General features: G+C 41.1%; 6 protein-coding genes across 10 annotated transcripts; 3 read left to right on the top strand and 3 right to left on the bottom strand.

Moving 5' to 3' along the window:
• Positions 1 to 7,542: 7,542 nt before the first annotated feature.
• On the top strand, positions 7,543 to 51,015 carry LOC124116170 (homeobox protein ARX-like). Its single transcript, XM_046477413.2, has 4 exons — positions 7,543 to 7,829; positions 31,748 to 32,390; positions 37,400 to 37,445; positions 49,222 to 51,015. The coding sequence occupies exons 1-4, from the start codon at positions 7,721 to 7,723 to the stop codon at positions 49,765 to 49,767; spliced, it is 1,344 nt and encodes a 447-aa protein (XP_046333369.2). The 5' UTR covers positions 7,543 to 7,720; the 3' UTR covers positions 49,768 to 51,015.
• A 39,079-nt stretch (positions 51,016 to 90,094) lies between these two features.
• Positions 90,095 to 93,895, bottom strand: LOC124116183. The gene is made up of 2 exons (XM_046477427.2): positions 93,182 to 93,895; positions 90,095 to 90,566 (listed from the first exon to the last, which is right to left on the bottom strand). Exons 1-2 carry the CDS (start codon positions 93,888 to 93,890, stop codon positions 90,106 to 90,108), a joined length of 1,170 nt encoding a protein of 389 aa, XP_046333383.2. The 5' UTR covers positions 93,891 to 93,895; the 3' UTR covers positions 90,095 to 90,105.
• A 4,181-nt stretch (positions 93,896 to 98,076) lies between these two features.
• LOC124116171 (DNA polymerase alpha catalytic subunit-like) lies at positions 98,077 to 182,608 on the bottom strand. 2 transcript variants are annotated; one of them, XM_048387141.1, is made up of 39 exons: positions 167,276 to 167,359; positions 166,281 to 166,393; positions 162,241 to 162,337; positions 159,951 to 160,028; positions 159,502 to 159,617; positions 159,001 to 159,122; positions 157,500 to 157,723; positions 156,528 to 156,639; positions 154,472 to 154,641; positions 152,805 to 152,917; positions 150,483 to 150,599; positions 149,715 to 149,789; positions 148,467 to 148,540; positions 147,735 to 147,799; positions 146,748 to 146,785; positions 146,114 to 146,236; positions 145,301 to 145,385; positions 144,647 to 144,708; positions 143,225 to 143,320; positions 142,192 to 142,308; positions 141,885 to 142,069; positions 140,997 to 141,126; positions 138,581 to 138,694; positions 137,004 to 137,106; positions 135,178 to 135,299; positions 133,109 to 133,261; positions 131,962 to 132,084; positions 118,394 to 118,426; positions 116,305 to 116,397; positions 115,054 to 115,259; positions 106,857 to 106,989; positions 105,807 to 105,938; positions 105,417 to 105,492; positions 104,623 to 104,721; positions 103,427 to 103,611; positions 102,801 to 102,932; positions 101,994 to 102,110; positions 101,478 to 101,565; positions 98,077 to 100,558 (listed from the first exon to the last, which is right to left on the bottom strand). In XM_048387141.1, exons 1-39 carry the CDS (start codon positions 167,319 to 167,321, stop codon positions 100,401 to 100,403), a joined length of 4,425 nt encoding a protein of 1,474 aa, XP_048243098.1. In that variant the 5' UTR covers positions 167,322 to 167,359; the 3' UTR covers positions 98,077 to 100,400. The 2 variants fall into 2 exon arrangements, with proteins under 2 accessions (XP_048243098.1, XP_048243099.1); XM_048387142.1 differs by lacking the exons at positions 159,502 to 159,617; positions 159,951 to 160,028; positions 162,241 to 162,337; positions 166,281 to 166,393; positions 167,276 to 167,359 and adding an exon at positions 182,499 to 182,608.
• LOC124116173 (choline-phosphate cytidylyltransferase B-like) lies at positions 172,194 to 210,204 on the top strand. Of its 3 annotated transcripts, none has more exons than XM_048387144.1 (9): positions 172,194 to 172,318; positions 177,338 to 177,410; positions 197,870 to 197,975; positions 198,885 to 199,001; positions 200,710 to 200,861; positions 202,097 to 202,182; positions 204,456 to 204,594; positions 206,665 to 206,853; positions 207,896 to 210,204. In XM_048387144.1, exons 2-9 carry the CDS (start codon positions 177,345 to 177,347, stop codon positions 208,070 to 208,072), a joined length of 1,032 nt encoding a protein of 343 aa, XP_048243101.1. In that variant the 5' UTR covers positions 172,194 to 172,318; positions 177,338 to 177,344; the 3' UTR covers positions 208,073 to 210,204. The 3 variants fall into 3 exon arrangements, with proteins under 3 accessions (XP_048243101.1, XP_048243102.1, XP_048243100.1); XM_048387145.1 differs by having other exon boundaries at positions 172,204 to 172,327; XM_048387143.1 differs by lacking the exon at positions 172,194 to 172,318 and adding an exon at positions 172,688 to 172,790.
• Positions 210,205 to 228,552: 18,348 nt separating this feature from the next.
• On the top strand, positions 228,553 to 241,629 carry LOC124116176 (divergent protein kinase domain 2A-like). Its single transcript, XM_046477421.2, has 5 exons — positions 228,553 to 228,653; positions 230,653 to 231,431; positions 233,928 to 234,050; positions 236,413 to 236,590; positions 237,856 to 241,629. The coding sequence occupies exons 2-5, from the start codon at positions 230,733 to 230,735 to the stop codon at positions 238,266 to 238,268; spliced, it is 1,413 nt and encodes a 470-aa protein (XP_046333377.2). The 5' UTR covers positions 228,553 to 228,653; positions 230,653 to 230,732; the 3' UTR covers positions 238,269 to 241,629.
• A 4,031-nt stretch (positions 241,630 to 245,660) lies between these two features.
• LOC124116178 lies at positions 245,661 to 277,876 on the bottom strand. 2 transcript variants are annotated; one of them, XM_048387151.1, is made up of 23 exons: positions 277,765 to 277,876; positions 273,525 to 273,645; positions 272,185 to 272,276; positions 270,703 to 270,867; positions 269,338 to 269,397; positions 268,825 to 269,081; positions 268,181 to 268,267; positions 267,505 to 267,867; positions 265,965 to 266,050; positions 264,237 to 264,300; positions 261,206 to 261,385; positions 260,195 to 260,361; positions 256,857 to 257,130; positions 256,039 to 256,185; positions 254,480 to 254,669; positions 252,864 to 253,054; positions 251,967 to 252,038; positions 251,545 to 251,724; positions 249,854 to 249,968; positions 248,423 to 248,576; positions 247,523 to 247,698; positions 246,799 to 246,821; positions 245,661 to 245,772 (listed from the first exon to the last, which is right to left on the bottom strand). In XM_048387151.1, the coding sequence occupies exons 1-23, from the start codon at positions 277,829 to 277,831 to the stop codon at positions 245,761 to 245,763; spliced, it is 3,243 nt and encodes a 1,080-aa protein (XP_048243108.1). In that variant the 5' UTR covers positions 277,832 to 277,876; the 3' UTR covers positions 245,661 to 245,760. The 2 variants fall into 2 exon arrangements, with proteins under 2 accessions (XP_048243108.1, XP_048243109.1); XM_048387152.1 differs by lacking the exon at positions 251,967 to 252,038.
• Positions 277,877 to 288,358: the final 10,482 nt, after the last annotated feature.

Below are 288,358 nucleotides of genomic sequence, written 5' to 3'. Positions count from 1 at the left end.
TCTGGACCAGACAATCCAGTGATTAATATCATGAGCATCGTTTCACGCAATTGGGATCGATGACATACATCAACCAAGTCAGCAAGCCTGACCACCCGATCCCGTTAGTCGCCTCTTACGACAAGCATAGTCGCCTTTTACGTTAAGCATGGGTTGCTGAAGACCTATTCTACACCGGATCTTAGGGCTTACAGAGGACAGTTATTGACAGGGCAACATCGTCGTCGAAGATTGAGATGTACGTCTTTGGCAGCGACGTGACTGGCAGAGGGTCGTCTTCACTGATGAAAGCCGGTACTGTCTGTTCTGAGCTGGTGGAAGACAATGTTTTTTCGTGTTTTGAAGCAAGGGGTATTCATACACGCTCCTGAGCGATTTTCAGATATAAGTGCCCTTTGTCCATTACGTTGCTTCCCCGCCTCAATTAGAGCAACTGTCATGCCAATATCTGATGCTATATGACTGTTGTGGATCTACATTCATGCTATCAACGTCTGGTTTGTATGACCAAGACATGATTGTTTACATATCTTCTTTGATAAGCATTTAGAAGTTGAAGTACTAAGTAAGGATAGGATTTATGGATGAACAACTTCTACATTACAATTAAGAGCGACGTTTCGGTGTAGGTTCTGACACCGTTATCAAGCAAGATGCTATCAACTTCTTTATTACAATTAAGGGCGACGTTTCGGTGTAGGTTCTAACACCGTTATCAAGCAAGATGCTTATCACTTGCAAGTGTCTGATCCTTACTTACTGTTAACATATCGTCGTGAAACATTGGAATATTGCAACAATATTCACTCACTCACAGTCTTGTCGTATCTTTATTGTACGAGTGTATATTTATGGCACGATGCCGATCGCAATAACTCGCTCACTATATCCCCATGATAATCTAGGGTTAGAATATTAATCCCCAGCATTCTATGTTTGTCTCAATAGGTGTGAATCGTGGATCGGATGGTCAGACTCGGTGACTTGGTTGATGGCGTGTCAACGAACCCCGACGTTGCTCATAATAGACCATTCTTAATGAGGCCTCATGAATATTCATATCTAAACCAGAACGAGGCTAACGTAGGCAAAGTCACTTAACATAATGGCGGCGACTGCAAAAATCTGAACGTACTTCCTGATTTCACATTTTCGTTCGTGGAACGCTACATTCATAAATTGTCCGGTAGCTCGGGAAAATAAAAGATGGGAAAAGGCTACAAATACTTTTCTGAAGCTTATATCCACGGCCTGAAGGGTGAGTAATCGCTGTTCTTCACTTGTCTACAGGGGGCACGGACGGCCCAGTCGATTCGCTGTGCAGAGTTGCGTCCCTTGGGCACGCCAGAAACCTATGATTGTGGGTTCGAATCCCGATTCGCCCCGAATATGTTTCTAATTTTGTCAGCACCATACCCGTGCTCGTGGGTTTCACCGAAGTGGTAAACGTCTGAGACCAGCATCACTTCGGGCTTTCCTCCTACATTAAGCTGACACGCCGCGATATAACTGGAATACTGTTAAAAGCGGCGTTAAACCCAACTCACTCACACACTCAAACACTCAAACACTCACACACTCACACACTCACTCACTCACTCACTCACTTGTCTACACAACACAATTAGACGCATGACCTAGATATCTCGGCTAATGTTTACGATGTTACTAGGGGAAGTTATTTGGGGAAGCTACTCTAAAGTAATATTATCAGGGGAAGTCGTTCACGTTTACTTATCAGCATGAACAAAACAGAAGACTCAAGTCATTACGTGTCCAGGTTTCAAATCCTTCAATTCCGATTCGAAATCCTTCAAGCAAGCAGCATCACGGGTGTGTCTGGTGCAAACTCGATTATTTACAGGCCGTTGTGGTGTAGATAGAATACTGCTGACTGCGGCGTAAAATAACAAACACTCAAAAGTGAAAAACATAAATATCCTTCCGTTACTACATTGCCTTTAGGGTTGAATAATGTCCTGCGTCTCAGTGCAAGTTTATATATCAGCTTGTCGTAAGAGGCACAGGCCCTTGTGTCATTGCTTAAATATTTCCAGATAAATTAATACCACGAGTGTCAGAAATGCACTATCCTATTATATCAAAACGGCCAGACACTCCGTACAGCACCACTCGCCTTGTATCGCTGTTTCTGAAGTAAAATCGACCGCCTCCGTGGTCTAGTGGCAGAGCGTCCGCCCAGAGAGCGGAAGGTCCGGGTTTCGAACCCCGGCCGCGTCATACCAAAAGACGTTAAAAGATGGTACTTGTTGTTACCCTGTCTGATGATCGACATTAAGGGGCTTAATCAAGGACTGTTCGGCTCGGAGTCAGTACACTGTGTCTGAGTTGGGTATTCATAATATGGTAAAATAATATGGTTTATGATAAATGAATAGATGTATATACGTCACAATAAGATTTATCGCACAAAGAAAATATGTAAAACATATATCTAACACTCGAAAAATTAAAACGTTCTTGGCTGAAAACAGTCGCCGAAAGTCGTCCAAAACACAATAATGACACCCGATCAAATTCGTCACAATCGAATAACTTTTTTTTGTTTGTTTCATTTCAGCCACCATCAAGCCTTGGTATATACGTTCTTTTGTCAGGCAATTGATCATGCAGTTTTTCAAACAGTTTCGCTTAAAATATTGTATCAGACATTTTCTCTTTGTTGAATCCAATTATTTTCTAATATGTCGATGCTATCATCATCATCAACATCAACATCTTTAATTTTTATTATTTCTATATTATTATTGTTGTTGTTGTCGACGTCGTCATTGCAGTGAATAGAAAATGCGAAACATGATTGCGGAAATTAACTGACACCTGTAACTTGAGTGAGTGAGTATAGATTTACGCCGCTTTTAACAATATTCCGCAATATGAGAGCGGGGGATACCAGAAATTGTCACACATTGTACCAATCGAACCCAGATTTTCGGCGTGACGAGCAAACGCTTTAACCACTGTGCTACCCTACCGCCCCCCCTATAACTTGATAGAACTAACCTTGGCAACTTGTTTGCTATATGACTATTTGTTTTCTAAATATCAAATGACAAATGAATCTTCAAATAAAATGTAGAACAAACAATTGCGATACCGAGGCAGGAAAAGGCAAACATATCTTAATTTTAAATTGAACTCTAAATACTAATTAGTAAATGAAATAACGTGAATACAGTTTGCTGTGTATTTCTCTGAATGATATATTAGCATGCTGAAGGAATTATCCACTTTTCAGAACGCAACCTAAGCTCTTATATCTCTCCACATCCATCAATGCCGACATGATGCAGCGTCAAATCTTAACTATCCCCTCCTTCCCGTAAACAACATGTACGTCAATGGCGCCGGAGATATCGATAAAAAAATGACTGTACAAACATATTTTTGTATTGCAGTAATATCTAAAAAATATTAAATTACGGCCAAATTTGGATTTCTCACCAAAAAATGATTTGCCCCATTAACGTGAAAGATGTGTCCTTCCTCTTGAATGGCGACCAATTCTGGTAAGTAGAACGTCTGTCAATAACGTCCTATTCACAGCCATTGGGTCACACTGTGCCCCTCTTGTCGTAATGGGCTTTGATAAAACAATTAATACATTCCATGTTCTTTTCGAAAGAAATTCTTGACGGGGTATCTCCTCCAAGTTTTCGAGATTATTCGTATTCTCTAAATTGACGACTTTGATTTACTCGGAGCGCGGCACGCTCCCTGAATTAATGGGAAAAGTTCACGTGAAGTGTATGCGTCTTATCTATAACCCCCACAATCTCAGCGTTACAGGGGCCCCCTCCTTAATCTTCTAACGTCCAAACACGGCAATTTTGAAATGAGAATATTGGACCCAGATATGAGCGAGTAAATGAGAGAGTTGATTGTTGTAATTAGGCAACGATCGACCAAACAAACGCCGGCTAAACGAACAGCAAGCGTGTGAATCCATGGGCTGGTTCGGGTGCACGCACGCACGCGCTGTGACGTTCTCGCCCCTCGAGATCTCGACGGTATTGATGCGCGCGCCGCTTGCCGATGGAGCATACTGTGCCTATTAAAACTCAATCCTATTGCAATTAATTATTTACTCGGCAATAATTCCCCGCTATTTGTTTGGGTCGTTGAAGCCCCCACTTGAACGAGACTTGGACGAGATAATAAGAGATGTTCAATATATTATCAATTGCTCAATTAAAGGTTGCAGCGTTGCCGGGTGAAGGAGAAGATCGCCTATTAATGGTCTAATATCAAAGATGGTTTTATCGCTATATCACCCGCTTTGTTTTCCTTTATTTTCACTAATTGTTTTATTGTTTTCCGTATTACTTTTTTCTGATCCGAGATTGTTATTGACCGTGTTTTACATAGAGCGTTATTAATTAATTGTTTCGCTTGGCATAAGGCTGTTTATTAGCAGAAGCTGGACGCCAGGAGATGTGACATAGCGGTTAAGGTGGCGTTGTTCCCACGGAGCCCGTCCTGGGTCACATAAGGGGTGACTGTAGTGTTGTAACGACCAGGTCGATGAGTATTGCGTTGGCTGGTGTTGATGCATGTCATCGTATGTGTAGTTGGATGCTCATGCTGTCCACCACTGGGTTGGATGGTCCAGGTTCGATTATTTACAGACGGCCGTCATATAGCAAGAATGTTTGCGGAGTGCGGTGTTAAACAACAACCAACCAAATAAACAAGTATGTCAGCTATTGGAGTGATAGAGGCCAACAACTCATTCACAAGTAGAATTATGAAATACGAAGGCTGGTCCAAAAGTTCTAAGCCTGACTAGCTTTCAACTATAGGTCATAGTGAACTAGTCAATGAAGTACATTGTTTGAGTAGTTCATTGTAAGTGTATTTGGTCTGTTGAGGTCGTTTGTATATTAGTGACAGCCAGTTGAACATGATAGGGGTCCAAATGGACACATAAGTGGAAAAGAACGATTACCGAGCAGTCATCAAGTTGTTTTTTCAGAGAAAAGTACTCCCCAAGACATTCATGGCCGCATGTCACAAGTGTATGGGGATAAGTGCCCCAGCTACTCCACTGTTAAACGTTGGGCAGCTATGTTTAAGGCTGGGAGAACAAGTCTTGTTGGTGACCCTAGGTCTGGGCGTCCCTCAACTTCCATCACTGTAGGAGATAGAAAAACTTATTCTGTCGATAGACGTACTACACATGAACATTTACAGATGAATAAGTGATCTGCTCGTTGGTGCTTAAGTTTCTCAATTTTGATCTTAAGGAAAAAAGAACTGATATTGCCAGAGAAAATTTAGAGCTGATTGAGGAGGATTTCGTCAAATTCAAAAAGGGATTAGTAACGGGTGATGAAACATGGGTCTACCACTATGATCCCGAGACAAAACGTCAATCCATGGAATGGCACCATTCCACTTCTCCGGCACCAAAGAAATTCAACTCTTCAAGATCAGTGAAGTAAGTTATGGCCACTGTGTTCTGGGATGCAAAGTGTTTATTGATTGATTACTAGTATTTGGAAAGTCAAAAGACGATTACCGGTGCCTACTATGCTGATTTGCTTCATCACCTTATCAAAGAAAAGCGGCGAGGAATGCTGACTGCTGGAGTTCTACTACTTCATGACAATTGCCTCATCTCACACCTCTCGACTTGCAAAGGATGATGTGCGACAATGTGGTTTCTATAAGCTTCCTCGCCCTCCATACTCGCCAGACCTGGCACCAAGTGATTTCCACCTGTTTCCTAAACTGAAAGAACACCTTCGCAGAAAGCACTTTGACGACAACGATGACCAAAAAGCTGCCGTGAATGGGGTTTTCAGGGTGGCTTCAGAAAACGCCTTCCTGACTGGAATTGAAAAGCTTCACTATCGGAGATAATGTTTAAAAGTACATGTAAAATCACTTTCACAATTGTTGGTTTTGTTTGTTAGGTTTAGAAGTTTTTACCAAATTGTTGTCAAGTGATTATTTACACGAAACAATTGAATCTTCACACGAACGAGGACGTCATATCAGGCATAGCATGCCATAACATACAAATATCACAGTCATGACATACAAATAACTTACAGTCTTGATATACAAGTATCTTAGTCTTGACATACAAATAGCATACAGTCTTGACATACAAACAACTTAGTCTTGACATACAAATAACAAAGTCTTGACATACAAATAACATGCAGTCTGGACATACAAATAACTTAGTCTTGACATACAAATAACATACAGTATTGACGTGCGAATAACTTAAGCTTGACATGCAAATACCATACAGTTTTGACATACAAATAACATACAGTATTGACATACAAACAACATGAAGTCTTGGAAATAATGGTAACCACAGATAAAGTTATACATTTCTGCTTACATACGTTTTATGAACATATATATATGAACGAAAACATATACACTAAGGGACAGTTCATTCGTCAGATGTATCATAAGGATTTGATCAGCATTGGTTTATTAAAAAATATTCATAAAAAGTTACAAAACATATCTTAAACATTTTGTGCACGTGTGGATTCCTAGAGTATGGAAAGTGGAATACTGCCAGGCTATATCAAACATGATTTCGAAGATTACATTACATTTGTTACATTGTTACACTCGTATCGTGATATATCGATTACATATTGGTGATATTTCATTCGGAAAGGTATAGAACAAAGAAAGAGAAAACGTTGCAACACATTAATAATTTGTCGTTATCAAAACAGTGAAAAGATCTACATGTATGGCATTAAAACATACTAATCTACAAGACTAGAAAAATATGTAACGAAAACATTACCGTATAAGCAATCAAACGAATATTTTCGTTTTCTTTATTAATGACAGTGTGTTAGATTGCAATAAACTTGCTTTTGGTAAATATTGTTCTGCATTATCCATGGGTTATCACAAAATAATTCAAGACTTACATGGAAGCTACATTATATTTTTTTACATGAATTTCAAGTTTTAGATCAACAATGCTCTTTGATGACGGACTTGCGGCAGATAGAGTGATACAAACAGTTTGATAAAGTCGTGCTTTTAAGTTGAAAATAGAGATATTGTCCTATCGAGTTGTCTGCTTAAGAAACTTTTTGATGATAACACTTTCAAATATCACATGCATGTTGAAGAATATTGGTGAAAGAACTCATTTTCTGTTCATTTTTCTTTGTTTTCAACTGATTCTTTAGAAATATAACCTAACAACATTGACCTAGCATACACCATTTTAAATAAAATCATTATTTTTAATTAATCTACATTTTCGGATGAAATCCATAGCAGCAAATTAAGGAGGAAATTACAACTCTGACAAAATACTCTCGACAAGATACCGTTTAGCGCTCTACACCACAAGCAATTCCCCATCGCCTCATATAATTGAGGGGGCGTGGCTTACAACCAACGGCGGTGTATCGGTATTTGATTGGTCGGCGCTATCGCTGAACCCGCAGTCTGATACTTTGACGGGTCGGTGACAGAAGTTTCGAATAAATAGAATCTTTAAGCAGTCGTATTGTACTAAGTTTGAGTGTTAGTGTGTTGTGACTCCACACTCGGAAATCTCAGCCGCATGTAGCGAGTTGTATACGTACGTACATGGAGAGACGGTAAGATTCGAACCACGGAAACAAGGGACGAGTCGGACCGCTAAAGGACCTTACATTCGCAAGGGAGTTTATGTGAGAACAGCCGATATTCTGCCATGGATCTGTCCCTCAAGAAGAAATCGGCCTATGATATTGACAGTTTGCTTGGTGGCGGAGAAACTGCGAAACAGAGAGATCAAAGGCACTCGCCGACAATGGACACAGGTAATGTGATTGTCAGTCATTAATCATGATTGTTATCATAATGATATTATACATTGACATATTAATATAAAGACCGTGTATGCTGGATAGATGTGGTGAGGGTTAATTGTGATTGATGATTTATATTGTGAGAAATATACTGTCTCGTTAGGTCTCATAATATTGTGAAGCACAGAATGGTTTACTGTCTTGCATCGGGATGCAGAGTATAGGCTAAGGATAGCAATATTTCAATCAGGACTATTTTATCATATTATCCATGATTTGTACATCAAAATATTTAGAAAATAAATAATTTACCCAAATTATAAACTGAATCTAAAAGGATTGCAGGTTCCTTTGATTTGTGTATCATGCACAATATGAAATCCATACATTTATTGAACGTCATAATTTTAAGTCAAAATAGGACATTTAAATGCAATATTCATCATATTTTAGTAAATTAGCACGAGCATCACATGTATAAGTGCATTTTAAACACTGTGAAACCTTTCTAACTCGGTGAAATTTATTCAAATTGTGGAGGTGTATTAGTGTATTATTTGAATTATTCTATAACACATATATGGATTGTAAAAGCATTATCAAGCAATTATATCCAATATAACCAATGCGGGTCTTACTTTGTAATGAGGCACTGTGCAAATTTCCCTTCAACTCAATAAAATTGAGAAAAGTGAGAAATTTATAATATAGTGATGGTTGTCGTATTGCATTTGATATATTTATTCATAAACAAAATCCAAAATGAAAAAAATCACAAATATGAACAGCAACGATTTCAAATACGCTTTAAGATCTGCATAAACTATACTTCAAAATGATATATAAACTATTACAATGAACTATTACAATTATTGTTTAGAAAACACATTTTCTACCCACAGTCATCTGGTAATGCACTGAGTCTTCATTCAACATCAACATGATCAAACAAAGATTGATCATATTTTCTGATAATCTTTGCTTTTCCTCAGTAAACTTTTTAGGAAGTGTACAGTGTGTATGTGCAGAAAAGGAAAAGCACGGAACTGAAAACGGTAGATGCACTAGGTATTGATTTCTTATGAATGCATATTTGCCTCAAACATATACACATAATTATTGTGTTAAAGAACATAACGATGTTTGCATCTTTATACTGACAGATGAGGGCACAATGACAACAGCTAGGGTATCTTTACAAGAGATGCAGTTTATACAGTAATGTACCATTGGGTGACTTGGTTGAATCTTAATCTGCAGTTTGCTCGATCAGAAAATATGCATAGATAAACGTACCAATCTTCGTGTAGAATCATCTTGTTTAAATCAAATAAATAACATCACTATAATATCGTCATTGTCACTTATTATATATTGACTTCGAACTGCGTAAAATTGATTTCTGTCTTGTTTATATATACCAACGATAAAAGTTCGTTCTTCCTTTAAGGGGAAATATATGCGTCGAAATAAATGTTGAATAGTAACTTAGTTACGTAAACGTGAAAATGACGCACATATACATCATGTCAACATCAACTTAGACCTGTAGGAAGACAGCGTATTTGAACCATGTGCTAACCTCACCTTAACAACGCGGAAATGTGAAAACTGTTTGCTAATATTTAACGGTTTGTATTTTCCTAGCGATATTATATTAGTATTATGTTATTACTTTTAAATACATGACCGACTCTTTGTGTGCGCCCAGTAATGGTACTGCCATCCAAAACACATTTTCCATGATGAAGAAAAGCTGTATTTTAAATCCAAGCATTGTATGTCATAATAAAATAAATTAAACACAATTCAGTTAAATAGAACCTCCATAATTGTTACACATTATGCCAACAATTTTGATTAGGAAATGGTTTAAACTTATGTCAAAGCTCGCGGGTAAATTACAAGACTTAGAACCAGGTCAGATACATGTGAAGACTTTGATCAAGGGCTTCAAATATCCGGGTTTGGATATACCCTGTTAGATTATGTCCTTTAAAGAAAGATAAACATTTACACATATATGCAGTCAACGAGGGAGATTTCATGTCGTGCTAAATACCAAGAGCTTGATAACGGTGTTTGTATCCACACCGACGTATACAACTATCTCCCTTGTTCATCATAAGAACTTCTAATCGCCACTTAAAGAAGTTAGATATACAGTCGACGTACTATATTTTCTACACATTGTGTACATGCACCGAGACACAATATTGTCATTAGTATATCCCCCCACTATGCTACTGTGGGTATATATTGATAACACTGGAGTGCTTTCATTCTAATCAATCTAGGAATTAGCACCTAGATGTAATCACAGCGCGACATGTCGCCCGTCGCTGTCGACGTTGAAGCACACTGAACGCAGATGTACAAATAAACTGGTATCAAATATGTAAATTAATATCTTAGAAGATAATCGAATACGATCTATTTCTGTTGCCTTCTCGTGGGAACAGATTGTGGATGGTAGTCGCACTAATGTGTTTTAGAAGAAAATATTAAAAAATGAAAATGATATCGCAGTCAGTTAGCACATGAATCTGATCGTGTTCCGATGCGACCACTATAACGAGTGAGAAGGGCATTCTCAAATAGGAACTATTTAGTTTCCGCTCTCACTGTTAGATATTGTGGATAGTCATAATAAAACGTGTTTGGAAAGAAAACGATACAAAATATGAAAATAACCCTGTCATATAAGCTTGTCTTTTTCATACACTGTATAGAATCATCAATTTTTGAATCAAGACAAAATCATAGTTCACAGGAACATGTTTAATAGTATGTTTATATACAATCTTGAAAACGTTATTCATCATATTCATAATTATAATAATAATCATTAATAATTTGTGTATTAAATTATCACTTCTAGGTCTGATCGGTTTTCGGGTCCTCACACTCTGAGATGAAAGTAATATGGCGTTACACTTTCAACTCTCTCACGCTGATAGACTCAAAAGTTGTTTGTGGGCAAGGTGTCGTGGTTTTCAAGTTCTAGCATCAATGCTCGGAGTTAACCTGTATTATTAAGACATATTTTAGGGTATGTTATTTATGCAGTATTGAATAGTTAATATTAACATACAAAACTATCCTCTCGATTTAACGTTACTGTCAGCTACACTAGGGTCAAGAGATGGATTTTTTGCACCACTTGTTCACACGGAGTGTTCGTAGTCGCCAAGTTTCGGTATCTGGGTGGTAGGGTTAGGGGTGAGATTCACGCCATATTGTCCCGTGTCACAGATAGGAATGTTGGCAGGCCCAACTTATTCAATGTGTATGGGTTATTTGTGCACGTGAAGAGCGAGCATACACAACAGACGCCAGATATATCGGCCATTAACAAGATTACACATAGCTAAATGCCTTCTTCTGTGTTATAAAACGGTGGCCACCAGCGCTCCATCGATAACACTGGCGTAGGTTCGGGGTATATCAAAAAGCTAAAGTTTATTTATTAAACACTGCGTTTGTGCAGAGAGGACTCGTAATTAGCGTTGAATGTACCCGCGGAGAAAGCTAGAGTGTTTTCAAGTAGAAGCAATAACAGAGAACACGCTCCTTTAATCAAGTTCGCTGACACCTGAAAAGGTAGGGTTATATGTGAAGGTGATGTTGAATGTCTTTTCAACCCTTGGTTACTTACAATGTCTAATATTGACACGTGTTCGTTCTCTATGTCATCATACATGTATTCACATATTTACCCCCCAGCCCCCTCGTGCGAAGTGGTACAAATTAACCCCCTTGCGCGTTTTCAAACACAAAATTAACCCTTAATTGGCTTGCACCGTTCCATCACGTTTTCTTACGCAATTTACAAGAAGCGGAAGTTGCGCAGTATAGTTTTGTGGAAGCTGTTCGTGCCTCGCGACGTAAGCCCAGCACCCGAGACTGCGCGCGACGATCTCACGACAGGCTGACAAATGGCCTGTTTGTGTTAGCTTGTCCCCAACGTGAACATTTCTGGGTTTCGCTAGTTTGTGTGTGTACACCATGCTCTCTCAGTACAGTCATAACAACACAAGCGGTTACGCGGTCGAGTTGCCTAATATCTCCCTTTCACCGCGACCAGACGCCGGAACTATGGAGTTGGTGGGGGGAGGGGGTGACAGACACTTCGTTTCGCATCTTGACGCCAGTTTAACTTTTATATACGCGACATATGTACAGCATTGAGGCGATAGCGACACTGAACGGGAGACAGGAAGCCATGGAGGTATGCTCCACGAAGAGACGGCGATAATCCACAATCACGGATTTGCATATGTGTAATACATAGCTGTACGCATAGAGGCACGACTCCATATTTTAACATAACCGTTTCACGCACTGTCTCTTTGTCCAACTCTTTTACAAAATGAGATTTACAAAAATATATATTAAAATATACAAGATCTGTGTTAAGAGCTATCGTCGCATATATATGTTACTGATTTCGTGAAGTTAGCTTCTTAAAATAAACAAATACATTGAAACGTTGCATACACTATTTTAAAAACATACACTAAAAATCTTAAAATGGAATGGAATTTTAATATACAATATATTCAGAATTTCAGCAAATACCTCGCGTTAGGAAAAAATACGTTTTATTTACAAAATAATCATTATTTCTGTACATAAGTAATTGGTGTTAAAACAGTTTCGAAATACCAGAAGAAGGTTCATTTGCTATAAAAACGTATATTTTTTGTTAGGAATTTGTCAATTTCGTTTTAATGATAAAGAGTCATATATAAAAGTTTTAGCGAAAAATAGAAATTGTTTGACCACGTAACTCATTTATAACGAGTCAAAGTCATTAAAATATAAACTAGTTTTATCAATAAAACATACATTGAACGTCCTATTACACATCTCGCGATCCATTCTAAATGAAATATTGCTAATTGTCTGCTTGGTAAAAATATCAATTTTCTTGTCAGACCATTTGTACTCGTCAAACCTTTTTCTTTTATGTTTGATTAGGAGAATAAACGAAAATCATTACTGCTGTTATATTTAATTACCGTTTCCGCGACAAAGAAATTCCGTAATCGTCTTTATTCTTTAACATATCGGGTGCGACTATGCTGATGTTGGGCTAAGCTTGCTGCGTCTGTCAGAACACTTTGTGCTCGGTTAAATACAAACAACCTACTCGAAATAATTGAATTATAGAAAATTAATAAAGTTCTATCCTTGATATTAACAGCTATAACACAACGCGAGCTGGGAGACAGAGAGAAAGCTTGTTTTGTACGTCTCCTTCAGCGTATATTGATGAACTATCTCCCCAGCAATTATCTACCGCCAATTAAGATATTTGTCTTCAGAGGTAATTTACCGTCTGCGAGCTTCAGTCGAACAAACTCTTTTCCGATCGATAGCCGTGTAAAACTATTGGTGGTGAGTATTGAACAATCAGCCTCTTTTATCAAGCTCGCAAGCAGATAACTACAGGTTTGTTATAAATAATTTAAACTCGGGAAGAATTAGTCGATGTGAAGTTTGCGATAACAGTCTCTAACTGCAACATACAATCATGAATTTGATGAAAATCAAACGGGATCATTTTCTATTATACTTAAGTATATATTAATCGGTCTGTAACACGCCATACAAGCTACCGGCTGACTAGAGAGTCATGACATTGACGGCATGGAGTCGGGGACACATTAACTGCTTAAAAGCAGTACATTTGCGGCATAAGCTGATGACTACCTATGATAACAGTTATCCAGCGACTCTACCGTTGTGCGTGTATTGTATTTCGAACATAGATAAGACCCAGGTCTTAATAGGTGCCCTCTGCATCAGCACATACATCATTGTGTTGGGTTCTCACTGATGTAAAAATCCATTTAGATGTTTTTTTTAAGCCGATCTGTTTTTCATAAAACGATAATTACATTTTAGTCTTAATAAATTATTCAATAACATATTTAGAACTGATGTTGATTTTGCAGTATTTGATGTGTCGGCTATCAGATGTGTGTGTTCACATTGAAATGAACCATTCTAAGAGGTTGTTTTTTAGGGTCTATTTTTATGACTTTTAAACAATTTCTGTCAAAAGATAATCTCATTTATTTCCCAATGAGTTTTTTCAAATACTCCATTTATATTTTGATTTTCAATGTGATTGGAAATAAAAAATCACACAGCATTTTATAGATATCTCTAAAACATTCTTGTCAGAAATGTGAGAGCAAGACATTCCATTCAGAATAAACAGAAAATATGGAATAACAAAAAAACAACACATATATATTAAAGTACATGTGGTATACCCATTCTCTCCGTTACTGTAGGCATCATCCGTAACAGATTTGATTTTACCGAATTACTTTTTTCTTTGCAAGGTCAGAAGAGGATGAAACAGTTTATTATCAAACAGCTGATTTTTTATGCCCTAATTGATTCCAGCTTCCTCCATTTGTTAACTGTTATTTCTGGTTTAGAAATAGATAAAACCATTTACTCAAACTTTAACTTAAAACACAATGCCACCTTCGTTTCAAACTGTTGTCAATATCAGGTAATTGTAATAGTTGAAATATATTATAGCTTTATAAAAAAGAACCAAAATTATTTTTTTTCCATGGCGGCATCATGATGGGAAGAGTTTCAATTTTAAGTCATAATAATATGGCGTTGTCATGGTCAATAATAAACAAGGAATGTTGTCCATTTTCAGTGTATATGAATATTAAGTCGGAGTAAAGTCTAAATATGATATAAAGTCATTTCTGAAGTGATAGCACTATCGGTTGAGATAAGTGGCTGCATTTCACGGTAACGACAACAGCTTTTAATATTGGATTACCTTCGCCAGTAATCTTCCCGATATATCCCCCTCCTTGTTTATCTATATATATAAGTATACTCAGTGCCAGTGTGCTTCGGTGGTAACATACATTACACATACTATCGATAAGGCTGTGAGTTGTACCGTGGTATTAATAGTGCATCAACACGTTAAGTCAAATAATATATAAGTCAGCTTGCAAATCCTAGATTACTGTTAACGCAATATCTAAAAGGACAAAAGTTATAAACAAAAAAAGCATTAAGTAAATATTCAAAACTTTAAAAGTTGAAAAGTTATCTGTATTGGCGAGCGGCATTGTATAGTGAAGTGTACGGACTGGGAAGATTAATTTTTACATTAAAAAATATATATTTATATCACTTTGTGGATGGGAATTGTTTCTTATGGGTGAAATATCAAGACGTTTGAAAGATAACGACACATTGTATCACAAGTCACTCCCATAAAGACGTTAAAATCCATTTCGTGTTATCATATAATATTCAACCGCTATTTACCTACAAAAGACTGATTAAAATTATTGATGAAATATGTATTTCTCTTCAGGGCTAAGATATATGTTATTGAAAGTAGTCATGAAAAGTGCACAGTGTCGTCTTTTATTGATTCCAGCTTTTTTATTGTGGAAATCAAATGGATAAGGCAGAGCTGCTTACTAGGCAAATTCTTACCACAGAAATAATACATGTGTTTTAAACATTCTTTGATATTCAAATTTATGTTAATACATGATCGTACAAGGTTTATATATGTACGGTTGGTGTCTTTATAACTATTATATGCAATGTTACCTCTAGTGAGTCAACGATTAAAATGTTAAGTGGTCATTATAAGAACAAAGCTAAATTATGAATAAAAATTTAACTTTCTCACTCACATTCGTTGAACTTTACACGTGTTTTTATGACATATACATATTCATAAATATGCCCCGTTAAATTTATCACTAGGGTACCAGTTAAAACACTATGCAAATAAATGCAAATATATTCAAATATATGCAAATATATGCAAATTGTATCAAATTTACCTATGTAGGACTAAAATAGGATTTTTTCTCTCGGTAGTACAAGGAAACAAATGCAGTGTTGTCATCGTCGTAGTGGACGAGGCTGGGCGTGGCGGCGGCTGCTCAAAGGCCGTCCATGTTGTATCAGCGTTATTACATCATGGGCAAATCAATGAAGGCCAATCTGTCCAAACAACAAGCCTTGTTGCTGCACCAGAAACACTTAGAAATACGGCTCTATTAATCCCGGATCCTCCGTTCCGAGTTCGTTTCCCGTGCCAAGTCGGTGTCTGTGACAACCAGCGTGTCTCGTGGCACGGACAGAGGCAAATAACGCACTGGTACAAATCACTACGCGATGTTAAAGTGTGCGTTTTTGGAAAGCGTGTTTGGGGTCGTAGATCCCCGATTCAACAAGTTCAACCCGCTACGGATCCCAAATCCAATAAATTCTCAACCAAATGTGTGCATTTTCTTAACGAAATTTCCTATGTTTCGTTTCCATCGATTAGCCGAAACCGTTGGCCAAACTGAAGACGCCATTGCGCGCTTTAAAAATGTGACGCAGCATTTCGTCATTGTTTGACCATCAAAGTTAGAAATGTAGATGCGCATTGCGGCCATATTGATATATACCAGCGGGTTAACTCGCCGGATGAGAGCCGCGGCTTTAACCGTTGATCTCAGATCGAGGGTCAGGTTTAGTTAATCCACGCTAATCCTTCGCATTAACATTAGTCATCAGGTGGAACGTTAATCTCGCTCACACGAGACCTGGCACGAGATGACCACTGTCCACCACAGTTGCGCACATTCTGTATATGTTTGTCACGCGGGCGCGTGTACATGCCGCTCCCTTTCATGGCCCATGCATGACGTCATTGACATTGTGTCAAGATCAAAGACCGAATTCTTACGTATGAATACTATTTCGTCGAAATTTGAATCAAGCCCAAGGATAAAATACTAAATAAAATCAAACCTCTGATTTGTATTTTACACAAAAAGTGTTTGTACTTTTTACGCTGAAACGTTATAAATTTATCTTCGTAAATTATTAAGATAAGTAAAAGGCATATATATTTTTATACATCTAAGTATCCATATTCTACAAAAAATATATTACATTTGTACAAAATTGATTTAAAGCAATCTCTAACAAACTCAAGTTGTGAAACTTGCATGGTCTTTGAATATATGATTGTGTTTTGTATTTTAACTTCTTTTCTTTTTTTTCTCAGTGTAACGTTTAGGTACAGATATCGTTATCAATCAAACTAAGAGCTAATGAAAGTCACTTCCTTCACAAGGAAAAAGTATCAGTAGCAAAAACGTCACACTGTTCAAATAGAAAAGAAGTTGAAATCCATGTCAATAATAATTATAATAATAATATTTTAAAAAATGATGATGATGATGATGATGATGATGATGATGATGATACGAGGGCTACTACAGCTGCTTAGAGCCAGATACCAGTATTACAGTGTCTTCAACAATAACTGCATATCCTATCAATACGCGCACACAATTCTATTCTCGTCATTGTGTATTACAACCAGTCCCAATATGTTTGTAAAGAATGTATTTTTATTCATTATTGATCCTCGGGTATGTTGCTCAGGAGAAAAATGATTTCATGAAGGAAATAGATCTAGGGTTTGGGGTTTTTAAAAGTTTTTTAGGTTACCACGTGACTTCAATAGACAGTTGCGTTCTGTTCGTCAGAAAATTATGTCCATCGACGGTACACTGCTTGATGCGATAGCTATCAAGTATATACACTCTATTGAAAGTTCCAAATATTTCTCCTGTTCAGTTCACCAAAATTATCCTCCTAAACAAGACGGTTATGGTAATTCCAACTATAAAATTAAACTAAGATACTTATAGTCACACTTATTTATTCCTCTTAATCGGACGTTTGATAATCCTGTCAAGGCAGTTTGAATTTATTATCATCCAGTCTTCAAAATGTCAAAGTTAGACACGATCCTTCCGTATCATCAGAGGAGAGAAGCTTTTATTTTTTTCATTTATCGTAAATTACATCTTGTAATAAATACAGTTTGTGACCTTCCTGTCTGATAGACATCTAAAGAGATACAGTAATACTACAAAAGCATTTAATTGAATTAACCTCACTGCTCCTTAGCGCTGACATTCTAGCCGGGCCGAGCTTGTGTTCGCGCCAGTACTTCGTTTAATCTTGTGAATATTAAGTATCCCCACGGGACCCCTAACCCATCCCGATCCTTTTTAAGTTCCGAGTTTTCACTGAACCCGAGGCATTTTGATTGTGTGTCCCCTATAGATCCCTGATTGCTTTGAGATTACGTCGATTAGATTATAACCTCAGTGGTGAAATATACATGATGTGGTGTTTTCAAATCCCGGATCGCTCAACTGAAACGAAAACTAATTGCAATTTATGTGAAGTCTTAGCGGGGCTCCAAACCGGAGTGGGATCATTTCCGACTGATATTATCGGATTAATAAAATATTCATATATTGATAATTAAAATCAGTACGCCAAGAGGTGTTGGGAGAGCGAATGAGCAGTGTGTGAAGCACTTGACACCGGAAGAGATCGCTGTGGACAACGAGTTACGCGGGGCCAGCACGTGTTTTAATGTTAATCATCTACCTAGCACCACAAACGAAACAATAGAATATAATATACTCCATTAATGGCTAGATGGCTAATTGCTTTATCAGCTGTTCGTATCTATTAACTTCACAAATCGGAATTAACCTCTGAGAACGTAAATGTTGAATAAATAACGCGTGCAGTGACTGCAAACTAGGAGAAAGTTTTCTCACGTGGTCAAAACAGAAATATGCATATTCTGGCTTCGTTATGTTAAACTTTGGTGCGGGTGGTATTGTCTGTATTCTGTAACGAAGCAGTATCCATTGCGATACCTAATGCGATGCAGAATATCAATTTGTAGGATCACCTTAGGCACATATGTTATTTAAAATTTAAAATTAATAACCATCTATTTTTTTAAATTATCATCATCATCACCATCATCATCATTATTGCCAGAACCCGGAACATCGTGGTCAGTGACCACGTTGTCTTCTCTTTACGTGCATTTTAGAGCCCCTTTGCCGCGTCAGGATCCGCTAAAAGTGGATTCAAATTCCAAAATCTCTCCGAGTAGGGTCCTCTGTCTCTAGGCATGCATCCTACCATGCACATGGCTTCCACCAAGGTGGTAAACGTCTGGGAACTGTACACTTCGGGTTTTCCTCCCCCATTAAGCTGACCGCCGTGATATAATTGAAATATATTGTTGTAAGCGGTGTTAAAACACTCACTAACTCTACTCTTTCAACTTTACCTACGATCCTAGTCTTGGGCCATGATAATTCCAAACCGTCTAAAGATGCACGTCTTTGAAGGAAAGCGTCTCTTACACAAAAGTATGTCTGTCTTTTATGAATGGCTTTAAACGGTTTTAATTTCCTTTCAAAACAATAAGTCAAGTGAGGAGGGACTTGAAATGTCATTGAAAACAAGCGATCATTTATCACAGAACTCCAGTATATTTTTTTCTTACAATAACTTAATTTGCATCTTATTATTTTCGACACATACGTTTTAATCTTTGGCCAAACAAGAAGACGGAAGGTACAACAGCCTGACGTTCTATTTTCGACTCCTAACTTCCTGTGATAAATTACAAGCTGCCGAACGTGACTCGATTTCAAGAGCGTGTTTTCCGAGTACAGCCGAAGTCTTGCGAACACCGCCGATCTTGACGGAGAAGATGTTGCTAATTATTGGCTTATTTCGTGGACAACAGAGAAGGAAGAAAACACGCGCCTTTCACAGAAGGGCAAACATAGAACGACACAAGCACATCTTCCGACACAGGCACATTTCCCGCTTATCATCCAATTAACACAGTTGTGTTTTCGAAATTTAATTTGCCACCGAACGCAGCCTTTCAGCACGTCACGTCTGCACGCGCCAATGTTCAATACGCACGCGTATGACGTCATGAATTCGCGCCGTTTCCCGCCTCCTTCATCTGTTTCTCCGTGGAGTATGTGGCCTACCGTGACGGCCTCAACACCACCGCCAGAGCTCTTGCGACCTCTACTTCACTCAATTAACGCCCCAATATGGCACTCATTTCCAGAAAGTCGACCAATTAAGAAGATAAACAACGTTTAAGGAGATCGCTTACTGTCGCCTTGCTCGGCACATCGCTCGACTTGACCTCCCTGACCTCTTCATTTGCATATAGTGTTTGTCTATTTCTTGTTGTTTGCGTTAGCGCTTCTCATATTTAGTCATAACTTTTACATTTCCTCAACGTGTTTTTATTCGATTACAGTTAACTAACCGAATAACATGAACATGAAGAGCCATTTGACTCGAGTTGTAACGGAGTTTGATATTTGGAGTCTATTATATATTCAGGTGCTCATACATTGCTTACTCATATCAAATAATTTACTCTCTTCTTCATATATTCAATCATCTAATGATCAATCCAAAATGACTTAATATCAATTCGAATAATATGTATCGCTCTCAACTTTAAGGTGAGGTGAAATGGGGTTTAACGTCTCGTCCAAGATTGTTGCACTTCTATAGCGACGTGCATGCACGTGTGTGTGAGTGAGTTAAAATTTAACGTCACGTCGGCAATATTTCAGCCATATCGTGCATGCACGTGTGTGTGAGAGAGTTAAAATTTAACGTCACGTCGGCAATATTTCAGCCATATCGTGACTGCACGTGTATGTGTGTGTGTGTGCGTGTGTGTCTGCTTTGCTACTCCGGGCTAATGCCGATTTTATAGTGCTAAGCCCACTGACATACCTTGACGCAGTTTAACATGAATACCCAACTCAGACAGTACACTGACACCGAGCCGACCAGTCCTTGCTTTAGCCCTTTAATGCCGAGCGCCAGACAGGGTAACAACAAGTACAATATTTTAACTTGGGTTTGGTATGACGCGGCCGGGGATCGAACCCCACACCTGCCGATCTCCGGGCGGACGCTCTACCACTTGACCACGGAGGTGGTCTCTCCTCTTCAAGAAAGCTAAGGGTTTAATATGACGAAATGCGAAATAACCACTCGATATTTTCAGAGTTGTTCATTGTCACTTTTTCCATGATTGTTATTGATGTAATGCATGAGGAAAATTGGGACTACAAGAAAAGAAAATTTAAACTGTTAAAACAGTTATTTTACACACAAAAATCAGATTAAAAATCGAAGGGAAATTTCATCTCAGATAACTTCTTTTTATTATTATTATTTTTATTATATTTTATATTTTATTTTGTATTATTATTATTATTATTATTATTATCATTATCATTATCATTATCATTATTATTATAAATGTACAAGCATTGAACCAATGAAAACAAAATCCGCGTTAGTCACCAACGTGGCGTAGTGCTTGTCTGCCTTCAAGTGCGCACAATCAATAATGCAAAGCTAAATACACGCTGATTCACGGGAAACAAATGGGACGCAAATATTTTTAAAGAAACGTTTTCTCTTGTCATTCTTCCAATTTCCGAAAAGGTAACTCGTAATATCAAAGATTAACACGGAGTTACCTGGACGAAATGCAAGATGGTAGATTGCTCCAACGCGAAAAAGGTACGGTAATTGATGATGTTGATATCAAGGGATGCGGAGGGGTGATGTTTTATGACCGATTTTCTTATCACATTGTAAATGCAAATTTATAGTTTTTCGAGATCTGGGGGCAGGGGAGACCCAGTCGTCGTAGGCGACGAATTCGCTGTGCAGAGTTGCGTCCTTTACACCTATCAGAAATTTAGGATTGTAGGTTCGAATCTCAGATTCGTCCAGATACTGTTTCTAGGTTCGTCCGCTCGTGGTTTTCGCTGGAGTGGTAAGCGTCAAGATTACCGGGATTCCTCAATTATCAAGCTGGCACTTGATTACGGGGTAGAATATTTTTTATTCATTATTATGGGGTAGAAGTGTCGTATATATTTGTGTGACTGCATTCACCATGCTCGATGTTGTGAATCGTTGCTGATGTTTCCAGTCACTGGTTTGTCTGCTTTGGACTAAACTAAACACAACAGAACATTCGAACAACTGTCTTCTGAACGACGGATCAAGATGGAAGCTGGATGGATACGGTATCACATGAAATATGGATTTTAACCGGGTGGCATATTTAACGAAACACGGAATGGTCTATATTAATTAATAATCATAATTAATACATAAATGTAAGACTCCTGACAGTAAGACCCGCAATGACAGTCGGCGATGACATTAAGGGTACCGTGTCTATACCATAATCGGCGTGAATCAAGTTGAGAATGTTGAATTGCTTTGCTAATTAGTCAAGGATGGGTTAAACAGGTTCCTTGGGTGCCCTGCAGTGGTGAGTGATGAGGTTGAATTAAGGATGCTATTTGTGCGTTAGTGTTGTGTATTGGTCCTTGGTCCTCGGGTGTATGTGGATTCCTTGTGTTGATGAAGGCCCTATGGACGTACGGGGGACCCCTCTACCGGTTGCGTTCACCGCCCTCCTCAAACACTGGGAGATGACTCGCGCAGGTTCTGGTGCCACAGACACGCACACTAATTAATAAGGACAAATAAAATCGAATTAGGTAAATTTTCAGCTAATTGGCTACTAATCCTAGCGAATCTCTGCCAGGCTTTGGGGGTATGAGGCAGGGGTTAGTGGAGCGAGCTCCGTTGGCTCTCCGTGTGGTGTTGCTACCGCGATACGGCGTGTGCGAGGGTAATTACATTACCTAATGATTTCTCTAAACTTTGGGTCGGCCTGCGCAAACAGCGCGATAGACAACTGAAGCCAAGAGAGCACAGTGCAAGCCGTCCTTCACAGGTGGCCCGTAAACTTACAGTCCCGTGCTATTTGTCGCGAGATCTCGGGCGCAATCCGCGCGTACACACCGCGCGGGACTCGCTCCAGCTGCCGCCATGGTACCAGGTAGACCCGCGGGTCACCCCGGTGCATCATGGGACACACCAGCACGCGCACACCGCGAGACTTGCACGCCCTCTAGTGAGCATTCCCTCTGCAACACATCACCCCGGTGTGAAGCTCGTCTATTGCGGCTGAGATGTGGATGGAATAAGTCTCCTGTAGCCCCGCGGAGGGGTGACCAAGTACCTGTGGGCACTGGGGAACATATGCATATCTTGTGTCGTCAAGGTTTTCAAAGTGAGGGGTGGGAACGCGAGGGTGACTTAGTGCACGGTCTCCCTTACCGGAGAAAATATATTTTATGCGATTTGAGAAAATAGGATCCATGTACAAGGGCATCCTTATTATTGTGTTTCTCATTCCCGTAACCAGCTTCTGAATGAACGGGCGGGAAATCTTTTTTATTAAATTTAAAATTTACAAAAAAAATAATTTTAAATTTTAAATTTTAAAATTAAACATTAAAAATTAAACATGCATTTGGTAGATAATTTTATATTTTTAGACCCCCGGGACAAGAGAAACATAATAAATGAAGATATTTTCAGGGAGACATATGACAATGTTTTGGGGGTGAAAATAGGTCCCTAGAACCCAACTCCAACCAAAACGAAGATCGGTTACAACATCACACCTTGATTGTGTGTAGTCATACCCCGATGACGTGCATGGTTGCTTATTACATGAATCGCGATCGCTATACAATTTTCAGACTCTAATATTTTTTCAACCGCCGTTATATAGCGGTGGCGTGAGTGATTTGGCTGCAATATAAAACACCCATTTTAATTGGCCTGGCTGTATCGGTGTAGCATCGGACCCTGTCAGCGAGGCCAAAACACGAACCGGAGGCCGACATAGTTTAGTCCGCCGTTTTAGTTAAATGGCGACAATGTCGAAAAATCAGCTAACTTCCTGTTAGATTCGAAACGTTGATTGGTAACCTTGACGATTCGAAACGTCGATTGGTAACGTTGATTATTACACTTGGAACGCATCTATCCGTAATGACAGAGTCTCGCTGTATAACTACAAAATAGAAATAAATTTGTTGAAAATGCAGAAATATATACTTAAATAACGTGTATGTTTGAGTGGCCACAAGGGGTTTACCAAAGATGTATATATCTATATACGTCTTGGAGTTTACAAACTAAAATATTCAGCGTTCAATAAATGAACATTTATGAACCTTTATCTCAGTAAGACATATTGGGAATGAGAGGTTCAAAATGGGGCGCTTTTGTAAATAAATTATACTTTACGTTGGAGTTAAAAAGGCCATCAGCTGATTGTGATGTACAATAACTTCTCATCCATATAACTTATCCTTACTTAGTGATGCACAATCTGACCTACACTAGGGCTACGGGGATACTGCGTGTAGGGGTGATGTGTGTGGGAGGTGAGGGGAGTGTGTGTGTGTGTGTGTGTGGGGGGGGGGGTTACATCATCTTTGTTTGAGATCAATTTCGGTTACTGCTTCAAATCGTGTACAATATACATATATTACAGGACATTCAGCATAGCCAGGCAACACTTTCTGTTTTGTTTAAAACGAAATTAGTGGGTGACTTGAGTTGCAGTCAACAATAGTCCAGTGATATCACATCCTTGTTTATCCATCACCTAATATTTCCATTCTGTTGTAAGACACGTCGCTACAAATAGCCTAGTCTATCTCCAAGACCACAGAGAGAAATATTTTTAAAATACAACTCAAGTCTAGAATAATTTGCCTCGGCTCTCGGCCTGAAATTAAGTATTGATCTGGGCTCCATTTGGATTGTATTATTTTTATTTTGTCGATATATATTTTTTAAATATTTATTTCTGGGACTTAATGTCAATCTAGAAATAACCGTCCAATCAGATTACTCTAATGAGCGAGAGAAATCCTGTGCTAATTTGCTGACACTTCAGATGGAGATGGTGCGTTACTTTCGAAACGAAGCTTTATCTTGGAATGATTCCAGGGTATCTATCGTAATACAGTGGATATATTATTCCCTGGATAAGCGAGGATCTGGACCAGACAAACGAGTGATTGATATTATGAGCAATTATCTTGGAATGATTCCAGGGTATTTATCGTAATACAATGGATATATTATTCCCTGGATAAGCGAGGATCTGGACCAGACAAACGAGTGATTGATATTATGAGCAATTAACCAAGTCACTGAGACTCAAACTGGGATCCCCAGGGGGTAGAGCCTGAGTTGATGCAGATCTTGGACTTTGGTGAAACCAAGGGGACGGGTGTGAGTGAGTATGGTTTTACGCCGCTTTTAGCAATTTTTCGAGCATTATCAGGTCGGGGACGCCAGAATTGGTCTTCACACATTGTATCCATGTTGGGAGGGAACGAGTGACTGGTAGGTGAGCCCAAAAATCATGATCCGGTTGAATGTGGGATTCGAACCCGCAATCAGGGGATTATTGCACGCTCAAATAACGCAACTCGGCTTTGTGAAATTTAATAGTTCGGCCCCTTCCTTCACAGAAACAGTGTCTGAAGCAGTGACTTCAAAACTATCTTGTCTCTTAAAAAATTACCCTACCACCAAGAATATTAAATAGTGGTCCCTTGTGCAGCATGCATGATGCTTACGGCGTAGACTGCATGCGAGATGCAGAAATGTAAATTAAATCCGCACTTTTTATTTGTTTGTTTGTTGTTTAACGCCGCACTCAGAAATAATTCAGCTTTATGACGGCGGTCTGTAAATAATCGAGTCTGGACCAGACAATCCAGTGACTGATATCATGAGCATTGATCCACGCAATTGGGTTTGTTTTGTTTTGTTGTTTCACCAAGTCAGCGAGCCTGACCACCCGATCCCGTTATTCGCCTTTTTCGACAAGCATAGTCGCCTTTTACGGCAAGCTTGGGTTGCTGAAGACCTATTCTATCCCGGATCTTCACGGGTCTCAACCAAGTCAGCAAGCCTGACCACCCGATCCCGTTAGTCGCCTTTTACGACAAGCATGGGTTGTTGAAGACCTATTCTACCCCGGATCTTCACGTTTTTTGTTTAACACTATGTATTCATACGGACCCGGAAGGCTCTTTATCGAAAACATGGACCAATATTCGGTTGTCTCGAATTGAGGGGAATTTGATGTATTTTCTATGACTTTCAGGTAAGGAAGTTCCACTGGAATTAACATGCGTCTGCGCAAAGTGAACATATAACCAGTTTGGAGTATCTGCTGAAAGCGCCATAAGTCAAATTAGAACCGAGTGCGGTCTAGTGATATTTTCGCTACTATCTCCGAAACTCTTCCCTTGTTAACAGCTGTGCGAACATTCAACATACCTAAACTGGATTTTGTAATTTGGATCAAGGCATTTAATTTAGCCCTACACTGGATACCCTCGCGCTGGGGACTGGCGTGCAAACAGGCACACGGTGCGACCACAAACAACTCGGTGTTAGGACATACACGAGAGGTAACCCAATTAGTTCAAGTATTCCGCTAATGTCACATGACCCTGTCAACACGATGACTGACTGTGGGTAGCTTATAGCAGTGATTAGTAGCTGTCAATCAAAACACGCTGACCGTTGACTGGGCTTGTTTCAATGGAACGCGGTTTAACTTGCGCCGTGTTTTTGTATCTTCTTTTATAGGCGATTTTACCCTTCAAACACAGTTAAATTACTTTTATAACGGTTACTTCCCTTCTTTTCCTCATACAGTATTGATGATTACAACAAACAATTGAACGTGTGTATGTGTGGTGGGGGTGTGGAAAGGGGGGGGGGGGGGGGGGGGGGGGGGCACTTCTACCCATTTTTAATCTAAATTTGACGAATATGTAACAGTGGGGAATCATTAACACAAAAAAAACCGACACTACGGACTTTAAAAAAGCAAATTTACCAGGACTGCCAAAAGGTCGGCCTAGTCCTCCTTTCAGATTTTAAATCATATCAAAAATATTTTTTCTAATATTTGATAATATATCTTCATTTATTATAAGAGGAATATGTAGGATAAATAAATTTTCTTAATATATGCTGTGATTTTATAATCTATACAAAACACACAAAAAACGGTAAATATAAAATATGAAAATATGTTATATTTAAAAAAACACTTATCCACAAGATCAATTCTTCACTGTCTCGGTATATTTTAAGAAAGTTTATTTCACATGCTCATATTCTGAAATCTATACCTAAAAGCTGAATATATGTAGATAAGAAAACTGCCCAGTTCACTAATTGGTTTTCGAAGATAAATCCATTAATCTTAGTTCAGCTTGATGGCGATGTTTCCGGGATTCCATGGGAACCACTAAACATCCTTTAGTCAAGCAGAACTAAAACGAAAGTATTCATATTTCAAGAGATAACATTAACGAGTTCTTTCCTTAATTTGCTTAAAACAAAATGATCGGGGATACTAAAAGCTTCAGTTCTACATAATGAATTATTGAGGCATGTCAAGTACGTTAACAGTTTGGCACACATGAATACATTGCCGTAGACATGTATTAGAAATAGTATTCTAGAAATGAATAAGGCCCGACCATTTGATATTCTGGGGTGGGATGGGAGAGCCGGAGATTTTATCGAAGAAAGGAAATTGTTCCAGATAAGGCTTGAAAGGAGATTGTCTGAGCCAAAAGATACATTGTTGCAAGATATTTTTATTATCATCTAGGGTTATAATTTTAATTTAAAAAATATACATGCATCTGGTTTTGAAGCTGCAGCTGAAATAATATCCAGCCTCCATACAAAATCCCCCGCATCCCCTATGAATGTCAAATTATCATTCTCTAATAAATCTCAGAAAGTTCAAATTTGCCTCGATGAATAAGACTATTCCATGAAATATATAAAATGTCACAGCCCTTGTGAAACTAAAATTTTATTGTGTGGTAGTTGACAATTGCGACCCAAATGGTAGAATGTAACTCATTTGACTTTATTCGCATTGTCAAAACGCGGACAAAAGGTGAAACAAACTCATTTCTCGAATTTGTTATTTTTACGTAAAATGCTTTTAAACGTTGATCTTTCTAATTTTAAATACCACACAACTTCAGCCAGAATGTATATATTTTATACCATTGTTTTACATTTTTCATTTTTCAATAATCAGAAACAATATCCGAGATTTGTTAGTGTTAACCATCAGTGCACCAGGGGAATATTATGGATGAAAATGTTTCAGCAGTTGCAAAACTTGGATCAGATCGGATCTAATCAGTTACACCATCTCTCCACCAAACACATCAGGGCATAGAAATCCACAAACAGCACGCTTCCTGCAACAAAGGCGCCAGATTAATGATCAAACAATCCAAACCATTGCCATCGAAGATACACAAATACCAAAACATAATTAATTATAAGTAAAACATCTTAAATTATTCCCAGAAGCATATTTCCCATGCCCTAATTATCCGCCTGTTATTCGTCGATTAAATAAAACACAGCTTTCAAAAGGGTGAGCGTTAAGTATCACACCGGGATAAAGGTTTACTCAATTAACGATGTTCCCAGGAAATATCGAGTTTGGAACTGCCGTTTGCGTTACCAAAGCTCCTTAATCAATGCCTAATGAAATTCAAATGATCGGTTTGGACGAGAATAAGGGTTTAAAAGCTTGCTAATGGAGCAGTAACGTTGTATTAAAACAAGATAAACGCTTCAATGGGGAAATGTTTAACACCCGAGATGCCTAGTCTGTCGATGTGGGTGCCCCGACTGATGCTAGTCAATCCCCCCCTCCATCCCCCAATACTTAGCCCTTGGCGAGGAGCCTCGACCGCCCAACTCCAAAGGGATCTAGAAAAAAATCGAAAATGATATTTTGTGTGAAGTGGATTCTATTTTATTGCTAAATCCCCTGAACGGCTCAAGCTGGGCGAAATAAACCCAATAGTAAAAGACAGGGGGAAAATTAAGCGATTACTAAAGCTTGTCCCACTATAATCTGGTGAAGTGCCACTATACTTAAAGAACATCGCGCTGTGTTTGATAAAACATATCGATAAAAGACCAAGTGCAATTAATCTGGTCATAAATGGCGCCAGGCCTCCGCCGTAGTGTCGGAGAGAAGAACCACGTCGCGAGCATGTAGCGTCAACCCTTACCCGGATCAATGGCTGCGTTTGCGACTCAACTTAGCTCCGATTACAGAGAGATTCCGTTCAATACTAATCGTCATACACACGATAAGCTCTTAAATTAAGCGCTTACAACATTGTTACAAGCAATATATTGACTCTAAAGGCCTATAACATGATTACTTCTTTAGCCACAAGCGTGATGTCCGCTGTAGCGTTATCGTCATTGTGGGTCCTTGTGAAGGATGCACTGTGGTGGAAAGTGTTCAAATAATGTTTGATTCAGATGTGAATGTGTTAAAATAGACCTGAATATTCTGCTGATCGAGTGGTTGATTAATTGAAAATACGACGCAAATCCTCGACGTTACATCCTCTTCTGATAGATCCAAAAAACTATTTATCCTGTAGAATAATTGATACATTTATAGATGAATAAAACTTAATACATAGAATTCTTCTTAAGTGAAGTACAATAAGTGTCATTTTTATGTTAAATTATTCTGCCGCATGATTAATATGTTTATCTTAAAATATCAAATATAGGCTCTGTGGTGTTGCAAAGACTGTTCTCTTGACGTCATAATGGTAAAGAATGGAGGACATGTAAAAAGACGTTCATTTCACTGAAACATGAATGGGTAAAAAACGGGATCGGCGAGATATGAATAGATTTCAATTTGTCCCCATTACTGTGTTGAAACAAGACGCGGCATGAGGAAATGTTAACATAATAGTGACAATAACATGGGATCTCTCTCCATATCCTACACCATTCCTACAAGACCTTTGCAAACACGTTGTCCGTAAGCCACAAGCAAATAACTACACGAGATGCACGTGCATTGATCGGCGTGCGCAAGAGCGGAAGCGCACAATAAAGTCCGCCTCGAGGCAGGAACACCGGATTAAATAGCCCCGTGCGACGAAGCAAAAATTAGAATGTATCGACTCTTGATAATCAATACTTGAATGTAAGAAAACTATAAAGTATTGTTGCCGTATAATTGTGCAATTTCAATACACGAGTAGCATGTATTGAGTGAAAAGGACCACTGGCGTTCAGAAGAGAGCACTTTCTACACTAAGTGGTAATTAAAACTTAATTTGCGGCAAGTGCTTGTTTGCTCGCCGAACAACTCAATGGACAGTTTGATTTTCAATTCACAAGTTCATGAGAAAGCAATCGTGTGGTTTTGTCTTCTACTGATAATAGATTTTAAGACTTTTTGGTCCAAACAAAAGAATATTGTTGGGATGGCAATCTTTTATAAGATAAGAGTGGGTTTAAAGCAGATACGTACGACGGGAACACGTTCCCACGGAAGTGCTTCTAATGTAGTACCGCAGACAGGAAGTGACGTCAAAAGCACACTCAAGTACGCACTGTACTACATGGTGACAGGTATAATTGATTCGCACAGAAAAGGATTATTGCGTTAAAGCACAAAAAACTCTAAGGGAAATTAAATGAACAGTAACGATTCTATCTCATACCTAATATTAAACCTATCGTTATAAAAGGGTAAACATATTATCTGAGACTTGTTTCATATAGATTTGATTTCGTTGAAGTCGTTTTCCTTAGATGGAATGTTGCTTTAACGCTCTCTTCCCGTGTTACCAAAGAAGTGCACTATGTACTTAATTTCAATAATTGTTCATATCGCTGATAAGTTCTTAAAACATGTCTCCTTCACATTTAAGGGTACTTTTAAAACGCGACGTTGTTTACAAAAGCCGTACTTCATTGCACTGCATCGTCTGAATTAGTTTGGACTCGTGAGACTGAAACACTTTTACGTTTTCTTTGTAATATAAAGACAAAACATTCTTGGATTGGGTACATCAATAATTTGATTCCAAGAATTAGTGTAATGCCTAATAGAATTTATCCAATACCAATTTCAGCCCTAACATCAGCTGGCCAAAGTATTTTTGCAGAGTGTTATAAGCATTAAATCCACCAGAAACCGAAGACCTTAAACGGATCAACGCGCGACAATCAATTCTTTCAAGTCGTGGTTGATGCGCTGTGCGTCCAGTTTAGTGTGTGATCTGGTAGGTCCAAACCCCAACATATGTTGAGTTCCCTGACCCTATCGCCTCGTTATAGTTATCCTAAACCCAATCCAATAATTCCTTTGCGCGTAAAACGGCCAAGCGGCACGCGCGAGGTGCGTAATCTCATCATCGAGATCTCGCGGTGACGAGATTTGACGAGATTACAACCTGGCTAGTATCCGTACGGTGGGTTATCTTTGCTTTTAAACTTGAACCAGTAAGTCAATAGCGATATCAACCACTCACGACGGAGCATGTCGCCTTACTTTGAGATGCAGCAATTAGCCATGACGGCCAATTCTTCAAAGACTTGTACTGGTTCGGCCAGATCGTGTTGTCTTTACTGCGTCGTATCTAAGGTCGTTAAAGTGTATTAAGTCCCGTTATCTGACGTGATTAAAAAGTCATAACGGGACTGATTTCCTTATACAAATTCAATTTCAAAAGATTAGCTGTAACCAACACAGCCTCGTTGGATTGATGATTCGTTACGTAAATAACCGATGCTCACAGTTGGGTACAAATTCATGAGTGCCCTTCTTTTTTATATCATTAGTTGATAAGGACAATACCGCTCCATGCTAAAACACAACTGCTAAATTAAACGTATTTGAGTGTTTGCGAATCAAGACTCAACGACCTTTGCTTTCGACAAATTAGGATTTACAGTTCATATATGTCCCAGCTGACGAGAAGTACAATAAATAGCCGACGTATTTCGTATTGATATGCTAGTTCACATCCACTCGTGTCGGATAATCCCCTTGTACAAACACAAACACACAACAACACATGGCACCTTAAAACATTAAGGTTAACGTTAAACTAACAGCATCAAGGATTTGTCTGTATTTAAATTGTTTTTGCGCCATTTTTTCTTTTGTATATTCCGAAAGACATTTTCGTTCAAATGACGTTGAGTGACGTTAAGCACGTATCTTTTGTATATTGCAGGTGCCCGCCCGCTGAGCTGGCCTGGGTCAGAGGCTGGTACGCCCCAGGGGGTGGGGGAAGCACAAAAGTTACCCCCGTCAGACCCTGCCTTACCAGCACCCTGGTACAACGACAACCTCTGCCAAACCCGACACATGGATGTCCCGTGGTTCGTGCGTCCCGCCGGAGGTACGGCTGACTTGAGGCTTGCCCGTGGAGGTGGGTCAGGTATAGGGGAGGACGCCGAGCAAATAAACAACGAGCTAGACACACCTGAAAAAAAACCCGGGGGACAGACGCCTGGGACATGCTCAGCCGATGATAAAGACGGGAAAGAAGAAGTAAGTAAACTGGAAGTTAGTGATCGAGCGACGGAAAAAGAAGATGAACAATCCCTTAACTGCTCTGTGACGTCAGTCGATGACGCTGATGATGACGACACATTGAAAGATGACGTCAAAGATCACGTGACTGATGACGATAGTAAGGACGGGTGTGACAAGCTCGGCAGTGACTGTGGGGACCCTGAGGGTGATAGAGAGAAGGAATTAGAGGAGTTTGGGAAGAGAAAACAGCGAAGATACCGTACAACGTTCACTAGTTATCAGCTGGAGGAACTAGAACGGGCCTTCCAGAAGACTCACTACCCGGATGTATTCACAAGGTTAGTCACGCACTTTTTGCTTTTGACGTCACTTCCTGTCTGCGGTACTGCATAGTTATTCCGTCGTTTCTTCAGTGCAACTTAAGGAACGATAAAAAAAAATTGTACATAATTTTTACAGCTTTTCCCAAGGAATATTGGCAGACAGACAGATTTATATTTCATATATATGGCCATGAGGCCAATAGTACAATAACCTTTTGATGTAGGAACATTTGTCGTGAACACCACTTGTATACTGAATCTAAATAGATATTCATATTTTGATTATTATGAACATTCAATGTATCATCCTAATTTAAATAACTTATTTAATAAGAGATATATATGAAAGAAAATCCATTTAACTTGTCCCTCTTCAATAGGTTAGTCAAGGTATTGCCACTAATCGACAATCACTGATGCACTTTTATCGTAATTATCCGGTTTATAACTGAACCATTTTCCGTGATGGTACACACTGTTACTGTTAAGATGTTTAAAACAATTTAGGACGGAAATTATTCACTAAAACACGTGAAAAAACATAAACTGCCAGGAATACGAAGTATGCTCTTAAAAATTTAATTTGACCGAAACTTACAAACATTATCAAAACGTTACTAGGCTGAAAATAGTCGCAGGAACACTGCACACGTAAGGTCTAAAAACATAACTATGATACCCGCATCAACTGCATCACTATCGAATAACCATTTCCTGTTTGTTTCATATTTAGCGACCGTCAACCAATGTGCATACTTTCTTAGCCCGGTAGCTTATATTGCAAAGAACGCCGACGTTAGATGTACTAAACGTTGATCTTATCTCCTGAATTCAAAAGCCCTCTCTGCAAAAGGTGTTACGCTAATTATATTATTAGGACATCGTGTTATACACATCGACAAGATACACATTCTATTTATCTGAGAAACTTGTAACTACATCATTATAACACACATTAAGCATAAATAATTCAGGTGTAATAAAAGAATTGTAAATGTCAAAATTGAAAGGTGATATAAATTTAATTGAAAAAGGAAAATAATCATTGACATACAGCTGACATACAAAGTGTTTACGTACATCGATGTTTTCATAATTCCATTTTAAAACGTAAACGTTACGAAGAATGCGTATGTGCTTCGCCCAAATGGCCAAGGTTGTCAATGCTTACACAAAAATCATTGGTAAAAATTAGACATCCGACCAGAGATTCCTCCAATAGTTCTAATGACTGCAAATCGCGTTATTCGTCCTTGTTTGACACACCTGTGCTTTTTACCCCGTTTTTTCTCAAAATGTTCTTAATTGACAAAATTGGAACACAAAGGTTTAGGAGTAAGGCATGCCGCATGAGTCAGTAATGCAAAGCTTCTGTAATGGGAGACCTTCGCCACTGCGTCTTCGAACCTTTCGTCAAATCGGCAAGAAAGCACCAAATATTGTATCAACTTCATTTCAACATGGCCTTCTTGCTTGTTGGATGCCTTAACGCGACCTTTCGCCGACTCTAACAAATTTTCACTCTCGCGAGATGTTTGCTCCTGGTTTTAAGCCTAGGGTGATCCTGCTAGAAGCGTTTATCTTCAAATACTTCATTGCCCTCAATAAACAGGATATAGCCCTACGCCGAATCTTCTCAAACTTAGCCAGTAAACAATACTTGCTAACTTGTGTGAAAAATCTGACCGTGTCACTCAAATCAAATTATACATGCGCGGATAAAAGAAATTCGTATTTGATGGCGAGAGATGCAAGTTGTAGTTATTCGACAAATAGACGAGAAATTCAAATTTACTTCCCTTGGACGCCCGTGAGATGCCGAGCTACGTCTGGCGACTTTAAATATTATTTGTGGATTATGACTGAAGATAGCAAGGTGAGTTTTTCACCTGTCTTTACTTGATCAGAGAGCTTTCATCCCCGCCGATGAATTTCACACCTGACAATACCGACAGCAACACCACGCTATATCCGGACGGGAGAAAATCAAATCTTGGAGTTAGCGTTTATGTGAAACGCGTCATCTGACCGCTTCCTATTATTTCGCTGTTGACCACTTAAATGACTCATTGGCCAAAGTTAGAGGACACGGCCGTCTGGACACCCAGTGCAATATTTCACAGAGACCGCCTTCTGTTATATTACAGCCCACAACTTCAAAACACAATGTTTAGGCTATGTAGTGGCGTAAACTGTAGCTTATCCCAAAACGCCTCGTTAATTTTCTGTGATTAAAATTATCCTAATTATTGAACCTTGACGATGCCTTCTGTGATCATGAACATCGGACACCCTGCTGGAACTTCAATCTCTAATCTATCATCATCATCATCATCAACAACATCATCATCATCATCAACATCACATCATTATTATTATTAAACCATTACCATCAGTATAGTTCAGTTAACGTTATTATCATTATTTTAGTATTATATTTAATATGGAATAATCCATATTAATATAATGTATATTTTTTCGAATTTTATTTTTCAAACTCTTTTGGTACTTTATTAAAATACGCCTCAAAATTATTTCGTGTATCTTAACGATACTAAACACATCTATACAGCACAAATATATTACATGTAAATGTATTTTTACTTCAAAAAGTTGACAGCCATAATTCATCGACTAAACCACTCCCTCAATGTAAAACCTCTAAATGCATTACAAAGCTTGTTTACTCTCGGCTCATGTCGGTTTAACAGACCCAAAAAATCCGATTTAATAAACCGTGATCAAAACATTGGAAAATAACTATTAAGCGTGGAAGGCGATCTCTGCTAGAATTCAATATCCTTAGCAATTCACACTGAGCGTCTTTTTCATCTAAATGTGTCGATTTCTAAATTGCCTCCAAGGAATGCCCGCGCATCCTGATGAAGTACGCGCGTTTCTGTTCCACATCCGGACCCCGGAACTTCAGGATTTCAGACGAACACGTAACAATAAGGCAACCGCAATTAGGGGATGTGTTTTCTATTCAAAGACTGCCGTTTTTTTCCTGTATTAAATCCAAATATCATTGTGAAGGACAATTAGAGAATCATGAGCAATAGGCTAACGATCTAATGTCAGCGAGCAAGCTGCGACTCCATTCATGAGAGTCACAGAAGCTCCATACAGCTCCTTCACATAATCACCATAGGAAAGGCTGCGGCCATTGTCAGCTCCACACATCCTCTTCAGATAATGACTGAAGGAAACACACCGGCCATTGTCTGATGGTAATTGTCCTCGATGAAAAAACTAGAGAAAATTAACATCTGTTCCTTTGGAAATAAGACCCGAATTTAGTTTTATTTAGTCACGTCAACCGTTCGACTCTTGGTCGTTTTGACGGAGCCTGCAAATGAAGAAAACTCAATTACCCTAGGGCTAACGAGGGAGGAACGCGTGACAGCGGCGTTGACGTGAAATAGATTTCAATATGGCTGCAAGTGTCTTTATATCGACCGTAGGGTATGTTTGTGTATCTATCTGTTTCCAACGTTGTAGTAGGACCGAAGGGCCAGAAGCAGGTTAATGAGCGATTTCATCACGAGACAGGCGAAAGCTAATTTGAACAATATCAAGGGCTGTGATCGAACTCGGCCAGACAGATCGATAATACTAGGTGATCAGAGATCAGGGCGCTTGGAGGGGGGTGATTAGAGAAGAGCTGGTTAAATATCACGACCATAATCTTTACATCTGTAATATCAACGTTGCCATCGTCATAATTACCATCATCAATACAATTATCCGTATTATTTTATTATGTTCAGCTAATTATGAAGCAAGATAACAATAACGGTGAGGTGAAATGTGTTTTAACAATCACGTTCAAGATTATTGCACTTTTATAGCGACGTGCATGCTGGTGTGTGTGGCTACGTGTGAGTATAAACACACATGCAGCTTACTTCGTTCACTTATCATCGCGATCTTTCATGATTCTGTTTCAAGAAGCGAGGTCTGCAGTCCGGACTTATGCCTATTTTATAGTGCTAGCCCCCTAAGATACAATACCGTAGTTAATCATGAGTGAGTGAGTGAGTATGATTTTAAGCCGCATTTAGCAATATTCCAGCAATATCACGGCGGGGGACACCAGAAATGGGCTTCACACATTGTACCCATGTCGGGAATCGAACCCGGGTCTTCGGCGTGACGAGCGAACGCTTTAACCACTAGGCTACCCGACCGCCCAGTTATTCATGAGCTCCAGGCATGGTAAAACAAGTACCATCTTTGGTACGACGCGACCAGGGGATCGAACCACTGACCCGGTGCCCGGGTAGACGTTCTTTCCACTAGGCCACGGACGCGGTGCGCACAACATTGAAAGAGATTCGGCGTGTTGCAGTCAACTCTATAATAGCTAATATTAATAGAGTAATACAAATTGAGTTCCATTTTAAAATATATTATAAAATATTAAAACATAAATAAACTGATGAACAAAATAAGTTTTAAAATCTTAATTGCTATCATGTAATATAGGAATACTCAGTGATGCAGCAGGATAATATAAAATTTATATATGAAAAATGAATATACTTGAGTTTAGCGTTTAAAAAAGTATTTACGACCGCAAACTACAGGTATTAACTGTCAACACGAGGCGTTGTTCTATTGGGTCGCAACTGCAAGACTTACATATAGACGATGCGACGTTAAGTCCCCCCCCCCTTCAAAGAATATGAATAATAAACATATTTTCTAAAACAATAACAGAGTATACAGTGATGCTGAACGATGGATGAAGCAGCCATGATTATAAATAATATTGTTTAATGTGAAGGCAGCATTATGGCATGAACATATATCCATAACTTGCTCTAGGAATATAGTAATAATATTAAAGAATGAAGATGGCTTCTCACCTACTGAGGGGATGTGTCGTATTTACATACATATTTGAAACATGTTTAGTTAGGAATATAAAAACGTTGGGTACATATGGTCAAAAGTAAGAAAACAGACCTTTCAACAAACTTAAACCTTGCCCCCCATAATTAGTTCATGTTGTGTTGCAGAGAGGAGCTGGCGATGAGGATAGATCTGACAGAAGCAAGAGTTCAGGTGAGTCTGCGTTCCTATAGGTGTACTGTCAATATTCAAACTTTGCCCGTCAATGCACACCATACAGCTGTCAATAGACACCATCTACCTGTCAATAACCAACCGATGCCCACAACACCCCAACAATAACCTTCTATACCCAACATATACCAACTAGTTCCAATCAAATGCCCATCCGTCGCCGGATACCTACAGCTTCACGACATAAACTTACTCTACAGCTTCACAACATAATCTTACTCTACAGCTTCAATACACAAACTTACTCTACAGCTTCACCACATAAACTTACTCTACAGCTTCTCTACATGAACTTACTCTACAGCTTCACCACATAAATTTACTCTACAGCTTCACTACATAAACTTACTCTACAGCTTCTCTACATGAACTTACTCTACAGCCTCACCACATAAACTTACTCTACAGCTTCTCAACATAAACTTACTCTACAGCTTCACTTCATAAACTTACTCTACAGCTTCACTTCATAAACGTACTCTACAGCTTCACTACATAAACTTTCTCTACAGCTTCACAACATAAACTAACTCTGCAGCTTCACTACATAAACTTACTCTACAGCTTCACCACATAAACGTACTCTACAGCTTCACCACATAAACTTACTCTACAGCTTCACTACATAAACTTACTCTACAGCTTCACCACATAAACATACTCTACAGCTTCACTACATAAATTTACTCTACAGCTTCACTACATAAACTTACTCTACAGCTTCACAACATAAGCTTACTCTACAGCTTCACAACATAAACTTACTCTACAGCTTCACAACATAAACTTACTCTACAGCTTCACTACATAAACATACTCTACAGCTTCACTTCATAAACTTACTCTACAGCTTCACAACATAAACGTACTCTACAGCTTCACTACATAAACTTTCTCTACAGCTTCACAACATAAACTTACTCTGCAGCTTCACTACATAAACTTACTCTACAGCTTCACCACATACACGTACTCTACAGCTTAACCACATAAACTTACTCTACAGCTTCACTACATAAACTTTCTCTACAGCTTCACAACATAAACTTACCCTGCAGCTTCACCACATAAACGTACTCTACAGCTTCACTACATAAACATACTCTACAGCTTCACCACATAGACATACTCTACAGCTTCTCTACATAAACTTACTCTACAGCTTCACAACATAAACTTACTCTACAGCTTCACCACATAACCTTACTCTACAGCCTCACCACATAAACTTACTCTACAGCTTCACCACATAAACGTACTCTACAGCTTCACAACATAAACATACTCTACAGCTTCACCACATAAACGTACTCTACAGCTTCACCACATAAACTTACTCTACAGCTTCACCACATAAACGTACTCTACAGCTTCACAACATAAACTTACTCTACAGCTTCACAACATAAACTTACCCTACAGCTTTACAACATAAACTTACTCTACAGCTTCTCTACATGAACTTACTCTACAGCTTCACAACATAAACTTAACTTTTAACAGTACGTTAAAAGAAAAACTGAATCTGAAGGGTCTCAAATTGAAGAATCTAGGTTTGGTGCCGTGCCGTGCTGTATATCACATCTTGAACTTTATGTTTGATATTCACATGCTTACTCCTTTCGCGAACACCTTGTGTCATCACTGATTTTCAGTGATCCATCCATATATTTTTCACCGCTATTTTGCCTTTTACGCCCAGTGGAATCCTTTTCGGAAGAAAATCGAAACTGATTGTTCTCTGGCGTTGACATTGAATACATGCGCGTCTATTTCCTTATATAATGTTTCTATGGCAACTACATTCCGGAATCCGGGATAACTGAAATCCAGATTAGACAACACAATATAGTTGTACGTGATAATTATTTAACGTATGGAAATGGATAGCATAAATTCCGTCCGGTATCTGGGTGAAATAGGGTAAGACTGATTCCAATTTGTACTACTCAAAAGAAGTTAAGGACCGCCCGGATCTTTCGTATTACTATAATGAATCATGACATGACAGTACAATAGTGGTATAGATAAAACATTAAGATTGATTTTTTGCATAAAATAAAGCAAGTAGGTTTGGTATCTTTAGTGTGAAATTTGATTCATATAATTTCTGTTGTTTGGGATTGTTTTTATTTCTAAACTCATTTTCAAGGAAGCATGACTTAAGCGTAGAGTGAGCACACCTTGAAATAACACAACTGGGCACCTGTCTACAAACAACATCATCTGTGAGGTCTTTCACTATGTGTTTAACGTGAAAAAACGAACAAACACAATTATCTTAATACCATGTTGATCAGGGACATAGTGGGGTTGGGACGTTTTGTTAAACCTAAACGTCAGCTTGAAGATGTTTTGTGTCATTCTTGACTTCTAAAGGTATCTCCCCTTGACCTATTATACAACGACTTCAGTGTCGGAATATCGCATGCAGGAATTCAATCTTTCAATTAAAACCTTAAAAGGTTGGTTTAAAATCCAAACACGGAACACAAATCAATTACAACGACACGGAGAAAAATGAACACTCTTGTTCTTTCACGCAAGGAGCAAGCAGGTGTGATAGGCAAACAAGAGGAGAAATGGCGGGGAAATAGGGCGTGGTAAATCGCCCGCAGCACAAACATCAAGCCGACCTTGATGTCGTTTGACTTTTAGTGCGATAGAAATTCCATTGAGTACGTAGAACTACACGTACACAAGCAACGTTAATTTACTTACCGTCTCCTGATACTCCGAAGTAAGGAAAGATGATTTTCGCCGTACTTTAGTAGTGAGGCTCCACTGCGTATGCAGGGAGGTATTTGTTACTGCAACGTTTCGCAACAAAAAGGGTAAATAATATTTATCCCAAAATTAAAGCTATGGTCAGGATATTTTATGGACACAAAGATTTTACTTCAAAAGTTACTTCGATTTTCTTTCCGGCTGAAATCGAAAAGTCTTGTGAAAAATACACAATTATCGATAATGCGTTAAATGTATGGACACCTCACCTAATTTCGAATATTTTTATTGACACATGTGAATTTTAATTTATCACCCAACAGTCTAATAAAAATTGAAAACCCCTCAGCAAACATAGGCGTTTTAAGCATTTATGGGGGCTTGTTGGTATATATAATATCAATAGACACTCGGGTGAAATTCTTTATGTATTATCCAATAATGGCTCACACAGGAAATATGTCATTTTTAATATTTATTGCGAAGTGCCTGTATAATGTAAAGGTAGTCCTCAAATTATTACATTGTTATTGTACTCAATGAAGAAGACATATTGGATAATAAATAAATTATTACCCATAAGTATATGTTGATGTAAAACATAGATTCATCGATAAAAGTTTTTGTTTGTTTGTTCAACGCCACACTCAGGAATAATCCTGCTTTATGACGGCGGTCTGTAAATAATTGAGCCTGGACCAGACAATTCAGTGATTGTTCCCATCGATCATTGAGTATCGATCTACTCAATTAGGATACGATGACATGCATCAACCAGGTCAGCGAGCCTGACCACCCCATCCCGTTAGTCGCCTTTTACAAGCATAGTCGTCTCTTACGGCAAGCATTGGTTGATGAAGACCTTTTCTCTTCATGCATCTTCACAGGTCTATCCATTAAAGTTGAAAACATCCCCCACGAGCCTCGGAGTTTGCTTCTTTAATCATTTTTTCATACATTTGACTTCAAAAGACGCTAGGTGAGATTCTGTACATTGGTCGAATTCGAATGTTATACAGTTAAACGAATACGATGCGGAAGCAGTGAACATAATACTGATGACACGAACCTTTTAAAAGAAAACAACTTCTTACTTGTTTGTCAAGACGTTTAAGGGTATTCTTGCATCTCCATCAGGGGAATATTTGTCACGATGTTAAAGAGATACTTCTTGCATCCTCATCGAGGGAATATTTGTCACGATGTTTAAAGGTACTTCTTGCATCTTCATCGAGGGAATATTTGTCAAGACGTTTAAGAGATACTTCTTGCATCTCCATCAGGGGAATATTTGTCACGACGTTAAAGAGATACTTCTTGCATCCTCATCGAGGGAATATTTGTCACGATGTTTAAAGGTACTTCTTGCATCATCATCGGGGGAATATTTGTCACGATGTTTAAAGGTACTTCTTGCATCCTCATCGGGGGAATATTTGTCACGATGTTTAAAGGTACTTCTTGCATCTTCATCGAGGGAATATTTGTCAAGACGTTTAAGAGATACTTCTTGCATCTCCATCAGGGGAATATTTGTCACGACGTTAAAGAGATACTTCTTGCATCCTCATCGGGGGAATATTTGTCACGATGTTTAAAGGTACTTCTTGCATCCTCATCGGGGGAATATTTGTCACGATGTTTAAAGGTACTTCTTGCATCCTCATCGAGGGAATATTTGTAACGATGTTTAAGGGTACTTCTTGTGTTTTCAAAAGACGACCGATAAATGTTGATCAATATTTCTTCGCCTCATTTTACAACAACATAAACACAAATCAAAGTCTTCATCGTGTTGATATCCATAGTCATCCGAGGCGACAAGTAAAAGGACATTTTAAAGGTCAGAGGTTACAAATAAATCGTAAGTTGCAGCACACGCCATTTTAAAATATTTGCCTTATAATCCCTATCGGCATCTGGTACATTCAGGATGTGGCTATTTTTTAAAGTGGTGACATAGCTTCAGAAAAAAAACACCTTGAACAGATTATAATTCAGGAGGACTTGCCCAGCATCTTCAACTATCCTTACATCCTGTTTGTCCTCTAATTAGTGAACTGTACTTTATTATTGCCAACACGGCTACCTGCCAATGGAAGCTATTACCACGACCTTTCGCTATGTAATTACAAGGAAGCAGTTTGAATGCTTGCTATTTTCGGAGGACAATTTCGAAGTAGAATTTGATGTAACGGGTGGAATCAAGAGTGTTTTGTTTTGGCCTTTACCTAAGTTGTCCCACGCACGCGCACTGCATTACTCCTATAACGAGGCTCGCATACAAGGTATTTGGAATTTGCTCTGGGCGGGATGTTGCAAGGGAAATTTCAATAACGAAAAGCGAGCGAGTTGTCGTGTGATGCTGTTAAGTCATTGTTCCTTTATTACCTCTGTTAGAACCTGTTCCCAGAGTTTTCCCTTCTACCAATAGTCAACACGTCGAGTTTGACCTCAGCTCAGATAATCTGTTTGTAATCTGGAAGAGAAGTGTAACGACAGTCGGAAAGCAAACTACGGTCACTCTAACGACATCCGTAAAGCAAACTGTCAAACAAACATGGTGGCCGGGAGAGGTCGAAGGATGGAGACAGGTCTTACACAGGTTAATGTCCATCTGGTCTCGAGCTTCCGTGCGGAACGTTTACTTTCCAACATGTTACAATACCGCTAATCTTCTGTTGTTAGTCGCGTACACAAGACTCAGTTGAGCATGCACTCGGCTCATCAATTTTAACCAACTCCTCACACGAAAGTTCAAAGACGCCAAAAAGGTTAAGTCAGATAAATTAAATGTTTAGAAATTTTCTTGATTTATTCCCATGCTAACCGTTTGTAAATACGACCTCAAGTACGAAACGTTTTCATGAGTTTGTTCTGGTATTGGATGTTTGCAAATTCCCTTTCGTTTTTGGAATCACAAAGTTGCTTTTGTTTACGAATGAGCATTATATTTTTCAGAATTAGGAAAAGTGTGCACATTATTTGCTTTTCGTCATAGTTTAAGTCTTATATCTATTTTGTGTTATTTTGGGAACGTGAAATAGGAATGTTTGTATTAAAAGTGAAAACATAAATATCCGCAAATGCCCTATGAAATTCCTATTATTGTCTTCCTGACCCCGAAGTTTAGCTTAGTAACTGACATCTGTCAAAACAACGTTTGAACCTCTGTACCAAGGACAAATATCTCATGAAAATATATACAAGAGAACATTATTATTAGTAGTATTAGTAGTAGTAGTAGTAGTATTACAATAGTTGCAACTTTCCGATGTATAATCTAATACCATTGTCAAGCGATGTCTCATTAGTTTAAGGTCTATCCTTGTTTTCAATCAGTTAACTCAGTATGACAAAATATACGAAGGATATTATATTGTAATTCCCAAGGAATAGGACATTAACGATATTAACTAAAGAGTAACGGAGTTTCTGCAAAGGTTAGTCATAATGTGAGAAGTATATGCCACCAAGGCTGCATAAACAAAGTGGCTGAAATATATCATCCCATTATCGATTGTCGCGTTCAAAGAAGCGGCATAATAAATAAGTTTGTGCGTACATGTATGAATAAATATGTTCCCATGAAAACATTTTTCTCTTCAGATAAAAAGATAAAATATACAACCGATATATATATATTTAAATATGTTTTCTCTAAAATCGTGAACGCTAACGTATGTGGCTTTTTAAAAAATATTTTTGACAAGAAAACATTAAATACGTTAAAAAAATAAAAATTAACTTCTTTGACCGTGAGAATCTTTTAACAAACATGTTGTCTTGATTACATCTAGAATTCTTTGTTTAAGTTTAAGCTTTTTGTTTTGGCTCAATGACGAAATGGCTATGTTTGTGGAGATATTATCGGCATTTAACACAAATCGTCGTTTCAGAACCCGACGTTCGTTCAGATGTTTACCTTAATGGATAACCACTGCATGTTTTGGCGCATATCATTCTAAATTTTATTTTCATTTTAATTATTCATTCGAATAACTGAACAAAATATAACCAAATATACAACTAACATTTTTTTCTTGAACGTCGGCTTTTAGTGTTTTGTAAAAGATACGTTAAATTTGAAAATGAAAAATATATTACCTGTTTAATAATTGATTCAGCTATCTTTCATAATTTCTAGTTTGTTTTAGCATGCGGTTATCAGTCTTTCATCTTTGGCAGGGTATGCTTCACAAATTTGTCTTTTACAGTAAAGTGAATGTCATTATTTTGTTTGGCATTTCATTTCTCATACAAATGGCTTTTTCTATTCGTTCGTATTGTTATCTAGATGATAATCACTAAACAATTATAAGAAATATGAGCATAAAAAATACGCTGTATTCGAATCGATAAGACGAAACAATCTTCGATATTTAAAAAAAAGAAGGTTTATTAGTGCTTTAAACTGAAGATTTATTTTAAAATCTGGAAAAAAAAATGCAAACAGGTTGTGTCTTAAGTTTGCGCGTGCGTCACCTGACAAAGGGTCAACGTCATCATCTATACCACCGAAACCAGTCAGTGAAACTACATTTAGGGTTTGCTTTCCTAATCATTTCAAACTGTAATGGGTCATCGTCTCCCGCGTAATGTGACGTAGATGATGGTTATCGAGCACAAATATTGACTTAACACTGTCATCTGCACACAAACTTTCAATTGGCATTAAAGGCTTTTTAAGAACGATTTGTCGAATCCATAACAAAATAATAAGGCGTGCTTAAAGAACCGATCAGCCATGCTCGGCAAAGACGATGGTGCTCATGCCTGCTTGTCTAGGGAGCGCTCATTATTCCAAACGTCTCAGGTTGCTAAAAGTGCGAGCTGCCAGCCACCGGTAAAGGGAGAGTTCCTTGCAAATTGGCTCTACGGTAAAGTGTTTAATAATAATCTTTACAAAACCAATCCAAGTTTAAATTATGCGTCTTATAGGCCTTTATGCTAATAGACGTGTCAAAATTGCCCTATTCATAATACGGTCTAGCTGATAAATAGCGAAGAAAGGTACGCCTGTGTTGGTTCTGCTAACTAGGTATCATAGTACAAGCTCCTCTTTCTCCGCGAAGCTCTTGACATGCTGCTCGCGGTGTTGACACTGGCTTCCCTTCTCTAAACACGGACACTGAGACACCCGAGAAGGCTCACAGCGAGCCTCTCCATACAGAAAAAACGCTAGGTTTACAATAATTAGCGGCTGTAGTATTGGCACAACACGACAAGACGTTGACGTCAACGTCAAGTGGATTCCGACGTCCAAACAGCACCCCTTCTATGTCCCCTAATCACTAGATCTTTTCAATGGTGACTTAGTGATTTACCTTTCAGTACTAACGTGATCCTCCTGCCTAGTTTGGGGAAAGGGGTGACTGTAATTTATCTTGTCGTGATCGAGGGTGTGTTATATCTGGATGTGACGTTTATTGTGGGAAAAGCATTCAAGATTGTCTCTTTCAGCTAAAACGTTGAGTTATATTGTATGACACTATAATGTGTAGTGTTCATTATTTGATTTTGTTAAAGGGACCATTTAACTCTTACAAAACACACCCGCGAAGATCCGGGTTAGAAAATGTCTTCAGCAACCCATGCTTGCCGTAAAAGGCGACTATGCTTCTTGTAAGAGGACTTACAGGATCGGGTGGTCAGACTCGCTGAATTGGTTGATGCTTGTCATCGTATCCCAACTGCGTTGATGTTCATGATGTCAATCACTGGATTGTCTGGTCCAGGCTCGATTATTTACCGACCGCTGGCTGGAATATTGCTGAGTGCAGCCTTAAAAACTAAACTCACAAACAAAGCTTATAAAACACTTCAGTCTTGTTTTTCAGTTTTGCTTTATACAAGCATGTTTTATTTCTGGGCAGCTCGGCAACCAAAACTGTAGGCTTAGGGATGGAGTGCTGTTCACGTGTGTTTGTCTGTGTGACCGCTTGTACTAGTTTTACAGTGCTGAGATACCATGCGGCGGTTTAACATATACCCGACTCAGATACAGTACACTGCCGCCAAGACGCCCACTCCATCTTTTATCACCTTAATCCCGAGTACCAGGCAGAGAAACAACAAGTCCTTTCTTTAAACGTCTTTTGGTATGAGGCGGCCGGGGATCGAACCACCGACCTTCCGCTGTACGGACTGGCACTCTATCCACTCGACCACGGAGATGGTCTGCTAAGCTCAGTGACATTTTCAGTCGTAGAATGTCGCAGTCTAAATGAAATCATTGAAACACTCTTCTTGTCTATTGACCAACGAGGGGTGATCTGGTAGCCTAATGGTTAAAGCGTTCGCTCATCAGGCCGAACACCCGGGTTCGATTCCCGACGTGGGTACAATGTGTGAAGCCCATTTCTGGTGCCCCCCGCCGTGATATTGCTGGAATATTGCTAAAAGCGGCGTAAAACCATACTCACTCACTCTTGACCAATGGGGGCTTAATATGGGAATTGTGCATTGTGAAATTATTCCAAGTTTATATTCATCTCTTAGTTTATAATGTGAAATATGTCCTGTACATGGAGTCTATTTATAAAATATAATGTGCAGTTTTAATTAAGACCAGCGATTATATCAAACATTTTTCTCCACTGAAGAGCCTTGTCAGTTAGTTTTAACCGAAATTTGGTATCACCATGACAACAGGATATTCTACGCCTGCATCACGACTTCATCATTGCCTAAATCCAAAACATCCAAAAATTCAGGATCGATCGTACTGTAATCATGCCTGGCAGGGTGGTCTATTCGTTTCGGGCGCCGTCTTTCGTTATGCAGAGTTACGTCCCCTATGTGTGTCAGAATCCTATGACCATGGGTTCGAATCTGAGTTTCGGCCCGATTATGGTTCTTGGTTTGTCAGCATCATACCCGTGCACGGGCTTCACCAAAGAGGTGAACGTCTGAGACAAGCATTACTTCAGGGTTTCCTCCTACGGTAACTGAATCCTCACAAAGTCTATTAATTCCCCCGTCTATACCTGTGCGGGGACCTGACGATGTGAAGTGTCTTGTCTGTCAGCAAGCCGAAGGTTATGCGGTTCACGACACCCGAGACCAGGGCTCTGCCTTCAGTGTCATCTATTTGCTGAAGAAGGAAGAGAAACAGGTTAAATTGGCCTTTAAACACTGACTCATAGCTCGTCTAATCAGATCGCCGTGGGCCGTCACTGTAACCCTGTAGCCTTTTCGGACATTTAGTGGAAGCGTCTTCATCAATTAACCCGGTGACCTAACAAACACAACTGACCGCAGAGGTTACCCGCTGATAAATTGCCCAGGCTTGTCGGGATGGTTCAAGAACAGCTCATCCTCATCCTCATCCCCTCCCTCCTCACGCTACCCATTCCTTTGAGTCCTTAATCATCCTCTTCATCCCCATCACGTCTACCCCTACACATCTACCCACCATCTCCCGTTCGGTTCTTGCTGCGGCGTCTCTCTCTCTCTCTCTCTCTCTCTCTCTCTCTCTCTCTCTCTCTCTCTCTCTCTCTCTCTCTCTAAGCAACCTAAGCAACCCCACTAGCCTTTCCCCAAATCTGACCAGAATTTGTGGTTGTGAATACTCACTCACTCACTCACTCACTCACCCAAACACCCACCCAAACACCCACCCACTCACTCACTCACTCACTCACTCACTCACCACGTCAATCTATCACCCTACCATGATTTTGTGGAGTCTCAGCACACAGGGATGGGACCCTCCCCGTAGCTCCCCCAACACTCCGACCCCACGCCCGACCCCTATATTCTCTCCTTAACCCTGTCCGGGGTGCGTGTTGTCAACACTGTCTCAGGTCACCCTCCTTTTCAAGTGTCACCTCTCAGAAATAATTGGAAAGTAAACACAGAACGTGTCGAGGTAAGCTCAGACATTTGCCGTGTTTAACTCCGTCACACACCTACACAATAGCCGTCGTTGACTCAAAACACAGTTAAATGTTCCTCCGTCCCCGCCACTGTAAAACACAGCCATTAACCAAGCCCACCCCGTGGCTTACATGTCTCCCTGTGATAGACACGTGTCCGCCGATACCCCCGCCATGTGTCGTCATCGTCTTGACAGAGCCGCCATCATGAGGAAAATTATATCAAAACAGATTTATCTAACAAAACAACATCTCAACAAACACTTAACAAAACGATAATTAAGGCCGGGTATGTTGCCTAGTGACCCGTGAAGATCCGGATAGAAGAGGTCTTCAGCAACCCATGCTTGCCGTAAAAGACGACCATGCTTGTCGTAAGAGGCGACTAACGGGATCGGGTGGTCAGGTTCGCTGAGTTGGTTGATGCATGTCATCGTATCCCAATTGCGTGGATCGATGCTCATGATGTCAGTCACTGGATTGTCTGGTCCAGACTCGATTATTTCCAGATTGCCGCCATATAGCTGGAATATTGCTGAGTGTGGCGTTTAACGACCAATAGAATCAATGTAGCCTTGTGGTTCGTGTGGCACGGGTAGCCCTGTTTAAGGGGCCGAGCATTTGACATTGGGATGGAGGCGGGGTTATCTTTTTAATATTCTTTTCTCGAAGATGCTAGAAAAAATAGTTTGTCCTTATTCTTACCCCCAAAATAAATGGACAATGGACATCTTCTGGAAAATTATGTGTCATGGATCTGTTGTTTGGAGTCTTGCAGAGTTAAAAAAAATAATGTTTTGAGGCGCTAACTGAAATTGTTTTGTTTTTTATTTTGTCTCAACCAACGGCCTGGTTATGTACCATACCAGTGAGTTTCACCTTAATTCATCACTTCGGGCTCACTCACCCACTCTATGCTGTTCTACTCTTATCCGCTTTCATCTGAAAAGCGGGCGGTCGGGTAGCCTAGGGGTTAAAGCGTTCGCTCGTCACCCCGAAGACCCGGGTTCGATTCCCGACATGGTTACAATGTGTGAAGCCCATTTCTAGTGTCCCCGCCGTGATATTGCTGGAATATTGCTAAAAGCTGCTTTAAAACCATACTCACTCACTCATCTCAAAAACTAAGCTGATGTATCTTGTTTCAGGTTTGGTTCCAGAACCGACGAGCAAAATGGCGGAAGAAGGAAAAGGTTGGAACACAAGCACACCCCTACTCCCCCTACACAGGAACTCTTAACATGGCGTCCAGGGGGGTGCTCCCACCCCAACAGCCCCACCCTCCCCAGACGTACTCCGACCTCCTGCTCAAGACGTACGAAAACCAGCTACTCAGTAGATACAGTCTGGCTACGTCACTTCCGACGGTGACGTCAGCCTTGTATAGCCCTGTTACGTTTGGACTCTCTTCCGCCTCAGCTACTTCCGGTCTGGGACTGCGCACGCTCACACCCCTCTCAGTCCCGGTACCTCCTCCGGGAACATTTCAACATTTGCTTGCTAGTATGACGTCATCGGCTGCAAAAGCGCGGGAAAACTTTGACACAACGCCCCCGGTCCCCGGGCTTTCCTCTCCTACATCCGGGGTTGTAGACTCAGAACGCCGGTCGTCAAGTATCGCCGCCCTCAGGATGAAAGCCCGCGAGCACGAGATGCGACTCGGTATCAGTGGGTGCAGTAATATCGTCTACTGACTAGGCTGAGGAAGTCAACGTCGCGTTGACGTATCTGACTGTCGACGTCCCGTTGACGTATCCGGCTGTTGAAACAATGACAATCTACAATTGCTCAGGAAGAACCGCCATAGGCGTGGCGTCCTTCATCTAAGTTGATATGATCAAGGTCAAGGACAAATCCCAAGGTCACATATTGTGTGCGCAGACACACGAACCAGAACGCTGTGGTTCATGTCAGTCCGAGTACATGTTGGAGTTGAATTTTAATGGAACAATATTGGTTATTGAAGCAGTGTCTCCATGACAACCAAACAGAATGAGAAATGCCATGACAAGATGAATTTACGATATGGATGACCTACATAAAGTTGATGTGGGTCTCTTCAAAGTTTATGTATAGTTATGACTGTTTTTTTGAATGAATGAATATGAATTTTGACATTGCGCATGCGTACTACGTGTAGGAATTGTCTGACCTCAAATGTAAATATTATGCCATAAAATAAGTACTTGTGTTTACGTCAAAACGTCCTTTAAAGATGTAGGTTGGCAGGTACTTGAAAAAAATAATTTGACAATACGTCAACACGCCAGGAGATGGATTGCTAGAAACACAGGTGTATTTTGTTTCAGCCTTATGCTGTTTTCTACAAAGTGTCAAAGTCCAAACAATACCTTTTAATGTCACATTTTGTGTACACGGTGTCTGATTCTGGTTGTGTGTAGTATCTGTAGTATAAATAAAATAACTCGTGCTCAAAACATGTCAAAATTGTTAAAAAAATACATCCAAAATATTTCAAAAGAGCCCACAAATAATGTTATGCTCGTTGAGGAACATTTGTATGACTACCGTTTAACCTTCGACAAAACCGGAAGATCCGAACATACTTATTGTTGTTTATTTGTTTATGATTGTTTCTTATCACAGTTTGATTTTTAAAAAAAGCGTCTGATTTGAAAAAAAAAATATGAATTAATTGCGAAACAAAAGTCTAAGAAATATTTACTTAGAGACTGTATGATTAGCATGGCGGAGTGCAATATCCACTAAATATCGTACACTGGTGGCCAAATATTGATGGACTATCTTTTGAAGTGGTTATATCTCTCATTGTATTTAACACTAAGGATCTCGTTATTGTTTGGTTTTGTCTATGTGGACCTTTATTTATGAATTCAGATAAAGTGCTGACTATTTCTCACCAGCTAAGTGCCCGTTGGTGTTATGTTTGTGGGTTACTGTGCCAAGATGAAATAAATATTTGTTACATGTATATAATACTATGTCGTTTGTATCTTAAGCAGCCTTCGAAATTGACGCTAGTCCGCTAGCCCGGGACTACTAAATTGTGGTAAGGACAAGTGAAAATTCAAGCATTTGTAGGATTTGAGGGCGAGATTCTGAACAGTTCTCGATGTGTCAAGTTTGTTACAGATTGGAACTGAATACAACTGACTGAATATGTAAACATAGTAGAGCTACAAACTCGGGGGACTCGTGAAATAGCGTTTACACAAGTCATCTGTTCTCGTCATTAAAAAAACGAATCTCTAAGGCTGTTAAAGGAGTGCTATGGGTAATGGCTAATCCGTCTAGGTCTAGACGTCGGAAATAGTCACGTGTGGATGAAGACACTGCTTTATAGTTCTAGCCCACTGATATACCTTGCCACAGTTTAAAATGAATACCCCACTCAGACACAGTACACTGAATCCGAGTCGGCCAGTCGAACGCCGAACGCAAGGGGCGTATGTCGCGGCCAAGGGATCGAACCACCGATATTCGCCCTCAGGGCAATCATAGTTTATTTGTTTGTTTGTTTGTTTGTTTGATTGTTGTTTAACGCCGCACTCAGCAATATGTCAGCTATATCGCGGCGGTCTGTATCTAATGGAGTCCTGGCCAGACAATCCAGTGATTGACATCATGAACATCAATCCATGCAATTGGGATACGATGACATGCATCAATCAACTAGGGAAACCTGACCACCCTTTTCCGTTAGTCGCCTCTTACGACAAGCACAATCGCCTCTAACGCATGGGTTGCTGAAGACCGATTGTAACCCGGACCTTCACGGGGTGAAGATAGGTATCACGTAGGTAGGTACACGGATGAGGCCAGAGGGGGACGTGCTGTTTCGGATTCATTAGTTCTGCAAACTTCAAGAGGGAGTTCATAAAGCAATATTCCGTCCATATGGCTTCGGGGGAACACCAGAAATGGGCTTCACACATTCCCATGTGGGGAATCGAACCCAGGCCTTCAGCGTGATGAGCGAACTTTTTAACCTCTAGGCTACCCCACCGAGGCGTCAGTGAGACAGTTACTGTTATAATCAATACGTTAGACAAGATGGCGTCTGAGAGAGAGACAGTTACTGTTATAATCAATACGTTAGACAAGACGGCGTCAGAGAGACAGTTACTGTTATACTCAATACGTTAGACAAGATGGCGTCAGCGAGAGAGACAGTTACTGTTATAATCAATACGTTAGACAAGATGGCGTCAGAGAGACAGTTAGTGTTATAATCAATACGTTAGAGAAGATGGCGTCAGCGAGAGAGACAGTTACTGTTATAATCAATACGTTAGACAAGACGGCGTCAGAGAGACAGTTACTGTTATACTCAATACGTTAGACAAGATGGCGTCAGCGAGAGAGACAGTTACTGTTATAATCAATACGTTAGACAAGATGGCGTCAGAGAGACAGTTACTGTTATACTCAATACGTTAGACAAGATGGCGTCAGCGAGAGAGACAGTTACTGTTATAATCAATACGTTAGACAAGATGGCGTCAGCGAGACAGTTAGTGTTATAATCAATACGTTAGACAAGATGGCGTCAGTGAGAGAGACAGTTACTGTTATAATCCATACGTTATACAAGATGGCGTCAGAGAGACAGTTACTGTAATAATCAATACGGTAGACAAGACGGCGTCAGAGAGACAGTTACTGTTATAATCAATACGGTAGACAAGATGGCGTCAGAGAGACAGTTACTGTTATAATCAATACGTTATACAAGACGGCGTCAGAGAGACAGTTACTGTTATAATCAATACGGTAGACAAGATGGCGTCAGAGAGACAGTTACTGTTATAATCAATACGTTATACAAGATGGCGTCAGAGAGACAGTTACTGTAATAATCAATACGGTAGACGATATGGCGTCAGAGAGACAGTTACTGTTATAATCAATACGTTAGACAAGATGGCGTCAGAGAGACAGTTACTGTTATAATCAATACGGTAGACAAGATGGCGTCAGAGAGACAGTTACTGTTATAATCAATACGTTATACAAGACGGCGTCAGAGAGACAGTTACTGTTATAATCAATACTGTAGACAAGATGGCGTCAGAGAGACAGTTACTGTTATAATCAATACGTTATACAAGATGGCGTCAGAGAGACAGTTACTGTAATAATCAATACGGTAGACGATATGGCGTCAGAGAGACAGTTACTGTTATAATCAATACGTTAGACAAGATGGCGTCAGAGAGACAGTTAGTGTTATAATCAATACGTTAGACAAGATGGCGTCAGCGAGAGAGACAGTTACTGTTATAATCAATACGTTAGACAAGATGGCGTCAGCGAGAGAGACAGTTACTGTTATAATCAATACGTTAGACAAGACGGCGTCAGAGAGACAGTTACTGTTATACTCAATACGGTAGACGATATGGCGTCAGAGAGACAGTTACTGTTATAATCAATACGTTATACAAGATGGCGTCAGAGAGACAGTTACTGTTATAATCAATACGTTAGACAAGATGGCGTCAGGGAGACAGTTACTGTTATAATCAATACCTTAGACGATATGGCGTCAGAGAGACAGTTATTGTTATAATCAATACGTTAGACAAGATGGCGTCAGAGAGACAGTTACTGTTATACTCAATACGTTAGACAAGATGTCGTCAGAGAGACAGTTACTGTTATAATCAATACGTTAGACGAGATGGCTTCAGAGAGAGACAGTTAGTGTTATACTCAATACGTTATACAAGACGGCGTCAGAGAGACAGTTACTGTTATACTCAATAAATATTATACAAGACGGCGTCAGAGAGACAGTTACTGTTATACTCAATACGTTAGACAAGATGGCATCAGAGAGACAGTTACTGTTATACTCAATACGTTACACAAGACGGCGTCAGAGAGACAGTTACTGTTATAATCAATACGTTAGACAAGATGTCGTCAGAGAGACAGTTACTGTTATAAATCAATACGTTATACAAGACGGCGTCAGAGAGACAGTTAGTGTTATAATCAATACGTAAGACATGATGGCATCAGAGAGACAGTTACTGTTATACTCAATACGTTACACAAGACGGCGTCAGAGAGACAGTTACTGTTATAATCAATACGTTAGACAAGATGGCGTCAGAGAGACAGTTACTGTTATAAATCAATACGTTAGACAAGATGGCGTCAGAGAGACAGTTACTGTTATAATCAATACGGTAGACGATATGGCGTCAGAGAGACAGTTACTGTTATAATCAATACGTTAGACAAGATGTCGTCAGAGAGACAGTTACTGTTATAATCAATACGGTAGACGATATGGCGTCAGAGAGACAGTTACTGTTATAATCAATACGTTAGACAAGATGTCGTCAGAGAGACAGTTACTGTTATAATCAATACGGTAGACAAGATGGCGTCAGAGAGACAGTTACTGTTATAATAAATACGTTAGACAAGATGGCGTCAGCGTGAGAGACAGTTAGTGTTATAATCAATACGTTAGACAAGATGGCGTCAGCGAGAGAGACAGTTACTGTTATAATCAATACGTTAGACAAGATGGCGTCAGAGAGACAGTTAGTGTTATAATCAATACGTTAGACAAGATGGCGTCTGAGAGAGAGACAGTTACTGTTATAATCAATACGTTAGACAAGATGGCGTCAGAGAGAGAGACAGTTACTGTTATAATCAATACGTTAGGCAAGATGTCTAACGAAATGTCCGGGGTTTTTTTCATTCCGCTTACACGGCACAACGATAATATGAAATTAGGAAAGACAATCTGACAATATATCAGAGCTGTATATTAGAAATGGCGACATCTAATTGCGATGACGGACAATTGCAAATCATAATGTTGCGTTATTTTCTGATCTACCTACGAGTGGCAGATCCTGAGGGCTGCGGTGAACATGAAAATAACATCTGTCTCTTGCTCTGTTTTTGACAATCACCGCCTCCCTGTTTAATAGAAAAAAGGCTTGAGATGGTAAAAAACTACCTCCCTTATAAGGAAAACTATCCACAAAGGCTGGTGGGATGAAACAAAGCTAAATCTCCTCTGGGTGACAAAAAACACATCTGCCCAGAGAATAAAATATCTTCAAAAGGAATGTACTGCCATTCTTTAATATAAAAAAATTGTAATTGATTATTTTCTTTTAAAAAGAAAGTGTAAATGACATACACTCAAGTTTAGACAGGGATACAGTAGATCTGTTGGGTAATTATCAGATTGGTCGGGGAATGAGTTTTCCACCGCAGTCAGCTGTATTCTGTCTGCACAGAGGCGATCAGCAAATAGTGAGTGAACGAGTTTGGTTTTATGCCGCTTTTAGCAATATTCCAGCAATATCACGGCGGGGGACACCAGAAGTGGGCTTCACACATTGTACCCATGTCGGGAATCGAATCCGGGTCTTCGGCGTGACGAGCGAACGCTTTAACCACTAAGCTACCCGACCGCCCCCGATCAGCAAATAAGAGCTGCGGTTTGCAGCATGTTCAAAGTCGGGGCACGATATGCACAACCAACCAGGTCACAGAGTATGACCACCCAGTCTCCATTTTAGTCGACTCTTACATGGGTTAGTGAGTATGATTTTACGCCGCTTTTCGCAATATTACCGCAATATCATGGCGGGGACATCAAAAATGGGCTTCACACATTGAAGCTACCCGTGTCTTCCGCGAGACGACCAAACGCTGTAACCTCTTGGCTACCTCCCCCCGTGTGATTGGGGTTGGGGTGGGTTACACTTGTGGTTGAGATTGTGGTGAGGTTACACTTGTGGTTGAGGTTTTAGTTGGGTTACACTTGTGGTTGAGGTTGTGGTGAGGTTACACTTGTGGTTGAGGTTGTGGTGAGATTACACTTGTGGTTGAGGTTTTGGTGGGGCTAGACATATAGCTAAGGTTAGTTTTAATGTTCTGAAAATATTCACAGTTCTGTGAAGCTTGTTATATGAACATTGTTTTTCCATGCCCACAACTCATTTAATTTTTAATTTTAACATTTTTAAGCATATATTTTAAAAGCAGAAACCTAATACTTTCATGTGTGCACCTGATTCCGACGTTTAAGACCCGGAGCCAAAGGGGGCGTGACCAAAGGAGATTGCGCTGTACGTTAAAATACTCGATGTACATGGAACAATCCCTGAATAAAATGTGTATTCACTTGTAACATGCGCTGCAGGGTATGATGCCATCCACAACATACCTACACGTATGGATGTCAATATTTCTCAGGACAGATCATATTTGTTTGTTGTATATTGCCGCACAAAGCACTATTCCAGCTATAGGACGGCGATCTGTAATAAATTGTAATATGTCATCTGGACACTCCAATTCACGTCTCGTTATAGCGGCCATCTTGCACGGCTATAACGTACAACATGTTGTTGTCCATCAAATAGTCAACATCCCAATATCTCCAACATGGTCATTGTCTGTTCTGACGTCCATGTCAATAATAATAATACTAATACTACTACTAATTGGATGAAGTCGGCTGGCCTGAAAAGTGAAACAGAAGGCTTTCTGTTTGATGCTCAAGACCAGTCACTTCCCAATCGAAGCCGTCAATGTGTGATTTTGCATCAATATGTAAATATGAAATGTAGAATATGAAATGAATTTTTGAGACTGTCTAACACATTGTCAGTGGATGCCCAGCTTTGGCACAAACACAGTATCCTAAGCAACATGATGGAGTGGCTAGGTCATTTTATGACCGTCTTCGCTAGGAGGCCCATCCATGGTACAACCCAGAATATGTAGAAGGCGTCAAGGAAACTGATAAATACAAAATTCTTTGGAATAGGCCCGTATACAGCCTCAGATCCATCAAGGCCAACAAACCTGATATTGTCCTTTTTGATAAATCCAATTAAATCAGTTATATCATTGAATTTTCTGTCCCTATTCACACTAATGTCAAGTTTAAGGGAAAACACGGCAAATATGCGGACCTCGCTTTCGAAATTTTACCCTTGCATCCCAAGTAGCCCAATTGACTCCCCATTGTTCTCGGTTCCTTAGGTTTGGTACCTCCATATCTGTTGACAGACATTGGGAGAGTACCCGGGTTTGCTGCCAGGAATACAGCCATTCTGACAATCTGGGTAATGCAGAAGGTTGCAGTGTTGGGGAGTCTTCACATTCTCCGAAAGGTTCTCGGTGAGTTTGACTGGGCAGCGCTTCCTGGGAGAAGTCCCATTCGCTGTCTGGGCTGCGTGTAGAGGGGGCAAGGGCCCTGAGCTGATGATAAGCCTTACCAGCCTGACTGCCAGGATTAACCAAACCCTCTTTGCTGCATTTTCTATTTTAAATAATAATAATAATAATAATAATAATAATAATGACTGCTGTTTGTGGTTACATCATGTTCACGTGGTACCTCGTTCCAGCGTTCATTAACTACTTGTGCCGCCTCCGTGGTCTTGTGATAGAGCGTCCGCCCGGAGAGCGGAAGGTCCGGGGTTCGATCCCCGGCCGCGTCATACCAAAAGACGTTAAAAGATGGTACTTGTTGTTACCCTGTGTGGCGCTCGACATTAAGGGGCTAAAACAAGGACTGGTCGGCTCGGAGTCAGTATACGGTGTCTGAGTGGGGTACTCATGTTAAACTGCGACATGGTATCTCAGTGAGCTAGCACTATAAATCGGCATCAGTCCGGACTAGTACAAGCAGCCACAGACACACACGTGCATGCACGTCGCTATATAAGTGCAATAATCTTGGACGCGACGTTAAACCCAATTTCACCCCACCTCATTTTATACTTAGAAGTTATAAATGTCCACCGATACCATACAAACATATCTGGTATGAAAGTAACGTCTCAAGGGGCGTTTTCGACACAGATTTCCCCCGAGAAACGTTTCCCAAATAGATTCATTTCTTCCAGCCTTTAAATCAAGTGTAAAAATGAAACAAAAACGACCGTGACGTTTTTCACTGACATTTGTAGAAGTCGGAAACGGAAACCATTGCCCACTTAATCTGCTCTCAAACACTGGTGTCTCCTCGCCAGAGACATACCTACATTGATTGTCTATATCCATCAACCGCTACAAGCACTGTGACTGCATCTGTGTAGTTGTGGACGTGATTCCAGTGAACTTCAACGTATCTTGTACGTCATTTCTTCATTTGGGAGTATTAGTGTAACCTACGTTTACAGTACGACAAACAAGAAGCACACAATAGCCTATCGAAGACATAACGGAATGTACGTCTGTAAAATCCTACTTATATCGTTCTCTGCTTGAAAAAAGGGTACGGTTGCAATTAGATAAATAAAAAGAGCGGCAATACTATGATATTTTATTATGACCTAAATTGTTTTCTGTCTGGCTTAAACGTCACTGTGTTTGACGTCACAGCCATTGATGTGTGTTGATAAAATTTGTATTTGCATATTTTTGAGTCTGTTGATACATGATTTTGTGGAATATACTATACTATATCCCGTACGTATTAAACAAAATGTTGCACCCGTTCTTCATCGAATTAGTATCCATGTATTGTTTCCTGACATGAAAAACTGTGAGTGAGTGAGTTGGTCTTTGGGGCTGCTAGGACAATATCTAGAGTGACGCTGGTCATACTAAATTTCGGGGATTTTTCACTCTGGTGAAAAAGGGGATAACCATGGTGAGTATCAACATCCGTTCCTCCAACACCTGGTGTTATTATTGGTTGACAAGGATTCGTGACTGTCACCCGTTCCTCCAACACCTGGTGTTTTTGCTGGTTTACAAGCATTCGTGAATGTCACCCGTTTCTCAAACACCCGGTGTTGTGAGTTCTGGTTTAGAAGCATTCGTGACTGTCACCCGTTCCTCCAACACCCGGTGTTATAAGTGTTGGTTTAGAAGCATTCGTGACTGTCACCCGTTCCTCTAACACCTGGTGTTATAAGTGTTGGTTTAGAAGCATTCGTGACTGTCACCCGTTCCTCCAACACCTGGTGTTGTTAGTGTTGGTTTAGAAGGATTCGTGACTGTCACCCGTTCCTCCAACACCCGGTGTTGTAAGTTCTGGTTTAGAAGGATGCATGACTGTCACCCGTTCCTCCAACACCTGGTGTTATAAATGTTGGTTTAGAAGGATGCATGACTGTCACCCGTTCCTCCAACACCCGGTGTTGTTAGTGTTGGTTTAGAAGGATTCGTGACTGTCACCCGTTTCTCAAACACCCGGTGTTGTAAGTTCTGGTTTAGAAGCATTCGTGACTGTCGCCCGTTCCTCCAACACCTGGTGTTATAAGTGTTGGTTTAGAAGGATGCATGACTGTCACCCGTTCCTCCAACACCCGGTGTTATAAGTGTTGGTTTAGAAGGATTCGTGACTGTCACCCGTTCCTCCAACACCTGGTGTTATAAGTGTTGGTTTAGAAGGATTCGTGAATGTCACCCGTTCCTCCAACACCTGGTGTTATAAGTGTTGGTTTTGAAGGATGCATGACTGTCACCCGTTCCTCCAACACCCGGTGTTGTTAGTGTTGGTTTAGAAGGATTCGTGACTGTCACCCGTTCCTCCAACACCTGGTGTTATAAGTGTTGGTTTAGAAGGATTCGTGAATGTCACCCGTTCCTCCAACACCTGGTGTTATAAGTGTTGGTTTAGAAGGATTCGTGAATGTCACCCGTTCCTCCAACACCTGGTGTTATAAGTGTTGGTTTAGAAGGATTCGTGAATGTCAACCGTTCCTCCAACACCCGGTGTTGTGAGTGTTGGTTTAGAAGGATTCGCGACTGTGAGTATCAATTTTTTAACTTTCATTACATTGAGATTTATTTCTTGACTGAGACTGAATATTAGTTCCTGAATTTCAAAAGGGGATGACGTTTTAAGTTACAGTTTTGGACGTAGATGTGCACATTGGACGTCGTACATTGTCCGGATGAATGAATCGTTGTTAAGAGGCGGAGTTCCATTGGATTCTACAATCGTTTCAAACAAGAGTCTCCATTAGATCGGGTATCCTCTTTAACAGGGTCCGGCCTACGAGATTTCACTGAATGCAATGGCATGAATGTCGTTGTTTGTGTGGGGACGTGTCTGGGTGCAGCGAGTGCACGCGACAGCATCTACAGACTCTGCAAGCCGTCAACAAATAAACAACACGAGGACCTCGTGCCCCTGTAAACCTATCTTGGTTGGTATGTTGCGCATTTGAAGTATTGCGCAAACCTTATAAAGTGTTTTCGGACAGAGTACACAAGAACATTATGTAAAATGTTCAGAATAACTTGATCAGTTGTCAGTTTTCGATGAGCCTGAAGAATGAAGTCTTTAAACTTGCTACACGTTTTATTGCAATCATATACACTTCTGGGCAAAAGAAAGTATAAACCCGTGTTTGATAGTGTCAAAAAATGAAGCAAACAGGAAAAATGATGCGGTATCATAATTGTATATTGGATCTCACGTTTGCAGTGTTTCGGCGACTGTTTCAGCATGGAGAGGTGAGGTGGGGTTCAACGTCTCGTCCAAGTTTATTGCACTTATATAGCGACCTTACATGCACGTGTGTGTGTGTGTGGCTGCTTGTACTAGACCGGACTGATGCCGATTTATAGTGCTAGTCCACTGAGATACCATATCGCAGTTTAACATGAATATCCCAATCAGACACAGTATACTGACTCCGAGCCGACCAGTCCTTAATGACGAGCCCCGTAAACGGTAACAATAAGTACCATCTTTAAACGAGATCGAACCACGGACCTTCCGCTCTCCGGTCAGACGCTCTACCACTAGACCACGGAGGTGGTGTTACAGCTTAGTACACATTTTGATGACGTTTATCATTTTTCGGTTAAATCCAAATTTCAAGTTATTCTTTCTTTTGGCCAGGTAGTTTTTTCCAGGTATTTATTCTTAGGAAGATTATTTTAAATTAGTTTAAACATTATTTGAACAATTTCTTTAAAAGCAAAATTGTAAAGCATTTTACACCCTTTAGAAAACATATTTTATGAAAATTATTGTATGGTCAAACTTGAACCCCATCATGAGTAAGTAAAGGAGAATATAAAAAACATTTTGACTTGTGACAGAATATACATATTATATTTATAATCACACAAAAAACATAACATTTTGATATCCAAAGGTTATAAAAATGTTGAAGTAAAGACAATTAAAGGATATGTAATATTTATATATAAAAGTTATAAAAAAGTTGGTGAAGTAATGACTATTGAAGAATAAGTAATTTGGATATCTATAGGTTCTAAAAATGTTGGTGAAGTTTAGACAATTAAAGAATATGTAATGTTGATGTCTCAAGGTTCTTGAAATGTTGGTGAAGTAAAGACAATTAAAGATTAAAGCTGCTAGCAGCAATGGCGGGCTCCAAGTAACACTGCGCACAAACGTCCAGGTTCGAATCCTCAAAGGGTTTCCTTGTGCCAAATCCGTCATATGTGGGCAGCACTTGCAGGGTATCGCCGCTACGAAATTGTCATGTGCAGTGGCATCCAAGTCTGTTCTAAACCCATTTCCGACCTTGAACATGTTCGAATCCTCAAAGGGTTTGCTTGTACCAACTCCGTTCAAAAATTGTCACCTAACATCGCTGCTACGAATTGGCGTGTTCCAGGGGTGTCCCAGGGGTGTCCCAAATATTGATCAAATATTACCACGAAGCGGTGTTACTTTTAGCATGCAACCAAGAACAAAAGATGAGGTATACATGTCAGACTAACTTCATGTCAATTTTCAATAGTTTCTGTGGAGAACCTTACAAGATATGATCTTTCAAGTAAAATTTCGGTGAAAAAAATTATCAAAATCAAAATCCAATAGGGCCGTGACTAAAAAAAAAATCCAAAAACGGCTAACAGAGTTTAATGTATAATGTATGGAGACAATTCTCAGAAAGTTTGGATGCAATTCAGACTGTGGATTCAGAGGAGATAGGATTTGAAGACAGGTACCCAAAAAACCCTGTGAAAACCTTGAATCCAATATGGCTGCCAAACCACGTGACCAATGACCAAAGTCAAAGAACAAAAAATGTCAAGCAGCTCAAGCATCAGATACATGCAAGGTTTCAAAGTAAACGGATAAACGGTTGTGGAGCAACAGGGCAAAATATATCTTCAAAAAATACTTGTTTTTCAGTAATCTGCCCTTGGCCTTTGGGCCTACGGCCTTGGGTTTTTGGCGGGCACTTGTACCCAACGGTCTACAAACACACACAAAATTTGAACAAAATCGAGCCAGTGGTTATTTTGCTAGGGCAGGTACAAAAATCGGCGGAATAATAAATAATAATAATAATAATAAATAATAATAATAATAAATCGAACGATTACAATAGGGCTCTACAGCCTTTCGGCTTGGAGCCCTAAATATGCAATTTTTTATCTAAAGGTCCTGGAAATGTTAGTAAGGCAAAGTCAGTTAAGGAATATGTATTTTCATATCTAAAGGTTCTTGAAAGGTTGGATAAGTAAAGACTGTTGAAGAAAATGTAATTTTGATACCTGAAGGTTATAAAAATGTTGGTGAAGTAAACACAATTAAAGAATATGTAATCTTTATGTCTAAAGGTTCGTGAAATGTTGGTAAAGTAAAGACTATTGAAGAATATATAATTCTGATATCTAAAGATATGTACATTCAAAAATGGCATTGTTCTTTGTCTAGTTCTAGAAAAGCAAACTATTACACTACATTTAAGACTACTATTATACTAGAACCTTATGTATTAAGTGTAAATTTACATAAGTTTAGAACAGCTCTTTCTCGATTCCGTTGTGGCTCACATGATCTATTTATTGAAACAGGCAGATATGAAGGTATTGCAAGAGAACACAGACTTTGTAGGATTTGTAAAACTGATTGTACTGAAGACGAATATCACTTTTTATGTGTATATCCAGTGTATGAAGAGTTAAGAGCAAAATATCTAAATAACTGTTTCTACCGCAACCCAAACGGTAACAAATTTTGTAAATTAATGACTTGTGATTGTACAGAAACTATTAGAAATCTATCAATGTTCATTTATCATGCCATGAAACTAAGAAAATGTATGAATTTGTAACACGCCCCACACATTGTACTATAGGCCTTTGGCCTCATAAGTACCATGAATAAAGATTGATTGATTGATTGATATCTAAAGGTTATTAAAATGTTGGTAAAGTAAAGACTATTGAAGAATATGTAATTTTGATATCTGAAGGTTATAAAAATGTTGGTGAAGTAAACACAATTAAAGAATATGTGATCTTTATGTCTAAAGGTTCGTGAAATGTTGGTAAAGTAAAGACTATTGAAGGATATATAATTCTGATATCTGAAGGTTATAAAAATGTTGGTGAAGTAAACACAATTAAAGAATATGTAATTCTGATATCTAAAGGTTATTAAAATGTTAGTGAAGTAAAGACTATTGAAGAATATGTAATTCTGATATCTGAAGGTTATAAAAATGTTGGTGAAGTAAACACAATTAAAGAATATGTAATTCTGATATCTAAAGGTTATTAAAATGTTAGTGAAGTAAAGACTATTGAAGAATATGTAATTCTGATATCTAAAGGTTATTAAAATGTTGGTAAAGTAAAGACTATTGAAGAATATGTAATTTTGATATCTGAGATTATAAAAATGTTGGTGAAGTAAACACAATTAAAGAATATGTGATCTTTATGTCTAAAGGTTCGTGAAATGTTGGTAAAGTAAAGACTATTGAAGGATATATAATTCTGATATCTAAAGGTTATTAAAATGTTAGTGAAGTAAAGACTATTCAAGAATATATAATTCTGATATCTAAAGGTTATTAAAATGTTAGTGAAGTAAAGACTATTGAAGAATATGTAATTCTGATATCTAAAGGTTATAAAAATGTTGGTGAAGTAAAGACTATTGAAGAATATGTAATTCTGATATCTGAAGGTTATAGAAATGTTGGTGAAGTAAAGACTATTGAAGAATATATAATTTTGATATCTGAAGGTTATAAAAATGTTGGTGAAGTAAAGACAATTCAGGAGTATGTAATTTCGTATCTAAAGGTTCTGGAAATGTTAGTAAGGCAAAGACAATTAAAGAATATTAAAATTTCATATCTAATGGTTTTAAAAATGTTAGTAAAGTAAAGACTATTATAGAATATTTACATTTCAATTTGTAAATATTGGTGAGGCAAAGTAAATTAATGAAAACCAAAAATGGTGTTCCTTGTGCAGAAAATACTTTATGAGACCGCGTGAACTTGATATTATGTTGTTTTATTGCGCTTGTGGGGTTGTGCATGATAAAGATGAGGTGTTCATTAGATCTAAGTCAGATGGAATTTTTTTCTTTATTAAAGTATTTAAACAAAACCTTCAAGTCGAACACGGTACATATTTTTGTCAAACCTTGTTTATTTCTGGTCACTGCTTCAACACATTTACTGAACGAATTTTTACCGAAGATTTATTTTCAGAATATCCAACATCTCCAGAGATTTGTTTTGTCTTTTTGTAATACCTGAAGAAAAATTGTTATTTTCTGGAACCAGTTATGTTTTACCCAAAAATAACATCAATTGCATCACATCATAACGGAAGTGCCTATCTGCCATGGTAAAAAAATATATCTATAGCGTTCCCTCGTAATGTCATCACGGGACGAGGACGAGTTCTTAGCCAGGTGTTTTCATGGAAAGCACATCGACATATGTGGCAAAGGGTGTGTTTCTCTTAATTGTGTTTATCATGCGTTGTACTTTCATTATTCTTTACTTGATTTAACGGAAAATAGTCAATTCTTAATAACCTAAAAGGTGTTTTTAGGACTGCGAAACATGATTATTGAAATATGAATAATAACTAAATATTATTCCTTTACATTCTTATTCACACAATGATAATTGTTCATATTAAAACGAGTGTCCTAAGCTTGCAAATTAGTTTAAGTTGAAAATTCATTCAATTTTATATTTTAAGGATACATTTCTATGTAAAAACATTTTTACAAATAAAGAGAAATTCAAAGGACGACAAAACTGTACACTATAAATCTGCTTTGACGGTTCTTTCGGATCCGTACGGGGGCGGTGGAATATTCTTGTGGGAAAAGCGGACGAAAGTCCGGCTTTGATTCACCACACTGGTACAATGTGTGAAGCCCATTTCTTGTGTCACCCGTAGTGATGTTGCTCGAATAATGCCACAAAGCTGCGTAAAACAACATTCTCATTCACTCACTCACCCGTTAATAATAATAGGTCCAATTCGTTGTCTGGGCTGCGTGTAGAGGGGGCAAGGGCCCTGAGCTGATGATGAGCCTAACCAGCCTGACTGTGCCAGGATCACCCAAACCCTCTTTGCTGTATTTTGTATTTTAATCTGTAAATAAATAAATAAATAAATAAATAAATAAATAAATAAATAAATAAATAAATAAATAAATAAATAAATAAATAAATAAATAAATAAATAAATAAATAAATAAATAAATAAATAAATAAATAAATAAATAAATAAATGATGATGATGATGATAGTGCAAGGCTCTAGCACCACGGTGGATAAAAAGTACAACTTACTCTCCTATTCGGTCGATGCACTTAAAATCAACATTAAAATGTTGCAACAACACATTCACTGAAAATGTTCACATATGTATGGCAGCGAGTTATGTTGATGTGTTGGGAGGGGCCTCGTGGGGGATCAAATACGGCGTACCTCACCTACCAAAATGAAAACACCTGTAACGGTGCGAACAAAGAGGGATCAGGTCCCGGTATTTCTCTATGAAAAGTAACAACAAAACTCAGGCCCGTTATGGCCACAAAGGAATGGGCAGGCCACTGACAACTCGACGGTAACTCTTCAATGCCGTTGTTCCTCCACGAACAGACAAACAACAAAAACAACAATCAAGAATGTAGCCGGTCGATACTTTGGCTCAGGGTCATTTTTAAAGTCAAAACAAACTCCGGCCCCTTTCGTTCGCGCTCCCTGGTTCCTCGATCAATTAAACTCATCCGCAAATTAAATTATTCGATCAGAAAAATCAGTCCCCGTGTTTGAGATGGGACTGAGAAATCCTTTGATGGCGGGTCGCGCCATGATAAATCGCGAGAGGAATTTAAATTTGAACTTGTCCATGTTGACGTGCGGCCTACCAGGGAGGATGATGGACCTGTGGTATGAACACAAACAGCTTGCGAATTTGATAAAGGATCAACCGCTTCCTACATATTGGCCGACCCCCTCTGTCGTCTGCTCGTCTTCATTGCGCGGGAACTCTGTTTATGATCAGACAAACATCTGATACAAACATTGACACAGCAGGAGACGCCGCATATACATTCTAGAACGTTCTAACGCGTTTTCAACTCATCTCCTCCGTTTGGTATGTTATCAGCGCCATTGATGTAAAGTTTAGCGTTATTGTCTCATTGGTGTCTTAATCTGAAAGCGATTTTTTATTTCATTGGGAGAGGTGAAATATGTCGGTCGGAAATAATGTAACGTGGGCAGAGTGCAAATGAACAGCAAAGAGTGGTTATCTTAAACTCGTAGCACTGGCCTGGCTGTCGTCATCATCAATGTGACTCACGTCGCTGATGATGTTGCTGCATGCTGCCGGCTCACGTCCCCGTTGCGTCCAATCCGCTCCTCGACATACGGTCAGAAAAAAATGAAACAATTTGTTTACCGACTTCGATTCGTAAAGAAAATGACATTCCTACTTTGATATTATTCATAAAACTATTAGAAGCGCAAACTGAAGCAGATGGAGTTGGGTGGGTTGCACTATTTATTAGAACAACATCAAGAAGGTGATCGATTAGCGCTGCTCCCCATTTTCTAACCTCATCTGTTTCTTTATTAGTGTTAGATTGGGTAAGTTGGTCTTTCACTGCGGTATCGCCTATAGGTTTGCTCGACTTGTCCTCTTTTTAGAGCCTATATAGTCAGGTCAGGCCTATATAGTCCTCTGTGTCATAGCCTTTGAGATGGGTCAACTTGGTTTCTGTTTCAAAGACTATAAAGTTAGGTCAATTAGTCCTCTGTCTCATAGAGATACAGTTGGGTCGATAAGTCCTCTGGCTCATAGCCTGTAAAGTTGGGTCAACGTGTTTTCTGTGTCATAACCAATGTAGTTGGGTCTCATAGCCTATAAAGTTGGGTCAACTTGATCCTGTCTCATAGCCTATAAAGTTGGATCAACTTGATCCTGTCTCATAGCCTGTAAAGTTGGGTCAACTTAATCCTGTCTCATAGCCTGGAAAGTTGGGTCAACTTGATCCTGTCTCATAGCCTGTAAAGTTGTGTCAACTTAATCCTGTCTCATAGCCTATAAAGTTGGATCAACTTGATCCTGTCTCATAGCCTGTAAAGTTGGGTCAACCTGTCCTCTATCTCATAGTCTATAATGTTGGGATAACCTGTCTTCTCCAGTCTGAATATTTGATAATCCTGCGCCAATGTGTCTTATAAATATTATATTGGATAAACTTGTATTATAATACTAGTATATCTCAGATTAGATTAGATTAAAATATGTTAGATTCCAGCATTATTAAACTTGTTGCCATCGGTTAATACATTAACAACAATGTAGGTTTGTGGTAACACGTTTATCGCAACCAAAACCTGTTTACGTGTATTATTTTGTCACAAAGACTTTACAAGCAAGCTATAGCGTCATCCGAATTGAAACCTGAAGCTTCCCATGAGTAACCAAGGTCAATCACGATAAATGTTTACTTTGTTTCAAATACTTGTTTACTCTCCACCCACACGTCCGGAGTCCAACTTCTTTCTCTCACGGGACGATGGGTAGCCTCGTGGTTAAAGCGTTGGCTCGTAACGCAGAAAACCCTGGTTCAATTCCCCAACAAAGGTTCGATTCTCCATTAAGTCTGAATCTCCACATTATCCTGGTGTGAACAGTATATTTTGGGCTGTTTATTATTAAATGTGCTGACAACTACGAACTTTCTTTGCCTACAACTTGAACCAATTTCCCCAGTCACTCCTGCGGTGATAGTAATGTACTAGCTCACAAAATGTTTTGTATTCGATCACAGATGATCATTACTTAGGGAAGGACTCAATTATGTCGAAGACAGTTGCAGCTAGGAGAACTAGTGATAATGGATCGTCAATTTCCTGCAACAAACTCACTGTATTTGTCGGAATGAGAAGTAGAACTATTTGCCTATTTTGAGCCTGCTGTGATGTGTTATCGATTCCGGATCAAAGAGCGTTTTTCAGTGTATATTAGTTTGAGTTACCCATAGGGTTAGAAATAACCGAGTTCATAAACATCGTATGTGCGCGATCAAATTGTGACGAAAGGCCTAAATGACGGCACTCTAGACGTCACAGCTGAATATTGTTGTCGTCATTCAAAACTTGTGGTTTTCAAAGACGCCGGCCGTGATCAGTGCATTTTTCTAAAGGGAAGCTCAAAAGGATGGCGAAATAATGAGTAAAAAGGAATGATAACAGTCGCATAGGTGTCACACTGATTTTACGAAACTCGTATTATATTCGCTTGACAAAATACAAGAATTCCGGCACTCGTTTCGTAAAATCAGTACTCTGCTGTTCGGTTCTCCATATTGGTATATTCTGTATCTAATTCTTGCTGATATGGCTGCAACGTCTCTCTCTCTCTCTCTCTCTCTCTCTTTCTCTCTCTCTCTCTCTCTCTCTCCCTCCCTCTCTCTCTCTCAGATACAGCCTGTGCGGATGGAAAGTAGTGTACTGAATACATTCAAACTTTAAAGGGTGTACAAAACATCCTTCGTAGTTATCCTCAGAACTTTCAGCCACCTTCGTACTTTTTAATACCAGAACATGCTTGTGAAGAGTACGAGTATATCGTGACTGACAGCGACGACAATGATTTAAATATGTTAATTTTGTTTCTGAACGTGACGGAGAAACTGCATACCTCAAGTCAGAAATGGAAGCTGGCGTAGGTGTACGTCACTTCAGAATGAGACATTGTCGTAGGTGTACGTCACTTCAAAATGAGACATTGTCGTAGGTGTACGTCACTTCAGAGTGAGACATTGTCGTAGGTGTTCGTCACTTCAGAATGAGACATTGTCGTAGGTGTACGTCACTTCAGAATGAGACATTGTCGTAGGTGTACGTCACTTCAGAATGAGACATTGTCATAGTTGTATGTCACGTCTCAGATATGAGACACTGTCGTATGTGTACTTGGCGTCAGAATGAGACATTGTCGTGACTGTTCGCCATATCAGAAAGGAAACATTGTCGAGGCTGTACGCCACGTCAGAAATGAGACATTGTCGAGGTTGTACGTCACGCCAGAATGAGATTGTCGATGCTGTACGTCACGCCAGAATTAGATTGTCGAGGCTGTACGTCACGTCAGAATGAGATTGTCGAGGCTGTACGTCACGCCAGAATGAGATTGTCGAGGCTGTTCGTCACGCCAGAATTAGATTGTCGAGGCTGTACGTCACGTCAGAATGAGATCGTCGAGGCTGTACGTCACGTCAGAATGAGATTGTCGAGGCTGTACGTCACGTCAGAATAAAACATTGTCGTAGGTGTACTTTACGTCCTGCACGACACATCAGGAACGAGACATTGTCACAGTTGTACGTCACGAGAGCATGAAACGTTCACTGTTGGCAGATGCTATCCAGAATAACGTGTTTATCTAATGCATATTGTTATTTACACGATAATCTATTCGGATAAATCTTCACGATTCGATAAATATTCGAAATATATCATCAAGCGAGACTATGATTATTTGCCACTAAACTGTCGGAAATGTTCTGATAAACAAACGTGTATATTTTTAATGAAGTTAAATTTATACGTGTCAGTATGCACCTAATCGAATATACTACTCAGAAAACGTTACGGAGCATCCGATTCTTTCATATTATTAAAGTTGTTCTAATACAGACATGGCAGATTAACCATTGTGATAAATTTTATAATGAAAGAATCGGGTGATCCTTAATTTTTGTTAGTGTTATGTTATAATATTATCCCGCTCTTGAAAAGAATAAATGCATGTCACGTTTCTTAAAATAAATCCCTCGCTGTATGTCATCGCTGGGAAATTCATACGAAGAATGAGAGTGACTCTACCCAAAACTCCGTCTTGTCAGTCCGCTTGTTTCTTGTATAAAGCTCTCATCACCGACCCAGCTTCCGATGCGCTACCTGTAGATCAACAACGATGCCTTATGCGCATGTGGAAAGCGAAACCAATTTCAGACTTCACAACCTGTCTGAAACTCTCGGGGGGGGGGGGGGGGGGGGGGGGCACGGGGGCCCAGTCGTCTAAGGCGCCGAGATTCGCTGTGCAGAGTTGCGCCCCTTGGGCACGCCAGAAACCTATGATTGTGGGTTCGAATCCCGGTTCGCCACGATAAAGTTTCTAGGTTTGTCAGCACCATACCCGTGCTCGTGGGTTTCACCGAAGTGGTAAACGTCTAAGACCTGCATCACTTTGGATTTTTCTCCCACATTAAGCTGACACGCCGTGATATGACTGGAATACTGTTAAAAGCGGCGTTAACCCCAACTCACTCACTCACTAACTGAAACTCTCGAGTCAAGTTCCAAACTGTGAACCATAATAGCACATATCAATTTATGTATATAAGAGCTTTATTTTCAACCCAAAGTGGGGTTGTTTTTGTTTGTTAATTTTTAGCCTCCCGTCCCCCCTGAAGACGGGCATGGATGTAAGAGGCACATAGGATGATATGAATGGTCTTGTGTAGTGATGGATGGTCTTACTCTGTTGAGTCGCACTATTGAATCAACTACACTTGGCGTGATTGCGGGGTCTCTTGTTTAGCTTGATAGGTAAGCCGTTGTCTGCTGCAGGCGACGTATAAAATATTCACGAGGTTTATTTTCCAACAGGATATTTAATTTGCAGTGAGAGTGTTATTTGGTCCTCGTGGCTCGTAGAGAAGGAGATCTCATTCCGAGCGTGGCTTGCGGCGAGAGTTGGCTACATCCGGGACATTAACGTAATTTGGAAGGGAAACAGTCCGCCTTTTTTGTCAATGATGAGTGTTGTGGGATAATTGAAATTATTCTCAATCTAAATTATAGATGGGAAACTTCATGAAGAACATTCAGTCATCAATCTACAGCGGTAATGAATGGCGCCCACTAGGCTCGGCGATTTCTCCAGCAAGGACGCCATCTTGTGCCCCGACAGGCAGACGATTGGATACGTTGAAAGAAATCTTGAAATGATGTTTTTGACGTCGAAACATAATTCAATTGATTTCTTTTGACCCAAAGTAATAATATAGTTGCTTCATCTAACTATTTTTCAACTGAGCAGTTTGTGTTTGAGATTCAGAGACATTACTGAATAATGTGATGTTGCGTTTAACAGCATATTTATATGTTACTTTACTGCGCTTTATACAACTATTTTTATGTTACTTTACTGCGCTTTATACAATGAGTGAGTGAGTGAGTGAGTATAGTTTTACGCCGCTTTTAGCAATATTCCAGCAATATCACGGCGGGGGACACCAGAAATGGGCTTCACACATTGTACCCATGTCGGGAATCCAACCCGGGTCTTCGGCGTGACGAGCGAACGCTTTAACCACTACGCTACCCGACCGCCCCCGCTTTATAGAAAGGCTTAACGTGAGTGAATGTGCGTTTGTCGCTACAAACAGCACGTTTCCATATAAATAATCTGGTCTTGGCAAGAAAAACAAGAACTAAAATAAAAGCGAGTGGGTAGGTGAATTTGGTTTAAGGCCGCTTTGAATATTACCTCAGTTATGTCACGGGAAGAAGCTAACTTTGGAGGAAAGCCCGAAGTGATGCAGGTCTCAGATGTTTACCACTTTGGTGAAACCCACGAGCACCGTTATGGTGCTGACAAACCTAGAAACATAATCGGGGCGAACCGGGATTCGAACCCACAATCAGAGGTTTCTTACGTACCAAACGGAAGCCACTTTGCACAGCGAATTGCGGCACCTGAGACGACTGGGCCACCCGTGCTCCGAAATAATATGAGCAACGATTCACCCCATGGGTCACGCTTGCAGACAATAATTCTGTTATGTTCCCACCATATTTCGAAAGTATCATTATGTTAGGTCCTCACTATCCACAGTAGCCTACGGAAACCTAGAAGGGACATTGTCGCGTTGTCGCATTGTCGATCTTCAAATAAGTGTAAAAATTCATCAAAGCGCGACAATGCGACAACGCGACATTTTGGCCATTTGGCGCATTGTCGCGCTTTGAATGATCGTTGTATTTTACCAAAGGGTGACAATGCGAAATTTTCAAGGTCAATATTAGTCGTGTTGTCGCATTGTCGCCCCATCAAAAACGTGTAAAAAAAGGCGTTAAAATGCGCGACAACGCGACAATTTCATATCGCGTTGTTGCATTGTAGCGCTTTGGTTAATTTTACACTTTTTGTTTGGTTTTAGAAGGGCGACAATGCGACAATGCGACAACGTGACAATGTCCCTTTTAGGATTCCATAGTATCCCTCTGTAAGGAAATCAGAACAGTTAAATTAGGACATGGCAATCGCAATATGTGTCATCGTATCTGTCATGATAAAGCAAAGGTGTGTCCAGAAACCTATGATTGTGGGTTCGAATCCCAGATTCCCCACGATTATGTTTCTAGGTTTGTCATCACCATACCTGTGCTCGTGGGTTTCACCAAAGTGCTAAACGTCTGAGACCTGCATCACTTCGGGCTTTCCTCCCATATCAAGCTGACACGCCAGTTTTCTGTCTTCAAATATATTCTCGGAATGTTCACTTGATAGTATGACTATATTATCGCGGTATCGATAAATTTCGTAATCCACACCCACTGTCTACTGTTTACTTATGCAAATCCAAGCACGATATTTCATCGCTTGATCGAATACAGGACTCGTTGCGGTTGTCACGGCTACTCGTAGGTACGGACACGTTAACCTTTTCATGATAGCTTCTGGAAAGTTTTTGAAGTGGAGTGACCCCTACCTCGATTCGAAATTGGTTTGAAAAGAACCCATGGACGATGTCCTTTGACCCAACCTAGGTCGTATGAATACTGATCATGCATAATCCGAAACAGGAAGTGATGTAAACCACATAATCCACACGTATCACACCACAAACCGCGATAGTATAGAGTTACCTGCCCTTGAATCGCGAATGTCAGGTTCTTTGTTTACCGAATTCGGTAAAAAAAAAAAAACATCGATCAATCCTAATTAAAAGTTGAAAAATGACAAGAAACATTTTGCGTATGAAATATTTAAAAAGTTACTAAGCGTGCGCCATTACGATCCATTATAAACTACCACGATACTCTTAGGTACAATGTTATTCCTCCCATATGAATTTCACTGGACCTCACGATATTAAATAGGTGAGGGGTTTAACGTCGCGTCCAAGATTATTGCACTTATATAGCGACGTGCATGTAAGTGTGTGTGTTTGTGTGGCTGCTTGTACTAGTCCGGAATATGCCGATTTATGGTGCTAGCTCACTGAGATACCATGCCGCAGTTTAACATGAATTCCCCTCTCAGACACAGTTTAATGACTCCGAGCCGACCAGTCCTTGTTTTAGCCCTTTAATGCCGAGCGCCAGACAGGGTAACAACAAGTACCATATTTTTACTTCTTTTGGTATGACGCGGTCGGGGATCGAACCCCGGACCTTCCGCTCTCCGGGCGGACCTTCTACCGCTAGACCATGGAGGCGGTCCGGTATTAAATATAGCAAATCAGGGTCATCGTGGTGTATCGTTAATAGATGTCACATTGAGACATACAATATCCGTCATAATCACCCGACCTGTGAAGATCCGGGGTAGAATAGGTCTTCAGCAACCCATGCTTGCCGTAAAAGGCGAATATGCTTGTCGTAAAAGGCGACATGGTTGATGCATGTCATCGTATTCCAATTGCATGTATCGATGCTCATAATGTCAATCACTGGATTGTCTGGTCCAGACTCGATTATTTATTTACAGACCGCTGTCATATAGCTGGAATATTGCGGAGTGCAGCGTTAAACAACACTGGATTGTCTGGTCCAGACTCGATTATTAACAGACCGCCGTCATATAGCTTGAATATTGCTGAGTGCAGCGTTAAACAACAAACAAACAAACAAACAAAACAAACACCCCCCAATATGTCCCTGCTGCGGCTACCCCTGAGTAGGACGGACACACTCGGACAGTCCCATTCATAATGTGTTTCAAAATAAATAACCTGGGGTAATTACTGGGCAAACATATGCCGCAACATGGCCCCAAGACTGACCAGATAACATTGAAATGTACAAAATAATTGCTTCATCCATCAACGTCTGCCCCTCCGTCGCAGCAGCCCCCCTCCCCAAAAGCTGCACATACATTATCTTAGACCCCTGTCTCGTCTGACCCCGCCCCTAATGTTTCAGAGGGTTAATCATTATCTATGTCCGAATCTGTCATGTGATTGCCACGTGACATTGATGCTTGACATGACGTCAGTGACGTTAATGAGGCTGATACTGAAGAGGTGCTGTTGCTTCATCTTTACAATTTGTCACTGGCTGATGAACTGGCCATTCCCGTGTTATCGGATCTTCAGAGACGCCAGGGTTTGGTGGTGAAATCTTTCATTAACCACTTAGTGCAGAAATACCCCTGCTAATAAGGATAGTCAGGTCACTGGGGAATATTAATTACGGAGTCGGAATACCAGCAATTAAAGAGCGATACCCATTATCGCGTGGTACCTAAATGCGGAATTGATAAAACTCTTCTGCCCCAAACAGCACAAAATCGGAAAATTAGCAGTTAAAGGAATATATCGAGAGATACCCAATGGTTGGACGACCTACAGTAACACGTGACATAACTGTAACAATGGAAGTCCCTTTCTGCACAAGGTACTGGTATTATTACTGCCAGTTAGGATTTAAGTGAAAAAAACACACTCGTCGTCAAAAGTAGCACAGGGTCGGAAAACCGGCAATTAAAGGAATATATCGAGCGATACCCACTGGCTGGACGACCTACGGTAACACGTGACATAACTATGTAACAATGGAAGACCCTTTCTGCACAAGGTACTGGTATTATTTCTGCCAGTTAGGATTTGTGTGAAGAAAATACTCGTCGTCAAAAGTAGCACAGGGTCGGAAGATGTATATCAAGAGATACCCTAAGGCTTGAAGACCTATAGTTACACGTGACATAAATACATTACAGTGGAATTCTCTTTCTGCACAGGACCCGTGACGATCCGGGTTAGAATAGGTGTTCTGAAACCCATGCTTGTCGTAAAAGGTGACTATGCTTGTCTTAAGAGGCGACTAACGGGATCGGGTGGTCAGGCTCGCTGACTTGGTTGATGCATGTCATCGTATCCCAATTGCGTGGATCGATTCTCATGATGTCAATCACTGGATTGTCTGGTCCAGACTCGATTATTTACAGACCGCCGTCATATAGCTGGAATATTGCTGAGTGCGGCGTTAAGCAAACACATCTTTCTGCACAGGCCACAGGTGCCACAGGAACAGGCCACAGATGAACAATTGACCAGCCTTTGCATGTGTTTGTGGCGGGTGCCATCAGTGGGGCGGGATACGCTCACCTTTTCGCGAACACCTGGTATCATCACTTTTTGATAGTCATTCATAAACACACGCTCATGATATAGTCGGAATCGTATAAACGACTGTTTTTTGCGGAGATTTCTTATGAATTTTGAAAGGGTTTTGTCGCTTTTATTATAACTGCCAGTTATGACTTCTGTGATGAAAAGCAACCTTGCGCTAAAATAACACAACATTTGAAAACCATCAATTAAAGGCAGCTATCGAGCAATAAGCAAAGGCTGGAAGACCTAAAGTGACACGTGATATAAATACATTACAGTGAGTTCCCTTTCTGCACAGACCACAGATGTTATAACTACCACTTTGGATATAAACATGTTTGTTGAAAATCTCCTGCGCCAAAAGGTAACACGATAATGTAAACCTTGAGGATTAAGCAGCGCATGGAATGACCGCTCGATGACAGCCTTTAGCACATTTACCACGATAATTAATTAACCAAGATTGATGTCGACATTTTTATCTCTCATGTTAATTTCAAAAGCTTTGTGTGTGCATTTCCTGCGTAGTTAATTAAAGGTGACACGATCTAGTGCAGCGCTACCCGAACTCTATTACCGTAAGCACTCTAACTTAATAGAATTATTAAACAACGGTAATGTATTTAGAGATCACCTGGTTATTGCATGTTTGGTTGAAATCACTCACTGTTACGTCACAGACGGAACCCACTCACGCGACGTCGTTGTCTCACGTGGCGTGCACGTTGTAATAGGAAAACAGATTAAATGTGTCGTGGTCGTCGTGCCCAGAGTCAGGTCGCTTCAGGTAGAGGCTAATTGCCGTCGTTAACGTCGGTTCTCACTTATCACGACGCTGGCACGACAACTGGGAGGTTAACGGAACAGCTACATGCTGAGGGTGTACGAGCACGCCTTTGTTATTTGGAAACTTATCGACTGATTGGAGTGAGTGAGTGAGTGAGTGGGTGAGTGAGTTAATATTTAACGTCACATCGGCAATATTTGAGCCATATCGTGACGAGAAGATAGACATTATTAATACATATATTTAAACTTTATAAAAACCTGTCATCGCAGGACAGTACGATAACTGGCATATCACAGATTAGATTTAAAACTATTTGAGGCACATTTAAAAGAAGAAAGAATGAGCTGACAACACAAAATAAAATTGGCTAGTGATCGCCAGCAGCTGAAGGTAGCTATGTATAGATCACCATGCTAGGGTCCATGGGTACTTACAGTACTTTTGCTACCTGCATGGACCCCAGCCGGGGTTACATCATCCCTTCAGCTGTTGGCGATTATGACAAATTTAGCCAAAGTTAAACGAACATATATACTACTATTAAAAACGTGGCCGAAATAAATATACTTTGACAGACGTGGTCTTACAAACCATCTTAGGGGTTCGACTGATTGGAGACAAAGGGAGAAATATGTGTATCTTATCAACGTCATCCCGTCATTTTCTCTGTAAACTCAGGATGAAGAGAAACTGAGTGAGCTGTGTTTTGAACAGTATTTCAGCTGTGCCTGATTATATATAACGATTTGTTTGTTTTGTTTGTTTGTTTGTTTGTTTGTTGTGTAATTGAGTCTGCATCAGACAATCCAGGGGTTGAAATCATGAGCATCCATCGACGCTATTGGGAAACGATGACATTCATCAGCCAAGTCATCGTGTCTGACCACCCGATCCCGTTAGTCGCCTCTGACGACAAGCACTGACGCTACATACGACAAACATAAGTTGCTGAAGACCAATTCTAATCCGGATCTTCATGGGGTGGCATAGATATAACGGTAAATCTTTAAATCCTGATCCCGTTAGTTTTTAAGCCCCGCCGTCCGCGCGTGTACCACGGAGAACGCCTACACATATACTAACAGATATCTCGATACATAAACAACTATTTCATCCAGACACTTCTTAAGCCGGGCAGTACTGTGTGGGGGCGGTCGGGTAACCTAGTGGTTAAAGCTTTCGCCCGTCACGCCGAAGACCCGGGTTCGATTCCCGACATGGGTACAATGTGTGAAGCCCATTTCTTGTGTCCCCCGCCGTGATGTTGCTGAAATATTGCTAAAAGCGGCGTAAAGACATACTCACTCACTCACCCAGTACGCTGTGAAGAGCTGGGCTCAGAAAACTTTGATCGTGGGTTCCAATCCCCAATTCGCCGTGATTATGTTTCTTCCAGTCTTGTCAGTACCACACCATGTTCGTCGGTTTCACTGAGGTGGTAAACGTCTAAGACCTGCATCACTTCGGGCTTTCCTCCCACACCAAGCTGACACGCAAGCTTTCTGTCTTCGAACATATCCTTGGAATGTTTACTTGATAGTGTACACGCAATAAAATATTCTCCCGAGCATCTAAACTTTCTTTTAATTAAGGTGTCAAAGTTTGGCAATGACAGGTATCTCATATAATAACTTTCTAGTTTCTCATAATTTTCTAGTCACCTCTAAAAAGGATATTTTCCACCAATATTTCGTTTTTGAACACGATTCTGACGTTTAGCACCTCAAGCCATGTGGCCATATGAGTTCACCTGGTACATTAGAATCAAGTTTACATTAACAGCTTTGTAACCTACAAAAGAAACACAATAAAATACAATTTCCCCCTACCCACTCAGTTTGGATTTTTTTAAATAAAACGTCGCGAGAAAAAGGAATATTTTTTTAACTGGCCTAAGGAAGAACATGAAGCTGAATATATGTAAGCTTGTATGGGCAGAATACACTCCACATTCTCGGGGTGACATCTGGGTATAATGAACTTTTCCTGCGTGCAGACAGAGTTGATTTTAAATTGTCTTTACTCTCTCAAAGCCACGTTTCGATACAGATGCTAGTACCTACATCAAACAACTAGCATCATGAAGACAGGGTTGAGGATTTCAACTTTCTTCTTTTAGTGCGACATGTCGGTACACATGCTGTACCATTACCAAGTTTTCTTGAAAATCACACATCATTTGAAATCCTTCAACCCTATCTTCACGTTACAAGACTGTGTATAAAGGAACTAGCACTTGATCGATAAAGGTACTAGCATCTGTATCGAAACGTCGCACTGAAATAATAAAGAAGTCATTGATACTACAGTCTCTAACATGCCACTTAAAGATATTTCCTGCCTACTAACCCAACAATCAAATTGAAGACTTACTCTGCCTAAATGTCTGCAGTGAAACAATCGACAATTTATTATTAATGAAATCTAACATTAAAGAGATTTTAATACGTTAATTGTTTAACAGTTAATCCACTACCCTATTTTGTCTCGTAATATAATAAAGCTGCCGGCAAACGTCTTATTAGTAATCGTCTTAGGGAGGCGAACGGAACAGCTGAAATGATCGACAACGGCGAAGACTGTGATTTATCTTTGTCGGCGACATCCGAACCAATTACTAGTAAACATGAAATATTCACTCCGGACGATTCGGGGCATATTTCAGGAATTTAACGTGTACTCGATCCGTAATTCGTTGATTAGAAAGTAAATTGGATATTCACGCAAACATGCAAACTAAATCGTGAACGCGACAAAAAAGATAATTTGCTGATGGTTTATTAATTCAGGTTGAATCATGATATCGAAAGGTTGCACTTATAACGTAAACGTATTTTCCAGTGTTTTCGGGTAGGTCACGTAAAAGAATTCTTTTTTTTCTATTTTGTCTCAATAAAATAGGTAGGTCCAATTTTAACTTTATCTTTTGTTTTATGAAATATGATGAGAATTATTTAAAGAGTAGACATTGCTTGTAGCCATGACTGGTTACGTCAAAAAGTGTAACCTCGGAAAGTATAATCAGTCGGAATCGGAACCAATTCAACTGTAGCATGATGCAACTACTTCTAGGGACGGTTGGGGATTAGGATTAGTATACTTTTTATTAAAAAAATAATAATTGTTAAAGCGAAAAGATCGGTAAGAGATACCAGGCGTTTTTCAGAAAGCGTTGGATTTCAAGCAACCATTAGGTCCTCCAGCTAATTACTGGTGATGTTTGTGTCACCTGCTTCTAACGGAATACATTGTGGCAGACATGTTTGTTGTACATTTATCTGGCGAGGAAACAAAAAGGTATAAAACACACAACACGGGAAATTTATTTACGTTTCAATCATTTCTTTCAGAGGGAAATTTTCAAAATAAAATGATTGGAAAAATGTTTAATTTTCGTGTTTTTGGATTTGGCAGCATGCCCCCTTCAGACGCCCACGCAGGGTTTCATGGGAACAATAGGTCGGAATGTTCAAGGTTGGTCATTCAAAACTGCTCTCTTTGTCTGTGAATATACAAAACGCCGCTTTTAACAGTATTACAGTTATATCACGGCGTGTCAGCTTAAAAGCCCGAAGTGATGCAGGTCTCAGACGTTTACCACTTCGGTGAAACCCACGGGCACGGGTATGGTGCTGACAAACCTAGAAACATAATCGGGGCGAATCGGGATTCGAACCCACAATCATAGGGTTCTGGAGCGTCCGAAGGGACGCAACTCTGCACAGCGAATCGCGGCGCCTCAGACGACTAGGCCACCCGTGCCCCCCGGTAATTAAGAGAGGTCGGGAGGCTTATATCTAGGTTAGTGTAACTTCTCATGGACGCAGTCATCGATATTCCAGCTATATCCTGGAAATAATCGACTCTGGATCCCGCACACCAGTGGTTGATAGCATAAGTAACTATTCTCACCGTCGGGTAAGATGGCATACAAAGAGCCAGGTCATACACTGAAACCATCGGATCTGCATGCAAGACGAACAGCAGTTGTTTTGTGCACTTCGATCCGTGTAGTGTACAAGTTACCTTTACTATAATGGACGGTGGGGTCGCATGGTGGAGTGGGTAAAGTGTTGGCCCTTCACGCCTATGGCCCGGGTTCCATTCCTCACAGGGGTAAGTATAAATCGCACTTTTAGTTAAAAATATTTCTAAAAGCGGCGTACAATTTTACTCATTTGTTCACATTTGCCATAGAAGAGATTATATGGATGTCAACTTCTTTATTATGAGGAACACAACATTTCGGAGTATATATTTACTCCTTCATAGGGTGATTAAATGCTGCGTGGCAGATAGCATACATATGACAAGACAAAACAAGCTTCTTAGTGCTATTATATATCTACACACACACACACACACACACACACACACACACACACACACATATACACATACACATACATATATGTATACACATTTACACACATGTATATAGGTGCAATTAGTATTGGGTTGTACCCAATTGTACCGGGTTGTCAATTACATGCATAAACATATACACACATATAGCACAGACACACATCGTATGTAGCATTCTTGGAAAATAGGTATATTAAGTGGTATTGAACATATTTCTTATTTTTTGCACTTGAATAGGTATTAACAGATATCACTTATCGTTTGTGTATTTTGACTGTTCATAATATTTATGAATATGTTTACTGCACTGTCATTTCTGATGTATTTACTAATATATTTTTTTTAATATAGGTATATGCATCACATACAAGTAAAACATGAATCTCGTCTTCTAAGTTTTATGTCATTTAGCCTACAACGAGGGCATAGTCTTAAATGGTATGGTATATTAGTGTATCTTCCTGTTTCTGTCATAAGTCTAAAATTGCCACATCTAAATCTTGTGAAACAGATTCTCAAATGTAAAGGAATAGCAATGCATAAATATGTTTCCAACTGTAAAAGTCTCTTATATATAACACATAGTTAGCACATTTATAAGAAGAGTGTAGTGTAGAATACCAGTTTTGTTTAAAATTATCAAAGGGTTTTATTTTAAATGGTCTGATAAAAAATGTTAATATTCCCAACATCCTGGCTAATCCATACAAACCCAAACCCAAATTGAAATAGAATATGTTTGATATGTGTAGCCCATGTGACTCTGCCAGCATCATCAAGAGACTTTAACATTAAATAACATTGATGAGGCAGCCTATTTCTATCTAGAGTGATTAGTCTACACCAGTACTTAACTGCCCGTGACATGTATGTAAGCTGAAGTGCAGCTCTACAAAATTCACCCAGTACCATACTATTGCATGTACTTTTACCAACTTTTCGAAGTATTTGCACATTCTTATCTGAACATTTGCAGTAGTTTTACAATATGTTGTTCCCCAGATTTCTGACCCATAGCACAATATTGGTGTAACCATTGCATCAAAAATCAGTCCAATTAATATCACCTACTCTCTGTTGATACCTGTATATTGCCATTATGGCTTTATTTGCTTGTGAGGCAAGGCAGGACTGTGCTTTAGTCCAAACTAGTCTGGGTGTAAATACTATACCTAAATATCTATAAAATGACACCACCTGCATACATATGTACCTGTAAGAACAACAAAAGTAATAAAATAACAAAGGTGGAAAAAAAACTAGAGAAGCCTTCTTTATGTGCATCACTTCCAAATGTCATCCAAAGACTTATATTGTTAATGTTCGATTAGCCCCCCTAAAAATCGTTTAATCAGCATGTCTGGCTCCTAAAGGGCCTATCCCTCTGCTTTGATTCACTACAAATATCGGAGAACGACAGTATTTAAAGAGACATTGTACCAGCGCCTGTTAAACATCGGATAAAAAGTCTTTGTCTGGATAAAAATCTTGCTTGCTGCGGTAGGGTCTGCCTGCCTGGTCGTACCGGAAGCCGTCAGGGACGACCAATCATTACCGGTGTGCGACATGGTGGCGAGGCTGAACCGTCTTCCGATCATTGGTCAACAAGCAAATAAGAACTTACCGGTGTAAGGTTGTTTATGTGCCCCCCAATAAAAATATCCGGGGGTCGATTCCACATTTTCGATAATTTGATTTGTTCATCAATTTGGTATCAATGGGGACATTTCTTATTCACGTAGTATTCACGTTTCTTGATGGTGTCGATCTTGTCATCAATTGAATAAACAACCACACATCTAGCTGGGGGCGCACGGGTGGCCCAGCCGCAATTTGTTGTGCAGAGTCATGGTCCTTTATTTTACCAGGATCCGATGATTGTGGGTTCCTATGTTAGATCGAGCTGATTATGGTCCATGGTTTGCCAGCGCCATGGCATTGCTCGTGGGTTTACAAAAATGGTAATCGTCTAAGACCTGTATCTCTTTGGACATTCAGCCGCTGCATGTTTGCCGACGTGTAATGATATATGTGAAAATATTGATTAAAGCGGTATTAAAACCAACTCACTAACTCACTCACCCACTCCACCGAGGATGCACTGATTTCCAATCAGTTTACAGATCCTCGCTCAGACCGGAAGTGTTTCTGTATCCCTTACTCCTCGCAGCGATAGCCCGTTCGCGGAGCTCTCAATACCATCGCGGCCACAAGTGAAAGCTCCACACTGTGATAGGTGGCTACAACCATGCTTGGAGTTGAACTCGCAACCGACTGACGGTTATGTTTACAAACAAGTCATGCCTGACGTGACGGCGAATACTCTTATACCTGCTAAATTATTTTCTGTGTTTGTCAATTTGAATTTCTGTTTCTTTACAACTTTTATGTAATTGGTATACTAAGAATGTAAGAGAGACGTTGGTTGACTTTCCGTTCGTCTGCAATCTCGAACCAATCTGATGAAACAAAAAGGAAAATGAATTCATCTGGGAAATATGGTCAAAATTCACTAAAATGGCATTCCCAAAGTCATAAACAAATGTATAAACATTACAATCATTTGTGGTCAGAGGCCAAATTTCAAGATTCTTGTAATGGCCGCGCCCACACTGGTGGCAGCGATGTTACCGAGAGTGTAACGAAGGTGTCACGCGCTGGGAAGGAGCTTGCTTACTCCCACGACAAGGACAGATAACTCACATTTCAGGAAACTTTTGAGGAGAAAAAAAGACATCCATGAGATCAAAGAAAGCACGTTACCCAGTTCCTATGGTCTCAGTGCCACTGGTATTTCTGAGTATAAATGTGTGATCAGTTAACCTTGAAGGTCACAGCCCTAAAGAAATCCTCAAGCGACAGCCAAAGACAGGAAGATCTTACGTAACACGATCACAATTCCCATACGGCACACGACACCATATATATTGTTTATGAACACCCTGCGAAGGATATGCGGGTAGAAAACCCCCGTGACACTTATTGCTGAGTGCGGCGTTGATCAAAAACCAACCAACCAAACAAACAAACAATCTATTGCTAGCGTTGTATTTAAGATCTCTGGACGATGTCTCTGGTTAACAAGTTAATAATTGTAACCGTGTGATCTAATACTGTTATTTACGTTCTGTTACCTTTGCCCTTCTATGCTGAGTGGGTTAATTTTGTTTTACGCTACAATAAATAATATTCAAATTGTATAACGGCGGTATGTAAATAATCAAGTCTGAACCTGGAAACCCAGTGGTTGATACTATGAACACCGACCACTCCGTCGGGGCCGGATGTCACACAACCGCTCATTATTGTAACCACCCTATTCTAACTTCCTTTTGGTCTAAAGGCAAGGATTGGGAACAGGGGACCCACTCCGCCACGCGGCCCAAAGTTTGCGGTCGTGCAAAGTTTAAAACACAATGCACGGATTGTTTTTGATACGTCGCAGATGAACACATTCTATCGGCCACCGTTCTCAACCAAAACTAGTGTCAGGGCTTCATATTTAACCATTCCACATCAGGCGTTCTTACTTATATGGTTAACAGTCACATAACACAACACGTCTGTATTGATTTTATCGAGGCAAAATTGAAATCCACAGGGAGGTATTTGTATCAACACCGGTCATGGCTTTTGACTGGTTTATTGGACAAAATTACACAAAGAGGACGGACACACGCCGGTTTGAAGGCCAAAATACACAGTTTTTTCACGTCAAAAGTAAACGAATCCACGTCACGTCCCTTAATTCACTAAATTGGGCTTCTAATCAGGTTTATTAAACGTTGTTAGTTTGTTGAATATAGGTTAACGTTGGAAGTAAAAAAAAAACATGAAGTGCACTGTGTAAAATAACTATATGGGATATATTCGGAAAGAAGTTTGTATGAATTATTTAAATCCTGATTCGGGAACAGTTTTGGCACAATACATGTTTGTAGGAATATTTACCTTACGACACAAATTATTTATTAATGTAGATGCTGTGGGGATCCTTGGACAGGTGTGAATTTTTTCCTATTTATTAAAAAAGTATGGATTTTGTTTCAATAAAATAATATATTTACGTTCATAGTTAATAAAAAATCGATGGTCGCCTATTGAATAAACCGAATATTTTTAGTGACAACTGTTTCATTAACGGTTACTTTGGACAACTTCACTGGCTGTATTTTTTAAAGTTGTTTGTTATTTTTAACTGTTGTTGATTAAATTAAAAAAATCTAAAATCACATCTTAAATTTAAACAGCTTTGTGATTTGTTATTTTTGGTAAAACTTCTTTTTGTCATTGGGTGGCTGACGCACTGTTCCATGGCGGTTATTTCAGGTGAATAACATTGTTACATAGCCGTTATATCGGGTGAATAACACTGTTACATGGTTGTTATATCAGGTGAATAACACTGTTACATGGTTGTTATATCAGATCAAAAACACTGTTAAATGGTTGTTATATCAGATGAATAACACTGTTACATGGTTGTTATATCAGGTGAATAACACTGTTACATGGTTGTTATATCAGATCAAAAACACTGTTAAATGGTTGTTATATCAGATGAATAACATTGTTACATGGTTGTTATATCAGGTGAATAACACTGTTACATGGTTGTTATATCAGATCAAAAACACTGTTAAATGGTTGTTATATCAGATGAATAACACTGTTAGATGGTTGTTATATCAGATGAATAACACTGTCACATGGCCGTTAAATCAGGTGAATAACACTGTTACATGCTTGTTATATCAGATGAATAACACTGTAAAATGGTTGTTATATCAGGTAAATAACACTGTGAAATGGTTGTTATATCAGGTGAATAACACTGTTAGATGGTTGTTATATCAGGTGAATAACACTGTTAAATTGTTGTTGTATCAGGTGAATAACACTGTTACATGGTTCTTATATCAGATGAATAACACTGTTAAATGGTTGTTATATCAGATCAAAAACACTGTTAAATGGTTGTTATATCAGATGAATAACACTGTCACATGGCCGTTAAATCAGGTGAATAACACTGTTACATGCTTGTTATATCAGATGACTAACACTGTAAAATGGTTGTTATATCAGGTGAATAACACTGTGAAATGGTTGTTATATCAGGTGAATAACACTGTTAGATGGTTGTTATATCAGGTGAATAACACTGTTAAATTGTTGTTATATCAGGTGAATAACACTGTTACATGGTTCTTATATCAGATGAATAACACTGTTAAATGGTTGTTATATCAGATCAAAAACACTGTTAAATGGTTGTTATATCAGATGAATAACACTGTCACATGGCCGTTAAATCAGGTGAATAACACTGTTACATGGTTGTTATATCAGATGAATAACACTGTTAAATGGTTGTTATATCAGGTGAATAACACTGTTAAATTGTTGTTGTATCAGGTGAATAACACTGTTACATGGTTCTTATATCAGATGAATAACACTGTTAAATGGTTGTTATATCAGATCAAAAACACTGTTAAATGGTTGTTATATCAGATGAATAACACTGTCACATGGCCGTTAAATCAGGTGAATAACACTGTTACATGGTTGTTATATCAGATGACTAACACTGTAAAATGGTTGTTATATCAGGTAAATAACACTGTGAAATGGTTGTTATATCAGGTGAATAACACTGTTAGATGGTTGTTATATCAGGTGAATAACACTGTTAAATTGTTGTTATATCAGGTGAATAACACTGTTACATGGTTCTTATATCAGATGAATAACACTGTTAAATGGTTGTTATATCAGATCAAAAACACTGTTAAATGGTTGTTATATCAGATGAATAACACTGTCACATGGCCGTTAAATCAGGTGAATAACACTGTTACATGCTTGTTATATCAGATGACTAACACTGTAAAATGGTTGTTATATCAGGTAAATAACACTGTGAAATGGTTGTTATATCAGGTGAATAACACTGTTAGATGGTTGTTATATCAGGTGAATAACCACTGTTAAATTGTTGTTATATCAGGTGAATAACACTGTTACATGGTTCTTATATCAGATGAATAACACTGTTAAATGGTTGTTATATCAGATCAAAAACACTGTTAAATGGTTGTTATATCAGATGAATAACACTGTCACATGGCCGTTAAATCAGGTGAATAACACTGTTACATGGTTGTTATATCAGGTGAATAACACTGCTGTTAAATAGTTGTTATATCAGGTGAATAACACTGTTAAATGGTTCTTATATCAGGTCAATAACACTGTTAGATGGTTGTTATATCAGGTGAATAGCACTGTTATATGGTTGTTGTATCAGGTGAATAACACTGTAACATGGTTGCTATATCAGGTGAATAACACTGTCACATGGCTGTTATATCAGGTGAATAACACTGTTAAATGGTTCTTATATCAGGTGAATAACACTGTTAGATGGTTGTTATATCAGGTGAATAACACTGTTAAATGGTTGTTATATCAGGTGAATAACACTGTTAAATGGTTGTTATATCAGGTGAATAACACTGTTAAATGGTTGTTATATCAGGCGAATAACACTGTTAAATGGTTGTTATATCAGATGAATAACACTGTTAAATGGTTGTTTTATCAGGTGAATAACACTGTCACATGACCGTTAAATCAGGTGAATAACACTGTTAAATGGTTGTTATATCAAGTGAATAGCACTGTTACATGGTTGTTTTATCAGATGAATAACACTGTTAAATGGTTGTTATATCAGGTGAATAACACTGTTATATGGTTGTTATATCAGATGAATAACACTGTTAAATGGTTGTTACATCAGATGAATAACACTGTTATATGGATGTTATATCAGATGAATACGACTGTTATATGGTTGTTATATCAGATGAATACGACTGTTATATGGTCGTTATATCGGGTGAATAACAGTATCGGTTGAATAGAACCGTCATATATTCCCGTGCTATATCATTCTGATAATGTTACCGCAACATTAACTGTCCAATCAAGACACGTGTTTTGTTTCTTTGTTTCTTTGTTGTTTAACGCCGCACTCAGCAATATTCCAGCTATATGACAGCGATCTGTAAGTAATCGAGTCTGGACCAAACAGTCCAATGATTGACATCATGAGCATCGATCTCTGGAATTTGGATGCGAAAACATGCATCAACCAAGTCAACGAGTGTGACCACCCGATTCCGTTAGTCGCCTCTCACGACAAGCATGGGTTGCCGAAGACCCTTTCTTTTCCGGATTTTCAGGAATTTTGAAATCCAATGGGGTTAGTGGGATTTGTTGTTTAATGAAGCAGACAGCAATATTCCTTCTACATACAGCGGCCTCTAAATAATCGAATCCGGGTCAGGAAAACAAGTGGTTGACAGCATGAGCAACGGTCACGGACGACACGCATAGGTCATAGTTCTGAAGAAGTGGAGCTGAAAGGCGTTTGAGTTTTTGAAATGGTCATTGTACCTGCCTACCAAAAATATATTTAAAATAATAATGTAAATTTAAAAACAAGTCCTTTATTTCTTCCCGATCAGCTTTACTTTAGCATTACCTCAAAAACATGAAAATTAAAAAAACAATATAGTATTTGTATTTCCATCACACGGTTTTAAAAAGTAATCCACAAACATAAAAATTAAACGGAGGCTTCAATGGGTTCCCGGGGCACATACGTGTGTTGAGAATGTTCAACCTTTGAGTGCGGTACTGATATATTTACGCTGAAAATGCGTCAGTTCCATGGCAACGTCGAGTTTAATCACCTGGACAAAAAGAATATCCATTTCATAGAGTGGTGGCCAGTTAGAGTTCGAATCCGGGTTTTGACTCTGTAATTTATATGAAGGTAGTCAATATTTATCATTTAGTCTTTCGTTTTCTTTGGTCGTTTTCCTTTTAAAACAAGGCGTAGAAGGTTATTCCATTATTGTGCCTCGCTTTACCTCGTGCGTGTGAGAGCTGAGTTGGATGGTCAGACTATATGATTCTGCTGCTTGTTTTCCTGGGGCGGTATTCATAAAAGAACTTAAGTCTGAAAAAAAACTTAAGTCTTGAAAAAAACTAAGTTTTTTACCTTTTCTGACTTAAGTTTTAAGATTTTACTTAAGTCATATTCATGAAGCGACTTAGGCTTAAGTTTTACCAATTTCTGACTTAAATCTTAAGACTATTATGTTTAGTGAGTGAGTGAGTGAGTGAGTGAGTATGGTTTTACGCCGCTTTTAGCAATATCACGGAGGGGAACACCAGAAATGGGCTTCACACAATGTACCCATGTCGGGAATCGAACCCGGGTCTTCGGCGTGACGAGCGAAGGCTACCCGACCGACCCCTATTATGTTTAGACTGATGTGATATTTTTTACTCCGGCGTAAAACAACATACATCGTCAACGCTATGCGTCGACACTCTTTTTGAGAGGGGATGTGTGTCGTCCACAGTGGGATCCTCGCCCTTAAAATTACGTTGATGACAGTTGTTAGTTGACAAGAAGAGGGTAGACACACTCGATCATGCTGGTCTACGATCCTGGGTTCGAATCCCAGATCCTCCCTGGTTATGGTTCTGTGGTACGTCAGCGCTATACCTCTCCTCGTTGGTTTCACCCAAGGGGTAAACGTCAAAGGCCTGTACTCTTAGGATTTTCCTCCCACATTGTGATGACAGCTCCAAACTGATTTAAACAAAAGCTTTATCGGAAATGGTGACTCTTTTACGAGCGCTTCGAATGCTTGTTTTTCGAGCACGACAAAGCAGTGATCTTGTTTGTTGTTTAACGCCGCACTCAGCAATATTCCAGCTGTGTGACTGAAGTCTGTAAGTAATCGAGTTTGGATCAGATTGTCATCATGAGCATCGACTAACGCAACTTGGATACTATAATATGCATCAACCAAGTTATCGAGCCTGATCACCCGATCCCTTAATCGCCTCTTACGTGAGTGAGTGAGTGAGTTGGGTTTAACGCCGCTTTTAACAGTATTCCAGTTAAATCACGGCGTGTCAGCTTAATGTGGGAGGAAAGCCCGAAGTGATGCAGGTCTCAGACGTTTACCACTTCGGTGAAACCCACGAGCACGGGTATGGTGCTGATCGCCTCTAACGACAAGCATGGGTTGCTGAAGACAAATTCTAACCCGGATCTTCACGGGGGCAGTGTTCATGAGCATCACAGGTTATTGTATAGAAAATACACGTCAAAATACAAAGTTACACAAGACAAATATTTTATTAATTAACTTCATCACCGGCCTGTCAGCATCACCCCTTGTCATTGTATACGTATTCCAGGATCTCTCGGAGAGTGCAGTTCCTCATCTTACCAATACCATCCGGACTTGTTGGCAGTTGAAATTCTCGATGCCACTGTAGATGTATTCCATAATTTCCCCGCCATTCATAAGAATTCTTTATACCCAGGAACCGGATTTGATGCTTATCTGGGAAGAAGAAGCTCGCTGTTTCCATGTGGACGGACGATGGACTCTCCTTCGACAACTGGCGAACTGTTATTTCCGACAAAGTGGCGAAATCGACATCTTTGAAGTCGTTGTATTTGAGGTACCATTCCCCGATGAATGTAGCGCCTCTTTTGGCCAGTATGACAGCATTATTCAACCCCCTATCGTTGTCTTGATGACCAAGAGTGACGTCATAATGCAGGAATGGCTCAAGAGGACGAAGAAGCAGCATGTCAAGGTCAAGGTAGATTCCGCCATTAACTGAAAAGAGTGTTTCATACAATGAACCGCAAGAGAAACGTCACTTCCTGAAAGTTTTCAATTGAAATATCAATGCGTTTTTTTAGGTTTCTCGTATTTGTCGTTAGTCTGTAATTTAGTTAGTCCAAATTTATAGTTAAGGGCCCAAAATATGTATATAATGGGTTGCCAAAACGCAATTTAACAAACGGCCGTGGTACGAAGTCCCGAATGCTGTCTTTGTTGTTTGAAAATCAAAATGCAATTGCGTTTTCTTATAACTTTCTGATAAACGGCACCCCAGTAGGTGGTTCCAAAATTCTTGCACCGATACTAGCGCCATGCCAAGACTTACGAAGAATCAGAGAAACCGGGCATTTTGGCGACTGCATCCTGATGGTGACTTGGTATCGTTGCTGTATCTGTAGATGGTTCTCACGTGGACATTAAAAGCATTGGCAACCATTCGTGCAGTCTATCCAGCATGCTGTCATCATAAAGCATGTATATGTTTGAGATCAGGGGTAGATCTTGCACGCTTGCTGTAAAAGGCGACTGACTATGCTTGTCGTAAGAGGCGACTAACGGGATCGGGTGGTCAGGCTCGCTGACTTGGCTGATACATGTTATCGATCCAAATTGCGTGGATCGGTGCTCATGATATTAATCACTGAATGTTTCTGGTCCAGACTCGACTATTTACAGACAGCCGTCATATAGCTGGAATATTGCTGAGTGCGGCGTTAAACAACAAACCAACAACATGTATATATTTGATATAAAAAGACATGAGGGTGAGATTTTATTTATTATCCAACATGATTCTTCCAACTTTTTTAAGTTTGTTATTAAGAAATAAACGAGTGGGAGTTGTTTATCGACCCTCATGGTTTCTTCTCCCTTCACTGTTTTATTGTACGATAAGCAACGATCACGAGTCGTTTATTTCTTATATGAGATATCAACATTTTTGTATAGCCTCTTTAAAGACGTTAAGAAAATGTACAAGCTTTAAAAATATTTACCCCTTTTGATATAATGACGACTCCCTGATTACAATCCGACCTCAGCAAGTCGGATGAGTCAATCTTATAACCAGGGGGGTTACGTTGGTATTTCCCGGATATTCTCACAATCCTCACGACGATTACCTGTACCTTTTCTCCCAATACCGATTGTCATATGATATCTCTAACGCTTTTGGATAAGCTCGTTCCGGCATCGTATTTATCGGCGTTGCCCAGCTACATCTATTGGGAACAACTCCCTACACACTCTCCTCTCAAAAAATAACATCGTCCAATATATGGCGTCATCAAGTTCCGTGCGCATGTTCGAATCTCCAGAAATGACGCCATGATAGAACAATGTTTTATCGTAAAATAAACCACGCTTCGTTCTTCATTGTTCTCTGCGATTTATGGCGTAGCTATCTTATATACAGTAATAAGCAGTGCATTGAGTGTAAAAAGTACCGCTAACAGCTTCAGTAGAACCATTAGCGACGTCATTTGTTTGTATCGTCATAGTAACGATGACGTCACAATTGTCTGCAAAGCATTGTGATGCAATTTCATAGCAGCGATATCTCTTGTGAGAGCCAGTTTGGATGATACATAATTATACGCATGGGTGCGTTGCAAAGCGCAAATCGCTTGTAAGCGATGTTCAGCGATTCGCCTTACAACGGTACAACTTTAACAAGCGCAATAATCGCCGGCTGAGGTCGCTTCGATCTCAAACCAAAATGACTCACACATGAACTGACGTATAAGTGACACACACATTCACACATGAACTGACGTATAAGTGACACACACATTCACACATGAACTGACGTATAAGTGACACACACACTCACACGTGAACTGACGTATAAGTGACACACACATGAACTGACGTATAAGTGACACACACACTCACACGTGAACTGACGTATAAGTGACACACACACTCACACATGATATGACGTATAAGTGACACATACCTTCACACATGAACTGACGTATAAATGACACACACTTTCACACATGAACTGACGTATAAGCGACACACACACTCACACGTGAACTGACGTATAAGTGACACACACACTCACACATGAACTGACGTATAAGTGACACACACACTCACACGTGAACTGACGTATAAGTGACACACACCCTCACACGTGAACTGACGTATAAGCGACACACACACTCACACGTGAACTGACGTATAAGTGACACACACACTCACACATGAACTGACGTATAAGTGACACACACACTCACACGTGAACTGACGTATAAGTGACACACACCCTCACACGTGAACTGACGTATAAGCGACACACACATTCACACATGAACTGACGTATAAGCGACACACACACTCACACGTGAACTGACGTATAAGTGACACACACATGACCTGATGTGTAAGTGACACACACACTCACACGTGAACTGACGTATAATTGACACACACGAACTGACGTTTAAGTGACACACACATGAACTGATGTGTAAGTGAAACACACACTCACACATGAACTGACGTATAAGTGACACGCACACACTCACACATGAACTGACGTATAAGTGACACACACACACTCACACATGAACTGACGTATAAGTGACACACACACTCACCCATGAGCAGCTGCAATCTAATGAGATGCCCTGCCAGATCGGTGGAGGTTATTTTCTTTTCCGCAAGCCAGACTGGCCTCTCCCTTTGGACAAACCTCACCCCCAGCTCCGCCTCCGCCTTCTGCCACCACGTCCCCATCGGCCTCATGTCACCGACAACATATATCGCCCATGGCTTGATAAACCTCCTGGCACTCAGCAAACTCAGATAATGTATAAAAGAGAGTCGACTGACACCAAATGCCACGTAGTATACAATCCTTGGAATGGCATAGCCGCCATTTTGAAATCCGAGTTCTGTAGCGTTTGGCAAGAGACAACTGCCAGCAACTAGGTTCTGTGTCTGGGCTTTGTACCACCTGCAAATGACGTCACTGGAATCCGCATACTCGTCACATAACCAGTCAGGTTCCATGCACGAGGCAGAAGAGTCGACATTTTCAATAGAATAAAACACGCATAGGTCATCATACGGACTGTCAGTTTCTCGGGACTCACTGTCCTCATGTGGTGCGCTGGTATTATCTCCGGCACGACGTAGAAAACCCAGTGCATCGTCATTGGGACGAGAAGTCATATCGTTGTCTCTCCACACGACGGACACCCGCTTCACAAACAGGTATACGATGATGATGGTGGCGAGAGACAGAAACACTGACTGGTTTCTTTTCATGATCAAACACACAATTCCCATGAATCTTTTAAACATGTTCTCTCAAAAACCAGAAACTTTTACACAGATTAGCACGTCGCTTAAAAAGAGGAACAATTTGCGTGGTGAAAACCAGGCTAGCAGGTGCGTGTAGGTGATTAAGATCCCTGGATTCGCGTTCGCTGTTTTGGAAGGATCTGATTGTGATTGGGGTGACCAAACACGCGGTTGACAGGTTTTGATGAACTGATTGGGCGATAAGTATCGGCAAACAATACAAAGGATAATAATATTTCATACCTGAAGTGGTAGTGCAGTATAGGTATGTATTGTTTGTTTGTTTGTTGATTAGCGCCGCATTCAACAACATTCCTGCAATATGACGGCGGTCTGTAAATAATCGAGTTTGGGCCAGACAATCCAGTGACTGACATCACGAGCATCGATCTACACAATTGGGATACGATGATATACATCAACCAAGTCAGCGAGTTAGGGCACCCGATCCCGTTAGTCGTCTAAGTAGCCGTATTTTTTGACGGGTGGTGGAACGAAGTCTGCCTACAAACCCGTCACGACGAGACCCCGGGTAGAATAGGTCTTCAGCAGCCCATGCTTACCGTAAAAGGCGTCTATGCTTGTCGTCAGAGGCGACTAACGGTATCGGGTGGTCAGGCTCGCTGACTTGGTTGATGCATGTCATCTTATCCAAATTGCGTGGATCGATGCTCATGATGCCAATCACTGGATTGTCTGGTCCAGACTCGATTATTTACATACCGCCGTCATATAGCTGGAATATTGCTGAGTGCGGCGTAAAACAACAAATAAATAAAATCATCATTATCTGTGTATAATTGTGGTGGTTATGTAAAATCGAAATTGATATTCGTCAGAACATGTGATTTCTCAAGTATGCTAGAATTGTATATTTAACCGACTCTCACACCCCTATCACATGTGCAGGTACATGAGTGTACACATTCTCCTCAGTGATTGAGTTGGGTTTAACGCCGCTTATAACATGTCAGTTATATCACAGCGTGTCAGCTTCGTGTAGGAAGAAAGCCCGAAGTGATGCAGGCCTCAGACGTTTAAACTTTGGTGAAACCCACGAGCAGAGGTATAGTGATGAGTGAGTGAGTGAATATGGTTTTACGCCGCTTTTAGCAATATTCCAGCACTATCACGGCGGGGGACACCAGATATGGGCTTCACACATTGTACCCATGTCGGGAATCAAACCCGGGTCTTCGGCGTGACGAGTTAATGTTTTAACCACTAGGCTACCCGACCCCCCCAGGTATAGTGATGACAAACCTTGTAAAATAATCGGGGCGAACCAGGATTCGAATCCACGTCATAATTTTCAAGTTCACCAAAGGGACGCAACTCTGCACAGCGAATTGCGGCGCCTCAGATGAGAAGGTCGCCCTTGCATTCACATGAACTAGGACACACGCATACGCACACGCACACGCACACGCACACCCGTCTCCGTGCACAATGCAGGCTTATGTCAACAAGCACAAACTTGATAACTATTGCATGAGACGTGGATATTTCAGTCTCGGATCACGACACGCGTCATAGCGATCCGCTATCACTTGTAGTGACACGCAAACTGTGTCCGACACTTCTCGCATTGCTTGTCTCGGTAATTCCCTTTCAACAAATTGACGCCCCATAGTTGTGAACGTCTCTATTCCTACGATGAATAAGATGGTACGCAATCAACTTTGCCTGACCACCGAACTCACTTTGAACGATTCTAAAAATTAAAATTGTTATAGGCAGTTTTCGAAATTGCTGCCTTCCCGCTAGTTAATTGACAGTGACTTTTAAATTGGGCAAGTAACATATCCATCAGGCTCGCTCGACTGTCTAGTTGAAAAATCTAGTCAATACACAGTTATTTCTCATCAAGTCAGTTAAGGTGTCAATTAATGTTAAAGTCTGCTGTCATTTTGTTTCATTTCGTAGTTTACATACCTGTCAACTCTCACTCATCTCGCGTGAGTCTCACGCATTTATCACCTATGTCACGCTCACACGCAAGGTTGAGAAATTCTCACGCATTCATATAAAATGTAGATAAAATATTTCTCTTTCGATTTATCGCGATTGCAACCAACACGACGAGAACAAACATCATTCAAAATCAGTTTTCGCCTCCCTCCCTCATTTAGACATCCAGGGGTTGACAGCTATGAGTTTATCGGAAGGCCACGCGAAGTAGTACACTGTAGGTTTTGTTTCGTTTGTTGTTTAACACCGCACTCCGCAATATTCCAGCTATATGTCGGCGGTCTGTAATTAATCGAGTCTGGACTAGACAATCTTGTGATTGACATCATAAGCATAGATCCACGCAATTGGGATACGATTTCATGCATCAACCAAGTCAGACTTTTAGTTTTGTCATTAATTGGAACACATTGGAAACATCTCTTCTTAGCATACTTCTCTTTATGTTTCTATGGTTTGCGTTGCTTTTGGTGGTGAGTATATAGTGACCCGCATGCGTGCGTGTGTGTGTGCGTGCTTGTATTAGTCCGGACTAATGGCGATTTTATAGTGCTAGCCCACTGAACATGAATACCCCACTCAGACACACCTCCATCAGCTACATCAGCTCCATCAGCCACCAACTCCGGAGTTATCTCAGTGCCAGGCAGGGTAACATGTTCCATCTTGTTTTGTTTCTTTGTTTGTTGTTTAACGCCGCACTCGGCAATATTCCAGCTATATGTCGGCGGTCTGTAATTAATCGAGTCTGGACTAGACAATCTTGTGATTGACATCATAAGCATTGATCCACGCAACTGGGATACGATTTCATGCATCAACCAAGTCAGCGAGCCTGACCAGAAAATCCCCCACAGTCATCTCTTACAAGTATGGGTTGCTGAAGAACAATTCTAACCTGGATCTTTAGGGACGAGTCCTATTACAGCATAATGTTTGACACAAACCCGAAGTGACATGGTGAGTTAGGTTCAAAGTCGTTTTCAAGATTATTCAACTTGTACTCACCGTCAAAAGAAACGCGAAGACCATACATGTTAATTTATGAAGAATTACTCATTTTCAAGAGATATTAAATTGGTACGATGCTCAAATGAGACTGTATGTGAACCGGTGCTCATGAACACATCACATGTGACGCCATAGATCCATAACTGTTTGTTTGTCGTTTAACGCCGCACTCAGCAATATTCCAGCTATATGACGGCGGTCTGTAAATAATCGAGTCTGGACCAGACAATCCAGTGATTAATATCATGAGCATCGATCCACGCATTTGGGATACGATGACATGTATCAACCAAGTCAGCGAGCCTGACCACCCGATCCCTTTAGTCGCCTTTTACGACAAGCATAGTCACCTTTTACGGCAAGCATAAGCATAGTCACCTGTTTGGCAACCATGGGTTGCTATTCTACCCCGGAATCTTCACGGGTAAGATCAATGACTGAGATGCACGACTTGTCTGTGCAGGATCAGGTGTAAAGTGTGGAAATCACATGCAGCATATCTTGATAAGAATAAAGTTATATGACGGTGGTCTGTCATTAATCGAGTCTGGATCAGACAATCCTGTGATTGACATCATGAACATAGATCCATGCAATTGGGATCATGACATGCATCAACTAAGTCAGCGAGCCTGGCCACCCGATCCCGTTAGTCGTTTCTTGCGACAAGCAAAGTCGCACAAGGTTCTGAAGACCTTTTCTACCCTTGATCTTCACGGGTCTCCATCTTCTAAAGTCTTTCGGTAAGGTAAGACGCAGCTAGAAGATCTCAATACCTTCTGGGCAGACCTCAAAGTGACTTAAACGTTCCCCACTGTGTTGAAATCCAGACTAGGAACCGTGCACATAAACCACGGACCACAACAGTGGACAATTTGGGCTTCCATCTCAAGATCATCAAATCTTGACAGCCCGGAAAAACAGAGCAGCACTACAGTACAGCTGGGCCACCCAGGAGTGAGTGAGTGAGTGAGTATGGTTTTACCCCCCTTTTTAGCAATATTCCAGCAATATCACTGCGGGGGACACCAGAAATGGCCTATACACATTGTACCCATGTCGGGAATCGAGCCCGGGTGTTTGGCGTGACGAGCGAACACTTTAACCACTAGGCTACCAGAGCCCCTGGGCCACCCATGACCCCTCTTGATTATAGACCTACCCTGAAGAGTACTCATGTGGAATGCAGTCACTACAAAGCCAGAACAGTCTTAATTGTTGTTTATTTCAATGTTTTGAAGTTACTGAATTATGTATATACATACAAGATACATGATGGTTGGGGAAAACAAATAAAGAACTTTAGGTTCTTGATAATGACTAAGTAGGGTTTTATGTCACTTTTAGCAATATTCCAGCAAAATCACTGCGGGGGACACCAGAAATGGGCTTTACACATTGTACCCATGTCGGGAATCGAACCCAGGCCTCCAGCGAGACTAGCAAACGCTTTAACAACTAGGCTACCCCACTGCCCGATTCTTGATCATGTGTTATTGTCTAATACGAATGAATAAATTCTATTTTTTGTATTAAATGTAAAATTTGTTTTCATAAAATACTTTAGTTCATATAAAAAATGAATTTGTTTATGAAAGAATATTCACAAATAATTATACACAGAAATTGATGTATTGCTGGCACCACGTACAGTGAAACCTGCTTATTCCAGCCAGTACACTTCTGGGGAATGTCCAGATTAACAAACCATGTGTACAGATGGATTTTCTTTTATACATAAGAATACATCCCCAAGACTGAAAATTGGGTTTCCAGTTTAAGAGGGTCCGGTCTAATAAGGATTCACAGAAAGTGTTCACAATACTGTCACAATAAGACTTCCAGAGTTTATCAACTGATTTTACAAATATCAACTAACATCTAGATCTAAACAGATTACACCTGCATGTTAACAAAACATGAGTTTTATTGATTCAGTGAGGTTTTAGCAATAGTCCAGCTGACAACTGGTCCACCACATCATTTAAAACCTTCAAATATATCTCCATACATACTGAATATTTCCAGCAAACCCTGGACGTAAATAAACCGATGTGTAAATGTGTAACCCGAGCTGTGTACATTCTCATAAGCAATGATTGGTCTATATCTTATAAGCAATGATTGGTCTATATCTTATAAGTAATGATCGGTCTATATATTATCTACACAATCTCATAGCTGCAAATGAGGGCTTCACATTAAATGCAAACATAATTTTAGTGGCCAATAAAATATAAGAAATTATTTACATGCAAATGTACAAATATGTTATCTAACCTTTCAGAAACATGAATCAATATTTGACTCATCTGTAAACTTGTCTGGGGGCCACTACAAAACTGACTTACAACAGCCATAGTTTGTTATTTAACACATTCAGCAATATTCCCGTTATATGACCAGTGCCCTGTAAATAATCAAGCCTGGACCAGATAATCGAGTGATTAATATTCATGAGCAAACAATCCGTATCGTCGGGGTACATTGACTGTGCTATGAGTGAGTGAATATTGTTTTATGCCAGATTTAGTGGTATTCCAGTCCTATAACAGATGGGGAATCCAGAGATGGACTTCACACATTGTTCCGACATCAGCCAAGAGACTAACACAATCCTGGACACTTGTTTATATGACATTACTATTGGGTAGAGGCACATCTACGCGAACACTCCCTTGTTTTGACAGCCTCTGCCAGGAAACATTGATTACACAAATACAAATATCTACTCTAATCTTGTGATGGTGTCATTACCACAGCTGTCTAAAGAAGATACTAAAATGAGGATTTGGTGTCGTCATATGCTCATGCTATCAACCACTGGTTTATCTAGTCGACTTGATTATTCTCAAATATTAGTGTCAGTCACCACATATCAAGGTGAGTGTGCCCTTGACCTGAAGTCCATGAGGTGTTTTGGACCTCTTCCTCCCTGGAGTGAGTGAGTATTGTTCTACGCCGCTTTTAGCAATATTCCAGCAATATCATGGCGGGGGACACCAGAAATGGGCTTCACACATTGTACCCATGTCGGGAATCGAACCCGGGTCGTCGGCGTGACGAGCGAACGCTTTAACCAGTAGGCTACCCGACCGCCCCATTCCTCCCTGTGATGTAACTGTGATGCTGCCTTAACCGATATTCAAATGGCAAACCAAGAATCAGTTTCACACATGGGAATCAAACCCAGGTGTTCATCCTGACAAGCCAACGCTTTACCAACTGGGCTATCCCACTATGAAGGAAGTCATTAATTCAGATCACACAGATCAACAACAAATGGTAAATAAGTCTGTATACTGCTCCATCTCCACATGAACACACCAAGCTCCGTCGTAACAAGCACTTCAATGCATAAATTATGTAACAGTGTGATGCAACTGTCTCTTTCAACACCTGAGAACAACAATCCTCTTCTCCACAAAATGACCTTCCAGTACTTCATTTACATAAGGGTCACAATTGCTTGAGTTGAGTGTCCAAGTTCTTGCCATCCTAACCAAATATTAATCCCGAGTTGTTATTTCATTTGAGGACGAAGAGGCCATCAAAAAGTTTTGTAAGATTGACTTCAGAATATGCGTTAGTCTTGAGCCAGCTGCCGACAGTGTCTTTCAGAGTCTTGTAGGATGACTTGTACACACCCACGGCGTTCTCCCCTCGAGCGTTCTTCTGGCCAGGCTCTGCAGTCAAAAGGTAAGTTCATCATATAAGGGATAGTGGTATCGATGTGCTGAACCAGCCTGTGAAATTTGGTATTACGAGCCCATAAATATGCAATGTGGTCACCTAGCAGGTACTACTTTTAGTATTGATTGATTGAGTTTGGTTTTAGGCCGCTTTTAGCAATATTCCAGCAATATCACGGCGGGGGACACCAGAAATGGGCTTCACACATTGTGTTTACATGAAAGAGAATGAGACTTTTCAACTTTTCAACACTTGCTTGTTTTGGACTTGTGAAAACACTAAACCAAAAGGTGAGGCTAAAATATGTCAAAATGGTTTAAGAGGTTTTATGGAAGCATGTATCAATTGTTGCATCAATGGAGTGCCTGTGAGTGCCTGTGAGAGACGTAAGTGCCTGTGAGAGACGTGTGTGCCTGTGAGAGCTTGTGTGAGCCATGAATGCCTGTGTGTGCCTGTAAGAGCCTGTGGGAGCCTCTGTGTGCCTTCGAGTATCTGTAAGAGCCGGTGTGTGCCTGTGAGAGCCTATGGGTGTCTGTGAGTGCCATGAGAGCCTGTGTGTGCCTGTGAGTGTCTGTGAGAGCCTGTGTGTGCCTGAGAGCCTGTGTGCCTGAGAGCCTGTGAGTGTCTGTGAGAGCCTGTGTGCCTGAGAGCCTGAGTGTGCCTGTGAGAGCCTGTCTGTGCCTGTGAGAGCCTGTGTGTGCCTGTGAGAGCCTGTGTGTGCCTGTGAGAGCCTGTGTGTGCCTGTGAGAGCCTGTCTGTGCCTGTGAGAGCCTGTGTGTCCCTGTGAGAGCCACGACTTCCTGCGAGTGCCTGTGAGAGCCTGGGAGTGTCTGTGTGTGCCTGTGAGAGCCTGTGTGTGCCTGTGATTGCCAGTGAGAGCCTGTGAGAGCCTGTGATCTGAGTACAACTTACTTGAGTCTTGCAGCAGTGAGATGGCCTTCTCTGTGTCGAAGATGAACTGGTAGAAACACAGCTGTGTGTACAGTGCCGAGTCTGTGAACTGAGATAAGGAATCGGGTACGTGATCCATGCAGTTGATTGTGGAATGTTTTTCAGCACATTTTCTTAACTCAGAGGAATCTTAAAATCGTTTTTTGAGATTACAGTCAATGCAATAATATGAAACTAAGCATTATCTTAATTGGTCCTGTTATCACTGTGATACATCTACAAAACCATACCTAAACTTAGATATTAGTTGTTTCATGAATTTGGAAATACATAATAACAATGTGGAAAATGTTGTATCATTTGCTGCAAACTTGGGGCTGAATATCGACCTCCGACTAAATCATTCTTATTTTTCGATCATGAGTTTGAAATCAACAATCAAACAGTGTTTGGACTAGATCTACATTCAACATTCTGCCTTTATACGAACGAGCCCTCGGTACATCGGAAGCTATGAGTTATTGACGTGTTTGTTACCTCGGGCTGCAGGATCCCCCGGTGACACATTCCGCACACCGGATGCCCTCTCTGGAACATCAGCGGAGTCTTCCGTGTCCGAGCCCCGCACGCCGAATCCTCACACTTCAACCAGCCCTGGAACAGTGGAAGCTCATGTTCAAGAAGTGTCCTACTTCAAGACTAAACCGATGTGTCAGTTTCATCTATCTTAACGGCAAGTTTTGTTAACCACAATGTGAACAGTATTTCCGTTTTATCATAGTGAGTCATGTTACTGTGGAAAACGTAAACTGATGCAGGTGATCAGCGTCTACCACTCTGGTGTGATCCAGGCAAGGGAATTCACTGACTTTAAGAGTACAGTTTCCACCCTTGAATCAACAACTGGTTCCTAAACAAAAATGGCATCTGGCATACTGATTTCATTACATTGCAGGATTTGCAGAGCAAATATTTTCAAATATCTTCATGTTTTTAATCAAAGTCCTCAAAAGATTTGATGCACTTTGCGAGGTAAGATCCATTTTATTCCAATATAGATCTTGATTATTGATCGGATTATCGAGACTGGACGCCGCCATTTTGTTTGAAACAAATGCAAGTGACATGAGAGGTGAAATCTGATTGGTCAATAGGAAGGACATAGAAGGGTCATAACTTGTAATAGCCACTGGTGATGCTACAATTGAGCCCAGAAATTCCAGCCTAAGTCAGCAAGGGTGGAAACTGGACTTTCACAGTCAGTTAATTTCCTTGCCTAAGATGTAATCCACGATGTAGACATAATGTCCCTTTGTAATGATGAGCGTATATAGCTGGACTTGCCTCGTAGTAACACTTGACGTGTTTCCTGATGGCCAGCACGAGCCTGTTCTGAATCTGGGGGATGTACTCGTTGGGCACCATCTTGCACTGGGGGTTGGAGCACTTGGACAGTGAGCACTCCAGGGGGCTGTCCTGTAACACAGACACAGTGACGGAGTGAAGGAAGGAGGAAGGTGGGATTGAGTGAAGGAATGAGAAAAGGAGTAAATGAATTAGTGAGTGAAATGAGTGGAAGGTTGAGTGAGTGAGTGAATGAATGAATGAATGAATGAATGAATGAATAAGAAAAGGAGTGAGTGAAGGAATGAGATCTAGTTGGGTGGGTGTGATTGAATGAGAGTAAGTGAAGGAATGAGTGAGGTATTCAAGCCATATTGCAGTGCTGGGCGTAAATTGTGATGTCAGAAAGGAAGGGTCAGTGAGTGAGGGAGTAAGTGATTGCTGTTGAATGGAGCAGTTACCAATATTACAGCCAGATACTGACAGCTCTTATATAAAACTATGTCTTTTGACACAAAATAATGATCTTGAAATGCTAAATAGAGTGTTCAGGAAATGAAATGTTCACAAAACCACTTTTTCTCAGACAACTTGTTTGAGCCATTCGGATAAAGAGAGCCACGCACCGTTCCAAGAAAAACACCATCCATGATTATTTCCCTTCCGCAGTCCGCTGCCGGACATTTGACCTTGAACCTGTCGCAATCCTTGTAGCGTTCCTCCTCCGACATCTGTGTTCCTCCCAGGAGAGCATCATCATCGTCGTTGTCATGGTGCTGAGTCTGATGGCGGTAGCCCGTTGGGTCAAGACCTGTGGGTACAAATGGAGTGAGTGAGTGAGTTGTGTTTGATGCCGCTTTTAACAGTATTCCAGTCATATCACGGCATGTCAGCTTAATGTGGGAGGAAAGCCCCAAGTGATGCAGGTCTCAGACTTTGGAGAAACATACAAGCACGGTTATGCAGGGTTAGAACTTAACACTAGCCCGCTAGCCCGGGGCTAGTATAAACTTCTGCGGGTGAGTAAAAACGTCCACATTTCCCCTGTGTTTTAACATTACAAGGGCATTTATCTTTACCCGGGCTAGTAAAGCTTTTCAGTTTAGTTCTAACCCTGGTATAGTGCTGACAAACCTAGAAACATAATCGGGGTGAACCAGGATTCGAACCTGGGTATAAATGGAGAAATAGAAAGGTTAGTACGTTCTCCATATTTCCGGCGTTTGTATTTCGGTTAACCTACACCAATGCCTGGATCAATTCCCGGGGTTCTTGTGATCTCAAATGACCCAACTTTGATTTTCATTTGCATTTTACCGACCAATCAAATGTCAAGATAATCAAATAGGAAATGGGTAAGGGAGGTAAGCGATTGTAGTGCCACGACTATCATATCTCCCCTACTTTAACATAGAGGTAGTGAGTGAGTATGGTTTTACGCCGCTTTTAGCAATATTCCAGCAATATCACGGCGGGGGACACCAGAAATGGGCTTCACACATTGTACCCATGTCGGGAATCGAACCCGGGTGTTCGGCGTGACGAGTGAACGCTTTAACCACTAGGCTACCCGACCGCCCCTAACATAGAGGTAAGATAGTCGTAGGGCTACAATGGCTTTACGAAACGGCCCCTAGACCCCATCCTGGAAGGTAACGGGTCCCAAAACACTTGTTTCAAGGGTCCTCTGAGAAGACACGTTCAGAGGATCCTCTCAGCATGCACTGCACTAGGGAGCAGTTATTGAATTCTTTCAGGGAGCATTAATTTTTAGATTCAAGATTTGTTATTGACAAGGTGGAGCCCCCTGTGTCCCCCTCACCTAGACACTGGGCCAGGTGGGCAGCGTCGGTCCCCTCGATGGGGTCACAGAGTCGCGCCACCACGGGGTGCACCTGCTGGGCCAGGTAGTACTTGGTGTCTGAAACAAACAACAGGATCTGTTATAACAACTGACTGTCAAGCTGGTGCCAATTAACGATGATGATGATGATGTTGTTGTTGTTGTTGTTGTTGTTGATGATGATGTTGTTGTTGATGATGATGATGATGATGATGTTGTTGATGATGATGGTGATGATGTTGTTGTTGATGATGATGATGATTATGTTGTTGTTGGTGATGTTGATGATGATGGTGATGATGTTGTTGTTGATGATGATGATGATGATGATGATGGTGATGATGTTGTTGATGATGATGATGATGATGATGTTGTTGGTGGTGGTGATGATGATGATGATTAATAATGTGCCAGATTCCATCTACCAAGTGATTGCTCATGGCGCTACATTATTGGCTTTGAGTCCCCACATGGGTTCATGCCGATATAGTATTAAACAATGAAATGTTTAATTATCAAAATAGAGACAAAATACTTTATTAGCAGCATCAAATAATCATGGCGGATTGGTGTCCGGTATAATGCATGTGTACCTATACTTTGTGTCAGGTCTAAAATAACTGAGTCCTCAGGATATGTTATAAGAACTGACTATGAAGCTTGTGCCAATTAACAATGATGATGATGATGAATAGACAGCATATGATGAGATCCACAGACTCACATCCTACAAGGATGTCATACTATTCTGGATGCAGCATGACCTCACTCACCTATTTTAAGGTTGTCTCCCTTCGCTAGCTCTTCAGGGTGGTAGGCTCGCTGAGATGGCGGCAAGTTGGACCCATCCTGTAATCACCCAGGTCACAACATAAGTAACAGCCTTCCAGGACACCTTGTCCAGGGATTATTATCAATACCAAACTTAGCGCCGTTGGCAGTTATATTGGGGGAAAGAGTTAAAATTGGATTTTTACTGTAATTTCTTATATTCGTAAATTCAGCCATTTTAACATTGAATTTCTTACATTCCATTCAATGCAATAATATAAAACTAAGTTCTAAAGCCTCTTCCGGTTCATGGGTCCTGTCATCAGTCAACAAACTCGACCAAGGATCCCATCACACTGGTGGAGTATTTCGCCGACTAAGGGACCCCCTACCTGGCAGATGATGTAGGAGATGGTGTCTCCCGCCCGCATGCGCTTGCCTCCCTTGCTGTTGAGTCGCAGCGCCACCTGGACGTGAGGAAGACTCTTCTTGTCCGGGTAATCCTCGGGGTTCTTTGTCAGTTGCTGCAACACACAACGTCCATTTATCCCACAAATATGAAGAAAAATATATTCATCATTTAGCAACGGTCCATCAATATCATGACACATCTGGATTCATGATCAGCATCATATATTTCATGACCTCAAGACCGTAATCTGCATCATATATTTCATGACTCAAGACCGTAATCTGCATCATATATTTCATGACCTCAAGACCGTAATCTGCATCATATATTTCATGACCTCAAGACCGTAATCTGCATCATATATTTCATGACCTCAAGACCGTAATCTGCATTATATATTTCATGACTCAAGACCGTAATCTGCATCATATATTTCATGACCTCAAGACCGTAATCTGCATCATATATTTCATGACCTCAAGACCATAATCTTCATCATATATTTCATGACCTCAAGACCGTAATCTGCATCATATATTTCATGACTCAAGACCGTAATCTGCATCATATATTTCACGACCTCAAGACCGTAATCTGCATCATATATTTCATGACTCAAGACCGTAATCTGCATCATATATTTCATGACCTCAAGACCGTAATCTGCATCATATATTTCATGACCTCAAGACTGTAATCTGCATCATATATTTCATGACCTCAAGACCGTAATCTGCATCATATATTTCATGACCTCAAGACTGTAATCGGCATCATATATTTCATGACCTCAAGACCGTAATCTGCATCATATATTTCATGACCTCAAAACCGTAATCTGCATCATATATTTCATGACCTCAAGACCGTAATCTGCATCATATATTTCATGACTCAAGACCGTAATCTGCATCATAAATTTCATGACCTCGGTATTGTATATTTCGTTAACCTCAGTATCATAATCTGCATTGTATATTTTGTGACGTTAGTGTGGTAACCCATGCTGACAGTCAGCGCCAGACTCTACCTTGGTGATGTGGAACAGCTCTACAGGGATTTCGTTGTTGGCCACTTTCTCTCCCACCTCAATCAGCTTGCCGTGTATGGTCTCCACAAGCGTCTCTCGTGTCTCTCCGGAGAGAATCTGACTCACAACAAACCTGAAGAACAAATTCATATAGGTGGCTGTGAGTTTTCTCAGAGACAGGAAACTGTTCTGTCTTGCAAGGCAAACTCCCACATAAAAGAACATGTGATCATAAACTGAGCCACTAGCTCAAAGTAACAGTTCATTCATATTTTAGTTAGCCAAGAGCCAAATAGTCAGCAGTTTAGTCGAGCTCTGTACTTTAGTCATTTCCCTTAAACACACACTCACAGTAAACCTGTCTGTGCCTACATCGCTAAGGTACACTCACAGTACACCTGTCTGTGCCTACATCGCTAGAGTACACTCACAGTACACCTGTCTGTGCCTACATCTCTAGAGTACACTCACAGTACACCTGTCTGTGCCTACATCGCTAGAGTACACTCACAGTACACCTGCCTGTGCCTACATGTATAGAGTACACTCACAGTACACCTGCCTGTGCCTACATCTCTAGAGTACACTCACAGTACACCAGTCTGTGCCTACATGTATAGAGTACACTCACAGTACACCAGTCTGTGCCTACATCTCTAGAGTACACTCACAGTACACCAGTCTGTGCCTACATCGCTAGAGTACACTCACAGTACACCAGTCTGTGCCTACATCGCTAGAGTACACTCACAGTACACCTGTCTGTGCCTACATCTCTAGAGTACACTCACAGTACACCAGTCTGTGCCTACATCGCTAGAGTACACTCACAGTACACCAGTCTGTGCCTACATCGCTAGAGTACACTCACAGTACACCTGTCTGTGCCTACATCTCTAGAGTACTCACAGTACACCTGTCTGTGCCTACATCGCTAGAGTACACTCACAGTACACCAGTCTGTGCCTACATCGCTAGAGTACACTCACAGTACACCTGTCTGTGCCTACATCTCTAGAGTACACTCACAGTACACCAGTCTGTGCCTACATCGCTAGAGTACACTCACAGTACACCAGTCTGTGCCTACATCGCTAGAGTACACTCACAGTACACCTGTCTGTGCCTACATCTCTAGAGTACTCACAGTACACCTGTCTGTGCCTACATCGCTAGAGTACACTCACAGTACACCAGTCTGTGCCTACATCGCTAGAGTACACTCACAGTACACCTGTCTGTGCCTACATCTCTAGAGTACACTCACAGTACACCAGTCTGTGCCTACATCGCTAGAGTACACTCACAGTACACCAGTCTGTGCCTACATCGCTAGAGTACACTCACAGTACACCTGTCTGTGCCTACATCTCTAGAGTACTCACAGTACACCTGTCTGTGCCTACATCTCTAGAGTACACTCACAGTACACCTGTCTGTGCCTACATCTCTAGAGTACTCACAGTACACCTGTCTGTGCCTACATCGCTAGAGTACACTCACAGTACACCTGTCTGTGCCTATATTGCTAGAGTACACTCACAGTACACCTGTCTGTGCCTACATCTCTAGAGTACTCACAGTACACCTGTCTGTGCCTACATCGCTAGAGTACACTCACAGTACACCAGTCTGTGCCTACATCGCTAGAGTACACTCACAGTACACCTGTCTGTGCCTACATCTCTAGAGTACACTCACAGTACACCAGTCTGTGCCTACATGTATAGAGTACACTCACAGCACACCAGTCTGTGCCTACATCGCTAGAGTACACTCACAGTACACCAGTCTGTGCCTACATCGCTAGAGTACACTCACAGTACACCTGTCTGTGCCTACATCGCTAGAGTACACTCACAGTACACCTGCCTGTGCCTACATCTCTAGAGTACACTCACAGTACACATGTCTGTGCCTACATCGCTAGAGTACACTCACAGTACACCAGTCTGTGCCTACATCTCTAGAGTACACTCACAGTACACCAGTCTGTGCCTACATCGCTAGAGTACACTCACAGTACACATGTCTGTGCCTACATCGCTAGAGTACACTCACAGTACACCAGTCTGTGCCTACATCTCTAGAGTACACTCACAGTACACCAGTCTGTGCCTACATCGCTAGAGTACACTCACAGTATACCAGTCTGTGCCTACATCGCTAGAGTACACTCACAGTACACCTGTCTGTGCCCACACCTCTAGAGTACACTCACAGCACACCTGTCTGTGCCTACATCTCTAGAGTACTCACAGTACACCTGTCTGTGCCTACATCTCTACAGTACACCTGTCTGTGCCTACATCGCTAAGGTACACTCACAGTAAACCTGTCTGTGCCTACATCGCTAAGGTACACTCACAGTAAACCTGTCTGTGCCTACATCGCTAAGGTACACTCACAGTAAACCTGTCTGTGCCTACATCGCTAAGGTACACTCACAGTAAACCTGTCTGTGCCTACATCGCTAGAGTACACACACAGTAAACCTGTCTGTGCCTACATCTCTAGAGTACACTCACAGTACACCTGCCTGTGCCTACATAGCTAGAGTACACTCACAGTACACCTGCCTGTGCCTACATCGCTAGAGTACACTCACAGTACACCTGTCTGTGCCTACATCTCTAGAGTACACTCACAGTACACCAGTCTGTGCCTACATGTATAGAGTACACTCATAGTACACGTCTGTGCCTACATGTATAGACTACACTCACAGTACACCTGTCTGTGCCTATATTGCTAGAGTACACTCACAGTACACCTGCCTGTGCCTACATCTCTAGAGTACACTCACAGTACACCTGTCTGTGCCTACATCGCTAGAGTACACTCACAGTACACCTGTCTGTGCCTATATTGCTAGAGTACACTCACAGTACACCTGTCTGTGCCTATATTGCTAGAGTACACTCACAGTACACCTGTCTGTGCCTACATCGCTAGACTACACTCACAGTACACCTGTCTGTGCCTATATTGCTAGAGTACACTCACAGTACACCTGTCTGTGCCTACATCTCTAGAGTACACTCACAGTACACCTGTCTGTGCCTACATCGCTAGAGTACACTCACAGTACACCTGCCTGTGCCTACATCTCTAGAGTACACTCACAGTACACCTGTCTGTGCCTACATCGCTAGAGTACACTCACAGTACACCTGCCTGTGCCTACATCTAGAGTACACTCACAGTTCACCTGTCTGTGCCTACATCTCTAGAGTACACTCACAGTACACCAGTCTGTGCCTACATCGCTAGAGTACACTCACAGTACACCTGTCTGTGCCTACATCTCTAGAGTACACTCACAGTACACCTGTCTGTGCCTACATCGCTAGAGTACACTCACAGTACACCTGCCTGTGCCTACATCTAGAGTACACTCACAGTAAACCTGTCTGTGCCTACATCTAGAGTACACACACAGTAAACCTGTCTGTGCCTACATCGCTAGAGTACACTCACAGTACACCTGTCTGTGCCTACATCTCTAGAGTACACTCACAGTACACCTGTCTGTGCCTACATCGCTAGAGTACACTCACAGTACACCTGCCTGTGCCTACATCTAGAGTACACTCACAGTAAACCTGTCTGTGCCTACATCTAGAGTACACTCACAGTACACCTGCCTGTGCCTACATCTAGAGTACACTCACAGTAAACCTGTCTGTGCCTACATCGCTAGAGTACACTCACAGTACACCTGTCTGTGCCTACATCTCTAGAGTACACTCACAGTACACCAGTCTGTGCCTACATCGCTAGAGTACACTCACAGTACACATGTCTGTGCCTACATCTCTAGAGTACACTCACAGTACACCTGCCTGTGCCTACATCTCTAGAGTACACTCATAGTACACCTGTCTGTGCCTACATCGCTAAGGTACACTCACAGTACACCTGTCTGTGCCTACATCTCTAGAGTACTCACAGTACACCAGTCTGTGCCTACATCTCTAGAGTACACTCACAGTACACCTGTCTGTGCCTACATCGCTAGAGTACACTCACAGTACACCTGCCTGTGCCTACATCTAGAGTACACTCACAGTAAACCTGTCTGTGCCTACATCGCTAGAGTACACTCACAGTACACCTGTCTGTGCCTACATCTCTAGAGTACACTCACAGTACACCTGTCTGTGCCTACATCGCTAGAGTACACTCACAGTACACATGTCTGTGCCTACATCGCTAGAGTACACTCACAGTACACCTGTCTGTGCCTACATCTCTAGAGTACACTCACAGTTCACCTGTCTGTGCCTACATCGCTAGAGTACACTCACAGCACACCTGTCTGTGCCTACATCGCTAAGGTACACTCACAGTACACCTGCCTGTGCCTACATCGCTAGAGTACACTCACAGTACACCTGTCTGTGCCTACATCGCTAAAGTACACTCACGGTACACCTGTCTGTGCCTACATCGCTAAGGTACACTCACAGCACACCTGTCTGTGCCTACATCGCTAAGGTACACTCACAGCACACCTGTCTGTGCCTACATCGCTAGAGTACACTCACAGTACACCTGTCTGTGCCTACATCGCTAAAGTACACTCACGGTACACCTGTCTGTGCCTACATCGCTAGAGTACACTCATAGTACACCTGCCTGTGCCTACATCGCTAAGGTACACTCACGGTACACCTGCCTGTGCCTACATCGCTAGAGTACACTCACAGCACACCTGTCTGTGCCTACATCGCTAGAGTACACTCACAGTACACCTGCCTGTGCCTACATCGCTAGAGTACACTCACAGTACACCAGTCTGTGCCTACATGTATAGAGTACACTCACAGTACACATGTCTGTGCCTACATGTATAAACTACAATCACAGTAGACCTGCCTGTGCCTACATTGCTAGAGTACACTCACAGTACACCTGTCTGTGCCTACATCGCTAGAGTACACTCACAGTACACATGTCTGTGCCTACATGTATAGAGTACACTCACAGTACACATGTCTGTGCCTACATGTATAGACTACAATCACAGTAGACCTGCCTGTGCCTACATTGCTAGAGTACTCACAGTACACCTGACTGTGCCTACATCGCTAGAGTACACTCACAGTACACCTCACTGTGCCTACATCTCTAGAGTACTCACAGTACACCTGCCTGTGCCTACATCGCTAGAGTACACTCACAGTACACCAGTCTGTGCCTACATCGCTAGAGTACACTCATAGTACACCTGTCTGTGCCTACATCTCTAGAGTACACTCACAGTACACCTGTCTGTGCCTACATTGCTAGAGTACACTCACAGTACACCAGTCTGTGCCTACATCTCTAGAGTACACTCACAGTACACCAGTCTGTGCCTACATCGCTAGAGTACACTCACAGTACACCAGTCTGTGCCTACATCTCTAGAGTACACTCACAGTACACCTGTCTGTGCCTACATCTAGAGTACACACACAGTACACCTGCCTGTGCCTACATCTCTAGAGTACACTCACAGTACACCTGTCTGTGCCTACATCGCTAGAGTACACTCACAGTACACCAGTCTGTGCCTACATCGCTAGAGTACACTCACAGTACACCAGTCTGTGCCTACATCTCTAGAGTACACTCACAGTACACCTGTCTGTGCCTACATCGCTAGAGTACACTCACAGTACACCTGTCTGTGCCTACATCTCTAGAGTACACTCACAGTACACCTGTCTGTGCCTACATTGCTAGAGTACTCACAGTACACCTGCCTGTGCCTACATCTCTAGAGTACACTCACAGTACACCTGCCTGTGCCTACATCGCTAGAGTACACTCACAGTACACCTGTCTGTGCCTACATCTCTAGAGTACACTCACAGTACACCTGCCTGTGCCTACATCGCTAGAGTACACTCACAGTACACCTCACTGTGCCTACATCTCTAGAGTACTCACAGTACACCTCACTGTGCCTACATCGCTAGAGTACACTCACAGTACACCTGCCTGTGCCTACATCTCTAGAGTACTCACAGTACACCTCACTGTGCCTACATCGCTAGAGTACACTCACAGTACACCTGCCTGTGCCTACATCGCTAGAGTACACTCACAGTACACCAGTCTGTGCCTACATGTATAGAGTACACTCACAGTACACATGTCTGTGCCTACATGTATAAACTACAATCACAGTAGACCTGCCTGTGCCTACATTGCTAGAGTACACTCACAGTACACCTGTCTGTGCCTACATCGCTAGAGTACACTCACAGTACACATGTCTGTGCCTACATGTATAGAGTACACTCACAGTACACATGTCTGTGCCTACATGTATAGACTACAATCACAGTAGACCTGCCTGTGCCTACATTGCTAGAGTACTCACAGTACACCTGTCTGTGCCTACATCGCTAGAGTACACTCACAGTACACATGTCTGTGCCTACATGTATAGAGTACACTCATAGTACACGTCTGTGCCTACATGTATAGAGTACACTCACAGTACACCAGTCTGTGCCTACATCGCTAGAGTACACTCACAGTACACCTGTCTGTGCCTACATCGCTAGAGTACACTCACAGTACACCTGTCTGTGCCTACATCTCTAGAGTACACTCACAGTACACCTGTCTGTGCCTACATCGCTAGAGTACACTCACAGTACACCTGTCTGTGCCTACATCGCTAGAGTACACTCACAGTACACCTGTCTGTGCCTACATCTCTAGAGTACACTCACAGTACACCAGTCTGTGCCTACATCGCTAGAGTACACTCACAGTACACCAGTCTGTGCCTACATCGCTAGAGTACACTCACAGTACACCAGTCTGTGCCTACATCTCTAGAGTACACTCACAGTACACCTGTCTGTGCCTACATCTCTAGAGTACACTCACAGTACACCTGTCTGTGCCTACATCGCTAGAGTACACTCACAGTACACCTGTCTGTGCCTACATCGCTAGAGTACACTCACAGTACACCAGTCTGTGCCTACATGTATAGAGTACACTCACAGTAAACCTGTCTGTGCCTACATCTCTAGAGTACACTCACAGTACACCAGTCTGTGCCTACATCGCTAGAGTACACTCACAGTACACCAGTCTGTGCCTACATCGCTAGAGTACACTCACAGTACACCAGTCTGTGCCTACATCTCTAGAGTACACTCACAGTACACCTGTCTGTGCCTACATCTCTAGAGTACACTCACAGTACACCTGTCTGTGCCTACATCGCTAGAGTACACTCACAGTACACCTGTCTGTGCCTACATCGCTAGAGTACACTCACAGTACACCTGTCTGTGCCTACATGTATAGAGTACACTCACAGTACACCAGTCTGTGCCTACATCTCTAGAGTACACTCACAGTACACCAGTCTGTGCCTACATGTATAGAGTACACTCACAGTACACCTGTCTGTGCCTACATCTCTAGAGTACACTCACAGTACACCAGTCTGTGCCTACATGTATAGAGTACACTCACAGTACACCTGTCTGTGCCTACATCTCTAGAGTACACTCACAGTACACCAGTCTGTGCCTACATGTATAGAGTACACTCACAGTACACCTGTCTGTGCCTACATCTCTAGAGTACACTCACAGTACACCTGTCTGTGCCTACATCTCTAGAGTACACTCACAGTTCACCTGTCTGTGCCTACATCTCTAGAGTACACTCACAGTACACCTGCCTGTGCCTACATCGCTAGAGTACACTCACAGTACACCAGTCTGTGCCTACATCTAGAGTACACTCACAGTACACCTGCCTGTGCCTACATCTCTAGAGTACACTCACAGTACACCTGTCTGTGCCTACATGTACGAGTACGACCCGTGAAGATCTTATAGATTAGGTCTTCACCAACCCATGCTTGTCATAAGAGGCGACTAACAGGATTGGGTGGTCAGGCTCGCTGACTTGGTTTTGATGCATGTCATTAACTCATTTGTGTGGATCGATGCTCATAGTGTCACAGACTTGATTATTTACAGATCACCATCATGTAGCTGGAATATTGCTGAGCGCGGCATTAAACAATAAATAAACAAACAAATAAAACAAATGTTTATAGTACACTCAAAGTACATCTGAACGCGCCTACAAGATTTCAACAGACTGGCTTTGGACTAGTAGTTATTGTCTCAGACTGACATACAAAGAGACTCATGACTGTACTTACTTTCCTGCCTCCTTGGACAAATCACACCAGTCCCGCCGGACGATGTCCAGCCCCTTCAGTTCCTCCGACGTGGTGATCTTGCCGTCCGCAGACCGACTCACACTCAGCGCTGCATACTTCTTCTTTTTCAGCAACAGCATCGACTTGAAGACTCCATCGATGTCGATCTCCAGCAGCCGGTACAGCTTGTTCACCTCCGACTTCACCTGTACAGAGTCAGTGAGTGAGTTAGGTGAGGTGGGATGAGGTGGGGTTGGGTGAGGTGAGGTGAAGTGAGATAATGTGAGGTCAGGTGGGGTGAAGTGAGATGAGATGAGGTGAGGTGAGATAAGGTGGGGTGAAGTGAGATGAAGTGAGGTGAGATAAGGTGAGGTCAGGTGGGGTGAAGTGAGATGAGGTGAGGTGGGGTGGGGTTGGGTGAGGTGAGATGGAGTGAAGTGAGGTGAGGTCAGGTGGGGTGAAGTGAGATGAGGTGAGGACAGGTGGGGTGAAGTGAGATGAGGTGAGGTCAGGTCAGGTGGGGTGAAGTGAGGTGAGGTGAGGTGAGGTGAGTTGAGGTGAGGTGAAATGGGGTTTAACGTTGCGTTCAAGATAATTGCACTTATATAGTGATTTGCATGCGTGCTTGCGTTAGTACGGATTGATGCCGATTTATAGTGGTAGCCCACTGATACCATGCTGCAGTTTAACATGAATACTCCGATCAGACACAGTATACTGACTCCAAGCCGACCAGTCCTTGTTTTAGCTCCTTAATGCCAAGCGCCAGACAGGGTAACAACAAGTACCATCTCTTAACGTCTTTTGGTATGACGCGTCCAGAGTGAGTGAGTGAGTATGGTTTTATGCCGCTTTTAGCAATATTCCAGCAATATCACGGCGGGGGACACCAGAAATGGGCTTCACACATTGTACCCATGTCGGGAATCGAACCCGGGTCTTCTGCGTGAGGAGCGAAGACGCGGCCAGAGATCAAACCCCAGACCTTCCGCTCTATGGGCGGAAGCTCTTCCACTAGACCACGGAGGCAGTCCTTGCATGTCTGAAGGACGCAATGCCGCACAGTAAAATGACAATGCCGTAGATTTCAGGGTACCGTAATATCATCAGGAAATACAAGAAAACCAAAAATTAAAAACCACTTAATATGTAATAAACAGCCAGAAATGTTTGAGAAATACATGAGATTTGTTTCCGTCTGTCCACCCTGTAGACAACAGACCAAGTGTTCCACCCGACACAAGATCTCACCTTGTTCCCCAGTTTGAAGACCTGGTCAAGGTCGGTGCAGTTGGAGTTGATCATGATGGAGTCCGTGTCTCCGTAGATGACGTCCAGGTTCATCTGTAGAAGCAGGGGTTTGCACAGTGTGGTTAGGAATTATTTTACATGTTGATGACAAAAGAATCATTTTCCAGCAGCCCCATGCCAGAAGGGGTTTCTATGTGGCACATGCGTCACTATCAGGATGGATATGATCCAACAGCTGAACGGAGGAATGCATCATGAGTTTACAATGAGTGAATGTTGTTTTCCGCCAGTCAGCAATATTCCAGCCATGTCACCTGATTCACTGTTATCAAGTCTTACGATAAGCATAGGTATTTTTTTACCAATTCATCCCCTGAAACCGGACAGGGTTACAAGCAGAACGGATGAATATATTGTGAGTTTACAGTAAGTGAATGTTGTTTTCCGCCACAGTCAGCAATATTCCAGCAATGTCACAGCAACATGTAAATAATCTAGTCTGGACCAGATAAACCAGCAGCGTTAGAAATTGGCACTTGTCCTGTAGTCCTTACCAAACTGCCCAATAGTAAAGGTATCCTAAGGACTAGTAGAAATTGGCCCATTTTAAGGGTTTTGCTATATGCCATCAATATAAGGACTGGTGGACAAAAAGTATTAGTTTCTAACCCTGAGTGTGTCCAGTGGTTGATATGAGGAACATTCCATGACCTCGAGGTACAGTGGCACCTGAATCGAACCACCTGGTTCATTGTAATCAAGTCTTACGATAAGCATTGGGTACTTTGGACCAATTCATCTCCTGAGACCTGACAGGGGTAATGAGCTTACAAGTTGCAAAGACTCCTCTATTCAAGGCAATCAGGAAACTTTCAAGTCTGGTTCTTTGTCCTCATTCCTAATTTACACCGGAATAAAGCAGGGTTTTCCGTTACCTCATAAAACTGGAGGTCATTGATGTCCTACTGTTCTCCAACTTCTCTTTGTGTAACTTACATTTTAATCCACCAAAAAACTCCACTTGATTCAAAAGTTCATTTCATGATAAAATATTGTAAAAAGTGATTCAGGGCTGACCAATCAGCAGGTAATTCTTTTGCTAGCAACAAATGATTTCTCTGAAAGCTGCCAAACATTTTTTTCTTTTAATGGACTGGTCATCTAGTGAAGGCGTGGGTGGGCCGGTGGGATTGGTCTTAGGACTGTATCATACAGTCAAGTCTCGTTAATCCGACACTCTGCTTTATCCGACACAAATGATGGGAACCGATTGATTCAGTGCTATTTAGTCCCGTTAATCCGACATTCTCGCACTCCGACCCCGACACACCTAATTTGCAACGAATTACCGAAATCACTCATTAATCAGTCTCGTTAATCCGACACAGTGGTCAGCGTACTCCGTGGTCATCTGCCCGCGAGTACACAACCCCGTGTTTTGACACGCACTGGCTGCAGAGATTAACTTTAACACTTAACACTTGATGCCGGGATCATAAAGAATTTCAAGCTTTATTATAAGAAACAAATGAAATTACACCTCAACAATGTTGATGCTGAAGAACCACAAGCCCTAGACGTCAAGCGAACAGGGGACTTTGAGAAATGTGCCTTCAAAATGTGAGAAACAGAAAACACTGAATGACTATTTTAAGTAGATGAAGCAAGTTGTTAAGACAGTAGCACTTGCATTTACACGAGGAAACACACGGTTATTATCTATCGTGAAGATGTCCGATTTTCGATCACAAATCACTTAATTTCATTAATCCGACATACTCGTTAATCCGACACAATCATGTGCAACCAACGATGTCGGATTAACGAGACGTGACTGTATTTTGCTGATCCCCTCCACTTATTGTTACACTTGGCCGTGTCCCCACTCCCCTCAATAAATGTCCAGTCCCTAAATAATGTCATTTCTTATTCAAAAATAGAACTGTCATTTTTCATCCACCTCAGTTTTTTTTTCAAAACCCGTCCCCAGCCCCCTTAACCTCACAGACCCACCCAACCCTAAAACAAATTACCAGTCCCTAATATTATCACTATTTTAAAAAGATCAACATGATCAAAAATAACTTACCGCTTGCACAAGGTCCTTAGTCTTCAATAAAATCTAAAAGAAAAAGAAAATTCAAGCTTTAGACATAGCACAAAACACAAAATACAACAAGCTTTAAATACTCCTGTCCCCATCAAAGGTATGTACTACTGAGAGCAAGACTCAAGCCCCTGACGACAAGGTCCGCTGACCACAGGGGCCGCTGACCACAAGGGCCCCTGACCACAAGGGCCCCTGACCACAAGGGCCGCTGACCACAAGGGCCGCTGACCACAAGGGCCCCTGACAAGGGATGCTGACCACAAGGGCCCCTGACCACAAGGGCCGCTGACCACAAGGGCCGCTGACCACAAGGGCCCCTGACAAGGGACGCTGACAACAAGGGACGCTGACCACAAGGGACGCTGACAAGGGACGCTGACCACAAGGGACTCTGACCACAAGGGCCCCTGACAAGGGACGCTGACCACAAGGGACGCTGACCACAAGGGCCCCTGACCACAAGGGACGCTGACAAGGGACGCTGACCACAAGGGACGCTGACCACAAGGGCCCCTGACAAGGGACGCTGACCACAAGGGACGCTGACAACAAGGGACGCTGACCACAAGGGCCCCTGACCACAAGGGCCCCTGACCACAAGGGCCTCTGACCACAAGGGACTCTGACCACAAGGGCCCCTGACAAGGGATGCTGACAACAAGGGCCCCTGACCACAAGGGACGCTGACCACAAGGGCCGCTGACCACAAGGGATGCTGACCACAAGGGACGCTGACAACAAGGGCCCCTGACCACAAGGGCCGCTGACCACAAGGGACGCTGACAACAAGGGCCCCTGACCACAAGGGACGCTGACCACAAGGGACGCTGACAACAAGGGCCCCTGACCACAAGGGATGCTGACCACAAGGGCCCCTGACAAGGGACGCTGACCACAAGGGATGCTGACCACAAGGGCCGCTGACAAGAGATGCTGACAACAAGGGCCCCTGACCACAAGGGCTGCTGACCACAAGGGATGCTGACCACAAGGGACGCTGACCACAAGGGCCCCTGACCACAAGGGACGCTGACAACAAGGGCCGCTGACCACAAGGGCCCCTGACAAGGGACGCTGACAACAAGGGCCCCTGACCACAAGGGACGCTGACCACAAGGGCCTCTGACCACAAGGGCCGCTGACCACAAGGGCCCCTGACAAGGGATGCTGACAACAAGGGCCGCTGACCACAAGGGCTGCTGACCACAAGGGACGCTGACAAGGGCCCCTGACAAGGGATGCTGACCACAAGGGCCTCTGACAAGGTACGCTGACCACAAGGGCCTCTGACAACAAGGGCCCCTGACCACAAGGGCCCCTGACAAGGGACGCTGACAACAAGGGCCCCTGACCACAAGGGCCGCTGACCACAAGGGCCCTTGACAAGGGACGCTGACAACAAGGGCCCCTGACCACAAGGGCCGCTGACCACAAGGGCCCCTGACCACAAGGGCCGCTGACCACAAGGGACGCTGACCACAAGGGACGCTGGAACTTGTTGCAAAGAGTCTGACACTGATAACTATGCTGCTAGCTGACTGATAGAGAAGAGTGGTGTTACCATGGTTACAATTTTGTTTGTTTGTTGTTTTACGCTGCACTCAGCAATATTTCAGCTATATGACGGCAGTCTGTAAATAATCGAGTCTGGACCAGACAATCAAGTGTGACAATATGAGCATCGAGTCTGACAACCAGATCCTGTTAGTCGCCTCTTACGACAAGCATAGTCCAATTTCACGTCGAGCAAGAGTTCCTGAAGACCTATTCTACCCCGGATCTTCACTGGTGCCATGGTTACAAGAGATGATCACTGGCAGCAGTGGTTATCATCAGATACATTCGGGTTTTCTTGGTTTTTTTATGGAATTAGATTTCTAAATTGGTAAATAGCAAAAGGAAGCAGTTTATCACAAGCCTATCTGTGCTATGATCAGCAAATTTTGAACAGTTTGGGTAATGCCCTGGATCAAACACAAAACTCATTTGCATCAAAGTCCAATTTGTTGTCATGGATTTCGGAATAAATATAAAAAATAATGCTAATTTTTTCGGCATATAGGGTGAGGACAAAACCTAACTCTAAAATCCTACTGATCAGAACAAATTATGTTGTGTTCATGATAAGAAACATTCATGCCATAGTTGAATTTCTTCAGAGTCTGGCCATCTTAGAGTTTACAGATCCAAATATACATTATGAGAGAAACAAACACATGGTCAAAACAGTAAGGTCAAATAAAGGTCAAAATTGTAAATATCTTGAAAAGTGAAACGTATGTGTTGGGCTCCACGACTTACTAAACATATCAAATTTCTTAACTTTGGAAAAGAAATGATTCAAACCTCTTGGAAATATTCAGATGTTATCATTGGTGGGAAAAGCATGTTGAGTTTCATCTTCATCAGTTCCTTGGTTCTTTGTACTTGGTACTACATCTTACCCACCACGTTTCAGAGTTAAGAAGATTTATAAACATATTTTTTTTTAAATCAAAGATGGCTAGCTGGCGAGCAGCCATATTGAAATTCCAATTTTGATGACTTGAACAAAGTTGGACCCCCTCACAGTTACAAACATCCATACGAAATTTTAGCTGAATCCATCTGGCCATTTTAGATAAGTCAAACATGTGAAATGCTTATGCGTGACGACAACAGTGAGTGAGTATGGTTTTACGCCGATTTTAGCAATATTCCAGCAATATCACGGTGGGGGACACCACAAAGGGGCTTCACACATTGTACCCATGTCAGGAATCAACCCGGGTCTTCAGTGTGACGAACGAACCCTTTAACCACCAGGCTACCCGACCGCCCCCGTGATGACAACAGATCACAACACAAGCTCATATGGCCTTTCCAACAAAGTGAAAGGCACCATGGCTAGACTGATAGCTGTGTGGTTTGATTAAGAAATAAGGAATAGTTATCATGGTTATGCTCTGAGACCCATTTCCATCCCTCAAACTATTTAAATTTTAACTCACTTTGGAAGGAAATAGTATTTTTATGACAAAACACAGTAAGCTACAACTACCTTAATAACAAAACACAAGATTTATCACACACACAGAAAAAAAAAAAGTTAATTAAAAGTTTAGTTCAGTGAATTTTTCTCAACTATGATCAGTTGTTCTGTCGATAGTGCTACATCCCCAGAATATTGTCACGTACATGGACACAATCTCACGATCATGTCTTTAGTGAGTCTTAAATCTCAACAAAATGGATTCCACAAACCAAGCCAAAGATTCAACCCTTGGACATCATCCAAATTGTATTAACTTTAATAATATGGTGACAAGTCCACGAGCAAAGTCAATGATTTCCACCACAATCTCCTCGCCACGACAACCAAGTGTGAAATGTCTCCGTAATGAAAGCACAACCATGACGATCCCACATCCCTTTCAAGATCAACCTCCCACATCCCCCGACCTTCAGCATCGACTCCAGGTCGTCTTTTCCTATGGGAATACAGTCCACAATTAGAAATAATTTCTCCACGTTGCAAATCCCACTTAACCCTTGTCTTTATTGAGAGCATCACTTGGAAGGAGACGAGGTGATTGTTTGTTTATTCAAGGCTAGTTTCATATTACGAGATCGCCTCACATAAAGGCATTGTTTTAAGCTGAACTTCATGTTGGGAACCTGCTGCTGGCGTTGTTAATCCTTGTTGACGAGCTACCACTTAACAAACAAACAACAGTGAAGACGGACCAGGAAGTGGGACTATTTCAGTTGATGGTGATGGTCTCAAATCTAGACAAACACAGCAAATTGGAGTTAAGGGATTGTGTCAAAACTTTCAAAAGTAAACTTCACGTCATAATTGAACACATTAAATTCTTTAAAAGCATTAATCTGTAGTTCTAGAACAACTCCTTATAAGATGAAGAATGGTTTATTTGAATATAACATCTTGAATTTTAGTGTCGTTAGTTGTAGCTGCGGTCTTCCAGTCAATAGGCATCACACACTATGTGTACAATAGCCCTTACAATTACCTCTCAAAAGGTGAGGTGAGGTGAAATGGGGTAACGTCGCGTCCAAGATTATTGCACTTATATAGCAATGTGCATGTACCTTTATGTATGTGTGTGGCTGCTTGTACTAGTCCGGACTGATGCCGATTTATAGTGCTAGCTCACTGAGATACCATGCCGCAGTTTAACATGAATACCCCACCCAGACACAGTATACTGACTCCGAGCCGACCAGTCCTTGTTTTAGCCCCTTAATGCCGAGCGCCAGACAGGGTAACAACAAGTATCATCTTTTAACGTCTTTTGGTATGACGCGGCCGGGGATAAAACCTCGGACCTTCCGCTCTACGGGCAGACGCTCTACCACTAGACCACGGAGGCGGTCGACCTCTCAACACAAGCAGGCAGCATGAGGGACATATTGTATTGTGCCCCGGAATCCCCAGGGACCAGGTACGGAGGAGAGGGAATCCTAAAGAGGCAGGCCTCAAAATTTAAATTTTAACCCAGTAGCCATATGGCTACAAGTATTTTTTCCAGGTAGCCAGTGGTAAAATCAAGAAGTCAAGCCAATATTGTAGGTAGCCAAAGCATTTGAAATTATCTTTCATCAAATAACTATTATATGTACAAGTCATAGCACTAGTCTTGGAATTGTATATTAGTGGAAACTGTACTTGAGTTTTGTTATTTGTGAATTTATGTTGCTAGATTATATAGGTACATCCTTGCTTATCCAATAAACTATCAGCTAAAATAAAATACTAATTACATTAACATTTATGCATTTTGGTTCATTGTTGAATAATTTGCAAGTACAATCAGTAGCAGACATGTTTATTTTTTAGTCTTCGTATGTGTACTATGTGTAGCAATGGAATTAAGTCGCCACAAGATATTTTTGTAGGTAGTCATTTGGCTACCTCTGAAGTTAGACAGTAAACAAATTGAAATTGGCCATTGTTTTAGTTGCAACTTTGAGGCCTGAGAGGTCTTGCACCTACACACACACACCCCTCCCTCCTCCTCCCCCCCCCCCCCCCCTCCCAACCACCAAAAAAAAAATAACCAACAAAAAACACTCGATTAGAGAAAGTGCAATACTGCAAAACAAGCGTACAGACATGACAAAATCTTAAGGTTCAGAAAAAAGAAAACACTAAAACCTTCAGTAGTGTTTAATCTCCTGTATTCTATATATTTATGTGGGGCGGTCGGGTAGCCTAGTGGTTAAAGCGTTCGCTCGTCACGCTGAAAACCCGGGTTCGATTCCCGACATGGGTACAATGTGTGAAGCCCATTTGTGGTGTCCCCCACCGTGATATTGCTGAGATATTGCTAAAAGCTGCGTAAAACCATACTCACTCACTCACTCTATATATTTATGTAAAGTTAGGCTGTGCGCGTGTAGAGATAATGAACAATTTTTGAAAGCAATCAATGTTGTTATTGTAATGGGGAAACAATCAATTAGTTACAGATTCAAGTATATTCAACAGAAGTAACCAATCATTGCAAGAGACATTTCTGTGGTGACTGACAATGAGAAGGTTGTACCCGGATGTTTTGTCTTCAAACTATGAAAGTTGTGTTCAAGGGACACTGTCCATTTTCAAAGTCTTTTCAAGGCCAATTAATAATTCAAAGACTTTTCAAGAAACCTAAAAAATATCACAATTTTTTTTTTACAAAACCATGTTGCTGTCCCGAGTGCATCACCCAATTTATCAGTCAAAATATCAATAGTACTAATTGGGCAAAGTTTCTGTACATATTGCCCTGATCACTAGGTTCGTCAGCAGTATACCTGTGCTCATGGGTTTCACCAAAGTGGTAAACACCTGCGTCAATTCATGCTCTACACCCCCCGACCCCACATGAAGCCGACACCCCATGATATATACTATTCAAAGTAGTCCCAGACATTAAACCAAACTCACTCCTTACATATAGGATGAAGCTTTAATTTACGCCAGTACTTTTGAGACGGTCCCTGGACCACACACCCCTCGCTATGTCCCCCTTCCATTGCAGTCCAGCCTCGTTGGTTCAGGTAATTGAGATTACGCAGATGAAGTATGCAAACATATCATTTGCTGTTCATGCCGATTGCCGTGAACCTTATGAGAAAATAGACTGTAATTTCTGTCTGTATAGACAGGCCCAGCAAAGCTAATTCCTGGTTTGCTTGGTAAATTTAGTTAAATATTTCAATGTTAGGTGAAAAACCTGTGTTAAATAGAATTTGGGGACTTTTCACCCACACCTGTCCCCCGTCCATTAATATGCCTGTGTGATGTTGCTGCAGATTGCATCCAACACTTAGCGTCAGCCTGCAGAAACTGGGGTTACGAGGGAATTATGACTCTCTCAGAAAGCAGTTTCTAAGTCTGCTACTTAGAGTGTGGGTTTGATGCTGTTTTAAGGATAATTCAGGGATGCAAATTGGCACCAGCAGCAAACCTGAGTCACTAATGGTAAAGGAATCCCAAGGCTTGTAGAAAACAAGGTTTTTTGGGTTTGCTTATATTATGTTATCACTATGCAACAGCATAGTCCCTAAGTGTTGTTCCTATAGTGTTTGAATATAGGGAACCTAAACTTTTTAAATATTAACATAATGATTTTGCTTTTAGTTTTGTTTAACGCTGCACTCAGCAATATTGAATCATTTTAAAGGTGTTCTGTAAATAAGGAGTCTGAACCAGAGTGAGTGAGTGAGTGAGGTTTTACGCCACTTTAGGCAATATTCCAGAAATATCACGGCAGGGGACACCAGTAATGGGCTTCACACATTGTACCCATGTCGGGAATCGAACACGGATCTTCAGCGTGACGAGCGAACGCTTTAACCACTAGGCTACCCGACCGCCCGTCTGAACCAGACAGTGATTGATATCATGATCCACGCAATTAGAAAATGATGACATGCATCAACCAAGTCAGCAAGCCTGACCACCTGATCACGAAAGTCACCTCTTATGACAAGCATAGTCGCCTTTTACGACAAGTATGGGGTGCTGAAGACCTGTTCTACCCAAGATCTTCACTGGTCTGATGATTATGACAAAGACCCCTTGACTTTCCTACATTATGACAAGGAAGCCTTGGCGTTCATGCTTCATTTCTAACACTATCTTGGTCAGTAAATGTTCCACGTGATCTGTTGTGATCATTCCACTGAAACTGCAATCAGATAAGCTGCGTATTTGCATAAAATACCCCCCAAAAAATATACAAAACCCAATTACTTTCAATTAACGCATGTATTAAATGAAAAACTCAAATAGAGAAAAACAGCGCGCATAAACACTCAATAAAGCTTTTTCAGCATGCATACAACGGAGCTAATTTCCAAAACACTATTACGAGCTAATTTACTTTCCGAGTCAAACCTATATATTTAGAACCGTCATATACATCTTAAACATTATTTCATTTTTTAAAATCTCTAAATGTTTACTCATTTTGGGAAAAAACACATGCCCAAGGTAACAGGTACTTCATTGTGGGGCAGGACTGACGACCAAGGAGACACCACATGTAACAGGTACTTCATTGCGGGGCAGGACTGACGCCCAGGAATCTCTCAGGGGCCAGGCTCACAGGACCAAGGAGACACCACATGTAACAGGTACTTCATTGTGGGGCAGGACTGACGCCCAGGGAGACACCACATGTAACAGGTACTTCATTGTGGGGCAGGACTGACGCCCAAGGAGACACCACATGTAACAGGTACTTCATTGTGGGGCAGGACTGATGCCCAGGGTGACACCACATGTAACAGGTACTTCATTGCGGGGCAGGACTGACGCCCAGGGAGACACCACATGTAACAGGTACTTCATTGTGGGGCAGGACTGACGCCCAGGGAGACACCACATGTAACAGGTACTTCATTGTGGGGCAGGACTGACGCCCAGGGAGACACCACATGTAACAGGTACTTCATTGTGGGGCAGGACTGATGCCCAGGGTGACACCACATGTAACAGGTACTTCATTGCGGGGCAGGACTGACGCCCAGGGAGACACCACATGTAACAGGTACTTCATTGTGGGGCAGGACTGACGCCCAGGGAGACACCACATGTAACAGGTACTTCATTGTGGGGCAGGACTGACGCCCAGGGAGACACCACATGTAACAGGTACTTCATTGTGGGGCAGGACTGACGCCCAGGGAGACACCACATGTAACAGGTACTTCATTGTGGGGCAGGACTGACGCCCAGGGAGACACCACATGTAACAGGTACTTCATTGTGGGCAGGGCAGGACTGACACCCAAGAATCTCTCAGGAGCAAGGCTCACAGGACCAAGGAGACACCACATGTAACAGGTACTTCATTGTGGGGCAGGACTGATGCCCAAGAATCTCTCAGGAGCCAGGCTCACAGGACCAAGGAGACACCACATGTAACAGGTACTTCATTGTGGGCAGGGCAGGACTGACGCCCAGGAATCTCTCAGGAGCAAGGCTCACAGGACCAAGGAGACACCACATGTAACAGGTACTTCATTGTGGGCAGGGCAGGACTGACGCCCAGGAATCTCTCAGGAGCAAGGCTCACAGGACCAAGGAGACACCACATGTAACAGGTACTTCATTGTGGGCAGGGCAGGACTGACGCCCAGGAATCTCTCAGGAGCAAGGCTCACAGGACCAAGGAGACACCACATGTAACAGGTACTTCATTGTGGGGCAGGACTGACGCCCAGGAATCTCTCAGGAGCAAGGCTCACAGGACCAAGGAGACACCACATGTAACAGGTACTTCATTGTGGGCAGGGCAGGACTGACGCCCAAGAATCTCTCAGGTGCCAGGCTCACAGGACCAATCCCAACAGTCATACTTTATTGTGTCCCATACGACTTGAAATGCATATCCAACAGGGTTTTACTTGACGCAAAATAGTGCATCCTTTACACATACACTTTGAGAAGGGACCAATATAATTCACAGGTCCATTCTTTATGGTTATGAGTATATGATGCACTATTCGGATTCTGGAAAAACCCTGTTACCATGGTTACCCTGCTATAACACTAACATACCTTGCGTTCAAGATTACTGCACCTGTATAGCGACGTGCATGCGTGCGTGTCCATAAATTGAAAATGAGAGGTTACACAAATCAAAGTCTCCTAACTGATTTTAATTTTATGTTTAACCGGCCAGTTTCTAATTCAAACCTGTTTTTGACAGATGAGACTGACACTTTCACCCACATCCATCGGCCCGGCCACTACCAGGCAGTGTCAGGCACTCTCAGATTCACCACAAACTTCAGGTTTTTGACATTCTCATCAAATAGTGTGCTGTTTCTCCCAAAATATACGACTCAAAAGAAGTTAAAGAACACCTGATTCTTTGGCATGACATGACATATTAACTAGTGCAAAATGAAAGAATGGGGTGACGTTCATACAATGTTTGGCCCTCACTCTATGAAGGTTCATACTCCAATGAACTCACACAAAGTGAAAGTCAATTCTTATAATTTTTTATCACAATTTCTTACCTCAAAGGATGTAGGCAAAGATCTAAACACAATTTTATTTAGTACATGCAACTTCAAGTTTCACTAACAGCCATACAACAATAGGGCTTCCACGAGTCCAAATTTTTGGACTCGAGTACCCGAGGGGTGAAACCCGACTCGTACTCGAGTACCCGAAAATAGGACGTTTTCCCCTGTATGACATTCTTCAACTTGGGGTGTAGCAAGTACACAAGATTCCGGTGACCAGTTGTTGAGAAAATGCGCGGTTACAGTGATATATCCCTCGGTAGCAACACTTGTCCACATATGGGATTGACTGTAATTTGATTTTTAGTTCTGATTCTGTATCGTCAAAGGTCTTAATCAGGTAGTTGTGAATCGTGGTGGAGCACGGTACTTGATAGTTCGGATTTAATTCTTCACAGAAATCTCAGAAGCCTTCACCTTGGACAATATTCAGTGGTCGTAGATCTCGGACACACATAAGCATAGCCTTTCGTGTTACTCTTTCATACCACACTCGATCAACAGGCTTTTTTATGCCATAATTGCCAAATATACCAGTACCTAGGGTGGCTTGCTTTCGAACTGTACATTGAGATCAGCTTCAGCGCTGGGATGTTTGCTTGTCAGATGTATTCTCATTGTGCTAGTTGTGCTGCCAGTGTAACTAAGGATAAGGCCACACAAACGGCATTTAGTTTTCTTTTTAACACCGTCTAAATCAAAATGTACCCACAGGTTTGATTTTTTATCCCTCTCCATTGCCAGTGCAAATGGCGTGCAACCGTAACGTGAAACAAGCAAAACAGAGTGATCTCCCCTTGTCGAGTCCTTGATAACGGACTCGAGTCCCACTAAAGCCGACCCGGCCCCGAGTATTGAGTACTCGTTGAAGCCCTAAACAACAACCATCTATATCGCGGAGTAAATTAGTTCCTCAAAAAGTTGGTTGGTTGGTTGGTTGGTTGGTTGGTTTGTTGTTTAACGCCGCACTCAGCAATATTCCAGCTATATGACCGCCGTCTGTAAATAATCAAGTCTGGACCAGACAATCCAGTGATAAGCATCATGAGCATCGATCTACACACAATTGGGATACGATGACATGCATCAACCAAGTCAGCGAGCCTGACCACCCGATCCCGTTAGTCGCCTTTTACGACAAGCATAGTGGCCTTTTAGGGCAGGCATAGGTTGCTGAAGACCTATTCTACCCCGGAATCCTCACGGGTCTCCTCAGAAAGAGAGGTGACGTGGGCGTATGGATGCAAAACTTGCTCTTCAGAAACATCTTACGCAGTACATGTGTTCAAATCATATCCTCATTAGATGAGAAAGGTCTGTAAAGAACTACCTCAGTTAGTCAGTCATAATGACAGCGCGTTGTAAATCATTTACATCAAGTACAAGACGTCAAAATGGCTGAAACGATAAACGTGACGGGAGAGATTTCCGAAGTTGTTAATGAACCTGTGGCGGTTACATGTGTTAGTCATCATTGATCAACTGACCGATCATTGAAAGGTGAATAAAGATGCGTCAAACAGACACAAAGGTAATTTCATGGATTGCTGGAGACGGTCAATGTCAGCCTAGGCACGAATCGAGTCGATACTACGATAGTTTAGATGTGCATTTATCGTTTGTTCATTAGGATGGGCTGTAGCGAGGATATTCATGAACAATCATGCAGTCACGCTCTCTGACATTTCTCAATGTATACTGAAACGCTGAGACCAAGAATAAAGTTTCTAAATGATCAGAAAGAACGCTTATGTATGTTTTCGTGCTAGGGAATTCCCAGGTGTTTCCCCGGGGATGTGGAAGTAGTCCCTCAGTGTTTACGTCATTTCAAGAACACCGTCTCGTGAAAAACGTATGAACATCAAACATCAACATCAAATTGTGTCGTTCATACACTTATGAACGTCAATTTTGCGGTCATGTGACCGACCTCTCGTCCAATGGAAAAGCGGTATATCATGTAAACTTCAAATTAAAATATTATATATGTTTGACAGCATCATTTGCCTTTTGCCAGTCACCAAGCTTTTGAATCATGTCACACATCGCCAGGTCGGATAATATAATATGATGATCACACTGTCTTTGTTCTTTGAGGTAAAAGTCAATAAAAACCCTTTGAAATCAAAGTGACCAAAGCGGACACTTCATCTGTTGTATTTCGTTGTGACACATTATGGCTAACTGACAGTCTGTCTACTGTTGGAGTTAGAAAATGCCTACAAGTCAAAAGGGATACTGTACTTTTACCAGACACAGTGACTGACAGCCCTTGGAGTTATCAGTCCGAGGCACATTTTGGTGCCATTATCCGGAACATTCCTAAAAAGGGAAAAACTATCTGACTTGTAACAATTGTTATACTTGGAATAACACTTTCTTATTAATCTGCAAATTCTTTTACTATTTTTGGTAAAGTCCCATCTGGGATTCAAACCCACACTCTCAGAGTGAAGCACCAAATCGCCAGCAAACAAAGTCAGTCACCGAGGATTCCTGAAGAATGAAAGTCCGACAACTGGTAGTTTTGATCATATACTTTGTGGACGCCCCTGACAAGCAGGTCTCGGACGTTTACCACTTCAGTGAAACCCAGGAGCATGGGTATAGTGCTGACAAACCTGGAAACATAATCGGGGTGAACCGGGATTCGAACCCACAATCATAGGTTTCTGGCGTGCCCAAGGGATGCAACTCTGCGCAGCGAATTGCGGCGCCTTAGACGACTGGGCCACCCATGACCCACCTTTTAGAAAGTGGTCAAATGTAACAAAGTGTTGAATAACAATAGTTACATGTGACCACTTTCAAAAAGGCATAGGGTATTCATAACTATCTGACTTCAATTAGTTATTCCCAACAAAATCAGGTTGTTGTTTAATGACAGTCGGCAACATTCCAGCGGTATGATGGTTGCCTGTGAATTTTGGAGTCTGGCCCAGACACCAGTGGTTGATTTTATGGGCAACGTCACATACGACTCAGGGTCTGGGGGTGTGAGGGTGGTGTTGTCAGGGTCTGCGGGTGTCAGGGTCTGGGGGTGTGAGGGTAGTGTTGTCAGGGTCTGGGGGTGTGAGGGTGGTGGTGTCAGGATCTTATGGTGTGAGGGTGGTGTTGTCAGGGTCTGGGGGTGAGAGGGTGGTGTTGTCAGGGTCTGTGGGGTGTCAGGGTCTGGTGGTGTGAGGGTGGTGTTGTCAGGGTCTGGGGGTGAGAGGGTGGTGTTGTCAGGGTCTGTGGGGTGTCAGGGTCTGGTGGTGTGAGGGTAGTGTTGTCAGGGTCTGGGGGTGAGAGGGTGGTGTTTTCAGGGTCTGGTGGTCTCAGGGTCTGGGGGTGTGAGGGTGGTGGTGTGAGGGTCTGGTGGTGTGAGGGTGGTGTTGTCAGGGTCTGGGGGTGTCAGGGTCTGGGGGTGTGAGGGTGGTGTTGTTAGGGTCTTGGGGTGAGAGGGTGGTGTTGTCAGGGTCTGGGGGTGTCAGGGTCTGGGGGTGTCAGGGTCTGGGGATGTCAGGGTGGTGGTGTCAGGGTCTGGGGGTGTGAGGGTGATGTTGTCAGGGTCTGGTGGTGTCAGGGTATGGGGGTGTCAGGGTGGTGGTGTCAGGGTCTGATCGTGTTAGGGTGGTGTTGTCAGGGTTTGGGGGTGTGAGTCAGGGTCTGTGGGCTGTCAGGGTCTGGGGGTGTGAGGGTGGTGGTGTGAGGGTCTGGGGGTGTTGGTGTGGTGGTGTGAGGGTGTTGGTGTGGTTGGGGGTGGTGTTGTCTGACTGTTGGTGTGGTTGGGGGTGGTGTTGTCTGACTGGTGGTGTGAGGGTGGTGGTGTGAGGGTGGTGGTGTGAGGGTGGTGGTGTGAGGGTGGCAAACACTCTGACATATGTTGACAATGACACCTCCCCTCCAGCCCGTCTGAATCTGCCATTGATGCCTGTGGCCCCCTGTCATTTAGTTATGACAAGCATTGGAACTGAGGAGGACCTCTTCTAACCAAGCATCCACATAGGGAAGCGGGAGAACCATCACAGACTTACCTCTCTGCCCTTGCCTGTGATGAGGGCGGCCAGAGGTTTGGCGTAGAACCGGGAAAACGTAAAACCGAGACAGCCGTACATGCTGTTGGCCGTCAGCTTCAGGGCCTTCTGGCGGATGTCGTACTGAAACAAAACAAAGCTCAATAGTCAGGACAAACTTTGAACGCCCAACATAAATATATATGCCGAGAATTTAGAATTCTCGAGCCTGATTGGCTGGCTAAAAAGTTGACGCGACCTCTTATGGGGCTGTCATAAAGAGAGGTATCGTATTGGATAGGGCTGCAACGAATACACAATGACGTAAATACGATACGTATCACAAATATCGGGTATTGAATACAAATATTTATTTACGAATACAACAAGTCAGCAGTTGATGTATTATTTATAATATTCAATGAAAACTACAGCGATCACTCGCTACAACACTACCTATGGGGTCCAAATAATTGATGAGTGTTATGGACAATCAGTCGTTTAACCAGGGTGGAGTCGTAGATGACCCACACAACAGACTACTGCGTGGCTTGTACATATTCCATTTTGCATATCTTGCTTTGACAACTTCAAGTAAAAAAAAATTTTTTTAATTTTTTTTGAGTAAATATTCGATTCTAGTGACCACGAATAATGAATTCGATTCATTGAATATGCGAGTGAATCTGCGCACGTGCTTGCGTGCATGTGTGCGCTAGCCCACTGAGATACCATGCCGCAGTTTAACATGAATACCCCACTCAGACACGGTATACTGACTCCGAGCCGACCAGTCCTTGTTTTAGCCCCTTAATGTCGAGCGCCAGACAGGGTAACAACAAGTACCATCTTTTAACATCTTTTGGTATGACGCGGCCGGGGATCGAAACCCAGCCCTTCCGCTCTCCGGGCGGATGCTCTACCACTAGACCACGGAGGCGGTCTCCTTGGGGGATATATGATGGGGGTCCAGGGGACTCGAAGCCCTTAATTTTAGGGGTTCCAGCTTAAATAATGGAGGTCCCAAGCTACAAAATAGGGGTGCCAGAGAAATGAAACAATTTCAATACAGACTGCGCATGCTCAAAGGACGTTAGTTGAAAGAAGACATGGAACTCCCAAAATGAAACAAATCTGACTGACTGGGGTGTACTCAGTAGGTACCTACCTGCATGTACTGTTCCGGAGCAAGATCAGGCGTCTTCATCAGCTGCTTCACTTGACGTCTGCTCTCCACCAACTTCCGGATCTCTGTTGGCAGGATGCCAGGTTCAAGGTCAGGGTCAGGGAGGTCTGGCAGTGCTTCTTCCTCATCTTCTTCCTGGCAGAAACAGCAGCAGATGTGAGTGTTATTACAGGGGGTGGGGGCAGATACCAAAACTTACTACTTCCCTAGCCTTATTTACAACTTGTCCTGCTAAGTCAGAGAAAAGAAGATTGGCACAGCTCCCATGGCCGAAAGCTAATGACATTGTGTGATCATAGCTTTCAGCCATGGGAGCCGTGCCAATTTACACTTGTCAGAGGGGTTCACAAAGTACGTGATCTGGACTACCAGTTGTTTCATTTTATAGGAAGCCTTGGTGACTGTGTGAGTTAGACTTTGAGTGTTGGCTATTAGATGCCTCACTCTGGCAGTAAGGGTTCTAATCCCAGACGGGACTCAACCCAAAACAATACGAGAATCTGTACTTTATTGAGAAAGTGTTATCCCAAATATAAGATTTGTTATAAATAAAACTTTATAACTGAAGCAACAGCTAATGGGAGCTGTGCAGAATAGAAAAATGACTAGTAAGGTATTCCATCTGCAGTTGACAAACACGTATTGCATCTTCTAAGTTTCAAAGTTATACTGCCGATTTTCAGACTAAGCGAGGACAACTAAATCATCTTGCCCACTTGTCGGTACTTTATTTTCACATGTTGGGCAAGTCAGGCATACTAATTTGACATCCCTGGTTAATATGTTTCAGCCATCGAGCAATGAGAACAAGTTAGGTAAAAGCAAGGTAAAAATAAGAGATTACATCTTAAACAAACAATAGACAAGTTTCAAGGGATCTGTTAAAAAAACAACACCCCAGTGGGGTAGTGGTCTATGCAGAGTAGGTATACGGTATACTGCAATGCACTTTTCAAATGATACATATTGCAATATTTTGTCTGTATTCTGGTATACTGGGTATAAAATGCATAACATATTTTCATAATTTCTAATGTTTAACCTAACATCTATACAGAAACTAATTCATAAATAATGTTTCCCTTTGTTTCATTGACAAGATGGTGGAAACACAAAAGTGATTTCTCTCTCACATTGTTATCTCCCCTGTATCCATGACAACAAAATGGCTGTGACTGACCATGCTGAGTAGTGAGTAAGTGAGTTTTACGCCGCTTTTAGCAATATTCCAGCAATATCATGGCGGGGTAAGCCAGAAATGGGCTCACACATTGTACCCATGTCGGGAATCAAACCCGGGTCTTCGGCGTGACGAGCAAACGCTTTAACCACTAGGCTACCCGACCGCCCCCCATGCTGAGTAATATTTACTTTAGTATGTAGAAAATAGGATCTGTATGTGCAATCAGTGTCCAACACTTTAGCTCCCAATATATCATAATACATACCGTAATCGACGTAATAAGCGCCCAGGGCGCTCTCAAAATTAGAAATAGGGGGCTCTTATTAGAATATTATTGGTAAAAAAAAAAAACAGAGTTGAAAGATACATTTCGTGGTTTATGCTGACAGCCTGAAATGTTTCTGTACGCCAGATATATTTTTCTGAAATTGAATAATTAGGGGTGCATATAACACACGAGTGCGTATTGTACGCGAATTTATAAGTCTTGTGAACATTGATCAATTGGAAGGGGTGCTAATTGGGATTGTTCACTAGCCAATATATTAGCAAATACCGCCGTGGGCGCTTATTAGAGCAGGGCGCTTATTACGTCGAATACGGTATCACAATGCAGCACAATTTTTTGCCAGAACACAGCCCTAACTTTCAGGGCCACCTGCTCCGCAGAACGCTGACCACATACTGACTGTGAGTGAGTGAGTGAGTTGGGTTTAACGCAGCTTTTAACAGTATTCCAGTTATATCACAGCGTGCCAGCTTAATGTGGGAGGAAAGCCCGAAGTGATGCAGGTCTTAGATGTTTACGACTTCGGTGAAACCCACGAGCACGGGTATGGTGCTGACAAACCTAGAAACACAAACTGACCGTGTGTTCCTTCTTGACGACGGGGGTCCTGGTGATGGTGGTGAAGCAGATGTTGTACTCCTGGATGATGGAGGGGTACAGACTGTTGAAGTCCAGCAGCAGGATGAACTTGTCATAGAACCCTGAAACACATCATCACATCACACTTAGTAATTTTATATTTCAGGGTGGTTGGTTGGTTGTTTAGCGCCACACTCAGCAATATTCCAGCTATATGACTGCGGTCTGTAAATAATCAAGTCTGGACCAGACAATCCAGTGATTAATATAATGAGCATCAATCCACGCAATTGGGATCGATGACATGCATCAACCAAGTCAGCGAGTCTGACCACCCGATCCCGATAGTCGCCTTTTACGACAAGAATAGTCGCCTTTTACGGCAATTATATTTCAGGATGCAACAGATAAATCCACAGCCATACAAACAAAAAATAACTAAAAAAAAACATTTGGACCAACTCATAAGTGAAACAGTAACATTGTGGATAATGTCCTTATCCGTTCATCCACTATATAACCACTATTCATGTCAACCTGTCATCGAGATTGACGATACTCTTTTAATTTCTAAATCTCAAGGATTATCTTGTGAAGCATGCTGTGCATTAACAGCATTAGAAAATCATTTGTTAAGACCACAGGACTGTTGGAAAGTTTATTTGACTAGTCCTCAGAGTTTGTAGCTAGAACTGCTTGAACAAACAAAAATGTTCAGACTTTCTGTCGGTTTTAATCAGTACCAATTTGTAACAAAATGGGAGCTTGGGAAGAGGTTCTGAAGTGTTACCCTCAAATGCGACTAGTTAATGAGGACTACCATCAATAGAGGTTTACTTGTCCTCGGGAAAATGTAGTCGTGTCAGGCTTGCGGATTAGCAAGAATTTAGAAAGATGACTGAGTGCATTCCGATGTTCCATGAGTGTGTCCAGTTTAGTTTCTGGATGTACACATTCATCTCTGGCTTCATATAACATGATGATGATGATGATGATGATGATGATGATGATGATGATGATGATGATGATGTTTGTTTGTTTAACGCTCAGCAATATTCCAGCTATGTGACGGCAGTGTGTAATTAATCGAGTCTGGACCAGACAATCCAGTAATTGACATCATGAGCATCAATCTATGCAATTGGGATACGATGACATGGATCAACCAAATCAGCGAGCCTGACGACCCGTTCGTCGCCTCTTACGACAAACATCATCGCCTTTTACAGCAAGCATGGGTTGCTGAAGACCTATTTTACCCCGGATCAGGCTTCATATAACAAACATTGTTGCAAACAAGTATAACTATTTAACCAGTGCCATGGCACTGTAATACAAGGATGCTGGACCCCAGGCCTCCTTCTGGCAACTAGGCATGGTGATAGTCCAACTATACATTAACACTGGACTCCCAACAAGTCTTGAAAGTCACCAGCCATATTGTTTGAATATATCCTAGAGTAGCAAGTTATTATTTTTCTGTACTGCTGCAATTGGTCAGCGTCCGGAGATAACCAATCATATTCACTCTTTGAAAGTTCGTCAACACGGAAGCTGATCCCCAGGCAATGATTCCTTCACGAGTTGCAGTAAAACAGATGTTTTTTTAATTAAGAAAAACACTGTCAAAATGACTACAAAAATAAAAGCTGACATTTCCTACAAGATAGTCAAGTAGGTAGGAAATAATTTTGCCTATCCAAACAAAAATGTTACTAGCCACGGGACAGCAGGCAGGCAGCTATTTCCGACAATGTACACTGACAGTGAGGTTTGTCAGACCTTGGCAACACTGACAGTGGCTACATGGCCACAGAGACAGTTACCTTTCTTGGGTTCCAAGACCAGGCCACCAGCATATGCCGGTTTCCGCCGCCCTTTCCGAGATTTGGATGAGTTGTCTTCCCCTTCCACATCGTCAGTCTCGGTCTGTAGACAACATAACCTTGAACTTTTACACTTCACAAGGCTTGACAAATACGCTGACCAACTAGACAAAAGCCAGTGACATTTGACCCAAGTCGGTCTTTCAGTCACTGGTTTGTCTGGTCTAGAATTTTTTCAGGCTCCTGTTGGGCCACAATAAAATGATTGTTACATTTTCTTGTGAGGCATGAGGCATTTGTTTTTATATTTTGTACTTAATTTCAAAACAACATTCCAAGGCATAGCATTATCATCCAAAACTGGCTCCCACAGGAGATATCGCTTGGATGAGATCAAGCGATATCTACACTGTAGATATCGCTGCAATGAAATTACATCACAATGCTTTGAGGACTATTGTGACGTCACTGGATTTATCAACGGGTGTTGATATATTTGACATCAAAAGACACGAGGGTGAGATTTTATTTATCATCCAACATCATTCTTTCAACTTTTTCAATTTGTAGACATTAATTAGCAGTGTCTTCAGTGTAAAAAGTACTGCAAACAGCTTCAGTAGCAGAGCCATTAGTGATGTCATTTGATTGTGATGTCATGGTAACCAATGACGTCATAATGGTCTGCAAAGCATTGTGATGCAATTTCATTGCAGCGATATCTCACCCAAGCGATATCTCCTGTGGGAGCCAGTTTTGGATGATAAATAGAGAATCTCACCCGAGTGTCTTTTGATATCAAATATATCAAAACGAGTTGATAAAAGTGGAAAAACTCCAAGGCTTGCCGAGGATTTTTTTCTACTTTTATCAACGAGTGTTGATATATTTGATATCAAAAGACAGGAGGGAGAGATTTTATTTATCATCCAACATCATTCCTCCAGCTTTTTCAATTTGTAAACAGTAATTAGCAGTGTCTTAAGTGTAAAAAGTACTGCAAACAGCTTCAGTAGCAGAGCCATTAGTGATGTCATTTGATTGTGACGTCACAAGAGTCTTCAAAGCATTGTGATGTAATTTCATTGCAGCGATATCTACAGTGTAGATATCACTTGATCTCATCCAAGCGATATCTCCTGTTGGAGCCAGTTTTGGATGATAAACGGAGTTTGGCTACTTCTACCCCACTCTTGGTTCATTCCCCTTTCATACATTCAGATTAGGGAAGATAAGACGAATGCTGTTCAGTATTTTTCAAAATCCCAAATTATCAAAAGGCACCAGTTCACCACTAGACTGATCTATGTAGCAATTTTCAACACGATACATTTAACTGTTTTGAAGCTCCTCTTCGGAAACAGAAAAGGACTCGTTTTTGTCATGACAAAATCATGAAAACAAAACAAAATATAAAGCATAAAAGTCCCCAAAAATAAAAAGCCAACAGATGGGAATTTGACTTTGCTACAGACTTTGTGCTGAATACCGGCCTAGATAAGGAACTGTAACATGAAGTAAGTGTAAGTTGACACTATCCTCCCATCAATTATAAATTCCAGAGTTCCTGTACTTACAGCTGCTGCTTTTTTCTTGTACTCCTTGTCCGGGGGGATGAAGTTCTTGTCATGGAAAGCATGCAGCAGCAGGAACTCGTTCCGCTCCGAGCGACCTCCCAGCAGGGTTCGTGCCTGGAGACAACAGATACATACTCATTGCCTTCTAAAGAACACAGTGGAAGTTGGGAATAAAAACATTCTTCGCTGATATGTTGGTTGTTGGTTGGTTTGTTGTTTAACGTCGCACTCAGCAATGTTCCAGCAATATGACGGCGGTCTGTAAATAATGGAGTCTGGGCCAGACAATTCAGTGATTGACATCAATTCTCACTAATGACATCCCTGAGAAACAATACAGCATGGAATATTTTAGGAGTGAGTGAGTGAGTTGGGTTTTTATGCCGCTTTTAAGAGTATTCCAGTTATATCACGGCGTGTCAGCTTAATGTGGGAGGAAAGCCCGATGTGATGCAGGTCTCTGACGTTTACAACTTCGGTGAAACCCATGAGCATGGGAAGGGTGCTGACAAACCAAGAAACATAATCGGGGCGAACCGGGATTCGAACCCACAATCACAGGTTTCTGGCGTGCCCAAGGGACGCAACTCTGCAAAGCGAATCGAGGCGCCTTAGATGACTGGGCCTCCCGTGCCCCCGAATATTTTTGGAAACAGGAAACTCATCAATAGATTTTCATTCAAGAGCGGGATGAGTGAGTGAGTGCGTTGGTTTGACACCATGACGTTGCCACAGATGGTTGTGATCTGTAGAGTCAGGGGAAGGAAAGTTTAACTCACCATGACGTTGCCACAGATGGTTGTGATCTGTAGAGTCAGGGGAAGGAAAGTTTAACTCACCATGACGTTGCCACAGATGGTTGTGATCTGTAGAGCCAGGGGAAGGAAAGTATAACTCACCATGACGTTGCCACAGATGGTTGTGATCTGTAGAGTCAGGGGAAGGAAAGTATAACTCACCATGACGTTGACACAGATGGTTGTGATCTGTAGAGTCAGGGGAAGGAAAGTTTAACTCACCATGACGTTGCCACAGATGGTTGTGATCTGTAGAGCCAGGGGAAGGAAAGTTTAACTCACCATGACGTTGCCACAGATGGTTGTGATCTGTCGAGCCAGGGGAAGGAAAGTTTAACTCACCATGACGTTGACACAGATGGTTGTGATCTGTCGAGCCAGGGGAAGGTTGTGATCTGTCGAGCCAGGGGAAGGAAAGTTTAACTCACCATGACGTTGACACAGATGGTTGTGATCTGTCGAGCCAGGGGAAGGAAAGTTTAACTCACCATGACGTTGACACAGATGGTTGTGATCTGTCGAGCCAGGGGAAGGAAAGTTTAACTCACCATGACGTTGACACAGATGGTTGTGATCTGTCGAGCCAGGGGAAGGTTGTGATCTGTCGAGCCAGGGGAAGGAAAGTTTAACTCACCATGACGTTGACACAGATGGTTGTGATCTGTAGAGCCAGGGGAAGGAAAGTTTAACTCACCATGACGTTGACACAGATGGTTGTGATCTGTCGAGCCAGGGGAAGGAAAGTTTAACTCACCATGACGTTGACACAGATGGTTGTGATCTGTCGAGCCAGGGGAAGGAAAGTTTAACTCACCATGACGTTGACACAGATGGTTGTGATCTGTAGAGTCAGGGGAAGGAAAGTATAACTCACCATGACGTTGACACAGATGGTTGTGATCTGTAGAGTCAGGGGAAGGAAAGTATAACTCACCATGACGTTGCCACAGATGGTTGTGATCTGTAGAGTCAGGGGAAGGAAAGTATAACTCACCATGACGTTGCCACAGATGGTTGTGATCTGTCGAGCCAGGGGAAGGAAAGTTTAACTCACCATGACGTTGACACAGATGGTTGTGATCTGTAGAGCCAGGAGAGGAGAGTTTAACTCACCATGACGTTGCCACAGATGGTTGTGATCTGTAGAGCCAGGGGAAGGAAAGTTTAACTCACCATGACGTTGCCACAGATGGTTGTGATCTGTAGAGCCAGGGGAAGGAAAGTTTAACTCACCATGACGTTGCCACAGATGGTTGTGATCTGTAGAGCCAGGGGAAGGAAAGTTTAACTCACCATGACATTGCCACAGATGGTTGTGATCTGTAGAGCCAGGGGAAGGAAAGTTTAACTCACCATGACATTGCCACAGATGGTTGTGATCTGTAGAGCCAGGGGAAGGAAAGTTTAACTCACCATGACATTGCCACAGATGGTTGTGATCTGTAGAGCGAGGGGAGGGAAAGTTTAACTCCCCATGACGTTGACACAGATGGTTGTGATCTGTCGAGCCAGGGGAAGGAAAGTTTAACTCACCATGACGTTGCCACAGATGGTTGTGATCTGTAGAGCCAGGGGAAGGTTGTGATCTGTAGAGTCAGGGGAAAGAAAGTTTAACTCACCATGACGTTGCCACAGATGGTTGTGATCTGTAGAGCCAGGGGAATGATGTTCAGCTCATACATGATTCTCAGGATGTATGTGGAGTCCACCAGTGACAGCTCTATGAGCTGCAGCAGCTGTTTGGAGGAGCTGAAATATTAAAGGATTGTGATTTACACTCATTCAATATATCTGTCACAACCAGGCTACAATAAACAAAAATAACAGCAGTATCACTATCCCCCGCCATGGGGCACAGTAGAATCTTCTTTGTTCACATAGTAGTGAAAATAAACTGTGAAATAGAGTCCTATAAAGCCTCAAGAAGATATAGGCACTTAGGTTGCTTTATGTCATCAGAAAAAAGGATTAAATGTGAAATAAATACACACAAAAGGCATTATATATACAAGCCTCAAACGTTTCCGAGAACTTGTTCCATAAAAGGAATAACTCATGAATATTAATGACCCCACGACCTAGTTTGGCGATGTTCGTAGAAGAGAGTTCTGCTGTATTGCCATCGCATTTGTACATTCTAATCAAGTTATGAGTCATAATACTTATTTTAAATAGACAAAATAGCAGTTCGTAATGTGGGTTTGTTTACGTTGTACATATTCTCAACAACAAGTGCGTTAAGTTTCAAATGTGGGCCCACCTCAAATTTTCGATTAGGCAAACGGAGTTAGCTCCCTTCTCGAACCACCGATAATGCGATAAAAATAACAACCAAAAAAAACCTCAAAACAACTATTGAGGTACACCCAGAGTAACATATAGAACGATTCTATTCTATCACTACATGATTTTGTTTCTGCTTCAAGCTCTTCCCATAGGACGGCATGACTCGCACAGACAACTCCATTTAGTGTAGCAGAGCATGCTGTTCTGACAGTACCACGTACCTGTACATATTTCTAATGTCATCAAACTCCAGTTCCACACGTTTTTGCTTCAAAATCTGATTAGACAATTCTGTTAGGTCGTAACTACGGCAACGGAGTAGTTCGCGTGCTGATATTTTGATGTCACACAACAAACGCCCACAAGCAGCAGACTTCTCACTGAAACCACGTCCTCCATGACCACTCTGAAAAATATCATTCATTCAGAATTGAATTCATTGGCAGAACTTTACGTCTATACAAATTTGAAACAAAGAAAGGACTTTTGACAATTGTATTTACTAAGAGATGTGACAGCTGTACTTACCGAGAGTTTAGGCATGGTCGTCCGCTTCAGCCTTCCTATCTTGGACCAGTGTGGAATCTTGTTGGCATTGATTCGATGCAGGAAGATGTCGATGTCGAACCCAAAGATATCGTGACCCTGAAATACAGTTTCTAACTGAAGAAATATCCTCTCAAGATAAGCCTTGTGCAGAATCATCAAATTTCCCCAATTTACTCCCAATTTACATACATTTCAAGACAATATTAATAGCACAACAATTGTTAATATTCCAGCAACATGGGGAATGGGTACCTGATATGCTGTGGACATAAAACCTTCTAGGGCCCGTAGGCAGCTTGGGTTGTATACTCCCGAAGGAGTTGAGAATGATAACTGGAATGCAAACGGATCCACTGGTCGGGGAACAAATGAACAACATTTGAGCAGATACTAGTACCTGGACACCTGCAGTATATTATAAGGGTAACGCTATTTTTCAGGATATTATCATTTGCAGAAGCCCGAGGTCTTCCATTAATGGCCTGAGGAAATGAATAATGCCCTGAAAAATAGCGTTACCGTTATCATAGCTAAAATGGATGGAATTTGTTATCAAATAAAAAGAAACATTTACTGCAATCAACACAAATGTCACTGACCCACTTTTACAAACATGGAAACGTCAGAGAACAAACCAGATGACGTCACTATTCAACGTGACGTCACCTATCCATATCCTATGACGTCGCCTAACAAGGGCGTGATAGTGGCTCCGTTGTCAAGCAATATGAGGGCCTTATTGAGTTACAGTGGCCTGCTGATTTCTGATAACATGCAGGCGGTTTACTGATAATTCTATCCATTTTAGCTATAAAAATGAATAACATACCACCTACTATACAAAAGATGGGTTGGTTTACTTTCCTTCTATTGCCTTGCAACAAGTCCAGAACTTCATTAAAATGGTGTACTGCCAGCATCAGCAACATTTGAAATCCGTTTCCATAGTTGTCAGATTGACATCATTTGCCTGATCCAGAATATCAGCGAGATAATTATCCCCCACACGTACCACGATGATGTCTGGGTCCACTTTATGTATCTTGGCCAACAGGAAACCCAATAGCGCCCTCTCGTTAGGGAGGATTTCCGTCTTCATTGTCCGACTCTATGCACAGAGAAGTATGGTGTAAACTTATTGCCCAAAACTGGCATCCACAGGAGGTACTGCTTGAATGAGGTCAAGCAATATCACCTTGGTATCACAATGAAATTGCATCACAATGCTTTCTAAGAAAATGTCAACGGTCACCATAGTGTCACAATCAAATGACATCACTAATCTCTCTGCCACTGAAGCTGGTTAGCGAACTACTTACTCAAGACACTGGCTAGAAGTGTTTGAAATTATTTCAAATCCCAACAAGACAGTCGGGTAGGTGACCCATAAATGTTGCCTGCCCGCATTTAGACACCGTCAATATTGAAAAGTCGCGAAAAGTAAGAGCCAAATCATGTCTTGATTCAGTTGATGTGGTGAGTGAGTGAGTGAGTTGGGTTTAACGCCGCTTTTAACAGTATTCCAGTTATATCGTGGCGTGTCAGCTTAATGTGGGAGGAAAGCCCGAAGTGATGCAGATTTGAAACCAACAAGCACGGGTATGGTGCTGACTAACCTAGAAACATAATCGGGGCGAACCGGGATTCGAACCCACAATCATAGGTTTCTGGCGTGCCCAAGGGACGCAATTCTGCACAGCGAAACGTCGCTCTTAATTGTAATAAAGAAGTTGTTCATCCATAAATTCTTATCCTTACTTAGTCCTCCAACTTCTAAATGCCTATCAAAGAAGAAACTATATTATGGCAGCCTTCAAAGAGGTTGATATAACAGGCACTGATCCACACTATCTGGTACAATGATACACAATCAATAATGGGTCTTCAGCAACCTATGCATGACGTAAAAGTTGATAAGGCTAGTCGTAAGAAGCAACTGAGAGCATCGAATGGTCAGACTCGCTGACTTGGTTGATGCATGTCATCGTACCCGAATTGCGTGGATCGGGGGTCATGATGTCAATCACTGGATTGTCTGGTCGAGATTCGATTATTTACAGACCGCGATCACATAGCTAGAATATTGCTGAGTGCGGCTTTAAGTAAACAATAAACAATCAATAATGTCCATTTTGTTGCCTCTTTCTACCAGCACAGGACATTATTATTTGTTGCTCAATGCTGCACTTTGCAGTTTTCCACCTATGAAATGGCGGCCTACAAATACGTCTTGACCAGACAATACAGTGATCCATTGATATATTGAGCAACGAATCACGCGTTCGGGATATGATGGCACTTATTTAACCCAGTCACCAAGGATCTCAACACGATCATTCCGGCGTCTCTTACCATCAGCACACGTTGCTGGGAACGAATATTCCAACCCAGGTCCCCCATGGGGTGAGACCATAGTCTACAAAGCATAACTCACTTCTTTCTGGGCTTTGTCCTTGAAGTCATAGGGGAATATACAATCATTGGGCCTCGATATCGCTGCAAGAGAGAAAATATGTCACAGAACAGTTACTTTCAGAAGTAAGTGGACCATCCTCGTGGATCCAGGTTGAGATTTGAGTTTTATTCTCTCCACACATTACACAATATTACACAAAGCATTGACTGTATCCTGGCACAAGTCCACTTAACTCTTCAGTAATGGGTTTGTAAACACTACTGTATAGTAGCACACTACTAGTCACAGAGACTCAGTACTGCTGTAACGGTGTACAATTACTGAAGAGTACAGTAACGGGTTTGTAAACACTACTGTACAGCAGCACACTACTAGTCACAGAGACTCAGTACTGCTGTAACGGTGTACAATTACTGAAGAGTACAGTAACGGGTTTGTAAACACTACTGTACAGCAGCACACTACTAGTCACAGAGACTCAGTACTGCTGTAACGGTGTACAATTACTGAATACAGTAACGGGTTTGTAAACACTACTGTACAGCAGCACACTTCTAGTCACAGAGACTCAGTACTGCTGTAACGGTGTACAACTACTGAAGAGTACAGTAATGGGTTTGTAAACACTACTGTACAGCAGCACACTACTAGTCACAGAGACTCAGTACTCACCACAGAAGTGTTGCTGGAAGAGCTGTGAGGGAGCTGGCTTGTCCATGTGGAAGTTGTTGTGAAGCAGACTGGCCGCCCCGATGATCTGAAAGTAGTGAAGGGGAGGTAACTCCGCTGCAGGTTCATATGCACACAGGATGCTAAAAAACATTATTTCCAAGAAATCGAGATTCAAAGCATCTCGCTTTGTCTCAGGACATTTAAAGTTAAAGATGGTTTCTGACTCACGATATCACATGACATCTTGACCAGACTAATGTGTTGTTTCACAGATGAAATGTTAAAATAAAGAAATAAAATGGCTGTTTTTGAATGAATAGCAAAATCTGCAAAACAAAGATATTCAGTCAAATTGGTCGTACAGTACACATTGTAAATTAAATGTTATACATAGTATTGTATGTTGTACATTGTATTGTATGCTGTATGCTGCATGCTGTATTGTATGTTGTACATTGTATTGCATGCTACATGTTATATTGTATGCCTTTATGTCATATTTTTGTTATACATTGTATTGTATACATGCTGCATTCTGTATTGTATGTTGTATATTGTACTTTGTATTGTATGCTGTACTTTATATTGTATGCTGTATGTCATATTTATGTTGTACATTTTATTGTATACATGCTGCATTCTGGATTGTATGTTGTATATTGTACTTTATATTGTATGCTGTATGTCATATTTATGTTGTATATTGTATGTTGTATAAGGAAATCTTTAAATCAAGTAAAAACAGTGATGACATAAAGTTGGAGCATCATTACTTGGGCGGGAGACTGTCCGGCACAGATCGGTGTTACTAACCTCGTTCTGGTGGGTCTTGGGGTTGGGGAGGGTGAGTAGGTTGAGGGACATGACCACCAGGGGCGGGGCAGCCACAGAGGCGTCTTTCACCACGGTGATGTAGTCAGGCCTCGTCAGCACAGCCTGAAATACACCGACTCAGGGCTAGACGATCCACCAATACATACATGCATGTTACGTCAAGGTTGTTGTAATGAAACAAAATGACACGCTTTATATTGCAGATGTGCACACTTTGATTAAAAAACAGCTGCATTTTTCAGTCCATGGCTGTTTTTCAATTTAAAAAAAGCAAGGTCTCCGGATCTATTTTTTTATTTATGTATAAAATTTTCAACTTTCATAATCAGCTTGTGTCTTTGTTTCTGAATCAGAATACATTTTGTGTCATACCTTCACTATTGCGAGGTGGACCCAATAATTACCCATAATAATAATCAGTGAGGAAATGAGCGACTTTGGTCACCGCAATACATTTACCACTGTTGAAATCCACGGCCATAGGAATGGTGCTCACAAACTCAGATGCAGAATCCATGATTCAAACCCACAATCAGCACATCCTGACCGAACTTAGAGACACAACTCTGCACAGTGAATATTGATGCTGATGATAACAGGTCACCTGACTCACCTCAACTTTACACCAGCTGATGGGAGGATTCGGGAGCTCTGAAACATGGCCCGAGGAAAGTCACAGTAACTAAACTCTACGTCTCCAACAGGGTGAAGGTCATGCAAGTTTACATTTCATTACCCATTGGGTTAAAAATAACCGATTTCATAAAAAATCATATGCGCACTAGTGCAAAGATCACTTCAGACGCACCAGTGTAATATTTACGTCTTCTCAACGGCATTGTTGATGTCATTCGAATCTTATTTTAGTGTAAGGTCGGAATGATGTCACACAAGAAACAACGTCAAAGCTGAAGATTGTTGATGTCATTTGACAGTTTTGGTTCTCTAAGACGGTGGTTGGGATCAGTGCATTTTTCTAAAGGGGAGCTCAAAAGAATTAGGAAATAATTGGTAATAATTCATGTATTACATATCGGGAAATACAAGAATTCTTTTCGTAAAATCAGTGTGACACACATGTTTGGATAATAATCTCTATATTTTACACTTAGCATCATTGTGTATGAAAATGTACACTTCAGGCCTCACGATTCAATTTGTTACAGACTTGAGCACATTCAACTCTAACATAACCAGCAAATAATTGGACTGACTGAGTATGGTTTTACGCCTCTTTTAGCAATATTCCAGCAATATCACGGCGGGGGACACCAGAAATGGGCTTCACACATTGTACCCATGTCGGGAAACGAACCCGGGTCTTTGGTGTGACGAGCGAACGCTTTAACCACTAGGCTACCCGACCGCCCCTCAAATAATTGGAAGGGAGATAACTGGTTTCTGACTACAAATAGATACAAATGTTTATTTTCTCTGAATACTTTAACGGATGGTAATTAACTTGAGATGAAATTCAGGATTAATTTCAAAGATTGACTTATAAATTGTTGCTCACAACTGATGTGTTAAATCTCTGACATGTGAAATCTGATTTCAAAAGTAGTTTACAATTATGCAGTGAACAGAAAAAGCGACTTACGTGGTGTCTTTAAGTCCAGCCATGTTGGTCCCTTCATCTTCCGGTCCAACAGCAGCAACTCTAAACTGGAACAGACAAAATAAGAAGTGATCAGTGCTTAATGGCACTTTGAATAATATTCCCGTTACATCTGAAAGTCAACTTTAAAGAAACACTGACTACATTTCTCTGAGAAATCTAGTCAGTATTTCTTTAAACTTCAGTTTTCTCCCTTTACTAAATGAACTACATAATGATTTTCAACGGTATTGTTAGCGGAATTATTATTCAACAAAACTGCAAATGTTGCTGTCAGAGCAACAAATGTCTTCAAATGTCTTCAAATGTGCCTCTGTCCGTCCAGCAGTGAATGGGTACCCCGTATGTGAGGTGGATATTTTGTTTGTTTGTTTGTTGTTTAACGCCGCACTTAGCAATAGTCCAGCTATATGACGGCAGTCTCTAATTAATCGAGTCTGGACCAGACAATCCAGTGATTGGCGTAAATCCTAGCAATTGGGATACGATGAGATGCATCAACCAAGTCAGGGAGCCTGACCACCCAATCCTGCTAGTCGCCTCTTACGGCAAGCATGGCTTGACAGTGGGTACAATGTGTGAAGCCCATTTTCCGGTGTCACCCGCCGTGATATTGCTGGAATATTGCTAAACAATGATAAAAGCAGCGTAAAACCATACTCACTCACTCTGATGACAGGGCCACCTGGGGCCCTCCCTGTAGTGATAACGTACCTTGAAGTGTTTGTGCCAAACACGTGGCTGAAGGTTTCTCCCTGTAGGTTCATTGGCAGCTGCGGAAGGTCGGCCTGCATCAAACAAGCATTGCATACTTTGTGCTAGTTTCGTAATTAACACACGTAACTCATAAAAGACAGAAGACAGTTCTTCATTTTTATGTTGTAAGCGAAAGGAAGTAAACATCCAACTGAAACTGGATAGTTTTTATTAACGATTTTTTAATATCTACACTGATCTTATTTACATCACTTTTCAAGTAAAGTCAATAAGATACCACCACATTTCCAGCACTTCGATGATGAAACTGCAGAATTAAACTACTTTTCATCGGCCACGGTTAAATTCAAGCATTTCAAATCTGTGCAAAGCCTGCAGTATGCTAAAATACTCAGGAAGACTATTTCATAGCTCATGTGAATAACAGCAGCTTTAGGCTCCAGTCCGAAACCCAAGTCTAGTAAAATTCTGTTCAGTCTGGTAAGCTCAGCTAATAATACTCCATATTTTAACCCTTAAAATCTACCTAAATGATCTTAAGAGCCATATTTCGCACAGATTGTAACTTCACAGCGACCTCTAAATAACCACGTCTGGGCCAGACAACAAGTGGTTGAAATAATCAGCGCCATCCACGCAACTGAGCCCGACTACCAGACCCAAATTTGTTGCCACTTACGATGAGCAGTAAGGGACAGGGGACTTACAATAACCGTTCCCCACGGGGTCTCCTGTCAAACGCAGCATGTCATTATTTCTAGTGTTCTAGAACATATTCTCTATGACTTATTATAGCTAAAATGGATAGAATTATCATTAAACCGCTCGCATGTTATTGGAAATGAGCAGGCCACTTTAACTTGATAATGCCCTCATATTGCTTGACAACGGGCCATTATCACGCCCGTTGTTGGGTGACGTCATAGGATAGGGATAGGTGACGTCACGTTCAATAGTGACGTCATCTGCTTTGTTCTATGACGTTTCCATGTTTGTAAAAGTGGGTCAGTGACATTCGTGTTGACTGCAATAAATGTTTCAACAAATTCCATCCATTTTAGCTATAATAACGGTAACGATATTTTTCTGGGCATTATCATTTGCAGAAGCCCTCGGTCTTTTCAACTGACCTCCTTCGTCGGGCAGTTAATGGAAGACCTCGGGCTTCTGCAAATGATAATGCCCTGAAAAATAGCGTTACCCTTACAATATGCCTTCATACTTGACACATCTGCAAACACTTACAGCATATCGGACCTCCAAATACTCGGACTCCACGGGCACATCGGTCTTCTCAAAGGCATACTGTTTGGTCACTTTCTGGCAACAAATTCACATACGAGGGAGGAAATTAGCATTTTCTTAGCTACAAAGACAAATTTGAAAGTTAAATTTCGTCCCTATATTTCTACCTTTATCTTAATAACTAAAGAAAAAACATCTTGGTTCATGAAAAAAACATCAGAAAACAATTGTCCCTGAAAACAACTGAAATCTACTGTAACATTGTTATATACCTGGAATATTGATGTAATGTCAACATGCCCAAAAATACAATCCCAAACATATATGTGTCAAAATGAACATCAATGAAGAAATCCCATTCCTATGAACGCAAAAGAATTTCTAAAGGTTTTGATCACTTCTTAAATTATACAGATCAAGTTGGACAAAAAGGTTTTTTTAGAGTAAAAATATCATAAATACTTATTCTGACTCATACTAATTACCTATCTCATCTCATTTCCAAAAGGTAGCGGAAACTTCCGGTGCTTTGTTCCCAGATACCAGAAGAACATCTCACCCAAACACACCTCTGAGATGCGCAGGTGCACCAGAACCATGTGACCAGGCCGGTATACTCGTCACTCTCTCAATTCCCTTACCTAACGGCCGAAACACCCATCAGGGGAAGAGGGGCCAGCCGGGTTGTGAAAAGTTTACCACTTTATTGTGGTCTTAAAGTGTTTGTGTTCAGTACACATACCAAGTTTCACGTTGATAGAAGCTTACCATGCACTTGAACTTCATTATCTTGTGTTTCTCGGATATTTTGTCGTTGAATTCGGAATACACATCATTCATGGCGACAGGGTCCCCCGTGTCTTCTCCGGTCTTCGGATTCACACGCTGGAAATCAATGCCCTCATTCATGAAGCTGTCTCCATTTTATTTAAGTTGCCATGGCAACTCAGTAAACATTGCTTAGACACCAAAAGGACATTTTTGATAACTACCAATGGTAACGCAATAAAAGCAAGATAAAACGACAAACACAAACCAGTACTGGGTAAATACAGACATTTGGACTGTAAATTCAAGCACTTTTTTAGCAAATTGTTTTCAAGGTTTTAAAGGACCATTTTCATGCAAATTGTTTGATATTCATTACTTAGAAGTTGATGGATGACAAGGTAGACACAATTTTATGGATAACAACTTCTTTAATACTGTAAAAAGCGATGTTTCAGTATAGATCCTTGTCTTGCTTGACAACGGTATAAGGATCTACACCGAAACTTCACTTTTCACAGTATTAAAGAAGTTGTTATCCATAAAATTGTGTCTACCTTGTCATTTTCATTCATCCAAGTACATCCTTTGTCATTTGAAAGAGGGGGGTGTTGATATAAAATTCATGTGCTAGTTTCGTAATTTACACACATAGCGTATAAAAGACAGAAGCAGCGTTAGAAATTGGCACTAGTCCTAGACAAACTGCCCAATGGTAAAGTTATCATAAGGACTAGTAAAAATTTGCCCTTTTTAAGGGCTTTGCTATATGGTATCATTATAAGCATGATAAGGACTAGTGGCCGAAAACTGTTAGTTTCTAACCCTGCAGAAGACAGTTTTTTATGTTGTAAGCGACAGGAAGTAAAAACCCCACTGAAACTCGATAATTTTCATTAACAATTATTTCATATGTACACTGATCTTATCTACATTCCATCACTTTTCAAGTAAAGTCAATAAGATACCACCACAGCAGACTAAACTACTTTTCATCGGCCATGGTTAAATTCAAGCATTTCAAATCTGTGCAAACCCTGCTGTATATTACAATCAGATCGTCAAGCAGAAAAAGGCCAATCAATTCCAGATGTGTCATAACAAATCAGACACAGCGAGACATCAGCTACAACCAACCAAATTCTAATCCCCTTAGTAGCAATTTTACCAGTATTATTGCTGATGTAAATAGACAACAAAGTTCTTGTAAATAGAGCCCTTGGTGTATGGATCAAGAAATATTAAAACTACAAAATCTACGACTGGAAATTCAGACACCACAAAATGTGAAGTGAACTCGACAAGCAACGCACAAACATGTAAGCAGGGTTAGAAATTTATTCACTAATTACATTTTTACTTGTCCGCCAAAATAGCCCGCTAGCGGCTACAGAGTCACCATATATGGTCAAAGAGGTAGTCCATAATAGGGATCAACGGGTAGAAGAAAGCGGACTCGAGAACCTGTGTCTCTAAAATCAACCTTGAGTACCAATTCCAGTGGTTATATGCCACACATTGCACGGTCGAAGTCAGCATGTGACTAGACACTTTACAGTTTACAGTTTCTGTTCTATGTCTGCAACATGTCAATCTCATTAAAATCAGATCTTAGTTCTCGCTATCGCTAAACAAAGATCTGAGGACATCCCATTACGGGTCATGTCAAAACGACCTTTCATCCAACCAATCAAAGCATCGCTTACCAGATCGTGAAAGTGACAGTCGGAATGTGTTTCCTAATCATGCAACCTCGAAAACTTTAACACGGGGTATTCCGAACGAATGATTCCGTCAAAATTATCGTCTGTCTCACAGTACGTTGGAAGCACTGCCATACAATCCCAACCATATATTAGATATTCCTGAATGTTCGTTTGTTCAGTTTTCAAAATTTTAATCGAGAACTGTGTCAACATATTTTTCAAGCGTACTCTGAAATGGAAGTTGCCAGGTTGAAACGAGTGACGCAAGCACGAGAAAGCTTCCTTCTGATTGGTCATTCCATTGGTCGGTCAAAGTTTGCAAAAGGTCGTTCTGACGTGACCCGTAATGGGATGTCCTCAGATCTTTGTTTAGCGGCAGCGAGAACTCAGATCGGATTTTAATGAGATTGGCAACATGTAGGTTAGAGATGTGAAGATGTTATCTCCCCTGGTCTGGTATTCGAGCCCATCTAAATGTAATCTGTCAGAACCCTAGTCAATGAGGAAATTCCACTAGACCTTCTTGAATTCAGACAAGTGGTAATTCAAACACGGTTGGGTGATTCTGGACATACAAACTGACTTCATCAACTGTAGCCATCTTTGTCCAACCTACCGTGGCTCGAGGCAGGAAGTAGACGCGTCTCTCGATGTTCTTCACCGTCACGCAGCAGCTGACGTGCGTCTTGGCCGAGTCTATCCACACCTTCCCAAACAGGTAAATCACACCTGGAACCCAAAACATGGATTTTAACTGACCTTCATAGAGGAATAAATATTGCTGAGACCATTTGGGATAAGATGTGTTTTTGTTTTTCAAGCGCATAACACTCGATAAATCTTTATTACACTATGAATCATAAAAAACTGCTATTCTTATCTTTTTTAAACTCTGAAACGTGCAACGTAGATCGTGTTAGGTAGGCAGAGCAAGTATACTGTTTTGTTGGTCATCCGCCCCCTACAACTCCACCTCGGTGAAACCTCTGATCATCTATAACGCTCATCAGTTATTTGGACCCAAAAGGTAGCGATCTAGCGAGGGATCACTGTATCACAAAATGTACATGGCTATGCAACTTAATGTGTATAATTTAGTTTATACAAAGGAAAAAAATATTTGTAAGAGACCTAGAGATGTCTGTTTGAAAACTGACTTTTCTTACTTGTGAAATGTGGTATATTGATTGTTGCACAATATTGTTATGCCTACTTGTACAATTATGTAACACTAAAATACAATTGTGTTTCGCTGCCATGTACAATTGTGTTTTGCTATCAGTTCTACAATTGTCATGCTGACTTGTACAATGCGTAGGTCTTCAGCAACCCATGCTTGTCGTAAGAGGCGACTAACAGGATCGGGTGGTCAGGCTCGCAGACTTGGTTGATCCATGTCATCGATCCAAAGTGCGTGGATCGATGCTCATGATATCAATCACTGGATTATCTGGTCCAGACTCGATTATTTACATTCCGCCGTCACATAGCTGGAATATTGCTGAGTGCGGCGTTAAACAACAAACAAATTGTACAATGCGATTCAAGGGAGGATAACTCCCACTTACAACAATGCGGAATCGAGCCGTTTGTGCTACGGTAACCGTTGTACAATTGTCATGCTGATAGTTATACAATCTTTATACTATCTGTTGTACAATTGTGCTTTGTCATGCTTACTGTTGTACACTAAGTTTGACTGTTGGCACAATTGTGTAATCCTGTTGTACAATTGTTATGCTACCTTTAACACAATTGTTATTTGATAAGTGTCCCTCAATTGAGATTCACCAAATCATTTAGATTGGGACTTCTTTCTAGATTATCTTTCCAGTAATATACAGTATTTGAAAAAATTGCATAGGTTATGATGTGAAATAGTCATAAGGTGATTTTTGGCTACCAAACCTGTTATTCCTCCACAGCAACCTGACACCCCTGACCTTGACCTCTACATTCCTGGCTGCATGTACTGATCTTCATAAGCATCTAGCCAATAGAATCGAAGCACCCGACACCCCGACCTTGACCTCTATATTCCTGGCTGCATGTACTGATCTTCATAAGCATCTAGCCAATAGAATCGAAGCACCTGACACCCCGACCTTGACCTCTACATTCCTGGCTGCATGTACTGATCTTCATAAGCATCTAGCCAATAGAATCGCAGCACCTGACACCCCGACCTTGACCTCTACATACTTGGCTGCATGTACTGATCTTCATAAGCATCTAGCCAAAAGAATCCCAGCACCTGACACCCCGACCTTGACCTCTACATACCTGGCTGCTTGTAATGATCTTCATAAGCATCTAGCCAATAGAATCGCAGCACCTGATCCCCACTGTCATTGGTCGTCAAGGGCAACTGGGAGGAGTCGACGTGCACATCAGTGACTGTCATTGGCTCTTCCATTTTAACACTTCCCCAACCAGTCGACAGAAACTCTCCACTGAAAACAAATTCTGGTTGTTTACTTAGGTTTTGGTATACAGTAAACTTCAGTCATAAAAAACTCAAAGGGACCATTAATGTTAGTTTGTTATATCCGTTGTTCATTATACATATTTTGAACGTCGGACATCTTCGATTAAGTCACAAAAGTGTGCACTGTACATGTGCTGTATATTCTTAATGCATAACATAAATAAAAACATGTTTCTATGATTTTGCTTTGACCATTCGTTGAAAGACGTACTTCCTCACTCTAGTCATCACATTTTTTACACAGACTATATCCACTTCAAAGGCTATAGCCTACACTGTGTTGCTATTGTTATTTGAGGATGTAATTTGAGGACAAATGTCAGTACTTAAGAGTAAATCAATTGTCTTCAATTGTTTATTGCCGCTATGAACAGCAGTGCCTGGCTGCGGATGACACATGACACGCGAGGAGCTCAGCTCAGGGGTTAACAGTTCGTTACACACTTAAACATTATCGCTGTCGGAGTACACACGGGACTACAAAGTGAGTTTGCTGTATCCGTTATTTCGTTATGAGCATGTTCGTTATATCCATCAATTCCATATGATAAAATATACAGCAAATGGCCAGGACCAAACAAACAGTTTGTAATATCTGTGTAAAGTGTGTTTGTTATAAGTGAGTGAGTGAGTGAGTGAGTGAGTGAGTGAGTGAGTGAGTGAGTGAGTGAGTGAGTGAGTGAGTGAGTGAGTGAGTGAGTGAGTGAGTGAGTGAGTGAGTGAGTGAGTGAGTGAGTGAGTGAGTGAGTATGGTTTTACGCCGCTTTTAGCAATATTCCAGCAATATCACGGCGGAGGACACCAGAAATGGGCTTCCCACATTGTACCCATGTCAGGAATCGAACCTGGGTCTTCGGCGTGACGAGCAAACGCTTTAACCACTAGGCTACCCGATAAGTGTAGTTAACTGTATTTCTATAACCATTATAACGTGACAAGATGTTTTCCTCGTAGACAATCTTCCTTTTATCTCATAACTTGCAAGGGAGCAGTTGGTCATATTTAAGTGCAAAAATCAGGTTGAGGGGAAATTTTGCTTCTTATGCAAAAATCTATCCTGGTGTTATTTTGGCTCCTATTCATAGCTTATCAGTTAGCTAACAACAAAACAGGTAAGGTGAAATGGGGTTTAACATCGCATTCAAAATTATTGCACTTATATAGCGATGTGCATGTGTGTGTGGCTGCTTGTACTAGTTCGGATTAATGTCTGTTTTATAGTGCTAGCCCACTGACATACTATGCCGCAGTTTAACATGGATCCGATCAGACACAGTATAGTGACACCATGCCATGTGCCAGGCAGGGTAACAATAAGTATCTTGTTAATGTCTTATGAACCACCAACCATCCAGGCAAACGCTCTATCCACTACGCCACGGAGGCGGTCAATGAAACAGAAACAATCTGGTATATATTAAGCCACACTGCTGTTTTAACTTTGTTAACTGTGTTACATTCAACTTAAAGAAGATACCATATTCGACGTATTAAGCGCCCAGGGGGCTCTCAAAATTTGAAATAGGAGGCTCTTATTAGAATAATATTTTGGGGGAAAAACCTGAGTTGAAAGATTTTAAATTTCGTGGTTTATGCTGACAGCCTGAAATGATACGAAATAAAAGTCTGTGCATATTATACACGACAGATACATTTATCCAGAATTTCATTGCCCATAATTAAGGGTGCATATAACACACGAGTGCATATTATACACAAATAAATAAGTCTTGTGTACCTTGATCAAACGGAAGGGGTGCTAATTGGGATTGTTCACAAGCCAATATATTAGCAAATATCGCCGTGGACGCTTATTACGTCGAATACGGTAAGTGACTGTTGAGTACATACTTGGTGGCAGGTTCTGTCTTAACTGTTGGTTTCTCCTCCTTCACTGCGGGCGTCAACACTTCCGGCACCTCGTCATCGAAGTCAATGTCATTCAGGTCCATAGCCGAGTCGTCTGGAAGAAAGGAAACAATTGAGTTTCACAAGACTTCGAACTTTTCATTAAGGTTCAAAACATAAAAAAATTGGTTCTCAGGCAATGACTTTTGAAAATATAGTGCAGGTGGGCAGTGTTTTTTTGTGTGTGCTTGTTCAAACTAGTATGTAACCAAATAAACAGTTTTGTACCATCAACCTGGGAAAGGCCTTTCTACATAAACAAGCATACAAACTCCTATTGCCACCATGACCATAACACGAGATCCACAGTAAAGCAGTGTGCATGTAAAGGGAAGTAACTGTGTGCTATATTGGATCGCATTGTCTTCTTATTTTTTTATTTTTTTGAAAATGGAAACAAAACCGAAATGTGCAGCAGACAGTTAGATGCGGGCGGTGCCTGAGAACTAAGACTATTGTTTTTTTTAGCCTTATATTCTTGGCATGTCAGGTAAATGTCTGTCAAAAGTTTCAAGTGACACAGGATGTGGATGTTTATCACGTTTGTGAGATCATTCAGGGCGACTTCAGGACTTGAAAAACATCATCAGTGGATTAGGGCGTGGTTAAAAGACAAGGGACCGGTTATCTGTTCCGGGCAGGGTAACAACAATCTTTTAACTTTTTGGTATGGCTCAGCCAGATGATTGTTTGCAAGAGTGAATTAAACACCAAAGTCAGCCGTCATATAGAGAATCTCACCCGAGTGTCTTTTAATATCAAATATATCAACACGAGTTGATAAAAAGTGGGAAAACTCTGAGGCTTGCCGAGGATTTTTTTCCACTTTTATCAACGAGTGGCGTACAGGTCCTAGGTATATACTGTAACACAATGGAGAATACTCCTGAAAATCGAGGATGATGTCCGGCCTACCTTGAGACACGACATCTGTGATATCGTTCTTGTTGTCATCCACGTCCATGCTTCCATAGTCCTCAATCTCTGGCATGTCGTCTACAGGCTCCTGCTTGACCTTCACATGTCTGACCTTCACCTCCTCAGAATACAGCTCCCTCTTGATGTTCCGTGGTTGTTTCACCGACTTGATCGGCTTCACGCGGGGGGAGGACTTGTCCATGCTGAACGGGTTGGCTGGCCTACAAGACAAAACCACCAGATTAGCACTGGTACTAAAACACCTGTACACGCCTTCAAAATCAACCCAAAATCCTATACTCTGTGTGTTAAGGCGACCTGGAATGAAGCACATCACAAGTGCGCACACAAACCTTATATATGCAATAAAAATATGTTTATCTTGCGTTGTTTTTTTCTATAATGATAGGTCGCGTGTGTAACTCCAGCACACGTCGCCATTTTGTGTTTACACGGTACGACACCAAATTGGTGCCCATAAAATAAAGTTCATTAATGAAGTATTAACATATAAGAGACAATGGTGAGTAATTTAATCGCCAATTAACTATGTTGTAACTAACTAGGCTTATGTTTGCTTCACATTCAGCGTGTTTATTCCACAATCACATGTACACACCGTCTCCAACACTCGTTAATACAACTGTAAAAACAGCGGGAATTGATTTCAGCTTCACCGGTTATCACATGTTAGGTCACATGTGCAATATACAAATGCTTACCGGTACTTCCGGCTCTCTACTCACGGATGTTGATTGTTTTACCGTGTCAGGTGGTTTGACAATCTGCATCGAGGCGAGGGTCATTTCAACTTTATTTGCAGAAATTATTAAATTTTATTCAAGGAAAAGAGATACAAATCATGTTTATGTATGGAAATAGTTATTGGAACAGTTATTTAGGACGAAATGCAAAGTTTTTTTGTCAAATGCTGGGCTGGCTATCGGACGCCGGTTGACATCGCCAGTGGAAAAAAATGTGAGATCTTCGACTCCGTGTATAAGACGACCCCCCTTCTTAACCCCCTCATTTTAGGTACGAAAAACTCGCCTTATACACAGCGATATACGGTATTTTCCTTTTCAGGTGTAACTTCTTTTCAATGGAGTGTGGTCGATAATTTGGGGGTGTTTGTGGGGCAGCCATCAGATTCTAACAAATTTGTGGTCACTAAACTTTGCGGATCCGTGGAAGATTCTCATCCCTTTGAATCACAGACGTATGATTGTGAAACTATACCGAAGATCTTGTTCTTTTTTTGTAAATTGTAAAACAGGGTCTCCCCTCCCCCTCTTCATTTCAAGTATTTTTTTGTCAGCTGGACAGTCTTGCTTGACAACGGTATAAGGATCTATACCGAAACGTCACCTTTACAATATTAAAGAAGATGTTATCAATAAATTGTGTCTATTTTGTCAACTAAAAATACAAAAGGCCTTTCATGAGAGTTCATGAGAGTGTACTGAATGATGGCTGACTGTGACAGTTAACTACTAACTTGGCTGGCTTGGTCTTGTTAACTTTAACTGGCACGGGTTTGAACGAGCTGCTGTTGGGGCCTCGATGCAGCTCCTCCATAAGGTCGCCTAGCAACTCATCGTTCTCCAGGGTCACATTTTTCTGTAAAAAGAGACATTAGATATGAAACTTCAGTCGATATACCACACCTGCAGGAGGCAGAAGTTTCCGTTCCTGGTTTGTATTTGAAGTGTGCATAGTTACCTCACAGTATCCCAGGAATAATCATCATTCTTTGTTTATTGTTTTCACCTGATATTACAGAAAAACACCGTCCTTAATCCAAAATTCCAACCTCAATGTGATCTTGACAGTGACCTTGACATTCTTTAAACGTTCAGAAGTTGCAACAACTTCCAAACTTCGGGATGTTGCAAGTAAAGATGCAACAGTAACTGACAATAAATGATGCCTCAAAGATGACCATGACCTTGTGTCAGGATTTTTTAAAATACATGTAAAAATGAAGTGTCAGTGTTACCTCCGGCTTCTTCTTGGAGGTGACTGCCGCCGCGGCAAACATGCTCTTGATGTCACTCTTGGGCTTGGTCCCTGGACGCACAATATTCTTGTGTTTCTTGTCCGTTTTTTTCTTAGCTGAAGGGAATCAATCATGTTGTTTGGTCAATATGCATCCAACGCACCCAAAAAAACTAAATCAATTACCTCGCAACTGATATTTATTTTTTATGTTTGATGCCAGAGTCATTGTTATAAATATTGGTGCTATATCACAGTAGCCTGTTAATAATAAATTCTGGACCAGACAAACCAGTGACTGATATTGTAAGCAATGATCCAAGCTGTCAATTAAGTCGCCTCTTACGACAAAATGAGGCTGTTAGGACCAATTCTGATCCAGAATCACCACGGGGGGAAAAGTTTGAAGTATTTGATGGGAAAATGGTGTATTTCTGGAAACATCCATACTTTCAACTTTCGTGAACTCATCTCCATCCAGATCCTCGTCAAAGATTTCTCTTCCATCTTCCACATATCCTGCTCCGTCTAAAGAAGATGAAACATAGTTAGAAAAATTACAGATGTATCCAGGCAGCCTGTAAATAGCCAAACTTGGACAGACAAACAGGTGTTTGATACTTCGTCCCCTGGGGGATAAAGAACCACCATCACTGCCCGAGGAACACTTACTGTATTCAACATAATAAGCACCCAGGGCGCCCTCAAAATTAGAAATAGGGGGCTCTTATTAGAATATTATTTTGGTGAAAAACATCAGAGTTGAAAGATCGTAAATTTTGTGGTGTATGCTGACAGCCTGAAACGTTTATATACGACAGATATTATTTTTCCAGAATTTAATTGCCCATAATTAAGGGTGCATATAACAAATGTATAATTCACGAATAAATAGTCTTGTGTACAAAATATTAATCGGAAGGGGTGCTTATTGGGATTGTTCAGTAGCCAATATTTTAGCAAATATCGCCGTGGGTGCTTATTATGTCGAATACGGTAAATCCAATCTCATTAAAATCAGATCTTTGTTCTCGTTACTGTTTGTTTCTTTGTTTGTTTTTAACGCCGCACTCAGCAATATTCCAGCTATATGACGGTGATCTGTAAATAATCGCTTCTCAATCAGACAATCCAGTGATTGATATCATGAGCATTGATCTACGTAGTTGGGATACGATGACATGCATCAACAAAGTCAGCGAGCCTGACCACCCGATTCCGTTAGTCGCCTCTTACGACAAGCATAGTCACCTTTTACAACAAGCATGGAATGCTGAAGACCTATTCTACCCCGGACCTGCTTGGATATCTCGCTACTGCCAAACAAAGATATGAGGACATCCCATCATGTCCATTACGGGTCCCAATCTGCGTTTAATGAGATGGGCTTAAATTCAACTCTGAGACAACCATATGGTTTGGGGATTTTATTTCTTGGTGTTCCTATTCAGATTAGGCTACACTTTCTGTATTTTAAACTTGGCAAATTTTTGCTATATTTTTTATATTTGGCATTATCATGCTGAAGTTGTTTGGGTCAGGGTAAAACCATTCTAGTTGTGTTTCGAGTACAGGATATTTACTATTTGCACATTGACATCTCAATATATTTTTATTTCAAATAAGGTTTGTTGCTTTATCATGATTACCATACATCCCTAGTAGGGGTGTCGCGATCAATCGAAATATCGATATATTGCTATTGGTAAGCACTTAAAGTCAATAAATCGATTCTTAAATCAGTTTCCGATCAATAGAATCGATTTCAGTTAGGAATATCGATAGTTTCGATTGTATGTACCATATCAATAAAATACATGCAATGCTGTTCAATTTTGTTTTTGACTGGTAGTAATTTACACATGGTTCTTAAATTATTAGGGTAACGGGAAAATAAATCAGTCATATCCCAAACTTTACTTTTTATTTGTTGTTATGGTTATCACATTCAAAGGAAACTTCAGTTCCAAGGTTTAATTCAACTCTAAAATCCGTCTAAAATGATACACTAAAAACTATCAATATTTATCGCAATAGTTTCTTTCAATATCAAGTTATCGCAATAGTGATTTCCAGACCAATAGTCACCCCTAATCCCTAGTGTCTTAAGGTGCAGCCAAACACCGTTGTGTCAAAGATGAAGGGACCTATGTAAATACTTTGACTTATCCGAGGTTCAACACAACCGAAACATGATGAATAAAAAAGGAATACAAGGGGCCGAGTTTTAACTTCGAGACAACCATAAGTTCGACCAGAGCTCCAGATAACTTTTTGAGCAACTGGGTTTTACCTCTAGGGTTTCTATTTTAATTGGGTTATTACATTTTTCATTGGGTAACCAATATTTTTTCACTCATCTTGTCATCACTCTATTGTGTTTTTCCCACAATTAGTGAACATTTTAAGTTTAAGATTTAAAAAAAATTATATAATGCCTTGGATGTATATAACTGTTCTAAATATATAGACTTTACTCGGAAAGTAAATTAGCTCATAATTGTGTTTTGGAAATTAGCTCCTTTGTACGCATGCTGAAAATGGTTCACTGAGTATTTACGCAAGCTGTTTTTATACATATGGGTTTTTCATTTAATCCATGCGTTTCTGTACGCAAGTTAATTGAAAGTAATTGGGTTTTAAATATTTTGGGTGGGTATTTTACGCAAATAAAGTGCTTATCTGTAGCTCTGTTCGACACATCCAAGTTCGACACATTTCGTATTTCGTAAAATTTTACCATCATCTATGATCCAGTCATCTTCCTGCCGCTGTCTGACGATCTCCGAGTATTTACTCTCGTCCACCACCTCGTACACATCCTTCTCTTCCTCCACCTGCACACAAAGTCGGCCATGGCAATTTGATTTGGTTTTGTTTGTTGGATGAAACAGTTTGCAATATTCCAGGTTTTGACAGCAGGCTATATCAGCTGTATATAATCAAAAGTCAATATCATAAACAACGATCCACATACTTGGGTACAATGACACGCAATACACCAAGCAATCTCATTAAAATCAGACCTTAGTTCTCATTACCGCTAAACAAAGATCTGAAGACATCCCATTAGGGGACACGTCAGAACGACCTTTCATCCGACCAATCAGTGTGTCGCTTACCAGATTATGAAAGTGACAGTCGGAATGTGATTTCTAATCATGCAACATCGAAAACTTTAACATGGGGGTATTCCGAACGATAGTTACGGGTTTAACAACTGAATCCTTACAATCTAGACCATCTATTAGCCATTCCAGAATGTTTTTTGTTCAGGTTTCAAATTTTTAATCGGGAATTTGACAAAATATGTTTCGAAGCGAAGTCGCCAATTTGAAATTAGTGCCGTAAAGCACGAGAAAGCTGCCTTCTGATTGGTCATTCCATTGGTCGGTCAAAGTTTGCGCAAGGTTGGTCTGACGTGACCCGTAATGGGATGTCCTCAGATGTTTGTTCAGCGGTGGCGAGAACTAAGATCTGATGTTAATGAGATTGTACACCAAGCCACCGAGTCTGACCACCCAATGCAATAAGTCGCCTTTCCTGACAAGAATTGGTTGGTGGGGGACCTGCAGGGCAAGGTGTTCACACGTTATGGAGAGTGAGTGAGTGAGTGAGTGAGTGAGTGAGTGAGTGAGTGAGTGAGTGAGTGAGTGAGTGAGTGAGTGAGTGAGTGAGTGAGTGAGTGAGTGAGTGAGTGAGTGAGTGAGTGAGTGAGTGAGTGAGTGAGTGAGCGAGCGAGCGAGCGAGCGAGCGAGCGAGGGAGGGAGGGAGGGAGGGAGGGAGGGAGGGAGGGAGGGAGTGAGTGAGTGAGTGAGTGAGTGAGCGAGCGAGCGAGCGAGGGAGGGAGCGAGGGAGGGAGGGAGGGAGGGAGTGAGTGAGTGAGTGAGTGAGTGAGTGAGTGAGTGAGGGAGGGAGGGAGGGAGGGAGGGAGGGAGGGAGATATAACCAGGCAGTGTTCCCGCTGGCTATTGAAACTGTCAGTCCTGGTGGACTGGAAACTCTAAAAATTACCAGTCCCCACTAATTTTTGTCAGTCCCAACTTACAACAAATAAAAAACATATGAAAATTACCTGGTTTTAATTCCTTCAACATCATGTTCAATGCAATGACGTCTTGCAGTAATTCAGTTAAATCTCCATGTCATTCACACAAAGTTCAGTTACAAATTTCTCCTTTTTAAAAATATTTTTACATTAAGTCACTAAAAATGCATATTTAACCTCGAAGCAAGGCAAAATGTTATTTCCTTGCACTAAAATTGACAAGGGGAAACCCTGATGGTGACAGACAACTGACTTCATTCTAAAAATATACAAGTATATACCTTATAAATCTTAAAAAAACATTGGCAATATTCATATAAGTTTATATGAATATTGCCAATGTTTTTTTAAGATTTATAAGGTACTTTATTTGCCGGTCCACAGGGACTGGCAGTCACATGAATTACCGGTCCAAGCCTAATTTTACCGGTTAAAAACTGGTAATTACCGGTAAACGGGAACACTGCCAGGGTTTAACACGATGCACAAATGTGCATCTTGTATGCACAAATGTAGAGAATAGACGCAGAGAAAAAATATACTGCATCCCGCAGAAGCGCATAATAATATTCATTGTACCTATGGCACATCAAGATCAGTTATGGGCGTCTGTCATTTCATCCATCAATCATGACCACTATCCACATTATCACTGATTCATTCCAGGCTTTGAAGTAATTATCAAAATGTACAGAACACTAATATTGCCAGCTAGGTCCCTTAAAAAGAATTATTGGCAGTCCCACGGCCCCCCAATTTTGTAAGTCAAGGTAAAACCCTGTGTAACACTGGTTTGAACAGTATTCCAGTTACATCACGGCGTGTCAGCTTAATGCAGAAGGAAAGCCTGAAGTGATGCAGGTCTCAGACATTTACCATTTCGGTGAAACCCACAAGCACAGGTATGGTGCTGACAAACCTAGAAACATAATCGGGGCGAACCAGGGTTCAAACCCACAATCATAGGTATCTGGCGTGCCCAAGGGACGTAACTCTGCACAGCAAATCGCGACGCCTTAGACGACTGGGCCACCCGTGCCCCCTCTTACATTACAGAAGATCACGCAAACCAAGAACATACTACTGCTTTTGGTCAAGCCTTATTAGAACTTGATTTTACACGGGTACAGTAAGAGTTGCAAGTGACGCGTCTCTTGACAGCAAATTCAGCGTTAGAAATTGGCACTAGTCCTGTAGTCCTTACCAAACTGCCCAATGGTAAAGGTATCCTAAGGACTAGTAGAAATTGGCCAATTTTAAGGGTTTTGCTATATGTTATCATTATAAGGACTAGTTTCTAACCCTGAAATTGCAGCACCTTAGACGACTGGGCCACCAGTTCACATATTATGAGATGTGGTAGTATATAGATACATCATTTTGGCAGCTTATATAGCTGTGTCGACACCAATCTCATCGTCGCTTACCAGATCATGAAAGTGACTGTCAGAATGTGATTTCTAATCATGCATCCTCCAAAACTTTAACAGGGGGTATCCGAACGATACATACGGGTTTTACAACTGAATCCATACAATCTGGACCATCTATAAGAGATTCCAGAATGTTCTTTTGTTCAGGTTTCAAATTTTTAATTGAGAATTTGTCAAAATATGTTTCGAAGCGTTGTCGCCAATTTGAAAATTACACAGACATGATTGTATTGTTGTTCGTTGTTCATTTGCACATAAACCTTCTCATTGCATAATCAACCGTTTATCGCTGAATGGAGTTCTACTAATCTGTTTGAAAACATCCGCGGCACGTCCCGGAAATACGATTGTTCTACTAGTTAACTTTTCACACTATACATCCTTTGATCTTAGAAGCGCGTGCATGCAATAAAAAAGAACCACAAGCGAAGTTAATATTCTTAATTAGTGGGCAATCCAATTTGAGGCGACATTGTCAACTCACATGTAGTTGCTGTCACAACACGGCGGTCATTCCTTATGATTCGGATCAAGTAACCATATCAAACCAATTAATCTGGCTTGAATGTGTATCAATATTTGTATGAATGTGTATGAATGCGCATAGTGCTGGTCAAAACTCTCGTTTTCCGTATTTTAAGCAACATGACCAATCAATGCCACTGAAACACTCTGTACTTGTGTAATGAATTGTGATTGGCTCTTCACTCATAGCGTCTGTTACTATCATTATCGATCAATATTTTCATGTAAGTAGACTACATTCACATTGAATGTGACAGTTAAGGCTTGTAAATAATAACAAACGGTGAAAACATAATGGATATATATTTTTACACTATGAACAGTAAACAACTTGTATCATTGCAATGTGTGAGACAAGGCGAAGATCGTGAGATTGGCCGAGCGCGCTCCCCAGCCTCTGCCTCGGTTAAACGGCTCATCGTCTATAACGCCCACCAATTATTTGGTAGCGTTGTAGCGAGGGACCACTGTATAAGGTATCTTGATGAAAATGTAAAGCTCAGGAAAAGCCCTATATGCGTATATCCTATACTTCACACATTGTACACGTGGGGAATCAAACCTGGGTCTTCAGCGTGATGACCGAATGCTTTAACAACTAGACAAGCCCACTGCCTCATATTATGGCTTACAAAGAACCCTGTAAAAAAGCATAAACTGTCTTGAATGTTAAAAGAAATTGTAACCCTTGGTTGCAAAATCTAGATTAATTAAAACAATCTTTAGCTTACAAAAACCGTTTGACAAATGTATCCAACTTAAATGTGTTCTTACCTCATACTTATTCTTCTCCCCCTTCTCTTTGGTCTTCCTCAGTCTCTCGAAAGCAGCTGATCTGCCTGTCTTGTCAATCTTCTGACGCTTCGACCTTCCCCGCACACCAGACTCTGAGAACAAATTATCAAATCAAGTTGAGTGAATCATACATACATAACATCAATTCAATCAGGATCATACTTGGGTAAATATGACAAAGTTTAAAGTCTATTTGTGTGTATAATGTCAACATGACTACACTTGTATATAACCCCTTCCATCCTAATCGTCATAAGGATTTCGCAAACTTTGTTTAAGTAATCATAAACCACAAATTGATAGTGGTATATAGGGCTGGCTATTGATATAGATCATAAGAGATTGATAATCGCTTACTAAATATCAATCAATTATCGATAAATATTGGAGAAGGAACTTTGAGCAAATATGCAAGAAAGTCTCGAAAGAAATTAACAGATATTTCACACCTCTGGTGAGCCGTGACATATTTATGCATGGATTACTTTGTGGACATTAGGGGAGGGTCATTATTTTCAGGACATTAGCTAGTGCATCAGCAAACCTACTGTTTTTATGGCACGTCGCATATATACATTTAAGGCCTATGCATTTCATCATAATTCTTTAGAACTCTGACAACAATACCAATCTTTAATTTAGTCTAACTGTCATTGAATAATACGCCAACACTTCATCAGTTGTCTGATACTTTCAACATGTTCAATTTTCAGTGAAAGTCATACTTAATGTTTATACTGTCACATCTCATCAGTAAAATCATCATCATCATCTCATCTCCAAAACAGATGATATTCGATAACAATAACAATGTCCGATGGCAGCTCGCTGTATCCATCACTTCAAATTTTGTTGACACACGAGTAATCGGGACAATTTCTACACTGTAGGATCCATGATAATATATTTAAAGCTTATTCTTTTCGTTCCATCTTATCGATCTTTTAATATACATCATGAAATAGAATAAATACCATTTTGATCGTCGTTTCCCACTTCAGCAGGCTGAGGAGGCGCCATATTTCCCGCTTTAATGTGTACTCGCAACACCACTTCCATAAAATCATCACTTGAATTTGGAGAAATAGGCATCGCTTTACGGTACGGAGCTTTAGTTATTTTGTGTCATTCAGAACCCTTCGGGTTACAGATAGGACGAGGAAGTCAGAATGTACAACACGACAATGGCGTTCACTCGGGGAAACATCACGCTCACTGCGTTTTTTTACGTAATTTATGAACTGTGTATTTGTTGAATCTATTTGTGTCTATTTAACTGCATAGGAAATTTCTATCTTTTTATTAGCTTCTGGTACTTTACGTGGCGTGGTGGCTGGCTAACCATGTCACTCAAATATTTATGAAATGTTATGGATTATCGGATATTTTTTTTTAATCTTACATTTGATGAATCGACATGCATTTCATTTGTGTCACAAACTCATCATTACATTACTGTCTACGGCTGAAATATAGATAATTGATAAAGATAACAGCGTGACCATTTGCTAGATTCCCACACAGTTTTCACCCACGCCATGCGGCGATCAAAAGGGGTGGGGAATATTTTGTGTTTTCTTTTAAAAATCTGTTTCCGAAAATGATGGGGAAAATAATTGGGTTGGACCAATAAAGAACACTGTGATTCTATTCTGCTTTGACACACACCCCTCCCCAGTAAACAGTTCACTGGACTTAAAACGCGCTTGGGGTGAGGGATAGAACCGCTCAAATAATAAGTAGTTTAAAGGTGAATGCAACATTGTCATATGGTGAACACTTCACGGGTGTGTATATGGTATACCGAATATAATCTTTTGAGGAACGTACGTGGTGTATACGCAGCCGTGAAGGGTTGACGATCGGAAGGTCACGACAGTCTCAACGATAAGGTGTCCTCGGGGGATAAATGCAGCATAATTATGATCTATATAATTTTCTGTGAAAATAATGATTAAAATACAATATACCGACATATTTTATAGACAAATAAAGAGAGAAAACATTTCGTGTGTTTGATTACTGCAGCGTGACGTCTTTTATGTAGATGTTAATGGTGCATTGGGATACTGGCAGCAGATGGGAAAGTATCAATGCAGCTGTGCGTCCAAGTCCAAATTCAATTTAGCGCAGTCAGACATTCAGGTCTCAGATAACCTAGAGACCTCCTCCGTGGTATAGTGCCAGAGCGGAAGGTCGTGGGTTCGATCCCCGGCCGCATCATACCAAAATACGTTTAAAGATAGCATTTGTTGTTACCCTGCCTGGCGCTCGGCATTAAGTGAGTGAGCATGTATGGTTTTACGCCGCTTTTAGCAATATTCCAGCAATATCATGGCGGGGGACACCATAAATGGGCTTCACACATTGTACCCATGTCGGGAATCGAACCCGGGTCTTCAGCACCGACGAACGCTTTAACCGCTAGGCTACCCGACCGTCGCTGTTCGGCATTAAGGGGCTAAAACAAGGGCTCTTCGGGTCCCAGTCAGTATACTGCGCTGGAGTTGGGTATTCGTGTTAAACTGCTGCATGGTATCTCAGTGGGCTGGCACTACAAAATCGACATTAGTCCTGACTATATATAGTACATATAGCATACGGACGCACGCACGCGCGCGCGATATAAGTGCAATGATCTGGGCGCGACGATAAACACGAATTCACCACTTCGCCCTACATTGAAAACATAGTAAGTCTCTCTCCTCTCCTTATTATCGCCATAACTACTTACTTTTATTACAAAAGGACACGCCAACTACACTATATCATAATCGGATATTTCCCATTTTAAGAATCTCCGATGAAGATGTACCTTACTTACCATAAGTAGCAATATTCCAGCAATATCACGGCGGGGACACCAGAAATGGGCTTCACACATTGTACCCATGTGGGAATCGAACCCGGGCCTCAGGCGTGACGAGCGAACGCTTTAACCACTAGGCTACTCCATCGCCCCACTTACCATAACCATGTTCCCTTCAACAATGCATTGTAATCATTAAGTCCTTGAGCTGAATGAACTACATTCATATTGTGTATACATCGTGGGAAGGGAAGAACTTGTATTTATTTTGCAGTCCCTAGTTATTGACATGTACTCTACAGGTTTATCTCTCAATAGATGCGTATAGAACGTTTCATATAACGGTAAACCGTCTGCTATATTTACCGAAAGAAAAGTATGACTCAGTTGTTACAAGTAGTTTAAGCATTGATTTCGACCAAAACGTGTCCAGCCAAGCAATAACAGTTTTTCGACACGATTTTGTGTCACGATTATCGGTGCCCAGATGCATATTGCAGTAATTGATATAGAAGAAGATTATTGTTGTTGGCATCATGTATTATGTTAAATATAAGCATTGTAAGCGGGTGTGTTTGCGTAAAATAACAGCCAACGTGACCTCCTTAAGCCACTAAAATGTTTTTAAAAGCAAAATGTATGTGTTAAATAAAAACAGTATTAGACGCTAAAACAAACATCTTCATGAATCTTCATGACGTGTGGTATCTATCTCTCTCTCTCTCTCTCTCTCTCTCTCTCTCTCTCTCTCTCTCGCTCTCTCTCTCTCTCTCTCTCGTGGGCAGTACGTATATAGTGTCATAATAAACTGCTATGGTTTGTGAAAATAGAGAGGCAAAACAAACTCAACCGCTGTCTGGTTTCAATGTCGTGTAAGCCTCATGCATGTATCTACAATGAATGGCGTGTATAATTCATGAGGTTAGATAAACTTAGACAATTTGTATGTATATAAACTGTATGCTTTACATGATATACCAGATATACATCATTACCTATTATCATTAACAGTCCATGATATATTTTGTTATTCTGTATAGGGTATACTTATCTGTATAAATCATTTAATATTTCTTTTATATATGCACGTGTATAGATTTGTAGGGCTATTTAATGACGACAATGTTAATGCAACTTACAAAATTCGAATAATTTTCACATCGACAATAAAATACATTTCAAAATAACAATGTCATCAAATGAACATACGCTTTACTGACGAAGAAGCTATAATCATATTGATGTAATTAGACTGTCGAGTCGTGCTGTCTACATGCATACAGACAGTCATTGAAGCCTAACATGCATCTCTATTGTGTTGACACAGAGGGTGTTACATGCTTATTTATTGTTTAGCTAAGTCAGTACTTAATTGTTTTATGACATACGATAAGCTGGGTCATCTCAGTCGCTTGCACAATGCCATATTGTATATATGGCCGAAGGGCATGTGCGATCGTGTATATATCAATACCGACCTGGGCAATGTACACAGTATATGAAAAGAACACAAGTTCCACTAAGGTCGAATTTTGCAACACACCTTGTAGTGATATCGCATCTATATTCAGCAATTGAACAAAAGGTATAGTTATATGTATGTTTCCTTCTATATGCCATTGTTTACGTCGTGATATAGATTTTAAAGAATCTGCCGAGCAAAAGAAAGTATACATCCATGTTTGATTGATGGTGTCAAAAAATGAAACAGACAAGAAAAGTTTACTCGATAGGGATATATTTGAAACGGGTATCATAGTTTGTTTGTTTGTGTTTCAGCACCTGTTTTCAGGCTTCTAACGGTTAGATAATGTTTGTATTTTTTTTGTCAAATCCAATTCTCCACTGTATACTATCTTTTCCTCGGTAGTTTATTTTCAAAGCTGTGTTTTTAACCCACCCAATGTTGGCAAAAGATAATGGCTGATAAGGCAATACATTCACATTTTCAAAGCTTAAACAATATTGAATACACTGATAAAACCCACATTGATGCAAATGTCTGTGTTTATTGAAACTTACACACACATATATATATAGCATACGTACACTATGCTGTGCGATATTTGTTTATCTTTGGTACAGATTAATTTGTATCAAATCTTCCTCTATGTCGACTTTAAGAAAGTTTTCAAACCGTATTACCGATGTCGTAAATGGATAACAGTAATTACAGCATCTTCATATACATTCATTAAAATGTTGCCCAGTGCAATATAAACTTATACAAGTCAAAAGAAGTTAAGGATCACGATTCTTTCAGTACCATGTATAGTTAATCTGGCATATGTCATGTCCTCAACTTATTTTGAGTAGCATATATCAGTTGCATACTTACTGTTCCTAACTAATTCGAAACCAAATCAATTATATGGATTCACCAATGGACGACAGGCTATGTTTTAGACCATTTTCGGCAGAAATATACATTTAAAATGTCGAACGTTAATATATACTTAAGCTATACGTAAAACTGATGTGATTACTTTATTTGGTAGGACCCGCTGTTGCCACGCTAGTCGTGTAACAATTTGAAGAAACATTTAGGACCTCATGCATACATGAATATTGAATATGTATATAAATGGGTATAATTTTGACGACAGGTGAAGCTCGTACGTCGTTGTGATGAAGTTAACAGCTGTTACTGACGTGGGAGTTGTCACACAGATGATGTAAGTCATGAAGTTTGCATTATTACGCCGATTAACCGAGAAATTGTACATATTAGATTTTTTTTTATTTGTAATAGCCTATATTACGTCATGGTGTATTTTCATTAACTAATCCTTTCAAGAAAACAATCTTGTCATTTTATTTTTTTATCACTTTATAGCGATATGGTACAGGTTCACATATGAGGAGAAAATAGTTATCTTCAGAAAAAAAACCGATATTACGTCACTGTTGTCTAAATACGTGTCAATTTTACAAATGTCGAAAGATTATGTCAGATGAAGAGCCCGCCGTCAGCCACACTGATGATTCGTCAAAAGTCGCCATATTCCGTGGGAACAGTTCTCCCGGAGCATGACGTGTCCGCGAATAATAAATTCATTAATGTACACAACAAAAGTGATGACGTAGTACGCAAGTACACATGGCATAGTAAAAAGCGGAAAGTGAATCATTGGCAGGTGTTGACGAATGTAATATTAACTTATTATTGGAAATAGAAACCACAAGAATCCACACATTGGGCTGCGAGGTGAGTGTGGTACGTTTCGTAGCAATTAACACCGCGATCTCACAATATAACGGCGAAATCTGACAAGGTTGCACTGACCGTTCTCCAACCGCTGCGATCAGGTGATTTCACTATAACGCATGTTGGAGGGCTGAGGGCAGTACACCCTCGGCAGAAGGACTATACCCTGGACCTGCTATCTCCGCGAGGTTATCGTACTTGTACAACGTTTGACAGGTGCCAACTTGGTCTAATTTCGTCGCATTGACCTTTGATAAAGTAGTTTTGTTTGGAGATAATGACAAAGTCGAAATATTGACCGAATTCATAGTTTATATTAGTGATCATATCCTTTAGTTTCATTAGATCTGTAGTTCTACCATCGGTGAGCTCTGTACTTACTGTTATGAGAAAACGGGAAGGCACGAATGGTTGGACTGTCTCTGTGTTGTGTCTAGTTATCAACAGTTACCACAATGATTTCTACAAGAAAGTAAGAACTTTTTCAGTGATGCTGTCACCAGGAAGTACTGGTTTTAGGTCCTATACTAAACAAATCAGTATGTTGTAGATGGTTTACCCTGGGCTGAAATGGGTACCAAAATCAATACTTTAGTATCTATTAGTAATTAACTTGCCGAGGCTGCATCTGCAAGTCCCAAGTTTGCAAAGCAAACAAGTATAGGAATTAAGGTACTGGGACACACGAGACTCCCTAAAAGTTTTAAATAAGAAAATGGAATTTCAAGTCAACATGCCTATTTATGTCACAATTGTGCATTAATTCCTCATTTCATGTAAGATTACCATTTTGTAAAGTAATATTCAGAAAGTCGTTCACTCTAACTCAATTGTTAAATATTTCACTTTAGTTTTTAAGAAATAACACTTTGGGAAAACATATGTGACAGGGAAACTTTTTCTTTTATCAAACAGTCGAAACATTTTATACGTCATCTTTCAAATGAATCACCATGTCTGTTTAACTGTGAATTGTATTAACAAATATTTCTTCCACCAACTGTACTTTTCTGGCAGCTCCCGTTTGTGTCATAATTAGAATGTGTTTGTCGGTGTTTGAGCCTGACTTAAACCTTCTTCCAGCTGGTTAAAGAAGCCTTTAAAAATTAATAGATTAAAGTTGTTGTTTTTAAATATCCGATGAAGGAAAATGCAATTTGTGGAATTTCAAATGTACCTTCACCATTATTAGGATGCATGGAGTGTTTTAGTTTTCCATAGAATTTTCAATGATCAAATTAATTTTATTTTGTGTTTATACTTTGTTGCTTCACAGTTGATACTTGATAAGAACTTTTTAAAACAGATATGATATATTTCTTAAATTTAGAAAGCCAGTAGAATCTACCTTTGTAGTAAAACAGATCGAGTTGATATTGTGTCTTTCCGCCAACACTTGACAAGGAAGAAATACAGTTGTATCTAAGAGCAGTATCTTCTGACAGTTAGAAAAATTGCTTAAGTGGAGCGGCTGTTTTCTGCAATGGCTGCTAAGAAATGGAAATAATGATAACGAGAAAGGGAGATAACTCTCGAGTACTCAAGTAAAAATTGACTTCTCGAGTAGTTATCAAACTTGACACATACTCAAGTACTCAGGTAACCATTTCAACCCTTGCTGTATCTAGTTCATAATGGGGAGGTGACTTATGACTGTGCCTCAAATTCAAACTTCACCATGAAGCTTCTACAGAAGTGGACACTCTCCATGGTCACCGATTCGATCCCTGGCCCCCTATTTATATACTGTACCAAAAGTCTGTAAAAGATGGTACTTGTTGTTGCCCTGCCTGGTACTTGTTGTTGCCCTGCCTGGTGTTCTTAAAGACATAAAGCAAGGACTGGTCTACTCGGAGTCTGTATACCGTGTCTTAGTGGGGTCTTATGTTAAACTGCGGCATGGTATCTCATTGAATGATATAAGTCCAGGCTAGTACAAGCAGCTACACACTTGAATGCACATCGCTTCCTAAGTGCAATAATCTTGAATGCGATGTTTACCTCCATTTCACCTTAAGCTTTACTGATTACAAGAATATGTATATGATGTATAAGAATTCATCTTGCATTAATGACTGTGTTGTCTTCTTTCTGCGTAGCCATGTATAACAGCAAGTGAGTTCTTCCCATGTTCATACACATCTTTGTTTCCTATAGTTTACATGCTTCAGGCTTGGGCTGTGCTGGTGTTCCTAGCTGTGGTAACCATATCTATATCCTGCTCCCTATAAACACATTTGATTTATCTTCTTGTTCCACAGAGCTATAGGCTGTTCCATATTTTATTTGGGCTTTATTTTGTATCACTTGGGTTACATTCTTTTTCACAAACCTTCAGTTCATGAAATAAATACTAAATAAAATCAGACTCTTCATATATTACTTTTGTAAGGATATAGATTCTGTGGGTGTTGGAGAGACAAAAGATAATTCAAATTTTCCTTTTTCCTTCAGGCATTTTCTAAATGTGACAGAAATGTTAAAACTTTACTGTGTTTACATGGGGACATGAAGCTATGAATGGTATTTAAGAAAAAACTTACTGGTCATTGAGCATGTACCATTTGTCACAATCAGCTAGCTCAGACAGGGACGCGAGGGTGATTTTTACAAACTTGATTATCTAACTCAGGGTTATTAAAGACAGCTTTAAGGTGGATTTGTTTTCAACATTCCTAATTTTTAGATTTGGCAGATCTGTAAACCAAAAATTTGAATGCTTTAGTATTTATGACATCTTCCTGAGGCAAGGGTGTTAACTGACTACAATAGTCCAGTTTCCACCCTTGTTGAACTACACTAGAATTTCATGGCTCTATTGTAGTGCTACCAGTGGCTGTTATGAGTTATGTCCCTTCTGTGTCCCTCCCACTGACCAGATCAGATTCCACCTCTCATATTACTTGCATTTGCTTCAAACAAAAAATACGGTGCCCAGTCAAGACAATCTGATCAATAATCAAGATCTGTATTATGATATTGTGTCTTACCTCGCAAAGTGCATCAAATCATTTGAGCACCTTGATTAAAAACATGAAATGATTTGGAAAATATCTGTCGACGCCCAGTTGACGGTACACATGCTTTGCAAACCCTGCAGAAGTAAAATCTGCACATTGAAATCCATGTTATTCACGAACTTGATTTCTAGTTCGTTGGGTGATATTGTGTCTTACCTCGCAAAGTGCATCAAATCATTTGAGCACCTTGATTAAAAACATGAAATGATTTGGAAAATATCTGTCGATGCCCAGTTGACGGTACACATGCTTTGCAAACCCTGCAGTGAAATCTGCACATTGAAATCCATGTTATTCACGAACTGGATGTCTAGTCTGTTGGGCGATTTTGATTGGACTATGCATAAAATTGTTAGTCCAGCCAAAATGTAACTCTGGAATTCCAGCCTAGTTCGGCAAGGGTGGAAACTGGATTTTTTAGTCAGTTAGCTCCCTTGCCTCGGGAAGATGTATTTATAAATAGTGATGCATGTACCGGTATTGCTTCATCACTGGTGCTTCCCTCACAGGTGCTGTGGTCATGTCTATGTCATGAGAGGCAGTTACATTAGAGGGGCGGTCGGGTAGCCTTGTGGTTAAAGCGTTGGCTTGTCACACCAAAGACCTGGGTTTGAATCCCAACATGGGTACAATGTGTGAAGCCCATTTCTGGTGTCCCCCGCCATGATATTGCTGGAATATTGCTAAAAGCAGCGTCAAACTAAACTCACTCACTCACTCACTCACTCACTCAGTTACATTAGAGTGAGTGAGTGAGTTGGGTTTAATGCCTCTTTTAACAGTATTCCAGTTATATCATGGCATGTCAACTGGGACGAGTCCAAATTTAGTACCCGTGTACTCATCCCCCTATTACCCGACCCTACCCTGGTACCCACTGTAGGTCTCAAGAGATACAAAATGTCCGATTGGGAATTTTATTTTACCACAGCACTTGCTGTGTATTTAGATACATGTATTAAACGATCTGGTCATGCATACACTGAAGTTGACTTAAGTTATATCTTTAGTCAACTATATGAAAAGTCAGAAGAAATGATCTTTAGTCAACCATCTAAAAAGTCAGAAGGAATTGGTGTATAGTCAGAAAGAAATGCGAACATTAGTGACTTGTAGTGTAACCATAGAGTTCTAGATAATTTTTGTCATTAAACCATATATCACATGATTAACCACGGGTACCCAGGTACCCGAGTTACCCGTCCCAGCCCTAATGTGAACCTGTGCTGATGCAGGTGGAGTGGGTTGAATAGGTCTTCATCAATCCATGCTTGCCATAAAAGGCAATTACTGTATTCGACGTAATAAGCGCCCCTCTCTAATAAGCGCCCACGGCGACATTTGCTAAGATATTGGCTATTGAACAATCCCAGTCAGCACCCCTTCCGATTGATCAATGTACACAAGACTTATTTATTCGCGTATAATATGCACTCGTGTGTTTTACGCACCCTTAATTATGGGCATTTAATTCTGGAAAAATATATCTGTCGTACATAAACATTTCAGGCTGTCAGCATAAACCACGAAATTTATCTTTCAACTCTGTTTTTTCCACCAAAATAACATTCTAATAAGAGCCCCCTATTTCTAATTTTGAGAGCGCCCTAGGCGCTTATTACGTCGAATACGGTATGCTTGTCGTAAGAGACGACTAAGGGGATCGAGTGGTCAGGCATGCTGATTTGGTTGGTGCATGTCATCGTAGCCCAATTGCGTGGATCGATGCTCATGATGTCACTCACTGGATTGTCTCTTCCAGACTCGATTATTTACAAACTGCCTTCATACAGCTGCAATATTGCTGAGTGCGGCGTTAAACAACAAACAAAAAATTATAAGTAAATTAAAACATTTTCCTCATTCAATTTGCTAACTGTGAATCAAGTTGTGTTTGTGGTGATCATTTACAGACAGCCTACTGAGGCAGTAGATCATGACGTGATAGATGTATCAGATATAAAATGGTTTGGGTTGTAACCTAATGTCATGTTTGCAGGAGGAAAATGGCGAGCCGGAAACGGGATAGGAATGGAGAAGTCATAGCAGACAACGTCGAATTGAAAAGGCCGGTGAGTGTTGTCTTCAGTCCTGTTGGAAGATAAACTCAGGACCAGGGGTCCGGAAACGGTCTTATGCGCCGGGCATGTCCGATTGGGAATCTCAAATGTCCAATTTAAAATATTGCTTACCGGACTTTTAAAAAACAAACAACGCTACCTTCGGGGTGCAAATAATTGATGAACGTTATCGTATCCTTTCAACGACTTCAGGTGAATAAACAGGCATCCAGTCAAGACTTTGCTAGGTTTCAAACTGGATGCGTCCAATATACAGCACCAATAGCACCCACAAATTTGATAATACATTATGTTAAGCTACGTTGTAACAAGGCTGTAACCATGGTAACCCATATAATATAATAAGCTGTAACCATGGGAACAGAACCCTGTTGGGATTCCAGGTTAGAATTGGTCCCCAAGCAATGTATGCTGGATGTAAGAGGTGAGTTAATGGTGAGGTGAGGTGAAATGGGGTTTAACGTCGCGTCCAAGATTATTGCACTTATATAGCGACGTGCATGCATGTGTATGTATGTGTGTGGCTGCTTGTACTAGTCCGGACTGATGTCGATTTATAGTGCTAGCACACTGAGATACCATTCCATAGTTTAACATGAATACCCCACTCAGACACAGTATACTGACTCCGAGCCGACCAGTCCTTGTTTTAGCCCCTTAATGCCGAGCGCCAGACAGGGTAACAACAAGTACCATCTCTTAGGTGAGTTAATAGATCAGGTTGCCTGGCAAGGTGACTTTGTTGATGGTGTGGCTTGATGCTTACAATATCAATCACTGGATTGCTTGGTCCAGAGTGGGTTATTTACAGACATACAACATTGCTGAAATATTGCTGATTGCTAAAACAGTAAACATTGGTATCAACGCTCTTTTTGTTTTCTTTTGTAGAAGAATATTGTGATCACTGTCCAGTGGCATACACTATTTTTGGAATCATAAATTATGCTATATTTGCTTTACCCATTCCCACGGTAGCTTCACTGTGGATGGAATGTATGTCGCCATCTCCATCCCTCTCATCATCAACCTGACACAGTGGTTATCTCACTCACCAGTTTGAGTCAACAACCAACTATGAATGCTTCTTCAGCATTTAGAATTACTTCACAATTGCAACCTAGTTTTGGAGCAAGCCCTCGATATACTTCATTGAATTGGGAGACTGTTATAAATTCACTGCTAGAAAAATTAATAATTTGCCAGGGGGGGAATAAGGGGCTTGCTCAGGGGCTGATATTCGGCCTACAGCAAATGTCTGTCAAAATTCCCAAATAGGAACTTATAAATTCCCAGTTCATGTTGATATGGTTATCTAATGTTATGGCTTTGTCGAGGTAACTTGTGTTTCACTGATAACAGGACCAATAGAGACAAACAGGTTTTAGGATTAGTTTGTATTATTGCATTGATTGCAGTGTTAAAATACCTCCGAATTTAGGAAAATAAGAACTTAAACAAAATACCAATTTTGAACAAAATAATTATTTTTATCCCAATTTGCCTGGAAAGGGCTCTTAGTTTAGTCAGCTGGAGTAGTTTATGAATGTAGATTCTCCCTACATCTTAATTTTTAGCATAAGGGTTACGACAGGGATACTATATGTTTTGATTGTGTTTGAGACAGCACACAAAAGTCAAATCTTGAACAGGCCACTTGTTTCAGTGGTGTATTTTAACCAGGCATCAACTTGGCTCATGACGTGATAAAACATGGCATGATACATTGTTACAAAGAAAAAAAATCTTATTGCCCCTGTATTGTAATTTGTATTGAGCAACTATTATATGCAGGAATGTGTCACATCTGCCTGTCTCATTTTGATATGAACAGCTGGTAGGGTAGACAGGTGGTTAAAGCATTCCATTGTCAATTCAAAGACGGTTGAATAGAGTGTGAGATATTACCTGTATACAAAGATTTGAAATACTAATGAGTATGTATCATAATACATTTGGAAAATATGGGTACCGTATCCGATGTAATAAACACCCAGGTCGCTCTCAAAATTAGAAATAGGGAGCCCTTATTGGAATATTATTTTGGTGGAAAAAAAACAGAGTTGAAAGATACCTTTCGTGGTTTATGCTGACGGCCTGAATTGTTTATATATGACAGATATATTTTTCCAGAATTTAATTGCCCATAATTAAGGGTGCATATAACACACGAGTGAGTATTATACATGAATAAATAAGTCTTGTGTACATTGATCAATCGGAAGGAGTGCTAATTGGGATTGTTCACTAGCCAATTTATTAGCAAATATTGCCGTGGGCGTTTATTAGAGCGGGGCACTTATTATTCCGTATACGGTATATTGCGTTTATCAAAATCATGCATATTTTCTTCTTGTTGGCAAAGTTTACATGAGTGACAAGTCGAGTCAAATATATGAGATTCAGAAATAAGCAAGTGATTTCCGTGATCGAAAAAGTGAAACTATTTGTGACCAGCTTCCTATATATTATGTGTCTGTTACGCATGCGTTGTAACCATAGCAACATGCAACAAAATGGCAGACAACTACGAAGTTGTCAAATATATGCCGGAAAAGTCCAATGTATTGGCCAATTTCGTTCTTAAGAAAGGAAATTTAAGATAACATTGTTGTGTGCAAAATCTGTGATTATTTTGTGAAATAAATTTAATGATGCACATATATCGACATCATCCACTGAAAATGTGATGTAGTGCAAGTATTCATGAACTTCATGAATGCATGCAATATTTTGTGGTACATAAGTGCAATAAATTGCAACATGAAAGTCAGGCCAATACCTATGACTACGAGTGAAACCCATTCATGGTTTCTCTCCTGATATAACACAGCATCTTCCCAAGGCAAGAGTTAACTGACTGTAAAAGTCCAGTTTCCACCCTTGCCGAACTAGGCTGGTATTATGGAGTTACATTTTGGCTGGACTAACGAGTCTATGCATAGTCCAATCAAAATCGCGCCCAGAAATTGAAATCCGGTTCGTAAGTGTCATGAGATTTCGGTTGACTGCAGGATTTGCAAAGCATGTGCTCGCTAACTCGTTGTCAACAGATATTTTCTAAATCTTTTCATGTTTTTAATCAAGGTGCTCACGTGATTTGATGCATTTCGCGATGTAAGACTCGTTTTATCACAATATAGATCTGTATTATCGATCAGATCGTCTTGACTGAGCGCCACCGTTTTGTTTGAAGCAAATGCAAGCGATACAAGAGGTTGAATCTGATTGGTCAATCGGAGAGGCATAGAAAGTACATAACTCGTAATAGCCACTGGTGGCGCTACGATCGAGCCCAGGAATTCCAGCCTAGTTCGGCAAGGGTGGAAACTGGACTTTTAAAGTCAGTCTTGCCTCGGGAAGATGATAACACAGCTGCAACACAAGCAACATCATTTACAACCCACTCTTAACTTCAAGCCAAATGCATCAGTTCTTCTTCATAGGATTGCCAAACAGCCAAGGCCCCTTTCTGTCCTCTAAAACGGAAGATACCTATCAAAACTTGAGTAGTCTATAATTGTTTAGTGCATAATGTATGAGAATAAATAAGTCTTGTGAACATTGATCAATCGGAAGGGGTGCTGATTGGGATTGTTCACTAGCCAATATATTAGCAAATACCGCAGTGGGGGCTTTTTAGAACGGGGCGCTTATTACGTCGAATACAGTATCTATTCTTATTAAGAATCCCTGATACAAAAAGCGAGAGTTGCACCCAGGGAAGTGCAACTGTCTTGCTGCTTGAAATTCATGTACAAAATCAGTGATAGTCGACTGGTCATCCTGCCTATGTTAATAGATCATTATAGTGTCATAGCAGATTATATGGGACGACCTTTGTCTGAATGAATATTTAATTCCTAAAGCTAACTACCATGTAGCCATGGCATGAATATCATTATACGTCTAATATCACTTAATTGCCGTTACTTGTGAGATGCTAATCCCCATTGTATCGTGTATTGACTGTCAGCCATCCTGAATGAACTGTGCAACTGTCACTTTCCATTATTAATGGAAATAAAATTAAAATAAATTTATGACTTATCCCTGTCAGATGACACTGGAAAGGTTACTCTTGGCCAAGAGACGACAACAAGACAGTATTACCCTTGGCAGAGCTCCAGATAAGATGCGTATCTGCATAAAATACGCATCAGAAATGCAGAAATACGCTGTGAAATAAAATTCAAGCGTATCAAATACGCAACGAACATTACAGATACGCTACAAAAATAAAACTTGTGCATATCATCAAAATATTTTGAAGTAACCCTGCGTATTCGATAAGTGAATCAGCAACTTATTTTAAAATTATAAACGGGCATTCCGTCAACCTTGCCAAACTCCACAATGACAGTTACATCATGATCATTTGACATCACACTTTCTTGTGGAAGTATCGCAGTATTTTTGAGTCCTATAAAGCTCTCGAACCCACACGACACCAGTTTGCAGGGACTAGATGAATAGTGTTTTTAAATATTTAACTTAAATACCCACATGTGTAAAAACTAGTGGGTAACAGAAATTTGAATACCCAGATAGAATTACTGATACCCAATGATTTTAAAATGCATGGGTAAAATACCCACAACACCAAACACTTATCTGGAGCTCTGCCCTTGGCCTAGCTGGGGTTAGACTTGGTGCTCCAGAAACCGGCGCCAGTCCTATAGTCCTTGCCAAACTGACCAATAGTAAAAGGATCAAGGACTGGTACTAGTAGAAACTTTAGTCGATATACCACACCCGCAGCAGGCAGAAGTTTCCGTTCCTGGTTTGTAGTTGAAGTGTGCATAGTTACCTCACAATATCCCAGGAATAATCATCATTCTTTGTTTATTGTTTTCACCTGATATTACAGAAAAACACCGTCCTTAATCCAAAATTCCAACCTCAATGTGATCTTGACAGTGACCTTGACATTCTTTAAACGTTCAGAAGTTGCAACAACTTCCAAACTTCGGGATGTTGCAAGTAAAGATGCCTGACAATAAATGATGCCTCAAACATGACCTTGACCTTGTGTCAGGATTTTTTAAAATACATGTAAAAATGAAGTGTCAGTGTTACCTCTGGCTTCTTCTTGGAGGTGACTGCCGCCGCGGCAAACATGCTCTTGATGTCGCTCTTGGGCTTGGTCCCTGGACGCACAATATTCTTGTGTTTCTTGTCCGTTTTTTTCTTAGCTGAAGGGATTCAATCATGTTTTTTTGGTCAATATGCATCCAACGCACCAACAATAACTAAATCAATTCCCCCACAACTCAGGGTTAGTAGGACTGGTAGAAATTTGCCCTTTTTAAGGGTTTTGCTCTATGTTATCATTATAAGGACTAGTGGTCAAAAGTTTCTAACGCTGCCAACACCACTACCACTATGTGCTGGCCTGGCAGATAGTGCTTCTTTATATATCTACATGTATGAAGCAAACTTTTATACAGCGCAGGCTTATGTGTCCATGAACCAGACACCTTGGATATAGGAATATGCAAATAATCATGTTCGATGTCACGTGTCTGTAACCCATGCAATATGTGCGTTGTTAATAATATTTAGTGTTTCTAAATACTCAAATATCAAATGAATTATTAACACAGCTTGTTTCAATCTGCTATAACAGTGCAGTATATATACATGTCATTACTGAGTCTAGTCTGTGTTTATATTATGACATACATGTGAAAGATTATTTCATGATAATGAGGGGCGGTCGGGTAGCCTAGTGGTTAAAGCGTTCGCTCGTCACGCCGAAGACCCGGGTTCGATTCCCGACATGGGTACAATGTGTGAAGCCCATTTCTGGTGTCCCCCGCCGTGATATTGCTGGAATATTGCTAAAAGCGGCGTAAAACCATACTCACTCACTCACTCACTCACTCACTCATGATAATGATTGTGATAGTATGGTGAAATTTGGTCTGATTTAAGAAAAAATTATTTATTCATTATTTTCAAAAGTTGGTTTTATTTTTACGGACAATTATATCGCATCAATAATGCACTAAAAGTAATTGTTCATCCTGTTGGTTACATAGGTAGAACAAAATCATATAAATGTGTTCTTAAGTTGTATTATTCATGGATAGCCTGCTAGCCCAAGTCAGTTTTCCTAATGTTACGTTTTGTTTGTTTGTTACTTAAAGCCATACTCAGCATCATTCCAGTGATGTGACAGTGGTCTGTACCAAAGTTAGTTTGGACCAGACAATCCAGTGATTGACATCTTGAGCATCAATCTATGCAATTGGGATATGATCACATGCATCAACGACGTCAGTGAGGCTTACCTGGATATTAACGGGGTTACAAGCATGGGATGCTGCAGACCAATTCTAACCTGGGGTTACAAGCATGGGTTGCTGCAGACCAATTCTAACCTGGGGTTACAAGCATTGGTTGCTGCAGACCAATTCTAATCCAGGGGTTACAAGCATGGGTTGCTGAAGACCAATTCTAACCTGGGGTTACAAGCATTGGTTGCTGCAGACCAATTCTAACCCAGGGGTTACAAGCATGGGTTGCTGCAGACTAATTCTAGCATGGATCTTAACGGGGTTACAAGCATGGGTTGCTGCAGACTAATTCTACCCGGATCTTAACGGGGTTACAAGCATGGGTTGCTGCAGACCAATTCTAACACAGATCTTCATGGGGTTACAAGCATGGGTTGCTGCAGACCAATTCTAACACAGATCTTCATGGGGTTACAAGCATGGGTTGCTGCAGACCAATTCTAACCCAGATCTTAACGGGGTTACAAGCATGGGTTGCTGTAGACCAATTCTAACACGGATCTTCATGGGGCTACAAGCATTGGTTGCTGCAGACCAATTCTACCCGGATCTTCACAGGGGTCTAAGAGAATCAAGGTGGCTAGTAGAATGTTAAACCTTTTACTATTTGTTGTTTTATATATATAAATATATATATATATATATATATATATATATATATATATATATATATATCAGACTAGTGTAATGTTTCAGGTTATTATCAGGTGCTAATTATTTTCAGATATGTTCAATGGGGTCTGTGGATCGTGTTTTGAAAGTGGACTGACACACAGAACCTTATGTTATTGGTGTCTGTTTTCGATGTATGCAGTAGTTTGTGTCAGTTCAGTGCTGGCTGCTATTTGTGACAGAGGAGCCAGCTGCCCCAGTGGGTTGTCACAAGTGTATTATCCAGGCATTGATTTCCTGGATATATCATGTATATCGCATGTAGTGTATTTATTCCTAGTCCAGCATTTAAAAGACTTGGATGCCAGTTCTCACTCTTTATTATTGACTGTGACCTGATTTTGCTGGATATACTGTATTGTGTCCTGGTTTTACTGGACGTAAAACACAATGTCCTGCTTTTACCGGACATAAAATATTGTGTCCTGGTTTTACTGGGCGTAAAATATTGTGTCCTGGTTTTACTGGACGTAAAATATTGTGTCCTGCTTTTACTGCACGTAAAATATTGTGTCCTGGTTTTACTGGGTGAAAATATTGTGTCCTGCTTTTACTGGACGTAAAATATTGTGTCCTGGTTTTATTAGACATAAAATACTGCCTGGTTTTACTGGGTGTAAAATATTGTGTCCTGGTTTTACTGGACGTAAAATATTGTGTCCTGGTTTTATTGGACATAAAATACTGCCTGGTTTTACTGGGTGAAAATATTGTGTCCTGGTTTTACTGGACGTAAAATATTGTTTCCTGGTTTTATTAGACATAAAATACTGCCTGGTTTTACTGGGCGTAAAATATTGTTTCCTGGTTTTACTGGACGTAAAATATTGTGTCCTAGTTTTATTGGACATAAAATACTGCCTGGTTTTGCTGGGTGAAAAAATTGTGTCTGGTAAATATAAGTTTCACCCCCAAACCCACACACAGGTCTCTGTGGCTTTTACGGTATGTCATATTGTATCTATGGCCTTCGTTAACTTTACATTTTTTGCATCATCTGAAACGGCAAGGTCTCTAATAAAGGTATCTCAAGATAGTGCAAGGACCTTTGTTATAACGTGGCCCTAAGGGCTCCAGTCGGACAGTGATGACTGATGAGGGACAAGATAAGTTTCCATAATCTGTCTGCTCAACAATTTGACGTTGGGTTGATTGGAAACCACACAGTATTGATCTTATTGATTTGTCTTTTTCAGACGTGAATTAATTTTCATTGCATGATTCGTTATCGTGAATTTTATCTTTGGAGTGTGATCGTCGAAAACCAGCACAACCCTGTTCCTAGTGTCATGGGTGGCAATGAATGCTTCAAATAGTGCCTCGTTATCTCCCGTCACCAGTTTCCTCCCTCGGATGTTATGCAACAAACACTTAATGAGTGGTAGCCTTATTGACGTTGTTGCCTGTGCAGAAGTTCCTCGAACCAAGGTGTATTGATTGACTGTACATTCCACAGTCCGATCAGCCTAGAGGAGTTCGTGTTCGTGATTATGTCGGATGTGTCGACCGTGTCTGATATGTTTCAGCAAATAAGCCATGAGACATGCACACCATAACAGTCACAGAATGACAATGGTAAAGCAATTGGAACTATTTTGGTGTGATGATTTGTATGTGGATCTGTTTTGTTGTGATAACCCAGTCAATGGGAATGTATGCAGAGCTCCAGATAAGCTGTTGTGGGTATTTTACCCATGCATTTTAAAATCATTGGGTATCAGTAATTCTATCTGGGTATTCAAATTTCTGTTACCCACTAGTTTTTACGCATGTGGGTGTTTAAGTTAAATATTTAAAAACACTATTCATCTAGTCCCTGCAAACTGGTGTCGTGTGGGTTCGAGAGCTTTATAGGACTCAAAAATACCACGATACTTCCACAAGAAAGTGTGATGGCAAATGATCATGATGTAACTGTCATTGTGGAGTTTGGCAAGGTTGACAGAATGCCCGTTTATTTTTTCAAAATAAGTTGCTGATTTGCTAATCGAATACGCAGGGTTACTTCACAATATTTTGAAGATACACACTAGTTTGTTTTTTTTGTAGCGTATCTGTAATGTTCGTTGCGTATTTGATACGCTTGGAAAATTGAAAAATGAAAATTACAATTGGTTTCTAATGAAATTTTTCATCAAATCTACAGTTGACATAGCTCTAAATTGAAACTACAGGTTTAGGGCTAAATTAAGCTTCAGTAGTATTATATGTTTTCAAAATGATTATTTATCAGTCGTCCAGCGTAAGTTTTCCAGGAATAGATGGTAACCTTTTAATGGTTCTTGATACGGTTTTCAAGAATGATGTCTCAATTAGGTTTTCGATGGCAGCGAGTCGGTCACCAGTCATAGACTGATAAAATTGCAATTTGACAGATGGTTTGTTCACAGACTTATATAACGGATTATATAGGTCAGTGGTTTGTTTAAGTGGTCAAACTTTTGACCGATAGAAATGCTAAGCAAAGTGTCACGTTTGCACCATACTTTCTGTATCATAGGGAAATGCTATCAGGAGCTATAGTGACTTAGTCAAGCACTTTTCTTATCGTGATGTTCATTGGCCAGATTGTATATGTTCATCCAATCATGAACGGTATTGCATTGATTTGTTGTTATGGCTCATCTGCCTTTTTTGTTGATTTGTGAGCACACATTTGTGTTTTGTTTATTTGACTTATTGACTTTTGCCATTGACGGTCGGGTAGCCTAGTAAAGTATTTACTTGACACACCGAAGACCCGGGTTTGATTCCCGACATAGTTATAATGTGTGAAGCCCATTTCTGTGTTCCCCGATGTGATATTGCTGGAATATTGCTTAAGGCGGTGTAAAACCACACCCACTCACTCACTCACTCACTCTTCGGTCCAAGTCGGTGACCTATGTACAGAGTTTTGTGTCAAAATCACTGCATATTATGGATGTGGATTGCGCTTGTTTCCGAGTTAAACAGGACCTACTATTTAATACTGGTATTCTTGTATTCTTAGGGTGGGTTGGGGTGGGATGGGGGCTGTTTTTGTTTGTTTGCTGCCATATATAGAAAATAGCATTGTGCAAGTGACTGAGATGACCCAGCTTATCGTATGTCATAAAACAATTACCATATTCGATATAATAAGCGCCCAGGACGCTCTCAAAATTAGAAATAGGGTCTCTTATTACAATATTATTTTGGTAAAAAACAACAGAGTTCAAAGAGCGTAAATTTCGTGGTTTATGCTGAAATGTTTATAAACAGCAGATATATTTTTCCAGAATTTAATTGCCCATAATTAAGGGTGCATATAACAAACGTATTATGCACGGATAAATAGTCTTGTGTACATTTATCAATCAGAAGGGGTGCTAATTGGGATTGCTCACTAGCCAGTATATTAACAAATATCGCCATGGGCGCTTATTAAAGCAGGTCGCTTATTACGTCGAATACGGTAAGTACTGACTTAGCTAAACAATAAATAAGCATGTAACACCCTCTGTATCAACACAATAGAGATGTATGTTACGCTTCAGTGAATGTCTGTATGCATGTAGACAGCACGACTGGACAGTTTAGTTGCATCAAGATACTTATCCTCTTCATCAGTAAAAGGTATGTTGATTGGCAACATTGGTATATTTAAATGTATTTTATTGTCAATGAGAAAATGATGATATTTTCTTACTAAAGTAATACAAATACATTAACAGTGTCATTATTACATAACCCTACAAATATATGCAGGTGCATATATAAATAGATATGACCCAATTTACACAGATAAGTATATCCTATACAGAATAACAATGAGATCATCATGCACTGTTGTGATAATAGGTAATGATGTATATCTGATATATCATGTAAAGCATACAGTTTGTCTACATACTAATAGTCATAGTTTATACAGCCTCGTGAATTATACATGCCATTCACTGTCGATACACTGTTACCAATACCGTATACAACGTAATAAGCTCCCCGCTCTAATAAGCACACAGCGATATTTGCTAATATATTGGCTAGTGAACAATCCCAGTTAGCACCCCTTCAGATTGATCAATGTACACAAGAACTATTAATATTTGTGTATAATACGCACTTGTGTGTTATATGCACCCTTAATTATGGGCAATTAAATTCTGGAAAAATATATCTGTCGTGTATAGTATGCACAGACTTTTCTTTTTGTATCATTTCAGGCTGTCAGCATAAACCATAAAATTTATGACTAATTTTGAGAGCGCCCTGGGTGCTTATTACGTTGAGTCTTTTATATTATACAATGTTGGCATGAATTACTTCATATTTGTGGGCATATTGGAGGACTGGGAATGATTACATTTGAATCTGACAAATGCAGGGTCCAAATACTCAAAAATTAACTTTTTTCTTTAAAATGTATAATAACCAATTCCCAAGCTATCTTTGTGATTTGATCCCAAACTTTGTCTCAGAAACTACAAACTATAATTTAAGAAACAGTTCTGAACTACAAGGAATATATAGCTGTACTTCTTCTTACGCCAAATCCGTTTTACCAGACACAATACACTTATGGAATGCTCTACCAAATTCCAAAGAGTCAAGTAGTCTGTCAGAATTTAAAAACCTAATTAAGAAAAACGAAAATAAGACTTATTTTGACCTTAGCTATGGCACTCGATTCTTGTCGCGACCTAAACGCCGATAAGTATTATAACAGACATTTAATTGACAGTCTGTGTTGCTCCTGTGGATATCAGAGTGAAAACGCCCTACATTATTTTTTTACTTGCTGTAACTTTACTCAGGTTAGACTTAATATGCAATTTTACACTACCGGTTATAACCTGGATACTATTATGAACGGAAACAATGAACTTGCTCACTCTGAAAACCATATTAGTTGAATCCGTCCACGATTTTCATCATCAAGACAAAACGTTTCAGCTCTTCACAAATTAATAATTAAATAACCGGACAACAACCTCATCATTGACTATTACTTTTGTTACAAACGACTTGTTAGACACACACAAGCTGTAACTTTCTATTTATGTTCACATTGTATTTGATGTAATATGTACAAACATATTATTTAAATAATGTCTATATCGATGACGTCACATCCTTCATTTCAATATGTAATATATGTTATATTGGAGCGGTGTAAACATAAGCTGTAAAGCTTGTTCACCAATCCCAACTCATTTCAATGAATAAAAATATGTTTAAACCAAATGCTCAAAATCTCCCTCAAATCTGAAAACACATGTTTATCTCCAACATCCAGCTTCTACTGATCCCGAGCCGGCTGTTGACTCATACTGTTGTTACTGTGGTGTTGACTTGATGTAGGGCAACCTGATGCTCCACGCCACATTGTTATGTACAAGTAGTCACCAGGAGCATGCTATCACAGATAGGGGCATGAACTTGGACCTCTGCAGTTACCCACTGAGCAGATGAAGCAGATGGCAACTTGATTGGATGCTGCATAATAAAGCCATTGAACTTTGGTTCTCCCCGCTATGTAACACTCACATGTTGGACTATTCTCAATGATGATTGACTCATAAACGTGATAATTGTCCCATTATTGACTTGGATGGGCTGTTATATCAATCCAAGCAGTTATACTGTGTTTGATAGTGAGGATGGCAGCTGAAGGGCCCATGTCATAGTTATAATGATAAAAAGGATTATTCAGGTCCCTAGGTTTCAGTAAAGATTTTAAGACACCAAGAACTTCAGGAATGGATCAAGGATTTTTCGAATGGTCACGTAATTGTTTTGATAACCTTTCTTTTTTCATTCCCAAAATTTGAAAAAAACTGCCATTCTACATGGGGAAATGGATACCACTTTCATATAAATCTAAAGTTTGATCAATATTCATCAACTTTGGCAACTTCAGTTATCAAAGAACTGTGTGACGTTATAGCATTACACTGTGATGTCATGTCTTTCTGACAACTGTGAGAGTGAGTGAGTGAGTTGGGTTTGATGCCCGCTTTGAACAGTATTCCAGTTATATTGCGGCGTGTCAGCTTAATGTGGGAGGAAAGCCCGAAGTGATGCAGGTCTTAGACATTTACCTCTTTGGTAAAACCTTCAAGCACGGTGCTGATAAACCTAGAAACATAATCAGGTATTACTGGTTTACCAGTAAATTGAAATACAAAATTCCTGTGAATATGTATCGCGATACGATCACGTGAAACTGGTTCTCACGATACATTCGGATCACTTTGAGAGATTCTGTTAAGGTTCCATGCCGCATTCAGAAGGGTGGAGAGTACTTTATGATTTGACATGTCCTGGCCCGATATTGAGACTGTGCCGAACAACAGAGGTCAACAGCAGAGGTCAGGCAGCTGTTGGGAAACATTTTAGCCTTGAAACGTCTTCATCCTGGTAAAATCATTTTGCCATACGTATCGCTGGATTCGCTGTGCAGAGTTGCGTCCCTTGGGCATGCCAGAAACCTATGATTGTGGGTTCGAATCCTGGTTCGCCCCGATAATGTTTTTAGGTTTGTCAGCACCATATCCATACTCGTGGGTTTCACCAAAGTGGTAAATGTCTGAGACCTGCATCACTTCAGACTGTCATCCCACATTAAGCTGACACGCCGCGATATAACTGGAGTACTGTTAAAAGCGGCGTTAAACCCAACTCACTCACTCACCTATCACAATACAGCATACAGAATTTCTGTCAATACCCATCCCCAGTGCTGTTTCACTATGGCTCAAGAGCTTGTGTGATGTATAGTTTCTCAGTGTGTGACCATGATAACTTGATCGTCACCTGTTGGATTTAACCCAGATATTGCTGACTAGGACATCTAGACCTACTTACTCACATTGAAAATATGTCAAACTTCCATCCACCGACCATGCTGTGGCTGTCTGATAAGGGATGTCCTGTAATATTTGCTCTGACCATGCTGTGGCTGTCTGATTAAGAATGTCCAGTAATATTTGCACTGACCATGCTATGGCTGTCTGATTAGGGGTGTCCTGTAATATTTGCACTGACCATGCTATGGCTGTCTGATTGGGGGTGTCCTGTAATATTTGCACTGACCATGCTGTGGCTGTCTGATTAAGGATGTCCTGTAATATTTGCACTGACCATGCTGTGGCTGTCTGATTAAGGATGTCCTGCAATATTTGCACTGACCATGCTGTGGCTGTCTGATTAAGGATGTCCTGCAATATTTGCACTGACCATGCTGTGGCTGTCTGATTGGGGGTGTCCTGTAATATTTGCACTGACTATGCTGTGGCTGTCTGATAAGGGATGTCCTGTAATATTTGCTCTGACCATGCTGTGGCTGTCTGATTAAGAATGTCCTGTAATAATTGCAGTGACTATGTTGTGGCTGTCTGATTAAGGATGTCCTGTAATATTTGCACTGACCATGCTTTGGCTGTCTGATTGGGGGTGTCCTGTTATATTTGCACTGACTATGCTGTGGCTGTCTGATAAGGGGTGTCCTGTAATATTGGCACTGGCCATGCTATGGCTGTCTGATAAGGGGTGTCCTGTAATATTTGCACTGACCATGCTATGGCTGTCTGATTGGGGGTGTCCTGTAATATTTGCACTGACTATGCTGTGGCTGTCTGATTAAGGATGTCCTGTAATATTTGCACTGACCATGCTGTGGCTGTCTGATTAAGGATGTCCTGTAATATTTGCACTGACCATGCTGTGGCTGTCTGATTAAGGGTGTCCTGTAATATTTGCATTGACCATGCTGTGGCTGTCTGATTAAGGATGTTCTGTAATATTTGCACTGACCATGCTGTGGCTGTCTGATTAAGGATGTCCTGTAATATTTGCACTGACCATGCTGTGGCTGTCTGATTAAGGATGTCCTGCAATATTTGCACTGACCATGCTGTGGCTGTCTGATTAAGGATGTCCTGCAATATTTGCACTGACCATGCTGTGGCTGTCTGATTGGGGATGACCTGTCATATTTGCGCTGATGTCCCCTTGGAAACAATCTAGTGCAGACAAATAACATATTACTGTTAGCATATTCATTGCCAGTTCATGCAATGGTGTAAATTCCAAGCTTGATCAGCGGTTTAGTTCCCCGAGGGGATTCCATGTTGAAATAAGTCTTCAGCAACTTATGCCTGACCTGTCGCAGACTGAAAAGGTGTCTAAAAAAACTAGTTGTATACTCCCCAGGGAGTTGAGAATGAATATCAATCGGACACTGATGCACTGATCAGGGTAATAATGTCTAAGCACTTAGAGCATGCTTGTGCAATATAAATCTATAACATATTAATGATAAGTAGAGGTGTATGATATTACCAGTATACCACAATTTGAAATACTAATGAATATGATTTTCTGATAATTTTCATCTGGTTGGTAATGTTTACATCAGTGCTAATTCTACCACCAGAGGGCAAATAATTTTTTTATGTCTTGCATTTTATTGTTGGCCTGCTGTTGGCTGTTGGCTGTTGAAAGTGTTGACTCTTGTGATAAGTCTGCTGATTCTGTGAGGGAACTTTCAGTACAGAATCAAAGAAAAACTTCAAGTCATTTAATTGGGGTATTTGTATTCAGGGTCATAACAAATTACAGATGAAAGAACACATGCAATATATTGTGGTGCGCATCTCAATACATTAATAATTATTGCAATTTTTTGCAATATGATAATCAGGCCAATGCTCATCACTTATGATAATATGAATAGACTATTATCATCTCCGTTTGGGATCTACAATTCCTATGATTTATAGGGCTTATGAGTCAATATTACTGAGTTATTCTGTTTGTGAAACGGTCATCAACAATCTACATTTATTGTACACACCTGTTGACCACCTGTGTGTTTGTAGTGTGATGGTATAGACCTGACGTTAAGACACAACTGAAGCAGACTTCCACATCTACATTCATGTTATAGCACACCTGTTGACCACCTGTGTGTTTGTAGTGTGATGGTATAGACCTGAGGTTAAGACACAACTGAAGCAGACTTCACGTCATCATTTTCATCCCAAACAACAAGATCTTCAAAACTCTAGAATACTTCTTCACCAAACTTGGCACATAGATAGGCCTAGTGGTGAACTGGTGCCTTTTGATAGTTTGGGAATTCAAGTTTCCATGGCAACAAGTTTCATATATTTATTCACGACAAGTATTTACTATTGCAGGGGATTTCAATGACTTAGTCCTCTTGTCATTTGTTGGTTGCTTGTTCGTTATTTAACGCAGCACTCTGCAATATTCCAGCTATATGACGGCAGTCTCTTGTCCTCTTGTCATTGTGCCAGAAAGTATGAAAATTGTGAATTGGGTTAATATTAACCTTTATCAATATGGCTGTGTTCACCATATTCCTTATCAATTGTGTATCATGATATTAAACAAAGCATTGAACTTGTGACAGCAGGTCTATTTTCTGCTATAAAACTGTACACCTTTTAATTACTTGGTGTTTATTAGGGCTGTGTAGCCTGGAGGTTTTTAGCGTAGTATATTGTGTTACTCAGGTCTGTATTGTGATACGGACTGCAATATATTGGCATCTACATATTTAGAGGGAAGACATAAAATGTTGTTGGTTGCGATGATGTGCAAACTGTAACAACTCTCTGGGACTGAGATGGCTACTGGAGACACTGACTGTGTTTGCGTAAGTAATGTTGAGAGGCGCCGGCGCCGGTGCACGTTGTGAGATTGATTGCTCCTGCATATTTCACCATGACATTACATCGACGACATACTGCTGTGTTTAATTTATCTCATTATTAATTATGCCCAGGAAATACACTTATATGTGTATTTTGTCATCCAAATCTGACTTCTACAGGTTTTGTTTGTTTGTTGTTTAATGCCTCACTCAGCAATATTCCAATGTACTTGGTTGATACATGTCATCGTATCCCAAGCGCATGTATCCATGCTCGTGATGTCAGTCACTGGATTGTCTGGTCCAGACTCGATTATTTACAGACCGCTGTCATTGGGTACAATGTGTGAAGCCCATTTTGGGTGTCCCCCGCCGTGATATTGCTGGAATATTGCTAAAAGCGGCGTAAAACCATACTCACTCACTCATTCACTCACATACTGCTGAAATTTTGTATTACCGTATACCTGTACATTGGGGAGCTGGGTGGAGTCTGGGATCTTGGATGGAGGCTAGGTATCTGTTCAGCTACAGCTGCATAACCAGATATTATTCTCCTTAAAACTGTGAGCCCAAATATTTTACTTTAAAGAACACCTTGCAATAATGTTAGTGTTGTAGCAGACAATTTCTTTTTCAACAGTCCGAAGATTAATTATCTTTTTTAAGCACTTTCTGTGACAATCTTGTTTTATATAGACTGTAAATCGTGAAATAAATGCATCTCCAAAAGAATGCGACCGCTGGCCCCTTGCCAAAAATGCAACATCCCCCTCCTCTCAAGCATCATTGGATTTATGTCAGGTTTATAGGAGAATCCTCACCTTAATCCAACCTTACATTAATGAAATCACACACCATATAGCACTGTTTATTAGCGCTGAGTAGAGTACTTCCGCGAAAACAATACATGCGCGCTGGCTCGTGTTGGCTTTTGATGCAGTCGCTTAGAACATAGACACCATGTTGGGTGGGTGGCGTCTGTCCGGACTTGCAGGTGTGATCAGTGATGACATGAGTGTGTAGAACTCTTGTCTTGACCCCAGCAGTGACAATTCACAGGATGTCATAAGTGTTTGAATGACATTGTTTATCTACTTGTTACAAGTGCTGCTCAACATGCTCAATAAACAGTGATGTGGAATACATTGTTGTTTGTTTTCAGCATATGTCTAAGTTGGTATTTCTGCTATCCAAAATGTCTAAATGTCGATATAAATGTGATGTTTAATGATGCGAGCAAAGACCACTCGCTTTTTTGTATATGATTCACGCTCGCGTTAATTTCAAGATTTACAGTATATATTTTGTATACCGTATTTGACATAATAAGTGCCCAGGGCGCATTCAAAATTAGAAATAGGGGGCTCTTATTAGAGTTGAAGAGTTGAAAGATATATTTCGTGGTTTATGCTGACAGCCTGAAATGTTTATATACGACAGATATAAGTTTCCAGAATTTATTTGCCCATAAACATAGGTGCATATAACAGACGAGTGTGTATTATACACAAATCAATGTCTTTTGTACATTGATAAATCGGAAGGGGTGCTAATTGGGATTGTTCACTAGCCAATATATTAGCAAATATCGCCGTGGGCGCTTATTAGAGCGGGGCGCTTATTACGTCGAATACGGTATATAAAATCTCAGCCTCCCCTCCTAATATCAAATATTTGTCCCTGATTAGCCTGATATTGGCATGACCAATAACATCATTTGGCATGTTTGGCTTATGTTGTTTGGCATTTCGGAAGTCAGAGTACAAAGGTTGGTATGACTGAAGCTGTTGACGCAGTGATGGCTGTTGACCTCCGGACCTGCTCTATGCTGCTACTTGTGTCCGTGGCGACCTCTGTTAAATCATGTAGGTGAAAGGTCACTGTAGGTCCTCCTGGGATATCAGTGATAGGGGAGTGTGAAACTGTGGATGATACAAATACCTCATGGCCAGTGTATTAAGTCTTAATACCGTTATCATAAATGTCCTGCTTGGCTGACTATTGTGACATCATCGTTACCATGACATCACAATCAAATGACATCACTAATCTCTCTGCCACCGAAGCTGGTCAGCTGTACCAGCATACCAAGCATCCTATTCAGCATTTTATTTGTCGTAGCTTTGTTTTTTATGTGATGTAAAAGGACTCGATTTAGCTAATGTAAGTTGGTTGGTTGGTTGGTTTGTTGTTTAACGCAGCACTCAGCAATATTCCAGCTATATAACGGCAGTCTGTAAATAATCAAGTCTGGACCAGACAATCCAGTGATTAATATCATGAGCATCAATCCACGCATTTGAGATCGATGACATGCATAAACCAAGTCAACAAGCCTGACCACCTGATCTTGTTAGTCGCCTCTTACGACAAGCATAGTCGCCATTTACGGCAAGCATGGGTTGCTGAAGACCTATTCTACCCCGTAATTTTCACGGGTCAGCTAATAGAAAACATGCACCAGTGCAACCTATTACTGAAAAATGCAACATAATATTTATGTCAACCTGCACCAAGTGCAAAATTCTAAATTTGTGTCTGCCTAAGCCTTACTTGTCCACACAACATCGATCTTGAACATACTATATACCCCTAAGGCGTATTTACCATACTACATCACTAATCCCTGTGTTATGTGTAATTGGTCATGCTTTCATGGGCCTGACATCATCAAATTGTGGGTACTTCAAGATTATGTGCGCATGTTCCTATTATGTTCCATAGCAATGCATTATTAATTCATGTGACACAGGTAGTAGACTGGACTATGTTTTAACTGTTCAAAAATAGGGTATGTGAAGATTGGAAGACGGATGCCTCGATGCACACGCGAACCGCCAGTCACGACCTTGGGAGGATTGGGGGCTCTCGGCAGTGTGTGATTTTACATAGCGCTTTAATTACTTTCGCAGAGGTCGTGGGTGACAGCACAGCCACAGTGATTGAATTAATTAGTATCAAGCGCTTCACTGAGTACTGTGGACCGCACCCGTCTCGCGTACAAGAGACAGCAGAGCCGTCACGCGTACACGTTATGTCTGCGACTGTGTATGGGACCAGGGTGCTGCCTGCTTTTGTCTGCAGCAACTGCACCTGGTGTAAGTTAAATCAAGTTCTTAAATCCCGCCCTGCGTCACTTTCCCCCTCTCCCATCACTATCTTAACACAGAATGTCTCGCTGCACCAGTAATAATAGACCCGTGAAGATCCGGGGTAAAATAGGTCTTCAGCAACCCATGCTTGCCTTGAAAGGTGACTATGCTTGTCGTAAAAGGCAACTAACGGGATCAGGTGGTCAGGCTCCCTGACTTGCTTGATGCATGTCATCAATCCCAATTGCGCAGATCGATGCTCATGATATTAATCGCTGGATTGTCTGGTCCATACTCGATTATTTACAGACCACCGTCATATAGCTGGAATATTGCTGAGTGTGGCGTTAAACAACAAACCAACCAACCAACCAGTAATAATTGGTAGGTTATATTGAGCATCGTGCTATTTGAATCGGGCACAAAACGAAGCAGTGAAAATGAATGTGTCCACAGTATCATACTGTATAACGGAGACACTGGTTGATCGAGGATGACAAGGACCATTTTCACACATGAACATGATGTCACAAGGGTTTAACCATTCAGAGAACACTGCCATATGATCTGTACAATGTTAAAAAATCTGTCATTTTAAGGAAATATTTCTGTCATCAAAGGAAATGAATAGTAGCCCAACTGAGTCAGTTTATGTGTATATTTGTAGCTGGAACAAAACGTATGCAATGTATTTTAAAGATGAAACAATGTAAGATTATTTCCTTGTTGCTGCAGAACATGGGTCCCGCCCCCTACCACTACGAGCCCCTGGCCATGGAGAACCTGGCACTCTGTGACTACACAACCAGGTTCAGCTTGGAGCAGGCAAAGTCGGGACAAGGTGAGGGGACACAGCAACAACAATAACAGCAACACCCACAGCAACAATAACAACATCCACAGCAACAACAATAACATCCACAGCAACAACAATAACAACACCCACAGCAACAACAATAACAACATCCACAGCAACAACAATAACAACACCCACAGCAACAACAATAACAACACCCACAGCAACAACACCCACAGCAACTACAATAACAACATCCACAGCAACAATAATAACAATATCCACAGTAACAACAATAACAACACCCACAGCAACAACAATAACAACATCCACAGCAACAATAATAACAATATCCACAGCAACTACAATAACAACATCCACAGCAACAATAATAACAATATCCACAGTAACAACAATAACAACATCCACAGCAACATCAATAACAACATGCACAGCAACAATAACATCCAGAGCAACAACAATAACAACACCCACAGCAACAACAATAACAACATCCACGGCAACAACGACAAAACAACCACAGCAACAATAACAGCCACAGCAACAACAATAACACCCACAGTAACAACAATAACATCCACAGCAACAACAATAACACCCACAACAAACAACAATAACACCCACAACAAACAACAATAACAACATACATGACAACTACAATAACAAAATCCACAGCAACAACAATAACAACATCCACAGCAACAACTACAATAACAACATCCACAGCAACAACTACAATCACAACATCCACAGCAACAACCATAACAACATCCAAAACAATAATATCAGCATCCATAGTAACAGCAACAACATTCACAATAACCGCATCCACAGAAACGTTAATAACAAAATCCATAACAACAACAATAACAACATCCACAACAATAAGAACATCCACAGAAACAACTACAATAACATCTTGATTTGTTGTAGCAACCCGACCGGTACGAGTCTATGCCGATGGAATCTACGACATGTTTCACAGTGGCCACGCCCGACAACTAATGCAAGCCAAACTGGCCTTCCCAAATACCTACCTCATAGTGGGAGGTGAGTATGTTGTTTCCACGGTAACGACGTTACAGAAATATGAAAGTTTGAGATTAATATTAATCACCTAAATGGACTGGGTAATGTGAACATTTGTATACCTGTAATTTTGTAAATTAAGAACAAAATTAATTCATTATCTGTATTTGAAATTTAGCATGGAAATCAACAGGTCCTCATTGTTGGAAATTTAGATTTTTAGTTTTCCCTAGATTCAAACACTATTCTCAGGGTCACAAGGACCCCTTCTCCTTTTATTTTCTATCTAAGATGATTTTCTCAGAGATCAAGGGTGCCGACTACTTTATCCTGCAATAAATTACACTTTTTGAGGTATGTCATAATGGACTGGCCTCATGGAGCTTTTCAAATTACCTCCCCTGTTATCCCTGGAAATAAGACGTCAAAGCACTCGGACTCATGCGTCCTCATGCTTTAACTATAGTTCAGAGCAAAACTATACTTTATTACACTACACATGGGGGAAGAGCAAACTTTATTACTTAACCACTACAAACTTACCTCTTCCTGTTACAGTTATCATTTGCCAAAACTATTGTCTGAAATGGCAGACTATTTCAAGAAAAATAATCCATTCTCCACATTAGTACAATGCGTAGAGCTGTTTTCTGGTGTACCCTGCCGTGACATATTGCTGGACTATTTGTAAAAGCGGCATAAAACCATATTCACTCATCACCAATCTCATCGAACCCTGGACCTTCCGCTCTCCGGGTGGACGCTCTACCACTAGACCACGTAGGCGGTCCGATACCACTGTACAGTGAGTGATGAGTCAATCTCATTAAAATCAGACCTTAGTTCTCGCTACCGCTAAACAAAGATCTGAAGACATCCCATTAGGGGTCACGTCAGAACGACCTTTCATTCGACCAATCAGAGCTTCGCTTACCAGATTATGAAAGTGACAGTCGGAATGTGATTTCTAATCATGCAATCTCGAAAACTTTAACAGGGGGTATTCCGAACGATAGTTATGGGTTTAAAGACTGAATCCTTACAATCTAGAACATCTATTAGCCATTCCAGAATGTTTTTTGTTCAGGTTTCAAATTTTTAATTGAGAATTTGTAAAAATATGTTTCGAAGCGAAGTCGCCAATTTGAAATTAGTGCCGTAAAGCACGAGAAAGCTGCCTTCTGATTGGTCATTCCATTGGTCGGTCAAAGTTCGCGCAAGGTCGGTCGGTGACCCGTAATCGGATGTCCTCAGATCTTTGTTTAGCGGTAGCCAGAACTAAGATCTGATTTTAATGAGATTGACTCATCACTCACTGTACAGTGGTATCGGACCGCCTACGTGGTCTAGTGGTAGAGCGTCCACCCGGAGAGCGGAAGGTCCAGGGTTCGATCCCGGGCCGCGTCATACAAAAAGACGTTAAAAGATGGTACTTGTTGTTACTCTGTCTGGCGCTCGGCATTAAGGGGCTAAAACAAGGACTGGTCGGCTCGGAGTCAGTATACTGTGTCTGAGTGGGGTATTCATGTTAAACTGCGGCATGGTATCTCAGTGAGCTAGCACTATAAATCGGCATCAGTCTGGACTAGTACAAGCAGCCACACACACACATACACGTGCATGCACGTCGCTATATAAGTGCAATAATCTTGGACGCAACGTTAAACCCAATTTCACCTCACCTCACCTACAGTGGTACCCGAATGTTAAATGTTCTTTCCTTTGACAGTGTGCAATGATGGCCACACTCACAAGATGAAGGGCAGGACTGTCATGAACGAATCAGAAAGATACGAAGCTGTCAGACATTGTCGATACGTCGACGAAATTGTCACAGATGCACCGTGGGTACTGACAGAAGATTTCTTAGAAGAACACAAGGTTCGTGACTGGAGATTCTGAGTTAGAATAGATCCACACATTCTATGCTGGTCGTAAGAGGTGACAAATGGATTCGATGGTCAGGCTTAGTGACTTGGTTGATTGTAGTGTTTGAAATAGCTGCCTACCCGCTAACCAGATGCCAGTGACTATTAAATTGGGCAAGTGACATTTCTGTCAAGCTGGTCCGACTGTCCGACTGTAGTCATACATATATATTCCTGAATATTTTCTAAAATATGATGTGGGCTTTAAAGATTTGTTGTTAACAATCCCTCATGGCCAGCGAACTTTGCAAACTAATCCATACACTGGTTGATTGTGTGTCATTGTACCCCGATGTTGTGGGTAATTGTTAACAGTATCAACAACTGGATTGTCTGATCCGCACTCAAGTACTTACAGACCTCTGTCATATATACAGCATACTGTAGAGTGTGGTGTTAAACAGCAAGCAAACATTTGGTGTCTCCTTAGGCAAGTGACCATGTTCGCAATATGCATCTGTTCAGCAGCAAATGGCTACCTGATAGTATGACATACATCCCAGAGTTCAAGTGGACACTATTCCAAAGACCAGAGGGGGCACTGGTGGCCCAGTCGTCTAAGGCGCCGCGATTCGCTGTGCAGAGTTGCGTCCCTTGGGCACGCCAGAAACCTACGATTGTGGGTTCGAGTCCCGGTTCGCCCCGATTATGTTTCTAGGTTTGTCAGCACCATACCCATGCTCGTGGGTTTCACCGAAGTAGTAAATGTCCGCATCACTTCGGGCTTTCCTCCCACATTAAGCTCACACGCCGCGATATAACTGGAATACTGTTAAAAGCGGCGTTTAACCCAACTCACTCACTCACCCAAAGACCAGAGTAAAACTAATGATATTGTTTTGAGCATTTACTAGTGTATTTATTTATTTATTTATTTATTTATTTATTTATTTATTTATTCCAAACTTAAAGGACAGGTGTATAGTTATACCAAGAAATCCATCAGTCTGTCCTTCCGTCCGTCCTTCTGTCTCTCCTTCCAAGGAAATGTTTTGTGTGTGACCTATATCTTGAAAACTACCAGATTCGTTTCAAACTTGCCAATAGGAGAGGAACTGTGCGAAGGTTGATTTCAATATTTTAATTTTCTGAAAAATAGAGCTATTTTACATGTTCTTACTGTCATAATCACCACACATAAATGATGTAAGGTAACCCTCCTAACTGAAGTCCCCACTTCTATGGCAGATTGATTTTGTGGCGCATGACGAGCTCCCCTACACAGCGGGCTCCAGCAATGGGGACGTCTACCAGGGCATCAAGGAGAAGGGAATGTGAGTTACACCCGAGAACAGGCCTACCCTTGAAAACTGTCATATGTCTTCAATACACAAGGAAACGCAGCTTAATACAAGAACATATCCAAAGACAAATAAACATTGTCATAAATCTGAGAGCACACTACCGAAAACATGGAAATGGCATGACCAACTCCCTTCTGTGTCTGCACAAGCCTAGTTTGAAGATTGCTGTGTTTTAGCGCTTTCCTGCCATGTTGTTGGTAGTGCCTTCAGTTTTGTAATGATGTTTCTTAGTTTTCAAAATGTTCTCATTGTTTTGTGTTTGCCGATTTCTTGTGTATTGTAGACATAATCAATCTCTTTAAAATCAGATCCATTATGGGTCACGTCAGACCGACACTGCGCAAACTTTGACCGACCAATTGAAGTCAACATTAGCCAATCAGAAGGCAGCTTTCTCGTGCTTTACGGCATTAATTTCAAATTGGTGACTACGCTTCAAAAGATATTTCGACAATTACTCGATTAAATTTAAAACCTGAACAAAAGAACATTCTTGAATGGCTAATAGGTGGTCCATATTGTATCATCTTCCCGAGGCAAGTGAGTTAACTGACTATAAAAGTCCAGTTTCCACCCTTGCCGAACAAAGCTGGTATTATGGAGTTACATTTTGGCTGGACTAATGAGTCAATGCATAGTCCAATCAAAATCGCCCACCGAAATCGAAATCCGGTTCTTAAACGGTCGTGCAGATTTCGGTCGATTGCAGGATTTGCAAAGCATGGGCACAGCCAACAGATATTTTCCAATTTTTTTCATGTTTTTTATCAAGGTACTCATGTGATTTGATACATTTCGCGATGTAAGACCCGTTTTATCACAATATAGATCTTGATTATCGATCACATCGTCCCGACTTGGCGCAATCATTTTGTGTGAAGCAAAGATACGAGAGGTGGAATCTGATTGGTCCATAGAAGAGGAGAGGGACAGAACTGGTAATAGCCACTGGTGGCGCTACGATCGAGCCAAGTAATTCCAGCCTAGTTCGGCAAGGGTGGAAACTGGACTTTTTAAGTCAGTTAACTCTCTTGCCTCGGGAAGATGTATTGTATGGATTCAGTCTTTAAACGCGTAACTATCGATAAGAATACCCCGTGTTAAAGTTTTCGAGGTTGCATGATTAGAAATCGCGTCCCGACTGTCACTTTCATGATCTGGTAAACGACACTCTGATTGGTCAGATGAAAGGTCGTTCTGACATGGCCCCTAATGGGATGTCCTGAGATCTTTATTTAGCGGTAGCGAGAACTAAGATCTGATTTTAATGAGATTGAGACAATAGGACAGTTTTTGATTGCAGCCTGTCAGTTTTCATTGGTAGATCTGAAGAACAACTCACTGTTTGTGGACTTGCTTGAGACTCCTGCAGGGATGCTGTGTCAGAATAAGTCCCCAGCAATCTCATCTTCCCGTGGCAAGAGAGTTAACTGACTTTAAAAGTCCAGTTTCCACGCTTGCCGATCTTGGCTGGAATTACTGGGCTCGATCGTAGCGCCACCAGTGGCTATTACCAGTTATGTCCCTTCTAAGCCTCTCCTATGGATCAATCAGAGTCCACCTCTCGTATCACTTGCATTTGCTTCAAACAAAACAGCGACGCCCAGTCAAGACTATCTGATCGATAAGCAAGATCTATGTATTGTGATAAAATGAGTCTTACACTGCGAAGTGCATCAAATCATGTTAGCACCTTGATTAAAAACATGAAAAGATTTAGAAAATATCTGTTGACAACGAGTTGGCGGTGCACAGGTTTTGCAAATCCTCCAATCGACCGAAATCTGCATGACAGTTTACGAACTGGATTTCGATTTTGTTACGCAATTTTGATTGGACTATGCATAGACTCATTAGTCCAGCCAAAATGTAACTCCATAATACCAGCCTAGTTCGGCAAGTGTGGAAACTGGACTTTTATAGTCAGTCAACTCACTTGCCTCGGGAAGATGCAGCAATCTATGCTTGCCGTAGATGGATTGGGTAGTCATTGTCATTGTACCCCAACAGGGATGGTACTCATGATATCTATCACTAGTTTGTGTGGTCCATCAGACTCTCCTCCCATGTTGTGATACAGTTACCATGGTTACAGTGTTCAAAATGAAGCATGAAAGTCAAGGCGAAAGGATTTTGGGGTCCCAAGAGTCAAAACTTCTAGAAGCAAACCAAAATGACGTTGCAGTTATGTAATTGATATAATGTTCAGACCGATGTAGAACCCCACTCACTGTGTATCCTAGGTTCCTGGCTACAGAGAGGACGGAAGGGATCTCCACAACTGATGTGATTGCGAGAATCATCAAGGACTATGACATGTATGTGAGGAGAAATCTCCAGAGAGGATACACAGCCAAGGAGCTGAACATCGGCTTCATGAAGGTAGGTTGTAGTCTCACATCACAGCCAAGGAGCTGAACATCAGCTTCATGAAGGTAGGTTGTAGTCTCACATCACAGCCAAGGAGCTGAACATCGGCTTCATGAAGGTAGGTTGTAGTCTCACATCACAGCCAAGGAGCTGAACATCGGCTTCATGAAGATAGGTTGTAGTCTCACATCACAGCCAAGGAGCTGAACATCAGCTTCATGAAGGTAGGTTGTAGTCTCACATCACAGCCAAGGAGCTGAACATCAGCTTCATGAAGGTAGGTTGTAGTCTCACATCACAGCCAAGGAGCTGAACATCAGCTTCATGAAGGTAGGTTGTAGTCTCACATCACAGCCAAGGAGCTGAACATCAGCTTCATGAAGGTAGGTTGTAGTCTCACATCACAGCCAAGGAGCTGAACATCGGCTTCATGAAGGTAGGTTGTAGTCTCACATCACAGCCAAGGAGCTGAACATCGGCTTCATGAAGATAGGTTGTAGTCTCACATCACAGCCAAGGAGCTGAACATCAGCTTCATGAAGGTAGGTTGTAGTCTCACATCACAGCCAAGGAGCTGAACATCAGCTTCATGAAGGTAGGTTGTAGTCTCACATCACAGCCAAGGAGCTGAACATCGGCTTCATGAAGGTAGGTTGTAGTCTCACATCACAGCCAAGGAGCTGAACATCAGCTTCATGAAGGTAGGTTGTAGTCTCACATCACAGCCAAGGAGCTGAACATCGGCTTCATGAAGGTAGGTTGTAGTCTCACATCACAGCCAAGGAGCTGAACATCAGCTTCATGAAGGTAGGTTGTAGTCTCACATCACAGCCAAGGAGCTGAACATCGGCTTCATGAAGGTAGGTTGTAGTCTCACATCACAGCCAAGGAGCTGAACATCGGCTTCATGAAGGTAGGTTGTAGTCTCACAACACAGCCAAGGAGCTGAACATCAGCTTCATGAAGGTAGGTTGTAGTCTCACATCACAGCCAAGGAGCTGAACATCAGCTTCATGAAGGTAGGTTGTAGTCTCACATCACAGCCAAGGAGCTGAACATCAGCTTCATGAAGATAGGTTGTAGTCTCACATCACAGCCAAGGAGCTGGACATCAGCTTCATGAAGGTAGGTTGTAGTCTCACAACACAGCCAAGGAGCTGAACATCAGCTTCATGAAGGTAGGTTGTAGTCTCACATCACAGCCAAGGAGCTGAACATCAGCTTCATGAAGGTAGGTTGTAGTCTCACATCACAGCCAAGGAGCTGAACATCAGCTTCATGAAGATAGGTTGTAGTCTCACATCACAGCCAAGGAGCTGAACATCGGCTTCATGAAGATAGGTTGTAGTCTCACATCACAGCCAAGGAGCTGAACATCAGCTTCATGAAGGTAGGTTGTAGTCTCACATCACAGCCAAGGAGCTGAACATCGGCTTCATGAAGGTAGGTTGTAGTCTCACATCACAGCCAAGGAGCTGAACATCGGCTTCATGAAGGTAGGTTGTAGTCTCACAACACAGCCAAGGAGCTGAACATCAGCTTCATGAAGGTAGGTTGTAGTCTCACATCACAGCCAAGGAGCTGAACATCAGCTTCATGAAGGTAGGTTGTAGTCCCACATCACAGCCAAGGAGCTGGACATCAGCTTCATGAAGGTAGGTTGTAGTCTCACATCACAGCCAAGGAGCTGAACATCAGCTTCATGAAGGTAGGTTGTAGTCCCACATCACAGCCAAGGAGCTGGACATCAGCTTCGTGAAGGTAGGTTGTAGTCCAGACATACAAAGAACACTTTTTATAGCCAGACTGTGTAATTACATGATTAATTTGCGTACTTCAGTATGGATTTGTTGACATGGTATTTCCAGTGTTACGTGCTCACGGTAATGTCTTTCCGTTGGGGGAAAAAACATCAAAACTCGTTTTTGCATGTATAATGCGCAGCGGTTCTACACAGCTGTGTTTTTTTTTTTAAAAAGTGTGCACTATACTCAAGAAAATATGGTAGGTTGTAGTTTCACCAATAAGGTTTAATGGACTAAACAAATGAATCTCTGGTGACCTGACAGTCTTGTGCTTCAGGAGAAGCGTATCATCTTCAAGGCTAACTATGAGAAGATGGGGGAGAAGGTGAAAGAGAAGGGGAAGGAGTTCTATGACAAATGGAAGGAGTCTGTCGACAAGGGCAATGAGCTCATCCACAAGTGGGAGGAGAAATCGAAGGAGTTCATCGGCAGCTTTCTCGACATGTTCGGCAACAATGGGAAACTGGTAAGAATACAGTGACCTGGACAGGTGGATACTCATGGGGAGGTGGAGGTTGACGCATTAAATATTCTAGGGGAGGTGGAGGCTGACCATTGGATATTCTAGGGGAGGTGGAGGCTGACCATTGGATATTCTTGGGGAGGTGGAGGCTGACCATTGGATATTCTTGGGGAGGTGGAGGCTGACCATTGGATATTCTTGGGGAGGTGGAGGTTGGCCATTGTATATTCTAGGGAAGGTGGAGGCTGACCATTGGATATTCTTGGGGAGATGGAGGTTGGCCATTGGATATTCTTGGGGAGGTGGAGGCTGACCATTGGATATTCTTGGGGAGGTGGAGGTTGGCCATTGGATATTCTTGGGGAGATGGAGGTTGGCCATTGGATATTCTTGGGGAGATGGAGGCTGACCATTGGATATTCTAGGGGAGGTGGAGGCTGACCATTGGATATTCTTGGGGAGGTGGAGGCTGACCATTGGATATTCTAGGGGAGGTGGAGGCTGACCATTGGATATTCATGGGGAGGTGGAGGTTGGCCATTGTATATTCTAGGGAAGGTGGAGGCTGACCATTGGATATTCTAGGGGAGATGGAGGTTGGCCATTGGATATTCTTGGGGAGGTGGAGGCTGACCATTGGATATTCTTGGGGAGGTGGAGGTTGGCCATTGGATATTCTTGGGGAGATGAAGGCTGACCATTGGATATTCTTGGGGAGGTGGAGGTTGGCCATTGGATATTCTGGGGGAGGTGGAGGTTGGCCATTGGATATTCTTGGGGAGATGGAGGCTGACCATTGGATATTCTGGGGGAGGTGGAGGTTGGCCGTTGGATATTCTGGGGGAGGTGGAGGTTGACTATTGTCTGTTTTAGGGAGATGGGGAATCACCTACATTGTCCGGCATTGGTGTCCTGACCAGAGAATTGTAACAATATACTTATTATTATACTAATTTGGGAAAGTTGGCAGCTGTGATATCCCAAGTTACGCTACTGAGAATTACTTTGCACCACTCACTCACTCTGATAATGTTCACTGTCACAGAGCAGCTGGTTTCAAGAGAGCAAGATCCGGATCGGGCGAGCGATGTCCCCCACATCAAGTCCATCTCGCGATGACTCACCGTCTCCGTCCTCCAGTGAACCTTCCAGCCCACCCACCAAGAGAGGGCGCTTCTCACCGGAGCTGAGATTTGAAGAAATTGAGGATGAAGACTTATAAGAAGTTGTTGCCTTATGAATTTTGAAACTGATTTGTGAAATTACCCCCTGAAAGAATGTAAAAAATTTTGATTCACCAAACTTCTGAAATGGCCACATGGTATATAATTGATATGAAGAAGACAACATTTATAACATTTTTGTCATTGCAATATTAAATGGATATTCAGGAAATATCCCTTAGTATTTCTCATGTCATGAGACATGGCTGAGCTATGTGTATTGTTACTATGGTAACCAGTATAACAGTGACGTGCATTGGCTACAGTTTCTGCTATTGCATGAAATACCTGAGTAAGTTGATTGTCGTGACTAAATCCAAGCACCTTTTCATGACCTTCGTGACCCAGAGACAGTTTGTCATAACCATGTGAATAATTTCATTGTCATTGACTGCACTGATGAATTATGTCATTGGTCAGGTAACGTTTCATCATTATGTCATATTATGTTATTATGTCTGATAGATGTGCATCCTCCTAAACTCTGATAGATACGCATCCTCGTAATCCCGGATAGATGTGCATCCTCGCTATTCCTGCTAGATATGCATCCTTGTAAACTCTGATAGATACGCATCCTCGTTATCCCTGATAGATACGCATCCTCGTAATCCCTGATAGATATGCATCCTCGTAAACTCTGATAGATATGCATCCTCACAAATTTTGGCGAAAGTGTCTTGCTGTTCACTTGACACAAATCCCAAGGACAAGATCAACAGGGAACCTAATAGCGTAGGAATTTGTGGCTTCTTATGTAGTTAACCAATCACAATCTTTTACTAGTTGTGTTAGGAAGGGAGGTAACTCCTCACACAGAGAGATTGACAGCCACTCTATAAATGAGTGAAAGGAATAATCGGAAGGTAGTAAAACATTTTGTCATTATTTATGTATGTATATTAAGGGAATTATTCCAATGAAAAAATGGACTGGTATTTGAAGAATGCCATTGCTACAAATACATTCCTAAGGAGCACAATAGTTTATTGGTCCATATTGGACCCCATTTCTATACATTAAATGGCTGGTGCTGTCCCCACTTTTGAAACACACAGGATACTCTTTCACAAAGATATTCGTGGGTAAATTTTTAAGAATTTTTTTTTATGTAAGCCAACTTTTTTTTCTTTGCTAATACAGCCTAAGGTTGTTGTCACCCATCCTCGATGATCCAGGGAAAATTATAGCTCCATTATTATATCTCTATTACCACTAATTTCACATAGAGTTTCTACACATAATTTTATTGGACAGCTTGTTTTAGTGTCAGATCATTTGAATAACGAAATTATTATGGCGAAACTATATTGACGAATGGAGATGTAGTACTGTAACAATGAAACACTATCATCTCTTAGAAATCCACGTGCAGGCTGTCTTCTTCGTGGTGGGGTATAAGGGATTTATTCTCCCGCTTATTTATTTCCCTCCACGGCAGGATAACTAGTATTTTATCAAGATCACGTGAACCAATCAGATCTCATCATTCTGACATGGAAGTATGATAAACTGGATTATCAGGGATGGTTGAGATTGGAGTTTGGTATTTTGTGTGAAGGTGTACCAGGAGAATATTCATTTAAGGTTTGGCATAATAGAATATTTTCATGCAGGGTATATTCTCTGATTATCTGATATGTTTTATGTATACGTGAGCGGGTGATATGAACTTCAACGCTCTAGGCTGACAACTCGGGTGTTGAAGTCCATATCATCCTTGAGGAGGGTGCTAAACCAACTTATACCATGTGGGCCACAAGCGTAATGAAGTTAAATCAGGATGCAGAACCCATCTTCCCGAGGCAGGTGAGTTAACTGACTTTAAAACATCAGTTTCCATCTTTGCCAAACTAGAATTGAATTATGGAGTTATATTTTGGCTGGACAATGGGTCTATGCATAGTCCAATCAAAATCCTGTAACGATATCGACATGCGATTAATAAACAACATGGCAACTGCTGTGCCGAATTTGGTCGACTGCAGGATTTGCAGAGCATCTGTACCATCAACTGGGCATCGACACATATTTTCCAAAACTTTTAATGTTTTTAATCAAGATGCTCAAGTGATATGATGCATTCGCGAGGTAAAGCCCCTTTTATTGCAATAAACCTCTTTATCATCGATGAGATCGTTTTGACTGAGCGCTGCCATTTTGTTTGAGGCAAATGCAAGTGATATGAGAGATGGAATCTGATTGGTTAGTAGGGGGGATGTTGAAGGGACATAACCACTGGTGGTGCTACGATTGAGCAAAGAATTTCCAAGCTAGTTCGGCAAGGGTGGAAACTGGAAGTCAGGTAACTCAGGAAGATGGCAGAACTGTAAAGACTTGCTCCTTCCTTGTCCGAATTGATTCGTCCAACTTTGGCACATTGCACTTGCAGGTCGTTACAAGAATAAACCAGCCCAAACAATGGACAACACATGCACTAGTAGTATTATTCCTGAATATAGACTTGGATTGGTCCCACTTTACAGAGAGGGCAGCAAATACAGTGATAGTAAAATTTAAAAGAAACACCTAAAGATTTTTATTGATTTTTCTCAGAATGAAAATAATGGAACTGTTTGCTATTTATTCAAGAAGAGAAGGGGCACTGTAGTGATGACAGAATACTGCATCTGCAAGAGTCAGGTTATCACCAGAAGCTATATTCTGATTTTGATGGACACATGCTATAAAAAAAGAGGGCATGTGTAACAATCACTTCATCGTGTTACCAAGGTAACCAAGTAGTTTTGAGGTACATTTTCTATTGTACTTTTTTAAGGGGCTATATATACTTTTTATGAATGATATCAATGTTGATTTGTCCTATGACTGGGAAAAGAGCATATATTGTGAAAATTATGTTTAATTTTTTATTTATCTTAACCGAGAGCAAGTATTGTGTGTGTGCATGGTTTGTTGTGTTTGTTTTTTGTCTTGAATCAAGGCCAGGCCAAGTTTAATGTCATATTTTTGGGAAAACGTTTCCAGGGCCCTGTTCCACAAAGCAATCGTAGTGCAAAGATGATCGTAACTCCATACCTTAACATAGACTTACGGCAGTCGTAGTGCAAAGATGATCGTAACTCCCATACCTTAACATAGACTTACGACAGTCGTAGTGCAAAGATGATCGTAACTCCCATACCTTAACATAGACTTACGACAGTCGTAGTGCAAAGATGATCGTAACTCCCATACCTTAACATAGACTTACGACAGTCGTAGTGCAAAGATGATCGTAACTCCCATACCTTAACATAGACTTACGACAGTCGTAGTGCAAAGATGATCGTAACTCCCATACCTTAACATAGACTTACGACAGTCGTAGTGCAAAGATGATCGTAACTCCCATACCTTAACATAGACTTACGACAGTCGTAGTGCAAAGATGATCGTAACTCCCATACCTTAACATAGACTTACGACAGTCGTAGTGCAAAGATGCTCGTAACTCCCATACCTTAACATAGACTTACGACAGTCGTACTGCAAAGATGATCGTAACTCCCATACCTTAACATAGACTTACGACAGTCGTAGTGCACAGATGATCGTAACTCCCATACCTTAACATAGACTTACGACAGTCGTAGTGCAAAGATGATCGTAACTCCATACCTTAACATAGACTTACGACAGTCGTAGTGCAAAGATGATCGTAACTCCATACCTTAACATAGACTTACGACAGTTGTAGTGCAAAGATGATCGTAACTCCCATACCTTAACATAGACTTACGACAGTCGTAGTGCAAAGATGATCGTAACTCCCATACCTTAACATAGACTTACGACAGTCGTAGTGCAAAGATGATCGTAACTCCATACCTTAACATAGACTTACGACAGTCGTAGTGCAAAGATGATCGTAACTCCATACCTTAACATAGACTTACGACAGTCGTAGTGCAAAGATGCTCGTAACTCCCATACCTTAACATAGACTTACGACAGTCGTAGTGCAAAGATGCTCGTAACTCCCATACCTTAACATAGACTTACGACAGTCGTAGTGCAAAGATGCTCATAACTCCCATACCTTAACATAGACTTACGACAGTTGTAGTGCAAAGATGATCATAACTCCATACCTTAACATAGACTTAGGACAGTTGCAGTGCAAAGATGATCGTAACTCCCATACCTTAACATAGACTTACGACAGTTGTAGTGAAAAGATGATCGTAACTCCATACCTTAACATAGACTTACGACAGTTGTAGTGCAAAGATGATCGTAACTCCCATACCTTAACATAGACTTACGACAGTTGTAGTGCAAAGATGATCGTAACTCCATACCTTAACATAGACTTACGACAGTCGTAGTGCAAAGATGATCGTAACTCCCATACCTTAACATAGACTTACGACAGTTGTAGTGCAAAGATGATCGTAACTCCCATACCTTAACATAGACTTACGACAGTTGTAGTGCAAAGATGATCGTACCTCCATACCTTAACATAGACTTTCGACAGTCGTAGTGCAAAGATGATCGTAACTCCCATACCTTAACATAGACTTACGACAGTTGTAGTGCAAAGATGATCGTAACTCCATACCTTAACATAGACTTACGACAGTCGTAGTGCAAAGATGATCGTAACTCCCATACCTTAACATAGACTTACGGCAGTCGTAGTGCAAAGATGATCGTAACTCCATACCTTAACATAGACTTACGACAGTCGTAGTGCTACGATCGCTTTGAGGAACGGGGACCTGGATGGTAGTGAGGTTCAGGTGGACATGGAATTGTTCAGATGATGATTGAGGCTGGGACTTCATCTCAGTTGCCTATGGTGCCTATTTCCATAATCCTATACACCAGGATTTGATTCCCAGATTTGTCCTGATTTTGTTTCTAGGTTTGTCAGCACCATACCTTGTGGGTTTCACCAAAGTGGTAACGGCGAAGACCTGCATCACTTTGGGATTTCCTCCCACATTAAGCTGACACACCGTGATTTATAAACTGAAATATTTTTCAAAATGATGTAGAAGCCTCACAAGCTCACTCACTGAGGTCCATAAGATGGAAAAATGAGTTGATAATAAGGATTCCAGATATTATGTTGAGAATGCCTCTATGTGTTAGTTGTTAAAAAAGATCTCAAATAATATAAATAAAAACTATCTTTAAGTTTAAGTACATGGTCTTCAAGACGTGTCAGTCAGCATCATCAACACTTGATAGAGGTACCAGCATCTGTACCAAAACATCACATTGAAAGAATAAAGGAACTGAAGTCCATAGATCTAAATCGATCTTAATAAAGTCTTCTTTTGTGTTTAATCCCATATAGAAAGATAAAATTTAAATATACATGGAGTCAAGCTTCCGGCCTTCTTCAGGCACTCCTTTGGGTTAGCACTACATTATTCAAGAGTAATGCTAAGCCGAAAGAGAGTGCCTGACGGAGACCAGGCGGCCCAAAACCTGAGACTGTATATTTATATATATATTTATGTATTCAATAAAAACAACAAAATTTAAGGCAAGTTAATCTTTAAAACAAAAGAAAACTTGGTCATGGCCTAAACTTTGAGGCAGTACTTGGTAAAGGACTGCTGACAGTATGAAGCGAGTCATGACAGGGTTATGAGTGCTCTGATTCTTTTGGTCAGGTAATAATATGGAGAAAAATATGTGAAGACTTTCTGTGATTTGTCTTGAATTTTGAGATGTACATGTGTTAGGGGTGAGTGTGATTTTAGTCATAACATTTTTTTGTATGCGGTTGAATGATTTTTGTCATCAGATTGTGCAATGAGTTTGGTACATGTGACCCTTTTGTCCTATTTATAGCAGCGACTACCAATGTAGCATTTGGATGTTGTCACTAAGATGCTTGATTAACTGTTGTTGGTATCCTGAAGCATTTGTCAATCATAAGATCATTATCATCAATCACTGAATCATTTCCGTCAATCATTCATAGAGGCTAGTCACAAACAGACCTAGTGTAAAAAACATGCAGAATTCATCTTTGCCTTGATATTTCTATTTTTGTAAATATTGAAAAAACTTTAAATTTGAAATTACAAGGAGATGATAATTGGATATAGGCCCCCTCTATAATGATTGAGTGAATTTGGTTTTACGCCGCATTTAGCAGTTGGTATCTCCCCCTTTATACAAGTCTGCTGGTGATGGACAGGAACCTCGTCCTCATTGAGGATTAACAGTAACTTCCTATTTTGTGCATCTTCAATATGTTTATACACTATGTTCTGCCATCACCTGGGAATATTTACGGCTGGTGTATCGTGATACGACCCATAAAGATCCGGGGTAGAATAGGTCTTCAGCAACCCATGCTTGTCGTAAAGGGGACTATGCTTGTCATAAGAGGCGACTAACGGGATCGGGTGGTCAGGCTTGCTGACTTGGTTGATGCATGTCCTCGTATCCAAATTGCGTGGATCGATGCTCATGTTGTCAATCACTGGATTGTCTGGTCTGGACTTGATTACTTACATATAGCTGGAACATTGCTGTGTGCAGCGTGAAACAACAAACATCAAGCAACAAGTATGTCTGGGTATGTTAAGTCAGCTAATGACATGAGGCATTTTAAAACTGACGGAGTCAAATGAGACCGACATTTTACGTGAACTTTATCTTTAAATGTCTTTGTGCGGACCCTACAGCTGCCTTATAGTGAAGCAATATGTAGTTCACTAGGCCATGGCATAGTTGGCACAAAAAAATATTGCTGGCATAATCTAAGCACTCAATGGCTTCTCTGTCCCGATGAAACCAGGACATGGAATGATTCTTTGGGTAAAAATATGACTGCACCAAAACTAGGACGTATCTATCCGCAAGTGATGGAGTAACGTAATGTATACAAATCTATGAGTATTGACAACATATTTTGCTGGTGATGAAGGCAAAATTAACTATTTCACTTGCTGTAAATTTTGCTTGTCATTTGACTATACATAAAGTTATTTGAAACGATTTTCATGAAGATTCTGCTTCATATGGCCTCGTCAGCTTCCGATCAGGTGTATCCAACTGAGACATAATTCTGTGCTTCTGTGTACATAATCACACTCGATTTTCATAATACATTGCTGTATACATCATCATATCCCACTGAGACAATAACACTATGTACTCGCCTCTCTCAAGTGTGATGCACATAGAGAATTATCTTGAATAACCAATCTCATTCAAATCAAATATTTCCCTCCCATACGATACCTCTCAACATGAAAATCTGAGGATGCCTCCATCATGGGTCAAGTTCTGATTTGAATGAGGTTGGTGAATAACCAGCCAATCAGTGACAGGAGAAAGCTGGCCTGAGCATTTGATTGGCTGGAGGGACAGGACGGTGTTTCTGATTGGTTGTCTTTCTTGTTCCAGGTATTATTGTTGTGATTGTGAGACAACTGATGAGCAATGATTTTCATTTACATTTGTGGCAGTCAATCCCAATGGCCTTAACTTATTTACTATCAATATTTAGGTGAAATTAGCATTTTAGAATATGTATTTAACTATTTATGTATATTGCATCTTTTTAATACGATTAACAGCCAGGGTATTTAAATAGCATGTGAAACAATGATGTTCTATGACTATTAAGAGTGGCACTTGTGCTATGGAAATGGTCTTATTTTAGATTTCCACAGTTTGTCTCTGGACGTGTTGCCATTCACTAAGTGTTTGTTGCATCGCAATACCCTGTGCCATGATCCGAGTATCTTAGGCCGTGAATCAATACAAAATGATGCACTTTTATAAAAGTCGATGTATTAAAATTGCATGAAAATAAATCGTTAGATACTACTTTCTATCGGTATGTACAAGCGGTCTGTTTTATCAATTAACTCAAATCTATGAGATTGAAATATGGTTTGGTTGTTTACAGATTCACTCTCTTTGATGATTGGTTACTCTAAACATGGCAAGTGTAGATCATGCACCGTATCGTGTACCGTATCGTGTACCATATTGTGTATCGTATCGCAACGAAGTGTATTATTACAACCTAGGTCTCCCCTCTTCAGATTAGTGTTACCATCCTGTACATTTCAATCAAATGTGGATTAAATTCGGTAGTGGCTTCTCATCCTCAATAATCCAGGGTATTTTATTGTCATTCTATTGAGATAAATATCCAGCATCCATTCAGTACCATACCATACCTTCATTGAGAAAGCTATGTCACATCTTCCAGATCACTAATCACTACCTTCTCACAGAAACTCTCTCGCCTGTTGTAATTTGATTGGATGGCTATTTTGAGTGTCACATATTTTGGATTGGACTCAAAAAGAAGCTGGGGTATAGGTTTCACAGTCGTCTATGGTGCCGCAATTAGTTGTATAGTTGTATAGAGTTGTGTCCCTTAGGCATGCCAGGAACCTATGCTTATGGGTTTGAATGCCTTGTCACCCTGATTATGTTTCTAGGTATACCCCTGCTCGTGGGTTTCACCGAAGTGGTAAACGTCTAAGACCTGCATCACTTCAGGCTTTCCTCCCACATGAAGCTGACATGCTGGGATGTAACTGGAATACTGTTCACCATCTTAAAACAAAGCTGTGGCGTTGAATGGATCAAGGTTAGTTGTCGTCAAGGAGTGGAGATATGATACCATGGATAATCCAGGATGGTGAATTTTCAGCTTTTGGTGTGATGACTTATTTTGTGTTTTATGTAAACTTGAACGAAGTCTCTTGAATCATGATTCGTTTGTCAGAAAGAAGGGTTCAAATTTAGCTATATTTGTACAGGGTGGAGGTCATCGGGGGTTACGCAGTTATCTGGTTAAATACGGTATGTGTTCTCATGTTTCATCAGCCATCAATGTTGACTATGGTGATGAGGAAGAGGTAAAAGGAAGATGGAAGAATGGTGGTTATTTCAATGTGTTTTTACCGAAAGTGAAACTCCGCAGGAATCTTTTTAAAAGAAACACATATCTCAGGCCACAAGAAACTGATTATGGATTATCATCCATATTTCAAAATTGTGAGGCAGGTGGCATTTTATTTTTTATATTTTATTTTTCTATGAACAAAAAGTTCAATCATCTGTGCATACATTAGCTGTTGATGGATGGGATTGACATGAGGCATGAAAGTTAAGTAGGACTCTATATGTGTTGTTATACATGAAGTAAAAACACCAGGCGGCCATGCTTGTCGTAAGAAGCGACTAACGGGATCGGGTGGTCAGGCTCACTGACTTGGTTGATGCATCTCGTCGTATCTCAATTGCGTGGATCGATGCACATGATATCAGTCACTGAATTGTCTGGTCAAGACACGATTATTTACAGACCTCGGTCATATAGCTGGAATATTGCTGAGTTCGGCATTAAACCACAAACAAACAAAACACCAAGCAACACTTCGGATTTGCTTTGTCTGTGGGTACTTGAGGACAATAAGATGTTGTGAGGTGGGTGTTGAGTAGTAGGGCTGGGACGAGTCCAAATTTACTACCCGGGTACCCACCTCCCTATTACCTGACCCTACTCGGATACCCACTGTAGGTCTCAGGAGATGTCTCAAAATGTCCGATTGGGAACATCTTTAGCATAGCCCTGACAAAACGTATTTAGAACCATCTGGTCATTCATACACTGAAGTTGAATTAAGTTATATCTTTATTCAACCATATGAAAAATCGGAAGGAATAGGTGCACATTAGTGACTTGCAGTGTTACCATAGATATTTTTTGTCATTAAACAATCTATCACATGACAAACCACGGGTCCGGGTAGTCCTGTGGGTACCCGGGTCCTACTCAGTACCCACCCGACCCGGGTACCCAAGTATCCGAGCCCTATTGGGTAGGGAGGCAGCTTGGATGAAATCTAATAATAAACATATTAAAACCTACCAGTTTTGTTCAATGCTCACTTGATGAATGAGAATGTTTTATTTGGGTGGAAGATAGGATATGCAAATGGGATTACCAACATTTGAATGTTGTTGTTTCAAAGTAAACCAGAGTGTCTGTCACGTAGTGCTGGACCTACAGACTTTGCCTTCTTCCATGACTTGAAATGTATGTGACGTCTCTGAAAAAAACAGGAGAAAATGTACTTACCGGTGGTTATAGGTGTGACTTTCCCGTTGTGCATCGCCAGAGGTATTTCATTCCGTGCTACCTATGTTGTATATAGGTATGAATAATATTATAAAATTTTTTGCTAATATTTGTTTTTTGCCATAACAATAACATATTTTTCATTTTGAGATATTTTAGAATATATGCATTGGATTTCATTGTTAGTTGCCATCACTCTTGCAAGACTGTAGTATCAATATCTTTTCAGGTAGAAAAGGGTATATATATATTTACATATATAAAGAGAGATAATCAGATCTGTAATTCTATTTAAATATACACTTGACATATTATGAGAATCAGTTGTGTGTATCATAGAAAGATCCCTATGAAAAGTGGAGTAAGAGTGAGTTGGGTTTAACACCGCTTTTAACAGTATTCCAGTAATATCACGGCGTGTCAGCTTAATGTGGGAGGAAAGCCCGAAGTGATGCAGGTTTCGGACTTTTACCACTTCGGTGAAACCCACGAGCACGGGTATGGTGCTGACAAACCTAGAAACAATTGGGACGAACCGGGATTCAAACCCACAATCATAGGTTTCTGGCGTGCCCAAGGGAAGTAACTCTGCACGGCAAATCGCGGCACCTTAGACAACAGGGCCACCCGTGCCCCCAAGTGGAGTAGGATATATAGTTGGTGCAAGTTATTATCCATTCCCTGTATCAGGGCAGAATGTTATTGTCAGCTGCAGTTTGTGTTGGAAACAGTTATGTTTACACGATGCAGTAACTGCTATCTCATACAGCTCTTAAGGCTTCTTTATTTGTTGGATCACATATATTTTTCAAAGATATAAAAGTTGAGTAGAGAAGACAACAAACACAGAAAGAAACATGAGTCGCAACACTTACCTTTGATTTGATTTTCAAACTCTAAGTGTGCGAATTGAAGACCAAGGGAGGTAATCTCATCAAAGCCTGCGCTTTAAGGACAGGAGGCAGACCTCTAGATTTATTCTACACAAGATAGGCTGTGATGGATTTAGAGACATATTAATGTCAAATTCAGCATTGTGTTACAGTTGTTGAAAAAAAGAAAATATTGAATAATCACAAAATATGTTTGCATGGGTCGGTGTCCAGGTGATTCAAAAAGTGTCAATTTCTGATCTGAGGTATTTTTTAAGAAAATAGGGTTGATCCAACAAATATAAAATAATAACCTTTGTGGTATCTTGAAATAGTTTAAAGTTATTTCGTTTGCATAATTCTGTTTAGGTACTAGACAATATAAGACCCTTTCAGCGATAGTCCCTGGTGAATGAGGAAGTGCCCAGTAATATTTCCATGACCATTCCAGGGATAATAGCAGTCCCCTGAATACTGATTACTGGCAAACTGTCGGAACTGACAAATAGCCACTCACCAGAAGAATGTCTTCAACATGGTGGGGAATGTTTTGGTGAGTGAGCAAGTGCCCTGTCGTTCCTTCTGTAACCATGGTAGCCATGGTTACAAGAACATGCTGCCTTGATTCAATTTCATGTCTCTATTGTGGTTACTGTAGAGATCGAAACTTAATACCACTTACATATACATGTAGAAAGATTAGAATTAGGTTTCAAGCCATGTAAAGTGTAATCTGCTTGTTTTGTTAAAATTTATGTAGCATCTTTAATTAAAAATAATGGTAACCTGGACCTACTTAGATTTGTGATAAATGTATCTCAATGATATGCTTCAGCTTTTCATAATTTATTTGTAATGATATTCCATGAAAGCCTACATTTGTCCTGGTTTGAGAGTCACTTGAAATATAAATTTTGAAAAGCTAATGTGTGATCTTCCTCAAACATGTCTCTATGCCATTTGGGACCTGGGTTCGCAAGGGTGCTGTCAATTGCTATGCAGAGTTATGTCCCTTGGCTGTCAAGATCCTCTGATCGTTGGTTCGAATCCCATATTAGCATCAATTATGATATGACATTGAAATACCGTTCTAAATCATCTCATGGTTAATTTCACAAGTTCATGATGTAAAAATAATGTAAAATTCACAATCTGATGACTCAAGGCTATAAAAATCAACCCGTCTGCTTCAGTGAATAGTGATCTAGAAACCAGTTCTATAGCAGTTTGTTTCAACACCTTTTACAAGGCAGACATATTATGCTTTTATTCAGGATCATTATTGTGGTGTACATGACAACCAAGACTTCTAGATTTGTAGTCTGAATAATTTCTATGACATTTTAGTACTTCCATTACAAGCTGTTGTATGTCAAGCAGTTTAGTTGGGGACAGATCAGAGTTATCTCCCCTTGCATAAGAGATGTACATACTGACATACTTATACCATGGCTGGTGTGTAGTTGGGCTTTCATCTTATTTTACATTGCTCTTGCCAGGGTCATTGTACAAATATTTATCGCAATATCATTGCTGCTTTCAACATTTTATTGGGGTATCAAATGATTTTAGATTATCCTTTTATTTATTCTGTTAATTAATGTATTATTTTGTTATTATGGTATTATTCAGTTTATGAAAGATTGTGCAATTTGTCTATGTGATGAGACCAGAAAAAATTCTTTTAATGAAAAGACTGCACTAAATGTTCCCAGACAAGAAAAAAGCCTATTTGAAATATGACACCTTTTCACATTTTTCAAGAGTTTTTTTGAGACTATTAACTTAAAATCAACCCAGTCATTCTTATTTATTTTATTTGCTTCCTGCATTTTGGATTTGACCTGGAAAATATGTAAAATATGAAACCAAAATTGTCTGGCATTATTTTCACCCAAAAAAGAATTAAGTGAATTTATGGAATAACAACAAACGCATGAGAAAAGTACTTAAATTACTTCGTCCACGAACACTACTTAGTTACATCCCTTTGAAATGCCAGAATCCTATCAGCGTAGGTTTGAATCCTAGATTCGCCCCGTTTGTGATTCCTGGTTTGACAGCATGGATGGTAAACGTCTCAGACTGTCCTCACTATCTTCCCATTAAGTTGACACACAGTCATAACACTGAAACATTGTTCATGGTAATATTAAACCCATGTCACAAATTATGACTTTGTTCATTCAACACCAATGAACAAAAAGCTTGAAATGACACAACTTTGGTGAAAAGATTGTACCAGTTCAACATTTCCCTTCGTGGAGTGATACTTTATTATCAAGTTGATGCTTTTCCATAAAAATACCAAGTGTTGCTTTAATGAACTTTGTTATGTGTCTCTGTCCAAAACAATAAAAATACATGTACATGTTTTTTTTTAATATTTCTTGGTTTACAGATCACAAACCCAAAATGTGGCAATTCTTTTTCTCCCATTCAATTCTGTTCACTAATTTTCAGTGGAACTAAATAGTTAACAAAACTGTGTTGTTGTTTTTTAAAATATTTTTTTCAAACAAGCAGCATGTTTTATTTTGACCACTGTCCTTATTGTTTTGGAAAAACTAGAAACCGTAAACCAAGAAATTTAAAAAAAGTCATTATGTCTTAAACTTTGAGACTATTAACTTAAAATCAACCCAGTCATTCTTATTTATTTTATTTGCTTCCTGCATTTTGGATTTGACCTGGAAAATATGTTTTATTTTGACCACTGTCCTTATTGTTTTGGAAAAACTAGAAACCGTAAACCAAGAAATTTAAAAAAAGTCATTATGTCTTAAACTTTGAGACTATTAACTTAAAATCAACCCAGTCATTCTTATTTATTTTGGAAAAACTAGAAACCGTAAACCAAGAAATTTAAAAAAAGGCATTATGTCTTAAACATTCTCCCGCAAACGGGAAATGTAAGGGAAATGATCATCCAAGCTATAATGTATTGGTGTGTTCAATGCTGTGATGACAATATAGTTTATATCAGCTGGGGAATGCCAATGTGCTGTATAATGCCTTGCTTTGTATGATATATATACAATTGCCTTATCTGTCTTTCAGTACCACTTGAAAACAAATTGCACAACTTTCTTACAAATTTAGATATTGGACTCGCAGTATTTCCCCTATGAAGAGCAGAAGCCAGTGATAGATTTTCCTCCAATACCATAGAGGTGGCCTCTTGTTAGAAGCCTGTCCTCTGTTCATTTGGGGTGTGATGAAAAGTAAAACCTTGCTTTAGTCAACTTTATGATATTTAAATGTATTGTTAAGAAATCAACAGAGACCGACGATTTGATATTCTTGCTGGAATTTATTGGAAAAATATTAAAAGTTTTCCTCAGATTTTTCCACCAAAACATAAATTGTTTGCTGGCCAATTATGTCCTGAGAAATACATGTGTTGTGAAAAATATGACTAAGCTGTTTCTGACTTTCACAGAAAAAACATTGCCAGTTTTGAAGCAGCTCCCTTTTTAGATTCCTGACTCAAAACCTTAGCCATAGACACAACCTTCAACACAGGCTGGCTGTAGTAGAAACAGGCTCTTTGTGAAGGAAATACGGTAGTATGCTTTAAGTTGAGATTGATTTGTGCCAACCATGTTGACAGGTTTTCTTCCTGTTTGAAGCCTGGATGTCCCTTGTCTGTTGAATGATTTAATCCATTTGTATCATTCTGTTTATAATTATTTTCCCAGTATTTTGATTTTGTGTGTGAATTTGTTTGTATATTACATTTGTTTGATATTAAATGAGTATTTTTCTTCCTGGCCAATAAAAGGTCTGACTAGTTTTGTTTGTTTGTTGTTTAATGCTGCACTCAGCAATATTCCAGCTAATTGATGGAGGTCTGTAAATAATTGTGTCTGAACCAGACAATCCAGTGATTGATCTCATGAGCATCGATGCATGGAATTGGGATACAATGACATACATCAAGCAAGTCAGCGAGGTTACAGACTTGACAAACAGATAGATGTTTGTTTGTTGTTGCACTCAGCAGTGTTCCGGCTGTATGATGGCGGTCTGTAATTCCTCGATCCACGCTATTGGGATACGATGACAAGCATCAACCAAGCCAGCGAGCCTGACCACCCAATCCATTTAGTCAGCTCTTACGACAATATAGTCTTTAAGGGCAAGCATGAATTGCTGAAGACCTATTTTACCACGGATCTTCACAGGTCAGACAGATGTACACAGGTACGAGGGGCGACTGTAAAGGTCTGAAGGATGTAAATTACACCCTGAACAGTCAAGTACAATATGTTCCATGCTTCCATGCTGCATTTAAATCAAATACGTCTGGGTAACATCTGGGAGGTTTCATCAGATGTCCAGGAGTTAAATAATGGAGCGAAATCAGTAAATAAAACAGGAGCAGGTCATACTGACCGTTTGACCATTTGACGAAAATTAGTAATGAGTGAATTATAAGAAATTTCAAATAAGAAATGAGCGATGTTTTATTATCAATATTCCACAGGAAATCAGTCATTCCTAATTGAAAGTGAATGGATTAGGAGAATAGACTTCCTGTAAGAAGTAATGTTTTATAAAGATAAATATGAAATGCCTATGGTATCAGTTAAAATCAAGAATTTATCCAGAACAGTCTGGGTGGTATGAAGCCCAGTAGAGTAGGAGATATAGAGAATCTCACCCGAGTGTCTTTTGATATCAAATATATCAACATGAGTTGATAAAAGTGGAAAAATTCCGAGGCTTCTCCAAGACGGACGCTCTCTGTGGTTGCCTGGACACTTCCTGTGGTTGCCTGGACGCTCTCTGTGGTTGCCTGGTTGCTTCCTGTGGCTGCCCAGGCGCTTCCTGTGGTTGCCTTGATGTTTCCTGTGGTTGCCTGGATGCTTCCTGTGGTTGCCTGGATGCCTCCTGTGGTTGCCTGGACACTTCCTGTGGTTGCCTGGACGCTTCCTGTGGTTGCCTGGACGCTTCCTGTGGTTGCCTGGATGCCTCCTGTGGTTGCCTGGACACTTCCTGTGGTTGCCCGGGTGCTTCCTGTGGTTGCCTGGACGCTTCCTGTGGTTGCCCGGACGCTTCCTGTGGTTGCCCCGCACTCCTTGTGGTTGCCCCGACGCTCCTTGTGGTTGCCCTGAAGCTCCCCGTTCGCTCACGGCTGTTATTTAGTGGGACCAGCTGATGAAACTCCTTCAGTGCCATCACTGAAGAAACTGTTGATGAAGTAGATATGATCATGGATGATCGACGAGAGTTGAGAACATTCTCAGGAAAGAACTGGGCATGACAAAGGTACAAGTCTTCTGACTCCTGATCAGAAACACTCCAGGCTTATCATATCTTGTGAGAATTTGCGTCATTTTGAAGCAGACCCAGGTGATTTTATTTGAGCGATGTGTAACCATGGATGAGTCAGCCAAACAGCAGCCAAAGTAGTGGAAACATTAATGACTCTGACAAAGAAATCAAAGTCTGTTCCATCAGCTGGCAATAAAACTTTGTTTCTACAAATTTAATCCAGGAACAGATGTTTACACGTCTTCTTGACTAATATGTGATTTTTAAAAAAAAATTTAGAGAGATTCTTAAAGGTTCCACAAATATGAACTATTACACGTTTTAATATTAAAGACATATTGAAACTCCCGTGGAAAGTTTGATTTTTTAAAGATAACAGTATATGAAATATTTTTAACTAAAACAAATGCAAAATCATTTGTGGGCTCATTAAGAACAATTCTCTTAAATATTTTGTTCATATCAGGTGGTATTTTACACAAATTGATTTTAACCAATCTTTGAGGGTATTTTGACAGAAACTGACATGGTTTGGTTGGTTGGTTTGTTGTTTAACGCCGCACCCAGCAATATTCCAGCTATATGACGGCGATCTGTAAATAATACAGTCTGGACCAGACAACCCAGTGATTGATATCATGAGCATCAATCCACGTAATTAGGATCGATGACATGCTTCAACCAAGTCAGGAGCCTGACCACCCATCCTGTTAGTCACCCCTTACGACAAGCATGAGTTGCTGAAGACCTATTCTATCCCGGATCTTCACGGGTCGACATGGATTGGACAGTAGTGTTTCTATTGTTACTATTCCCTGCAGACAACTCGGCAGCAACTGACAGAATGCGGTTCAGTGACGATCTCTCACGATGTTACAAGAGCACATTAGGAGCTAAGTACGACCGACTGTGTCACTAGCTAATCGTGATGTTTTACCCAAGCTTAACATCGTGATATATCGCGCCCACATCGCGAACGTGAGTGAGTTAGTGAGTGAGTTAAAATTTAAGGTCATATCGGCATTATTTCAGCCACATAGCGACGAGGTCAAGTTTATCTATTTACAATTTAGTTAATAATGCAAAGTTTTATTTAAAAACAAGTTGTGCAACATATTTGAGCATACTATATTTAAAAACAATTTATAAAACATATTTGAGCATAACAATATGATGTATACAGTTTTAAAACACGGGCAAAAGGCAACCAGTTACCCTGGGCCACCTCGCTGGGGATCACGGGGACTTACAGTACCTCGGCTTCCTGCATGATACCCCAGCAGGATTTACGTCATCACTTTAGCTACTGGTGATTGTGCATAATACAAGCCCATATTAAAAAATATTCAGCAATGAGTTGGCTTAAAAACACTGGTTGATGATAGTAACATCGATTGGGATAGGATTACGTGTCACACAGGGGGGCAATATCTTTGCGCTACGTTAACCTCCTGGACAGAGCCTTCAGTAATGTCAGTTCATAATAGCATCACACCAAATTTAAAAACAAGCATTGAATTATTCACATATTTATACATATATGCATATTTAAAATTTATGATACAGACCAATTTCTTTCAAATAGCTGATAATGAGATGCCCGCTGACACGGGAAAAGAGATCTTTTAGATTTACGCTTTGATAATGTGAATCCCTTGCGACTGCAAAGTCCACACAGTCAGGCAATATATGCTTGACGGTGAACCTTTCATCACAAGGGATGCACTTAGGAGGTTCGTCCTCATCTGTCTTAAGCAGATATTCGTGGGTAAACCGACTGTGGCCAATACAACATCGTCGTAAAACGACCTCAACATGTCTTGACTGACAACCCAAGTAGGTATATTGCTTCCTACCTGGTTGTGCCACCTCTCTTGCCTGAGATCCCGAGTTTTACTTTTGATAGTTGGATTGAAATCACGTTGTAGTCAAGTAGTGGAGATAACGGTTTGTCAAGAGCTGCTTTAGCTGCAGCATCGGCTTTTGAGTTACCTATTATGCCAGCATGACTTGGCAACCAGCAAAAGACGATGTCACATTGGCCAGTAGAAAGATCATTATAGAGTTCTAAAATGTCATTGTTAATAATGGTGAGACACTTTTAATGCCTGAAGGCAAGACAACGAATCAGAAAAGATGATGACATTTTTAGATTGGTTTTGTTGTTGAATATAGGTCAAAGCTGTTAGGATAGCTTTGGCCTCGGCAGTAAAAATTGAACTAGAATCTGGGATTCTTGAGGAGACAGTTCTGGATCCAATGACGGTGGCACCAGCAACTTTTCCATCATCCTTGGATCCGTCTGTAAAATGGACCGATGAGAATTATATTGAGTTCGCAATTGGTTGTACGCTTGTTGATAAAAACCAAAGGTTTTGTTTCGGATTTTTTGAGTTGGGTTCGAGTGAGGTCTATCTCTGGCTTCACCATCTGCCAGGGAGGAGAAGACAGAAGACGGTAAGGTGATATAATATTAAGTTCTATTTTAGCTGCAGTAATGTGAGGTTGAATTCAGATTCCAAGTGGTGGAATCAAGTTAGACAAATTTTGAAACAGGTTCTCAAACTGAGGGTGGAAAACGCAATTGTATGCTGGATTTGATTTATTGGAATGTTATTTAGGAATGTATTGCAGTGAAAGTTTAATGCGGACATCGCGAAAGTGGGCGGATAGTCTAATACATGTACATGGATTCTTACACGAGTTTAGTAAAATCAGTATGACGCACATACGAGTGTAATACTATCTTTGTAACCCATTATTTCTTCATAATCATTTTCTGATCCCTTTAGAAAAATGCAGTCTCAGAAAACCACAATTGTCGAATGATAATAATCTTCAGCTTGACGTCGTTTCTAGTGTGACGTCATTCCGATCTTACGTCAAAATAAGATTCGATTGACGTCAAAATTGCCGTCCGGATGACGTATACATGAATTGTCAATGCAAGAGAGTAGCCATCCTAGATTTTCTACCAAGACAGATTCCACTTGGCGTATTTAAGGGCGAATAGAGTGGAAATGAGAGTGAGTGAGTGAGGTTTTACGCCGCTTTTAGCAATATTCCAATTTTCAATGTGTGAAACCAGAAATGGGCTTCACACATTGTGCCCATGTGGGGAATCGAACCCGGTCTTCAACGTGACGACATAATGCTTTAACCACTAGGCTACCCCTGTGGAAATGATATGAATGGACCACTGAAAATCAGTGATGACACCGGTAGCACCCGCCATTCATACAATCTGCATAAAAAAAAGTAAGTATTTAATTTTGAATTACATCTACTGTTTGTAAGAAATATTTTCGTTTTGCAACATAGCCGGGTACAGTTTTAAAAGTCTCGGCTCAAACATGTCTTTTGTTGTTGACTTAGCATTGATAACTGCCATGTCTCTTTGGCCTGTACCGGGCCGGCACTTATATTGTGATATGAGTGACGTGGACCTGCTTATCGATAACCCGGCAACCCGGTTGCTTGGATAACGTCACAAGGCATTGTTTCGCCGGTAGGTCTTATCATAGGGCATTATCAGTGATATCAGTGAATGTAACTTGTAATAAAAATACATACGAAAAGGAAGAGAATCCTGGATGAAGGAGTAAGCATATACCCCGAAACGTTGTGTTCCTCATAATAAAGAAGTTGACATCCATAAATTCTCTTCCTTATGTGTATCACTTCTAAATGTCTTTCAAAGACTAAATACGAAAATATGTTTAAAATGGTTATCCTAATATCCTTGTCTTAATATTTGCAATTCAAAAACATCGTTGGAGTCTCTAAGACTATTTGTTCGTGTGTTCAGCATCTGGGTCTGTGAACTCCTGGTTGTGTTTTACTATTTCAGAATCGTCCCGTGAAGATTCCAGGGTAGAATTGGTCTTCAGCAACCCATGCTTGCCGTAAAAGGTGACTATGCTTGTCGTAAAAGGCGACTAACGGGATCGGGTGGTCAGGCTCGCTGACTTAGTTGATACATGTCATCGATCCAAATTGCGTGGATCGATGCTCATGATATCAATCACTGGATTGTTTGGTCCAGACTCGATTGTTTACAGACCGCCGTCATATAGCTGGAATATTGCTGAGTGCGGCGTTAACAACAAACCAACCAACCAACTATTTCAGAATCACTATTTTCATTAATGAATGAGTCGGTCGGGTTTACAGGCGAGGAACGAAGTGGACGTAAAATGTATGCAATGTCGGCAAAGTCGTGACAACAGGGGCGGATAACTCTAAACACGGAAGCTAACATGGGACAAGCAAGTTGAAACAGAAGCGGGGTTGCCCTTTCATGTCATTGGTCTCAGACTAGTCACAGGTACACACGCATCGAATGTAAGTATCATAATTTGTGATAGTAATATGTGCACCATTTCTGGCGTTGTTTGTCCTGACACTGATTTGTAATCATAGCAAACAAATATCTACTGTCGTACGAAGCCTACTTGTAGTTGTACGCGGAACTCTTCACTTCGGTCAAGTTTGTTAGATCGTTCAGGTGTGATGGACGGGTTGCAGTAATTTCGTGCACCAAGAAATTTCTCACCCTTTGAAAATTCGTAGCCCTGAGAAATGCGAAATTTTATGCAAGGTTATGATAGCGTCCTATCATATTTTTTCATGGTTTTAAAACATCTCACGTTTTCGAATGTTCATCGCGATTGTTTGCGAATTGTGTGACATCACAGAAAAACAGTCCTTTCTTATCGTAGGGATATAGAATAAAACAGTCGCTGTTGTGATGTCATGAAAGAGGTTTATCACCACGCACTCTTTCACACACGTTTATCACCACACACTCTTTCCACACATATACAATTATACATGCAACTATCATAAAACATACACAGCCTTGAACATCACATGTTTAAACATTCAACCGTTAATTCTCTGCAACATTCACAAAAACTCACTCATACATACAACCATGGAAACAAATAATGTCAATCACTTGGTGACAATCACTGCAATCATATGCAGTCTTACTGCTAAGATGGCTTTGTGCAAGTGGACAGACAGCCCTCACATAGCTTGACTATAACTAGTACATCAGACAAGATCTGAGAGAGACATACATACATATGCATTGTCCGTTCATATTGGCGAGGTCTCTGAGGAGCTGGCTGGCAATGATGTACTTGGATTTGTTGTTGTCCAATGGCTTGAAATATGCCTCAATAATGTGCCCATTCTGTTATTGCATAGGATTATTTCATGTAACATAATTTATTGCTTATTGCATAGGATTATTTCTTTTAACAAAATTTATTGCTTATTGCATAGGATTATTTCATATAACATAATTTATTGCTTATTGCAAAGGATTATTTCATACAACATAATTTATTGCTTATTGCATAGGATTATTTCATATAACATAATTTATTGCTTATTGCATAGGATTATTTCATACAACAAAATTTATTGCTTATTGCAAAGGGATCTGAAATTACTTGTAGTTTGGGGTGTAAAATATCTAATTTCCAGGGGTATGAATTCGTTTGGGGAACAAAATAACATACACCCATAATGGACATGGTTCAATGTACAGGTTAAATTACTATGAACATCGACAGGTGTGTGTCTCATTGTAATGAATTATGATACATATGCATAATTGATATGCATACATAATATGGGAATGTAATATTTAGCATCAAAAGGGCATCGAGGAATTTGAAAAAGGTATGGGTACATATTATGGCGTGAGATGATACAGCAAGGCCACGATATGTATCACGATACATAGCAGGGCTGGATTTCGCTGTATAAAACATGCACCACTGCCACTTGTTATTGAAAAATGCAACCTAATATTTAGGTCAACATGCAGTAAGATCATGTAAGAAAAATTCACATTTGCGTCTAACCTTTGCATGTCGCCACAACATCCGTGTTTGAACACATTCAATACCTTTAGGCATATTTACTTTAAATAGTTGTATTTTGTCTTGACCTTTTTTTATTGATGTCTTCAAAATATGGATAGTCTACTTCAAGATTGTGTGCACGTTTGAACTTTGATAAATTTAAGGTTAAAGGGTGCAACCTGGTTTTGTGTTGTGCAGCTGGGTTTTCATGACAACATGCACCTGGTGCAAGTTAGGTCAACATTCTTAAATCCAGCCCTGCATATCGGTATATGGTCTCTGGTATCGCTATATGCATATTTACATCAAATCACGTTAAAACTTCTTGACTATAAATATTTCAGAGCAGGTTCTAAAGGAAAAGCCAACTGTAGACACATGTTCATAGCAGCAATATGTACCGGGCTCTTATTCTAGTCTTCATAAAAGTCCCAATTTTAGATTTTCTGTAATAATTGTTTCAGATTTCCTGAATTATTTTCTCTTGAGGAATGAGAACACGGGGTCCCAGCTGCACACAGTCGAGCCACGCCCACGCCCCACCATGCTCCCAACACCCACCAATGTGAGGAGCCGTTACACCAAGCAGTACAAGGAGAAGGGCATGGCCAACCTGGAGAGAGCCGTTCACGACTCAGCGCTCAAATTCAAGAATTTACCAACACGGGCCAAATTCTTATTTGGTTCCTCATTGGTAGTGTCTGTGCTATTCTACGGTTTTATCATCAGAAGTTTTTTCAAAAACGATTTGATGGATGAACACTTCCTGGAAACTGACAAGTGCCCTGCCTGCTACGGCATGAGTGCTTGCGGTCAGTTTTTTTACGATCGCGTCAAGTTTACGGGGTGGTCGAAGTTACGATTCCTAGACAGGGTGAATATAAAGAATGTTCACTTTGCTGATCATCAAGACTTAAATAGTGTTGTCATAAAGAAATTAAGCCACGATAGTGAAATCCAAGCAATCGATGATAAGATCTGTTCTGATGGCAACCGGCCTGCTGGTTGCGATATTGCCAGGGTTATATATATCACAAACACTGCCCAGACTTTGAAGAAAGGTCCGATTCAGCCCGAAACTTTGAAGGGGGAGGCATCCATGTTTACATGTGGGTCCTACCGACTGCTGGATCGCCTGTGGCACTATTACAAGGAGAGGCTGAAGAAGAAGGAAATATTTTTCAGGGACAAGATTCAGCTGTGGTACATCAGCATGGTTAACACTGAGCCGCTCATGTTACAGGTAGGTCGCAGAGTGAGTGAGTGAACCCTTAGCCTCTCGTGTTACAGGTAGGTCGCAGAGTGAGTGAACCCTTAGCCTCTCATGTTACAGGTAGATCGCAGAGTGAGTGAGTGAGTGAACCCTTAGTCTCTCATGTTACAGGTAGATCACAGTGTGAGTGAGTGAGTGAACCCTTAGCCTCTCATGTTACAGGTAGGTCGCAGAGTGAGTGAGTGAGTGAACCCTAAGGCTGTCATGTTCAAGGAGGTCACAGAGTGAGTGAGTGAACCCTAAGGCTGTCATGTTCAAGGAGGTCCCAGAGTGAGTGAGTGAACCCTAAGGCTGTCATGTTACAGGTAGGTCCCAGAGTGAGTGAGTGAACCCTTAGCCTCTCATGTTACAGGTAGGTTCCAGAGTGAGTGAGTGAACCCTTAGCCTCTCATGTTAAAGGAGGTCCCAGAGTGAGTGAGTGAACCCTAAGGCTGTCATGTTAAAGGAGATCCCAGAGTGAGTGAGTGAACCCTTAGTCTCTAATGTTAAAGGAGGTCCCAAAGTGAGTGAGTGAACCCTAAGGCTGTCATGTTCAAGGAGGTCACAGAGTGAGTGAGTGAACCCTTAGTCTCTAATGTTAAAGGAGGTCCCAGAGTGAGTGAGTGAACCCTTAGTCTCTCATGTTAAAGGAGGTCCCAGAGTGAGTGAGTGAACCCTAAGGCTGTCATGTTACAGGTAGGTCGCAGAGTGAGTGAGTGAACCCTTAGCCTCTCATGTTAAAGGAGGTCCCAGAGTGAGTGAGTGAACCCTTAGCCTCTCATGTTAAAGGAGGTCCCAAAGTGAGTGAGTGAACCCTTAGTCTCTCATGTTAAATGAGGTCCCAGAGTGAGTGAGTGAACCCTAAGGCTGTCATGTTACAGGTAGGTCGCAGAGTGAGTGAGTGAACCCTTAGCCTCTCATGTTAAAGGAGGTCCCAGAGTGAGTGAGTGAACCCTTAGCCTCTCATGTTAAAGGAGGTCCCAGAGTGAGTGAGTGAACCCTTAGCCTCTCATGTTAAAGGAGGTCCCAGAGTGAGTGAGTGAACCCTAAGGCTGTCATGTTAAAGGAGGTCCCAGAGTGAGTGAGTGAACACTTAGCCTCTCATGTTAAAGGAGGTCCCAGAGTGAGTGAGTGAACCCTTAGCCTCTCATGTTAAAGGAGGTCCCAGAGTGAGTGAGTGAACCCTTAGCCTCTCATGTTAAAGGAGGTCCCAGAGTGAGTGAGTGAACCCTAAGGCTGTCATGTTAAAGGAGGTCCCAGAGTGAGTGAGTGAACACTTAGCCTCTCATGTTAAAGGAGGTCCCAGAGTGAGTGAGTGAACCCTAAGGCTGTCATGTTAAAGGAGGTCCCAGAGTAAGTGAGTGAACCCTTAGTCTCTCATGTTAAAGGAGGTCGCAGAGTGAGTGAGTGAACCCTAAGGCTGTCATGTTAAAGGAGGTCACAGAGTGAGTGTGAGTGTCTCCTGGGCATGGTCAGAAACGTCTGGACAATTGAAACTAAAACCTCACACTTGGCTTCCCAATCATGATCACACCTAAAATTGTTCAAGATGTTTGGCTACAATTCAGCCATGCCAGCCATATTGAAAAAAAATCTATTGATGGCCATTACTCCGCCATTTTTGTTCCAAATATTATAAAAAATGTCCCCTTTTTGGCAACATTGTGAATTTTGACCTTGAGTTGATCTTTGCACTTGGACGATGCTCTTGATAACTCTAAATATACTTTTCCTTTTCCTCTTTCAACATCTCTGAAGATGCCCGACTGAGGAAGCTGAATGTTTGCTTGTTTGTTTCTAAATTTGTGCAAATCTGTTGAATTTAGGGGGACGGTCGGGTAGCCTAGTGGTTAAAGCGTTCGCTCGTCACGCTGAAGACCCGGGTTCGATTCCCGACATGGGTACAATGTTTGAAGCCCATTTCTGGTGTCCCCCGCCGTGATATTGCTGGAATATTGCTAAAAGCGGCGTAAAACCATACTCACTCACTCACTCACTTGAATTTAGTGTCAGTTTGAAACTTCAGTTTTATGCAGGGAAGACCATCCATGGTCTCGTGGATAGAGCATCTACCTTGAGAGTGGAATGTTGGTGGTTCGATCACCGGCCCCATTGTACCAGAAAATGTTAAAAGATAGTACTTGTTACCATGGTTACCCTGCCTGGCGTTCAGCATTAAGGGATAAAACAAGGACTGGTTGGCTTGGAGTCTGAATTCATTGTCTGAGTTAAACTGCAGGAATAATCATGATGTTAAACCCCATTTCATCTCATCTTATGCTGGAAATATTTGAATATCATTAACAGCAAATTTTGTTAATAGCTGTCTTTGTTGAATTTGTATTTGACTACAATCCAGGTGAGCTACATGGCAATAGCACTTTTATTTTTGAGATGGCAGATCTGTATGTAAATCATTTGAAAACTATTGGGTTTATGAATTTGTGAATCTTTCCTTCTTGTTCTAACTGATATTTATATTCTCAGACATTCCCGGCGTCGGAGGGGTGGCCGTTTCCGGAGTACTACGGTGCGTGTGGTCGCTTCATGATGGTGGAAGACACTGGCCGTCCCCTCGGGGACTTCTTCCATGCATCGTTTGAGAAGAGGGTGAGTATTCATAAGAAATGTTGAATAATACATATGTAAGTCTGTATTTTAATAAAAATAAATAAATCATATTTTGGTATCAATTCACAATTGTACTCGCATGATGGTGTGACCTTGGATGTTGTCTTTTATTCATTAGTAGCAGTACCAAAGTGGAAGATGAAAATTATTCGAATACAATTTCGACTGCATTCATTGAAGTTTAGGCCAAACATTTTTTTATCTTACCTCCATGTTAGAATGTTGAGATCTGATTGGTTCATGTGATCTTCATAATATACAATGTATCCCACCAGGGAGGGAAGTCATTTTCTGAGTGGGAGAATAAATGCATTACTCACCAGAGCTCCAGATAAGCTTCGTATCTGCGTGAAATACGCATCAGAAATGCAGAAATGCGCAGTAAAATATAATCCAAGCGTATCAAATACGCAACGGACATTACAGATACGCTACAAAAATAAAATTTGTGCATATCATCAAAATATTGTGAAGTAACCCTGCGTATTCGATTAGCAAAACTTATTTTGAAATTATAAACGGGCATTCCGTCAACCTTGCCAAACTCCACAATGACAGTCACATCATGATCATTTGCCATCACACTTTCTTGTTGAAGTATCGTGGTATTTTTGAGTCCTATAAAGCTCTCGAACCCACACGACACCAGTTTGCAGGGACTAGATGAATAGTGTTTTTAAATATTCAACTTAAATACCCACATGTGTAAAAACTAGTGGGTAACAGAAATTTGAATATGCAGATAGAATTACTGATACCCAATGATTTTAAAATGCATGGGTAAAATACCCACAACACCAAAAGCTTATCTGGAGCTCTGCTCACCCCATGAAGAAAACAGGTTTTCCTTGGATTTCCCTTGCACCCTGCTATGAAGCAAAAAGCTGCATTTCTCTGTGCAGAGCAGTGTCCCTTGGGCACGCCAGACACTACGACTGGGACTAGTCCAAATTTACTACCCAGGTACCCACCCCCCTATTACCCAGCCCTACCCAGATACCCGCTGTAGGTCTCAAGAGATAGGTACAAAATGTCTGATTGGGAATAGTTTGACTGTAGCCCTGGACAAAATGTATTTAGATACTCATATAAAACGATCTGCATACATTGAAGTTGACTGAAGTTTTATCTTTATTCAAACATAAAAGTCAGAAGGAATGGGTGCATAGTCAGAAAGAAATGCGAACATTAGTGACTTGTAGTGCAATCATATAGTTACTTTATCATTTCTTTTATTAAACAGTATATCACGTGACTAACCATGAGTCCGGGTAGTCCTGTTGGTACCCAGGTCCTACTCAGTACCCCCCGACCCGAGTACCCGAGTTACCCGCCCCAGCCCTACCAGGAATCTTATAAGTGGGTTCGAATCCCCGTTCACCCTGGTTATGTTTCTAGGTTTGTAAGCACCATACCAGTGCTTGTGGGTTGATCTGCATCAATTTGGGCTTTCCTCCAACACTAATGCGACACATCATATTATGGCTGGAATACTATTAAAAGCGGTGTTAAACCCAACTCACTCACTCGTGTGAAGAAAGCCTGAAGTGATGCAGGTCGTAGACCTTTACAACGTAGATGAAACCCATGTACATGGACCATCTTCCCGAGGCAAGGGAGTTAACTGACTATAAAAGTCCAGTTTCCACCCTTGCCGAACTAGGCTGGTATTATGGAGTTACATTTTGGCTGGACTAACGAGTCTATGCATAGTCCAATCAAAATCGTGCACCGAAATCGAAATCCGGTTCGTAAAGTGTCATGCAGATTTAGGTTGACTGCAGGATTTGCAAAGCATGTGCACCGCTAACTCGTTGTCAACAGATATTTTCTAAATCTTTTCATGCTTTTAATCAAGGTGCTCACGTGATTTGATGCACTTCGAGATGTAAGACTCGTTTTATCACAATATAGATCTTGATTATCAATCAGATCGTCTTGACTTGGCGCCACCGTTTTGTTTGAAGCAAATGCAAGTGATACGAGAAGTTGAATCTGATTGGTCAATAGGGGAGGCATAGAAAGGATGTAACTGGTAATAGCCACTGGTGGCGCTACGATCGAGCCCAGGAATTCCAGCCTAGTTCGGCAAGGGTGGAAACTGGACTTTTAAAGTCAGTTAACTCTCTTGCCTTGGGAAGATGGTACACGGACATGGTGACAACCTAGAAACAACATCAGGGCAAACCAGGATTCGGACCCACGATCATAGGTTTCTTCTGACACACTAAGGGATGCAATTCTGTACCGGGGATTGCGGTGCCTCAGATCGCTGGGCCTCCTGAGCCTCCATGTTGGTCTGAGCCATGATCGTAATGCCAGTCACTGCTCACACTTCCAGGCAGACATTGCGTACCAGATCATGAAGATTGCAGACAAGATGACCATCAACGAAGAACAGTTTGCCCTGTACTGGACAGACCTGACGTATGAAAACCTGTCTGTTGATGCAGCTGGCAAGGTCAAGGTTATTGATCTTGAGAACATCATCGTGGTGGATCTCATGGCAATCGCAGCAAGTATGTGCATGTTTTATTTTTATTTTTTATTTTTTTATTATTTTTTTTGCTCTGGTCTGGAGCTGTTGATCAATAAAACACAGTGATTAAGATATAGTTGTTTCAATCCCATGCCTAGAAATATGGAGAAAAGCTGTTTGTTGTCTGTTTTTTGTAGTTTAATGAATGTCAATTTGCTGTGACCATGGTAACACTTTCAGAATAGTACATGTTTTATTTTGGCAGATTGTCTTTTGAGATGTTTGAAGGAAATAAGAAACAGTGGAAATGAAAAAACATGAAAAACATGAACACTCATAAATATTTGATGAAATATAAAAATTTCTACTTTGAGAAAACTCCATGTGTATTATCTTAACACACTTATAAAGGTGAACTTCAATATCAATATCACAGAGTGGGACAGAAATGGGCTTCACATGTTGAGTGAGTGAGTATGGTTTTACGCCGCTTTTAGCAATATTCCAGCAAAATCACGGCGGGGGACACCAGAAATGGGCTTCACACATTGTACCCATGTCGGGAATCGAACCCGGGTCTTCGGCATGATGAGCGAACGCTTTAACCACTTGGCTACCCGACAACCCCCTTAAGCTCATGCCCATTGGAACAGAGGCCATTGCGGTTCCACTGGAAATTTTGGGAAATCAAACCAGGGCCTTCATGGGTATTAAATAATAATAATAAGAAGAAGAAGAATGTGCATATTTTTCATAATGTGCATTTCTAGAATGTGCCAATCCACACCCTAAATCATACTCATATTTTATGCATCCCATGGATCTCACAGTGGAATTATTTTGTACACAGTGTTCCGCTTCGTAAACAACATGGATTTCAATGTGCAGATTTTGTTTGATTGCAGGATTTGAAAAAGCATTTGTACCGCCAACTCAGCGTCAACAGATAGTTTACAAATCTGTTCATGTTTTTGATCAAGGTGCTCACATGAGTTGATGCACTTAAAAACCCGTTTTGTTACAATATAGATTTTTATTATCGATCAAATCGTCTTGATACGTCAAGTGATATGAGAGGTGGAATCTGAATGGTCAGTGGGAGAAACATAGAAGGGACATAACTCTTAATAGCCACTGGTGGCGCTACGATCCAGCCTGGTAATTCCAGCCTAGTTCGGCAAGGGTGGAAACTGGACTTTTACAGTCAGTTAACTCTCTTGCCTCTGTAAGATGGGCCCAATATTCCGGTTTATTGTTTTCACATCAATATGAAACTTTTTTAATATTCTCTCTTCTCTCTTTCAGCCAAGCCCAAAGGATGGGATGAATTTCTCGAGAGTCCATTTGATGAATGTGGAGGGAAAAACTGTCTTGGGTTCTCCACGGCAAAACTGTGCTCCCATGTCAACTCAGACCATAATTATTACGCAGCCTGTCGCAACATCTTGTCCCAATATGCAAATGAGGATGGAAAACCAGGAGGGTTGCTGCACGACATGCCAGACCACGCCCGCGACTACTGGGACCTCGAACATCTCCTGAATGAATGCGCACGACCTCAGACAGTGCAAGGTCGAATAAAGGTCAAGGACAAACTCATAAGTGCGTTTGAGAATCTGATGTCAGACCCGAATGTGGATGTCAATGTTTTGGATGAAGCTATGGAAGATAAACATGAAAACAGATTTTTTAAGAAGACAGGAAAAGATGAAGAATGAGAACTTTGTAGGGGTAAATAATATTCAGGGTCCTGTTTCAAGAAGTGATCGTCCTTCTATGGCTATTGTTACTCCTAGTCTTTAACAGATTTACAACAGTCACTGTGCAATGATCCCTTTGTGCAACATTCCCTAGGTGTGTTTCTGGTGTGTTGAAGGATGGGATATAACACTGTTAGAAACTGGCTTTAGTCGTAGTTGTCGATACGTAGTACTAAGTTGCGTGGGTTTGTTTATTCCACTGTGTACTTCTTCTTTAGCGCATAATTTATTCAGTAAGAATATAAAAATAAAAATATGTGTCTTGTGAATTGAGATGTTTTAGACATTCTTGCCACTACTAAGAATATCTTTGCTCACAAACTGTTTAGTGTTCCATCAATTGCATTTTTGTACCAATCCCATTAATATCAGATCTTTTGCTCTGATACGATACCTCTGTGTGAAGATCTCACAACCCCTGCAAAGAATGTCGCTTCTGGTGAATTCGTTTATCAACCAATCAGCATCAAGGCGTCAAGAGTACCAGACTGACAAGCATATCAACAAACATAATCAGTGAGTTCTGGAGGAGAATAATAAAAGCTGTGCTGTTACATTGCTGTTGATATGCAAGCCGACAATGCTTGTTTCGTTCAGATTGGACGGTCACAGTTTACCTGACACGATCTGCTATGGAGGACTTGTCAGATGTTCATGCAGAGGTATCATAGCAGAGTAAACAATCTGATTTTAATGCGATATGTCTTCTCCTTCACACCTTGTCGAAAAGCTGAGCCATCAGGATTGTGACTTGGGATTTGTATTGCCCCCCAAAATGTATTTCATTGAATGAGATTCAGGTATCAGTATTGAAATACAGTCAACTATGTTTATAACGAACACGCTTATAAAGAACTGACGGATATAAGGAACTTATTTTTTAGTCCCGGCCATTTGATGTTTATATGCTGCTTATATGCTTATAACGATCTACGGTTATTACGAACTAAAATCACTGGTCCCTTTGAGTTCGTTATAACCGTAGTTAACTGTATGTTACTCAATATGGTCAGATGCTGCCATTGCGTAGTCATGGATACAGGGGAGGTAACATTACAGCAAAACCACTTTAATGTTTCTGGTGTTTTTCAATCAATTGAAGGGAAACATTTGTGAATTTCTGTGTAGAGTTTTTAGGTTAAACGATTTTAATAATAATGAAACTTGTTCTGTTTTTCTACCCAATATACTAGTCCAAAGAAACACTATCGCAATATGTATCATTTGAAAAACATATTGCTGTTTTAACATACAGTCCTCACTGATTAGTGTTTGTGGGAAATCCGTGCCTTTCTCTTCAGGTCATTATCAAGAGCTCATTTCAAGTGCTGCTTATAACCAAAAGAGGCTTACGTTATTGTGCTATTTTAGCGTGACATTGCATTATACCCAGAAGTCCATGTTTTACGAGGTATGTTCAATCAAGATATTGTAATGGTTGTTTAAACGTGTGTTTGTCATGTGCAGCAAAGGAATTATATTGTGATGTGTTAGAGATGCGCAGTATCACAGGTATACACGATTTAAAATACTAATGAATACATATCACAATACGTTCTGAAAATACTGGTATATTTCTTTTTTCAAAATCATGCATATTTCATCTTGTTGGCAAATTTTAAATCAGAGGAAAGTGGAAATAAATTATGAAATTTAGACATTTGCAATTTGATTTCTGTGATTGAGAAAGTGAAACTTATCATGACCAGTTTCCTGAATAAAATTTGTCAATTACATGTGTTGTAACTATGGCAACATCTAACAAAATGGCCGCCGACAACGGTGTTGTCCAAAATGTGCCGGAGAAGTCCAATGTAATGGTCCATATTAATTCAGGTTTTTAACAAATTACAGATGAAAGAATGCATGCAATATATTGTATGTACAACACATGAATCATTATTTCAATAAATTGCAATGTGAAAGTAGGTCCAATACCGATCACTTTGTGAGGTCATTCAATACTACAGGTCTTCAAGCCTTTGGGTATAGATTGATGACATCCTTTAATGAGTCAGGTTGGAACTGGATTAATGTTGGAGTTATCCTGAAGTATTTTTTGATGTTCTTGCTGTGTAACCATCAATAATTGTTGATCAATACTTACATACCTTGTTCCAACTATCAAGATAATATGTCCACTTGTCAATAAAGTAACTTCAAAGCCTTTTAGGAAATCAATATACCTAGACTGAGGCAGACATTCTGATAAGACATTGTGCTTTTTAGAAATCTGTTGGCGCAGCATGCAATTCATTGTAGAATGAATTAGAGTGTATGCTCCAATCTGATTGGCTGAAAAACATCGTTAAATGAGATTTGATCATGGAAATCTTTTGGACTTTTCATTGTTTTTGAGAGCTTTTCTCATTAATATTTTTTTTTCTTTTCTCAATGCCAAATCTGAAAAAAGGTACTATTCTGCTTGGTGAATAGGTTACCATGTCAACAAAATATTAAGTTTGATCAATATTTATCTTTGATTTAAGTGCTTTTGTCAGTATTCTGCTAAACAGGCATAATCGTTTTTCACAAGCACTTAACTTCATCCATTGTATCAAGATGTCCCAGCATTCCAGTGTGACATCATAGCATTCGTCACTGACATCATAGCATTCGTCACTGACATCATATCATGGCTGCCTCACAACTGTGAGAGTTCACGTGGGTAGAGAGTGCTACAGAAAGTTACTGATAACTTTTATATTTTACAGTGTAGATAATATTACATGTTTTCAGATTTGAGCATGCTGTTGAGTATTTGATGCCCAGAAATTTTAGCATTTTAAAACTCCTGCTAATGTTGGTTCCACATAAAACTTTCTGGTCATCGATTATTCAAGAGAACAGGCAAATCTGAAAACATGATGTTAATCTCCTGACTGATGAGGTACAGTGTACCCCTGGGATGGTACCTCCTGGCTGGGGTACAACATGTACCACTTGCACTTGGGCATGTGGGTAGAGAAATGAATGCAGCAAATACCATATTTCCTCTAATAAGAGCCCCGGTGATTATTCTTTGGACAACTTCCAAACCTGGTGTATAATGGAGGCCGTGCAGTAATTAGAGTCCCAACGCTTACAGTATGGTGTTAAAAAGCTTTTATTTATTCTGAGAAGATATCTAAATCTAACAAACCCGGCGCTTACTGGAGACCTGTACGTATTGTGTTGTAGGCAGCTTTGTACCCACTGCTTGTTGGAGGGCGGCGCCTATAAAAGACCTGGTGCTTATTAGAGGAAATATGGTAGACTAGTTCAAGTTCATTGTATAGATCAATCATTTTTTTTGAACAAATGAATAATTGTTTGTAAATATGATCTTTCTTGATATGTGTTTCATGTACAATGTATGTTTGTCCACTAGTGTGATGTTTGTAGGTGTCATACTGATGTTGTCAGTGTTTCAAATATCACAGTGGACGGTACAGAGGAGGACCTGGGGGATGTTGTCAATCTGGTCAAACCTAAGAGTGTGTATGATGCTGACAAACCATTCATAATCTGGAATTTCATCCCAAGACTAGCAGAGCATCACAGCGATCTGTATGATCAGTGTTGTGTGTGAGCTCTGTTTGCTCCATGCTTGCTGTAAAAGGCGACCATGCTTGTCGTAAAGGGCGACCATGCTTGCCGTAAAAGGCGACTATGCTTGTCGTAGCGGTAAGAGGCGACTAACGGGATCGGGTGGTCAAGCTTGCTGACTTGGTTGATGCATGTCATTGATCCCAATTGCGTGGATCGATGCTCATGACGTCAATCACTGGATTGTCTGACCCAGACTCGATTATTTACAGACTCCGTCATATAGCTGGAATATTGCCGAATGCGGTGTTATTACAGTTAAACAACAAACAAGCAAACTGTATACTCAGTATGAATTGAGGTAATACCAGTAAAAAATGGGGTATTTTCATCTTATGTAAAAGGGGGACTTTTACAAGAACCGTTCATTTGAAAAAAGATGTAGTGAGTGCGTGAGTATGGTTTTATGCCAGTTTTAGCAATATTCCAGCAATAACACGGCTGGGGACACCAGAAATGGGCTTCACACATTGTATCCATGTCCGGAATTGACCCGGGTCTCCAGCGTCAAAAGCAAACGCCTTAATCACTAGGCTACCCGACCGCCCAGAAAGATGTAGAATACATCCAGACTATACAATATGTACATAGGGTATGGAATATATTTGGAGTCGTTGTTTTGTTTAGCTTTTAAAATTTATGTGTAGACTATATTCTATAATAAATAAATCTTGCCAATATTTTGTTTTGCATATATGTTTAATTCACACATTTCAATATTTTAGCGTTTTTTTTATCATATTTATCACTGTTAAACTCAGCTGTGTGTCAAGTACAATTTCTTCAGGGCCAGTGAACTTACCTAATATTATTATAACAGGGTAAATGTTATGACTAAAATTAACTGAAAATGACATATTTGGATTACAGACTTTAATCAGTTTTAGCACAGGACAGTACTTGCACAGCAAGCTTGATCTTAGTAGGCCATTTGTGTGGCCTGCAGGGATTTACACCATGCACAAATGTGAGGTGAGGTGAGGTGAAATAGGGTTTAACGTCGCGTCCAAGATTATTGCACTTATATAGCTACGTGCATGCACGTGTATGTGTGTGTGGCTGCTTGTACGAGGGGTGTTCATTAAAGATTTCCCCTAAACCACTTAGGGTTATCATATTTGGTTGAAATTTCACATGTGTAATGATACATGTATCTATGGGTTATGTCTGAATTTGCAGCCCCGAATTATTAATATTACCACTTTTACAGGTGTTATGATCGAGTAGGGTGTGACAATGGAGCCAGTAGAATACCGAGCAGTGATTAGGTTTTTATATTTGAAAGGTCGCACACCAAAAGAAACTTTCGATGAAATGAAAGCAACTTATGGGGAAGATGCCCCATCATATGACGTTGTTAAACACTGGCATCGCCAGTTCAAGTGTGGTCGGACATCTGTGGAAACAGCTGCCGTTCCTGGTCGCCCCCATTCAGCCATTGATGAGGACACTATCCATCAAGTGGAGACCGCCATTTTGGCAGACAGACGTATAACTGTTCGCCAGTTAGCACAAGATGTCAAGATCAGTGTAGGGTCTGTGGAAAAAATCATCCATGACAATTTGAACATGCATAAGGTGTCTGCACGATGGATTCCCAGGTTGCTCACACCTTTCCAAAAGCAGGAACGAGTCAATTGCTCAAAGGATCTTTTGGACATGTGCCCAAAAAACCAGGCAAACTTATCACACAGGATGAAACATGGGTCCATCACTATGATCCTAAGACTAAAGTTCAGTCGATGCAATGGAAGCATGTGGAGTCACCACCCCCAAAGAAGGCACGTGTCCAACCCTCTGCAGGCAAGGTCATGCTCACGGTGTTTTGGGACCAGCACGGAGTAGTGATGATGGATTTCTTGGCAAAGGGTACCACAATTACTGGAGCTTATTATGCTTCACTGCTGCGGAAATTACTTAAGAAAAAGCTTAAGAGGCGTGGCATGCTGACCAAGGGTGTCCGTCTCCTGCAAGACAATGCTCCAGTACACAACTCTCATGTTGCCCAGACAGAAGCGCGGTCCTGTGGCTATGAAATCCTTCCACATCCTCCTTACTCTCCTGACCTTGCACCATCTGACTTCCACCTCTTTCCAACCATGAAGTCATTTTTGAAGGGAAAACCTTTCACAGGTGATGAAACACTGATTTCTGAAGTCAAGTCCTGGTTTGAGACGCAAAATGAGGGCTTTTACAAGCGAGGTCTCCATAGTTGCTTAAAACGATGGGAGAAGTGTGTAACTCTTGGTGGTTCCTATGTGGAGAAAGACTAATACCTATGCCAAGTTTCATTCCACTAGGTCCATCGGAAGTGGGTCAGGGGAAATCTTTAATGAACACCCCTCGTACTAGTCCGGACTGATGCCGATTTATAGTGCTAGCTCACTGAGATACCATGCCGCAGTTTAACATGAATACCCCACTCAGACACAGTATACTGACTCCGAGCCAGCCAGTCCTTGTTTTAGCCCCTTAATGCCGAGCGCCAGACAGGGTAACAACAAGTACCATCTTTTAACGTCTTTTAGTATGACGCGGTCGGGGATCGAACCCGCACAAATCTGGATAATGGACGCAGAAAGAGAATATATAGTGTCCTTCGGGATGCACTGTAGTATTCACGTTTCTTACAGTGCATCAAGTTGTTGTTTGTTTGTTTGTTGTTGAGCAAAGTAGCGTCCCTTGGGCACGCCAGCGTTGCAGGACTCAGACGTTTACCACTTTGGTGAAACCCACGGGTATGGAGCTGACAAATCAAGAAACATAATCGGGGCGAACCGAGATTTGAACCCACGATCATAGCTTTCTGGCGTGCCCAATGGTCGCAACTCTGCACAGCGAATTGCGGCGCCTAAGATTTGTTTGTTTGTTTTTTGTTTAACGCCGCACTCAGTAATATTCCAGCTATATGACTGCGGTCTGTAAATAATCGAGTCTGGACCAGACAATCCAGTGAGCATCGATCCACGCAATTGGGATATCATGATGTGCATCAACCAAGTCAGCGAGCCTGACCACCCGATCCCGTTTGTCACCTCTTCCGGCAAGCATGGGTGGCTGAAGACCTATTCTACTCCGGATCTACAAGTGCATCAAGAGCTGTTATGGACATCTGTCATTTCATCCATCAATCATGACCACTGTCTACATAACCACTGATTCATTCCAGGCTCTAAAGTAACTATTAAACCATACAATACACTCCACCATTTCATTACTTTACAGGACCCTCATATTGCCTGCAATGACCCTTCAAATTAATTATTGGGGGTCCCTGGACCCCCACGTTTGTTGGTCAAAGTAAAACCCTGGGACTGCAAAACTCCAAATTTAAGTAATCAGCCCAGCTGTTAATAATTATCTTATTTTCATCAGATCTCAGTTTTCACACACAGCACTCATTGCAACAATGCAACCGGTTCGCCCCGATTTTGTTTCTAGGTTTGTCAGCACCATACCCGTGCTCGTGGGTTTCACCGAAGTGGTAAACGTCTGAGACCTGCATCACTTCGGGCTTTCCTCCCACATTAAGCTGACACGCCGTGATATAACTGGAATATTGTTAAAAGCGGCGTTAAACCCAACTCACTCATTCACTGCACCCAGTGGGGATTCTCGGATACAATAGCTTCCCAGCTAACTATGCTGGTTGCAATAGGTTCACAGTTAATAAAAAAATAATGAATGGAAATGTTGGATGTTGGGGGGGGTTAAACCCAATCCAATTACCGACTCTCTCCACAGACGAAAGAAAACAAGTAATTCTGAGAAACATTTATTTCATTACACATTTAAGAAATAAGAAATGTACAACATCGTGAGTACACCCGTCCAGTAATCATTCATCACTGCCAAAACATGCTTATCCAATTATCTGAAATGGAGAAAACATATGACTGTATGAACAATCTCACTGAACTCACGAGGACGACTCTCCAGCTGACGAATGAATTCATGTGTTTATTAACGAAAGGGGGCTACCGGCCCATTCTACAAGATTTCCTTGCTGATTATTAGAATTACTTTGTTTGTTAAATTTCTGTAAGCCACTCCACCGCCTAGATAGTTTCAAACTTCTACCCATATGTCACACAGAATCAGCGAATAGGTGTCTGGAAAGTTTGGCATGGCTGCATGTTCAACTGAATCCCCATGATAATATTCCATGTCTGTTAGCCCCATCATTCACAACTTTGTGGCCAAGCCTTTGAACCATTATTGGTATACAGCCCGCCTTTAGCTATGTTTGTGTGTTTATTTGTTGTTTAACGCTGCACTCAGCAATATTCCAGCCAAAGACGATGGTCTGTTAATAATCGAGTCTGGACCAGATAATCCAGTGATTGACATCATGAGCATCGTTATACGCAGTTAGAATACAATGACTTGTATCAACCAAGTCAGCGACCCGATCATGTTAGTCGCCCCTTACAACAAGGATGGGTTGCTGAAGACCAATTGTAACACGGCTCTCCAAGAAAGCTTTTCATGCAGTTCATGGTTAGTTCTACACGGATTTGTAATACTACCCTCCCCGATCAACAACAACTACATGTGGCCGCTTTGCAGTATAGCCGCAGTTTAACTACTGAATCAAACGTATCACTTCGGGCTTTCCTCCCACATGAAGCTGACACGCCATGATATAACAGTAATCCTGTTAAAAGCGGCGTTAAAGTCAAAACATTAAGCCACTCACTCATCGAATCAAGCGACGGCTTGCTCAATGACGAAGCGACATTAAGGCTATAATTACTAAGTAATTATGTTGTAAATGTTTCGTCACTTTCAGGCTATAAACTCTAAACCACATCAACTGTGCTGGTATGACTGAACGTCAATACGATTGTATGTACGGATTGTTGGATACTCTGAAGAAACCATAATTATGTACACTTACAGCTGGCACGCCCGTCTTGGGAGCTGGAATATCAATGTTGGACATTGAGAGATAAACATGTCAAACACAAGTAATAACTATCATAGTATTATATAATAATCCCACCAAATAATAATCCTTCGTTTTATCACCAGCATCAACGGTGGTACAACCGTCGGTTTATGACTTCATAACAGTCTTCATTCTTTTAACGACATTAATGTCTTTGAAAATACATGAAGGATCTAAATATGGACATCGCTGGCATGCATGCAGACAAAGGGCATACTGGCTTGTAAGACACTTCTAATGCATGTAAATATGTTTACATTGTGCGACTTTTGTTTTTCAATAATATTTCTTGTTTCGAAACAAATGAGTGAGTGAGTATGGTTTTACGCCGCATTTAGCAATATTCCAGCAACATCAGGGCGGGGGAAACCTGAAATGAGTACCTATATGGGGAATCGAACCTTGGACTTCGGCGTGACGAGCGAACACTTTAACCACTAGGCTACCCCACCGCCCTGGTTTTTGAATTAACAAATGATTTCTGACTTAACACATCTGTCCAGTAAGCCAGAGCCACGCTGTACGTCATGTAAATAAACCAACTGCCTGACTAGACAGTTGTTCCTCAGGGTTTGTAGAGAGGGGTGGGAAGGTGATGGGAGAGGGGGAGGGGGGCTGCGGTGCCGGAGCGTCCATTGAATCTGTCTCACGTGACATTAGATCACACACTTACTGCATCTGACGCCGGCATCCTCGTTGTGCTTGCAGTGCATGCTGCCCCAGTGGACGATGCCATAGTAGCGGGGGCAGTTGGCGATGTTGCTCTCGGTGCCGTCACAACTGGGATCGTCGATCCAGATGGGGCCGCTCCCGCCCCCAAAGGCCTTGATAGAAGTCGACTTCCCAGGACTGAAGCACACATTGGGATACCATTAAACAGACATCGCTATTACGATAAACACGCATAATTATAAGTAACGTTAAAAAGGCCGTATGATGTCAAACAAGCATATGAATGACGTCAATCAGACATATCAATGAGTGAGTGAATGAATTGGGTTTAACGCCGCTTTTAACAGTATTCAAGTTATATCACGGCGTTTCAGCTTAATGTGGGAGGAAAGCCCGAAGTGATGCAGGTCTCAGACGTTTACCACTTCGGTGAAACCCACGAGCACGGGTATGGTGCTGACAAACCTAGAAACATAATCGGGGCGAACCGGGTTTCGAACCCACAATCATAGGTTTCTGGCGTGCCCAAGGGACGCAACTCTGCACAGCGAATCGCGGCGCCTTAGAAGACTGGGCCACCAGTGCCCCCTGACATATCAATGACGTCAGACAAACATAGGAATAACGTCAAACAGACATAGGAATGACCTCAAACAGACATAAGAATGACGTTATACAGACATAGGAATGACCTCAAACAGGCATGACGTCAAACAGGAATGACGACCTGCATCGCCACATCAATATTCAGTTAAGATGTGCAAACATCTAATAATAATGAAATGCTAAACATTTTATCCGGTATTTGCAAAACGATCTTTTAAATGATAATTAATACAATTACTAAAATCCGGAAAACCAGATTCTGATGCTGTCGTGTGTCACTGCTGCAAACGCTGACCTGTCGTCGTATCCCAACATCCTGCATACCACCGTAGCGGCGTTGTCGTCCCATGTGTCATCACAGATGGTGCCCCACTGGTTGTCATGCAAGATCTCAACCCTACCCTCCAAGGGAGACAACCCACCGTTCAGCCGGACACCGTCGGTCATCGCTGTGGACATACACTGAGTAAGTGAGTGAGTGACTTGGATTTAACGCTGCTTTGAATATGAATTAAATTTCTGGCAGGTTCTGACAGACCAAGGGGCAATCTCGAGGCGAGCCGAAGCCATACACAGCGGATCCTGGCACAGCTGAGGGAGACAATGCATACGTCAGGCTATGAAACGAGAAGCCCTTTCCCCGTTGAACATAATGCCCGGAGAGATCAAAGAAGAATTAAAATCTTCAAACAATCTTCAAAACTGGCCTCACAACTATTGTCTGAATTAACATTCACTCAAACTAATAATTTTGTATACGGTTGCCGAGTGGTGGATGTGCTTGGTATCACACTGAGTTCGGTCCGCGCGAGGGCCTTTCAATACGCTGGTCAGAAACGGTACTGAAGTGACTGGTTCCCTATCTTTTGAAGCGTACTTAAAATGTAAACGTTTACACAAAACTATAAATGAGTATGGTTTTACGCCACTTTTAGCAATATTCCAGCAATATTACGGCGGGGGACACCAGAAATAGTTCACACATTGTACCCATGTCAGGAATCGAACCCGGGTCTTCGGCGTGACGAGCGAAGGCTTTAACCACGAGGCTACCCCACCGCCCCCACAAAACTAAAACTCAATGTTTTGTAACATATTTTCACCAATTAATAAATCGACTGTAAACGCATATTGCTTTGCGATTTATGTGTATTCATTTAGATGTTGTATGTTAAGTGGACCCTATCTCTCTTTTCCAAAACGTTTCGGTTCTTGTATGGTTAAGTTGATTTAAGGTGGCATGTCAAGGTTATACATGTAAAAATAAACAAATTGATTCCGTGTCATTTGATTGGCTAGCCAAGCAATTGGTTTTGAGTTTTGTCTTTTAGGCCTGGCCCACAAACGTACCACTGTTTCGTGATTGGCTGATAATAGAATGGGCGGGGCTTGTGTTGCATTATAGCGCTAAACGATCTCAAATGATTTCGTATTGTTTACAGTGTGTTAATGATTAAATAAGCTGTGAAGTTATTGTTGACATATTTATTGAAAAGAAATTATATGTGTTTGCGTTTATGGAGTCATAAAGGTCAATGGCGTTGTGCATACTTTGAGTTGTGTGAACACCGACTTGTGCGTTTTGTGCGTCTCCATAAACGCAAAAACTACTGAAGTCCATTCTTAATTGTTTCAAAACAAACGTATCCTGCTGCAAGATGGATGTCTTGACTTCCCACTGTTGTCACTTCAGGAGTGATTTTGATCCAGTATCGTGCCTGCTCACCGATCTTCTGTGTCCAGATAAACGAGTCGACATCTGGCTTGCACTGCCTGTTGGAGTCGTTGTGTTTCTCCGCCCCCGTCGTGTAGCAGGCGCCGTCAATGTAGCAGCTGGCCGCCTGGTGACAGAGCAGTGTGCAGTCAGTATAGTGTGTGAGGTACAGACTGTAGTGTGTGAAGTACAGACTGTAGTGTGTGAAGTACAGACTGTAGTGTGTGAGGTACAGACTGTAGTGTGTGATTACAGACTGTAGTGTGTGAAGTACAGACTGTAGTGTGTGAAGTACAGACTGTAGTGTGTGAAGTACAGACTGTAGTGTGTGAAGTACAGACTGTAGTGTGTGATTACAGACTGTTGTGTGAAGTACAGACTGTAGTGAATGAAGTAAAGACTGTAGTGTGAAGTACAGACTAGTGTGTGAAGTACAGACTGTAGTGTGTGAAGTACGATAAGACTATAGTGTGTGAATTACAGACTGTAGTGTGTGAAGTACAGACAATAGTGTGTGAAGTACAGACTGTAGTGTGTGAAGTACAGACTGTAGTGTGTGAAGTACAGACTGTAGTGTGAAGTACATACTGTAGTGTGAAGTACATACTGTAGTGTGTGAAGTACAGGCTGTAGTTTGTGAAGTACAGACTGTAGTTTGTGAAGTATAGACTGTAGTGTGTGAAGTACTGACTGTAGTGTGTGAAGTACAAACTGTAGTTTGTGAAGTACAGACTGTAGTGTGTGAAGTACAGACTAGAGTGTGTGAAGTACAGACTGTAGTGTGTGAAGTACAGACAGTAGTGTGTGAAGTACAGACAGTAGTGTGTGAAGTACAGACAGTAGTGTGTGAAGTACAGACTGTAGTGTGGGAAGTACAGACTGTAGTGTGGGAAGTAAAGACTGTAGTTTCGGAAGTACAGACTAAGGTGTGTGAAGTACAGACAGTACTGTGTGAAGTACAGACTGTAGTGTGTAGTACAGACTGCAGTGTGAAGTACAGACTGTAATGTGTGAATTACAGACTGTAGTGTGTGAATTACATACTGTAGTGTGTGAAGTACAGACTGTAGTGTGTGAAGTACAGACTGTAGTGAATGAAGTAAAGACTGTAGTGTGAAGTACAGACTGTAGTGTGTGAAGTACAGACTGTAGTGTGTGAAGTACAGACTGTAGTGTGTGAAGTACAGACTGTAGTGTGGGAAGTACAGACTGTAGTGTGAAGTACAGACTGTAATGTGTGAAGAACAGACAGTGTGTGAAGTACAGACTGTAGTGTGAATTACAGACTGTAGTGAATGAAGTAAAGACTGTAGTGTGAAGTACAGACTGTAGTGTGTGAAGTACAGACTGTAGTGTGTGAAGTACAGACTGTAGTGTGTGAAGTACAAACTGTAGTGTGTGAAGTACAGACTGTAGTGAATGAAGTACAGACTGTAGTGTGTGAAGTACAGACTGTAGTGTGTGAAGTACAGACTGTAGTGTGTGAAGTACAGACTGTAGTGTGTGAAGTACAGACTGTAGTGTGTGAAGTACAGACAGTAGTGTGTGAAGTACAGACTGTAGTGAATGAAGTACAGTGTGGCCATCTCGTCCGGATTGCAAGGGTCCTCTGTAAAGTAACACTGTATGACAAACCCTACACTATACAAACGTAAACACATCCAGGCTATAACCACACATGACCTGTCTAGTTAATATCACACCTTGAGCGTGCACGTCTCCGTGGTGATGTTGCACTGGTGGCATCTGGAGTCGTGTGCGACAAAGGTGAAGTTGCTGCTGTAGGAGAAGCCGTTGTTAGTGACGGCCACGTGGTAACCATGGAGACCAAGAGTGTGGGGGATGAACGCCATGTTCGTCGCCGACGGGAAGTCGCACGCCACCTGTGACAGATGACGAGTGAGTGAGTGAGTGGGATGGGTGAGTGAGGGAGTGTGTTTGAACGAGTTAAGGTATAAGGATCTATACCGAAACGTCCCTTTTCCCAGTATTAAAAAAGTTGTTATTCATAAAAATTGAGTCTATCTTGTCATCCGTCAACTTCTAAGTAATGCCTATCAAACATTTGATGTCATAGTGTCGCAAATTACAACGCTAATTGATTTTTGTAAGGAAAATCGTTCACCTGTTTGAAGTTTTCAAATTCTGCAGCGACGTCGGTTGACCTTCCGTCCACTTGGACGGCCTTCTCGCTCACCTGGTGGGAGGAAGGTCGTACACCAATAATACCAGTGATACTTCAGTCAGTTACACACTAAACCTGAAGAACAGGCTAAATAGCATCTTGCATATTTTGTTGAAGAAAGAGTTTGTTTGTTTGTTGTATAACGCCACACTCAGCCATATTCCAGCAATATGACGGCGGTCTGTAAATAATCGAGTCTGGACTAGACAATCCAGTGATTGACATCATGAGCATCGATCCACACAATTGAGATTGATGACATGCATCAACCAAGTCAGCGAGCCTGACTATCTGATCCCGTCAGTCGCCTCTTACGACAAGCATAGTCACCTTTCACGGCAAGCATGGGTTGCTGAAGTCCTGAAGAAAGATGCCTCATTAAAACTATTACCAAGATATCGTTTTCCCCAGTACATTGTAATACAGACATAACACACTGACTTGTCATACAATGGTTGTGACGATCAGATGGTTTTTGGAAACGCCAGGTTCGTTTTCAGATTTTGACACGTGACATTTAAACAAGTTGAGTGTGTGTTAGTTTGGTTTAACGTCCACAGCGATGTATCACGGCGTGTCAGTTTGATGTGGGAGGAAACCTCGAAGAGATGCAGGACTACACTTTGGCGTCGCCCACAAGCACGGGTATAGTGCTGACAAACCTAGAAACATACTCAGGGCAAATCCGGAATTCGAACACACGATCATAGATTTCTGGCACGCCTTAGAAACTCCACTCAGCCCAACGATAGAGGCGCCTTTGACGACTGGGCCACCCGTGCCCCGCTGACAATTTTAAGGGATGAGACAACGTCATCGGTTGACGACATCACCTACCAGGATCTCCGTGATGCGACACTTGAGTCCAGTCGAGTTGTAGAAGTTGTCTCCGTACACGAAGGTGGCGAGACACGTGCTGTTGGCGACGTCACACAGCCCGTCACGTGACAGTCTCGTGACACGTGGCGGTAGGTTCAAGTTGACCGAGCAGTCATCTTCCACAAACCCAGAGTCGCATGTGCAAATACCTGAATACATATACTAGCACACTGCTGACAAAATAAATACGCACGTTTTTATTGTAACTTTACGAAGCACATAAAACAATCAGTTGTGTAATGATTATTGATCAAATGAGGAGAGGTGAAATTAGGACATATCTTATCTCTCACACAGTGCACGTGTCCACTACACACACACAGACATATCTTACCTCTCATACAGTGCACGTGTCTACTACACACACACAGACATATCTTACCTCTCACACAGTGCCCGTGTCTACTTTACACACAGACATGGCTCACCTCTCACACAGTGGCCGTGTCCAATACACACACATACATGTCTCACCTCTCACACAGTGCCCGTGTCCACTACATACACAGACATGTCTCACCTCTCACACAGTGGCCTTGTCCACTACACACACAGACATATCTTACCTCTCACACAGTGCCCGTGTCCACTATACACAGAGACATGGCTCACCTCTCACACAGTGCCCGTGTCCACTACATACACAGACATATCTTACCTCTCACACAGTGCCCGTGTCCACTACACACAGAGACATGGCTCACCTCTCACACAGTGCCCGTGTCCACTACATACACAGACATGTCTCACCTCTCACACAGTGCCCGTGTCCACTACACACACAGACATGGCTCACCTCTCACACAGTGCCCGTGTCCACTACACACAGAGACATATCTTACCTCTCACACAGTGCCCGTGTCCACTACACACAGACATGGCTCACCTCTCACGCAGTGGCCTTGTCCACTACACACACAGACATATCTTACCTCTCACACAGTGCCCGTGTCCACTACATACACAGACATGTCTCACCTCTCACACAGTGCCCGTGTCCACTACACACAGAGACATATCTTACCTCTCACGCAGTGGCCTTGTCCACTACATACACAGACATGTCTCACCTCTCACACAGTGGCCTTGTCCACTACACACACAGACATATCTTACCTCTCACACAGTGCCCGTGTCCACTACATACACAGACATGTCTCACCTCTCACACAGTGGCCTTGTCCACTACACACACAGACATATCTTACCTCTCACACAGTGCCCGTGTCCACTACATACACAGACATGTCTCACCTCTCACACAGTGCCCGTGTCCACTACACACACAGACATGGCTCACCTCTCACACAGTGGCCGTGTCCACCACACACAGAGACATGTCTCACCTCTCACACAGTGCCCGTGTTCACTACATACACAGACATATCTTACTTCTCACACAGTGCCCGTGTCCACTACATACACAGACATGTCTCACCTCTCACACAGTGCCCGGGTCTACTATACACACAGACATGTCTCACCTCGCACACAGTGCCCGTGTCCACCACACACAGAGACATGTCTCACCTCTCACACAGTGCCCGTGTCCACTACACACAGACATGTCTCACCTGTCACACAGTGCCCGTGTCCACTGCACTCATTGGGACATTTGGCTTCTTGAAGGATAGCGTCTCCTACTGACATAGTTGACCCCGGCTGCGCCTTCTCCCAAACCTCCGTATTGACGTCGAGGACGTTGACGCACTGTCCTTTGATCAGCTCCAGTGCGATCGGCACCCAGTCTGTCGTCCCGGTAAGCTGTCGAGAACAGGGGCTGGAGTCTTGCGTTCTTCACTATCGTCATATCATACTTACACGAGCATTATTTTTGTTCGTTTGTATTTTAACGCCGCGCTCAGCAATATTCCAGCTATATGACGGCGGTCTGTAAATAAGTCTGGACCATACAATCCAGTGATTAACTTCATAAACATAGACCTACGCAATCGGGATACGATGACATGCATCAACCTAGTCAGCGAGCCTGACCACCCGATCCATTTAGTCGCCTCTTACGACAAGCATGGGTTGCTGAAGACTTATTCTAACCCGGATCTTCACGGGCGACCAACAACAGTAACGCTATAGCGATGAAAACAAGGAGTAGGGTTTGTCAAGTTAGTTAGTTACTGGTTTGGACGGTAATTTTGCAGTGCTTCGGCGACTGTTTTCAGCCTTTTAACATTTTGATAACGTTTGTATTTTTTTATCAACAACCAAATTATGAAAGGAGCCGAAACTGTATTTCTGCAACAAATAGTATTTTTTTGTTTTTAAAGAATTCCACCACAAAATCAAATATTCGATCCCTCATTTTTATCTGACGTGGATTATTGTTTGTTCATGGAGTCACTGGTTTGCCTGCGAAAGATTTAATTAGTTACAAACCGCCGTAAAATTGCTAACTGTGGCGTTAAACAGCATTCATTCGCTGAAACTACAGTCTAATTCACTATACGTCCTCTTCCCGATGCAAGGGCGTTAACTGACTATAAATCTTCAGTTTTCACCCTTGCCGAACTAGGCTAGAATTTCCATTCTTGATCGTAGCGCCACTGGTTGCTATTACGAGTTATGTCCCTTCTTATTAACCAATCAGATTCACCTGTCATATCATTTGCATTTGCTTCAAACAAAATGGCGGCGTCCAGTCAAGACGATCTGATGGATAATCAAGATCTATATTGTAATAAAACGGGTCTTACCCTGCGAAGTGTATCAAATCAAGTGGGCACATTGATTAAAAACATGAATAGATTTGCATAATATCTGTCGACGCCCAGTTGACGGTACACGTGCTCTGCAAATCCTGCAGTCGACCGTAATTTGCACGTTGAAATCCATGTTGTTTACGAACCGGACGTCGATTTCGTTCCGCGATTTTGATTGGACTATGAATGGACTCGTTAGTCCAGCCAAAATATAACTCCATAATTGCAGCCTAGTTGGCAAGGATGGAAAGTGGACTTTTATAGTCAGATAACGCCCTGTCCTTGCCTCGGGAAGATGACTATGTATAGAATTTGCCTTGCCTTTGTTTGGTGGACTCGACTGTTACTGGAAATGATAGAACTGTATTGGGACAATGAACAGGAACTAAAATAGCAGAGTCGACGTCAGCACTTACCACGACGTCGGCAGCACAATCGTCGAGGACGCTGCCAATTGTGACGTCAGGCAGCTCCACACACTTGTTGAAGGAACGGTACTGGCGGAATATCTCCAAACATTTGGCTCGTGCGGCAGTCTTTGTCCAGCTGCTTCGCGCCACACGCTAAGAAAAGGAATAAAGGTGACTTTACCAGTATGGTTCTAAACTGACTTTTGGCATATCCGTTTGGCATATCCTTTGGTGTGTGTGTGTGTGTGTGTTTGCACACACTTGTGGGTTGTGTCTGCGGGGTGTCTGTGTGCACTTAAAATGCAAACTGACACTACATATTTTGCGAGACAATTTGGGCTTCTTTCTCAAGTTGTCAAGAAAATGTAACTTTTGTCACCAAGTGATATCGTTATTGTTCATACGTCAACATGCTTCAATAATCGGGTACGCACTCCTACACCCCGGCGCAATTAATTAACCGGAAGTTAGGATCACACTTCTAAGATTGTGGGAATATACATTGCGTCACAATGGTTATGGACTGCCTTCGCGGTCAAGTGGTAGAGCGTCTGCCCGGAGAGCGGAAGGTCAAGGGTTCGATCCCCGGACGCGTCATACCAAAAGACGTTAAAAGATGGTACTTGTTACCCTGCCTGGCGCTCGGCATTGAGGGTAAAAAACAAGGACAGGTTGGCTCAGGGTCTGTATACTGAGTCTGAGTGAGGAATTCATGTTAAACTGCGGCATGGTTTCTCAGTGGGCTAGCACTATAAAATCTTTAAAATCTTTGATATGGGAAAACATTATTTTATTCATTGAGGTGAATTCCGACCCTTACGTACCTTGACGGGTGGAGTGTCATCAATGACGTCATCATAGGGTTCGTGTTCCTCCATGAGATGCAGGTCCCGGCGACGACGATGCTCGCATGGTTTCGACGTCCACTGGATGTTGGAGCAGCTGTAGGCTTCCCTCCAGTCGCAGGTGACGCTGCCCACGAAGGCAGCATGCCCGGGGCTGCGGTTGTTTCTGGCGCAGAGACACAGGTAGGCGGGAGGGTCCACCACCCCCGGGGCGGCTTGGATGAACGCATTACTACCCCCAACGTTACTATGACTACAAACAAACAAGACTGGAAGCTAGTGGAGCCTTGTGAAGTCAGCACAAACCTAGAGTCAATGAGTGAGTGCGGTTTTACGCCGCTTTTAGCAATATTCCAGCAATATCACGGCGGGGGACACCAGCAATTGGTTTCACACACTATACCCATGTGAGGAATCGAACCCCGACCCTCTGTGTGACGAAAGCTTTAAACACTAGGCTACACCTCTGTGCAGCATATACGTCGAGGGAAAGGGTGACCCAGTCGTCTAAGGCGCCTCAATTCGCAGTGTAGAGTTGCGTCCCTTTGACGTGCCATAAATTGGTTGGTTGGTTTGTTGTTTAACGCCGCACTCAGCAATATTCCAGCTATATGACGGCGGTCTGTGAATAATCGAATCTGGACCAGACAATCCAGTGATTGATATCATGTGCATCGATCCACGCAATTGGGACCGATGACATGTATCAACCAAGTCAGCGAGCCTGACCACCCGATCCCGTTAGTCGCCTTTTACGGCAAGCATGGGTTGCTGAAGACCTATTCCACCCCGGAATCTTCACGGGTCGACGTGCCATAAATATCGGATGCTGGGTTCGAGCCTCATCTGATTATGTTCCTTGGTATGTTACCACCAGACCGGTGCCCGTGGATTTGACTAAATTGGCTAACTTCTGATATCTGGAGCCCCTAGGTCTTTGCTCCACATTTAAAGGCCGTGATTTATTTACAGTTCTGTTCAAGGCCCTGTAAGACCCAACTTAGACTGCAAAACCACATTAAAAATCCTATTTAACTATTATAAATCATAACTTCTAATTTATCTGTCGCCTATTAAATGTGGCGTGATATTCTAGGACATATGCATTAACCTCTGATTCACACTACAGACCCTAGGTCATCGCGAGTGACCAAAACATTGATGCTTGACAGCATTCGTAGCGAAATTTGACAGTTGACAGTCGTCAAGGGCGTCGTGACTCGCTTGTTGCGGGTTCGTGTTCCAAATAGGCCACGATTTTGTAAGCACAATACCAATCCCGTGGAGACCCAGGTTAGAACTGATCCCAAACACTCTACTGCTCGTAGTAAGAGGTGGCTAAATTGGACCGGATGGTTAGTTTCGAGGACTCGATTGTGTTACATGGCAGTGTGATTTATTGTTAAACAATCTTGTAACTGCATTACACAGTTTCTGTAAAGATTCAGTAGAAGTTCAAAGCATTGTGTTTTGACAATGATTAGTAGTTAGGAATGTAGAACGTACTATCTAATGTAAGGTTTTGTTTGTTTTATTTGTTTGTTGTTCAACGCCGCGCTCAGCAATATTCCAGCTTTATGACGGCGGTCTGTAAGTAATCGAGTCTGGACCAGATAACCCAGTGACTGACATCATGAGCATCGATCCGCGCAAACATAGTCGCCTTCGGCAAGCATGGGTTGCTGAAGACCTATTCTACCCCGGAATCTTCACGGGTCTCTAATGTAAGAAGTGGTGTGGAAGTTACTATATTTAGTTAAATATTTGGAGTCAAGTGTAATCTAGAATCTTCCGGAACAGCTAGACTACTCCAACAGTATAGAAACGTTTAGGAGGTATTTAGACCATAAAAGGGGACACGTGTGTGCCTCTTTCATCTCACATTACATCAAGACCAGCGGTTGTATAAAGATCATTGTTTTCACCCTTGATATCCAGCCAAAGCCTATTTTGGAAGCTGCTAGGTAAATATTATTATCCTTATAAGCATTGCCATAACCACTGTATATTATTCTGCCATTGCGATTGTATTGCCATTGAATTTTGTACTGCCACTCTATCGTGTACTGTCATTGTAACTGCTGTGCAGTAACTTGTATTGATTTGTAAACCTAATAAATTTTATAATACAATGGTTATTTGTATACCATTTGTTGGTTGTTTGTTGGTTTCACACTGAATTATTTTACGTACAGATTTCCGGGTTAACGTATTGTTTCACTTTGGAAGTGGACACGTAACAATTGATTGCATGTATTCGTGCCCCTGACAGCGTGGGACCCGTCGGTGATAAGATCAACCCCAAGTCTGTCTAGCCAAGGGTCCATTATTTACACGCCGTTGTCATATCGCTGGCATGTTGTTGACTGCCGCCGAAAACAATTAACAACAAAACAAAGAAATAGCACTCCTCATTCTCATCTCTTTGGTTTGTTTGTTGTTTAACGCCGCATTGAGCAATATTCCAGCTTGTAAATAATTTAGTCTGGACCAGTGATCGATATTGTGAGCACTAGTGAGGTACGTGGACAAACAATCAATCAAAGTCACCTAGTCTGAACACCCGACCAACATAAGTTGCCATGGCCCTTTTCTAACCCCGAATCCACACAGAGTCATCTCTTTAGAGATTTCCCGAGGCAAGAGAGTTAACCGACTATACAAATCCATTTTCCACCATTGCCGAACTAGGCTGCAAATATGGAGTTATATTTTGGCTGGACTAACGAGTCCATTCATAGTCCAATCAAAATCGGGGAACGAAATCGACGTCCGGTTCGTAAACAACCTGGATTTCAACGTGCAGATGTCGGGCGACTGTAGGATTTGCAGAGCATGTGTAATATCAACGGGGTGTCGACAGATAATTTGCCATTCTTTTCATGATTTTAATCAAGTTGCTCACGCGATTTGATGCACTTCGCGAGGTAAGATCCCTTTTATGCCATTATATGTCTTAATCAGCGATCAGATCGTCTTGACTGGGCGCTGCCAATTTGTTTGTAGCAAATGCAAGTGATATGAGAGGTGGAATCTGATTGGTCAATAGGAGGGCCATAGAAGGGACATAACTCGTAATAGCCACTGGTGGCGCTACGTCCGACCCTGGAAATTCCAGTCTAATTTGGCAAGGGTGGAAACTAGACTTTTACAGTCAGCTAACCCATTTGACGCGGGAAGATGCTCTTTGGACTTTCTCCAACATTAAAATGACACGCAGTGATATTTAACAGAAACACGGTTTGAAGCAGCGTTAAACACAAAGCACTTTCTCACATTGATTCGTGACCAGACCCAGAAGCAATGAGTTGGCTTACAGATAGCGTGAAGCCAGGACTATGTTGTCGTCGGATGATCTACCGTTGAAGTTCCCGCACAGGCCTTCCGTGTTGGCCACGTCTGCTGGGGAAGCGAAGATCTGGATGTTGAAGCGGTTAAGGGATGTGTAGGAGAGCTCTACCTTCGTTCCCGTCGGCATGACAACCTAGGGAGACATGTGCAACAAATGAAGGAATGACTTAGGTATTTAGGACACATCCGTTGTTTTGGTTTCACACAGTAACCGATCGCGCACCATAACCGCGCATTGTTGAAGTATTGTACACTTTTCAAGATCTGCTCCGGAAACGAGCACTACTCCAATTTTCATGTTGCCATGGAAACCCAAAAGATATTTTCTTTTAGAAAATCCCAAACTATCAATAGGCACCAGTTCACAACTAGACCTATCTTTTAAGCCATGTTTGGTGAAGAAAGATTTTACGGTTTTCAGTATCTGCTCCGGAAACCAGCACTGCCGCAATTTCCAGCATACGACAAAGCTGTTGCCAAGGAAACACGAAAAGTAGCTTTTAAAAAACCACAAACTATCAAAAGGCACCACTTCACCACTATAGACCTATTAAAACAAAGCCCAAGTTTAGGGAACAAATATTGTACGGTTTTCAAGATCTGCACCGGAAACGAGCACTACCGCCATTTCCAGCCTTTGTCGAAGTTGTTGCCATAGTAACTCGAAAATATTGTTTTCGAAAATCCTAAACCGTCAATAGGCAGTTGACCACTAAACCTATCTACGTCCCAAGTCTGATGTAGAAATATTGTACGGTTTTCAAGATCACTGAATCCATCAGGAGTCAGCATCATGCACGAACAGATAGTGTCCATTTCAATAACCCCCACCCCTCCGGCAAAACGCATTGCGGGGGATAACAAACCTCAGCCTAGAGGTTAAAGCGTTCGAACGTCTCGCCGAAGGTCCGGGTTCGATTCCCATTATTGGTACAGTGTGAAGCCCACTTCTGGTATACCCCGCCCTGTCAACCAACCTGATATCGTCTTCCGGAAGATATTTGAGAGACCTCGAGGTAGCTGTTGGGGCTACATCCGTCTCTCTTGACGATCCACTGATTCATACACGCGTACACCATGAACATGTCTTTGCCGGCGTGGATGGCGACTGCACAGCTACAAGTGCCGTAATGACATGTTTCTGTCTTGGTCATAACCTGCACACACAAACACAGTGGACAATTGGCAGCTTGAAAACCTTGATCAACATCAACACCTTAATTATTTTTTTTAAATTGGGGGAGGGGAAGGATCACAAAAAAATGAACAATAATACAATTTCTGAATGATAATAAATATTTTTGGATCACTACAATCGTCTGATTATTTTTCATAGATACGACCTAATCATAATAAACTCCTAATTCGTAACACGTTCGAAAGAGAAATTTGACTTTACATCAAATTATTCACTGCGAGTATGTTTGTGACGTCATCACGTCACGGATTCTTGGACAAGACAAAATGTACGAGTATCGGGTAAAACATCGTGCAATAAAGACACATTGAAGCTATGAATTTTGTATAATAAAGTGGTAGAAAAGTCAGATTCATACTGAGACATATAGCTACCGACTGCTTTGTTTGTTTCATTGTCACATGACACAGTAGATGGGCGTTGGGTGAGAAACACTTAGAGATGCCTTTCATCTCTGGTATACTTGTATAGAAAGGTGTCTTTTAGTGAAAAATACGAACAATTTGGCTTTGACATATTCCTGTTGTCAAATTTGATGTGCTTTTCCAGGTCCGTAAAAATGATGTTATACTACAGTTTGGAAAACTAATGGGAATACGTGTCACAATCTGATTGGTTGAACATCGTTGGTAAACAGCATTCGAACCCCGGAAATCTTGAGCACTGAGTCTCTCTTCGGTCCGAAATTCTTTTCGGCGAGATTATTTTATTTGTTTGTTTGTTTGTTGTTTAACGTCGCACCCAACAAGTTTCCAGCGATATGATGTCGAGCCTGGACCTGACAATCCAGAGATTCACATCTTGAGCACCAAGACAAGCATCAACCAACTCAGCGAGTCTGACCACCCGACCTCGTCAGTCGCCTTTAACGACAAACATGGGTTGCATCATCAGGAAAGAGAGTTAACTGAGTTTAAAAGTTCAGTTTCCACCCTTGCCAAACTAGGCTGGAATTTCTGGGCTCGATTGTAGCGCAGCCAGTGGATATTACGAGTTATGTCCCTTCTAAGCCTCTCCTATGGAGTAATCAGATTCAACCTCTCGTACCACTTGCATTTATTTCAAACAAAATGACGGCGCCCAGTCAAGACGATCTTATCTATAATCAAGATCTACAGTGTGATAAAATGTGTCTTACATAGCGAAGTGCATCAAATCACGTGAGCACCTTGTTAAAAAAACATGAACAGATTTGAAAAATATATGTTGACAACGAGTTGGCGGTGCACATAAACTAATGTCCAAAAGAAACGATACCACACATTTTTCTAAATATTTTATTATGAAGAGTTAATTTTCGTCTGAAAAGGTACTTTTGCGTATCCTACGTTCCAAAACAAACGGATTCGGTCGATAAAACCGGGAACATTTGATCAATTGAGAAAAAAGCGTGCAATTTGCCCAAATGACGTTCCGTCCCGTAACACGAAATGCACGTGCATATCTTCTGTATAAAACTGCTGACCCGACACGTTGGGATCACAGCAACAAAAAGCACACAAAAGAAATGCAACGTTTGACAGCGATTGAGAGAGAGAGAGCCGCAGGAATGCTCCAACAGGGAGCTACGCACCGCGACGTCGCCAGAAGGTTAGGATGCGCGCGCATAACCGTTACCAGGTTAATGCAGCGGTTGCGTCAAACAGGTCGGACAGCAGACAGGCCGAGAACCGGGAGACCACGGGTGACCACGCCCGCCACATCCGGGTACTTCACCTTCGGAACCGCTTCGTAACGGCGACGTTAACGGCACGGACGGCACTGGGACACGTGATAAGTCGACACACCGTGTACAGGAGACTGCTGGCACATGGTATCCGAGCACGTCGCCCCTACCGCGGAGCGTTCCTGACACCTCAACACCGACTCAACAGACGGATATTGGCCAGGCGACTTCGACGGTGGCAACGGTGGAACTGGGCACGTGTCATGTTTTCTGACGAAAGCAGATTTTGCATCTTCAGGAACGACGGCCGGCAGCGTGTAAGAGTAGGTGAACGTTTGGCACCGAACTGCATCCATCAAGTCAGGCCATATGGAGGCGGATGTTTAATGGTTTGGGGTGGAATCTGCGGTGACGTCAAAACGAGACTCGTCGTTATTCGAGGAAACCTGAATGCGCAGCGTTATCGTGATGACATCTTACAACCAGTTGTGGTGCCATTCATCCAACAACAGCTTAATGGTATCATTTTCCAGCACGATAATGCGAGGCCTCACACGGCAAGGCTGACCCAGAACTTCCTAGCAAACGCCAACATTCACGTTTTACCATGGCCGGCATGTTTACCGGACATGAACCCAATCGATCACATGTGGGACATTCTCGGCCGCAAAGTCAGGAATCGCCCTGTGCCTCCAGTTAACCTCCAGGAATTGGAACAATGCCTCCTCCATAAATGGCAACGCATAGTATCCCAGAAGAAACAGTGCTGACTTTATCATGTAGATATATTTCTTAAATAATCCAAAGGGTAGCACTTTGGTGTATTACTGGTTATTTTGGACGATGGAACAGTTTGACGACACACCGCTTGAGATCAACAAATCATCGATCGAGGCATGAAAGATTCCTGTGGTCATGGTATTTCGATCCGAAAGCAACACGTTGACATACAGTGGTAATGAACAACAAAAATGACTTTTTACGAGTAAAATTATGACATTAATGATATATGTATCCATTCTCTGACATGTAATTATAACGTCAGTTTCAAGGCGTCAATAGCATATACACAAGAAGACAGGGTACACGTTAAAACTGGCGATTTAGTAAAGTACTTTGGCTGTATGACGCCACTCAACCTTACCGACAGGGGTTTATGAAGGTGACGGTACAATGTGTACACACCAACAGCGGTAGTGTCGTAAGATCTGAAAAAAGGCAGAATAATTTCTATATGAATGACTTGTAAAAATAGCCATGATAAGAATAGAAGAATTATGACAACACACATGCTTCAACACGATAAACTTCGCCTCCTTGTATACGTCTTCCCGAGGCAAGCGTGTTCACTAGCCTATATCAATGCAGAGTTTCTACCCTTGCCACACCAAGGCCACCTCGCGTAGATCACGAGTTGTGCCCCTTGTGCAGCTTCACAAAGATGGCGACTACCTAGGCGACGACTTTGTCGATCAGATAACGAAAACATTCGCGATTTTATCCCTGAGGAAGGGGGGAGGGGAGTTGTTGGTTGGTTTGAAAGATGAAAAAGACAAATTTATGTCAACAAAGACAGGCAGCGGAAAATCACTTACAGTAAACTACGGTTATAACGAACTCAAAGGGACTACTATTTTTAGTTCGTTATAACCGTAGTTCGTTATAAGCATATATACAGCATAACTACAGCAAATAGTCGGGACTAAAAAGTAAGTTCGTTATATCCGTCAGTTCGTTATAAGCGTGTTCGTTATAACCGTAGTTAACCGTACGAAGGGGTACCAGTATGTTGACTTTGTGAAACGTTCTCTGATTGGACTATCGATATATGTGCGATGGTCCAATCATATTAAGCACAGGTAAGTGGGCTTCATGTGGCAAGGGTGGAAACAAGACTTTCATAAAAAGGCTAGTGAACGCTCTGGCCTCGGGAAGATGCCTCGTAAAAACCTAATTATAGAACCCAATTCCTTCTTCCCACACGGAGGTCATGTTGAAATATATAACAGTACTGGCAGTCCGACGTGTTCTTATTCAAGATAACGTGTCTTATGGTACCGTTATGTACTTTACAGATGTAGTGTTAGGCAAACATATTCTGAAATGTTCATTTTTCATAATATATTAGATTATGGGTCATGTTCATACGAACTATACTTGAAATTAATTCCTCCATGGCGGTCAAATTTGACTTTTTTGACGGCCCCAATGTCTTAATTGATTTGGAATGTCATAACCTACAACTCTCCCAAGTGTCATGACCAGTGAAGATCTGGGGTAGAATAGGTCTTCAGCAACCCATGCTTGCCGTAAAAGGCGACTATGCTTGTCGGAGGAGGCGACTAACGGGATCGGGTGGTCAGGCTCGCTGACTAGGTTGATGCATGTCATCGTTTCCCAATTGCGTGGATCGATGTTCATGATATTAATCACTGGATTGTCTGGTCCAGAATCGATTATTTACAGACCGCCGTCATATAGCTGGAATATTGCTGAGTGCGGCGTTAAACAACAAACCAACCAACCCAAGTTTCATGCTTTTATCAAGGAAAATGCGAAGTAAGACAATGCCTGAGTGAAACGGACTGTGTACCGCACAGGGTTAAATGATTTGCAGAAATGTTTGTTTTGCATTGACACTTACTCAAAATAGTTCCTGGTGGGTGATCTCACTTGCCTATTTATAGGATCGTGATAACAAGTGTCTCGGGTTGGTTTATCACATCGATAACACTATCCATTATATGAGAACTTACATATTGGTCTTGCGGAACTACAAGTTGCTGTTTGGAACCAATATGTGATAATATGTGATAATATATTTTCACCTTTCATTGAGCGATATATACATGTATTTGTCGCCGGCACTTACCCTCCGTCAAATGTGTTGATGTGGACGTCTGTGTGAGCTCTGCACTGATTCCTGACCACATTGCGGTTCCTGTCTGTCACATGTGTCTGAAAGACCAACAGTAGAAGACTTGTTCGTTTTTTATTTGACGCATCTTCCCGAGGCAGGGGCTTTAACTGACTATAAAAGTGCAGCTTTCCCCCTTGCCAAACTAGGCTGGAATTTCCAGGCTCGATCGTAGCGCCACCAGCGGCTATTACGAGTTATGTCCCTTCTATGGCCCTCCTATTGACCAATCAGATTTCACCTCTCATATCACTTGCATTTGCTTCAAACAAAATAGCGCCCAGTCAAGACGATCTGATAGATGATAAAGAACTATTTTGTAATAAAACGGGTCTTACCCCGCAAAGTGCATCAAAACACTTGAGCACCTTGATTAAAAACATGAAAAGAACGGCAAAATATCTGTCGACGCCCAGGTACACATGCAAATCTTGCAGTCTACCGAAATCTGCATGCAGGAAACCATGTTTAATAATAATAATAATAATAATAATAATAATAATAATAATAATAATAAGGCTATTTTTTAGCGCAAAATCCACATGACTAAGGGACATGCTCAATCCGCAAATTCAGCATATGTAAGATAATAAAAATATACACATTCAGTTGTAGCGTTAAAAAAAAGTATGTTTTGAGTCCAGATTTCAACACATTAATACCAGGTGCACTAAACCGGATGTCTAGTTCGTTACGCGATTTTGATTGGAGTACGCATAGACTCGTTAGTCCAGCCAAAATGTAATTCCGGAATTCCCGCCTTGTTCGGCAAGGCTGGTAACTGGACTTTCATAGTCAGCTAACGCCCTTGCCTCGGGAAGATGGTTTAACGCCGCACACAGCAATATTCCAGCTTTATGACGACGGTCTGCAAACAATCGAGTCTGGACCAGACAATCAACGTAACTGGGATACGATGACATCCATCAACCACACCATCGTGTAACCATTAGGCAACCCTACCGCCCCCTGGGAACTGCAAGCGCATACAAGACGTCACGGTTGTAGCACAAAGTCTTGTTCAAAGAACAAACGAAGGTATGTCAAACGATCACTGGTTTCGTGCATAACACTTGGCAGATGTTGTTTAGCATTTTCTTTTGGCGTAACTGCCACGTGGGCTAAAAGGCTATTGCTAACACACAACTTGTAAAGGTAATTAAAAACACAAAAAAACACCTTTAACGGCAATACTTTTGATTAGAGTCTGCCTGGTTCGCTCAATTTTCAATTTTCATAATGTTACGAAATGCAGTCATATGTATCAAACCGCGATAAAAATTAAACAAAGTACAATTTCGGACATAATTTATATTCGGCCAAATCCAACTGCTTTCAATTCGAGGCTATATTTACTAGCATGGGTGTGGAAACTGAACCCTATCTTGCCTGCCTTTTTTAAAAAGCGTCAACTAAGCCCCTTTGAACAATTAAAAAAAACAAAGCTCTGCCTCGTACCCCCTACCTCCAGAATATCAATATATTAATAACTGACCTGTATTTCCGGCAGTTTGTAGTGAGACCAGAGTGGCAGGACCTTGCTGTAGTCTGAGGACTTGAGTCTGAGGACAGCCGGGGCCACGGGGTTCCGGTCACGGCCGTTGGTAACCGCCGTCACCCTCATGGACTGGGGGCTGTTCCATCGACTTCCGTCGAAGCTGAAGCCACACAGGCCGGGGACGTTCACGCTGGTCGGACCGGACACCATTGCGCACGTGGCGTTGGCTGAGGAGATGGTGCTCTCGAAATTGATGATGCAGCTGAATGGCACGTCGGTGATACAAGGAACGGGTATAGTAGAGGTGAAGGTCACGGAGACTGAGCTCCCTTCCGGTATAGTGTTGACGGGATTGGTTATCTGAGGATGAAGGATCATACCACTGATTCAAAATTGCATTAACATGGGTGCTCCCTTTGCATAACATTTGAGATGACCTTCACATGCTAACACACCTCTAAGTTCAATATATATCTTTTCTATAGAGGATAGGTATTAAATAATATTCTAAAGATCAACTTAATCTGATAAATTCAACTCACACAAAGACACATAATAATTGTCCTTTCAAATGTCCTCACTTTTCTCATAAATAAAATTTAGTTCTGTTCGTTATAGCTGTTTGCTAATTAAATATATTGAGGTAAAAATGGTTGCAAAGAATTTTACTCACTTTTATTCCAGCAAAGAAGTCTTCACTGGTGAACGTCTTGCTAGGTATTCCGCTCGCTGTTGTTTTGGCTTTAAACGAACACTTCACCTACAAGCAAACAAATTCATACAGCTCAGTAGGCCGCAGTTTTAAAGCTCTTCTCGAGGTGCTTTTGATGCCTGTAAAGTTGATAACATCATGCAGAGAATTTGTTATAAAACGATGAGGGACATTCATCACCTTTGCACATGGAATTAAACGACGATTAAACGATGATTGTTTTGAGATTCAAGATAAATGTTTACAGTGCAATGAGTGAGTGAGAGGGTTAGTTTGACCCTGTTTTCATTTATTATTTAACGTCCTTTAGCACACTATGTTACGCAGATGCTGTATAAGTGCAATCATCATCATCATCATGGTCGTCGACGTCTTCACCATCATCATCATCATCATCATCATCATCATCATCATCGTCGTCGTCGTCGTCTTTATTATTATCATTATTCACGGTGTGACATCGTATTGTGGAATAGAAAGCCCAAAGTGAAGCGACTCCACAAGTTAGGGACTCGTGCTGACAGTCAAAGGATTGCTATCCAAGTGAATCCCGGGTTCGAATCCCCATCTACCGTGCCACTGACTCACAGAGTGAACTGACCTACCGTCATTGGGAGCTGCCATCCAGCTTCCTGTATCAGGACGGTTGTCTGGTAGTACTGGGAGCTCGGAACATCGCGATAACTCTTGATTAGACGGTTGTCAATGTACCAGTCGACGTCGTACACATACGTTGTTGCTGTGTCGTGCAGACGGGTGCAGTTAAAGTGTAGTTTCCGCCCGCTGACGTCTCTCAACTTGTGGGATTTCACCCATGGCCGCACTTCCGCTTTTACGCTTGCCGACAGATGTGGAATCGCGGCTGATAAAATAAAGTGTATTACAAGGACGATTCAACGCAAATCATTTAAATTATTCAATTCATTATTTTCAATTAATGAATAGATTAGAATGAAAGCGAAATATTAAACTATATGTATGGGAAATATGAATTCCCATGTTCGCACAATGGCTATGATAATTAGCTGAAATAGAAAAAGAATTGCATACTTTGGACATGTTCTCGTGGAAACAAATCCTTGGTAATGAAATACCAGGTGGTTACCATGGTTACTCACTTGTGCATGGTTGGTACCCCGATATGGAACCTTGACCTGGTGGGCATTTCTCCAAGTAATCTACAAGGTAACGGTGTCATTGTTGTAATATACCTTGGGGTATTGCATTGTAAGCAATACATTAACGCTAATTATCACATAGGTGGTCAATTATGTCTGTATCATTTGGGTTTCATGAAAACAATACATCTGTCAACGTAAAGGTCGTTATGATACAGGGCGGTGGTGTAGTAGAGCGGTTAAAGTGTTCGCCTGGGTTCGATTCCTCACATGGGTACAATGTGAAAAGCCCATTTCTTGTGTCCCCCGTCGGAATAAATGTATTTCTAAACGCGGTGTAAAACCATCTAATTGACTGTCTGACTGACGTTATGACAAACTTTGTAAGGAATTGAGTGAAAAGTCACAGTTGGTGTGTATGTGGTGGCCCCATATGACGCACGTCTTCACGGTTACTGGGGGCACGGGTGGCCCAGTCGTCTAAGGCGCCGCGATCCGCTGTGCAGAGTTGCGTCCCTTGGGCACGCCAGAAACCTATGATTGTGGGTTCGAATCACGGTTCGCCCCGATTATGTTTCTAGGTTTGTCAGCACCAAACCCGTGTTCGTGGGTTTCACCGAAGTGGTAAACGTCTGAGACCTGCATCCCTTCGGGCTTTATTCCACATTAAGCTGACACGCCGTGATATGACTGGAATACTGTTAAAAGCGGCGTTAAACCCAACTCACTCACTCACTCACGGTTACTACTTTGGCGGAACCGCCGAGCACAGTGCTGCCAAACAAAGGTTCCATATCAGGATGAATCTATGATTTGAAGCCTCGTTCACAGGATCCTGGCGAGGTAGAGAGCGCCTTGCACCACCAACCATGCATCATATTTCATCATATACAGTCAGATTGAAGGTGACATGGGCACAGGTGATTCAGCAATGGAGAAAACATTTGAAAATCTGTTGATTCTTCCTCCCGAAATCTTGAGAATATGTTGATTCTTCTTCTGGAAACCATTGGAATCTGTTGATTCTTTTTCCGGAAACCATGGGAATCTGTTGATTCTATTTCCTGAAATCCTTAGAATCTGTTGATTCTACTTCCGGAAACCCCGAGAATCTGTTGATTCTACTTCCGGAAATCCCGAGAATCTGTTGATTCTACTCTCGGAATCAACAGATTCAAGTGATTTCTCCGATTTGAACCATGGTATAGTTGAGATGTAATTTCTCTATAATCTTGCATAATGACCTGTAGTTACGTCAGTTTTACACTTTAAGGATCGCCAGTGAATTCATGGCTCAGAACTAACTGCACCAACAAGAACGTGACGTCTTCATTACGGTTTACACACAGGTGTATGTCGACTCACCGAAGCAGTATTTCCCGGGGCAGCCGCTCAGCTTGTTGAGGAAGTACACACGGTATGTGCCGCAGTTCTTCACCCTCACCTGGAGCTGGGTCTCGAAGCACCCGATTATCCCCCGTTGGTAGGCCGTGCGGTTGACCACGCCCTCAGAGGGGGCGGGGATGGAACCTGTAGAGTGTTAGCAGAACAAGGTTGATAAAAAGTTTTACAATGCAAATCACCAATGTATACCAACTAACACGGTACTAATAACGCCCACTAATAACGTCCGCTAACAACAATGTTTCCCTTCACAACGACATATCCCCTAACAACAGCATATCCCAACAACAAAGTATTCCTAACAACGACATATCCCCTTTCAACACAGTATATCCCAACAACAAAGTATTCCCTAACAACGACACATCCCCTTTCAACACAGTATATTCTCAACAACAATGTATTCCCTAACAACGACATATCCCCTTTCAACAGTTTATCCCAACAGCAAAGTATTCCCTAACAACGACATATCCCCTTTCAACACAGTATATCCCAACAACAATGTATTCCCTAACAACGACATATCCCCTAACAACAGTATATACCAACAACAATGTATTCCCTAACAACGACATAGCCCTTAACAACAGTATATTCCAACAACAATGTATTCCGTAACAACGACATATCCCCATTCAACACCGTTTCTCCAAAAGAACTATGTATTCCCTAACAACGACATATCCCCTAACAACAGTATATCCCAACAACAATGTATTCCCTAACAACACTGAGTCTAGTAACAGTGTGTTCTCTAACCTCAATGTATCCTGCAACAACACTGTATCCCCTAACAACAGTGTATTCCCTAACAACACTGTATCCCCCAACACCACTGTATCTCCTAGCAATAACACTGCCCCTAACAACGACATAGCCCCTAACAACATTGAACCCACTGACAACACTGTATCGCCGCACAACATTGCAGATTACCAGATCCTGCCAAAGCAAAGAATTCAGAACAAAAGTGGTTCATACAATTGACTTCCACTGCTTCAAATTAAACGCCTTGGTAATGTAGAATACATTTGACGAGACTTGTTGAACAATGTCTAGCGGAAATTGCAGGTATAAACAGTCATCGGCCCAGTTTAACAGAAACAATAGCGAGACAACCAAACAATGTTGTAAAATTCTGCACCTCGTGGAGATGTATGTGTCAGCTAAACCCATCGTGTCTGGTTAGAATAAAAGTAAATCCAAAAAAATATTCTCACAGCTCTCGCCAGTTACTAATATAACACTTGGGAGCAAATAAATACAGATCAGACTGTCTACCTGCTCGCTATTACTACAATATATTACTCTGTCGAGATTACACCATATTTACTCAGTTGGGAAACCTGTGATTAAGGCTGTTGTAATATGTGATAACACTGCGAAGAGAGACCACCCGGGGTGCAAGGCGAATAATTACGACAGCAGCAAAATACTCACCGTTCATCCAGACGGGGAAGAGCGTCCCACAAGCTGAAATCTGGGGACAGTGAGAGTAGAGATCCCCAGCCCCGGAACCATCAAGTCGATACCTACAGGTGTTGATGTGAAACAGATAACTGAAACCAACACCTTCATCTCCGTTTGGGGGGGGGGGGGGGGGGGAGAGGAGAGTTTATATTTTGACGAATGTTCTATAATATCGCTGTATATCGTAGGACTCAAACTCATGAAAGAAATATATAATATAAACTCATAACCCTTTCATGTAAGGGTATTATTTATAACTAAACTAGCAGGGATGGATCAAAGATTTAAAGAAAAAGGGGAGTGGAGGTCAACTTCGGCCATTAGTCAGTGTGTGCGTGCGTGTGACGTTTTTTCACATTTCAAAAAGGGGTGTGTGGCTACAGCTAAACAAGGGCATTACTACAGCTAAACAAGGGCAATACTACAGCTAAACAAGGGCATTACTACAGCTAAACAAGGGCAATACTACAGCTCAATCAGGATATTGTTACAGCCACATTAGGACATATAAGGGCATTACTACAACCGAACATGGCTTTACTACAGTTAAACAAGGGCATTACTACAGCCAAACCAAGGCATTGTTACTGCCAAGCATTAACAATAGTTAAACTAGGAATTAGGGCATTAGTATTGCCGAGATAGCTTTAATTATTGCCAAGAATGTGCATTATTTACAGCTAAGGAAGAGCTTCATTACAGGTAGGAAAGGGCATTATTAATAAAAAAAAGACAATATTACTGTCAATAAGGTGCATTATTATTGATAAGCAACGACATTAGTTCAGCTAAGCAAGGGCATTATTGCTACTAAACACGGGCATTGTTACAGCTAAACGGGCATTGTTACAACTGAATACGGGCATTTCTACAGCTAAACAAGGGCATTACTACTGCTAAACAGGGGCATTACTACAGCTAAACAAGGGCATTACTACAGCTAAACAGGGGCATTACTACAGCTAAACAAGGGCATTACTACAGCTAAACAAGGGCATTACTACAGCTAAACAAGGGCATTACTACAGCTAAACAAGGGCATTACTACAGCTAAACACGGGCATTACTACAGCTAAACAAGGGCATTCAGATAGCGAAACAAGGCATTAATAGAGCCAAACAAGGCATTACAACAGCTGAACAAGGGAATTATTACTGCTAAGCATGGACAATAGTTAAACTAGGAATTAGGTCATTAGTATTGCCACGATAGCCTTAATTACTGCCAAGCAAGCACTTTATTACAGCTTGTTGCATTACTCGGCCTCTTTCGGCATATTCCGCTAATGTCCGTCGTGTTCCTACTCTACCAGTTGTTTCCATCCGGCAGGTAGTGGTCGCACTCGGCCTGTTCCGTCTGAGACAGGATATACGTGTACACTCGCTTGTCATGCTGCAGTGTCTCGTGGCTCAGACAGGGGTCGCTCTGACCTGCAATACCATCGGCCGTTTACGCGGGACTTCAAACAAGCCAAATAAGGTGAACTACATTGCAATCTTTATCAAAGGAAGCACGAATGCCCCTAGACTATCGTTTAGTCTTTGCACATATACTATTTTGAAACAAACTGAAAAGGAGCCCCAGTGAGGTCAGAGTTTCAGAACCTTGGGAAATCTAGACTTGCTTCATTTACGTCTACAGCAGTACAGTAGGGGCTTCGCGGGAGGGACATAATAATATTGTTCAGGGACTGCGAGACAATGCGCCGTCTTATAGACGTGCCAGTATCTTATGGTCATGGGTTCGAATCCCAGATTCGCCTTGACCATGATAGTCGGTGTGTCAGCACCATAGGTGTCGTACTCGTGGGTTTCATGAAAGTAGCAAACGTCTCCGAACTCACCATCTTCGAGACTTGCCAAGCTTTGTTTGATGTCGTTATTCATAAATAATTTAAAAGAGGCGTCTATTTTATGGAGGTAGCGAATGTCATATAACGCCGCAGGGACAAATCACGGCTGTATGTACATGGTAGAATCTGAACCAGACAAACTAGACTGTCTCCAAGACCCTAGACAATAAATTAAACAAGGAGTCCAGCTCAAGTGTAGAATGATTGAGCAATTCTAGATTGCCTCAGCTCTGCTCTGAAATTGAGCATTGCTCAGGGCTCCTTTTTTGAATGTATTATCTTTATTTTGTAGATATATTTTTTTTATATATAAGATATCAATTTTTCTGGGACTAAACGGCTGTCTACAGACAAACAAGTGGTTAAAAGCAATAGCAGCGATTAATCTAGGTACTTTGTCATGCAGTCAGCCCAACCACCCGATCCTCTTAAACATGGGATAGTGGGGACCATTCGTCACCACTCGCCCCTTTCCGTCACCAGAAGAAGACGCGTCCGACTATCATTCAGTCAGAGGCTATATAGAGGTTATCACGCGAGTGTATTTGGGGATGGTAAATATCCTGCATTAGGAATAAACATTGTATTTAGCGAGCCTTGGCGAGCTAAATACATAGTGTTTATTCCTAATACAGGATATTTCCCATCCCCAAACACACAAGCGTGATAACCTCTATATCATATAATGTCATTCTTTAATTCTGTGCTTTAAAATCGCTTTCCCTCTCTCACAAACATTACCGAAACATTGCGACTTTTCCTGAAATGCGTGCATTAATATTTATTACGTCACAGGGTAGGTGATGTGTCAGTCGGACAGTGACAGTAGCCGATATAGTTCCAACTGAAATCTGTTTCTTATACAGTGGCGAAGCAACATATACGCAAAACAACAGTTGTTTTTAATTGCCTTTCGCGGCATTCCATCGGTCTGTCCGCTATAGTAACTGCCCTTTGTCAAAGGGAAGCTACTCTTACCCTAGTCTATGAGACGTCACGGCCAGACGTAGTTGACAGTCGGTCTGTCCTGTTATAACGTTAAGAAGTGTAGTCAGATGTACACACAGCGTCAAATCGAAACAAGGTAACAATTCAGACTTATTTCGGCCAAATCCAACTATTTTAATTTGTGGAGAAGGTTTCAAGCCGCAGAGGTCTACAAGCACAGATATTGCTACTGATCCCGCTTGGCTAGGCCTCGTGCCCTCGCAAAATTGTTTCGAAATTTATATCTCCAAAGTTGCCAAAACTTATAAATTGCCTTAGCTACGTCACAGTTAGACACTGATTTTCAGTATATTAGACTGTTCTTTTGATAATGATAGCAATTATCCCTGTAGTTTATCCAGATTCCCGATGGTTAATTCTGACTCGATCGCCGAATGACGAGGGCGACGCCATGTTTGTTTATAAACAGTGAAAGTAGTCCTACTTGACCTTTGATGTTTGCATCTCTATCCGCATATGACCCCAACGGATATCGTTTTTATCCGTTGGCTTTTATCCTGCCGAGAAACCTACCCATTATATGATAAATATCGGTATTGGGTCTCTGGTTCAGTGTTTTGTGCAAAAGCACGACACGCCGTTTAGAATGCGCGGTTGATTGTAAGTACGTAGTAAATATCCATGAATTGATGTAAATCTGGATATTGTACACCTAGTTGACTATTTCTCCTGCTGTGCCCATCTGCGCGAAGGATATTTCACTAGCCACATTGAATATCCTCCATATTATATACTTTTTGTGTAGTTGTCTACAGGAAGATTTATAATTTTCATTACAAATGTAAAACCTTGAAACGTAAATTCTCCCTACCTAACACGCAGGGACGTTTCACCACCCATTGTAATTGCGACTTAAAAAGTAGTTCCGAATTTGCAAAATCTTGAAAAATATAAACAAAAATCATAGAAAAAATATTTGAGGTCACTTAAATTCTTTATAACATATCTGGATAGGATTATATATAAAATCAACTTTAAAAAATATTCTCGAAAGCTACGAGACCCTGTTGGAAGCGAAGGAACACACGCTGGTCAAGTAAAAAAATGTCGCTTTGCGAACCGAACAGTCTCGATTGACGGGTTAAATGAGAAATTTACAGTTTATAACGAAACATTTACTAGAGAAAAACAAACCGGCAAGAAGCGATATTAACTCCATAAATGACCATCTGTCATTATTTTGCCTTGTCAATGTGGAACTAAAGGACGTCAGCAGTATGTGTACGGGCCAGACAATTACGGTAAAGTGAGCCTATTTCAAAAGTGTCCTCAAAGTGTAATGTTCACTGCAGTGAAATATCAAGTGTGATGTTCACTGCAATGAAAAAATAACTTTCCTCAACTTCAGAAAACTCAGTCTTTCACACTTAAGTATATACTAACATTTATGTTACTTTATATTAACTGGGGGCATGGGTGGCCCAGTCGTCTAAGTCACCGTAAATCGCTGTGCAGAGTTGCGTCCCATAGGCACGCCACAAACCTATGATCGCGGGTTTGAATCCCGGTTCACCCCGATTATGTTTCTAGGTTTATTAACACCATACCCGTGATTGTTGGTTCACCAAAGTGGTAAACATCTTAGACTTGCGTCGCTTAGGCCTTTTCTCAAAGCTGACACGCAGTGATATAACAGGAATGCTGTTATAAAGCGGCGTTAAACCCAACTCACTCACTTATATTAACTAAAACACAGAATAAAACACAGCATTATATGAGATGCATTATAAAGATAACGAGAATACCCCAATTTGATCGGTTAATAAACGTTGTCAAAAGGGATTGAAAGCCCTGAAATCCTCTGGACGCTTCACTGCGTATGAATACGTCTCTTTGATTAATATGTACCTAACATAAAATTCGGTTGGCGACAAGAAAACCGCCGGACATTCTAACATTTGAAACCTTTAGTTTCAAGAAAATACCGAATACTTATTTTCATCCTCAAATCTGAAAACATGTAATGCTTGTCTCCTATGAATATATATTAACCCATAAGGAATGGGTTTAACTGAGCATTTTAACCATTGAACATCGGATCCGTGTGGACCTATTTGTTTGTTGTTTGACGCCGCACTCAGCAATATTCCAGCAATATGACGGCGGTCTGTAAATAATCGAGTCTGGACCAGAAAATCCAGTGATTGACATCATGAACATCGATCTACGCAGTGGGGATACGATGACATGCATCAACCAAGTCAGAGAGCCTCACTATCCGATCCCGTCAGTCGCCTCTTACGACAAGCATAGTCGCCTCTTACGGACCAATTTGAACCAGGACCTGTTTGAACCATGGCCAACATTCAAAGAACCTTTGCGCCTAAAATATAACACCATTGTTTCGTTAATCATATTTTAAAAAGATAGTCAGGTACTCTATGCGTAACTATGACAACACAGCGTGAGTTGTCCCTGTGTGAAATTTCCATGTCGACGTAGCAGAAGACGGAATCGTTGGCCTACCTCGTGGACGTGGGTTCAATTCTCGCTGGCGACACGCGATTTTCGTGAAATCAAGGTAAATGACGGGGAAAAGAAACGTTCCGTCAACGCTAAAGGGTATTTAACTTCCTATTCAAGGAATCATAGTTTAAAGCAAACTAACATGCATAATAAAGCATGAACATAGAACATATGATAAGAACTAGAAATATACAGTAAAGTGTCCATGAGGGTATATACTGACCACTGCACATGCTTATCAATACACTCAGCGCTACTAGGCCCGGCGTCGTCAGCAGCGGTCGCTCCATTTTCTCTGTCTACCGGGAAGTAGTGGTGCGTGTTTTATACTGCAGTACAGACAGAGATTACGCTTTGTTATTTATCATGCTACACACCAAGGGGCCGACGGCGTTACTGCGGAGTGGAGCTTCATGGTTTAAAGGAAGACATCGAGCGATACCCATAGGCTTGAAGACTTATATTACATGTGAAAAATACCACTCAAAACGTTAAGAACACCCATTTTGTTTCATTTCACAATAGTTATTCTGTCACGCCATGACAGGTTAACTAAATTTATTTTGATATAAAAAGTCGAGTGTTCCTTAACTTCTCTTAAGTATTATGTATACGTCATGATCGAATTCGATGTAATTACGCGGGACCACTTTAATAACAACCTGTTAGGATTTATATTGAGAAAAAACCTAGTGATGCTAAAATTATCTCAATTATATGTGCGTCGTTTTGGATGAAGCAGCACTTTGAAAGAGGTGAGGTGGTGAGGTGACTACCTTTAGTGTAAACCCACTTGCGCAATGGGATAATAGTATGGGATATGCCGCATGGTGTCAAGAGTGTTGTGGTCCAGGGTACGTGTAGTGGTTGGTCGCTCCTGGGCTTCCAGATTGTCGTATGCTATAAGTAAACCGAAGAACAAAAGAAACAATACCACAATACCTCTCAGTTGATTCTATCATATGTTTGATTTTCAATTCAAAATATCTTATGTTAGAGAGATTATATCCAAAAAATGATCAGTACTTGCGCTTAGTCAGCAATTGAAGAATACTTCTACATGATTTTAATGTTTTTGAAAATAATTGTATCTAAACCTTTTAAAAATGAAAAAAATAAACTTTACGCATAATACTACACAACAACTGAAAGGTATGTTAGACATTTTATCTTTGAAAAATCAATAGATTTCCTTTTCTCGGCTCAAGCATACAACTTTTCGAACACGGTAGAGATTATGTGGTTGCAAATTCTTGCCTTACCAAAGTCTTTATTTAACCAATTTATTTTTACACAAAATTGCCCAGCCACATATTACTTTTTACAAACAGTTGCAGGAATGAGTGATTGTTAGAAAGACATAACCAAAGTTAAAAAAACTTTTTGTAATTTTCAAACCCTGTATACTCAGTTTGTTTGCCTTAAATTTTCGGTAACATTTAGAATCAATGTTAGTGAGAATTCACTAATATTTTCCTTCATTGAATAAATGATAACAATTCAATACTGAAACTATCAGTCTGTGAATATCGAGTCTGAACCAGTGTCTTGAGTCTGCATCGGTGTCTTTAGTCTGGGCCAGTGTCTTGAGCCTGTGCCAGTGTCTTGAGTCTGGGTCAGTGTCTTGAGTGTGCACCAGTGTCTTGAGTCTGTGTCAGTGTCTTGAGTCTGCATCAGTGTCTTGAGTCTGCACCAGTGTCTTGAGTCTGTGTTAGTGTCTTGAGTGTGCACCAGTGTCTTTAGTCTGGGTCAGTGTCTTGAGTGTGCACCAGTGTCTTTAGTCTGCATCAGTGTCTTGAGTCTGCACCAGTGTCTTGAGTCTGTGTCAGCGTCTTGAGTCTGGGCCAGTGTCTTGTGTCTGGGCCAGTGTCTTTAGTCTGGTACAGTGTCTTGAGTGTGCACCAGTGTCTTGAGCCTGGGCCAGTGTCTTGAGTCTGGGTCAGTGTCTTGAGTGTGCACCAGTGTCTTGAGTCTGGGTCAGTGTCTTGAGTCAGGGCCGGTGTCTTGTGTCTGGGCCAGTGTCATTAGTCTGGGTCAGTGTCTTGTGTCTGGGTCAGTGTCTTGAGTCAGGGCCGGTGTCTTGTGTCTGGGCCAGTGTCATTAGTCTGGGTCAGTGTCTTGTGTCTGGGCCAGTGTCTTGAGTCTGCATCGGTGTTTTTAGTCTGGGCCGGTGTCTTGTGTCTGGGCCAGTGTCATTAGTCTGGGTCAGTGTCTTGAGTCTGCACCAGTGTCTTAAGTCTGGGCCAGTGTCTTGAGTCAGGGCCGGTGTCTTTAGTCTAGGCCAGTGTCTATAGTCTGGACCAGTGTCTTGAGTCTTGGTCAGTGGGCCAGAGTCTTGAGTCTGCATCGGTGTTTTTAGTCTGGGCCGGTGTCTTGTGTCTGGGCCAGTGTCTTTAGTCTGGGTCAGTGTCTTGAGTCTGCACCAGTGTCTTAAGTCTGGGCCAGTGTCTTGAGTCAGGGCCGGTGTCTTTAGTCTAGGCCAGTGTCTTTAGTCTGGACCAGTGTCTTGAGTCTTGGTCAGTGGGCCAGTGTCTTGAGTCTGCATCGGTGTCTTTAGTCTGGGCCAGTGTCTTTAGTCTTGGTCAGTGTCTTTAGTCTGAGCCAGTGTCTTTAGTCTGGGCCAGTGTCTTTATTCTTGATCAGTGTCTTGAGTCTGCATCAGTGTCTTGAGTCTGTGTCAGTGTCTTGAGCCTGGGCCAGTGTCTTGAGCCTGGACCAGTGTCTTGAGACTGGGTCGGTGTCTTTAGTCTGGGCCGGTGTCTTTAGTCTGGGCCAGTGTCTTTAGTCAGGGCCAGTGTCTTGAGTCTGCACCAGTGGCTTGAGCCTGGGCCAGTGTCTTGAGTCAGGGCAGGTGTCTTTAGTCTGGGCCAGTGTCTTTAGTCTGGGTCAGTGTCTTGAGTCTGTGTCAGTGTCTTTAGTCTGTGTCAGTGTCTTGAGTCTGGGTCAGTGTCTTTAGTCTGGGTCAGTGTCTTGAGTCTGTGTCAGTGTCTGAAGTCTGTGTTAGTGTCTTAAGTCTTGGCCTGTGTCTTGAGTCCGTGTGAGTGTCTTTAGTCCGGGCCAGTGTCTTGAGTCTTGGCCTGTGTCTTGAGTCTGGGCCAGTGTCGTGAGTCTGTTTCTAAGTGAATGGTGTTTAATGCCAGTCAGAAATGTTCAAGCAATCACGGTGTCGTGTATATACTTGAATCTGGGTCATATCATGAGCACGTTGACAGACCAAGTTACCGACACTGAAAACCCGATCCAATTTAGTCGCCGCTTTATAGTGTGCTAAAGGTTGAAGAACTTTTACGTTAGGGCTAAAGTATGGGTTAACGTCAGGGTTAGAGTAAGGACTTAAGTAACGATAAAAGAAAGGATTGAAGTAAGGGTTAAACTAAGAGTTAAAGTAAAGGTTAAAGTAAGGGTTAAAGTTAGGGATAACGTTAGGGTTAAAGTGAGGTTTAAAGTTAGGGTTAACATTAGGGTTAAAGTAAGGGTTAACGTCACTTTGTGTGGAGACACTGTGTGTACTTCCTGGTACGTCGTACGTGGTATCAGAGACATTCTTGCCTCGCTCAGTAACACTAATCGCCGTCAAACACCCGTCAGTTGACACTGATGAATGGAGTCACTGCAAGTACGCTCGTTTGTTTGGTTTCCTTTCAGTGATAAACACACCTTAAAATATTAAACACCGATTCCTATATAATTCCATATAAACTAGCCATTTTCTGGAAACGTATTTAGCATTAAATGTTCTGACGAAACCCATTTGAATTTGTTTACAAATTGTACAAATTGATAAACTCATAATGAATTACTGACATAGACCCTCAGCAACCCATACTTGTCGCAAGAGGCGACTAACGGGATCGGGTGGTCAGGCTCGCTGACTTGGTTGATGCATGTCACCGTATCCCATTTGCGAGATCGATGCTCACGATGTCAATCACAGATTCTGTCTTGTGCAGACTCGATTATTTACAGACCCGTGGTCATTAAGCTGGAATATTGCTGAGTGCGGCGTTGAAAAACAAACAAAAATGTTTCAATGGCCTTAAATATTGATGTCACCTATGGGGAGTCCGAAGAAGGCGTTGCCTCAAGTAACCTATTCTTGTCCTAAGACTTACTTGGATTGGGTGGTCGGCCTCGGTGGCTTGGTTGATTGCGTGTCACAGTACCCCGAGTGTTTTAATAATATATGCTGGTGACGTGGGTATTTGAAGCAAAGTGTACCCAAAACACCTTTTTAATTACAATGGATATATTATACCTATTTTTTTTTCTGTTATCAAATAAATGTCTTTGTTATTATGTACCCCATAGTTCTGTGTGTGCATGGGTATGGCGGAGGACTGTAGGAATGGGCTTCATACGAAACATTAGCCAGGTGTAAGGAACTTGATTGAGACACTGGGCTACTTTACTGATATTATTGACATATTTCCTTCACACATAAAATATTACCGTGCACAGTGGAATCTGTCGAGACAGGACTTTGACTAATCAGCATTTGTAATACGAGGCGATATCAATTGTGCCGAATATAATATAATTCATAATAATACTTCTTTGAATCTTGTTTCTATTTACATTTGTCATCCTCTGGTATAATATTCCTAACACAGGCCTCTGTTAAAATCAAACTTACTTTCGGCCCCATAACAAGTAAGACGTTCATTTCGCCTGGATGTCAAAACAGTGACGCAATGAAGTCCAAAGCAGATTCTGCGCTGGCCTTTACGCAAGACAGGCTAGCAACGACACCTAATGCATGGTGACAAATGATGATTAATGATCGATATTTGTTTGTTTGTTGCACTCAGCAGTATTCCAGCAACATGAGACTTGTCGCCAGTCTATGTAACCCAACTGTCCCCTGAGTTCACGCTGAGTGGCACTTTCTTGTGGCTCCCGGCACACAGCACATAGGAGCCTTCCCCGACCCCTATCCAACAGCCCCTTTAGACTAGGACTTCTTGAGTGTACCAAGTTGTAGAGAATATCCCCCTTAAATATAAAGGCTGTACAGAATGATAAGCCCATGGATGTATAGCAATTCTATCCTTATTCGAGAGCAACTCATTATATGAAGCGGCACATCACAACAGGAACTGAAACATTAGAGACCAACTCATCATACAAAGTGGCTCGTCACAACTGAAGCGGAAACATTACAGACCCATATGAATTGGCGCGCCATAACCGGAGCTGAAACATTAGAGATCAACTCATTATATCAAGTGGCGCGTCACAACTGGAGCTGAAACATTAGAGACCAACTCACTTTTTCATTTGTAAAGGTGCGTCACAACTGGAGCTGAAACATTAGAGACCAACTCATTACATGAAGTGGTGCTCACAACTGGAGCTGAAACATTGGAGACCAACTAATATGAAGTGGTGCTTCACAACTGGACCTGAAACATCGGAGATCAACTAATATGAAGTGGTGCTTCACAACTGGACCTGAAACAATGGAGATCAACTAACATGAAGTGGAGCGTCACAACTGGACCTGAAACAATGAAGATCAACTAATATGAAGTGGTGCTCACAACTGGACCTGAAACATTGGAGATCAACTAATATGAAGTGGTGCTCACAACTGGACCTGAAACATTGGAGATCAACTAATATGAAGTGGTGCTCACAACTGGACCTGACATATTAGAGAAAAAACTAGTATAAAGTGGCGCTCAGAACTTGAGCTGAAACATTGGAGATCAACTTATATGAAGTGGTGCTCACAGCTGGACCTGAAACATTGGAGATCAACTAATATGAAGTGGTGCTCACAGCTGGACCTGAAACATTGGAGATCAACTAATATGAAGTGGTGCTCACAACTGGACCTGAAACATTGGAGATCAACTAATATCAAGTGGTGCCCACAACTGGAGCTGAAAAATAAGAGATCAACTCATTACATGAAGTGGCGCGTCACAACTGGACCTGAAACATTGGAGATCAACTAATATCAAGTGGTGCCCACAACTGGAGCTGAAAAATAAGAGATCAACTCATTACATGAAGTGGCGCGTCACAACTGGACCTGAAACATTGGAGATCAACTAATATCAAGTGGTGCCCACAACTGAAGCTGAAACATAAGAGACCAACTCATTACATGAAGTGGCGCGTCACAGCTGGAGCTGAAACATATGAGAAGAAGTCATTGTATGAAGTGGCGTGTCACAACCAGAGCTGAAACATAAGAGACCAACTCATTATACCAGGAAGTGGCGCTTCTCAAACTGATCTGAAACACTGTAACACCAACTCATTAAGATAGGATTTTGCACGTCTGAACGAGATCTAAACGATTTAAAGATTAAATCATCGTTACTGGAGTTGGTACATTTCAATATAGACTATAGAGTCTTGATTTTGTTTTCACAATGATCCTTTGGTAGTGATACGCAAATCGTTATGAACCTCTTCAAAAGTTACCTCCCGGAACGGTTACACACCACAGAGGTCCAGAACTCCATATCTTTGCACTGACTATTGGGCTAAATTAATGGTCAAACGGTTGATCTTCATTTTAACCTGAAGCATAGAGCTTTTATATGTCTATCAGTATATGTGCTCCAGGGGTCAGACTTCCAGACGACCTCAGCTGACACTACAACTGCCTTTCTACGGTAACTGGGGTATCATTGGGTGTGGACAGCACCCGCAACTCATTCTTACACTTCACCATGCATGCGGAAGGTTATACTTTCCCTACTACTCGGAACATTCGGACCAGCAAAATACACCCCTATATCTACTGACCACATTCTTCACAGGGAAAGTCCAGCATAACATGGCTTTCTCAGAATGGAGCCCACGTGACCACGGACAGTTGCAATGTGTAACCCATGTCCAGGCACCTTGGTCGTCTAGGTATAACCAACAAATGTAGAAGGACATATTTACATTCAGTTAAAGTCAATGTGACTATAGAAACTATTTGGAGTTAAAGTAGCGCCGAGTTTTAACCATAATATTGAAAAAAATGATTCTGTCTAGAACAATAATCTGCTTCGTCCATGTGATCCGTCTCAAGTGGATATGAATCCTATAAAATAAGCTCATAATAGTAGGAAGTGGTGCGTCACAACTGGAGCTGAAACATTAGAGACTAGGTCATTACATGAAGTGGTACGTCACAACTGGACCTAAAACAGTGGATACCAACTAATATGAAGTGGTGCTCACAACTGGATCTGAAACAATGGAGATCAACTCATTACATGAAGTGGAGCGTCACAACTGGAGCTGAAACATTTGAGACCAACTAATATGAAGTGGTGCTCACAACTGGACCTGAAACAATGGAGATCAACTAACATGAAGTGGTTCTCACAACTGGGCCTGAAACATTTGAGACCAACTAATATGAAGTGGTTCTCACAACTGGACCTGAAACAATGGAGATCAACTAAAATGAAGTGGTTCTCACAACTGGACCTGAAACAATGGAGATCAACTAATATGACGTGGTGCTTCACAACTGGAGCTGAAAAATTAGAGTCCAACTCATTACATGAAGTGGAGCGTCACAACTGGACCTGAAACATTGGAGATCAACTAATATGAAGTGGTGCTCACAACTGGACCTGAAGCAATGGAGACCAACTAATATGAAGTGGTGCTCACAACTGGAGCTGAAACGTTAGAAAGCAACTATTTAAATGGAGTGGTGCATTACAACAGCTGCTGAAAAATAAGAGACCAAATCAATATTTGAAGTGGCGCGTCACAGCTGGAGCTGAAACATATGAGAAGAAGTCATTGTATGAAGTGGCGTGTCACAACCGGAGCTGAAACATAAGAGACCAACTCATTATACCAGGAAGTGGCGCTTCTCAAACTGATCTGAAACACTGTAACACCAACTCATTGAGATAAGATTTTGCACGTCTGAACTAGATCTAAACGATTTAAAGACTCAATCATCGTTACTGGAGTTGGTACATTTCAATATAGACTATAGAGTCTTGATTTTGTTTTCACAATGATCCTTTGGTAGTGATACGCAAATCGTTATGAACCTCTTCAAAAGTTACCTCCCGGAACGGTTACACACCACAGAGGTCCAGAACTCCAAATCTTTGCACTGACTATTGGGCTAAATTAATGGTCAAACGGTTGATCTTCATTTTAACCTGAAGCATAGAGCTTTTATATGTCTATCAGTATATGTGCTCCAGGGGTCAGACTTCCAGACGACCTCAGCTGACACTACAACTGCCTTTCTACGGTAACTGGGGTATCATTGGGTGTGGACAGCACCCGCAACTCATTCTTACACTTCACCATGCATGCGGAAGGTTATACTTTCCCTACTACTCGGAACATTCGGACCAGCAAAATACACCCCTATATCTACTGACCACATTCTTCACAGGGAAAGTCCAGCATGACATGGCTTTCTCAGAATGGAGCCCACGTGACCACGGACAGTTGCAATGTGTAACCCATGTCCAGGCACCTTGGTCGTCTAGGTATAACCTACAATTGTAGAAGGACATATTTACATTCAGTTAAAGTCAATGTGACTATAGAAACTATTTGGAGTTGAAATAGCGCCGAGTTTTAACCATAATATTGAAAAAAATGATTCTGTCTAGAACAATAATCTGCTTCGTCCATGTGATCCGTCTCAAGTGGATATGAATCCTATAAAATAAGCTCATAATAGTAGGAAGTGGTGCGTCACAACTGGAGCTGAAACATTAGAGACTAGGTCATTACATGAAGTGGTACGTCACAACTGGACCTAAAACAGTGGATACCAACTAATATGAAGTGGTGCTCACAACTGGACCTGAAACAATGGAGATCAACTCATTACATGAAGTGGAGCGTCACAACTGGACCTGAAACATTTGAGACCAACTAATATGAAGTGGTTCTCACAACTGGACCTGAAACAATGGAGATCAACTAACATGAAGTGGTGCTTCACAACTGGACCTGAAACAATGGAGATCAACTAATATGAAGTGGTGCTCACAACTGGAGCTGAAACAATAGAGATCAACTAACATGAAGTGGTGCTTCACAACTGGACCTGAAACAATGGAGATCAACTAACATGAAGTGGAGCGTCACAACTGGACCTGAAACATTGGAGATCAACTAATATGAAGTGGTGCTCACAACTGGACCTGAAGCAATGGAGACCAACTAATATGAAGTGGTGCTCACAACTGGACCTGAAACATTAGAGTCCAACTCATTACATGAAGTGGTGCGCCACAACTGGAGATGGAACGTTAGAAAGCAACTATTTAAATGGAGTGGTGCATTACAACAGCTGCTGAAAAATAAGAGACCAAATCAATATTTGAAGTGGCGCGTCACAGCTGGAGCTGAAACATATGAGAAGAAGTCATTGTATGAAGTGGCGTGTCACAACCGGAGCTGAAACATAAGAGACCAACTCATTATACCAGGAAGTGGCGCTTCTCAAACTGATCTGAAACACTGTAACACCAACTCATTAAGCTAAGATTTTGCACGTCTGAACTAGATCTAAACGATTTAAAGACTCAATCATCGTTACTGGAGTTGGTACATTTCAATATAGACTATAGAGTCTTGATTTTGTTTTCACAATGATCCTTTGGTAGTGATACGCAAATCGTTATGAACCTCTTCAAAAGTTACCTCCCGGAACGGTTACACACCACAGAGGTCCAGAACTCCAAATCTTTGCACTGACTATTGGGCTAAATTAATGGTCAAACGGTTGATCTTCATTTTAACCTGAAGCTTAGAGCTTTTATATGTCTATCAGTATATGTGCTCCAGGGGTCAGACTTCCAGACGACCTCAGCTGACACTACAACTGCCTTTCTACGGTAACTGGGGTATCATTGGGTGTGGACAGCACCCGCAACTCATTCTTACACTTCACCATGCATGCGGAAGGTTATACTTTCCCTACTACTCGGAACATTCGGACCAGCAAAATACACCCCTATATCTACTGACCACATTCTTCACAGGGAAAGTCCAGCATGACATGGCTTTCTCAGAATGGAGCCCACGTGACCACGGACAGTTGCAATGTGTAACCCATGTCCAGGCACCTTGGTCGTCTAGGTATAACCAACAAATGTAGAAGGACATATTTACATTCAGTTAAAGTCAATGTGACTATAGAAACTATTTGGAGTTAAAGTAGCGCCGAGTTTTAACCATAATATTGAAAAAAATGATTCTGTCTAGAACAATAATCTGCTTCGTCCATGTGATCCGTCTCAAGTGGATATGAATCCTATAAAATAAGTTCATAATAGTAGGAAGTGGTGCGTCACAACTGGAGCTGAAACATTAGAGACTAGGTCATTACATGAAGTGGTACGTCACAACTGGACCTAAAACAGTGGATACCAACTAATATGAAGTTGTGCTCACAACTGGACCTGAAGCAATGGAGATCAACTAACATGAAGTGGTTCTCACAACTGGACCTGAAACAATGGAGATCAACTAATATGAAGTGGTGCTTCACAACTGGATCTGAAACATTGGAGACCACCTGATGTGAAGTTGTGCTTCACAACTGGAGCTGAAACATTGGATAAAAAACTAATATGAAGTGGTGCTCACAACTGGACCTGAAACAATGGAGATCAACTAATATGAAGTGGTGCTTCATAAAAGGGATCTGAAACATTGGAGACCACCTGATGTGAAGTTGTGCTTCACAACTGGATCTGAAACATTGGAGATCAACTAATATGAAGTGGTGCTCACAACTGGACCTGAAACAATGGATACCAACTAATATGACGTGGTGCTTCACAACTGGATCTGAAACAGTGGATACCAAC

Source organism: Haliotis rufescens, unplaced genomic scaffold (genome assembly GCF_023055435.1).
Source record: "Haliotis rufescens isolate VD_foot unplaced genomic scaffold, xgHalRufe1.0.p SCAF_67, whole genome shotgun sequence".
Taxonomy (NCBI): domain Eukaryota; kingdom Metazoa; phylum Mollusca; class Gastropoda; order Lepetellida; family Haliotidae; genus Haliotis; species Haliotis rufescens.
Note: the sequence above shows the minus strand (reverse complement) of the source record. Positions and strands in the feature narration are given on the sequence as shown.

What these genes read in the sequence shown, in the direction of transcription:
- LOC124116170 (XM_046477413.2), top strand. Translation starts at nt 7,721, where the DNA reads ATGGATCTGTCCCTCAAGAAGAAATCGGCCTATGATATTGACAGTTTG. An exon ending in TACCCGGATGTATTCACAAG is followed by an intron (nt 32,391 to 37,399) that starts GTTAGTCACGCA and finishes GTTGTGTTGCAG; the next exon opens with AGAGGAGCTGGCGATGAGGA. An exon ending in TGACAGAAGCAAGAGTTCAG is followed by an intron (nt 37,446 to 49,221) that starts GTGAGTCTGCGT and finishes ATCTTGTTTCAG; the next exon opens with GTTTGGTTCCAGAACCGACG.
- LOC124116183 (XM_046477427.2), bottom strand. Translation starts at nt 93,890, where the DNA reads ATGTTTAAAAGATTCATGGGAATTGTGTGTTTGATCATGAAAAGAAAC. An exon ending in TAGATTGCAGCTGCTCATGG is followed by an intron (nt 90,567 to 93,181) that starts GTGAGTGTGTGT and finishes CACTCTTTTCAG; the next exon opens with TTAATGGCGGAATCTACCTT.
- LOC124116171 (XM_048387141.1), bottom strand. Translation starts at nt 167,321, where the DNA reads ATGGCGCCTCCTCAGCCTGCTGAAGTGGGAAACGACGATCAAAATG. An exon ending in ATTTGGAGGTCCGATATGCT is followed by an intron (nt 148,541 to 149,714) that starts GTAAGTGTTTGC and finishes TGTTTGATGCAG; the next exon opens with GCCGACCTTCCGCAGCTGCC. An exon ending in CGACCATGCCTAAACTCTCG is followed by an intron (nt 142,070 to 142,191) that starts GTAAGTACAGCT and finishes GATATTTTTCAG; the next exon opens with AGTGGTCATGGAGGACGTGG.
- LOC124116173 (XM_048387143.1), top strand. An exon ending in GCAGGCAAAGTCGGGACAAG is followed by an intron (nt 197,976 to 198,884) that starts GTGAGGGGACAC and finishes GATTTGTTGTAG; the next exon opens with CAACCCGACCGGTACGAGTC. An exon ending in TCGGCAACAATGGGAAACTG is followed by an intron (nt 206,854 to 207,895) that starts GTAAGAATACAG and finishes TCACTGTCACAG; the next exon opens with AGCAGCTGGTTTCAAGAGAG.
- LOC124116176 (XM_046477421.2), top strand. Translation starts at nt 230,733, where the DNA reads ATGCTCCCAACACCCACCAATGTGAGGAGCCGTTACACCAAGCAGTAC. An exon ending in ATGCATCGTTTGAGAAGAGG is followed by an intron (nt 234,051 to 236,412) that starts GTGAGTATTCAT and finishes TCACACTTCCAG; the next exon opens with GCAGACATTGCGTACCAGAT. An exon ending in TCTCATGGCAATCGCAGCAA is followed by an intron (nt 236,591 to 237,855) that starts GTATGTGCATGT and finishes TCTCTCTTTCAG; the next exon opens with CCAAGCCCAAAGGATGGGAT.
- LOC124116178 (XM_048387151.1), bottom strand. Translation starts at nt 277,831, where the DNA reads ATGGAGCGACCGCTGCTGACGACGCCGGGCCTAGTAGCGCTGAGTGTA. An exon ending in CTTCCGGAAGACGATATCAG is followed by an intron (nt 260,362 to 261,205) that starts GTTGGTTGACAG and finishes ATGTCTCCCTAG; the next exon opens with GTTGTCATGCCGACGGGAAC. An exon ending in GTCCTGGCTTCACGCTATCT is followed by an intron (nt 257,131 to 260,194) that starts GTAAGCCAACTC and finishes GTTTGTTTGTAG; the next exon opens with TCATAGTAACGTTGGGGGTA.